Source organism: Hemiscyllium ocellatum, chromosome 12, assembly GCF_020745735.1.
Source record: "Hemiscyllium ocellatum isolate sHemOce1 chromosome 12, sHemOce1.pat.X.cur, whole genome shotgun sequence".
Lineage (NCBI taxonomy): Eukaryota > Metazoa > Chordata > Chondrichthyes > Orectolobiformes > Hemiscylliidae > Hemiscyllium > Hemiscyllium ocellatum.
Genome location: NC_083412.1, coordinates 85,974,024 through 86,220,765, shown reverse-complemented (window position 1 = coordinate 86,220,765; position 246,742 = coordinate 85,974,024). Strand labels below are relative to the sequence as shown.

Sequence of the window (246,742 nt, the reverse complement as noted above, 5' to 3'; positions counted from 1 at the left end):
TCATGGAATTATTGGGGTTTTCTACAAATAATAGGCCTCAGGCAATCAGCAGATTGGAGACAAAGCTGGAGTTTGAATGTCAGTCACACCTCCCTATTTAGCAGCATGGATGGGAGTCTACTGTAAGCAGAGGTGTCTTAATCAATATGACTCCAGAAGATTATTTTCAGGTCTAGAGGTTATTCTCTTTCATGCTTTGATGCCTGTTCTCATAGTCATCTTGTGATTTTTTTAATATATAGCATCTATTAAGGAACAGGACTTCCATTATAGTGTTGGATGCACAGTGATATTCTAGAAACCCTGAACTGTGACCACAACAAAGGTAGCAGAGAACAAATGAGAGTTCTCAACGATGTGATCTAAAACTAAAGAGAAAAGGAAGAAAATGCTATCTCTGAGAATGAAATTAGTTCGCTTCCAGCACTGAGCTATATCAAAAGATGGTGACTTTAGTTATACTAGAGAACAGAAGAACAGGTGTAATACAGCACAACCATTCTTGCATCTCAAGTCACCCTTCATATGATGAGTAATTTTGAACTGTCTCACTTTGGACTTGCTTAACAAGTATGGATAATTTAAAAACAAAATTACAGTAAATTGAAAATGAGTGAAAGACTGATTTGTTAGTAGTGACAGCAATTGACATCAGGGAAGATTATGTATCTTTCAGAATCATGAGCCAAACATAATGTTGAGGCCAATTTGTAGTAAATAAGTATTTTGTATAATAAATTAACGTAATGATGAAAGGTAGTGACCCGTAAAATGGAGCATTTCACTAAGTGTTTCCACAGAATATACTCAGGAAAGGGTAGAGTTCAAAGTGGGAGGGTGGACGACTTAGTGGCCTTTCTGTTTATGCCAGGTTCTAAGAATTAAGATTTCCTTAGAATCTGCCATTGGCGAAAGTTGTCATCGCAACACCCTCCACACCAGCTCTAAATTATGCTTCATGTAATTAAATTGTTTGTTTATCATGGAATTAATACAAATACATCTGGTTAGCATGTATTTGGCATTCAAATATGGACTTTAACAGTATTCTGCTAAAGGGATGATACTGCATCAACATTAAACTATTATGTCCAAATTGTAACTTCGGAGTACACCTCGCTCCCCAACCCCCCCCCCCCCCCCCCCCCATCTGCCCCCCATTACGATTGACATAAATGCTTTCGTATAAGCCTTTCTCACCTTCTCATATTGAAGAAAATAAAACTTTCAGCAACACTGACATGTCTATTATAAACTATCATTATAAGTATCAGTTTATTATTCTATTTAATTATAATATTGCAAGAGAGGCTCATGTAGTTCTATTTGTTCAGTTTGTTGTAACTAAACATTTCCTTTATAATTTATCATTATTGTAAAAGGCAACAGAGTTTGCAGCACTCAAGTTCATCAACTTAATTCTTAAATTTCAGAATTTAAATACTGCACAGTACTGTGAACTGCAAATTGATCACAGCCAAACGATCTTAAAAATTCTGTTTCCATTTGGACTTGTCGTTTACTGCAGTAAAGTTTGTGTGAAGTTTTAATGGAGGACCCTCTGTTATGCTTTTTTTATTTTAACTTAAACATTATAGAATTTCAGTACAGGACAATAATGTTAAGAGTCTGTAGCTACAAATCGGGTAAGATTTAATGTAACCCATCATAATGAGAAACATGTAGGCTGGGTTCATTTAGTTGTTTGAGAGGCTTTGCATCAGTCTCTCTGTGGCAGCCAAACCTCCCCAAAGGGCACAAGGGGCTAGCACAAGATTCCCAGTAATACATGATATAAACTCAATTGATTAATGATTTAATGATCCACTTGTCACCCATTATCCCTGATCCCATTGAAGCTTTATTGTAACTTGGGGAAGGGTCTCCTGAGAGTGAACGGAATTGGTGGAGGGGTTATCCCCAACCAAGGAACCTGGCATTGACTAGGGTGATGGTGGATAAAAATCACGTTCTTGCTCTTGCCTCCAACTGCCTGTCCCTCACAAGACCCCAATCTAGATCCACTCACTTTTTTGGCCTGTGGCACCATGATGATCTTAAGCCTGTAGATGCAGTAGTGCCAACTGCCAACAGTGTCCCTGCAGTACATTCTGGTTACCAACTTTGAGGTGGAATTTCAATTATTGGGTATCTCAAAGTGCAGAAGGTCTGAGAGCATTAAGGGCACTTGGTTCCGTCAGGCCTCATTATCAGAGAACCAATTCTATGAAAGAGTGAGACCCCCATTCAGCTAACAATATCCCATCCATTGTTTGTTTTTCATTTTTAACGATTCTTTTCATAACTGATGGTAGACACAAATCTATAAAGTACTTTTTTCGTAAAATTCAGCTGAAGAAAATATGTGCCAGTCTGCTAACTGAAGCTAAGATTGACTATGATCCTTGAACTAACTGTGGGCAACAAGACTAATGATTAACTGGTGTGTCATATGTTTGCAAACTTTCAGCACTAGCTTCACTTTACTATTGGTTAATCTTTTACCACTTTACGACTAAACTTGATTACAGGAAAAATAAAGTATCGGTACTCTTAACGGTTAGGATGGCATATATTTAAATGTAAACACCATTTCAGCTCTTGCTGCCAAAGAGTTAGTCACATTAATTGAACAATGTAATATTTGCTTTTAGAACAGCAAAGGTTCACAGCAGCACAGAAGTTTCATCCTGGCAAGTTGCAGATAATCCCCTTTAATCATTTATTTGTGCAGAAGAGGGGAAGAAAATAGGATCATCTTGATGTAATTTGCAGAAAGACGTGTTTAATGTAAGCGTTACATCTGCGATTGATCACTGTGTTGTGGTGTCAATGATGGTTTCACTTGCACTTTTTAAATTACTAACATTGCCAAATTTTGACAGTAGAATCCAAGTCTATTTCTGTTTCATTTTTATATATTAAATTTAAGGCTATTGTTACTTCTGCTTTCAATCTTTTTATTTTTACAGATAAAATCAATGAATCATATGAACTTCTGAAGCAGGTTAGATTACTACAGAGTTTTAGAAAAAACACACATGGTTGAAAATGGACACACAAGATTACGAAATTGAGCAGCAGTTTGCTGAACCCATGATCAGTCTTTTCTTTTAAATGCTGATTGTACTGATCAATTTCATGATTGTCTATTTATATTTTTTAAAGTTCAGCCTTTGTGTTTCTTTTCATTTTCAACATTTCTCTTCAAGTGAACTTCTCCCTCTGAGTGATTTCTGACCAAAATGTTAATCTCTCAGATATTAACTTGTCTGCTACTTATTTTCCATATTTATTCATTTTAAATCTCTATAATAGTTTTGAAGCTTCTAATGAATAATGTATAGTAGATTGTAGTTAATGACAGGTGTCCTTGTTTTATGGGATACACTTTCTTTCATTACAGTACTATTTGGGAAGTCTACTGAGTGCTTTGACCTTTTTAAAATAATTAACATTTTTCTACTCCAGTTTTAGATGATCAGCAAGGCACATTCAAATATCATAGTGTTGTTCCAAGTCTTATGAAGATTTGATGCTAGCGTATGCTGAGTCAGCTGATCTTACATAAGACAGTAGTAAAAGGTGCTACAATTTGTCACAACACCCCTGTTTTACTGCTGTATATCACTATTCAGTAACTTTTAGATGAAACGTGCACTTTCCTTGCCATCACTTGAGAGTAACATTGGGTTTGCCTGTGATTTCCCTTCCCTCTCCTCACTATTCCTACTGCATGTCATCCCCATTTCATGCATAAGGATTGACAACTTGGCTGTCTTCAAGACAGGATGAAGATTTGAAAGAGGATTTCTTTTTATATGTAAAATGCCATCCCTTATCCATTCAAACAAATCCTCTTCCATTATGCAGCTTTTAGCATGTCTTTAATCAGCAACCCAAATTTAAAATTTTCTTTTTATTATTTGATTTGTACACATGAATTCATTTTTCAAAGAAATGCCCACTCAGTTTGTTCATCCTGTTATAAAATCATCTTTTCGATCTGGTAAAGGAATCAAAGGAGTTCCTTCTGGTTTTCTGTGCAGTGAAAAGATTTGTTCATGTGCTTTTATGCACCATGCCATGATTAAACTTTGGAAGCTTGACTTTACCATTTGTTTTTGTTTGCCTGAAGATCTCATTAGCAACTGCCCTTCATTAGTATTACCCCCGAATGCATCTATTTTCAGAAAAGCAGAATTTCTACCAATTACTCAATAAGTACACAGTCTTCAAATTTGTACATTCCTGAAGGCTTGGCATAACCTGGTGACTAAGAATTCCTCAACCCCAACCCAAATTATAGTGACATTTTAATATTCAGTTCTGCTGACAGTGGTTGTGAATAAATTTCTAGGATTCCAGTATATACTTTGTTTTTCAAGTTAATCCAATCTTTAAAATTGGCTGATAATTTCCTTTCTTAATCAGCTAATGTGAAAAGACTTGTGGTGAAGAGTTAATTCTTTCCCTGCAATATGTTTGATGTTCACGCAAGAGAAAAGATTAGGATTCGCGACAGTTCAAACTCTAATTGACAAAAGAAATTCTCATCACTGGTATAACATTTTATATTGACATGGATCCATCTTTGTTTTTTATTTGTTGCATACGTTTTACAAGTAATTATTGTTCCCAGTAAAATGCTTGTATTCCTTTTAGTTTCTGGCAAACAGTGGGGGATGAATTATATTAAGATTTAATTGCACTTATTGTTGAGATGATTCATCTCAGAAATATTTGTCTTGTGGTCTATCGGAAACGATTAATTATGCTAGTGGCAGACACTTTCCACTCTCCTATCTTTTGATTTTGATTTATGCTGGAGTATCCAAGTTTAGTAACTTTATAAATTCTTTATGTAGCTCAGTTTAACATTACATCAAGCCACATCAATCCCTAATTGATTTCTTTATGTGCATCTTGATTAATGAACTTATTGCAATAGCCAATTTATAGCATACATTGAAACAAGAAAAAAGTCTATCAATGAAACACAATTGAACATTCATGTAATCAACTTCATTTATTTTAGGATGTATCCATTTAAGTTAGATGGCGATCATAATGCTGCCTAATACTTTTTCATTTGATTTGAATGGTAATCAAATTTGAACTTGACCTTATAATATTGGCAGTCATGGTTCTGCTTGTGCCTCACCTTTTAAATGCACTATGTGATGGTCAAGAAGTTCCTAAATCAGATTTTTTTTTGTACACATGAGAATATGTTGAAGTATTTTGATGTTTCTGAATGTTTCCAAGTTAAGACAAAAGTCTGGCATTGCTCCTACTTTCAATTACTCTGCAGTGATCAGTAACAGAAAATCTTCAGTATAGATGATGAATGATTGACTGACTGACTGACTGACTGGTTTTCTCCAGCAGTGAAAAACTTGCTGACTGCATGCTCATGAGAAAGATTGTCACTTTTTTTTTTGAAGCTACTGAAGAATTTGTGTTGTGTTTCAGTCAGAATTAGTGATTGCTTTCAGGAGAAAAAGTGTGCTTTCGGGAGAGAGGAGGAAAGAAATCCAAACAATTTGTTATACAAATTCTCAGTCAGTACAGCAGCCTTTCTGTGTTGGTGTCTTGGACCCGATAATCCGTAGTTTTCCATTTATCATCAAAGAAATCATTAGTCTTAAGCAGCAATTGATAGTGCAAATAGAATGTAAAGCTACATATTGGTGGAAATAAGTCACATAACATAGTTATCAAACTATATAGAGTTGTAGTCAGGCCACAACTGGAATATTGCTCAGAGTTCTAGTTATCAAGAGGAGGTAGAGGCATTCAGTACAGAAGACAACATGGAGAAGAGCTGTAAGTCTGCTACCTAGTGACGTTGAGAAGAATGGTTACACCCGAAATGTTGACTTCTCCACCTCCTGATGTTGCCTAGTGTGTAGTGTTCTTCCAGCCTCCTGCTCGTCTTCCTCGTGACAGAGTCCAAGTTATCAGGGAAGACTTGGAGCTGAAAGACAGGATGTTTGGGGCTGACAAGGAAGCTATAGAATCTTATGAAGGCATACAGGGTTGTTAACAGTTCATTGAAAGTAGACTTGGGTCAAGGGGAGTAGGTGGGCTATTGAAGTTATTGAATTTAACTTATGGACTGTCAGCAAATTCTTTTTCATGACAAACACTGACCAATTAGACAATGGACTTCCAAATAGTGTAATGTCAGCAAAATCCTGTAATTATTGTAAGGATGGAATTGGATCCTACAGTGGAGAGTGCCAGGACTGCTGGACTGTTGAATTAAGTTTCACCAGATAGATTACCTTGTCATGGAGAATTAACTGAAAATACTTGATAGGTTTGATGTTATTTGTTGTAAACATCTATATCAGGAGCTTGTCATTTTTCAATAATTGGAGCATGACAAAAGAAATAAGAAGGAAAAGGTACATAATAGAATTTAGAATTATTTGCAAAGAAAGTTTCAAGGTATGTAATGAACATAATATGAAAGTGCTGGGTGATGTAGTCTGCTAATAAGATTTCCATATAAGATAAGCTAAGAGAGTAATGTTTTGTGTATGCAGGTCATTAATGTAACAGCTCACAGGTTAGTTGTGTTAATTGGATATCTTTATGAGAATCCACAGGATAATTGGTATCAAACATCTGTGTTGTTCCATTAAGCATTGCATTTCTGAGATATATTTGTCATTGCAGGTTTGTTATGCTTCTCTATTATTTTTAGGAGCACTTGATGTTCAGAGTTTATATTTGAGAAATGAAATGTACTTTTCTTTCAATATTTTCTTCTGTAATCTTGATACCAAGGAAATTATGAATGAAAATTCACCAAGTAGCCTTCATGCCACACAAATAGCAGGTAATGATCATCTCCTTTTTTGGAGATGATCTAACAATCGCCCCTTGACATTCAATAGCATTACATCACTGAACCTGCAGTATCAACCTCCTAGGAGTTTCCATTGACAGGAAACTGAACTGAACTTTCCATATAAATACAATGGCTACAACAGCAGGTCGGATGCTAGGAATCCTATAGCCAGTAACACACTTCTTGACTCCCCATATCCTGTTCACCACGAACCAAGCACAAGTCAGGAATCTAATTGACTACTCCCCAACTGCCTGAATTGGTACATCTTATAGCAAGAATCTTGATGCCATCTCGGGCCAAGCAGCCCACCCAGCCCACAAACATCAACTTGGTCTGCCCCCAATGCTCAGTAGTGGCAATGTGGACCACCTGCAGGATGCAGAGCAGAAATTCATCAATGTTTCTTAGATTGCACCTTCCAAACCCACAATCAGTATAGAAGGACAAGGGCAGCAGACTGACCTCCGAGCCATTTACCATCCTGATTTGGAAGTACGACTTTACCATATTTCCTTACTGCAACACTGCACTGTCAGTTTGGAATGTTTGTGCTGAATCTGGTTTAGGACATGAACCTATAACCTACTGGGTGCTGATCTCTTTCAAGTATGCAAAATTGCTTCTTTTGTTTTTGTTCACATGTCTTAAGGACTCAGAAGTGGATAGAGTGATGCTTGGGTAAAGTTTGTGTTGCAATGTATTTGGCTAGAAAAGGCTGGAAAGCAAATAAGACAACAAAACGTTTAAACCTGTTGGATGAATGATGCACACTTTTGTTTTACAATGTTGAACTATTTAAATTTCATCCATTGATTTGTATAATTCTAGTTGAGATTTTTTTATTATAAATCAAATTGCAGTTTTAATTTGACCTTCTATGTTACAGGATTTTTTTTATTTATCTGAATTGTTTGCAGTTAAATAGCTATATTTATGGCTACTCGTGCTTTTAAGAATGTATTAGGATGAGTTTTCTTAAAATCATTTCAGATCATCGATTGTACTACAGTCATTGGAAAATCTATTGGTGGAACTATCCTTTTTACTTCTGTATTGAATTGTACAATAATGTACTGTGTGTGAAAGTTCCTGTGCACATTGTTGTATTGACACAGTCTTTGTCTTGTATCTTCTGAATATGTGAATCTGTTTTCAAGGCTGACTTATTTTTATTAAGCTAAGTGCCCATAAACACTACATTGGCCTGATCTATTTAGATTTGTTGCACAACACTTTCATTTGTGGTGTTGTCACCTGAAACATTTTGAAGACTTTTGTCTCATAGACTCCACCTTTTCCATAAGTGCCACCTGTCAGCCTGATTCAGTCAATGCAAGCCGTTGAAAGCTTCTTTTATTGTGTTGGTGAAGAGGTTTGAGAAAAGAGGTTAAAATTAAATGGTTCCCTGAATTACATTCTTGTTTTACCTTTGCAATTTGGATTGCACACTAGATGAAATGATTCTTCCTCTTTTCTGCACTGCCAGACAGATACATAGTTGAACATTTATTTGGGCAGCACAGTTGATGCAGAACTCAGTAGAAAGTGGCCAATAACTTTTGCACTAAAATTTGATATTCTTAGGTCATCGAGTTGGCTCATATGTGAAAATATCAAACTATGCTGTTTGGGGTTGGGTTAACAGGTATTGTGAGACAGGTGGATGGTTCTGTACTCTGCGTCCAAACTGTGCTGAAACTGAGCATGGAGTTCTTGTTGCTGAAACCAATTGTAAATAACAACATTTTTACCATTTTTAGCAGCCTTGATATCACTTTCAAAAACTCAAAGTAAAACTTAACAGGTGAATGAGCTTGAATGAATTACTAAAACTTTATTCACTGCATATACTGTAAAGGGGTGGATGGGTCTTGTGGTGCACTGGTACCAACCCTACCTTCTGGGCAGATCGTCCAAGTTCAAGTTCCACTTGCCCTGGAAGTGAAAAGTGATTAAAAATAATCTGCACCAAAAATAAAAGGTGGATGACTGTTGTATCTAAGTGCCTGCAGATAGATTTCATAATTGAAGGGTATACAGGTGTAATGTAATGTTCTTTGCAAAAAATGAATGAATGTATTGCAGTTTTTGTACTCAGTTAAATACATCCCTGTCTGGAAAAAAAAGTATTGCTTGGCTATGCAATAACAAGGAAATAAATTGTTATTGATTTTGGGACATGGGATAGTAATATAGTTCTAAGAGATGTTATTTTTTTTTCCCGACAAGTTAGAATATAATCAGGATTAATTATTGTGACTTTATTTCCTTCGGATTTTACTTTCCTGTCCATGAATTTGCAATTGATTTTTTTTTTAAAAGTTAACTTTTTGTGTTGTTAAATAATCATGGTTTTCAAGTTTTCTTTCACCCTGCTGGGAAAGGGGGAAATCTATTCTTGTCAAAACGATTTTCATTGGAATCGGACTGTGATGAAAGATTCTGTGTTTCCTCATGCACTTCACTGCTTATAATCATACTCCACTGCACTCCATTTCAACAATTTTCCAGTACACTCTTCTGACTAGATGGATGTGTGGATTGAGATGCTCTGGACCATTTTTTTTAAAATTCATGTTCCTTGCCATTGCTGCTCAAAATTGTCGAGACGGGAGGCTGCCTGTCAGTTCCCACCCCTAGACAGTCCAGGTTTGAGTTAGCCAGAATTTTCTCATCCAATTTAAACTGGACACTTTGTCTAAAAAAAATTATTTTCCAACCTAGTACAATGCTTTTTGCTTTTGTTGTTACAATGATTGCATATTTTTATGAGCTGAGAAAATCCCTGATTTTGAGGATTGATCATGTCCCTGCTTCTATTTACATTTCATTTGTTTCTTGCGCATTAATGCACACCCACTCTATGTTGAACTCTCTGTAACTGTAGTGCAACACTTGCCAATATAAATTTTGAAATTTCCTCTGAGATACAAAAATGAACAAACCCAACAAAATTTGTTTCCAGGGCTTGGAATTTGGCATTTTCTCTCGGCAAATCTCTTGTGCTGTAGAGATTTCAAGTATTTACCCAGATCAGAAATAATAACTATAACAATGTTGCCTCATTTTAATTCATAGGGAACTTATCTGTTAGAAGGATAGGCAGCAAGTACAGCTGAATTATTAATTACTACTTGGAACAAGCCAAAACCTGGCTTTCAGCTATATATGAAAGCTTAAGATGGGCAAGTTTGGACAGGTTTCTGCAACTGTATACAACAGAAGGTTCAGGAAAAGGAAAAGAGAAAACAGTACTTATTATCCACATTTTGCTTTGCATTATTGAAGCACCAGACCTGGAGAATGAACTGTTTCAAAGCTTGTGCCAGTGCCACTCTGAAAGCACATGCGTGACAATGTGCAGGAGTGTATGTAGTAGGCCATCTTGGCTTGTTTTTTTTTTCTCTCTACACTGAGGTGTATCTGCAGTTTCACTTTAGTGTGGCACCTGCCTTCCACTATAGAGACATCACAGAATTGGCATTTGCTTCCTCCTTCCTGCCCTCTTGCTTTGGGTGAAGATGTGGGACATTAATTCTCCATTTGTCTTCCCAGTGAGGAATTGGCATATTGAGGTGGAGAATGATGCATTTTGAAGTTGCCCAAACTAGAGTTTGTCTGATTCTTCCCCTGTTTAAAGCACCTTGGGTTATTTTAATCTATTAAAGGTACTTTGTTAATTCCATTTGCTGACGAATTTCACTTTTTTTTTCAAAAATGCAATGAAACGAAGTGATTTACAATTTCAGCATATACTTCATTCACTTGGGGGGCAAAATACTATTTAATTCTAGCCAACCCTTTTCTTTTTCCGTGTGAACACTAAACATTTTTAAGACAAGACTATCGAGTTTTGCTTAGATGTAGATTTTGCATTGCAGAAGGGGGGTTTCCAACAATACTTTTGATGCATGATTCCTCATTAGACTACATTCATAACACTCAGTGATTATTGTTTGAAATGTGAAAAATATACTTGTGTACTATACTTTGCAAAATGTGCAAAAATGCTACTGCAGCCTGGAGGAGATCATTAAGTTAGGAGTGATTATGAGAGCATGGAATTTGTTTCAGACATATGAGGTAACTTGCTGTTTGCCTTTTAACTAAGGCAGACCATAAATCTTCTGAGAGTTATTTTTATTGATGAACATTAACTGCAAAAGTTGAACATTTGATATTTAAAAAGGAATAATTGTGGTAAAGTAGAGCTGGTCAGACCTCATCTGACAGAAGTATGAACTTGCGTTTTAGGGGACCGTCATTAGATCCAACCTTCCATCTGCCTTTTGACTTTCATTCTTAGCTGCTGTGTAATTCCAAAACTTCTGATTTCCTTGAGTTATTTCATTGTACATTTTTATAAAAAATCTGCAAGTTTGATGTAAATATATATGGGAGGGGGTGAAGATGGGCATTGTGCAACATGGTCACTGACTCAGTTGAAGATTGATTTGGATGTTCCATTTGCCATCAGATGGCTGTTGCTCTGTATTTGCTGTTATTTTGTATATGAAGAAACTGAGATAACACTGCAGGCCCAGTGAATGACAGCATCAAAACAATTAATATTGACTCAGAATAGAGAGCAGCGATTTTCAAAGTTAGAGCCTTGTTCAGATTTCTTGAGGTCCATACCAGCTAGTTCCACAAGTCTTTGATTTTCTTTTTAAAAATGCATCTTCCCAGAATTAAGGGTTTTCAAATAAGACCAATTTCATTCTGCATTTAGTTTTCTATGCAAAATTTTGATTGTGGGGTCAGCAATTGGAAACTTTAACTGACCATAGAGCAGTTGAATTGGGTGAGGAAAATTAACCTGCTTTCCTGCTCATTATCACTTGTCACCCTTGGGTGAGGATAGGGACTTATCAAATTTGAATAGCTTACTGTTGAAGCCAAACACAAAGTTGCTGGTGCCTGTGAAACTATTGCCTGGCAACTGTAGGAAAACATGAGGAGGAAGGTGGGTAATGAGAATTACTAATAAAAAGCTCTCAAATGTCCTGGGTTGACAGTACAGAAAATGGCAATCCCTAGCTGCAGAAATGCAATTGTTAATCCTTATACAATCTTTAATTGTTTGCCCATTTCACTTTTTTAAAACAAAATTGAAATCATAACTATACCTTTTTGGTGTTTTTGCATGTATTTACAGTTTTTTGCATTACAAACCGGTGTCCATTTGAAAGATTTAATGTTAGAATATACTACTGATCATGTGGAATGTATTTTAATCTTGAGGTCATTTTGATCTATGTTGCTTTCTCTTTCTCAGAATATGTTGACTGCATAGAAAGGAAACTCATTTGAGTCCTTTCAAATACATTATCAAAAGTGTTGTTACTTTATAGTTTTATTTACTAATGAAGTCAAAAAAGTACCTGAAAAGTCTGACTAAATCTGTGAAGAGTCTAACATTTGTGATTGTCTGGTCTCCAGATTTATTTTGTACATTTTAGTCACAAAATTAAACTGTACAAAGTTTCAAGTTCCTTGTCTTTAACATGAATTGGATTTGTTTGTTCAATCTGGACTAGAAAGAATTATAAATTAATTGATTTTTTTAAAATTGCGAAATGAGTTGTGGTTATTTTGAGGACTCTATTTTCAAAGTGAGGAATACCAATTGTACATTGTCATGCAGTAGTTGCGTTCACACAGACACCAAAGATTAACCAATAGCTTTAGGCTTTTGACTGTTCAGCTCTCAAATTAACCACTTGACTTCAATGTATTTGTGTAATACATTTATAAAGACATGTAATAAATGAGTTGTTTTTGAACTTAACAGATTTTGATGTGTTTTTTCACTTGTATTTTTCTTTTAAATTTTCATAGTTTTTTAAAAACCTGCAAATCAACACAAAGCCACAACTTCAATCCTCCATCCTGAAACAGGCTGGACTTAACCCGTCGCAATTATGTGCTGAGTGATTCCCAATCATTCTATCTCACTATCCATAGGCCTTCCCCTTCTACAATTTTGTTTGATGGGTACGACTACAGTAGATAATATATTACAGCCAATGAAGTCTACTGTCATCTCACTGGAGACTGCTGGGTGAAGTGTTAAATCATCATGGACTGGATTTAGTAGTGAATGTTTATTGCAATCTTTCCATTATTTAAAGGAAAGGTTTTTTTAAAAGCAAAAACTTTATAACCGAGGACAGAACATTGTTCATTCTATCCCAGAGAATCAAAGACCTAGCAAGTTGTGTCGCTAATCATTTATCACCTCTTCCTTGAGAATGTGCAAATGAGCCATCTTGAACCACTACATTCAGACCTGTTAGGGATGGAGCTCAGGATTTTGACAAAGCAACAGGGTGAAGGAATGGCAGCAAAATTTCAAATCAGGATGGCCCCTTCTATCATCCTCCAGTATTACGAACCTGAAATTTTTGCAAATCTTCCTGTGCTGGCTTTCTGCACAACCCCAATTTAGCTACAGGCATCCTTTCACTTTCCTTGACCCAATGATCTGGAATTCCCTCTCTAAATTTCTTGGTCCCTTTACCTTATTGCACTTTTAAGATGCTTCTTCAAATCTGTTAATCATCTGTCCCTTTTTTTTCTGCTTTTTGATTGATGCTATTCATATCAAGAGCCATAGTAAAACATGCTATGTTAAATGCATTTTTCCACAGGACCTTATCAGGTTTGTTCTTGTGTTAATTGCACCATGTAAATACATATGATTGGCATCGCTTAGCTACATTTTCTAATGACACTGAGGTCAGGACACTGCTGTGCAGGATTTGATGTGGAACTGTATTTAATGAAGGAAGGATTATGATGATGATACTGTCACTTTAAAAAGATTATTCTGTCCTTGGCTTTTTTTTTTGAAGAGACTTCGTAAAGGCAGAGGTGCCCAGGTGTCTAGAGAGTTTACCAGTTTAACAACAGAAGGGGAGTGGCCAATTCTCCCAGTTCAGGTTTATTTCTAGTTTTTTTTTGGTTGTAGCAGTCAGAAGATGTTGGAATCCAGAAGTATTAAAAGCTTCAGAGGAGTATTCCTCTGACTTTCTCTCAGACATCGCTCTGGATGTTGCTCCCTCCTGCCTGTAATATCTGTTTGAATTTACCTTTTTGCCAAGGGGTGTGTTGATGAGATGTTACTATATTGCATTTTATACATATTAGAAGCAAGAGAATAGCTAGGGAAAGAGTAGGCCCACTCAAGGATGAGGGTTATGTGTGGAGCAAGAGGAACTGGGTCAGATTCTTAATGAGTTCTTTTACATCGATATTCACCAAAGAGAGGGACGTGAGTTATGTTAAGGTTAGGGAATGGTGTGTGGTTCTCTCAAGCCAGTCAACATAATGGAGGGTGTCTTGAAATATATTAAGATAGACAAGTACCCAGTGCCAGATGGGATCTATCCCAGGATACTGTGGGTGGCAAGGGAGGAAACAGCTGGGCCCTTAACTGTTATCTTTGCATTATTTTTGGCTTCGGGCAAGGTTCCAGAAGTTTGGCTTGTTTCCCTTCTTAAACAAAAGGTCCACATTGGCCATTCTCCAATGAGTCTGATGTCAGTGGTGGGAAGCTGTTGGAGAAGGTATTGAGATATAGCATTTATTCACATTTGGAAGTGAATGGACTTGTTAGTGATAGGCAGCATGGGTTTGTGTGGGGAAGATCATGTCTCACTAACTTGATTGAATTTTTTGAGAACTATAATGATGAAAGAAGGACAGCGAATGTCTCCATGGACTTTAGTAATGCATTTGATAAGGTATCTGATGGCAGGCTGGTACAGAAGATAGAGTCTCATGGGATCCAGGGTGAGCTGGCTACATGGATGCACAACTGGCTTGGTCATAGAAGATACAGTAGTGGTAAAAGGGTGCATTTCTGAATGGAGATCAATAACTAATGGTATTCCACAGAGATCATTGTTAGGACCATTGTTTTTAATATATAAATGACCTGGAGGAAAATGTAGGTGGTCTGAGTAGTAAGGTTGCAGATTACACCAAAATTGTTGGAGTTGCAGTTAGTGATGAGGATTGTCAAAGGATATAGCAACAGAACATAGACTAGCGATTTGGACAGAGAATTGACAGATGGCGTTTAATCTGGACAAATATGACCTAATGCATTTTGGAAAATCAAAGGTGTGAATTATACAAGAAATTGCAGAATCGTTAGGAGCATTGGCCTACAGAGGTATCTGGGTGTACAGGTCCACAGATCCCTGAAAGTAGCAACACATCGATAAGATGGTCAAGAAGGTACACAGCATGCTTGCCTTCATCGGACATGGCATTTAATGTAAAAGTTGGCCAGTTATGTTACAGCTGTACAAAACATTACTTTGGCCACATTTAGAATATTGCAAGTAGCTCTGACTGCTATACCACCAAAAGGATGTGGATGCTTTGTAGAAGATGTAGAGAAGTTTTTACAAAGATGTTGCCTGTTCTGGAGGGTTTTAGTTATGACGTGAGGTTGGATAAACTCATTGTTTTCACTGGAAAGACAGAGGCTGAGAGCAAGTGTACAAAATTGAGAGGCACAGATGATAGTGGATAGTCAGAGGGTGGAAAGGTCAACTACAAGAGAGCACAGGTTCAAGGTGAGAGGGGGAAAGTTTTTAGGGGAGAAGTGCAGGGAAAATTTTTCACACAGGGTGGTGGATACCTGGAATGCACAGTTAGTAGAATTGGTGGAAGCAGGCACATGAGCAATGTTTAAGGCATGTCTCAATAGACACATAAATGGGAGGCAAACAGCAGGATAGAAACTGCACATGGGCAATAAGTAATGGGTCTAAATAAGGATTAGGAATTGGCACAGCCTTGGGCTGCAGGGCCTGTTCCTGTGCTGTATTGTATGTTCAAGGATGGTAATGGTGGTATCTGTGACATTGTGCGTATGACAGGCTGTTGCTTGATTCATTTGTGAGACATGCATGATGATTCATACATGAGGAACCCCCCTCCCCCGCTTTCTTCTATATTGTAGCTTTCTATATCTCCATTTAAGTAATGCTCAGCACTTCTGTTCTTCTTGCCAAAGTGCATAACATCTCATTTCCCCACACTATATTCCTTCTGCTAAGATCTTGTCCACTCATCTAACTTATCCATATCCCTCTTCAGATGCTGTGTCACCCTCACCATTTGCCTTCCCACCTATATTTATGTTACCCACGTGTTTAACAATAGTATGTTCACTCCCATTCTTCAAGTAATCCCTATATAGATTGAAAATAATTTTCACCCCAGCACTGATCTGTGGCACTCTCCTAGTTACAGGTCACCATCATGAAAACATCCCCCTTAACTTAACTTTCTATTTTCTACTGTTCAGCAATCCCCTATCCATGCTAATATAATACCTCGACACTATGGGCTATTATTAAGTTGTATGCAAAATGCCTTTTGGAAATACAAACCGATTACATCCACTGTTTTCTTTTTATCTATCCTGATTGCTAACACCTCCATTGAATTCTAATAAGCTTGTCAGGCATGATTTCCCCTTCATGAAGCCATGCTGACTCTGCTTAATTATATTCTATCTTGCTAAATGGCCAGCTATTAAATCATCCATAATATAATCTAACATTCTCCAAATGTCATATGTCATGCGAACTGGGCTATGATGACTCCTTCCACTTTTGAATGAGGGCCTTAGCTCATCAGTTTTCCAATCTTTGGGACTTCTCCAGAATTTAAGGATTTTTATAAGATTACCTGTATATCCACTATCTCTATTCTTAATATCGTAGAATGCAGCCCATCATGTCCAAGGCACTTGCTGGCCTTTAGATCTATTGGTTTCCTTAGGTAGTTTTTCCTCTAGTGATGATAATTGTACTTATTTCTTCCCCTCCATTTAGCTCCTGGATTATTTAGCATTTCTGGAATGCTATTAATGTCCTCTACTGTGAAGATGGTTGCAATGTACTTTTTTTTTTCCCAACACTTTTGCCATTTCTTGGTTACCAACAGTTTTGCTAGCCTCATTCTCGAAAAGAGGCCTATATTCACTTTGGCCTCTCTTCCTATTCGTACAAAGAGCTCATACTATCCAATTTTACATCACTTGCTATTTTACCTTTAAAGATGATTTTCTCCCTCATTATTTTTGGTCATCTATTGTTGGTTTTAAAAACTTTTCAAAATTTTTGGATCACCACTGATCATTGTCACATTGTTTTTTCTTTCAATTTGATATTACTCTTAAGTTACTTCATGACCCATGATTTGTTTATCTCCTTACTAGAATGTTTCTTTCTCACCGGTGTGTACATATTTCTTTTGAGCCATGAAGTCTTTTCTTAATTGTTTGCCTTTGTTCATCAATGATCTTTTCTGATAAATTCCTTTCCCAGTCCATTCCAGCCAACTCTGTCCTCCATTCCTTTGTCTTTACTGTTATTGAAGTTTTGCACAGTTGTATCTGACCCAAGTTTCTGACTCTCAAATGGAATGCTGCATTCTAACAAGTAATGGTCACACTTTCCTTGGGGATATATGATCTGAGGTCATTTATTAAATCTGTCAAATTTCACATTACCAGATCGAAAATACCATTTTTTTCTGGTTGAATCCACTGTACACTGTTTTAGGAAACTGCCCCAAATTCTTCATTGCTGCTACCTCTGCCAAGTTGCTTTTACTAACCTACATAGACATTAAAGTCGCCAATGATTATGGTAGTGCCTTTTTATTTTACTTGCTATCATTCTCTGTCCTACAGAATAGCCATTGTTAGGGAGTCTATAAACTATTCCCACTGGGGTAATCTTTTCCTTGTTATTTCTACTTCCATCCACATGGATTCTACATCTTCCAATTAGAGACCATTTCTTACTAGTTTCCAGCTTTGATCTCTTTGTAACCATGTCTCCATATGGCCAGAAGATCATACTGGTTATTTCTATTCTTTTTGTTTTGAATACTTGACACATTTAGGCAGAGTATCATTCATTTTGCTGGATGGGTTAACATATCAGCAAGCATAAAAGATTGGCTATCTAAAACAGCAAGTAGAAACTGAGGGTAAGTGGATATTTTTCAGGTTGGAAAGCTTTACCTGTTGGGTTGCCATGTGGAATAATGCTGGGTACTTAAGTATTTATGACTTGTAGCAAAGATTTGGACCAGGAGACCCAATATATGGTGGTTAATTTAGAAATTATAAATAACATGGGCAAATGTCCATTTACAAAAACCAGCATTCCTTCGACAGCAGCGAGGCAATGGTGAGGTTCAAAAGAGATATGGTAATCAGAAATAGTAAGTTGAAGAGACAGGACAAGCTGGAACATGACAGGGAGCAAGGAATGCTTGTTAGATTAAATTGCATTTATTTCAATGCGAAAGGGCTGATCAGTAAGGCCGATTGAGTTCAGGGTGTGGATAGGTACGTGGGACTGGGATATTATTGTCATTATGGAAAACTGGCTAAGGGAGGGACAGGACTGGCAGCTTAATGTGCAAGGGTACGGGTGCTTTAGGTCAGGCAGCATCCAAGGAGTAGGAGAATCGACATTTCTGTGCCCGAAACGTTGATTCTCCTGTTCCTTGGATGCTGCCTGACCTGCTGCGCTTTCCCAGCAACACATTTTCACCTCTGATCTCCAGCATCTGCAGACTTCACTTTCTCCTACAGGTGCTTTAGACAGGACAGAGGTGGTGGAAGGAGGGGAGGGGCAGTTGCAATTTTGTTTTAAGGTGAGTATCACTATTAATCAGAGATGAAATAACAGGGAATACAAGAGTTTACTGAAGAAGGAAATCAGGAGGGTGAAAAGGGGACACAAGATAGCCTTGGGTGGGAAAATTAAGGTGAATCCAAAGAGGCAGTTTAAGTATATTAAAGGAAAAAGAATAACGAGAGAGAATAGGACCTCTCAAAGATCAAAGTGGATATGTATGCGTAGAACTGCAGGAGATGGCGAAGTTTTCAATGAATATTTCTTCTGTGTTTACTATGGAGAAAGACATAAAGACTTTGGGAAGTTAGTGGTGATATTTTGGAGACAGTCCATAATCACAGTGGAGAAGGTGTTGGATGTATTAGAATGTATGGAGGTGGATAAGTCACCTGCTCCTGCAGATACAGAGGAACCTTGATTATCTGAACACCAATTATCTGCAAATTGGATCATCTAAAGGAGATCTCGAGGTCCCAAGAGAAACATTACATCAAAGACGTGTTTCCAACAGTGATTGATTGTCTTTTGTTTACAGTGATTAAACAGGCACCGACTCCAAATAACTGATATCTCTCTCTCTCTCTCTCTCTCTCTCTCCCCCTCCCTCCCTCCACGTTCCCTGGACTTATACAGAGGTTCCCCGCCCCCCCCAACCTTCCCCCAGATAATTTGTCCTATATAGGGCAAAGGTGGAACTTGGCAAAAAGTTGTGTGTGTTATTTGGAGACTTACAGCACAAAGGCAGCTGCAGCTGCAATCTTATTGTTGGTGTTCAGTCCGGCTGCCCCGGGGACGTGGTGGGGGGTGGGGTTCTGCGGGGGCAGGGTCTCGCACACTGTGTGCTGCTGCCTTGTCTCCTGAATGGGAGGCAGACTTTTTAAAAACTCCGAGTCCCAGAGGAAAGGCGTTTAATCGATTTAACCAAATAATCAATTATCCGAACAAAATAGTGCCCGTCCATCACGTTCAGATAATCAAGGTTCCCCTGTATATCCAGGAGCACTGCAAGAGGCTAGAGAGGAAAGTGTGGAGGCCTGGCTGATATTTTTTGCATCATCATTAGCCATAGGTGAGGTCCCAGAAGATGGGAGGGTAATGAATGGTGCGCTATTATTTAAGAAGGGCTGCAAAGAAAAGCCTGGGAACTATAGATCACTAAGCTTAATGCTGGGTGGATGAGTTAGATGAGAAGATTCTGAGGGATAAGGTATACAAGGTCTTTGGAAAGACTGGTTGATTAGGAATAGTGAGCATGTATTTGTGAGTGGGAAATCGTGCCTCAAAAATCTGTTAGATTTCTTTGGAGTGACCAGGAAGGTTGATGAGGGGAGGGTGGTAGATGCAGTCCATATGGATTTCAGCAAGGCCTTTGATAAGGTTCCACGTGGGAGGCCTCTCCAGAAGGTTAGATCACATGGAATCCAGGGCGAGCTGGCAAATTAGATACAAAATTGGCTTGATGGTAGGAAGCAGATGGTAATAGTGGAAGAATACTTGTCAGACTGGAGGCCTATGACTGGTGGAGTGCCTCAGAGTTCGGTGCTGGACCTATTACTGTGTTATCTGAATCAGTGATATGGTTGAGAATGCACAAAGCATGATTCGTAAGTTTGTTGATGACAGTAAAATAGGTGATAACATAGGCAGCGAAGAAGGTTATCAGAAATTGCAGCAGGCTGGAACTCTGTGGGAGGCTAGAGAAGTGATTGCTGGGCCTCTTGCTGAGATATTTGTATAATCGTTAGTCACAGTGAGGTGTTGTGCTCCTCCAGCACCACTAATCTAGAAACAGGTGAGGTGCCGCAAGATGAGAGGTTGGCTAACATGGTGCCACTGTTTAAGAAGGGCGTTAAAGACAAGCCAGGGAACTACAGACCAGTGAGCCTGACGTCAGCGGTGGGCAAGTTGTTGGAGGGAATCCTGAAGGACTGGATGTACATATATTTGGAAAGGCAACAATTAGGGATAGTCAACATGGCTTTGTGCATGGGAAATCATGTCTCACAAACTTGATTGAGTTTTTTTGAAAAAGTAACAAAGAGGGTTGATGAGGGCAGTGTGGTAGATGTGATCTATATGGACTTCAGTAAAGCATTTGACAAGATTATCCATGGGAGACTGATTAGCACGGTTAGATCTCATGGAATACAGGGTGAACTAGCCATTTGGATACAGAACTGGCTCAAAGGTAGAAGACAGAGGGTGGTGGTGGAGGGTTGTTTTTCAGACTGGAGACCTGTGACCAGTGGAGTGCCACAAGGATCAGTGCTGGGTCCTCTACTTTTTGTCATTTACATAAATGAGTTGGATGCGAGCATAAGAGATACAGTTAGTAAGTTTGCAGATGAGACCAAAATTGGAGGTGAAAATGTGTTGCTGGAAAAGCGCGGCAAGTCAGGCACCATTCAAGGAGCAAGAAAATCGACGTTTCGGGCATAAGCCCTTCATCGGGATGCTGCCTGACCTGCTGCGCTTTTCCAGCAACACATTTTCAGCTCTGATACTCCAGCATCTGCAGACCTCACTTTCTCCTCCAAAATTGGAGGTGTAGTGGACAGTGAAGAGGGATACCTCATGGGCTGAGAAGTGACAGATGGAGTTTAATTCAGATAAATGAGAGGTGCTGCATTTTGGGAGAGCAATCTTAGCAGAACTTATACACCTTTAATTGTAAGGTCCTAGGGAGTGTTGCTGAACAAAGAGCCCTTGGAGTGTAGGTTCTTAGCTCCTTGAAAATTGAGTCGCAGGTAGATAGGATAGTGAAGAAGGCGTTTGGTATGCTTTCCTTTATTGATCAGAGTCATGAATACAGGAATAGGCAGGTCATGTTGCAGCTGTACAGGATATTGATTAGGCCACTGTTGGAATATTGCGTGCAATTCTGGTCTCCTTCCTATGGGAAAGATGTTGTGAAACTTGAAAGCGTTCAGAAAAGATCAACAAGGATGTTGCCAGGTTTGGAGGATTTGAGCTATAGGGATAGGCTGAACAGGCTGAGGCTGTTTTCCCTGCAGCATCGGAGGCTGAGGGGTGACCTTATATAGGTTTACAAAATTATGAGACTCATGGAATGGTAAATAGGCAAAGTCTTTTCCTTGGGGTGGGGGTGTCCAGAACTAAAGGGCATAGGTTTAGGGTGAGTGGGGCAAGATATAAAAGAGGGTGGTATGGGAATGGAATGAGCTGCCAGAGGAAATGGTGGAGGCTGGTACAATTGCAACATTTGAAGGCATGCGGATGGGTATATGAAGAGGAAGGGTTTGGAGGGATATGGGCCGGGTGCTGGCAGGTGGGACTAGATTGGGTTGGGATATCTAGTCGGCATGGACAAGTTGGACCGAAGGGTCTGTTTCCATGCTGTACATCTCTCTGATCTTGATCAGCTGGGAAAGTGGGCCGATACAGGCAAATGGAGTTTAACATAGATAAGTGAGAGGTCTTGCATTTTGGAAAGTCAAATCAAGGTAGGAATTTCATGGTGAATGGTAGGGCCTTTAGGAGTGTAGTGGAACAGAGAGAAGTGTATAAGATAATGAGAGACATGGATAGAGTGAATACACTCAGGGTTGCAGAATTGAGGGCTAGAGGGCATCATTTTAAGGTTAGAGGGAAAAGAATAAAAGGAACCTGAGGGGCAAATTTTTTTACACAGACAGTGGTATGTATATGGAATGAGCTGCCAGTGGAAGTGATTAAGGTGGGTACAGTAACAACATTTAAAAGGTATTTGGACAAATACATGGATAGGAAAGGATTAGAAGGATGCAGGCCAAGTGCAGGGAAATGAAGTTAGCGTGGACAGAGATTTTGTTCAGCATGGACTAGTTTGGGCCAAAGGGCCTGTCTTCATGCTGTAGGACTTTGATTGTAATTATGATTTGTCAACATTTCCTGCTGCCTCAGAAAAGCAGCCAATGTAATTAGAGCTTCCCACCCCGGTGATACTCTCTTCCACCCTCTTCCATCATGTAGAAGATACAAAAGTTTGAAAACACGTATCAATGGATTCTAAAATAACTTGTTATTCACCGTTATCAGATTTATGAACAGACCTCTCCTACATTAAAGTTGATATTACAGCCTACAGAGGGGGTGCAGTGAAATATTATATTCTGAATTCTGTTCTATTACCCTGATGTACTTCTGTCAGATATGAGTTGTCCAGTTAGCATGGAAAACAATATTTCTCACTCTATCTCAATACATGTGAATATAATAAATCAAATAGCAGTGTCCAAGGAAAAATAAAACTTGTCCATTTTGTTAGGAAGAATTAAAACCAGTATACGATGTAAATTGAGAAAGTTGCCAGAATTTGACAATACAGAGGGACGTGTGTATCTTGGTACAAAGATAGCATGCAAGTGCAAGAAATGATGAGGAAGGCAAATGGAATGTTGTAGTTTATTCCAAGAATGGAATATAATATCAGGGAAGATTTACTGCAGCTGTACAGGATGTTGGTGAGACCACATCTGGAGAACTGTGTAGTTTTGGTCTCATAGTTGGAAAAAAATATTCAGTTGCATTAGAAGCAGTTCAGAGGAGGTTCTATCAGAGGGGATGGTTTCAATTTATGCCATCTTAATCTTAGGTTGAAAAGGCTTGGCTAATACCCATTAAAGTTTAGGAGAAGGAAAAGCAGATCTTCCTAAAACATATAAAATCTTGTTGACTGGATAAGGTTTATATTGAAGAAGTTTCCTCCTATGAGCCACTGAATTTATTCAAGGCTGAATTTGATGGATTGTTAATAGACAGCAAAAGTACATATTATGGAGAGGGATGCTGAGACCACAACCACATAAATCATGACCTTTCTAAATGATAGGTCAGCTTCCTTTCCTACACTTCCTGAACTGCCTCCTAGAAGGGGCAGATCAGAATGGGTGGCATGGTAATGTTTCTCTCGGGACCAGGCACAGACCAGCATCAAGTATAGGAGGGCTTTAAATACCATCCATTTACCCTTGCCTCAGACCCTCCCTAAACACTTACAACCTTTAGTTTACGCCACATCAGGTACAAAGCATTTGGTATAAGCAGTGGTAGGTTTATTAAGTAGAAGCTCAAATATAACAAAATGGAACATAGCAAGACAATAATCACAATATGTTTTTATGAACACCAGTTGATTGAGGTGTTGTCTCATGGTCTGCTCTTTTTGCTGTTGCGTTCCTTTTAAACATAGTCCACCTCCTTTTCTCTTGGTTGTGTGTTGAAGATCATAATCTTCATCATCTTATACCCTTTTGAGTCCAGCCTTGTGCTATATTAGCTGAATGATTAGTTTACCCTTGATTTGGCTGAAATCTCATCTTAACTAACCTGATTAATTTATTATCATTGTTGACCTGGTGAAGTAGCCATAATTTCATTACTGCTCAATACAGCATTGCAAATATGAATGGAAGAAGACCCTTGAGCTAACTAACATAGTTAACATAATACAGAACTTTTTGTCTTTGCTATTGGCTTATTACAGAGTTCAGCAGACAAAATTGCTGATCCAAGCTTCTAATCAGCCAATGGCTAGGATACTTTCTGATCTAAGGCTTTATAACAGCTGACATTTCTTACTATTTTCCATATTTTTGGAATCTAACTTAGAAATTATTTTAAAATTATGCCCCATTTTTCGGAATTTTTAAATTCTTTTCCCCATTTTAACCGAACTCCTCTCCCTCATCCCGGGTTCACTCACACTTGATCTCGGGTTCTGTGATGACCCTGAGCCTTCAGCAAGTGCATTACCACCAACTGTTTGACAGCTGGGACTTATACCACTGTGGAGCGCAATCATGGGAAAGCTTGATACTGGTCACTCAAATGTTTAAGAAAAGGGGATTGACAGGAGCTCCCCACTCACTCTCTGACCAGCATGTGAGAACCCTTTCAGCCTGAGAATCTCGGCCAATGTTTCTGTTGTTGGGAATGTTGTGACTGAAATATCAGCCGAATCATTGTGAATGCATCTCAAAGCCTGACATCAATTATTAATTTGGTTACTGAATTAAGACTAACAGCATCAATCCCATTACAGGACCATAGAAATGAGCTTAATCCTAAATTTCCTTTTATTTTTATTTTATTTTTTTCTCAGAAGAACATTTACACTTGCTTAAATTCCCATAAATCTCTTTGATGGTCAAATTTGAGTAACTTCTAGCAGCACATTAACAATTTTCTAGCTTATTATACAATTTATTTTGCTTTGCTCCATGGTACATGAAAAAACAATATTACACAATGGTTGTGTTGAGAAAAAATCCACTGTATTGCACAATAGTGGGCAACCTAATTTAAAATAGACAACATATTTAAGGTCATACAACTAATGTCTTTTGGGTATGCATCTGTCAGACTGCTAGCTTCTGCATGAATCAGAATTGAGAATCATTGAGAATTGCAATTTAGGCATTTTCTTTCCTCACTGCCATCCCACCACACTCACCTTTTTTTCTCTTTGTTCCCATCCTCATCGACTTGTTCTCCTCTATTATTCCACAGGCATCAATATTCCATTATATCGCGTAAATGGGAATTTCCACACTTTAACTCAATAGATTTTAGTGGCAAGAAGGATCAGAGCTTAGCCAGCTCTTGTGCACAAGTCTGCATTGTTCAGCAAGAGTCACTGGACAGTGGCCAATGAAGCCTGTCACTTTATTTTTTCTTTGCTCCCCCAATGCCAAAGGACCCTGAGACCAATCGATTGCACCTCCATATACCTCACCTGAAATCAGCTAGTTCTCTCCCAACGGAGAGATAATCAAATTTGACCGTTGACTGGATTCGTACTGCCGTTGGTAAAGTGGAATTGGTAACTTATCCTGTAATTGCTGCCACCCATGCTTGCTGATTGGGCAATGGTTAACTAACAGATAGCAGTGAATAGGATAAGTGGAGTAGATTTAAAACAAAGATGCAGAGAAATCACTTCTCTCAAAGGGTTGTGAATCTGTGGAATTCAGCACCAATGTCGTGGATACTGAGTAAATTTAAGGAGAGATGTGTATTTTTGATCAGTAATGGGTTGAAAGTTTATGGAGAATGGTCAGGAAAGTGAAGTCGAGGCCGAGGTAAGATCAACCATGATCATATCGAATGGTGGAGCAGGCTCAAGGGGTTGAATTGTCTGCTCCTGGTTCTTATATCCTTAGTGACCATCATTTAATCTTAGCGGGGATGTCTTTGGAGTTCAAGCAGTTTTAAGATGTACTTGCCAATGATATCTCAGTGACAAGTCTCATCTTTACAGGCTTTAATGGTGGCCCAGTGGTTAGCACTGCTGCCTCACAGCGCCAGGGTTTGATTCCACTCTCAGATGACTGTATGGAGGTTGCACATTCTTCCCATGTCTGTATGGGCTTCCTCCAGATGTTCCAATTTCTTCCCACAGTCCAATGAAGTGCAGATTAGGTGGATTGGCTATGCTAAATTGCCCATGGTGCACAGAGATGTGTAGGCCAAGTAGATCTGGCACGTGAATTGCAGGGTTACAGGACCAAGGTAGGATGTGGGTCTGGGTCGGATGCTGTTCGATGGGTCAGTGTGAGCTCAATGGGCCGAATGGCTTGCTTCCACACTGTAGGGTTTCTAACATTCGATAATGCTAAGCCAAATAGATTCGCACTGTTCTAGAATGGCCATCCCCAAAATAAACTTGGATAGCAGCTTTAGTGGGATCTGTCAAACTTCTGGTACAATGGGAGCATAATGGTATTGTCACTGACCTGGTAATCTTAAAGTCCAGAAACATATTCTGGGCACCTAGGTTTAAATCCAGCCACAGCAGCTGGTAGAATTCAAATTCAGGGTTTAGATCAGAGCGGTGCTGGAAAAGCACAGCAGGTCAAGCAGCATCCGTGGAGCAGGAAAATCGACGTTTTGAGCAAAAGCCCTTCATTGGGAATAGAGGCAGGGAGCCAGAGTGGAGAAATAAGTGGAGAGATGAATTGAATTTAAATTCAATTAATTAACAAAAATTGAATTAAAGGCTAATCTCAGTAACAGTGACAAATCATGAAACTATCATCGACTTTCATTAAAAACCCATCTGCTTCACTAATGTCCTTGACAGAAAGAAATCTGCTGCTACTCTTGCTTAGCTTGACTTATATGCGACTCTGGACCCATGCTGTGGTTAACTCTTAACTGCCCCTACAATGACCCAGACAGGTAATATGGGATGGGCAACAAATATTGCCCCGGTCAGAATAGCCCACATCTCAAAGAAGAAAAAAACACAACTCCAGCTCAGTATGGTAGCCCTTTCTTGACAAGAACCAGGAGTCCAGATAGGATTCCATGCTGGGAGTCCAGATGGCTTTAGCTGCTTAAGTTCTCGCAAAACATTTTGCATTCTCCAAATATGTCACCCTCTGCTTGAACTAGCTGATGGAGAGGATGTGCTCTCCATAACAGAGAACTTCTGCCTTTGTAAATTTTTCAATAGTTTGGTTTAGAGATTCTTAAGCCTGGTAATGGGTTTTTATGTATGTCAGGCTAACCGAAAAGGAAACAAAAAAGTTCAGACACACATCACGTCGTGTCCTCAACCATATGAGACTCAAGGATCTTTTTCATCACTTATTGCAAATGGGGAAAATGTTCAAACACAAGTTTCTTTCGATTGAGCTTTTTAAAGCAAACAAGTTTTTGACTAATTTATTAACTATATAAAAGAAACAAAACTGAAATTAAGACTCGAAATTATGTACAAAAATTTCCCAAAAATCACTTGGACAGTTTGTGATCTTCCCACTGAATCGAGCTCCACTGTCAATGGCACGACTTCCAGTCATCACGTTATGTGCTTTGGAATTTTCAGCTTTCGCTCTACTTCACTATTTTGCCACCTTCCTTTTTAGGATTATCTATGTCCAAGTTGTTGATGCTTCGCAGTAAACAACAAGGTCAAAGTGGTCTCCCAATGGTTTCCAACAGTTTGAGCTACCCAGAACCAAGTGTCATAAAGTTACTAAAAAGATTTATAGTTTATTCAATTTTATTACATAGAATTATGCTTTACAAAAATTAAAACCAGGCCTCCAAAATTAATTTCAAAATACTGCATCCACGAATATATCAAACATGTTCATATACTCTTATGATACATCTTTCTAACGCAACTCCTTTTCCTCCATTGTGTGTTTTCACCTGAATGTATTAAATATGTCGTTCTGGGGAACAGTCTCAAGATATCAGCAGTTGTCAATTACCTCTCAGTGGTAATTCGTTACATGGGAGCCTAGGCAATGTGTTCCATTGTTTGGCTGTTCCATTTTGAAGAGAATTGTTTGCAAGTCTGACCACATCCTTGCCTGTAGTCCTCCAAAAACAAGAAGCTTTCCAGTGGTGGGGACAATTTTGGTTATTTGATTTATCAAGAGAATAAATCAAAGTGGATTTCTTGAACTTAGCTGTCCTAATAATACTTCTCCTTTTTGGAGCCATTTCTAGTAATGTGCAACGTTTCCTGACTATTTCAGCAAAATAAATATATGTAAGCTTAGAAAACTTTTCTAGGTGCTAAGCATGAATCTATGAAATTTCAGATGAAATCATGCATGTGATCCGTTGATATTTCAATCAGATCGACTCCCCAAAACTAGCTGAACAGGGAAAAGTAACAGCAGCAGAATGGAAACTTTGAGGGAAAAGAGTCAAGAATGCAACAGTTGTCAGCTGCTTTCTTGATAGTTTTTGGACTGATTATAAAGCCAGTGTGTCTTTAATCAATCTCCTCATAGTAGTACTGACTGATGTCCCAAGAGAATCAGTGATCTGGTAGCTGATTTTGTACAGGTACGGCTGCACGTCTCTCAGGCTTGTATCAAAGACATTGTCCACCTCTGATTGCGTCGGCATTTTGGGCAAGTACTCGTGTCGGTTCATGACCTCGATGATATTGATTATCTTCTCGCCTAGTTTTTCGCCCACCTTCTCACGGCAGATCTGCCTCTCCTGTTCGTTGGCCAGGTTCACCACGTTGAGTTTGAAGGCCCATACTTCCCACGGAATGCACTCATCTGAGAATGGCCAGCGCGACTTCTTCTTCTGGTAGAACTCAAGGGAGATTTGACCACTCCCATCGCTTCCAGAATTACGAAGGGCATCCTATTGTTAAAGGAGAAAATGGCATAAGACAAATGAGGGGTGAGATCCATTACTCCAAAATATCAACCAAATATAATTGTTATGTTGGAGTCTGAATGCACAATTCTTGAAATTACAGTAAGTTTGAGGGGGGTTCTAAACCTTGTAGACCATAGGTCCCGGGTTGGAATCTTATTACGTTTCAATTTCATCCAGTATTTGGGGACTCCACATTCTGATCATGTACACTTAGTAAGTGGGACGTCAGCTAATGATCCCACATCCAATTGATGCTAAAGTTCAGATTATTTTTTCCTAAATTCCAGATACAATTGTATTTTTAATCTGGGCTCCAGGAGCATGTCCTCATTCAATTTTGAATACCAAAATTTGGGGAAATATCTAGTTCATGAAGGGAACTGAATGCAGCTTAAGTTGATAGAAATTCTAGAGTTTAACAGGCTAAAGTTTGAGCAAAGCTTTACATAAGAACACAAGAAATACAAGCTGCAGTAGACCGTCTGGCCCATTGAGCCTGCTCAGAGATTCAATGAGATGATGGTTGATCTTTTTATGGACTCAGCTCCACTTACCCGCCTGCTCATCATAACTCTTAATTCCTTAACTGTTCAAAAATCTATCTGTCCTATACTTAAAAAACATTGTGAGGTAGCCTTAGCTTCTCCATTGGGGAAGGGATTCCACAGATTCACAACCCTTTGGTTGCTGCTCAACTCAGTCCTAAATCTGCTCTCCCTTAATTTGAGGCTATGCCCCCTGGTTCTAGTTTCACCTGCCAGTGGAAACAATCTCCCTGCTTCTATCTTACCTACAGTATTCCCTTCATAATTTTAAATGTTTATATAAGATCTTCCCCTGTTCTTCTAAATTGCAATGAGTATAGTCCAAATCTTGGCTGGCTGTGTGGAGTTTGCACATTTTCCCCGTGGTTGGACTGTGGGAGGAAACCCACACAAAGATGTGCAGGGTAGGTGAAATTGCTGTGCCAAATTGCCCAAAGTGTTAGGTGTATTGAGGCTCAGTAGTTAGCACTGTTGCCTCACAGTGCCAGGGATCTGGGTTCGATTTCTGACTTGGATGACTGTTTGTGTGGAGTTTGCACATTCTCTCCATGTCTGTGTGTTTCCTCTATGAACTTAGGTTTCCTCCCACAGTCACGGGTAAATGTAGGGTAGTGGAATGGGTTTGGGTGGGTTACTCTTCGGAGGGTTGGTGTGGACTTGTTGGTCTAAATGGCCTGTTTTCATACTAATCTTAAAATAAAATCACTCTTCGGAGTGTTGGTTTGGCCCAACAAGTCCACACCCACCCTCCGAAGGGTAACCCACCCAATCCATTCTCCTACCCTCTATTTACCCATGCCTTATGCACCTAACCCTGTGGGCAATTTAGCATAGCAATTCACCTGACCTGCACATCTTAGGATTGTGGGAAGAAACCGGAGCACCCAGAGGAAATCCACACAGACACGGGGAGAGTATGCAATCTCCATATAGACAGCTGCCTGACGAGGGAATCGAACCCAGGTCCCTGGTGCTGTGAGGCAGCAGTGCTAACCACTGAGCCACCGTGCTGCCCTCACTGGGTCAAATGGTCTGTTTTCACACTGTAGGTAATCTAATGTACTCAAGCTCTCCTCATAAACCAACCTTTTCATTTGTATTTCTTTGAATTTTGAAGGTTTGGGATTGAGGTATTTAAAATGGTAAAACGATTTAAAAGAACATAGATATAGAGAAACTGTTTCTCTTGTGTCAAATCCCAAACCAGGAGGCCACTATTAAAATTTGAAATAAACTATTCCAATCAGTAACCAATCCTTCACACAGAAGGCAGTGTGACTTCTGAAATTTCTTTCCTCAAACAGCTATGGAGAGGTACATTTTGGTCATATAGGGAACATGAAGAAAAGGCAGGCAGCTCTATTCTAACCAAACTGATTTGGAGGTGCCAGTGTTGGACTGTGGTGTACAAAGTTAAAAATCACACAATACCAGATTATAGTCCAACAGGTTTAAACGGAAGCTCTAGCTTTCAGAGCACTGCTCCTTCATCAACCACCTAATGAAAGAGCAGTGCTCCAAAAGCTAGTGCTTTCAGATAAACCTATTGGACTATAACCTGGTGTTGTCAGACTTTTAATTCTAACCAGGCTGATGGCTAATTAGCTTACCTGTGCTCATCCAGACAAGTGATATTTTAGAATGATAGGAGAAAATTGAGGGTAACAGTGGTCACAATTAACTCCTAGCATACACTATAACTTGATATATGAATGTTCCCTGAGTATGTAACATTGATCATCATCTAGAATAGAGGAAAAGTAAAATTGCCATTGTCCCAGAGGACCATATATGAGTGTGTGTGAGAGAGAGAGAGATGACTGGTGGTGAGTTTAACCTGAGGATCACCGTGCCTGAGGTGTAGAACGCAGGCCCTTCATGATAAGCTCAGCTGGGTCAGGAATCAGACACGATCTCAGTGAATGACAGAGCAGTCTCATTGGGCTGGCTGGCCTGGACACTCCAACACTGCAGCAATGCTGCACTGTAAGAGGTCCTCTCTTTCAGTTGAGGTGTTAAACTGAGGCCCAAAACTGCCTTTTCAATTGGACATAGATGGCTCATTTGAAAGGCAGGGTGACTCCCTTAAAGGTAAGCCCACACGCAATGTTGCTGGCATTTAAATGACAGAAAAATGAACATCAGGACACGGAAATGGTGTTGAGGGTGGTGGAAGCATTGTTGGAGACATTGGTGATGGAACTGGGCTGTGCTTCCAGGAATGGTCATGGAGGAGGGGCAGTAGGCGTACCCCTAGAAAGGAATGGGAGCAAGATTCCAAGGAGGCAAACTCCCAGGTTCTCAGCCAAGAACGCATAAGCAACGTGAAAGAAATTAAATCTCACATGGCTGGCCTAACTCTAAACTGACATCTACCCAGCTCCATACATTTCCAATATACTATAATTCCAACCTCTCACACTGCTCAATGCACTCACTCCATCTCTCACCTACTAGCACTTCTTGGCAATTAGCCCTCACTACAAATACCCAGATACCCCACCTCATTCTCTCACTACCTCCCAATGATTAGATTGAGCCTGAACAAGCAGAAGTAGAGGACTGATTTACTCTCCCAGCCAACTTCTCACAAATCCAGCAACAGTTTACTTGGTTTTAAGTCAACTTTCAGGGCCTCCCCCTGGGTTGCTCCATCAATTCACTGCAATATCGAACGCTCTCTTCCAAACTCAGCTAGAAAATATAGAAGCTTGAACAGGCATCAACAGGTTCAAGAACGGCTTTTTCCCTGTTGTTATTAGATTGCTGAATGGACCTTTCTAACTTCAAATAATGCTGATCTTGTTAACATTGATCTGCTTTGTGCATTGTAGCCCTCTATACCTCCCTCTGTCTAAGCACCCTATGATCTGTATAAAGTTAAAAATCAAACAACACCAGGTTATAGTCCTACAGGTTTAATTGGAAGCACTAGGTGGTTGTGATTATCTGCATGTCCTTGCTTGCTTTGGTCTGCCAGTACTGCTCGCAAAACAAAGCTTTTCACTGTACTACGGTACATGTGGCTACATTAAATCAAATCAGATCAAACCTATAAAACCGGAGAGAACTGCTCTGTTTTGAAATTGTGCCTTATGTGGACCCCTCAAAACTATCTCACAGTGCGGGTGTGGGCTTCCATTCAAAAGGCCGGGGGCACCTCGGGGAACGCCACACTCAAGTCTCAGCCTTGATTTTGGGATCAAGACATGGGGGTGTGGAGGAAGGCCTAATTGAAGAGTGCCAGCGACCAAGGTGAGGCTGAAACTGCAACGGTAGGCCTGGAGACTCTGTAAATCATTATGAAAAGAATGCAGACAATGGAAGCGCTTGAATTTGAACATAAACCGAAACCAACCGACTCGATCCATGATGAGCTTGGAGCTGGCGTCGCATTTTTAAAAAAAAATACACAAAACACCAGAGAGATAACGAAGTCTGCAGAGCAAACTCACCTTAAACTCGCCTACGGATCGACGCAGCGTGCGGTCCAGCTCGTCGGACGAGACCCGCACGTAGGTGCAGTCGACGAAATCGCAGTCCACGTCTTCGGTGCCCACCGTGCCGATGGAGTAGGTGCCCTCCTTCTTGTAGTGGAACTTGCCCGAGCTCCGGTGCAGAAGCACGGTGTGGAGCACGGCCAGCACGGTCTCCTCGATTTGCCTGGCTTCCACGGTGAGCTCCAGGATCTGCGACCTGCAGTTCATGGTGGCACGCAGGACAAGCCGGGTCCGTCTGTGTCTGTGTGTGTGTCTGACTCCCGTGTGTATCCTTGTGAAGAGGATCAGAGACTGATGGAACCCCAGGGAAACAATGTAGCCATTCAACAATGGAAATGGAACGCCGTCAGTTTCTGCTACAATGTAAACATTCCATCGGGTGACATCATCCGCTGCTGGAGGGGGAGGGAGTTTCTTCTCCTGACTACAGCATCCTGCCCGGGACAAAAATGAATGTAAACTCGCAATCACTGGAACATAAGCATGATTTGGACATAAGCAGAAGTTCTGGTCACTGAACTCAAAATGTTAACTTCTGAATTCTCTCCACGGACACTGCTGAGTTTCAAGTTTAGTTTCAGATCTTCAGCACCCACTGTTGTTTTTTTTAAATTTTGTATTCACTGGAGTTTGGGAGGCGACTTGATTGAAAAATATAACAGGGCAAGGATGTTTTTCACAGTAGTTGAGTTTTTTTTATCGTTTGGATAAAGACCCTTCGGCCCATCGCATCAGAAGAAAAAAACAGCAAAACTTGTGATGAAGTATATTGGAAAGCTGATATACTAGAAGAACAACGTCTCGTTTTCTGTTTGGGGACCCTGCAGCCCTCCTGACTCAATAATATGTTCAATAATTTTAGGGCCTGAACTTTCCCATGTCCTAGGCCCCGACCCCACACCCCAGGTCTTGTTATCACAGTCTGCATTATACCCTATCTATTGTTTGCCCTGATGAGAGGCCTTTGCCCAAAATCTCGGTTTTCATGCTCCTTGGATGCTGCCTGACCTACTGTGCTTTTCCAGCACCACACTCTCGACTGTAATCTCCAGCAACTGCAATCCTCACTTTCGGCTAGTCTCCATTAACAGCTATTCACACTCATAGCCAGATTGTTATCCACTCCTTTGTCTGTCCATCTGTTCTTCTTTCTCTTTGGGCCCTATCCCCACCTATCGTTTTACTCCTTACTACCCCCACATCGATCTAATCCACTCCAGTTTTTAGATACTTGGGCTCAATAGCTCTGAACAGTTCTGAAGATTCCCATCTCTACTATCCTTTTAGGCAGTGTCTCCTGCTTCAAGAGAGTCAGGTTGCAGAGGTGATTGTAGTGACCAACTGCAGGGAGAAGAATCCTGAAGGAGTTGGCAGAGGAGTTTGTAGAGGCATTGATGGTGATCTTTCGGAAATCACTGGAGTCAGGAAAGGTTCCAGCAGACTGGAATATGGCTAATGTAATGAAGGGAGGGAGGCAGCGGACAGGAAACTATAAGCTGGTTAGCCTGACCTTGGTCGTGGGTAAGATTTTAGAGACCATTATTAAGAATGATATTGCTGAGTATTTGGAAGTGCATGGTACAATAGGCTGAGTCAACATGGCTTTGTCAAAGGGATGTCATGCCTGACAAATATGTGAGAATTATTTGAGGAGGTAATCAGCAAGTTAAGCAAAGGAGAACCAGTGGATGTGATCGATTTGGATTTCCAGAAGGCTTTTGACAAAGTGCTACTCAGGAGGTTGCTAATAAAATAAGAGCCCATGGTGTTAGGGGCAAAGTATTGGCATGGATAGAGGATTGGTTAACTGGCAGAAAGCAGATAAAGGGGGGATAAAGGGATCTTTTTTTCAGGATGGCAATCTGTGACCAGTGAAGTTTTGCATGGGGTTCATCTTTATGTTATACATTAACGATCTGGGCGAATCAATTGAGGTCATTGTTGCTAAGTTAGCAGATGACATAAAGATAGGTGGAGAGGCAGATATTGTTGAGGAAGCAGGGAGGCTGTAGAAAGACTGGTACAGGCTACAAGAGTGGGTCAAAAAGTGGCTGATGGAATACAATGTGGGAAAATATAAAATATAGGAAGAATGGAGGCATAGACTATTTTCTAAGTGGGGAAAGGCAAATGTGATGTTAGCATTAATTTGAAAAGGACTAGGATACAAGAACAGAAATGTACTGTTCTGGCTAGATAAGGCTCTGGTCCGACTATATTTGGAATATTATGACCAGTTTTGGGCCCTATATCTAAGGAAGGATGTGCTGTAGTTGGAGGAAGTCTAGAGGATGTTTACAAGATTGATCCCAGGGATGAAGGGCTTGTCATATGAGGAGCAATTGAGGACTCTGGGTCTGCACTCGATAGAGTTTAGAAGGATAAGGCGAGGATCTGATTTAAACATACAGAATACAGAGAGACCTAGATAGAGCAGATGTGGAAAAGATGTTTCCACTCAGAGTTTTTAAAAGGTTTTAATCCAGAGATAGAGAAATATATTTGCTTAATCATAACACTACAATATATGGCATGTGATTGATGACACTTAACCTTTAAAAATAATACATGGACAGCATAGGAGCCAGCTACACTGATTGTCTACAGCTCTGTGTCAGGACCTTGTGAGGATGATGTTTAGAAACAAATGATCAGTTGTACAAAATCTAATCAAATCTTTCAAGTATATCTCCCAACTGTTCACACTTTGATGTACAAGTGCCGTTGTTATACAGACAAACACAAAAATGTTTTTGATGGTACTGGCTATGACCTTAGAAAATCTCCGTCTTTCTCTGAGTATTACTTTTGGATCTCTAACTGCCAACAGAAACAACAGACAGATTATTAATCACAGAATAGTTATAGGACAGAAACAGGGCATTCAGTCCACTTGTCTGTACTACTGCTCTGAAAGAGTGATTCATCAAGTACCACTCCCTAACCTGCTCTCTGTGGCCCTACGCAATCTTCCTTTTCACCTAAAATCTAACTCACTCTTGAATTCCTCAACTGAACTTGTTTTAATCACACTTTCAGGCAGTACATTCCAGAGTTTAAAAGTTTGTCTCACGTCTTAATTGCTTTTTCCCCTCCAATGACTTTAAGTGTGTGCCCTTTTGTTCTTCATACTTTGACCAATAGGAGCTTTATTTCCCTATTTCATTCTGTACAAACCCCTCATGATTTTTCTTACTGTTGTGCTGTTCCTGCACCACTGATCCAGAATCTGGTTTCCAGCATCTGCAGTCATTGCTTTTACCCAGTTGATTTTAACCCTACTGCGAATCCTCTTGCAAGGATGCCTGCCTTGAAGAAGTTTTCCTCCTCTCTCTACAAGAATCTCAGGGAGTCCCTCTCCCACTGCAACTCTATGCTGCTTTCTCCCCACCCCCATCCTCCTCTCACTTATTTCTCCACCCTTCAGGCTCTCTGCCTGTATTCCTGATGAAGGGCTTTTGCATGAAATGTCGATTTTACTGCTCCTCGGATGCTGCCTGAACTGCTGTGCTCTTCCAGCACCACTAATCCAGAATATAGCTATATCATGTATATTTGACAATTCGTTGGTATAACATCTTATGACATACACCTCACAGCCACAATTGAATGGACTGATAGACAGACAAAGGTGGATAAGGAAACAAACAGTTTGGAAAGGAGATTGGCAGATTAATGCATAGCCACCTAAGACAGGACCTAGAACAATAGACAAAGTTAAATTGATATAAAGATAAATACATAAAAAGACTAAACTTTGTGTTGTCTTCACTTACCTAATTCTGGTGTCTTGAGCATCCCTGATTAAAATCACTATTATTGGTGGTCATTCCTTCAGCTACTTGGGTCTTAAACTGAAATTTCTCCACATTTTTCTTGCTTCCTTTAAGATGCTCATTAAAATGTTCCTTGTTGCAATGTTTATTACATCAAAGGTGCTATCTGAATGCATGTAGTTGCTAATAGGTAGACAAATAAAATGTATTGATAGAAACATGAATGGATAAATGAGTAAAAAAGTAGAAAATGAAGTGTGTTAAATAGAGTGACAGATAGGAAAGTATCAAGAGGAGAAAGAGGATAGGCTGAGAGAGATGAAGAGAGATAAAGATGGACAGAGTGAGGTAGGTAAGTAAAAAGATGATAGAGGTTTTAGAAAAAATGATTAAATAGAAATATGCATACATAGAGTGAAATAGAGAGGTATACATGGATACAAACAGACAAACAGCCAGAACTAGAGTGAGAAAAATAGATAAAGAGATAGAGAGGGATAGAGTAAGGTCGCAAGAAATAGATACACAGAGATAGATGGAAAGAAATAAACTGAGAGAGATCGAAAAATAGAGAGGATGGGAAGGGAAAGAGAAACAGAGAGATAGACAGGAACAGAGAAAGATATTGATATGGTTAGAAAGAGAGATAAATAGAGGGAGAGATAAACATAGAGGGAAGTAAATAAAGGTAAATAAATAGAGAAAATAGAGATAAGGAGATGGATAAATGGACAGGGAGAGATAAATAGAGAGGGTGAGATAGAGAAATCTAGATAAATTGAGAGCCGGATAAATGAATATAGATAAAGAAAGAGAAATAGATGGAGAGTGATGGGCAAGGACAGAGTGAGATTGTGTGGTCTTTGGACTGTGGGGCTGTGTGCTGAGTCAGTGCTGCTTTAAGAAGCTTCGGGGAGGAGTTGGGTGGACTCCGCCCCTGAGTAAATGCCTGGAGAGTGGACTTGGAGCTGGGAGCTGGGAGCGGGGATGTGGAGGCTGGCTGCTTGTCTGTATTGTGGGCTGAGCTCGCTTTCACTCTCAGCAGTGTCATTGTGGTTCAGGGCCCGGCTTGCTCACTGTGTGGCCGGATGCAGTCAGTAATTGTAGCCGGGGATTGAGCTGTGTGGTGTCGGCCTGTGCCCCTTTCATAAGGAGAATGGAGTTAGTAAGGAAGGGCTGAAAGTGAAAGCCACATCAAGGAATCGAACTCAACACTTTTAAAAATAACTTGTTTTTGTAATTTAGTGATTTGTTAAGCTACTTAACAATTTTCAGAGGTTAGACAGTTTTGCTCAATTTTTAAAGACATGCCTCCAATTTGGCAAAATTTATCCAGTTAATATACTTTTTTAAAATGTGCAGTATCTAATGTACTCTTTATTGCTGCCTGACATGTCTGATTTGACTGTTGGGATGGAGCCCAATTTCTTGGATGTGCTGAAATGGGTTGGGCTCCTTGTCCTGTTCCTGGCCTCAATCTTTACATTGGTGATGTATGGCCTTCAGTGGGTTTCACAGCCTTCCCAGGGCAAGGGTAAAACTGTCCCCAAAGCTGGGGCTACGGCAGGTTCTCCTCTGAGCGATCCCGATGAGGGGGCAGCCACTCTTCTCTCCTGGGTGCTGTCCTTAGAAAGCTGGAACCGTGAGTGGCAGAAAGCCTGGGTCACCGCTCTCAATGAAGCAGTCGCAAAGCACGGGGTGAGTTCATGTCTCTGTACTTACCTGGTTCACTTGTAGAGGATAGGGTTGATGAAGCTGGTTGACCAGTAGCAGATGGAAGAAGATGGAGACTGGGGTGTATGAGTTTTGGTTTAAGTATGGTGAAACTATAATGGTTGTAAGACCGATTATTTTGAACCTAATGTGCTCTTAATCATTTCTGAGGTGTCTGATTTTTGCATTTGAACACTGTTGCTTACTAGACTATTTGATGTGGAGATGCCAGTGTTGGACTGGGCTGTACAAAGTTTAAAAATCACACAACACCAGGTTATAGTCTGACAAAGTTAATTGGAAGCACTAGCTTTTGGAGTGCTGCTCCTTCATCAGATGGTTGTGATGAAGGAGCAGTGCTTTGAAAGCTAGTGCTTCCAATTAAACCTGTTGGACTATAACCTGGTGTTGGTGTGGTTTTTAATTTGAGACTGTGGTTAAGAGCCAAACACAATGTCTGGAGTCTCTCATTCAGCTGACTGGGTAAGAATTACAGATTTTCTTCCCTAATTGATAATAGTGAACTGGACAGCCCTCTTGACAGCAAATCCTTTTTTAAAATTCATTCACGGGATGAGGGAGTGACTGTTGAGGCCAGCATTTATTGACCATATGTAATTGTCCAGAGGGCAGTTAAGAGTCAACCACATTGCTATGGGTCTGGAGTAACATGTAGGCCAGATCAGGTAAGGATGACAGTTCCTTTCCATAATGGACATTAACGAACCAGATGGGTTTTTCTGACCGTCAGTAATGGACTCATGGTTGTCGTTTGACTCTTAATTCAATTGAATTCAATTTCCACTATCTGCCATGGTAGGATTTGAACCTCAGTCCCCAGAGCATTACCTGGGGACTTAACTGGGGGCTTAAGTCTAGAGATTATACCACTAGGCCATTGCAGATAATAGGTTTATATTCTGGATTTTTAACGTATTTAAACTATCCCATTTGCCATGGTCACTTATTAGTCCAGCTGTTTAAATTAGTAATCAGGCAGTGTAACCTCTGAGTGGTTTTTGTTTGCTTCTTGAGGTAGCATACTTTGTGATGTCTTTCTGATGTTTACCATCTGTCTTTAACTCAGATTTTTAGTGTTCCTAGCTGCTTTTTTCTTACATTGAAAAGCAAATAACTTTTTCTGCAGAGCAGTGGATCTTCTGTTCTATACTTTGAGGAGCTTGCAGGAGAAGTTAAAAATCAGGAGGGCCAGTGAGATCTGCAGATACTGGAGAGCAGAGTAGAGTGTGTAGCTGGAAAAGCACAGCAAATCAGGCAGTATCCGAGGAGCAGGAAAATCGACGTTTGTAGCTGGAGCCCTTCTTCAAGGAGCCCGATATGTTGATTTTCCTGCTCAGATGCTGCCTGATTTGCTGTGCTTTTCCGGCAATGCACTCAACAAAGTTTAAAAATCACACACCAGACTATTGTCCAACAGGCTTATTTGGAAGCACTAGCATTTGGAGCGTCGCTCCTTCATCAGGGAGTTGTGGAGGTTAAGATCATGCTCATAGAATTTATAGTCAAAGGAGTCCAATGTCATGGAGATGTGATACAGTAAACAATCTCAGATTAAATCTTTCACCTTTTAGAATGGGATATGCTGGTTTCTGTTTGGCGTAAGCTTACAGAGTGAATTTATTTTTGCAGAGTGACATTTTATTTTGCTCAAAGACTCCATGAATCCACTGATTTTTCACCCGCTGTCCTGTGACTTTTTTAAAAGGGGGGCTTTTCCTTCTGCAAATTGGCTATCTTCTTTACTTATTTTATGAGAGCAATCATACTCCCATATGTATTTAATGTTGTCTCGTCTTCCAGTCAGTTTTGACCTGAAGATGCTATATAAACACAAGTTTTCTTCTTTTTCCCTGAGGAAGCTGATCAGAAGAGTTCAAATAATGTGGTGAAAGGAGAATATTTTGATCAATGATTTCCAGTCAACACTAAGAAGTAATCTTTGAAATGCTCATATATTTGAGGTAGTTTCTTGGTTTATGAAGTAATAATTTGTTTTAACCTTCTAGGTGAGTTGATTGCAGGAAAGGTTGGAACGTGATTCCTTATTTTACAAGAGCAAAGAAAGTAGCCAATTTGCAGAAAGAAAAGCCTCCCTTTTATAAAAAAAACAGATCACTGGGGAGGGGGTGGAGAATTAGTTTCGGTGATATTCAATTCTCTAAATAATGGACAAGGAAATTCCCAGGCTTTGTCTCAAATAGAATTAAATCATGCTGTCCAATTGAACAGCACTGTGACGTTGTATCTGTAAGACTTGGAGGTGCCAGTGTTGGACTGGGGTGGACAGAGGTGTGATATACTATGGGTTCAAAATGTGTTGCTTCATTTCCTTTTCTCCTTGAATTCTTCATTCTATTCTCATGGAAATGCACTACAAGTTTCAGTACTGTCCAATTTCTCCAGAAGTGCAACACATTGCTTGACATATCCCTTCCTCTTCGTGCTTTAATAGTCTTTATCTTCTATAAGGTAAAAACAAGGACTGCAGATGCTGGAAACCAGATTCTAGATTAGAGTGGTGCTGGAAAAGCACAGCAGGTCAGGCAGCATCCGAGGAGCAGGAAAATCGACATTTCGGCCAAAAGCCCTTTATTAGGAATACAGGCAGAGTGCCTGTCTCTCTTTTCCCTCACTTATCTTCTATAAACCTTGTGTCAACCACCCACTTGGTTTTCTTGTTCTAATCAATTCTGTCTTCAACTTTAATCAGCTTTGCCTTCTGTTTCCCCTCTCCTGCCGCTCCCCAATGCCTGCCCGAGCCTTCTACCGAGTTCTGACCTCGTTTGATAAACTGGCAAAGCTCTGACTTCCGTTCTTGGAGAAGGTCATCAGCCTGAAATGTTCACTTTTTTTTTCCTCCCCAAATGCTGCTTGACCCTATTGAGTCTCTGCAGAATTTTCTATTCTTATTTCACTGACATTTTTCCATTCTCTCCCTCGTTTGTTCTCAATCTTGTCCCTGGAGTTTTAGTTTTTCCCTGAGGAAAGGCAAAGTTGAGCATTGAAGAATGTAAATTGCCTCAACACACACTGCTGGGCCATGTGTTTCTTCACCCAGTGAACCTCTGCCAACAACCCTCCACTCTAATCATTAATGACACTGATGTGTCAGAGAGGTGTGGAATGGCACCTTGTGTACTCTGTAATGAAGGAGAGGAATCCTTTCCTATTGGAAAGATGTTGTGAAACTTGAAAGGGTTCAGAAAAGATTTATAAGGATGTTGCCAGGGTAGGAGGATTTGAGCTATAGGGAGATGTTGAACAGGGTGGGCTGTTTTCCCTGGAATGTTGGAGGCTGAGAGGTGACCTTATAGAGGTTTACAAAATTGAGGGGCATGGATAGGATAAATAGGCAAAGTCTTTTCCCTGGGGTCAGGGAGTCCACAACTAGAGGGCATGGGTTTAGGGTGAGAGGAGAAAGATATGAGACCTAAGGGGCAACTTTTCCATGTAGAGGGTGGTACGTGTATGGAATGAGCTGCCAGAGGAAGTGGTGGAGGCTGGTACAATTGCAACTTTTAAGAGGCATTTGGATGGGTATATGAATAGGAAGGGTTTGGAGGGAAATGGGCCGGATGCTGGCAGGTGGGACTAGATTGGGTTGGGATATCTAATCAGTATGGACGGGTTGGACCAAAGGGTCTGTTTCCATGCTGTACATCTCTGACTCTAAAAGAAAGAAAATGCATTGGCTTTCTCCATTGAATCGAGAACACCATTTGTTGGTGGTGCGGCTGTGTCTATGGTCACTGATGCCCTGTGGACTTGGAAGATGGAAGAATCAAGGGTAATTATGCTTTAAAGAGACTGGCACATAAACGAGTAGTGGATAAAGTCTGAAATTTTACGTAGTGGGTTAAACAGTGCCATATGGAACAGTCTGTGTCTCTCAAGTGGTACTCCAAATATTGTTCGTTGCCAGTAATAATGATTGTAGTTGAGGGCTTCAGCTGTAAACGGCCTAAAATTACAGAAAGAAACATGGTGAGAGCAGGTGGAGGCTGTTCAGCCCTTCAAGACTTGTCAATAATTTGAACGATAGTGAACGAATATGTTGCTGGTTAACATTTGGGTGTAACATTTTTGTGTGGTAGCATTTCAAATACTGTGTACCTCCCAGATGGCTCTGGGATTAAAAAGCGTTTTAATGAACCTTTTATAAAGAATGGAAGTCCCTAATTTTTGGGTTGAAGGGTCACGAGGTAGTGTAGCATTACTGTGTAATTAGTTGAGTCATCTAGGCCTGTTGACTAATTCTTGCTGATGGGTTTGCAACTCAATGAACTTATACACCTGTTTGTCTTCCACTGTCTCTCTCCTGTGCACGCACAACATGGGTGCTGGGGAAAATATAAGCATGACTGCAGTTAGGCAGTAGTATAGGAAAGGAAAAAAAAGTATAACCAGGAGATTTAGAGTCTCCTCAGTTTAGGGCACTGACCCTGTGCTGCCTGGTGCTTAAAACAAGAAAATGAACTGCTGACCTGAGGATAGAAACTCTGAGGTGAGGAGATGATCCGCGTCTTGCTTTTGACCTGAATGTTTGCACTGCTTTGTTTCCACTGTTGCCTACGGGAAATGACTGTATCAAACGTCTATGTGGGAATTATCCCTTCAGCAACTGGAGTGGGAGCCAAGGCATGGTGGAAACAGAGTTGCTGCTTGTATGGCTGAAAATCCCTTGTCCATCCCTACTGTGGATCTGCCTGATCAGATGACAGCCCTGGCACCCAGCCAATTCAGACATCAATCCTACCCTTCGTGACAGGATGGTGACCAAAGCAGGCTCACAACCTGAAGTTGAACCCAATTCACAGCTTGGTGGGGAACATATAGCCCCCGTGTTTGCACTCACTGAGATTAACAAGATCGAGAAACCTCTCCCAGCTGGCTAATAAAATAAGTTGTTATGTCATAATCATGTTCATATGTCCATGTTGGAGTCCCACTTCCTTTCTGGAAATGTTCGCACGTGTTGGTTGAAATGACTCCCCACTGACTGGGGTGATGGAATGCTCAGGACTTAATCAGGCTGGGAGAGAAAGTAACATAACCATCTTCCAAGCAGCTGTGATGCAATCCCACCTTCTCCAAACCTTCAATATTAATTGCAATGTGGTTAAAGTCGTTCAAAAGCCCGCTGATGATCTCTTCGTAACTGAGATTTGTCTTAATCTGTAGTGATGTGTACTGGGCAACCTAACTGACCTGTCCTCTGGGCCTGCATTTATTGTGTTGTGATTCCATTGAGATTCAGTATTCTTCCTGTTTTTTCTCTCTCTGGTTGTCTCTGTCACTGTTTGATAAGTTGCATTTCCTGAAGTCTTGCTTTAGTGATAGCTGCCTTTGTATTTGGAAACCTTGACAAGTATTTATAGAGGTGTGTTTATATTTGCAAAGCCTAACGGTTTCCCACCTCTTTTTGCATTTGATTTTGAAGTTGTTTTCGTCTACCTTTTCTTAAAACAAACTGTCCAGTAATTTTTTTTAAGAACAGACTGAACTGTACTGATAGGAGGGTTTGACAGTTGTTGTATCCACCTAGGAACCCTCCAGCCACCAGGGATGAATGCAGATTTCTCCAGCTTCCTCATTTCCCCTTCCCCCACCTTATCTCAGTCCCAACCCTCGGACCCAGCACTGCCTTCTTGACCTGCAATCTTCTTCCCGACCTCTCTGGCCTATCCCCCTCACCTTAACCTCCTTCCACCTATCGCATTCCCAATGCCCTTGCCCCAAGTCCCTCCTCCCTACCTTTTATCTTAACCTGCTTGGCACACCCTCCTCATTCCTGAAGAAGGGCTTATGCCCGAAACGTCGATTCTCCTGCTCTTTGGATGCTGCCTGACCTGCTGTGCTTTTCCAGCAACACATTTTTCAGCTTTGGCAGTTGTATTGGTCTCTGCATAGCTTTGGAACTAAGAAAGCTGTTACAGCGCAGAAATGTTGTGACCTGTACAACAATATCACTGATCACAAGCTTAGAGCCATAGAGATGTGCAGCACCGAAACAGACCCTTCAGTCAACTTGTCCGTGCTGACCAAATGTCCTAAATTAATCTAGTCCCATTTGCCAGTATTTGGCCCATATCCCTCTAAACCTTCCTGTTCATGTACCCATTCAGCTGCATTTTAAATGTTGTAATTATACCAGTCTTCACCATTTTCTCAGGCAGGTCATTCTGTGTACACAACCTGTGAGAAGAAGTTGTTCCTTTTGATCTGTTAAAACTTCCCCCTCTCACCGTAAATCTATGCTATTGGTTATTCACTCTATCCATGCCCCTCATGATTTTATAAACCTCTCTAAGGTCAACCCTCGGCCTCCCACCTCCAGCAAATATAACCCCAGCCTATTCATCCTCTCCCTATAGCTCAAGCCCTCTAACCTCATTCTTGTAAATATTTTCTGAATCCTTTCAAGTTTAACCACTAACTAATTTGAGAATAGATGGGAATGTGGGCTTGAAAACAAACATGACAGCCATAACCTTATGGAATGGTGGAGCAGACTGGAGAGGCTGAATAACACAATTGTTCTGGTGCAGAGGATGGCCATTCTGTCCATCGTTGTCTGAATTGGCTTTGAGCATTTTAATTTGATGCCAATGTCCTGTCTTGCCCCTGGAACCCTGCATTATTTAAGTAATCTACCAGTGTGGTGGCTGGTTAGCTCAGATGGTTTGAGCAATGCTGAGGCTATGGGTCATGTTGCTGGCTTCCACCCCGGGCTCTGATCAGCCATGATCCGATTAAATGGTAGAAGAAGTACAAGGGGCTGAATGACCTACCCCTGTACCTATTTCCCATGGTCAGTGCCATCTCGAATGCCTCAGTTTGAACCTGCCTCCTCCACAGTGGGGTGTAGTGCATTCCACACCTTTTAATTAATTGCTGTATGAAAAGAATACTTTGTTTCTTTTGCAAAACACTTTTAGTCTGTGCCCTTAAGTTGTCTGTTTGTTGAGCAGGAACAGTTTCTTCCTATCTATTCTGTTCAGATCCACGTGAATTTGAAAACTTCTGTCAGATCTCCTCTTCACCTTTTCCCTCTCCAAGGAAAACCATCCCAACTTAAGAACAAAATTGGGACGAGTGTAGGCTTTGTGGCTCCTCAAGTCTGCCTCGCCATTCACTCAGCTCATCCAGCTCCAAGGATCAGTGCCTCTCTTATACCAGCTGGTCGTCATTATTCTCAACTTCCCTCGTTTCAGAAGTCTATCTGACTCCTCTTGTAATACTTTCCACGAGTTAATCTCCACAACTGAACTCTCCCGACCGTTCAGGACATTCCACACTATTTTGGAGAAGCCATTCCTTCACTTGTCAGTCTTAAGTTACTGTTCTCTAATGATATCCCCTAGTATGAGACTAGGGAAACACCTATTTGACATCTACCCAACCAAACCCCCCCCCCCCCAATCATTTATGTTTCAGTAAGATGACCCCTCTTTGTTCTTAACTCTAATGAATAAAGATCTAACCTACTTAACAGTTCTTGATAAGACAAACCCTTCTTCCCAGTATTATGACTTTGAGGTGCCGGTGTTGGACTGGGGTGTACAAAGTTAAAACTCTCAACACCAGGTTATAGTCCAACAGGTTTAATTGGAAGCCCTAGCTTTCGGAGCAACGCTCCTTCATCAGGTAGCTGTGGATGCATAGCTCTGAAAGCTAGTGCTTCCAAATAAAGCTGTTGGACTATAACCTGGTGTTGTGATTTTTAACTTTCCCAGTATTAAGCCTAGTGAATATTTTTTGAACCGTTTTCCATGTCAGTACTTTGTTTTTAAATTTAGAGAACAAAACGTGAAGATTAGGATAGATCCTCTTAAAACTGAGTCCATTCTGGTGATTTTTATTAACATATTTAACAGCTCACCACCACCTTCTTGAGGGCAGCTAGGGATGGGCAATAAATGTTGGCCCAGTCAACGATGCCCACGTCCCAAGAGTAAATTTTTAAAGTAAGTGTGTAACTTTGTTTTCCAATTGTGACCTCATGCCTCTGCCTCGTTCTTCAGAGATGTCTATGCAGGAAGCTTCCTGTAGAAACTCATGAATTTTCTCCAGTACCGTTGCTGCACAGTCATCTTGCTCATCTCAACTCATGAGCTCAATGTCTTATCGTAGAGTCATAGAGACATTAAGCATGGATGTCTTCGGTCCAACTCATCCATGCCGACCAGATATCCCAATGCAGTTTAGTCCCACCTGCTAGCACCCGGCCCAAATCCCTCCAAACCATTCCTACTCTTTTACTCATCCAGATACCTTTTAAATGTTGCAATTGGACAAGCCTCCTCCACTTCCTCTGGCAGCTCATTCCATGCACATAACACCTTCTACATGAAAAAGTTGCCCCTTAGGTCTCTCTCATCTTTCCCCTCTCACCCTAAACTTACACCCTCTAGTTCTGGACTCTCCCACCCAAGGGAAAAGACTTTGTCTATTTATCCTATCCATGCCCTTCGTGATTTTATAAACTTCTATAAGGTCACCCCTCAGCCTCCGCTCCAGGGAAAGCAGCCCCAGCCTGTTCAGTCTCTCCCTTTTGCTCAAATCCTCCAACCCTGGCAACATCCTTAAATCTTTTTTGAACCCTTTCAAGTTTTGTAACATCTTTCCAATAGGAAGGAGACCAGAATTGCACACACTATTCCAAAAGTGACCTCACCAATCTCCTGTTCAGCTGCAAATTAACCTCCCAACTCCTGCACTCAATACTCTGATCTTCTGCTCATTTTCAATCCAAAGTTCCCATATTATAAGATGAATTAGTTGGATTATTCCACCATTGAGGTGGCAGCTTTGATATTGCATTTTGAGTATGCAGACACTGGATCCTTCATTGGGTAGTGGATAATGGACTGCTATTCTATCATTGTCAGTAATTGGGCTTGTACCAGAGAAAGTTTGACTTCTGTGGCGAGTATGCAGAAAGTGCCACAAGTCTGGGTGCTTGGGCTAAAAGTCCGAGCTCAACTGTTTACAAGAAATTGACCACTCAGTCAAGTATATGAGATGAGTATCTTGCTAAAAGTTATTGATCTTTATTTGTGTCGTAATAACAGACGTAAAAAATTGAAAGTGGCCTAGGAGAGTTTGAAAAAGCTCTTAAAGCATGTAGTGTGGTGGGCTTTATAAATAGAGAGTACAAAAATCAGTAGTTGTACTGTACCTTTCAATAATGCATTAGTTCATCCTCAACTGGACATTGCATTTTAAAGAAGGACTTGAAAGTTTTAGATTTGGAAAATACAGAAAAGATTTCAGAGTGATTCAGCGACTAGGGGCCATTCCTAATGAAGGGCTTATGCTCGAAACATCGAATTCCCTATTCCTGAGATGCTGCCTAACCTGCTGTGCTTTAACCAGCAACACATTTTCAGCTAAGATTGGAGAAGCCAAGACTGTCCCTTTTGGAAAAGAGAAGGGTGAAGGATTTGAGGCATTCAAAATTGTGGGGTATCTGGACAAAGTACAGCAGGTGAGGCAAAAGTATTCCCGTGGTTGAAGGGTCAAGGGCCAGAAGACAGTGGCTTAAAATGATTGGCCAAAATAGAAACAGGCCATGAAGAAAACCTTTCTCCATGCAGCAATCTGGAAGATGAAACTCGTCTCAGTAATAGTGATATGAAGATGTAAGGGGTACTGTACCTTTAAGAGAGTTGAAAGCCAACAAGGACAGAGGCACAGAGAGTCCGGAACAAGATAACAATGTAATGCTTGGTCGGAACAATTAGCACTGGCTGGGTTGCTACGAGCCAAAAACAAATTTAAATTCAACCAATCAGTTTAAATTATGCCCCAAGATACCAAACTCCAATCAAGTTTGTATTTAGTATTTTGACAGTATTAAAACCAATGAAACGATCTGAATTTATTTATTTATTTACTTTTGGGGTATAAAACCAGAAAACGTTGAGAGAGAACTGCCAAAAGACTAACAGATAGGCTGCTAGTAAGATCTCTCTATGAGAAGTAACTGTCTAGAGAAGGAAAAAAAAACCGACACCGACCTGGAGAGCACATCTAAGAGGAAGGTACAAAGTGAAGATCTGGCTGGTTTTGGAATTTGAATTTTTTTTTGTAAATCTTAATTGGGCCGGTATTGTAGAGGGGATGGTAAAATATAGATTTAGGTTAATGTGTTGTAAATAGTTGTTACTTAATTATCTCTGTTCGACTTGTAAAAATTAACAACTTTATTTTTTATTTAAATGGTGACTTTTGGGATAGTTCTTTGCCTCTTGAATTTTCACAGATGACAGCACAGGGTGAATCTTCTGTGTTACTGGTTTAAATTAGCGGGGCAGTGTTTACCCTCCTCTAGCTAATCTCTCCACGCTTCAGGACTGCCTTTATTCCTGATGAAGGGCTTTTGCCCGAAACGTCGATTTCGCTGCTCGTTGGATGCTGCCTGAACTGCTGTGCTCTTCCAGCACCACTGATCCAGAATCTGGTTTCCAGCATCTGCAGTCATTGTTTTTACCCAGTGTTTGTAACAATAGTGACATCAAAACTCTTTGTAAATACCCATCTGGTTCACTAAAGACTGGGAACACATGGCAACCATCCCATAGAAGAACAAGTATTTTCCTAAATTTGCAGTTGCCTTTTAGCTGAGAAGCGAAAGGCCCGTGATGTCGTCCTTCCCCATTAATTTTATTCCAATATTTGAATAAAGAAATTATCATTATACCAGCCAGCTAGTCTGTTTCCAGACTGTCTGAGTTGACTGCAAATTCATAAAGATCCTGAAGTAACCCGAAGGCTGAATTTAGTTTATAGTAGGGTAGAGTTCTGCCAGTGTTTTTCGGGTCTTATACAAGAGTCTTTGTGTGAATTCACAAAGAAATTACTCTGTCAAATCCAAGTTGTTAAATCTAGTTTCATCCTCCAGTTGCTTAACTTGACTTGGCTCCCAAAAATGGTACATACCATTGCAAGCCCAATGCAAATAATTACAAACCTATTATGATCACAAGAAAACACATCACAACATTTTAATGCTTGCTCAATGCAGTTTCTTCTAAATGCAAACATTTTTAAAATTTACTGTTTGTTTTTTAAAAAAAGCCTAACGGCAATAACAAGCCTTGGTGCCCCAGTTAAAAGTTATCTACTTTTGTCAAATAATTGGATATTTGCTTTGTTTTACAGAGTTCTCTGCAGCTCAGTGTTGATAAAGTGGGTCCACATTCATCTGCCCTTGTTCTGAGTCAGGTTACCACCGTTATCAAATCAGACCGACACTTGGTGAGTATGATGCAGTGAGTAAATATTTTTCTGTCTATCACAGCATGTGTTGTGTTCAAAATGCAGAGCCATGGAACAGCTAAAATGAATGTATGTCCTAAAATTGTCTATAATTTTGACTATTTACCATTGAGCTTGTAATTTCCCAACATGAAGTCAATCTTGGATACAGGGATGACATTGGCTGACATGTTTTGATAGTTTTAAAGGTGCTAAATGATTCTCTGGCCCTGTGATACTCTATTGATTGAGTCCAATAAGAGTCATAGGATGTGTGTTAAATTGACTATATTTTGGGGGTTGGTTAACTCATTTGGCTGGATCACTGGTTTGTGATGCAGAATCATGCCAACAGTGTTCTACACTGGCTGAGGTTATCATTGAAGGTCCTGCCCTCTCAACTCCTCCCTTCACTTGAGGTGTCATGACCCTCGGGTTAAATCACAGTCCACCATCTCTGATGGAGCAGCTCTGTGGCCCTCTGGGGTTGTGGTGACTTTATTTGTTTTAAGACAAATGAATTATTGAATATGGTCATCTTTGTAAGTCCCTTTTCTCAGCGAAAACATGTTGCTGAAGTAAATGTGATTAAAGTGGCTGGCTTCTGAAGCCCAAACCGTTAAGGAGGGTTATAAGCTGAGCTTTGACAAAATTAGGTTAAATCATCCCTTTATTGGTTTGAATTGTAGGAACGTGAGGGTTTGGAAATTTAATGTATCGTCTGATTAATTGTTGTAGCAATGAACTTATCCATCTGTCAATTTTATAGTTGGAGTGAGTTAGGTTTTCAGGAACCTTGATTGACTTTTACTTCAAGGGTAATTTTACTGAATTGACTGAAAAGTTCTGTTTTATTTTTTTTGTTCTATTCCTCTCCCCTTCAAATATTTCCGAGCATAAATGCTTGGATTATTTTGATCTCCGTTGCTGTAGAGGAACCTCTTTTGAACATTTGTTATGAATCCAAAGTCAGTATATTCCAGGAAGTGGCAGTAAAATTGGCGATGATTATGTATTCCTGTCATGACAGGAAATTAAAAGATGTAAATGGGAAATGATCAAAATCTTCCACTTTGAGCTATGGCAACCTCGGAGTTTGCTTCCAGTTTGTGACTTCTGATGAGTTTTTTGATTGGCTACACATGCTACCACTGCATCTTTGAGGAACATTAGTGTGAACAGGAGTTGTTAAATCAATGCATTGTTTTGCATGAATTGTGTGTTGGTTATTTTTGAAAGCTTTTAAAGATGTTATGGAGCTGTAATGTCTTGACCCAGTCACTGATGTTCCTGTGTAATCAGTCTCCACCCCAAAATTGTGCTTGACTGTTTACAATTACTTTAACTCAAAGATTGTTTTTTTTCTAAATGTTGATGGTGATTAATTCTCTGGCTCTGCCAGTTAGCTCGAGTTCCTACAGAATACATTATAGAATGTTGCACCAGAGAACTGGGCACTCTGTAATTCTGTTTATTTTATCCATAGGAGCTCGTTAATCTATTCCTTCTCTCTTGTTGGCTCCCCATATTCATTTTTAACTTTTTTTTTTCTTAAGCAGCCATCTACCTCCGAGAATTATCAATGCTCTTTTGAAAATTTTTGGCAGTGTTTCACATTTTCAACTTTTTTTTTGTTTTGTGATTGACTGCAATCCTGCTATTCAATGGAAACAGTTTATTATTAATTACCGGGGATTAGTTTTGAGGATAAGTTGATCAGATCTAGCTTGTCGAACCTGAAGTATTGAAGTTTTGACCTGATCAAGGTGTTTGACTTACTCGCTCTGATGCAATTTTGGAGGTGGGGAACGGTGTGGGGGGCGAAAGGATTTGATATTAACTTTTGCAAGGAAGCTTTTTTTTCTCTCAAGGATGATTAGGAATCTGGGGCACTGTTCCACTTCCCAGAATAAACCTGTCAATGCTGGGACAGTTGGACGTAACAAAACTGAGTCTTGCTAGTTGAATGCATTGTGAGCCGAAGTGGATCAATCTAACTCAAGGTCACAGATCAGCCATGATCCAGTTGAATGATGGAACATGCTCAAGTGGCTAAAGGGATTCCTTCTGTTACAATAGTTCCTCAAGCTTTGAGCATAAAAGACTCACTGGGATAAATTAGCTCTACCCCTGCTAGGGAGAATCAGTATCATCTGACTCCTTTCCTGTATTCATTTGTAGATGCTTTTATTTAGCAATGCTTCTACTCAACACTCTTTAGGCTGATGAGATAGCGGGGGAAATTTTAATGAAGTATTTGTAGCATACTCTGTAAAGATGATCTGTTCCATTTCGGATGCAATCATTTCATAATGAAGCAGTTTGGTATGAAAGAACATATACCAGTTTTCTGTGTCACATGGCCTAAAGGTAAAATAACTTTTTTACTTCATTTCTTTTAAAAGCTAATCCCTGTGATATAAACCACACATTATAAAACATTCTGGGATGCAGACAGATAATCCACTGATCTTTCCACATGGTGTTTAGTTTGGATTGTGTTTAGCTATTTCCCATCGTGTTTGCTCTATTTTACATTTATTTATGCAACGTGATTTCTTTTAGCACTTTGAGGTACATATTAATAAAGTTGACATTAGTAAAAATGACTGGAGCTTCTGTGAATTATTAAATAATGTATAATTTATTCGGTTAGATTGGAAGCAAACATGAGTGTTGGCAAATTACAGTCCTGTTACATGAGGAGATGCCTTGCCCTGGTCATTTGTTCTCCTGCAACAACGCAGCCTGTAGGTTTTGTTTAGGGAGTTCTCACTTGCTGCCTATATGTGGCTCCTTTTTTTTTCCCCAAAAGTTTTAAAAATTGGTGGCTCAGTGGTTAGCTCTGCTGCTTCACAGTGCCAGGGACCCAGGTTTGATTCCAGCCTTGGGTGAGTGGAGTTTGCATGGACTCCCAGTGTCTGCGTGGGTTTCCTCTGTAAGCTATGGTTTTGTCCCACAGTCCAAAGATGTGCAGGGTCTTTGGATTGGTCATGCTAAATTGTCCATAGTGTCCAGGTGGCTCAGCCATGATAAATGTGAGTTATGGGGATCGGTTTGGGGGTTGTATCTAGATAAGATGCTTGTCAGATGATCATTGCACATTTTGTGTCAAATGGCCTCTTTCTGCACTAGTGATTCTAAGATCAGGAGTAGGAATTTTAGGCATCGCTCACTTTGTCTGTCTGTCTGTCTGTCTGTCTGTCTCTGTGTCTGTCTCTCCCTCCCTTTAATTTTTTCCCCCACCCCAGCCACTTCCATTGCTCAGCTCCACACCTCATATAACCAACATAACCCCCTTCCTCCAACCTTTTCCCCAGCTCAATTGTCAACTGTAACACCCCTAGTTTTTTCCTACCCAGGAAAAGTTTGGGCCTTTTGTTTTGCACAGGCATGGGTAAAATTAATTTTGCCAATAAATAATTGGAAGACTTATAAGGTTTTGAGAGTATTGCCACTGTGCTGATATTTTTCCACATGTTTTACACAGGCAGGCCAGGTTGCTTTCTTAGATTTAGAACAGAGTTGAAAGCTTTCAGTAACATTGCGGATGAGAGAGCAAGTAATGTGCACTGTTATCTGACTATCTCTGCGTTAGATTTAAACCTTGAATTTGTGCCAGGATTATCTGGTTTGTTAGAGGTGCTGACAACTGATGCTTTTCATTGTTGGTTTGTAATTGCCCTGACTAAATTTGTTTCTGGAATTTAGGATATAAATATAAAATAGGGCAAACATGGTGGGAAATGTTTAAACGCAACTCAAACTAAATACCACACGAAAAGCCCAGAAAATCCTATGTGGTGGTGATCTGTCAAACCTTCTTTGATGTTTAAAACAAAATCTGTTGATAATGACTTGGTTAGTAAAGGCAATATTCACTGTATTGCTGAATGTAAGAGACTGATAAGGGTTTGGATTTAATCCTCATCTAGATACTGAGTTAGTGCTTCAAATAAATTGATAATTTGATTCTGTACTCCTCCCTAAACTAAGAACATCATACAAAGATGTTGTTCCCGGTATCTACATTCCATTTTTCACTAGCTTCACATTGTATGACAAGCGGCCGCTTGGGAGATTTATCAGTGATTGCAAAAGTGAGTTTTCACATGCAATTGAAGGGAGACAGAGAAAGAAGTAAACTGGGTTTCTTATAAAAGTCATACATTTATGTAGCTACAATAAGTTTTTGGCAAACAAAATTGAAAAGTCAAGGGATCCATTAATTTCTTTCTGTCCTGCACATTCAGTACGTGAGGATGTGTATGTTGTTTGCTTATTGATGGGAAATGTAGTGACTTTGATGCAGACTCCGCAATCCAGCTTGTTGTATGCATTTGATTTTAGGTTTTTGGATGCCATGTGACTGGAGAGTATGCTCAGTTTTCTGTCACTGTGACCCAGGACTCGCCTGTTGCCATGGGACTGGAATCTTTTCTTATCCGAGTATCTCCACTTCATTTACAGGTACGAACTGTGATGAATCATGAGCAAGTTTTATTTTGAGGAATCTGTCCAACATGAAATGGGGCCAGCACACACCCTTTGGGAATTTCCAATTTTCATATGCACGCCCTTTTTAACTAGAGAGAACACTTTGTGTTTGTTTGCATTTGAATGGCTGTCTCTGTTTCTGTTCCGCTTCCCTTCATATGCGGTTTTCTCTAAAGAAGCAATGATATGCTGGCGATGATTGATTGACAAAACAAATTTTTATTTGGCTTTCCCCAAGATTTTGCATGTTTGAATCATGCCTCTCTGGGTCCCAACTGGGTCATATCTAATTACTTGGTATGAGAAGCAGATTGAGTAAAGGATTTTACTCGCTGTGTCCAGATTGTGTACACTTTTTGTTTGGAATTCCTAGCAGCTGTATAATACTGTACAAAGCATGCACTTCTGCAACTTGCAAGGGAAGGCTGACATTGAACTGACCTGCCAACATGTTGCCTGACCTGCGGAGTAACCCTATGTGGGTTTGAGGCTTGCTTCGTTGCTCTATTGTTCAACACAGATCACCAAGCCTATAGAGGATCACTGCACCTGAACCTTGTGTAGACGTAACCCACAACAATCCAAGTTCTATTTCGCTTATTTCAGATGTTTTGCACCTCTGAGAATGACGTACGGAAGTCTCTTTATGAGCATATTACCATTTTGTTTGCAATACTCTATTGCTCATTACTCTTCAATTCTAGAGTAATTAAACTGCTTTTACTTCCTCTTTTACAGCTTTCTTCATCATCCTATAACTATTTAATTTTAGTTTTTGGGTTTTTTTCCCCTCTTCTCTTATGTCCTTCTTAGAAGAATAAGGAGCAATCTTATTTTTTAAAAAAAACAAGATTCTGAGGAGACTTTACAGGGTGGATGCTGAGAAGATGTTTGCAGTGTGGAAATCTTGAAATAGGGTGCTGAGTTACAGGATAAAGCTGCACACATTTAAAACTAAGATGTATAGGAATTTCTTCTCCTAGAGGGTAGTGAATGTCTGGAGTTCTCTTCCCTCAGAATTGTGGAGACTGGACAACACTTTTGAAATGTCAGGGAGCTGAGGGCTATGAGGAGCTAGCATAAAAGAAGAATTGGGATCAATCAGCTCTGATCTGTAACTTAGAATATTCACTTGTCTGGCTTTGCTTTTTGAGGTAAGGACAGTGGGAAATATGCTTGGGAAGAAATGCCTGTGATTACTGTACTCCCGTGCATCCCAAAGTAATATTTAATCTCGGTAAGGCCCGTGATCATGCAGATTGTTCGTGCTGTGTTGGAAGCATTGGCTCTTTTGTTCCAGTGTTCCATTGCGATCTTTTGAGAATTTCAGCACTTAGCGGTTTCAGTTGCAGCCTATCGCTGCTGGAACGTGAGCAAATTTTATATGTGCAGAAAAATGTGAGAGAGAGATGGGAAGATACTGAAGTTATTTTGTTACCATGATGTTTTGAATTTCAACCTGGTGTGTGAGATCCAGGAGGTATTAAGTTTTTGTGCTTGCACCAGCTGCATTGCTTCTGTAATGATGCTGTGACCATAATGGAAAGTGGGTGCTGAAACACAAGCCTCACTAGTCCACAAACTGTCACAATTGCCCGACTTTGACCACAAAGATAAAATAATTATCAGATTTCATCAGTAAATAAGAAAACAAAGCTAGCTGTTAGCAAAATTTTAACAGGTGTCAAAATGGATTATTGGTTACTAATTTGCAGATTTGAAATAAACCCCTTTAAATTCAAACGCTTACAAATAATCATTCACACATGGGACGGACAAGATGGACAGTTCTGCAGAAATATTCTGGTTGGAAACCTTAAACGCAAAGGAATAAATTTCTGTCGAGCATGAACCGGAGTTAAAAAGGTGGATTGACTTTTTCTCTTTTGGTTTCTGAACATATTTACATCATCTACTGTGACGATACTCCAATTGGTGTTCAGTTGGATCTAGGTTTTTGCTCGAGTTAGAGGTCTTTTCTGAATCATGAAGCGTTGGTTTTCTTCCACTCGTAAAGGGACTAAGACAGAGAGACAGAATGACCTGTCTAGACTTTCAGGTTCCTTGGAGATCTGAGTAGAACTACCCCTTTGTCTCAATTCTGTAACAAACTGCACTTTGTAGACAAAAGCTTTTTAAATCCAAAGGCATCTAGTGCTAGTTCTTCTCAAACATATTCAGTCCAACTTAGAGTCATAGAGATGTACAGCATGGAAACAGATCCTTCTGTCCAACCTGTCCATGCCAACCAGATGTCCCAACCCAATCTAGTCCCACCTGCCAGCACCCAGCCCGTATCCCTCCAAACCCTTCCTATTCATCTACCTATCCAAATGCCTCTTAAATGTTGCAATTATACCAGCCTCCACCACTTCCTCTGGCAGCTCATACCATACCCGTATCACCCTCTGCGTGAAAAAGTTGCCCCTTAATCTCTTTTATATCTTTCCCCTCTCACCCTAAACTTATACCCTCTAGTTCTGGATTCCCTGACCCCAGGGAAAAGACTTTGCCTATTTGTCCTATCGATGCCACTCATAATTTTGTAAATTTCAATAAGGTCAGCCCTCAGCCTCCGACGCTCCTGGGAAAACAACCCCAGTCTGTTCAGCCTCTCCCTGTAGCTCAAATCCTCCAACCTTGACAACATTCTTGTAAATCTTTTCTGAACCCTTTCAAGTTTCACAACATCTTTTCGATAGGAAGGAGATCAGAATTGCGCGCAATATTCCAACAGTGGCCGAACCAATGTCCTGTACAGCCGCAACATGACCTCCCAACTCCTGTACTCAATACTCTGACCAATAAAAGAAAGCATACCAAACGCTGCCTTCGCTATCCTATCTACCTGCGACTCCACTTTCAAGGAACTATGAACCTGCACTCCAAAGTTTCTTTGTTCAGCAACACTCCCTAGGATCTTACCATTAAGTGTATAAGTCCTGCTAAGATTTGCTTTCCCAAAATGCAGCACCTTGCATTTATCTGAATTAAACTCCATCTGCCACTTCTCAGCCCATTGGCCCATCTGGTCTACATCCTGTTTGTAATCTGAGGTAGTCCTCTTCGCTGTCCACTACACCTCCAATTTTAGTGTCATCTGCAAACTTGCTAACTGTACCTCTTATGGTCTCATCCAAATCATTTATGTAAATGACAAAATGTGGAGGACGCAGCACCAATCCTTGTGGCACTCCACTGGTCACAGGCCTCCAGTTTGAAAAACAACCCTCCACCACCACCCTCTGTCTTCTACCTTTTACGCCAGTTCTGTATCCAAATGGCTAGTTCTCCCTGAATTCCATGAGGTCTCGCCTTGCTAATCAGTCTCCCATGGGGAACCTTGTTGAATGCCTTACTGAAGTCCATATCGATCTTCTGTCGAAGTTACATGAACCTGTGTAACCAGTTAGTAATCAGGCTGTGTTTCCACTTTTCTTTTGAATCATTGAAAAAGGCTAGTCCACTAAACTAGCAGTATCCAAACTTATATTTTCTCAGTTTTTTTAAAAGGAAAAATGTGGTCCTTACAATCGTCTTTGTGTTTAAGTCTTGCAGTAATGAGTTTTATTTGTCTAGCACCTACTTAAGGTACACAAAGACTTGTCTCTGGAGGTGTGAATGAAACAGAATTGAGCTTTCAATCATCCTATTCAGTCAGAGGGATGGGGTTTTAAGGGAATTCCTGAAGATAGACAGCTGAAAGCTGTAATGGTTGGGTGAGTTCCAAATGTGGCAGCCTACTTCTGTCATACGAGAAATATTCAGCAAAGACAGTGTGATTTGGAGCAGGTGGAATGACATAATGTGCTGCAAAGTCAATGAATCCCAAAACAAAATGTCTGGCAACATTCAGAGCTGACAATTAGTAAAGAGTTAATTTACCAAAGTAATTGGAAGCAACCAATGTGGATTTCACAAAGAAGATGACACTTGACAAATGCGATTTGTGCTGTTTGAAGAGGTGACAGATTTCGCAGTGGGTGTGTACTTGGATTTTCAGGAACTCTTGAGCAAAATATTTGAAAGAGATTGCTGTAGATTTGTGGATGAATAGCTGAAGAAAGAGAATGGAAGATTGCAGTTAAGGGACAGTTGAGTCGTTCAAAGTATGTGAATCTGTTCAGTGAGTGTTGGTTGTCAATAATTTGTGTATGACTACAAAGGGTGATATCCAAAACATCAAAATAGGTACAGAAGACTGATGCATCAAGGAAGCTAAAAGGCATTGTTAATGAGATTAGAGAATGGGCAGGTAGAGTTCAGTATTTATGTGAGAGATGTACAATTGGAAAAAAATGGCTATGTGCAAAAACTGAGAGGTTTGGGTGGTTCAGTTTCTACAGTTTTAGAAAACTGCACAAATAAGGGCACAGAAATAACTGGTGGGATTTTTATGGTAATGGGTGTAAGGCATTAAACTAAAGTTGTAATACTAACTATAGTAAATCACATTTGTAGCATTTGTGTGAATTTCAGCCTTAAGAATAAAGTTAAAAATCACACATCAGGTTCTAGTCCAGCAGGTTTATTTGGAAGCACTGGCTTTTGGAGCTTTGTGCACCCCAATCCAACACAGGCACCCCCATATCACAGCCTTAAAGATGACTGTTGAGGCAGTACAGTGGGTGTTGCACACATTCACTAGGATGCTAATTCGCTGCAAAGTACTGCTGATGCTGGAAATCTGAAATAAAACTAAAATGCAAAGTAGTCATCCAGTAAATGGGGTTTTAAGCGGTGGATGCTGGAAATTAGAAACACAAACAGAAATTTCTGGGAAAAACTCAGGTCTGTCAGCGTCTGTGGAGAGAAAGCAGAGTTAATATTAACGGCCCAGTGTCCCTCCTTCAGAGCTGATTTTAAATTTGCAGAAGCTACCCAGCCATCCTCCCCTGCCTGCCAGTCCCAGATCTGGGGATGGTGTCAATGGATAGTATGTGGAATCTTTTGAGAACTTCTGTGATGATCATAGCTGGGTGAGAAGCGAAGCCATCAAAATTTAAATTTAATAAAATTTTGGCCGGTAACTGAAAGGAGAGTCATTGAGGAGCAGCAAAACATGCGCATGATCATGTTTAAGTATTTGAATGAGTAGAGAAGCCATTGATGGAGATGGTTCAGATTAATTGGAGCCAAGCAAGTCCAGTCCTCCAGTCAACAGGAGAAGAGAGGTGTTGAAGGAAGACAATGTCTTTGATTCTTTCAGACGTTGCATAGAGGATGAACAGTACAGGTGGTGAGCTATAGTTGCAGGATAATTTGATCGGGATCATGTAGACAGCACTGAATAATGCAGGAGTTCACAATTAATCTGGTCCCACATCATTTAAACACCTCCATCTGCCAGCGTGTAATCTAACTGAGCTACAAATAGAAATTGGAGGGAGAGAGAAATAGAAACCTATTTCCTTTTGTAATTTCTTTCTTCCCATAGCTGGAGATTCATGTCCAACAAGTTGATGATGTCCAAGTCTCATGGAATCTTGTAGAGTCTCAAAAGTTGAACTTGGAAGTGACTCCAAAAGTAAAAAGGGAGGTGAGTGACCAAGTTTCTTTCTCTCCTCTGTTCATTTCTAATTTTAGTTGCTGCGTTTAGCATGTAGAAAACAGATACCCTGTGCAAGTTTTGCTTTGTCTAAAACTAGCCTGATCCTACCCTGGAGAAAACTGGATGGTGATTTTAAGAATTGGAATCTGACTCCACCTATAACAGAGAACACAGGCAATGAACCAATTTATCACACTGCAGTTAAATTTGGTTTGGTTTCATACTGGATAATACACTCATCAATTATACGGAGTTGTTCAGTCAGTTTTCTGTTTGAACGTAGAACAGTATAGAACAGGAGCAGGACCTTTGGCCTACGATGCTGTGCCAAATGTAATGCAAAATTAAACTAATCCCTTCTGCCTCTCCTTGGTCCATGTCCCTCCATTTCTTGCATATTCATGTGCATATGTAAAAGTTTCCTAAATGCCCCTATTGTATCTGCTTCTATTACCGCCCCTGGAAGCGCATTAAGACTTGTACCACTCTCTTAAAAGACAAAAATATGTACTCCTCGCGCCTCTTTTGAACTCTTCACCCCCCCCCCCCCCCCCCCCCCCCCCCCCCCCGCCCCCTCTTGCCTTAAATGTTTTTTGTCCTAATTTTGACATTCCAACTCTGGAGAAAAAAAAGACTCTGACTGTCAACCCTATCTATGCACCTCATAATTTTATAGACTTCTATTGAGTCTCCCCTCAGCCTTTGCCTCTCCAGAGAAAACAACCCATGTTTTTCTAGGTTCTCCTTACAGCTCATACTCTCTAATCCAGATAGCATCCAAGTAAACCTCTTCTGCACCCTCTCCAAAGCCTCTACATCCTTTCTGGAATGTGGCGACCAGAATTGAGCACAATATTTGAAGTGTGGCCTAACCAAAGTCTTATAAAGCTGCAACATGACCTCCTGACTCCTGTATTCAATTCCCTGACCAATAAAAGCAAGCAAGCCATGTGCCGCCTTTACAACTCTACCAATCTACTTGTGTGACCACTTTCAAGGAGCTATGGACTTGAACCCAAGACTCCACTGTATATCAGGGTCAGGGTCTGGTCACTAACCATATACTTTTTCTTAACACTTGATCTCCCAAAGTGCAGCACCTCACATTTACACAAATTAAACTCCATCCGCCATTCCTCCACTCATGCCTGCAACTGATCTATATCTCGCTGTTTCCTTCTACACTATCCACAACTCCGTTGAACTTTGTATCATCGGCAACCCGCCCATCTACATTTTCCTCCAAGTCATTTATCTAAATCTCAAACACCAGAAGTCCCAGTATGGATCCCTGTGGAACACTACTAGTCACTGACCTCCAGCCTGAAAAATTCCCTTCCACCACTACTCTCTGCCTTCTATGGGCAAGCCAGTTTAGAATCTGTTCGGCCAAGTCACCATGGATCCCATGCATCTTCATCTTCTGGATGAGCCTACCATAAGGGACCTTCTTGAAAGCCTTACTAAAATCTACGTGAACAACATCCACTGCTCTCCATGCAGTGATCACCTTTGTCACCACCTTGAAAAATTCAGTCAAGTTAGTAAGACATTACCTGCCCTGCGTAAAGCCTTGTGACTGTCCCAAATTAGGCCATGCTTTTTCAAATGTGTGTAAATCTTATCCCTCAGAATATTATAAGCATGCTTTTTCTCATATTGGAACATCAGCAGGCCATTTAGCCCATCGAGGCTGCTCTGCCAATAAACCAGATCCTGGCTGGATTGTCCACGTCAATGCTACTTTCCTGCAACATCCCGGGTTGTCATTAATATCCAGAAATCAAGCTCATTCAGTCTTGTACATGCTCAATCATTGAGCTTCCACAGCCCCCTCACTATAATACGTAATACATAATCTGTAGAGACTTACTGCACAGAAAACGGCCCTTCAGTCCACCATGTCTGCTCTAGCCCAAAACAACCACCTAACAATTCTAACCCCATTTCCAGTATTTGGCCCATAGTCTTGTAAGTCTTGACATTGTAAGTATGCATCTAAATACTTAAATGTTATGAGGGTTTCTGCCTCTACTGCTCTTACGGACAGTGAGTCCCATATTCCCACCACTGCTGGATTTTAAAAAAAGCTTTTCATTGCGTCTCCTTGTCTAAACCGTCTGCTCCTTACCTTAAATCTTAAACTCCTAGTCATTGATCCCTCCGGCAAGTAGAAATGTTCTCTCCAATCTACCCTATCTATGCTTCCTCTTAATTTTATACATCTCAATCACGACCCTGTCTCCTTTTCCATCAGGAGAATAACTCCTGTTGGAACCTGTGATCTACATGAGAAACCATTCTTACAAACTCCAGTGCGCTGTTCCATTAAAAGTGCTGTAATGGGTTGTGAGCAGGTACTTGTTGTGGAGTTGTGCAGTATCAGTTTATCTATGTTTAACAATCCAGTCTCAGAGGAACCATGGGCCACCTCCACTCCCTGCTCAGAAGAATTTGCGACTGTTTGAACGTATTGATCTAGTTGGATGAATGAAGAGAACAGAGCTGAGATTCAGTGCAGGCAGTGAGACTGAACTGTTCCAATGTTAGCAATTCTGTTGCTCATGGAAAAAAAGGATTAGGTGGACAGAGAATTGGTATGTTCATCATCTATTGACCATTCTCTTCTGAAGGACTGCATTGATGTCCAGTCATCAGTATTGCAAACTTGAAGTACAGATTATTGGATTATCATAGTAGTAGTCTGTTAGTATGTGTGCTTGCCAATTCAATGCAAGTTGCTTGTCAAAGATGTGGGTGGGAGTTCAATTTCACAATTTATCATTTATCTTTTACAAATTATCCCATTTTGAAGAACAACATTTTGTTCTTATTTGCCTTTAACGGGCTAAATTTTAAAGAATTTTATTTCCACTTCCGCATTTTAGTCAGTTCGATGAAATTGAACGAGGTTCTCATATCCTCTCAGCAATTACTAAGGCCACGATCTTCTGAAACATGCCTATTTAAGAGGAGCGGCAGAATTCACTACAAAACTGTGTGCTTTAAATGTGCAATTTATAACTATGTTTTGAAGTCTGTTTTGTGTTGGAATTAGGTGGATGAAGAGGATACATACCTGGAGACAATCCACACTTTGTTACAGGACATGTTGATTTCTGCCCGTCCAACAGTCTTGATGGATATGAAAGCTGCACCTTTAAAGGAAAACCAAGTGAGTAGGCATTGTCTGAATATTCCAAACGGAGGCCCGCACCTTTCACCCTAACACGCTGATAATACAAATTCCCAAGATTCAAGTTTGTAACTATATATGTTTTCCTTGTATAGAGCACGTATAAAATTGTTCCCTGTTTGTACTGCAAGTCAGCATTCTTGCAATAGAAGATTTTTTTTCTGCAAATCCAAACCACAGTCATTGAAGCCTGATAAACATCTGATACATCTGTCTGCTTCTCTACCCTGTGTTTTTTTCCCTTCAGTCCTCCTTGACCAAGCTTTTGGTTAGTGACCTAATGTTTCCTTGTGTGTTGGTATTGTACTTGGTTTTACAATACTCCTCTGAAGTATTTTAGATATTTCATTACAAAAATGGCGCTATACAAGGGTAAACCTTTTTTTTTAAATGAATTCATGGATGATGGTTATTGTTGGTGGACCAGCACTTATTGCCCATTTCTAATTGCTGTTTAGAAGATGGTGCTCTGTGTAAAATGGCTGCAGTCCATATTCTGTAGGTATACCCACTGTGCTGTTCAGAAGGAAGCTCCAGGAATTTGATGCAGCAACTTTGAAAGAAAGGTGATATAATTTTAAAGTCTTGGAAGGAAATTGGCATGTGCTGGTGTTCTGCATCTTGCTTGTCCTTCTAGCTGGTACATGGGTTTGGAAGATACTATTGAGAGTGTTGGTGAATTGCTAAAGCATGTCTTGCCACAACCCAATGACGTAAAGTGCTGGAAATTGAGCCCCACTTATTCCTGGACTTGCCACAGACGTGAAAATTTTATGAAACTTCCAAAAATCCTAATTTGCCTCTGACTGCAACCCTAGAGAGAAGTAAACCACATCAAGTTCCTTCAGACATTAATAAAAATAGCTATTTATTACATCATTCTTTTACTGCTCTTAACTTCAGAAAAGGATGTCTAACATAGAGTCATAGGCATACATCACGAAAGTAGACTCTTTGGTCTAACTTGTCCATGCTGATCAAGTTTCCCAAGCTAGACTAGTCCCACTTACCTGCACCTGGCCACAGCCCTCTATCAACATTTCCTATTCATGTACCTGTCCAAATGTCTCTTTGGTGTTCCAGTTGTACCTTCATCTACCTCTATCCCTGGCGGTTCATTCCACATATACGCAACATCCTCTTTGTGGAAAAAGTTTTCTCTCTAGTCCCTTTTAAATCTTTCTCCTCTCACCTTAAAAATATGACCCCTAGTTTTGAACTCCCCAACCTTAGGAAAAGACCTTTGCTATTTCACCGTATCTGTGTCCCTTGGTATTTAAATAGTGATCTGGATTACTGATTCTCATTAACTTGCATGTGTGCGTGCACATATCTGGGTGTGACTGTTTCTTGTGTGCATGCGTGTGCCTCTGTGCTTGTCTATAAATTGTAGTTGTGTGTGTGTGTGTCTGCCTATACGTAATTTTCCATGTGTGTGTTGTCGAAGTGTGTGCATGTGTTTAACTTTTTTTTAATCCACTCTTGGGACATGGGTACGCTGGCTGGTCAGCATTCTTTGCCCATCTCTAGTTGCCCTTCAGATGGTGCTGGTGAGCTGCCTTTGTGACCTACTGCAGTCCATGTGCTGTAAGTAGACCCATAATGCCATTTGAGATGGATTTCCTGCACGTGAGGGTCTGTGCGTGTGTCTGGGTAACTTTGTGTGAACCTCCATGCTCGATTGTATGTGTTAGGTGCCTGGATGTATCAGAGATCTACAGTGCAGAAAAAAGGCCCTTCAGCCCATCATGTCAGCACTCACCAAAAACAACCACCTAACTATTCTAATCCCATTTTACAGCACTTGGCCCACATGGCTTGGTGTTGCAAGTGTGCATCTAAATAATTATAAGGTGTTGGTGGTTTCTGCCTCTTCACCCTTGCACACCAGTGAGCTCCTGTCTCTCATCACCCTCTGGTTGAGAAAGCTTTCCTCATTTTCTGTAGGCCTCCTGCCCTTTAATTTAAATTGATGCCCCGGTCATTCATCACCCCTTGATGAAGGGTGAATTATTCTTCCTCTCTAGCTGATCTGTGCCCCCTCATAATTTTATACATTTCAATTATGTCTCCTTTCAATCAACTTTATTCTGCTGAAAACAACCCTAATCTATCCCAACTCTGATAATAACTGAAACTCTCCAGCCCAGGCAACATCCTGATAAATCCTGGCACTGTCCCCAGTACTGGCGCATCCCTCCTTTCATGTGGATTCCAGAATTACATACAATACTCTAGCTGTAGCCTAACTAACTACTTATACAATTCCAGCATAAGCCTTCAACACTCTGCCTCAGTTAATAAAGGCAAGTTTACTATATACCGCCTTAACCACCTCTCCTGATACAGCACACACACCAGTCCATGAAAGTATGTGTGAGAGACTGTGGGGTCTATGTATGATAGCGAGACTGTATGAAGGAGGAACTCCAAAGGGATATTAAAATCTTCAGTGAAAGTGAAAATCTGACCTAAAGCAAGACTTCCTCACATTTCTAATATAATCTCTTGGCTATAACTGGCAAAGTATCACTGTCCTCGTAATTATTAACTCTGTCATCATGTAAAACTTATGATATTTGAGTACAGGATCACCTGTACAATAATATTTAATTTCTCACCATTTTAAACAACAATATTTTTCTATTTTTCCTCCAAATATGAGTCACATTTCACCACATTATATTCCATCTGTCAATATTTTAAAAATAATTCCACTTAGACAGCAAAGTGGCAAACTCTGTACAGTCAGTACAGTCATGTTGCAGTGTTTCCCGAGAGAGAGCTGTCTCCTGGTCTGGCGAGACTGTACAGTCAGTACAGTCATGTTGCAATGTTTCCCAAGAGAGAGCTGTCTCCTGGTCTGTCACTGGATTCTGTGCTGGCGAGACTGTTGTATGTCCTACAATAAGTCATAACCGATTAACAATTTGAGTAAAAGTGACATGAGAGGTTTCTGTTGTCAGAAAGACCAATGGTATGTAACTTAAACTTTGCACCCTTTTAAAATGCTCAAAATGCAATTTCAAAACAAAAAGACAAAAACACACAAATATTGAGTGGGGGAGAAAATATATTTTTTTTTGTCACCAGATGGGTTAGTTTTGCTATCCTTCTGTGACAATGCTGTGGCTTTAAAAGATGTACTTTAACCAGATTTCTTTTGGGAGAGATTGTAGCAAGCAGTCTCTGGTAAGGTAAACAACCTGAGGTTGGATTTTTTTTTTCCCCAGGAGCTGGAAGAATAGATTCAGCCTGAGTTAGTGGGTCAAGTTCCCACAGATCAAGGGTTTTTAGTTGTTGTTTTTGGGGTTGAAGAAGTGGAAGCTACTTTTTTCCCCCCCGATTACAGCTGGAAGCTCTTCCTAGGCTGCTGGATTGCATACGAGACAAAACCGGTTTTCTGAATTTGCCTTCTTTGCCAACAGGTGTGTTTATAGGATGTTACTATAATTGGAACAGTTAATTAGTAATGATTACTGTATCTATTATTTTCTTCAATTTTCCAATAGAATTGTTATTCCAAGTTCTTTCTTTCCTTTTGTATTTTTATTAAAATATTTGAATCAATTATATTTTACTTAGAGTAGCTTGACCAATCGAATTGCATCCCGAACACAGCATGTTAACTTTCTGTTATCTTAAAAGGCAAATACAGAATCTAGGCTACATAACACTTCTAATTCTTCAATTATGCTTCAATGTTACCTGCACGGTGGTGATCGGTCTGTAGTTCACTAATTGCTTGGTTGGGTCTGGGGTTTGTCTTGTTGTCTTTCAACATGTCCAAATGTGATTTTCCTGTTGTTTTGACACAAAATTGATGACGGTAGCCCTACAGAGAAAGGAGAGAAATTAATAGTTAACCTCACAGGGTCCTCTTTGTTCATTGTTTCATTCCCCCTCTCAGAACCTCTATTAAATTGGAATCTGACCAACCACTGGGTTGATGCACTGTTGAGCTCTCCTGAACCCTTAAGAAATGGTGCCCTTTTGTTTGAACTGTCCCTAGGAAGTATCAATATCTCCTGGAACAGGTAGCTTCACTTTGTTTTTCTAAACATGCAAATAGGTCCTTGGAGCTTCTCCCTCTTTTTTTAAAAAAAAAATCATTTTTCTCATTTTCACTCCATAATTCAGAAAATTAGAGATGTCGTCCCTTACAGAACACAATGCCACTGCATATTGGTGCCAGTCAAGCATACTGCTTTGTCCTGGATGGTATTGCAATACTTGAATGGTGAAGCTGTGCCCATTCAAGTATCTGACTTTCACTCCTGTCAATTGGACTGAAGTGTGATTGAGGTTTGAGTGAGTAGGTTGGGAGAAAAGTTTTTTGTTTTCTGATTTCAGAAGGAGTCTGGGGACAAGGGGCTATAAAGTCGTAATTAGTCAGATGATTTAGGAGCGGAATTGAGAAACACTACTTCATGCAAAATGTGGTAGAAGTGTGGATCACTTATGCTTGCAAAAGCAGTAGGTGCTATCTCAATTTATTTTTCATTTTTGATATTGATCTTTTTGCTAGCTGGAGTCGGAAAACAATGTGACATTAGAGCATAGATCACATTGAATTTTGAGAGAGGCTCAAGCTGCTGAATGGCTTCTACTTTTGAGAAAGAGAATAGTTCTTCAGAGCCTACGTATTTTAATAGAACTAAGGAGAAGAGTGAACTGGAAAGGCAGGTGAAAAGAGGAAAGGATGTTCTGTACCTGTGAATGGGCTGACCTGGTCCTCCTCCCCAACACCCTGACCCCCTCCCCTCCCTGGCTGCCATCCATCTATCCATCCACCCATTCTCTGTTCTCCTAGCCCCTCTGCAAAAGTTCATTCCCACTTCTCTACCTCCTCCCCCACTAACCCCTCTCAGCCCATTCTGTTTTAATGTTGCGCCTGTTCTGTGTCCGCATGCAGTGCAGAATTTGCACATGAAACAATGACTTGGAGTCACAAACCATGTGCACATGTTTTCAACTGAGCTCTCACATGCAGTTGCCTTGCATCTGTGGTGTTAGCAGATACTGTTTGTTTTTAACCAACCTGGAGAAGGTGGGGCCTAAACCTTCTGGCCTAGAATTAAGGATGCTGTCACAAGAGCCCTTGTATGTTCCTTGCGTACTGACATTAATGATTTGTTTCACCAGCTTCAGGTAGGAAGGTGGAGCTGAGGGTTATCAGGTCAGCTCTGCTCTCATTGAATGGTGGAGCAGACGCATTGAGCTGAATGCCCCACTTCTGCTCCTATATCTTATGGTAATTTTCCTGTGCAAGCACCGATGTAATGTAAATTTTTCCTTCTCCCTCCTTCCATTTTAGCATATGGCCATTCCTCAAAGTTTACCGAGCACTGAATTGGCCTCGCAGATCTGCTCACCTCCCAAACCACCAAGAGCTCATGAGCGCAAACTTCTTGTGAAGATCATTAAGGTGGACAATCTCACAGATCCTGATATCGCAGGTAACCACATCTAAATCATGTGTTGTATGAGTGCAGTTGGGTCCTACCATGTGGATATCCATGTAAAACCTGTTGCATTTTAAGAGCTGGGGATAAAAGCAACCTTATGCTGATCATAAATAAATAGCTGTTGCACTATGTAAATGTTTCCTTGCGTATTACTGCAACCCTTGTTGATATGTTCGAACTTGATGATCAATCAAATTGTGATCAATTGTGTTTAGCAGCAAATGTGACTTGTATTTACAGACTATTTATTCACATGTAGCATCTTCGGGCATTTTGCTGGAGCATTGTAGAGCCAAATGTGACACTGAGCCACAGACCGAGATACCAGAGCAGATGAAGTAGCTTTCAAGATGTGCCTCAAACAGAAGCAGAGGTTTAGACAGAAAGTCTTGAGCTTGACAATAAATGCTGTTTATTTGAAACTGTAGAATTGCTTAATTTTTGAGAAATAGGATCTTTTTCAGGATATTGATCTTGGGAAGACAAGAATTTTGGTTCCCCAAAGGGTTGTGAATTTTTTGGAATTCTCTACCACCCTAGTTTGCGGAAGCCCAAGTCTATGCGTATGTTTTAAGGCAGAGGTTGATTGTATTTCTAATTACCAGTGATCGACTGACTGCAATCATACTGAATGGCAAAGTGGGCTTGAGATGCTGACTGACTGATCATTCCTATGTTTTCTATCGTAAAATCGTTGAAACTTTTTTTTTAAAAATAATCTGGTGTTTAGATAAAATTCAGTTCTCTGGTGGGAGTAATTCTAAGCAGCATTGTGTTAAATCATCTGTTTTACACTAACCGCATCTAAAATTGATTTAATGTTTGGGATGTATTTTGTATTGTCAGAGAATGTTCATCCGTATTGCGTTGTAGAGTTGGATAATCCAGTGCAGAAAGTCTGCAGCTCCGTAATGAACAGCATTTCCAACCCCTTGTGGGACGAGCAGTTTGTGTTGTGAGTATGGCCCTGTTGTTCATTTTAAACTGGCAATTCTAGCTGGATGTCTTGCTGCTGAATAATTCTGTGAAGATCAAAAATTACTTTGTGGGAGGAGCCTTTCCTGGCATCCCATCCGGGCAGCTGGTTTGTGATGCAGGGTGACCCCAACAGCATGGGTTCAAATCCGGCACCAGCTGAGCCTACCATGAAGGACTCTCCTTCTCAAGCCCTCCTCTCGCCTGAAGCATCCTCTGGTAAAACCAGTACCAGTCGTGTCCCTCTTAGAGGGCTGCCATATGGCCTGGTCGGACTGTGGCGATTTTACTGATACTTTAGAAAAATACAATAAGCTTCATGTAATTTTTTTTTCCTTTTTATCTATGGTCTAAGAATGTTTGTTTTGCAAAAAAAAGTAGGCAGAAACATTGTGGTTCTTTGAACACGATCATGACTTGTCATCTGCTTTGACTCCACTTCCCGTGCGCACTCCATATCTCTCAATTCTGAGAGATTAAAAATCCATGTATTGTACTCTATGATGGACTATCCACAACTCCAAGATCCAGAATTCCAAAGATCCATTTCCCTTTGAATGAAGGATTTCTGCTCCTCTCAGTACTGAAGGATCACTCACTATTCCTGTAATCCTGCATTCTGGAACACTCAACCTCTTGATCCCTTCCATGTCTGTCCCCTTTAGAGTTTTGTCTGTTTCATTGAGATCACTGTTTTTTCAAACTCCAGAAAATGTTAGCCCAGTTTACTCAACCTGTCAGCATAGGACAAACCTCTCATCCAAAAACTAATGTAGTGAAGCTTTGTCCTCTAGACAAGTCCAACCTTCCCCAGACGTGGAAAGAAAGATTTCCGTATTTATCTCGTGTTTTCTCACCAATGTATGTCTGAAAACACTTTACAGCTGAAGTTCTTTTGAAAGGCAATCACTGTTGTAGTTTGGGAGGTGGAAACGCTGCAGTATTTCGGGTATGGTCACACAAAAACTCAGTGAATAGGAGCAGTAGTTGACCAAACAGCAGTTCGAGCCTGACCCACCATGCTTCAGATCCAGTATCGTGCCTGCTCCTCAATATCACTTGATTCCTAGAAAATCCAAATATCTGTCTTATCACATCCTTAAATGTGTTCACTGATGGAGTATCCACAGCCCTCTGAAGTATAGGATTTGAAAGATTCAAAACCTTTTTCAATGTAATGATTTTTCTCCCCTCAGACCTAAGCAATCCTGTTCACGCTATGAGGCTGTGACCCCATATTTTGGATTCCCTGACCAACTGAGACAACCTCCCATTGTTCATCCCCTCAAACCCCTTCAGAGTTTTACCTAAGATTGCCTGATAGTCTTCTAAACTCTGAATACAGGCCCAGTTTACTCTGTCTCTTATGGTAGGACAGTCCCTATGTCTCATGATCTAATTTAGCGATCTTGTATCCAAAGCAATTACATACTTTAACTGTGAAGACCAAAACAGCATACAGTAGTCCAGATGTGATCTTACCAAAACCCTGTACAATTATAGCAAGACTTTATTCCTGTGCTCCGGTTCTCTGGCATTAAAGGTCAACAGGCAATGTGAGTTCCTAATTTCCTAATGTACCCAAGTGTTCTTCTGAATGAAGACATCCAAGTTTCTCCACACCTCAACGTTTGAGGTCTTATGTAACAATAAATAGAGATTACTAAAATGACTGATTTCGCATTTCCTCATATTCTCCACTTCTTACCTTGTTCCCCACTCACTGAATCAATTTATATTTCATTGCAATCTCTGGTCTTGGAGTCTCCCTGGGCATTTGACCTGCTTAGAATGCCCGTAGTCTTGTATATGGGTGCAATCAAGTATGGCTTATATTTTATTTATTTCTGTTTTGTTTTCTGATTACATTGGCATACATTCATTCTGTACAGTATTCAAATTTCCATGTGTGGTCCTTTTGAATGAGCCAAGTTACCTCAAAAGCTAGTGGATGAACTGAGATTGACTTAAGAGGTAGCAGTCCTGTGGTGAAGTACAGGTCTCGTTGATAACCCTTTTTGTTCGGGTAACTTATGTACCTCTTACCTCACACCACTGCCACCTGTAAGAAGCTGGCTTGAACTGGACAAAGTAAAAATTAGGCCCATGAATCCACCCCTGTAAGGGTTTGAGAATTTAGTGCCTGGAAATATTTTTGTGACTTTGATCTGGTGTTGGACCCAGAGAATGTTTAAGCACAGAAGGATGCCACAGTCAGCCAGAGCCTATGCTGATCCTTTGATAGAGCTTTTGACTTGGTTCCATTCCCAGGTTCTTCCCACATCACTTCCAACCTTTTCTTCCAAGACACACTCTTGTTTTTTGGTGACAATTTTCTTCTGAATGCTTTTGCTTAATTTGCTGAGAAGTGACTGACAACAGAACCAAAATGTGTTGCTCATGTCTGTGGGTTGAGTTGCGCCACATTGCATGAAACAGCATGTCATAGTCTTCAAGTTAGAACACACTTTGCAAAGATTTTACAGCCATTTCCTTGTACTCTAGTAATCCACAGAGTTGATCTAAAGCTGCAGTCAGTTTTGGTTTTGAACATTTTCAAGTTTCTTTTTTTTTAAAAAAAATGTTTGTCAATCTTCCTTCTGCTGTTCGCAGGGAGAGTTTCTGGTGTTTGATCAGGCATGTACATTCTGGTTTTGTTACATGTCGGGGGAAAGTGAAGTGGCAGAGGAGGAAGACTCTGCCATTTAAGTTTTAATGTTAGACCATCCATCTCTCAAGTTATAAAGGTGGTTGTGTTGTGTGTATTTAAATGATCTATAATGCTGACTGATATCTAAACAGAGTGGCGGTGAAGAATCTTGATGCAGAAACACAATCTCATCCGATTTTCCCCCCCCACCACCAAAAAAGTTGGCTTTGCATTATGTGGCAACTACTAAATAAAAACCTCAAACCTGTCTATTTTGTTTTATTGGACACCCACTAGATTAGATGCCCTACAGTGTGGAAACAGGCCCTTTGGTTTCCCTCCGAAGAGTGACCCACCCAGACCCGTTTTCCCTCTGACTAATGCACTTAACACAAGGGCAGTTTAGCATGGCCAATTCACCTGCCCTGCACATCTTTGGACTGTGGGAGGAAACTGGAGCACCCGGAGGAAACCCACGCAGACAAACAGCTTGAAGAAGGCAAATTAGTTAATCCACATTTTATAATGTGGGTGTATGCCTCCGAATTAACCATTGGATTAAATTCATAGAATCCTTAGGGTGGAAGCAGGCTATTTGACCCACTGAGTCCACACCTCCCTCCGAAGAGCATCCAACCAGATGGACCTCCCCAACCTATCCCTATAACCTTGATTTCCATGGCCATCCACTTAGCCTGTGTGTCTTTGGAGTGTGGAAGGAAACAGGAGCATCCAGAGGAAACCCACGCAGACACTGGGACACTGTGCAAATTCTACCCACAGGTGACTCTGTGTGGAGTTGAACCCCGGGTCCCTGGTACTGTGAGGAAGGAGTGCTAACCACTGAGCCACCGTGCCACCACATATTTAAACCATAGCTGTCTGGTTATGGGGTTTAAGGAGGTGAAGAGGCAAAGCAGTTTAGGGAAATAAACTCTCAAGTTCAGCTAAAGGACAACCAAAGTGGTACTTCACAAAATGTTGGAGATGGGGGAAGGTGCAGAGGGTTACAGGGCAGGAGGAGATTGTGTTAGAAAATGAGTGCACTTCATTGACCATGGTAAAAAGTGTTTTAAAAGGGTTTCAGAAGCCTGGGTCTGGTAGCTGATTAGATCCTTTGTTTTTCTACCCGACAGTGAATTGAGTGCCAAGTCCAAGAAACTTCACCTGCTGATATTGGAGGATGGAAAACCCTCAGAGAGTGCGTAGCTGACATCATCGTTAGAGTTGTGCCGAGCAATTATTTCTGTAATTGAACATTCATCATCATGTGAGATTGTGCTGTGATGCATGAAATCATTTTACTTGATCTAGGTTATGTCTTTAAGATCAGTTTCTTGCATTTTACTGGAGAGAATGAACCTCCAGACTTTGTTTCAAGCAAAAACAATCAGTGTTTTCATAGGTACACGAGCAGAAGATTCAACCCCTTGAGCCTGCTCTGTCTTATCTGCACTTCAAAGCCATTCGGTGCCTTTGCTACATATCCCTTGATCTTAACAAACAAAAACTGAGTCCTGTAGAACTATATTACATTGATCCAGCAACTACAGCCAGCAGAGTGAGGAGGCGTTCCAGATTTCCTCTACCTGTATCTTTCTCTCTATCTTTTCAATTAATTATATCACTTTAAAGATCTTGGTTAGATTACCTGTCACCCTCTGACTGTAAAATGGAGTCAAAACCAAATTGATACAACGCGGTTTTCATAACTTGACATTTTAAGACTTGTTATTTGGTATACCGTAAATTATCCGAAGGAAATGTACACAGTATTTCAGGTAGGGTCTGACCAACACTCTGTTGGTTTGAAGCATCTTTCCTTTAATCCACTTTTTCTTGAGACGTGGGGCCAACCTTCCTCAAGTCGTATGGATTTTTTTGTACCTGCTCTTTAACAATCTGCACACAAACATTTCAAAGCCATTTCTCTGATCCAAAGTGACCAAACGTAAAATAGCCCAGTTTCGATTCCATCCACCATAGCTTTGTGCACCTGAGGGGTCATTTAGCTCAATTTAGGTTCAATTCTTATCCTGGCCAAGAGCACAAGGAAGGTCCCACCTTCTCTCCTGAGCTGTGGCGAACCTCTGGTCACCTGTCTGTGATGAACCCAGCATATGGAAACTTTAACTTTTTCCTTTTTTTGCACTGATGCAATCTGTACTACTGATTTGTCAAAGCTTCTTGTTTCATCCTCTGGGTTCTGAGGAAGGGTCACCAGACCCAAAACGTCAACTTTGATTTCTCTTCACAGATGCTGCCAGACCTGCTGAGCCTTTCCAACAACTTCTGTTTTTGTTTCCTGTTTTACTTTTGTCATTGCAATTCCAAACCATACCAATTCAAGTGAAAAGCTAACATTTGTGAGGAACCTAGTCATTTGTTCACTCATGGTCCATGGTAGAGGAATTGCCAGGGAGAATGCACCCATTAATGATGAGCCTGGTAGTTAAGTACCAGACTTTGTTTAAATTTAAACTGGCTGATCATTAATCAGGGCCATTACCCTGAGAAATGAACCAGTAGGTGGCTGTAATTTATTTAGTTGAATTTGAACAGGTGCAGTGCATGTACATTTTTTTTGTCTGTCTGCAAAGAGCAGAGTCCTGTTTCTTTGTGCTTAGTACATGCAAGTGTGTCACACCTGAATGATCATTCTAAATTAAAAACTGAAAGAAATGCAGATGCTGTAATTCAGAAATCAGGTGGTTTCAATTCAACAATTCTAAATTGGTTGTCAGTGTAGGTCTTCACGCATACGAACTTAGCCAACCAAAGGTTTTTTCCCAGTCAGGGGAATCGCATCTGATGTTGGACACTGTGTTGAGTTTGACATGGCTGAGCTAGTTGGGTACGCTCATACCTTGTTGTGAACAGCTAAAGGGATATACTCTTTGATGCAGTCCAATAAGATTGGGACACATGGCTTATATAGCTGGCATCATGCCAGTGCTGACAGTCGTATACCTCATTACTTATTTTTGTCATTGCATGAGTTTTTGGGTTCAACAGCAGCAGCATGTTTGTGGTGAGCAACACTCATGTTGCTACTGCACTGGATTAGTGTGAAACAGTGACTTAAGCTGTTACTTAAACTTTTGAGATAATCTGAGATAGACTGGACTCTTAGGTCAGCACCTTAGGACCTTGAGTGTGCACAATATTCAGAAGGAAATAACCTGATTGGGACTGTCATTATCTCACAGGACAATTTTGTGTCCTACTTCAACATTAAGTTTGTGAGGTGCACAAATGGCTTGGGTGAGGTTGCCAAAAAGGCCAATTTTCTAGCATGTGGAACTGCAGGAATCCTAATATGTACACGTAGCAGTGAAGGTACGTTTGCGGTAGACAATAGCTAAGAATCCTTGTCCAGTTTCTATCTGACACAGAAGTGAGAAATAGACATGTGGCAGCAGTATTGATTTACCAATGTAATGCCAAGTATGGAAGCTGAGCATCCCAAAGTCTGGCTGATTTGTATCCAACAAATTTCCCTCCTGAAGTGTTGACTTGAAACGTTAGCTTGCTCTCCCTCTGGATGTTGCCTGACCTGCTCTAATCTCCAGTTTTCAATACAGATTCCAGCGTCTACAGTAATTTACTCCACCATTTCCCTTTAGCTATTTGCAGCAAGCAAGGTACTGGCTATACCCAAACAACTCATCCTTTGAAAGCTCTCATTTAGATATGATTGTCCATTTGCACAACGTTTTCTGGGTGTGTTAAATGTGTGAAGAATTACACTGCCAACTGATTTGGTATTGTCAGTTGGGCTTGCAGTGTGGTGCACTGTGTGTATGTGCATTTAGGACACAGGCCCTGTTCCTTGTAGACAGACAGACAACATGTACACACTGCACTTGGATCGACTCCACAAGGTAAGTGACAGCCATTCACCAGTTCCTTTCTCAGGTCAGTGTCGTGAGAAATCAGAAACACCAGCCTGGTTTCAAGTCTGATTGTTTGGATATTATATGTCTCAAGGGAAGTGGAGCGAAAATGGGAATCACGATGATGAGATGGAGGATCAGCCATGAACCTATTGAATGGTGGAGCAGGCTAAAAGGCCAAATGACCTACTCCAGATCCTAGTTTTTTGTTATTCCAAACAAAGCTGGCAGTTAGATATCAAACAAGATTAATGGATTCATTCTCCATGGCAATATCTCTACCAATTAGAGACCACTTGCTAACCAAACAGAACTGACCTTTTGTGCAATATAAACATTTGGTTTTTCCCTTCAGCTGGTATTCTTACAGATTCTCCTGTTGAGAGCGAAATGAGAAACTTTAATAATTTGGAGATATTTTGTCATTTATTTAATCAGGCAATGTCCCTTTTATATATTCCTAATCTTGCATTTGCAGCTTACTGCACTTTCTAACATGGTATCACCTTAATCTTGCATGTCTGAAATAGCAATGTTCACCCAGATATTTGTATGAAATAAAAATTGAAACTGCTAAAAATTTACTGGCAGATCGCTTGTTCTAATGCAACCTGAATAGTCGACTTTGTTCTCTGTATTCTGAAGCATTTTATTTGTATTTTCTTCTTTACTTCTCACAGTAGATGCAGTCCTTGGCGAGGTGACAGTACCCATAGACCTGTTTAAGAAACAGCCCAGTGGGAGGCAGAGCTTTCACCTCGGGAGCATGCAGAATGGGAACAGATCAGGATCCATCACAGCTGAGGTGGTAACTCGCACTGACTTTCCTTTCAGTTTTGATCAGTGTATCATTTTGGTGCTTTTTTTTCACGAGAGAGAATTTTCTGATTTTTTTTTCTTCGTTAAATTGACCACCTTTTATTTTCCGTTCTCTTGGGATTGTGACTGAATCAAATAATAGGGTCTGGAGTTTAATAAAAATGCATTGGGTGGTGTAAGACCTCGATCTGAAGCAAAGTTACCTTCTTTCAAAGCAATTACACCCATAATCGCACTAATTGAATTATAGAACATAGAACATTATAGCGCAGTCCAGGCCCTTCGGCCCTCTGTTGCACCGACCTGTCATACTAATCTGAAGCCCATCCCACCTACACTATTCCATGTATGTCCATATGCCTGTCCAATGACGACTTAAATGCACTTAAACTTGGCGAATCTACTACTGTTGCAGGCAAAGCATTCCATATCCTTACTACTGTCTGAGTAAAGAAACTACCTCTGACATCTGTCTTATGCCTATCTTCCCTTGTGTTTGCCATTCCCATACTTAGAAAAAGGCTCTCCCTGTCCACCCTATCTAACTCTGATTATCTTGTATGTCTCTATTAACTCACCTCTCAACCTTCTTCTCTCTAGTGCGAATAGCCTCAAGGCCCTCAGCCTTTCCTCGTAAGATATTCCTTCCATACCAGGCAACATTCTAGTAAATCTCCTCTGCACCCTTTCCAAAGCTTCCACATCCTCCTCCATAATGCGGTGACCAGAACTGTACACAATACTCCAAGTGTGGCGATTCCAGAGCTTTGTACAGCTGCAGCATATCCTCCTGGTTCCGGAACTTGATCCCTCTAATAAAGGCCAAAGCATTCTGTCGTCTTAACAACCCTGTCAATCTGGGTGGCAACTTTCAGGGATCTGTGTACATGGACACAGAGATCTCTCTGCTCATCTGCACTCCCAAAAATCCTACCTTTAGCCCAGTACTTTGCATTCCGATTACTCCAGCCAAAGTGTATCACCTCACACTTGTCCACATTAAACTCCATTTGCCACCTTTCAGCCCAGCTCTGCATCCTATCTATCTCTCTCTGCAACCTAATACATCCTTCGTCACTAACCACAACTCCACCGACCTGAGTGTCGTCGGCAAACTTACTAACCCACCCTTAAGCCCTCATCCAGGTCATTTATAAAAATGACGAACAGCAGTGGACCCAACACCAACCCTTGCGGTACACCGCTAGTAACTGGACACCAAGATGAACATATTCCATCAACTACAACCCTCTGTTTTCTTTCAGCAAACCAATTACTGATCCAAACTGCTATGTCTCCCACAATCCCATTCCTCCACATTTTGTATAATAGCCTACTGTGGGGAACCTTATCAAACGCCTTGCTGAATTATGTATGAAATCGAGTTGCCATCTCCTGCACAGTAAAATATCTGTGCTTGAGATGGGCATGTTAATGTTAGAGATGGGATATTTCTAACAGCTAGATTTGATATGATTTTTTTTGGCTAGTGGTAAGTTCTATCTATTCTGCCTTGACCTCAAACAAAGTGACTTCTATCTACATGTCTTCCATTCCCATTTCAATGTTGGCAGCCTCTGTCGGGTTCACCGCTATTTCCATTTCATTTGGCTGTGTGAGATTTTAAGTCTGCTGTAACACTGTCCTCTCCTGCATGCTGATTTCCAATTCCAATTCACAAGGCAAAAGAGGAAGAAATTGGCCAAACACCAGAAGCCTGTGTTCAGGCCAGCATGGGCAAGGGACACACAACTGGGGGAGGGGAAATCATCCCTAATTTCTGTGTTTTAATGCTTATCTTGATACTTCTTAGCAAGTTAAAATGAGCTGTAGTGTTTGAAGACTGAGTGAGTGGATCAACCATCCCCTGTCTTCTAGTACAATACGGTCCTCCAGTTTGGATATGTCGAAGACAGACAGTTGTTGGGTATTCACTGCTGATTTTTCTTTCTCGAATGAAGTACTTCATCTCCATGATGGTCTCCTCGTTTTCTGTTACAATCACAGTGTATTGCAACTTTTTTTCTTTTTTCCCTGTCTTCAACATTTGGGAATCCTTTACTCCCTTTAAACTTTGCCTTCTCCAATTTATTTTGACTCGAATATTTGAAAATGCTTGGTGTTTCGTCAGTATGCTTGTGATTTCTACTCTTCTGTGTTTGAAATATGGGGCCTTTGCTCTGTAACCTCGATTCTCAGTATTCGCTAGCCTCCCTGGGGGGGAGGAAACCGCCATCCTTACCTGGTCTGGCCTATATGTGACTCCAGACTCTCAGCAATGTGGTCGACTCTTAACTGCCCTCTCCGATTGCCACCCTCCTTATGCCAAACAGGCAGATGCAAGTTTGTGTTCATTCACTTGTTCAGCATGTGGAACTCTAGTTGCTGTGGGATTTCAATACCTTGCCGTGATGACATGTTAGCATCTCCTAATTTATTAATCAGCCCTACCGTTATAATTCAAATATCTCTCTTGTGGCATTCCTCTGGTTTTGCCTGCTTGCTCGTGGTCCTAAACAGCTAGTCTCCTTTTTTGTTTTTAGAAAGTGGCTTTGAATAGATTAATGGTAATGTAACGGTGGATAGTTTTTTTTTATTTTAACCACTTTCTTTTCCTCCCGTAGTCAGATTGTCCCTTGGGTTCCACAGTTCATGGTTACTTCTACCAGGACAGACAACTATGCATCTGGAGGTTAGGAGAGTGGGATATAGGTAGGAATTAAGTAGCATTGCATCTAGGTTCTGTCCACGTGAACACACTCAGTAGTGGTCAATGGCTTTTTCCCTTCAATCTATTTTGACCTGTTGTCATTGTAGCACCTCCATTGCCTTTCTGACTGAGATTCAAGTTAAAGCTCAGGTCAGGATAAATCTGAGACTTCCTGATCAGTAAGGGTTAAATACCTCTGAATATTATTGACCTTCTGGGTAAACCCAGTTCAAGTTTGGCATTTCCAAGCGACTGTTGGTGAGACACCTTGCCTGCCCTGAGTGTGTTTGAAAGCTGAAAGAAAAACCTTTTGGAAAGGCAACATTTTGCAAGGATGAATCTCCCTCCCTTCTGTTTGTGTCCAAGTTTGGAGATACAAAGGTGATGAAATGTGATGATGGGCTTGGGTCTTTAACAATCCTGATTTTTGTGGATTGCAGTTCTGTTACATGGAACCACATGAAGTTAAATGCCGGCAATCTCCTTCAATGGTTTCAGCAAAGAAAGTGGAAAAGGATCGCACAATCATGCCTTGCGGTACAGTTGTTACTACAGTAACTGCTGTTAAGACCAAGCCTCGAGCAGATGGGAAGCCTTGTGGAACTCCAACAGGTAATAAAAGCTGACTGAAGTAGCTACGTTTGCCTCCCAGCTCTAGTTGTTTAATATAGAGTCATACACCATGGAAAGAGACCCTTCAGTCCAACTCATCTGTGCCATCCAGACATCCCAATCTGACCTAGTCCTATTTGCCAGCATCTGGTCCAAAACACTTCCAAACCCATCCTGTTCATATACCCATCCAGATGTCTTTTAAATGTAATTGTACCAGCCTCCATCACTACTTCCAGCTGCGCATTCCATACACACATCACCTTCTTTGTGAAAAAGTTGCCCTCAGGTGTCCCCCCCCACCCCCACGTATCCTGAAGTTTCTGCCCTCGACTCTGACATTAGGAAAAGATCTTGGCTATTCACCATATTCATGCCCCTTGTGATTTTATAAACTTGTATGAGTCCATATATCATCTTGTAATTCTTTCAGAAAGATACTGGAGCTGAAAAGGTTAAATTAAGATGACAATTATAACTAGTGGAGTAACTAGTGCTGGGGCCACAATTATTTATAATATATTTAATGACTTGGTTGAGGAAAGGGAATGTACTGTCGCCATGTTTGTGGATGACATGTAGTTTGCAGAGGGATATGGATTGGTTAAAACGAGATCATGGCAAATAGAATATAATGTGGGAAAATGGGAGGTTACGCACTTGGCTGGTCAAAGAGAGGAGCTGAAATTTATCTGAATGGAGAAATGTTACAGAACAGGAGGATTTGGGAGTCTTCATGCATGAATCACAAAATGCTAGCGTCTGAGTTCATCGGGGAAAGCAAATATAATGTTGGTATTTATTTGAAAGGGAATGGAAAAAAAAAAGTCGGGAGATTTTGCTGAAACTATACAAGGCACGATCAGACCATGGCTGGCATTCTGTGAACAGCTTTGGGCCCTTTTTTCTAAGGAAAGATATATTGGCATTGGAGGCAGTCCAGAAAGGTTCACTAGGCTGATACTAGTACATCCCTTAAGACCAGCAGATGTAATTGCTGATTCTTAAAAATCAAAGGGAAGCTTTTATTTTTGTTGGTGGTGGACTTTGACACACACACACACACACACACACACACACACACACACACACACACTTTATATACACACTATCTGACTTTTCTTTAAACATGTCTAGCACCTCTTAGCAAATGTACAAACTAAGTCACCCTACCCTGCATAAAACTGCTAAAAACAGTGAGATATAGGTTTGTTGTTCCCAACTTTTCCTTTGCTACATGTTCTGGGCCCAGTTCCAACTGTATCTTTGCAGAGAGGAGATCATTATTCTGACTCCTGCTGGCAGTGTATTGTAAATCCTCAATTCTCTACATCTGGAACAGTCTTAAGTCTTAATTGTTTAAAATTTGAGTATGCACCTAGAATGTGGAGGTTGTAATTGAGGAGAGACCTTCTGAAAAGGAATGTTCACATTCATCTGTTTGCAAAATTCTGAAGATAAATAAATTACTGAGAAGGTAAGTGCTGATTTGATACTAATAAGGATATTAAAGGATGGAAGTTGTTGATGAGCAAGTGAAGTTGATGCCATGATCTTATTGAACAGCAGAACAGGTTCGAGAGATTGAATGACCCCCTATTTCGTATTTATGTTTATGATGTTACCTCACCTGAGGTTTCCTAGAAAAACAATAACAATTCCAAGATTTTTTAGCATTGGCAATTATTCAGTCCTTTGAAAGCTATAGTATTGTGTGTTCTCACACTCTCGCTCGTGCTCTGTCAGTTGTGTTTGAAACAAGGCCTTTTTCAATGGGAGTCCAGGAGTCAGAGCCAATAACAATCATCCTAATATTTATTTCTTATTTAAATTGCAGACTCCCCTATAAAGGCCTCTACAGAAATGAAAGAAGCTGACGAAGAGTCCTTGACTCTCGGAAACTCTGAACAGGGAGCACCAGTTAGCAAAGTCTTATCATCATCTGATACAGGTATTATTTCCTCTGTTTTACAGTGATACATGCACCTATACCAGGTATCTCTGACTACTTTCATAAAATCTGAATACTGGGACAGATTTATCTTTTGACTTGGGTACATGGTGATGACATCCATTACTGTGGCGTTGAAGTGTAAAACTGTTAATATGAAAAGTGTAAAATCCCTCAACTTGTTTAACAATGTGCTTCAAACTTGACAATTCGGAATCCAGTGGCATTGTTGTCTATAATGACCAATTTTTTGATGAATGAGAGGCAGATTTGTTCTGCTGTTCAACTTTGTCTTATTGATTTGGGTTCAGAAATTCTGTTGCATATGTTCTGGGGTCACTACATCCTGCACCAGCAAAATTCATATAAGGATATGAAGGCCCAGCTTGGTATAGGACTCTGAGAAGAACTGTTCTGGAGCACAACTTTGCAGAAATTATGCTGGACTTGTATACAGCTAGTGCTTCCTTGCCTTGATAGACCACACTTGCAGTGCAATGACCAGTACTGGTTTCCACACTCAATGGACACTAAAAGCACTGTGAAACAAATGTAAAAGAATGATATGAGTAGTGAGAGGTTATACCTGTCAGAAAAGAATGAGCAGAATAGGGCTGTAAGGACAGCACTGAACAACAACTTAACAGATGCCTTGAAGACTTATGAAAGGGTTTGATGCGGCAAGTTTCCATTTGTAAAGAAATCCAGAACCAAGACACTTTCTACAAGATAATCACTTTATAAATCCAGTAAGGAATTTGGGAGAAATCTCTTATCCTGCAATTGGTTGGAAAGTGGAACTCTCTGCAATGAGGAGCAGTTGAGGCAAATGTGCTTAAGAAGCAGTTGGATAAACACAGTGGAGAGCATTGTGGTGAAAGGACCAGATGAATTGAAAGGTAAGGGGATCTTTATGAAAAAAAATCCTGCACACGACGTGCTGTTTGTTTGTTAAATATACCAAATTCCAAATAGATTTCAAATGTTAATATTCCTCATTTTACCTGTGGGGAGGGAATAAAACCAGAGAGAAGGTTTCTCCCTCCTTGCTAAGCTTAGTTTGCATTTCTAGTATCTACAACAGAGTGGCATTGATTAAAACATTGGGATTAAATTACAGCCACAGCTGGATATGGGCATGAACTACATGTTCCCCTTTTGGCATTCAAAATGTACTCTGCTCTTTAAAAAGGAGTTTATTTTTGAAGCCAGTCATATCCAGCACAGTTTCCACTCCCCTGTTGTGTCTCTTTATCTCATTCTCATTGCTCATATCTATTTTCTTTGCACTTGTGAGCTCATTACTGCAACATGTACTTACCAACTGCTGTGCTTTTATTGTCACAGGAAGTGCAAAGCCTGTGCTTTTGGCAATGCTTGACCTATTAAGCCTTGACTGTCCAGTATCCTCCAATTTACTTGGAGTAGCCATAGTAACCAAACAAACTAGTTTCTATACGCACACACCGATGTCTATCCTCCGCTTCCACCCTGGTTCAGTAATTATGGTTTAAAATCCATCTCTCAAATGAGTGCAGAGTCAGAGAAGATTGTAAATTCATAACTATCGGTTTGGGTTTGGATCTGGCTTGAGGGAGCTCGTTTGTCCCTCTGTCAGAAAGTCGTGGGCTCCATTCCTTTTGAGGTTTGAACAGAAGAATCAGGCTATAGTGTAGAGGGAATGTTGCACAGCCTGATGTGTCATCTTTCAGATGAAACTTGAGCCCCTGTCTGCTCCCTGTTGGCTTGGCCATCAAAGCTCCTGTGAAGCTTTCTTCTTCATCTGTGAAGAAGAACAAGAGTATTGGCAGTGCACAATACTTATGTCTGGTCATATGTTTACCTGCTGTTTGGGGGAACTTGTTGCATTTTCTACTTAGTATTCCGTTTCAAATGTATTTCAGAAGTAGCTGTGAAACATTAGGAGATTGACTTTTTTTTTAGGAGAAAGTGAGGACTGCAGGTACTGGAGATCAGAGCTGTGTTGCTGGAAAAGCGCAGCAGGTCAGGCAGCGTCAAAGGAGCAGGAGAATCAACGTTTCGGGCATAAGCCCTTCTTCAGGAATGACTTTTTTTTAAGTTCATTTAATGGGATATGGTCATTCCTGGCTAGGTCAGCCGTTTAGTACCCATTCTTTTTTGCTCTGAAAAAGATGCTGGTAAGTTGCTTTCATGAGTCAGTATAGTCTTTGACAGTATGGGAGTTCCAGGAGTTTGACCCAGTGACCGTGAAGGGAGATGAAGGTATTTCCAAGTCAGGATGTGAGTGGAGGGGAATGTGCAAATTGTTCCCATGTATCGTTGTCATTGTCCTTCTAGGTATTGGAGCTCATGGGTTTGGAAGGTTCTGACAAAGAATCCTTGGAGTGTTAATGTCATGTATTGTGCACCTGGATAGAAGGTAGTGGATGTGGTGCCAGTTACGCAGGCTGCTTGGTTCTGGATGGTGCTAAGCATGTTGAATGTTATTGAAACTGGGTTCAACCAGGCAAGTGGGGAGTATTCCATCACACTCCTGATTTGTGCCTTGTCAGTAATGAGCAAGCTTTGGAGGTTAGAAGGTAAATTACTCACTGCAGAATTCCCAGCCCCTGATCTGACATGGTAGCTTCATTTTATTTATATGGCTAGTTCAGTCCAGTGCCTGGTCAATGGTAAGCTGCAGGATGTCAGTAGTGGGGGATTCAGCAAGTGTAATGCAACTGAATGTCAAAGGGTAATAGTTAGATTCTATATCGTTGGAAACTACCATTGACAGGAACTTGTGTGATGTGTAGTTAACATTTATCACCCCAAGCCTATTTTGTTCAGGTGTTATTGCATGTGGGCACAGACTACTTTTGGGATTGAAATATTCACAAATGATGCTGAGCATTGTTCGTGTAATCATCAGCCATTTCACTGTTATGATGGCATAGCTGAAGCTGATTGGGTTGATGATGTGACCCTGAGGAACAGTTACAACATTCAAAAGGCATTTGGACAGATACACAAATAGGAAAGGTTTAGAGGGATGCGGGCCAAACACAGGCAAGTGGGACAAGTTTAGATTGGGAAGCGGAGTTGGATTGAATAGTCAGTCTGTTTCCATGTTGTATGACTCTGACCCTCAACATCTGCATGAGGTTCAGATGATTTGATTTAACATCTTCCTTTGTGCTAGGTATAACTGACCAGCGTGGAGTTTTAATCTGCTCCAATCAATTTTTCTAGGACTCCTTGACATCAAATACTTGGTCAAATGTTGCTTGGTGTCAAGGGCAGTCGGTCTCACCTTGCTTCTGGAATTCAGCTCTTGTGTCCATGTTTGGTGAGAGGTCAGAAACCTGAGTGAGCAGGTTATTCCTTTTGCATTGCTGCTTGATAACACACAGCCGTGCTCCCCACTTCTGTCATGGTGCTCTAAATGCAAGTCGGTCGTTCTTTTTTCAGTTGACAGCAATTACATTCATTCTACTGTTTCTCCATGTGTTTCTTCATGGGCTGCAACAGACCACTGTATTCATGAACTTGGCAGAATGCTTCAGTAATTTGGAAAATTCAGTTCGCAAGACAGATTTGAAGAGAGAACTTTCGAGGGAGGCCTTGGTCTTTCTCCCTTGGTAAGGAGATGTTTAACAACTCTTTTTTTTTGCTAAGGGAAGGAGTTTTTTTCTACTTTTTCCCCATGATTCACAAGTCTTGCTGATCTGACCCCGATCTGATATGCCAACACTTGAGAATTCTACAATGAAGAGCCTGACTGTGTGTTAAAATTGAATGTAATTAAAAATAAAGTAAACTTGCCAAAGGGCCATAGGACTGCTTTCTCATTCGAGATGTGATTGGTGGTGGTTTAACCTGAGGGTCACCATGCCTCAGGCAAGGGGAGAGGTTGAGAAGGAGGGTCTTTTCATAGCAAACTCAGATGGTGTGGGAATTGAACCCATGCTGTTGTCATCACACTGCATCGCAAACCAGCCATTAAGTCAACGATTCACTGAGTTGTTTGTCACCATCAGCCTGTTCTTGAATAAAGACAAGTTGGTCTTTATTCTAATATTTAAAAAAAATTCTAGTAGGAAATTGAGAGATACTGCACAATGATAGTTTGGTTTTGAGCATAGTGTCATAGGAAGGAACAAACCAGTTGAGAGTATTCTCTTTGGGTTAACTTGGATTCAGCTGTTATTGTGTGCAAGGTAGTTTCCTTCTTGTCGGATGGTCTCATTGCCTTAATCAGTGTTAAGGGATGTTCTCGGCATTGATTTCAGTCTTAAATTCTTGTAGAGCTGCTGCAGTTGAGTGGCACAGACCCGGTGGCTGAAGCTGCAATCCGACAGCTAACAGAATCGGCGAAGCACGTGCTGAAGTCTCCCGTCAGGAGAAGTACAATGGTAATTTCAGGTGTCACAAAGGTAAGTTCGTTATCATGTCCAAGATCATCTTTCTCTGTGTCTTAGTCATCCTCCTCCCTTTCTCAAACCAGAACATATACACTTAGCAAATTTTTGATTGTTAGGGATGTTATGATTGGAAAGAGGGTGAATCTATTATGTGGAATATAGTGCAGGATAGGTAACTGCTCTCCTGATTTGAGCGAGGAAGGGTTTCTCTTATCTTCTGGTTTTTATTTCCCCTTCTAGTCCAGAAGTGCAAAATATTAAAAGATTCCAACTTCTTAGCTTTATAATAAATACTGGTAAAAGCACTGGGGCACAACCAAAATGGTGTATCAGTACAGTTTGTTTATTTTTGGGATGGGGACAGTAACTGTATTTCTTGTCCGTCCCTTGTTGCCATAAGCTGGTAGTAGGGGCCTTTCTGGCATAGGAAGTAGTGTCATATCAGTACTTTTGAACCAGGAAGCCGGGGTTCAAGACCCACCTGCTCCAGAGGTGTAACTAACCACTGCCAGTTGTCATAAAAACCCAGCTGGTTCACTAATGTGAAAACTGTCATCCTTACCTGGTCTGAGACAAAAAAAAACTGCCAGATAAAAGGTAGACAAGCAGGAGCCTGGGGGAGCACAGCAAGCCGGGCAGCATCAGGAGGTGGAGACGTCAACACTTTGGGTGTAACCCTTCTTCAGGCCTCCCGATGGACTGAGAGCCAAAGTAACCTCTAAGTCTCACCACAGTTCTGAAGAAGGGTTACACCTGAAACCTCGTCTTCTCCTCCTCCTCCTGATCCTGCCTGGCTTGCTGTGTTCTCTAAACTCCTGCTGTCGTCCTTACCTGGTCTGGCCTACAGGTGACTCCAGATCCAAGGCAATGTGGCTGACTCCTAACAACAGGCAATAAATGCCTACATCTTGTGAATGAATTAAAAAAAAAGAGCTGATAGTGATCATCTTGAGTTGCTGGGGTCCTCATGATGATGGTGCTCGCACAATGGTATGTTTCCAGGATATTGGTGCAACAGTTGGTTTACTGTTCAGATCAAAATGGGGTGAGACTTGGAGATGACTTCAGCTCTCTCAGCCTGTTGGGAAACTTTTATATGCAAATTGGATTCTTGGTGCTCAATTAGTCAGCTTTCCTACATGTGTTGAAATAATTTGTGCTTCAAGTTCTGTCTCAACCTCCTTAAAATGTCCATCTGACTTTTCTCCAATTTCATGAGGGATGTTTTCTCTTGATCCACCCTTGGTTCATTAAGTGCCACAGGGCATGGGTTGGACGACATTGAGTATTCAGTTCAAATTTGGGACTTTTAACTTTTAAAATGCTTGACTGGGCTGCAAGCAGTTAACAATCTGACAACATTATTTCCCATCTTGCCCTCCCAGTCTCCCTTAGTCATCGATGATGAAATGACCCTGTCGGCTGATTACGCAGCTGCCATGGATGCGTCCTTGAGGCAAGAACCTCAGCCTCTCGCTTCCTCTGACTGCATCTCTGGGCTTCCCTCGGAACGGACATTAACTCGCAGTTTACCCTTGGCTGAGCATTGTGCTGCAGAGGGAACTTCAGCAATGGCACCCACAAATCAAGTGGAGCAGGAAGTCGGTCAGTGGAACGATGGCTCTCAGGAAGACCTGGATTTTGAACAGCGGTCCAATCTTTCCATGGCTGGCTCAGAAACCGGAACTATGAAAAAATCTAGAGGTAAATGTTCTGCTTGAGTTCCAAAATCAGGGATTCTTTTGAAAAAGCTTTTTACTAGAGAAGTGACAAGCCATCACCTCAATGCATCGGAATCTCTTCATTCGTTGTTATGTTGCAGTAGTATATCATTGATAATCATAGACTTCTTCACACCCCTCTCTGTTCTCCCGCCAAAAAAGTTTTTTAAAAAATCTCTCACTGCCAGAGATACTTAGCAAGTCGTGCAAATCCATGAATGGAGAAACCACGTGATGTTTCAGACCATGATCTTTCATCAGAACTTTGTCCAGTAGAAGACATAACATTGTCAAGGTGGGCATTTCTAGGAGACACAGCAGTGAATTAAACACTAATGTTGTACTATAATCCAAACGCAACATACAATGTATTTCACTTCCTTCACTGGCCTCTGCCCCAAGTCTAGAGTGACACTAGGAGTTAGGTTAGATTAGATTACTTAGTGTGGAGACAGGCCTTTCAGCCCAACAAAAGCACACTGACCTGCCAAAGCACAACCCACCCAGACCCATTCCCCTACACCTACCACTATGGGCAATTTAGCATGGCCAATTCACCTAACCTGCACATTTTTTTGGATTGTGGGAGGAAACTGGAGGAAACCCACGCCAACACTGGGAGAATGTGCAAACTCCACACAGTGTGTCTCTGGCGCTGTGAAGCAGCAGTGCTAACCACTCTGCCACCGTGCCGCCCACAAGTTAGGTTAAGGGAGGCAAAGAATCAGTGTCACAGAATCCATAGTGTGGAAGCAGGCCTGTTGGCCCATCTAGTTTGTACCGACCCTTCTAATAGCAGGCCACACTGGACCCACCTCTCTCATGTCTGTGTAACCCTGCATTTCCCATGGCTAATCCATCTACTCTGCACATTCCCGGACACTTTGGACAGTTTACCACGGCCAGTTCACCTAACCTGCACATCTTTGGATTGTGGCAGGAAACCCATACAGACAGTCACTCAAGGGTGGGACTGAACCCAGGTTCCTGGTGCTGTGAGGTAGCACTGAGCCACTATGCCACCCTTTGATTTTTGTTTTTTTTGGATGCGAATCTGTATTGCACAGAGTTTTGGAATTCAGTTTGTGGACAGCCTTGAGTACAAACGAAGGCAAATGGGGATTGACTTGTCAACAAGTAAATGATTTCTTACAAGACCTTGGTAATCTCGCTGCAATGTACTTGGCCTTTTCCGGGATATGATTCTGTCGGGCTCTCCGATATCTTCATTAAATGACCATCCTGGTGGGTCGATGCGGTGTGTGGGTAAAGAGAGAAAAAAGGTGTTTGCAGTGTGCCTGACTTGTGCATGCACCTCCTTCCAGATGGAGTCAGCAGGTAATGAGGAGGTGCTCAGTTCTTTTCCTCTCCTATCTCCGCTGAAGAGCAGGGAAACTGACTGGAATCTTCTTTTTTTTTTCTTTTCAAAATGCTTTGAATTTATTAGGAATTAATCCTAACTGGAATCTTCATTGAAGTTGAAAGCCCTTAGTGCAGCCCAGAGAGATCAAAATTGGCACAGTGTTTTCCTGCTCAATCTGCAGGGACTGACATTGTGTGTACATAATTCCACTGACCCAACCCTCGTGAGGGTAGAAGGGATATTATAGATGGATGTTGTTGTCTTGAGTAATTTTTGGGCAGGACCCAATTGCCTTATAAATTTTGATTTGGTTTTCCAGGTGGTTTCATGCGGAGTGGAGCAAAATTTTTTTTCCGCCGCCGACGACATCAGAAGGATCCTGGGATGAGCCAATCTCACAATGATCTGGTTTATCTGGAGCAGCCAATGCCCCTGGAGAAAGAGAGGAAGTCGACCAGGAAGCAGATTAAGAGGCTTTTCCCGAAGTCCAAGAGCAAAGCTAAATTTAACAGCTCCACAGTGGACTAACACTTAGGAATGCTTGAGGTTAACTCTCTCCTTCCCCCTCCCCTCTAATCCTTCTCTTCTGTCCACTGTGTTGCACTGTGATTAGGGAATGTGCAAACTCTGAAAGCCTCATGGTATTACTTGACTTGCAATTACTGAGGCGTGCTGCGTCAAAATTATTTCAATTTAGTAGGATACTAACTTTAAATGTTACTTAACGCTCACTGAGGCAAATAGCAACACTTTTTTACTTTTGTGGTGTTGAAGACAGGTGGTGGGAAGTGGGGGGGGATGGAATTGGTGGGCTTCCATTCATTTGTAATTTCCTGTCATGAGCTTTCGATACCGAACAAGGTTTTGAAAATGTTGAAGTACTTTGAACACTACATTTTTATGTACCCAGGCCCATTCTCCAATAAAACACCACAGCTTAGGAACCTCCGCTGAGGTGTTCATATTGATTTGAGCTATCATGCTAGATTGCAGGAAACTTTGCAATGTTTGTGACCTGCATACAGCTATTTCAAATGGCTTTTGTCATTTAAGTTTAGAATTATTGTAACTTTTTAAAAATATACAATTGGGTTTAAACTCCATCTAACTCATCTGCAAAATTCCATTACTTTTTACTCTTGCTGCTTCATCCACATCCCTTTGACCCTTTTGCTCCACTCCATTCAGCCTATTGACAGGCTCAAAGGATGGAACAGTTCCTGGCACAACCACCAGTCCTTTTGGAGCCAATTGGAAGGATTTGGTCTCTGATTTCTGTTCCTTCCAAAGGACAGCCCTGGATGTTAAGAGTATTATTCAGAGTGTGACTTGTGGTTAGAATGCTGACTTTTATTTTCTTCACCTTTTTTTCGAATTGTGGCAAGCATTTTACCTTGAGATTTGTAAATGATTGCGATGGTAGGATTTGGTTGTAGGAGCTGCCAAATAGCTAGATCGCAGTAGGATTAGTAAGAAGGAGCATTGCGCTGTTCAGGAACCAGTGCCCTGTTTTGTTCCTTGCAAAGAATTCCCTGCAGAGGGCAAGGCAATGAGAGAACTTTTCTAGAACTGGGAAGAAACATCTGAGATCAGCAAATGGAATGACTTCCTGTCGTCCAAAATACAAGTGATGGAATTCTGATGTAAAAAATACTAATAGGAATCACTTAATATAGGAGATCTTGTTTCTTTATGCTGTTTAAGCCAGACTATCAAAGGCGTTGGGTTGGTTGTGCGCCAAAAAGATGCCACATCTTGTAACCTGAATTTCCACTACAGAGGACTCCGAATTGAGCTCAAAAGCATTAACTTCCCCTCTAGGGTTCTCTGAGAATCCCTGAGTTATCACAGTTTATGACTCAATGTCAGAAGCTGACTTTGCTTTTTAGATAGTTTACAGATTGTAATATGAACTTGAGGAGCACATGTCTGAGACCGCCCCGGCCCATGACACTAATTGTTCACTACATCAAAGGTATTTGAAACCGGATGTGGATTGCAGTTCAGTAGGTTTGTATGCATGTCATTGTAACTTTCTTCTCCTGTTGGGTGGTATTTGGAGGATCATAACGTCACCCTTTAACACTCACTCAAAATACAAAAATCTTGAGCTTCCTGCAGGCTGTTTGAATGTGCTGCTGCACAGTGCCACTTTAAATGCCACATGTTTAGTGGAACCAGAGGAATCTTCTGATAATGCACTTGATTGTTTTTAAACTGACTGGAGAAGTTGTTGCTGGAGTCCATCATTTTTTTTGTCATGTTCTTGAGTACCTGTCCTGTTCAGTCCCATGATGTCTTGCTGTTGCATTGCCTCAAGTTTTGAGGGACCATTTCCTTCCGGCTGTTAGTGGGGGAAACCCAAAGAACAGTGGGTTCCCAATATCTAGTTCTGAGTGTGCTGTTTGTTTTTGGAAGTAATTGGGTCGGTTAAGAAAGGCAAACATCTGATCATGTTTGCTAGGATGTTAGTTGAGACTTCACACCGAAGAGTTAAATTGACTGTATTTTGTACTTGTGTGTGTGGAAGGATACGGCAATAGGATATATTTCACATTTTGTATCTTCTGACCTCTGGCGGCATTTTTTGTTAAAAGGAAACAAACCTCCCTTGTTTGGTTACAACAATCGTGACCAATTGCCATCTCCCTTCCATTATTCTTTTGCTACTTCCAGTTTTGCCCAGTGGTATTTAGGAGTCACTGAATAAATGTGTAGTGGCCTGCCTTTCCTTTGCTTCAGGGTTGACTGCAACTTAATGCAAAATACTGTGGATACTGGTGATCTAAATAAAAACACTGAAGAAACTCAGCAAGTCTAGCAGCACCCGAGAGAGAGAAAGATGATTATTGCTTTGAGTCCAAGATGACACTACTTCAACCCGAAAGTGTCACGTGGGATTCCAGGCTCTCTGTCTCCGTCTGTCTAATTGTCTCCCTCCCTCCCGCACTCTCTCTGTCAGTCTTGCCTGTGTGTGTGTCTCTCCCTCCATAGATGCTGCCAGCCTGGCTGAATTGCTCCCTTGTTTTTATGTACTGCAACTTAGGACTTTAGGTTATAGCCATCTATTTTTGATCTGCCAGTCCTGACATACAATTATTGTCCTTCCTCTTTTTAGCTAACCTGACAGAATATTTACGGCTTTTAAAAACTCAAATGTAGTGACAAAATCCAGAAACTACACAAGTTCTGTAGACCAGTGTGAAAGAACTTGTAGTTTTTTCTGTTTGGGCTCTGGGGCTGTTATGACAGAGCCCATTGCCCTAGGATGCTCCAGTTCTGTCCTTGTCAAGTCATGAATGGGGAAGAAGACCAGTGAGCATCTTTATTGCTGTTTCTCACGCAGTTCAGCTGGCCAAGATGTGCCTTGACATCTGACTGTACCAGTGGATTTTGTCAGTTCTTTTAAACAGTCTCCCCTGCTCCTCCCCCAAACTGTTCCTTGCATCTCAACACCCCTCCCTTCAATTTCAATGAGTTATTTTGGGGGTGGGGGAAACAACTTGTGTGTTGGGTTTACGTGATGCTGTTCCTTCAGTATGGGCTTCCAGTTATCCTTTATAGCTGAGTGATTTATTTTTAATAGATATTAAGTGACATTGCAAGTAATGTTGTAAGTATAGAAGTGTAAAATGATTTCCCAACGAGAGTGACCTACTAATCATTGTGTGTGTGTGTTTTCTGTGAATTTAGGACTTTAGTATTGACACCTCCTGAAAAGGGGTGGTCTGAAAGTGCTATACAAATGTCCATAGTTACTATTGTTTCTCTACATTCTGTCTTACCCTCGTCATTTACAACTTGTAAATCCTTGCATGTGAATTATTGTATGTCCAGCCCAGTATTTGATGGGGGTTAAGCCCATGACCAAAGAGTGGAAAAGGGCTGTGTAAAGCCCACTACCACCACATAAATGCTGTGAAGAATCTCGCATTTAAAATGGATTGTTTCCATGTAAACGTGTAAATGTTTTTATTTTAGCACGGGCACAGTGATTGTAGGTTTCTCGTTGACTGTAACTGGAACCTTCTTTTGGTGCTCCCTCCCTACCTGGAATTAGTAAAGGGAAAAGTAAGTGTATGATGTTTATGGAACTGAGCCAGGAACCAGAACTGAAAATGGATTGCACAATAAGTTATTGTCAACGATAAAAGCAGATGCTGCATGTTAATCTTGCATAAAGAGGAAAAACACTGAAGTTACCCAGTTGCCTTCATATGTAAAACTTGTGTCTTAATTCATGTAACTAATGCAATAAATATTGAGAATCATGATTAGTTTTGCTCTTTTTTTTGTTCTTGTTGAATGCAGGGCAGATGGAATCCCTACAGTGTGGAAACAGGCCATTTGGCCCAACAAGTCCACACTGACCCTCTGATTAACCCACCCAGACCCGTTCCCCTACCATACTACTCTACATTTACTCTCAACTAATGCACTTAACTTGCACATCCCTGAACACTGTGGGCAGTTTAGCACGGCCAATTCACCTAACCTGGAAAAAGGGAGGACTGCAGGTGCTGGAGATCAGAGTCGAAGAGTGTGGTGCTGGACAAGCACAGCCGGTCAGGCAGCATAACTGACTCTGCTGTTATGCTGCCTGACCGGCTGTGTGCTTTTCCACCACCACACTCTTCGACAATTCACCTAACCTGCGCATCTTTTGGATTGTGGGAGGAAACTGGAGCACCCAGAGGAAACCCATGCAGACAGGGGGAATGTGCTAACTCCCCACAGACAGTTGCCCGAGGCTGGAATCGAACCTGGGTCCCTGGCACTGTGAAGCAGCAGTGCTAACCACTGTGAGCCACAATGTTTCACTATCATTGTCAGCAGGTAGGTAGAAGACAACCTTTGGGTAAAAAATGAGGTCTGCAGATGCTGGAGATCACAGTTGAAAATATGTTGCTGGTTAAAGCACAGCAGGTTAGGCAGCATCCAAGGAATAGGAAATTCGACGTTTCGGGCATAAGCCCTTCATCAGACAACCTTTGGTTCATCTCAGTACTGTTCATTTAAAAATAGCATTGGTATATCCATAGGAACAGTATGATAGCCACATCTACTTGTTAGTAGACAGACAGGAGGCTGGAAGAACACAGCAAGCCAGGCCGCATCAGGTGATGGAGAAGTTGCTGATTCAGGTGTAATCCTTCAATCCTGGAGAGGGGTCTATGGAATAAATGATAGGTAATTGTCTAGGATCTATCCCCAAAGGAGTGGATAAAGATCTGGCTAGGAGGGTGAATAGCTGTTAATGGAGACTGTTAGTGGCTGACGATGGGTTGTGTGTAATAGTAGGCTGTCATCAAAGGCCTGGTGTGTCAAGGTAGGGCATGGGACATAGGAGAGTTCAATCCATAAGGTTGTTTAATGCCATGTTGAGTCCTGAAGGCTGTAGGGTCCCCTAGCGGAAAACAGAAAATGTTCTTCCAGCTTATGTTGAGCTTTGCTGGAGGATGGCAATAAGCCTGAGATAGAGCTGTTGGCTGCGGAACAGGGTGGGGTGTTAAAGTGGCTGTAAATAGAAGCTCTGGGATAGTTTTGTGGGCAGAACATAGATACTTTGCAAAGTGTTCATCCAGTCCTCACTTAGTTTTCCCCAACATTGAGGAGACGACATTGTGAGCAGTGAATTCAGCTTGAGTGCGGGTAAAGCACTGCTTCACCTGGAAGGTAGATTTAGGCCCTTTGATACTGAGGAAGGAGGAGATAAATGCACAGGTATTGCACCTTTTTGATTAGAGAGGGAAGGTGCGGGGGGGGGGGGGTGGATGTTGCGAGTGAAGAAAGAGTGGACCACTATGTTCCAGAGGGAACAGTCCATCTTCCGCAGGGACAAGGGAGGGGAATATATGTTGGGAAATGGTAGCTAATGATTTTCTGGATGTGCATGCTGGTCGGATAGAGGTAAGGACGTGGAGAACCTTATCACTGTTGCGGGAGACAAGGGAGACGATGAGGGCTGAAGTGCAGGAAATGGGTCGGACCCAGTTGTGGGCCCTGTCAGCGGTGCTCCCTTGTCGAAGTTGGCATCATCGGGATATGCGATGGAAATGGAGGAACTGGGAGAATGGAATGTAATCTTTGCGAGAAGCATGGTGTGAGGGTGTATAGTCCAGATAACTCTGGGAGTCGGTCGTTTTATATTGGATATTAATAGCCAGTCTATCCCCAGAATTAGAAACAGGTATTGGGGAAAAGGAAGGGAGGGAGGAGGTACTTCCATCTAGATATTAGTTTGGCACAACTTATGTGAATTGCATTTACATTCTTAAATAAGGTAATCCGTACTCTGTATAGTGTTCCAGGTGCAGTCACACCATTGCCTTATGCAACTGAAACATAACCTTCCTATTTTGTTCAATTCCTCTCAAGTGGTAACATTCTATTAGTTTTCTTGTATCTGCATTTGTGCCTGGGGGCGGCCAGATCCCGACATATCTTTCATTAAGGGCTGTTTTCTCTGCAAAATCGGAAGCTGAGGGGTGACCGTATCGAGGTTTACAAAATTATGAAGGGCGTGGATAGGGTAAATTAGCAAAGTCTTTTCCCTGGGGTCGGGGAGTCCAGAACTAGAGGGCATAGGTTTAGGGTGAGAGGGGAAAGATATGAGACCTAAGGGGCAACTTTTTCCACACAGGGTAGTATGAGTATGGAATGAGCTGCCAGAGGAAGTGGTGGAGGCTGGTACAATTACAACATTTAAGAGGTATTTGGATGGGTGTATGAAATAGGAAGGGTTCAGAGGGATATGGGCCGGGTGCTGGCAGGTGGGACCAGATTGGGTTGGGATATCTGGTCAGCACAGACTGGTTGGACCACAGGGTCTGTTTCCATGTTGTACATCTATGACTCCCTTTAGATATTTTAAGTTTAGGTTTACTCTTCCAGCCAAAGTGGACTGCAGATACTGGAGATCAGAGTCAACGTGTGCCGCTGGAAAAGCACAGCCAGTCAGGCAGCATCTGAGGAGCATGAAAATCTACGTTTCAGGCATAAGCCCTTCATCAGGAATGAGGCTTGTGGGCCAAGGCGAATGAGAGATAAGTGGGAGGTGGGTATGGTTGGGGGGGTGTTAGCTGAAAATGCCCTAGTTCACCTCAAAGTGAAACATGAAGATCCGAAGGCACTAATCAGTGAAGTCAATGATCCTTATCACACTGCTGTTTATGGGAGCTGGTTGTGGCAGTTTGGTGCTGTGTTGTCTATACTACAACAATGTTCACACGTAATTGGCTGTTATTTAAAAAAAAATGTGAGATGTCCTGATGTTGTGAAAGATACTTCAGAAAATTGTTTTCTTTTAAAATGATTTCATTCTGTCCAGAGAGAATTCCGGAAGAATGACCCTTTTTGATAATTCAGTTCTCATAAATGACAAAATAAATAATTGTTTGGACTCAGCAATAATTTGACAAAGTTAAAATTCATACAACACCAGGTTATAATCCAATAGGTTTAATTGGAAGCATCTAGCTTTCGGAGCGATGCTCCTTCATCAGGTGGTTGTACACCTGATGAAGGAGCGGCGCTCCGAAAGCTAGATGCTTCCAATTAAACCTATTGGATTATAGCCTGGTGTTGTGTGAATTTAACTTTGTACCCACCAGTCCACCACCGGTATCTCCAAATCAATAATTTTATATCTTTCCTTCACATAGAAACCAAACCAAGACAGTTCTCCAGATGAGACCTCACCAAGGCAAGTTAAACACTTAGAATTGACACCCTTCGCTGTCTGTTCTTCTTTTATTTTTGCTTGCCTGAATGTCTGTGTGTGCCAAACTAACCGATTTAAATTGTCTATTCACTGTTTCCAATTTTTAAAAAAATTTAGTTCAAAGGGTGTGCTCCTGCCTAGTTGCCCCAAGAAAATGTTTGGATATGAACTGTCAACTGAGTGATTTGTGACATTTTTGACATAACCAGCTTGATGTGGAACTGAAGACCTATCGGGTAGTCCACTGTTTTTCAAAGAAGCACATTAGAGAAATGTACAGATGTAAAAGGGCAAGTTGGCCTATTCTGCCTGAACTAGTTCCTTGCAAGAATTATTCAATTGGGCCTTTTCTTCTGTCTGAGGGTCTTCAACCTTTGCATTTGGAAGCTTGGATGACTTTGGCAATATTGCTTTTCTGGTCCATCCCTAGTTGACTAAGGTGGTCCTTTATTCAATACAGTTGTTGTTCTGAAATGGAACGTGACTTGTGATTTTGGCACATTGCCCCAGCAATGCACTCTAACTTCTGCAATTTCCCTGCAGGTCTGTTCCTCTGCATCCTTCCCGTTAAGTTGGTAGTCTATACATTGTTTGCTGTAATGTAATAGCACCATTTTTATTCTTTATTCTAGCCATATCAACTGTTCTTGAACCCGTGGGAGCATGATTATTTTTCTTTAGCACATAATGCTATCTGTAATACTACCACAGCTGCTGCATCTTTTTTCCCTCTTCTACCTTTTGTGTGCACATTGTAATCAGGGATCTCTAACATCCAGTTGTGCCTTTCCCAGGGCTAAGGGACATTTTTGAACCAGATGGGTTTTTTTATGACAGTCAAAATTGGTCATTAATCAACAATGGTCACCCTTAGACAAAAGTGAGGACTGCAGATGCTGGAGATCAGAGTCAAGAGTTTGGTGCTGGAAAAGCACAGCAGGTCAGGTGACATCTGAGGAACAGGAGAGTTGACCCATCGGGCAAAAGCCCTTCATCAGGAATAAGGTAGAGAAGGAGAACTTTCTCAAGATAGCTATCCTTGAAAGAGGCTGCACAGTGAGGTTAAAATCAACTAGGTTAAAATGAGGACTGTAGATGTGGAGATTTGAGTCAAGCCTCATTCCTGATGAAGGTCTTTTGCCCAAAACGTTGACTCTTGCTCCTTGGATGCTGCCTGATTTGTGCTTTTCCAGCACCACACTCTTGACAATGACAATGATAATGATTAGGCCAGCTATGTTTTTATTCCAAACTTTTTATTAAAATCCATATTTTGCCATGGTGGGAATTTGGACCCGTATCCCCAGAACAGGGATTCTGGGTTCCCAGTGAACTTGCTACCATGCCATTGCTTTCTACTGCCAGTAACTGGGAAACTAGGTTTAATCTTCCAAATATGTTTTGGAATTGATTCTCTGGAATCCAAGAAAGCTGAGCTTTGACAGAAGCTGTTGGTGAAAAAGAGAGCTGCTTGTTTCTGGTAAACTAGAATTGGAGCAGGGATATAAAGCGCTCACAGCGGTCTCATCTATATTCTCTTACGCTGCTGATGTCCAGCTAGTCACCCACTGAGGTGTATCTACAAAACAATACCAAGGTACTCAAGTAGTTACAGTACTGGCATCCACCTCCCAATGTGAATATTGCTCACGTATATCGCAAAAGCCAAGACAAATCTAACCTGGCCAATGCTATGGTATTGCTCTACTCCCCAACAGGGAAGTGATGAAAGAAGCTGTGGACAGTGCTAGCAAGCAACACAAACTCAACAGTAACCTGCTCCTTGACACTCCGTTTTGGTACTGTCAGGTCAATGTAACTTCTGACCTCATTACAGCCTAGGTCAAAATAACTGAACTAAACTGGGGAAGTGAAAGTGACTTGCCCTTAACATTAAGGCAGCATTTGATCAGGTGTGGCATCAAACAGCCTGAGGAAACCTGGAATCAACCGGGATCAGGGAGAAAATGCTCCGTTGGTTGGACTCATACCTAGCAAAAAGAAAGATGGTTGTATCATATTGTCATTCAGACAGCACAGAAGAAGCCCATTGGGTCTGCATTGACCTATTTACACTAATTCCATATAGATCAATTGTCTCAGTTCTAGGACACCTTTGCTGGAGTTTCTGATGGTTACTTTTTTTAAAAGTTCCTTGCGATTGTGTCATATGATTAGATTACTTACAGTGTGGAAACAGGCCCTTCAGCCCAACAAGTCCACACCGACCCGCCGAAGCGCAACCCACCCATACCCCTACATTTACCCCTTACCTAATACTACGGGCAATTTAGCATGGCCAATTCACCTGACCCGCACATCTTTGGACTGTGGGAGGAAACCGGAGCACCCGGAGGAAACCCACGCAGACAAGGGGAGAACGTGCAAACTCCACACAGTCTGTCGCCTGAGTCGGGAATTGAACCCGGATCTCAGGCGCTGTGAGGCAGCAGTGCTAACTACCGTGCCGCCCACCATGCTGAACTATCTTCAGCTGTTTAATCAATGACCTTCCCTCCATCATCAAGTCAGAACAGGGGATGTTCACTGTTGATTGCGCTGAAACAACTCGAGGTGGTAGTTCATCAATACCTCCCAAAGAGAAACTAGGGATGGACAACAAAACCTGTCCTAGCCAGTCATGCTCATGTCCCATGAATTAATTTTAAAAATTCTTCAGTAGGTTGGGGGACTCCAGAATTCACAGTTGCAAAATGTTAGTGATCTGGAAAGCTGACGTGCATGAAACTAAGTCTCTGCAGTAGTCAGTGATCACATTTAATAACTGATAGAGAAAAGCAGAGGAAAGTAAATAATCATTGAAAATAAGTGCTCCTTGCCTTGCAGCAATAGGAGACTGCAGCAAAGAGACGTGTTTTGCCTGGTCAAGTTGCACTTGACAGCAGTCAGGTTAGTGGATCATATGTCAGTCACCATAACCTTCCGTTATTGTATGTCTTTAGTAAATGAGAAAGATGAAAACAATGGAAAATAAAGCTTAGAGAAAATGGAAAGTGCTGAATGTTATAAGATAAAAACCTTACCAGGCAAATTATCTTTAAAAACAGCCAGAGATATGATTGAGGGAAATTTTAGAAGTTATTAGCAGATGTGACAATTAATATTCCAAATCACTCTGCAAATCCCAAATTAGAATCCTCATTAGTATGAATTGTGGGATCTTTCATTGAACCTGAACTGTATTTTAGTCACATTTTGCACACTGTATCCAGCTTTGGTCAAGGTGCCAGGGCAACAGCCAAGTGTATTAATGAGTTGGAGAAGTCAGATGGTTAAACCAATGACAGAACACCAAAGAAAGTGGGGGTCTTGGATTTCAAAAGATAGCAAGTCTTGGAGAACTTGACAACATGAGAATTGTAAACCTATGGCTCAGGTTGAAAGAAGAGTGTAGATGAGGGCTTAGTGGTATTATCACTGAACTGTTAATCTAGAAACGCAGGTTTGAATTCTGCCACAGCAGATTGTGGAATTTGAATTCAATTTTAAAAATCTGGAATTCTAAAAAATCGTGAAATCATTGTCAGAAAAACCCATCTGGTTCACTATTGCCCTTTAGGGAAGGAAATCTGCCATCTTCACTGAGTCTGGTCTACATGTGGCTAGACCCACACATAAACCAAATCATCCGCCGACATTTCCGCCACCTCCAAAAAGACCCCACCACCAGGAATATATTTCCCTTCCCACCTGTTTCCGCCTTCTGCAAAGACCGTTCCCTCCGTGACTACCTGGTCAGGTCCATGCCCCCCTACGACCCACCCTCCCATCCTTGCACTTTCCCCTGCCACCACAGGAACTGTAAACCCTGTGCCTACACCTCCTCCCTCACCTCTATCCAAGGCCCTTAAGGAGCCTTCCACATCCATCAACGTTTTACCTGCACATCCACTAATATCATTTATTGTATCTGTTGCTCCCGATGCGGTCTCCTCTACATTGGGGAGACTGGGCGCTTCCTAGGAGACCGCTTTAGGGAACATCTCCGAGACACCCACACCAATCAACCACACCGCCCCGTGGCCCAACATTTCAACTCCCCTTCCCACTCTGCCGAGGACATGGAGGTCCTGGGCTCCCTCACCACCAGACGCCTGGAGGAAGAATGCCTCATCTTCCACCTCGGAACACTTCAACCCCAGGACATCAATGTGAACTTCAACAGCTTCCTCATTTCCCCATCCCCCACTTCACCCTAGGTTCAAACTTCCAGCTCAGCACTGTCCCCATGACTTGTCCGGACTTCTCCAACCTGCCTAGCTCCTTTTCCACCTATCCACTCCACCCTCTCCTCCTTCCCCACTCACCCATTGTACTCTATGCTACTCTCTCCCCACCTCCCACCCTCCTCTAGCTTATCTCTCCACGCTTCAGGCTCACTGCCTTTATTCCTGATGAAGGGCTTTTGCCCGAAACGTCAATTTTGCTGCTCGTTGGATGCTGCCTGAACTGCTGTGCTCTTCCAGCACCACTGATCCAGAACCACAGCAATGTGGTTGACTCTCAATTGTCCTCTGAAATGGCCTAGTAAGCTTTCTGTGGTACCAATTGCTACAAAGTCTCAAAGAAATTAAACGGGACGGATCACCTGGCATCATCCTCGGCACTGGTAAAGACAACGGCAGAAACAACCCTGTCAATACTGCAGGGTCTTCCTTTCTAACATCTGGGGACTAATGCCAAAATTGAGAGCGCTATCTCATAGAGTAGTCAAGCAACAGCCTGACATAGTCATACTCACAAAATTATACCTTATAGACAATGTCCCAGATGCCACCATCACCATCTCCAGACATGTCTTGTCCCACTGGCAGAAGTGGTGGCACAATAGTATACAGTTGAGAGTTGCCTGGGAGTTCTCAACATTGACTCCAGACCCCATGACATCTTGTGGCTTCAGGTTAAACATGGGCAAGGAAACCTCCTGCTGATTACCATGTACTGTTCTCCCTCAGCTGATGAATCAGTACTCCTCCATGTTGAAGAACACTTAGAGGAAGCATGAACAATGGCAAGGACACAAAATGTATTCTGGGTGGGGGAGTTCAATGTCCGCCACCAAGAGTGGTTCGGCAGCAGCGCTACAAATCGAGCTGGTTGGGTCCTAAAGGACGTAAGTGCTAGACTGGATCTGCAGCAGGTAATGAGAAAACCAACAGGAGGGAAAAACATACTTGACCTCACCCTTACTAATCTGCCGACTGCAGATGCATCTGTCCAAGACAGTATCATAACAGTGGCCACCACACAGTCCTTGTGGAGACAAAATCTCGCCTTCAAATTGAGAATAACCTCCATCATGTTGTGTGGCACTATCACTGTGCTAAATGGTACTTTGAACACATCCAGCAACTCAAGACTGGACATCCACGAGGCACTGTGAGCTATCAACAACAGCAGCAGAATTGTACTCCAGCACAATCTGTAACCTCATGGCCCAGCATATCCCCCACTCAACCAGTACCCTGGTTCAATGGAGAGTGCAGGAGTGCATACTCGGAGCACCTGAAGATGAGATGTCAACCTGGTGAAGCTACCAAGCAGGACTACTTGCACGACAAACAGCATAAGTAGCAAATGATAGTCAAAGCTAATCCCACAAACAAAAGGTCAGACTTAAGACCTTCAATCCTGCCACATCCAGTTGTGAATGGTGGTGGACAATTAAACAACTCACCAGAGGAGGAGACTCTACAAGTATTCCCATCCTCAATGATGGAAAAGCCCAGCACATCAGTGCAAAAGATAAAGCCGAGACTTTCACAGCAATCTTCAACCACATAAGCATAGTGGTTCCAAGAGCAGGTCAGAGGCTAGCAATACTGCGGTGAATAAATCACCACCTGACTCCTCAAAGCATGTCTACCATCTACAAGGCACAAGTCAGGAGTGTGATGGACTACTTCCCATCTGCCTGGATGCGTGCAGCTCCAATATTACTCAAGCAGCTTGACACCATCCAGGACAAAGCAGCTTGCTTGATTGGCACCACATCCATCAGCATCCACTCCTTCCACTACCGATGCTTAGTAACAGCATGTGTACTATCTACAAGATGCATTGCAGAAATTCACCAAAGATCCTCAGATAGCACCTTCCAAACCCATAACCACTTCCATCTAGAAGGACAAGGGAACTTTTGAGCCTAGATTTTTAAATAGGTACCACGAGAAGCAATTGCTGGTGATTTATCAGTGTGTTTATCGGTACAAAGAAATAAACTTGAGTTAGAGTATGTTAAGTAAAAAATGAGGTCTGCAGATGCTGGAGATCACAGCTGCAAATGTGTTGCTGGTCAAAGCACAGCAGGTTAGGCAGCATCTCAGGAATAGAGAATTCGACGTTTCGAGCATAAGCCCTTCATCAGGATGAAGGGCTTATGCTCGAAACGTCGAATTCTCTATTTCTGAGATGCTGCCTAACCTGCTGTGCTTTGACCAGCAACACATTTGCAGCTTAGAGTATGTTAAGACCATTTATTTGTTGATAAAAGTCAAAGTTTGTACATGGGAACTTTGAGAGGTTGATATCCCTGTCTGATTTGAACCCAAACAAGATCTCACAAAAGAATAAGGTAAAAACCAACAACACAAAGAAATGATATCAATATTTGATGAGTCAGAAGGCTAAACTAATGACCAAACACCAAAGTAATGGTGAGGGAGCTGGGTCTGGGTGGGATGCTTTTCGAAGAGTCGGTGTGAATTTGATGGGCCAAATGGCCACCTCCTGCACTGAAGGGATTTGATGATTCTATATGAAAAAACTGACTTCACTTCAATAATATTTAATTAATTTGTATTGTAAAGTGTTTACGGACATTGAGTGGGAAAGGTGCAACATAAATTGAAGTAATTTCTTCCTTCATTTAGCTCAGGACCATGCTGCTACAATTGATTCTTAACCAACCCACCTTTGCTGCACATTCAGTAATCCTTCTTGGATCATGGAAATCCATCAATCTCCAAACTAAATTAACCATTGACCTCAGAAATTTCAGAGGAGTGTTCCAAACCTCTACCAGCCTTTGGGTGTTAAATTCCTTTCTACTTTAGATTTGCAAGATTTGGCTCTTTTTTTAAATCCCCCAACCCTAGGTTCCCCCTATACATCTGCCCTTTGATATTGTAAGTCAAAGTAGGATTTCCTTAAAGAAAGGTCTGAACACATCTTCCAATCAATCAAAAGCCAGTTATAGAGACATAGTCATACAGCACAGAAAGATGCCTTTCATCCAACTTGTCCATGCTTTCCCAAACCAAACTAGTCCGATTTTCCTGCATTTGGTCCATATCCCTCTAAACTTTTCCTATCCATGTACCTATCCAAACCTCTTAAATGTTGTTACTGTGTCTGCCTATACACGTCATCTGGCAACTTGTTCTAACTATGCACCACCATCTATGGAAAGATTGCCTCTCAAGTCCTTTTTAAATATTTCCTGCCCCACTTTGAACCTATCTCCTCTAGTTTTGGACTCCCCTAGCCTGGAGAAAAGATCTTTGTTATTCTCCCTACCAATGTCCCTGACGATTTTATAAACCTCTATAAAGTCACCCCTCAGATTCCTACACTCCAGGGGAAAAAAAAGTTGCAGCCTATTGAGTCTCTCCCTATTACTCAATCCCTTCAGTCTTGGTAACATCCTTGCAAATCTCTTTAGAACCATTCCAGTTTAATAACATCCTTCCTATAGCAGGGCAGCCAGAATTATACTCAGTACTCCAAATGTAGCCATACCAATGTCTTGTACAGCCATAACATGACATCCCAATTCGTGTACTCAATTCTCTGACCAATGAAGGCAAGTGTACCAAATGCCACCTTCACCATCCTGTCTAACTGCGATGCCACTTTCAAGGAACTATGTACCTGCACCCCTCTGCCTCTCTGGTTAACAACACTTCCAGGGCCCGATCACTAACTGTGTAAGCCCTGCCCTAGTTTGTCTTATCAAAATGCAACATCTTGCATTTATCTGAATTAAGCTCCACCCACCATTCCTAGGCCCACTGGCCCAGCTGATCAAGATCCCATTGTACCCTCCGATAACCTTCTTCACTGTTCACTAAATTTCAATTTTGTATCATCCACAAACATACTAACCATGCCTCTCATCCAACTTGTTTATATAAGAGACAAATGTAGACCCAGCACTGATCCTTGCAGCACATCGCTGGTCACAGGCCTCCAGTCTGATTAACAACCCTCTCCCACCATCCTCTGTCTCCTACTGTCAAGTCAATTTCATATCCAGTTGGCTGGCTCTCCCTGGATCCAATGTATCTACGGGATCTAACCTTACTAACCAGTCCTTGCTAATGTCTACTGCTCTGCCATCAATGTTTGTCTCTTCAAAATACTCAACCAAATTTGAGAGACAGGATTTCCCATGCACAAAGCTATGCTGACTATGCCTAATGAATCCTTGCCTCTCCAAATGTATAAGTCAGTTTCTTAGTGAGTCCCCTCCAACTGAAGGAAGGCTCACCAGTCTATAGTTTCTCGGCTTTTCCTTTCCTCCTTTCTTAAATAATGTTACATTAGACACCCCCAAGTCTTCCAGTTGATGTTGTCCAAGGAAGAGTTCAAAATTTGTCAGGAAATGACACTAACCTGATACATTGACTCTGTTTCTCTTGCCACTGATTTGTCTGAACTACTGAGTATTTCCAGGATTTTCTGGTTTTTTGTAAATTTCAGCTGAAAAATGTCATAAGTATTTTGCTTTCGTTTCAGCTTTTTCCAGCACCCCCCAGTATTGGCTGAATGAAGTCTGGCAGGACTACATTTCATAATATCCTCACCCCGTGAATTTCACAAACCTTGGATCTAAATCTCAGAATTCCCATCCGTTTCAATAAAAGAAGGGCTCAAGGGTGGCAAACCTTGCATGGGAGAATTTAGCCCCAGACCTGGACACGTATTAACGATTGATAAAGGGCAGGCAGAGGCTGTTCCACTCAGATTGTCCTAGCCAGCTCTCCAACTGAGAAACACTGACACAAATTATTGAAGGTGGCAGGGGTGGTTGAGAGAAAGCTGCGAAGTCAAGAGGCCCTAGTTTTCTGGTCCCATTCTCACTAGGGGTGTGCAATAACATGAACAGGTTGAATAAAATAAATACAGATCCTGGGTTTTAGAGGTAACAGCTGAAAATGTGTTGCTGGAAAAGCGCAGCAGGTCAGGCAGCATCCAAGGAACAGGAGATTCGACGTTTCGGGCATAAGCCCTTCTTCAGGAATCCTTTTGTACTCTTGTGTTACCTCCTTTTAGGAAGGAGAAAACAAGGAAGTTATCGTGAACCAGAACACAGGTTCAGCCTCAACTGGAGCAGTGTCCAATTCCAGGCCACATTTTAGGAAAGATGTGAAGTCTTTGCTGAGGGGTGCAGAAGCCATTTGTGAGTTACAGGGATGAGAGACTACAGTTCTGAGGAGATACAAGGAAGCGTTTTCTTTGCATCCAAAAGCATGAGGAGACTGGATAAAGTAGACAGGATAAGGCTGTTCAAATCGATGAAAGACTCAAGATTTAAAAGAAATGACAGGAGTACAGTTTTCCACATGCAGAGGCTGGGATCTGGAATGCGCTGCCTGTGTGGGTGCAGATCCATCTGGGGCTTTGAACAGGACAATGGTGTGAAGAGAGAGAAACAGGAATGGAGTTTGGGCTGCTCTTGCGGACAACTTGGCAGAGCGGGGCTCAGAGGCCTGTTTGTAAAAGCCATTCCAGAGTTGGATCAACAGCAAGCTGGAGGAGGAGGGGGCTGAGGGGAGTTGTAGTCCGCTTCACCGCCGGATGACACTCTCCCTGAGCACGGAAAGACTACAAACCCCAGCAGGCGGCACGGTAAAGGCTTTGCTTTGCTTTGGGGAGGGGAAGAGAGAGAAGGAAAATAGAGAGAAAAAAAAGGCAAGTCAGGCTTCCGCTCCTGCGCAATTGGGGGCGGCCAGGAACCCGGAGTGAGGATTCACCAGACTCGAACCTGCAAAAATAATCAGAGAGAGACAGAAAAAAGCGGGGGGCAAAACCCGGCGCGGCGCGGCCCGGCTCCGGGCTCCGGAGGGAGGTATGTTTTTTTGCGGTAGGAGTGAAGGTGAAAGGGGGAGTGGGTGGAGGGTGAGAGAGGGGGTTACCGGGGGGAGGAGGGTTGCGGACCGAGGGGTAATCTCCGATGGGGAGAGGTTGCAATCCGCCGCTGGTTACATTCTGTCAGGTAGCAGCGGGATCGATACAATGTTTCCATTCCGGCCGCCATTCCGCCTGTTCTTTGTTACAATGTTGCACATGGATCGCTCTTAAAACCCGGCTCCACATCGGCAGCGGCCGCATGGATCGGCAGGGGATCCGCTGGTGAGCGAGCGAGCCCCAGGACACCACCACAGACAGGAGAACATACACACACACACACACCAGAAACCCAGTCCACACCAACTTCCACCAGAACACCACCTCTCCCGGCAGAAATCAGTAACCATTATAAATGGGGCAGTCTTTATGATTTTCAAATCCGCATCATTTTTTTATCAAAACGCTTGCACCTAATTGGGACTACCCACCTCCTTCAAATTTTTGATTCAAAGACTGTATTGTTTCGGCTTGCAATTCTTGTCTTGCTTTTAGTGTGTAAATGTTTGCGAGTTTTCTGAACTAATCACGATATTTTCCCGGACTTGGGTTAAGGTTTGGGAAATGTTTGTTGCTGTGGACTTGAGCTGGATTGGCTGTGGTCAAAATTAGATTGAAGGTCTGGACTGTGTGCAGTAGCAATGTTGGATGTGACCTTGTCGGCTCTATCAAAGTGAGACATCATTGAAATTTATGCTCGTGTGATTTTTTTTTTCTTTTCCCCCATAATGAGAGTTGTTAATAGGATTAAACCTGCCAAATGAGTCTCAGGCAGATTCAATCAAGCCTTTTATCTAGGCCTCAGCCTTTTTTTGCTACACATTTCTCAGTAGGTCATCTGTGGGATCTTGTATTCTCTAAAATTCAACTTAATTTTATTTTAACTACTGTGAGTATGACTGTGCAAGGTCACTGATGTTACTGGTAGATTCAGGGCTGTTCATATTCACCAGTATCACAGTTTTATGTGTGTGTGCCTTGTCTGGTGCACAACTGTATTGAAATCAAGAATCTTCTGTGACTTGTTTGATAATGTAGGAGTGCAAGCTTTTGAGTGCATCTCCATATCAAGCTATTTGATGTACTTCATTTTGAATTGTAAGCCATTGTGTCTTGTAAATGATTTGACTTTTGCAGCAACACCAATTGCATGTGGAATGATGGGTCAGTGATGAGGTTTGACAGCTTAAGTTAATGTGATGTTTTGGGCCCACCTTTTATTTATTCTCTGCGATTTGGCATCACCAGCAAAGCCAGCATTTGTCCATCTGTAATTGCTATTTCAGAGGGCAGTTAAGAGTAAACCATATTACTGTGACTCAAGACTGGGTAAGGATGATAGTGAACCAGCTGGGTGTTTTACATGGTTTCGTGATTGCCATAAGCAAGATTAGCTTCAGTTCCAGAGCATTGAATTTACATCCTTCCAGCTGCTGTAGTGTGATTTCCAACCATGTCCCCAGAGCGTTAGCCTGAATTCTCTGGTTTGCAAATCCACTATGCTGCCATCTGTGTCAGGCTATCCACCAGTTACAGTGGTGGATAGATACATAAGGGGAGAGCACACAGCAGGAACCTTTGAATGACTGTCTAGTTCTTTGAAATAGTTTGAAAGGTTGTTGAAAGAAAGAAAAAAACATGACAAAGATTAGTGGTAAGGCAGAAGATTGGAAAAGTTGTAAAAACCAGCAAAAGGTCACCAAAAAATGAAGGAGCGATAATAAATTTTATGGGTAAACTGGCAAGTTATATCAAAATAGACAGAAGAACTTTATGTCTATAAAGAGGAAGAAAGGCCAAAGTGAATGTAAGCCTCTTAAATGATGAGACTGGGAAATAATATATGGGAGAGAAAATGGCAGAGGAATTGAATAAATACTTTACATGAGTCTTTATGATTCCAAACACTAATACCATTTCAAAAATTATAAATAGAGAATTGGGGTGAGGTAATATGTACATATGACTAGAGGATATGAGGTGGGAAATACCGAGGAAATGAAGGACAGTGCATCCCCTGGACCTGATGGTTTGCATCCTAGGATTTTAAAGGAACTACAGAGATATTGGGTGCATTGGTTATAATCTTCCAAGAATGCTCAGATTCTGGAAACGCCCCGGAAAGTGCAAGATGTAACACCTTTTATTCAAGAAGGGAAAGGAAGAAAAAGAAAGGCTACCATAGACCAGTTAGCTTAAAATCTGTCATTGGGAATGTGTTAGAGTCTACTATAAAGGGTGCAATTGCACACGACTTAGAAATACATAAGAAATCTGGCAGAGGCTGCCTGGCTACGTGAAGGGCAAATGATGCCTGAACAATGTATTAGACTTCTTCAAGGAGATAAAGAACAAGATAGAAAAAGGGGAACCAGTAGATGTAATGTATTTGGATTTCCAAAATGTGCTTGATAAGCTACCTCATATAAAGCTATTTAATAAATTAAGAACCGATGGTGTAGGGGCATATATTGACCTGGATAGCGGATTGAAAACTAAGAGAAGGTTGACAATGAGATGAGAATGAAGACATTTGCAGTGTATGTTAATAACATGGATGTGGAAAGTTACATAAACCATAGCCAAGTTTGTAGATAATGTTGGAAGTAGGTGGAAAATACAGTAAGGAAATATGAATATGCCCATTAGCAGGAAGCATAGAGGAACTGAATTTTATTTAAATGGAGAAAGACTGCAGAAAACTATAGCACAGAGGGATTTGGGAGGCCTAATGCATGAATCACAAAAAGTGAGCATATACGTACACATAGGGAAGGCAACAGACTGTTGGCCTTTATTTCTAAGGGAATGGAGTATAAAAGTAGGGCGGTTTAGCTAAAACTGTACAAGATGTTAGTCAGTCGATTTCTGTGAACAGTTTTGGGCCCTTCTCTGAGGAAAGATATACTGGCATTGGAGGCAGTCCAAAGAACATTCACTGGGTTGATCCTGGGTATGGAACGAATTTCTAATGAGGAGCGGTTGAGTAGATTGGGCCTGTACCCATTGGAATTTGGAAGAATGAGAGATGACCTTATTGAAACGTCCAGGATTCTGAGGGGTCTTTCCCATGCAAATGCTGAGAGGTTGTTTCTTTTGGTGGAGAGTCTAAGACCCCAGGTGGTGTAACCTTAGAATAACATTTGAGAGTGTGATGTTCAGCTGGTCAGGGAGCATCCAAGGAGCAGGAGAATTGATGTTTCGGGCATAAGCCCTTCATCAAGAATGAAGCTTGTGGACCAAGGGGGCTGAGGGATAAATAGGAGGGATTGGGGCTGGGGGAAAGGTAGGTGAGAATGCAATAGGCAGATGAAGGTGAGGGGGAACGTGATAGGCAGGAGAGGAGGGTGGAGTGGATAGTTGGGAAGGAAGATAGACAAGTAGGACAGATCAAGAGGGCGGCGTTGAGTTGGAAGCTTGGATCTTGGATACGGTGTTGGGGAGAGGAAATGAGGAAACTGGTGAAATCCACATTGATCCCATGTGGTTGGATGGTCCCAAGGGAGAAGATGAGGTGTTCTTTCTCCAGGGGGTGGATGGTAAGGGTTTGACAATGGAGGAGGCCCAAGACCTGTATATCCTTGGGGGTGGGGAGTCAGTGTTCAGCCACGCGACAGTGGGGTTGATTCGTGCGTGTGTCCTAGATATTTTCTCTGAAGGATTCTACAAGTAGGCGGCCTTTCTCCCCAGTGTAGAAGAGCAATGAATACAGTGAGTGATGTGTGTGGAAGTGCAGATAAATCTCTGACTGATGTGGAAAGTTCCTTTTGGGGCCTTGGACGGAGGTTGGGCGGGGTGTGTGCAGGTTTTGCAATTCTTGTGGTGGTGGGGAAGGTGCTGGGAGGGGAGGGTAGTTTGGTGGACCTGAGATGTTTCCCTGGCCCCCAATGCCTCATCCTCACCATGGACATCCAGTCCCTATACATACCTATCCGCCATGACAAAGGCCTTCAAGCCCTCCATTTCTTCCTCTTCTGACATCCCCACCAGTATCCTTCCAATGACACTCTTATTCATTTGGTTGAACTGATCCTAATCCTCAATAATTTCTCCTACGAATCCTCCCACTTCCTCCAGACCAAAGGGGTAGCCATGGGCACCCACATGGGCCCCAGCTATGCCTGTCTCTTCATCGGGTACGTGGAACAGTTTATATCCTCCACAACTACACTGGTACCATTCCCCACCTTTTCCTCTGCTACATTGATGACTGTATTGGTGCCATCTTGTGCTCCCACAAGGAAGTTGAACAGTTCATCAACTCCTCCAACTCGTTCCACCCTGATCTTAAGTTCACCTGGACTATCTCTGACACCTCCCTCTCCTTCCTGGACTTCTCCATCTCCATCAACACGGACATCTTCTACAAACCCACCGACTCCCACCCTGCCCTCTGTAAAATCATTATCTTTTATTCACAATTCCTCTGCCTCCACCGTATCTGCTCCCAGTTCCACCACAGAACATACCAGATGGCCTCCTCCTTCAAAGACTGCATTTTCCCCTCCTACGTGGTCAATGATGTCCTCCAGCACATCTCATCCACTTCTTGTACCTCCACCCTTGAACCCCACCTGTCCAATTGCAACAAGGACAGAATCTTACCCGGTTCCCACCTTCCACCCCACTAACCTTTGGATACATCGCATCATCCTCCGCCAGACATGCCCCTACAAACTGACCTTACCACCAGTGATATACTTCCCTCCACACCCCTATCTGTGTTCCTTAAAGACTGTTCCCTCTGTGACTCTCTTGTCAGGTCCGTGCCCCCTCCCAGCGCCTTCCACTGCCACCACAAGAATCGCAAAACCTATGCCTATCCCTCACCTCTGTCCAATGCCCCAAAAGAACCTTCCACATCTGTCAGAGATATACCTGCAATTCCACACGTGTAATTTGCTATATCTGTTGCACCCGATGTAGTCTCCTCTTCATTGGGGAGACTGGATGCCTACTAGTCAAACACTTCAGAAAACATTTTTGGGACGTGCACGAAGCAACCTCATTTCCCCTTGGCGAACACTTTAACTTCCCCCTCCCACTCACCCCTGGACATGCTGGACCTGGGCCTCCTCCATCACCGCACCCTTACCACCCGCTGCCTGGAGGAAGAACACCTCATCTCCTGCCTTGGGACCCTCTAACCACTGATTTCACCAGTTTCCTCATTTCCTCTCCCCCATCTTATCCCAGTCCCAAGACTCCAACTTGGCACCATCCTCTTGACCTGTGCATCTTCCTTCCCACCCATCCACTCCACCCTCCTCTCTGACCTATAACCTTCACCCCCACCTCCATCTACTTATTGCACTCTCAGCTACCTTCCCCCCCCAGCCCTACCAACCCCACCCCCCCCCCCCTCCCATTTATCTCTCAGACCCCTTGGCCCACAGGCCTCATTCTTGATGAAGGGCTTATGCCTAAAATGTTGATTTTCCTGCTCCTCTGATGCTACCTGACCTGCTGTGCTTTTCCAGCACCACACTCTCGACTCTGAACTTCAGCATCTGAAGTCCTCACTTTCCCCTCAGAATAAGGGTTGTCAAGTCAGATGAAGGTTTTTTTTTCTTGCAGTAGTGAATCTGCTGAATCCTTTATTGCAGAGGCCGAATTGTTGAATATATTCAAGGCTGAGGTAGACAGACTCCTTAATCAGTAAGGAAAAGGCAGGAAAGTGGAATTGAAGGATATCCGATCAGCCATGACCACCTTGAACAGAAATTGTTAGAGAAACTCAGCAGATGTGGCAGCATCTATGGAGAGTAAGCAGAGTTAATGTTTCAAGTCCAGTGACCTGTCTTCATCAGGTGGTTGTCAACTACCTGATCAGGGAGCAGCATTCTGAAAGCTAGTGTTTCCAAATAAACCTGTTGGACTATAACCTGGTGTTGTGTGATTTTTAACTTTGTCCACCCTAGTCCTGCACCGGCATCTCCAAATCATGGCTTAAATAGTGCCGTTCATCAACCCATGATATCCTTCAGGTCTTTACAACTGACTAAACTATTGAAGTTGAATCACTGTTGTAACACAAGACATAATAACTTTGCTTGTTGCAGGTCCCCCGCATACAGGAATGAAATAAATAAGATCATCTGATTTTAAACAAAGTACAGTTGTATTCATTCAAAACGTTAACTCAGTTTCACTTTCCACTCCTGAGTTTCCATTTTTATTTCAGACTCTTGGCATCTTCAGTTATTTGATTCATTTTGCTGTTTTTAAGTGTTGATGGAGGGATTGTTATTGAGTAGGAAGAAATATGTAAATATGAACATCAGTAGGCCATTTAGGGTCTTTAACCTGCTCTCCTATTCAATGAGATCTTGACTGATCTGTATCCTGTTTGCTTTTACCAGGAATCCCTGGGTACCTTTGGCATGATCAAATTTTAACTTTACTAATGATCTTGCCTCAATTACATTAGGGAAGGGAGCTTAAAATATCTATACCCTTTTGCATACAGAAATATTTCATTGGCCAAAGATCTGGCTCTAAAGTTTAGGCTATGCTTCATATTTGTAGACTGCCCAACCAGAAATAAGAATTTCTCTCTCACTGTTCCTCTTAATATCTGGTAAATTTCAATCTCTTCCCAATGTTACAGAGCCAAGTTCCAGAGCATATAACACAAGTCTAAAGTCTATTTCTTAATATCTAATATTTAAACCCTAGTTTAAGGTATGGAGTCCATAAATCATTCTAGAAAATCGGTGGTGCACATCTGGAGGGCCACAATGCTGTGGGTTGGTTTATCGAGGGTTTTGTCTAACTGAAGCAAGAGTTTTATCCTCTCTCATTTCAGTCTTCAATACAAAAAAGGTTAACGTTGCATTAGCCTTTTAGATTATTTTCTGGAACTGTTTGTGACATTTTAATTATTGATTTCCTTGATCATTAAATGTCACGGAACTGTTAAGGACTGTTAACATTTAAAAAGAAATCCAAACACCAATTTAACGCTGATTTTCAAACAGGAACAAATTGTTATATATAAAAAAATTAAATGCAACCAATTAAATAGTATTGTTTATAACTGTTTTATTCACTGAGCTTTACTTCTTAACCTCCCACATCCACAAAGAATTATATTTTATGTTAAAGTTATTTACTTCTGTTCGCACCTACTGAAAGGTATGCCACAGTCCTCTCGGCTTTACTATAAATCTCATTCCAGATACCTGCTGCTTGTTTAATGTCTCAGCCCCTCGTTTTTGTCACTTTGCCGATGCTTCCCACCAAATGCTATTGATTGCTTACTTTTCCACAAGACCCTGTGAGGATTACTGATGATGCCATTCTAAACTATTCCCATGGTCTGTATCCCTCTGTTCCTGCCTGTTCATGTGTCTATGTGCCTTGTAAACATTGCTAACGTATCTGCTTCTACCACCTCCCTGGCAGCATGTTCCAGGAACCTATCCCCCTCTGTATAAAAAGGGCATTTCCTTTAAACTTTTCCCATCTCACCTTAAACCTGTGCTCCCTATTATTTGACATTTCTATCTTGAGAAAAAGACACTTCTATCAGATCACTCCTCACCCTCCAATGCTGTTGTGAAAACAATCCAAGTTTGTCCAACCTCTCCTTATAGTTAATGTAGGCAACAAGCTGGTAAATCTCTTTTGCAACCACTCCGAAGCCTCCAACTCCCCCCACCCCCCCATAGCATATTGATCAGAACTGCACACAATACTCTGATAGTGGCCTAACTAAAGTTTTATACAGCTGCAACATTGCTTGCAAAATTTACACTCTATGCCTCGACCAATGAAAGCGAGCAAGCACCTTTGCCACCGCATCCACTTGTGTTGCCACTTTCAGGGAGCTATGGACTTGCACCCCAAGATCTCTCTGGATATAGAGTCATAGAAATGTACAGCACAGAAACAACTCATCCATGCTGACCAGATATCCCAACCCAATCCAGTCCCATCTGCTAGCACCTGGCGCATATCCCTCCAACCCTTCCTATTCATATACTCAATCCAGAAGCCTTTTAAATGTTGCAATTGTACCAGCCTCCACCACTTCCTCTGGCAGCTCATTCCATACACGTTCCACCCTTCGTGTGAAAAGGTTGTCCCTTAGGTCTCTTATATCTTTCCCCTCTCACCCTAAACCTATTGCCTCTAGTTCTGGACTTTCTCACCCCAAGGAAGAGATTTTGTCTATTTATCCTATCCATGCCCCTCATGATTTTATAAACCTCTGTAAGGTCACTCAGCCTCCGCGCTCCAGGGTAAACAGCCCCAGCCTGTTCAACCTCTCTCTGTAGCTCAAATCCTCCAACCCTGGCAACATCCTTGTAAATTTTTTCTGAACCCTTTCAAGTTTCACAACATCCTTCTGATAGGAAGGAGACCAGAATTGCGCACAATATTCCACAAGTGGCCTAACCAATGTCCTGTACAACTGCAACATGACCTCCCAACTACTGTACTCAGTACTCTGACCAATAAAGATCAATGCTGTTATGTGTACTTCCATTTACTAATACTTTTCTCTTGCATTTGATTTCCCCAAATGCATCAACTCACACTTGTCCAGATTACCACTTTCCAGCTAATCTATATCTGATCTGTGTTCTTTGATAACCTTCCTCGTTATATACAGCTGCACCTATTTTCATGTCATCTGCAAACTTACTAATCCGACCATATATATTTTCATCCAAATCATATATAAAATGCAAGCAAAATGATTCCATCACTAATCCTTGCGTAACACTGCTGGTCACAGACCTGTGTCAGAAAATCACCCCTCCAAAACTATCCTCTGTCTTCTATGACCAAGCCAATTTTGTATCCAACTTGTCAACTCATCATGGATGGCATGTGACCTACTTTTGTAGACCAGCCTACCATGGGGGATCTTGTTAAACTCTTTAGTAGAGTCCACATAGTCAACATCCGTTGCCCTATCCTCACCAACCATTTTTGTTACTTCCTCAAAAAAACTTAGGTTTGTGACCTAAGACCTCCTCACATAAAGCCATCCTGACCATCCCCAATTAAGTCCATTCCTCTCCAAATAGGAGTAAATCCTGTCCTTATGAATCTTCTTCAATAATTTCCCTACCACTGATAAATGGCTCACTGACGTATATTTGCTTCGAGTATCCCTGCTGCCCTTTTTAAACAAAGAAGCAACATTAGCTATTCTCCATTTTTTTGTGACAAGATACAAAGATGTCTGTCACGGCCCCAGCAATCTCCTCCATTGCCTCCTTCAGTACCATGGGATAGAGGTCATCGAGCCTTAGGGTCTCGTGTACCTTAATGTTTTCAAGACACCTGACACCATCTCCTTCTTAATATCAACATACCAACAGGCCCTCCCAAATCTTATCATCATCCATCCCCTTCTCCTTGGTGAATACCAATGTGAAGTGTGGTTAAGGACCTCATCCATTTCAGCTTCATGCATAAATTCCCTCTTTTATCCCTGAGTGAACCTATCCTTTCACTAGCTACCCTCTTGCTGTTAATGTGCATATAAAAAGCCTTAGGATTTTCCTTAATCCTAAATGTCAGGCACATTTCATGGCCCATTGTAGCCCTCCTAATTTCTTGTTTAAGTTCTTTTCTGCTTTCTTTATTGATTTCTGCTTCCTTGTTTGATTTCAGTTTCCTAACCCGTCCGTGTGCTTCCTTTTACTTTTTGACCATCCTTTCTCTTGTCGTCTAAGGTTCACAAATCTTGCCATTGGTATTTTTAATTCTCAAGTGCACATGCTGATGCTGAACTGTGATCAGCTGGCCTTTAAAAGACTCCTGCACATTCTCAAATAACTCCCCAATCTAAATACTCCAGTTCCTACCTAATATTGTTGTTTTAGCCTTCCCCCAGTTGAGCACTTTCACCTGAGGACCAGTCTTATCCTTATCTGTGACAATCTTAAAACATATGGAATTATGGTCCCTGTTCCCAAAATGCTCCCCCACAGAAATTCCAATCAACTGGCTGGGCTCTTTCCCCAGTGTAAGATCTAGTACGGCCCCTTCCCCAGTTGGATTATACACATCTTGTTTCTTGGATGCACCAAACAAACTCTGCCCCATCTAATTAAAGCTCTGGCACTAAGGGAGCCCCAGTCAATACTGGGGAAGTTAAAATCACCCACTGTACTAACCCTGTTTTTACATCTTTCTGTGATCTGCTTACATATCTGTTCCTCTTTTTTTTCCCACTGGCTATTGGGAGTTTGAATAGTATAACCCCATCGTAGGAATAAGAAAGGTGCAATCTCTAAATTGTACTCATATTGCCTTGATGGATGAGCCCTTCAAGCTGTCCTCTCTTAGTAAAACTGTGGTATTTTCTTTAATCAGTAATATAACTCTCCCACCCCTTTTACACTCCCCTCTATCATGCCTGAAACATCTAAACCCCGGAATATTGGAGTTGCCAGTCCTGCCCTTTTCTCACCCAAGTTTCTGTAATGATTACAACGTTGTAATGCCATGTACTAATCCAGGCTCTAACATCATCTGCCTTACCTCTTGTACTCCTTGCATTAAAATAAATAGACTTCAGACTACCAGACTTGCTGTGCTCATTAACCAGGCCCTGCCTGTTAGAATCACAGAAATATACAGCTTTGAAACAGATCCTTCAGCCCAACTCGTCCCTGTCTATCAGATTTCCCAAATAAATCTAGTCCCGTTTTCCAGCATGTAGCCCATATCTCTCCAAACTCTTCCTATTCATGTACCCATCCAGAGGCCTTTTAAATGTTGTTATTGTACCAGCCTCCATCACCTACTCTGGCAGCTTATTCCATACAAACACGATACTCTGCGTGGAAAGGTTGCCCCTGAGGTCTCTTTTATATCTTTCCCCTCTCACCTTAAACCCATGCCTCTAGTTCTGAACTCACCCAACCCACGGAAAAGACTTCATCTGTTTATCCTATCTATGCCCCTCATGATTTTGTAAACCTCTATAAGGTCAGCCCTCAGCCTCCGTCTCTCCAGGGAAAACAGCCCCAGCCTGTTTAGCCTCTCCCTATAGCTCAAACCCTCCAACCCTGGCAACATCCTTGTAAATCTTTTCTGAACCCTTTCAAGTTTCACAACATCCTTCTTATTGCAGGGAGAGCAGAATTACACAGTGTTCCAGTAGTGGCCTAACCAATGTCCATACAGCAATAACATGACCACCCAACTCCTCTACTCAAAGCACTGACCAATATAGGCAAGCATATCAAATCCTGCCTTCACTGTCCTACCTACCTGCAACTCCACTTTGAAGGAAAAACAAACCTGCACTCTAAGATCTCTTTGTTCAGTAACACTCCTTAGGACCTTACCATTAAGTGTGTAAGTCCTGCCTTGAAAGGCGTCTTTGATGTTGGCAGCCTTTCCGTGTCAACAAGGTGAAGGTGGAGTCCATGGATGGCAGGTTGGCTTGCGAGATGGCCTGGCCAGTGTTCACTGTGGTTTCTGGCAGTCCTGGGCAGAGCAGTTGCCGTACCAAGCCGTGATGTGCTCGGTTGGATGCTTTCTGTGGTGTATCCATAAACATTGTTATGAGTCTACATGGTCATGTCAAATTTACTTATCCACATCATTGTGCTGCCTTGATCGATGTGGCTATGTGGGAGAACCAGGACAGATTGTTTGTCGTCATCACTCCTCGGCACTTGATGCTGTCAACTCCTTCCACCTCCGCCACATTGATACAGATGGAGCCTTCTTCCTGAAGTCGATGATGAGTTCTTCAGTTTTGCTGACACCGAGGGAGAGATTGTTACCTTTGCACCGCAACACCAAGCATTCTATCTCCTTCCTGTATTGTAACTGATCATTATTTGATATCCGGTGAGGTCGTCAGCGAACTTCTGGAAGGCAATCAGGATGAAATTTGGCCACGGTTGTGAGTGCAAAGGGAGTACAGTAGGGGGCTGAGTATGCACCGCTGTTGAGGATTCTTGTCAAAGAGATGCTGTTTTCTATCTTCACTGATTTCAGTCTATGGGGTCAGGAAACTGAGGATCCACTTGCAGGGGGCAGAGCCAAGACCTGGGTCTGGGAGTTTGGTGATTGGTTTGGTTGGGATTATAGTGTTGAAGGCGAAGCTGCAGTTGATAAGTAAAAGCCTGATGTGGGTATCCTTATTTTCCAGATGTTCTAGGGATGAGTGTAGGGCTAGATCTGTTTTACCAGTAGGCAAATTGCAAGGATCAAGGCAGCCTGGGAGGCTGGAGTTGATGTGAACCATGACCAGCCTTTTGAAGCACTTCATAATTATGGAAGTCAGAGCCACTGGGTGGCAGTTGTTAAGGCACATTGCGTATATTTTCTTTGGTACTGGGATGATTGTGAACTTCTTGAAGCAGGTGGAGACTTCAGATTGTGGCAGGGAGAGGTAAAAAGATATCAGCGAATACTCCGACCAGTTGGTCTGCACTGGATCTGAGTGGATGACTGGGGACTCCACCTGTGTCTGTTGCTGTTGGCTGGTTCACTCTCATGAAGGCTGTTTGCAGTGGTGACTGAGGGAACAGATGCATCAGGGCTATTGGGGCAGGTGACACCACACCACTAGTATTCTGCTCAAACCAAGTGTATAATGCATTGAACACACCAGGGAGAGGTGTGTTTTTGTCCGCTATTCTATTCTGCTTCATTTTGTATCTCATTATGTTGTGTAGGCCTTGCCGCAGGTGGATGTGTGGTTAGTTGGGGCCTCTCGCTTGGTCCGGTACTGCCTCTTGGCATTTCTAATGGCCTTGCGGAATCTAAAGGTGTGGGATTTACGACTTGAATGCCGCACGCTTGGTCTTCAGTAGGCAGTGGACTTCCCGGTTCATCCAAGGTTTCCAGGTGGGGAACGTACAGATTGACTTCTTTGGCATGCAGCCCTGTATATACTTGTTAACCAAGTCCGTGACAGTGGTGGCGCACTCGTCTAGGTTGTCCCCTGAATTCTTGAATATGGTGCAGTCCACCGATTCCAAGCAGTTCCAGAGAAGTTCTTCTGCCTCAGACCAGCACTGTACCACCTTCTGTGGTGGATTCTCACATGTTGGGGCTGTTTTCCATCCCCCTGCCACACTAGTTTAAAACCTCCCGAATGGCACTATTAAGTATTTCGAGGAAGGACAGGGGAGTTCTTCTCTTTATCCTGAAATAATATTTATATTTCAGCGGACATCCGATAAAGAAATCTCCTGATCATTATCATGAGGCTGTTTGTGACTTTGCAAAAATTGGCTGCTGCATTTCCTACATTGCAAAGGTTGCTACACTTCAGAAACACTTTGTTGGCTGTGAAGTGTTTTGAGATGTCCAATGATTACAAAAGAGGAACGCAAGTCATCCTTTTCATTCTGACATATTGTACATATTCTTTACATTGATTTTGATATTCTTTTCATATTCCCTTTTTTTTGTCATGCTGTGCTGTTCTTTGTGTCTTTCCCATTTGCTCGGATCTCTGCTGTTTGCACTCTTCTATGCTTTGGGTTTTAGTTTTATGCAGCCTTCTGCATTTACTGTTGACCATGGTTTTGTTTTACAAGCTAAGCTCTTACCGCTCAGGGGTATAAACTAATTCTGTTCCACATTAAATTCATTCCTAAACTCCCACTGACCTTCTATCACTTCACCCCTTTAAAAGTTTTGCCAACTTACTGTGGGTTGACACTTGTTTAATTGTATGGTAGTCAACCTGACTTAAATCTAGAATTTTATTAGTGAAGAATATAAAAAGTAAGAGTAGGGTTAGAGTGGGTCATTTAGCCCCCTCAGTCTGCTCAATATGGCTGATATTTGACCACAACTCTCTCTCACTCAATTCCCATATCGCTTAATGCTCCTGGAACTGAAAATCCAACTATTTCAAGCTTGAGTTCATCCATAGCCCTCTGATTACAGAATTCCAAAAAATCACAACCATCTATGGTGAGTCACTCACTTCCCCATTGCCTTTCCAGCATTGACAAGGCACAAGTCAGGAGTGTGATGGAGTACTGTCCGGTTGCTTCAATGAGTGTAGCTCCAGGACAAAGCAGCTTGCTTGATTAGCACACTATGCATTAATTCTGACATTCATTCCACAAAAGATATGCTGCAGCAACTCACCACGTCTCTCATTCAACAACGGCTTCCAAACTTATCCACCCAGAAGGGCAAGGGGAGCAGACGTATTGAAGCACCACCTCCAGTCCACATACCATCCTGACTTGGAAAAACATCACAGCTCCTTGGCTGAATCAAAATCTTGAGACTTCTTAAATAGCGCTGTAGGCTTAATGGCAAGTGTCTTTTCCCTAGGTTGGGGGATTTGAGGGTAGGGGGCATATTTTTAAGGTGAGAGGAGAGAGATTTTAAAAAGACATAACAGGCAAACGTTTTACACAGAAGGTGGTTTGTGTGTGGAATGAAATTCCTGAGGAAGTAGTGGATGCAGGCACAGTTACATTTAAAAGACATTTGGATAAGTACATGACTAGGAAAGGTTTGGAGGGATATGGGCCAGGAGCAGGCAGGTAGGACTAGTTTAGTTTGGGATTATGTTTGGTGTGGACTGAAGGGTCTGTTTTCGTGCTGTATAACTGTGTGTGAACCATAGTAACTTCAGGTGCTACCATCTTTTCAGGATACGTTCTTGTTAGGCAGGATTGTTAAAAGATATCAAACAAGTTAGAGAATCATAGAATGGCTATAACACAGAAGGAAGCCATTTGATCTGTCATGGTTGTGCTGGGTCTTTGAAAGAACAATTCAGTTGTGCCACTCTCCTGCCTTCTCCCTTAGCCCTGCACATTCATTCTGAGCAGATAATAAAGCAACTGAATCTTGAGTGCCCCAACGGAACCTGCATCCTCCACACATTCAGACAGTGCGCTCCAGATCCTAACCACTGGTATTTGGAAAGATATAGGCTGCTCTGTTATAATGTGCATTTCATCAATGCAAATTCGCTGTAACACGATTGATGATTTAGGGACACTTTCTAAAGTGAGAACGTTTAAAATGTGTGTTGGCTGAAACACAATTACAGTAGCAACACTTCAAATGTTGTGTCTCAAGCATGATTTTCCTCTAACACAGGGTTGCACAAGAACTCAACCATTGCTGTTACAGAGGAACTGACTGTATTACCTCATGTTACTTCATCTGCCACTTAGCTTAAAACTGTGTCCTCTAGTACTCGACCCTTTCACAAGCGGGAACGTGGTCTCCCTATCCACTCTGTCCAGACCCCAGTACATTTTGAACAACCCTATTGAATCTTCTCTCGACTTTCTCTTCTCCAACGAAAACACTCTGAACTCCTCTAATTTATCTCAGTACTTCACTGAAGTTCTTCATCACTGAAACCATTCTTGTGAACCTTTTCTGTATTTTATAACATTTCCACATTCTTCCTAAACTGTAGTGCCCATAAATGATGCCAGTTTCCACTTGAGGCTAAGCTAGTGTTTTGTGCAATTTTAATGTGACTTCCTTGCATTTCCTGATGAAGGGCGTATGCCTGAAACATCGATTCTCCTGATCCTCAGATGCTGCCTGACCTGCTGTGCTTTTCCAGTGCTACACTTTTTAACTCTGATCTCCAGCATCTGCAGTTCTCACTTTCTCCTTTGTACTATTGTCCCTATTAAAAGCCTGGGAGAACCTAAGACTTTATTACTTGCTGTCTCTACCTGTTTGTTTTTCTTCATTCATGGGATGTGGGCATCACTGACTAGGTGACCAGCCAGAGTCTGCTAGCTAGCCTGCCCTTAATTGCCCAGAGGTCTGTGGGTCTGGAGTCATATGTAGGCCTAACCAGGTGAGGACAGCAGATTTCCTTCCTTAAAGACATCAGTGAACCAAGATAAGTTTTTACAACAATCATCATGGTTTTTATAAAAGCCGAACAAGCTTTTTATTCTAGATTTTCATTACCATGGTGGCATTCAAATCCAGTGACATTACACTATATCATCATCGCCAGAGGAAAGGTAGAGGTACAGTGCTGTAAAATACTGGAAATGTGTAGTGTTGGCAGCAGATACTACAGTGCAGAGCTGGTCTTTGATAATTTGAAAGACAATTTAAGTTTACAATTTCAGATGAGCCACCAGGAGATGGTGGTGTAGTGAAGATGTCACTGGATGAGTAATGCAGAGGTGAATCCTCCAGAGATCTGGTTCAAACTCCACGGCAGCCAAGGAATCTTAAATTCATTTGAAGGTTCTTGTAGCACATGGGTAACATCCTTGCTCTTGGGCCGAAACATGTCTCAACACATCCAAACAGACAGATTCAAAATTCAGTATCATTCCAGGCTAACACTAAATCGGTATCCAGACCTCACTTTGTTGAACTGATGGTTCGTGCTCCGTTTGGTTTGCTACATACAGCCTCTATCTCTACCCCATCTCGTATAAGTTCTTGACTTGGCAGTGAGGTCATCTCTCAACTCCCAACCCATTGCAAAGTCTCAATCCAATGAACTGTCGACTGTTTACCTGCTTCGTTGGAATCCACAAATTAAGAACTGACCCTCGGAGAGGGATTTTCTCAGTATGTAGCACGGACCTTGCTGTGGTTTGAATTGGCTGGTTTTTCCACCCTTTCACTGAAGAAGACTAAATCTCGTGGTCAGTCCATGACTGCCAATTGCCTAAGTGACTCATTCAATCTGTATCTGTTGTAACCAAGCTCATATCCATTCTGCAGCTCCTGTGAGGCTCAGGACCAAGCTGTGAGATAGTTCAGTACCTGGAATGCTGCTGGCTTCCTCTTGAGTTCTTGTCTCAGCAGTGATTTAGTCACTGAGCCATTGTTGGCAAGGGGAATGGGTGAAGGAGTGTACCCAGAGACTGTGGGGACGAAATAGGCAATTTTGCATCCTTTAGCTACCATGGGCTGTCTTTCAAGAAAAACGTTTTTTAAAAAAAACCTTAAATGCTAAACATGTGAACTACAAATGAATGATTTCTCAATAAGCCTGATGGAAGATCTCCATGTAAAGCTGGAATAAAATCAAAATACTGCAAATGTTGGAAATCTAAAACAAAAATAGAGAATACTCGAGAAACTCAGCAGGTCTGGCAGAGTCTATGGAGAGAAATCGAATAGAAATCTTCTGAAGAAGAGACATACCAGACTCGAAACGTAAGCTCTCACTCTCTGCAAATTATGCCAGACTTAGTGAGTTTCTCCAGGATTCTGCATTTGTTTTGATGTAAAGCTGAAAGTTTTTTGCTGCTTATAGCTGCTGACCTGTTTAGTTGCAACATTTATTTTGTTTGCTTTTGTTTTCGACTTTTGACTTTTATTTATTGAGAATGAAATCATTTGGTCAATGTTTGGACTGCATCATGTCCAGCGATGTCGTTGCCAAGTTGAGAGCACACTCACCTTTGAACCAGCAGGTGGTGGTATCGAGTGCTGCTTGGCCTGAGAAATGTGATTCACAAACTCTGTGCTGCTGCTGTGATAACACAATAGTGAGGGAACAAACTGTAAACTGAGACTCTAGTTGCCCCTCTGATGGACATAGAACGTTCTGTGGCAGAATTGTGAAGAGAGGGGAAGTTCCCCGGTGCTGTCAATATTTATCTCCCACTCAACATCACTGAAGCAGGTAGCATATCAATTAACAATATCTAAATACGAACAAAAACAATTAAAATAGCACAGAAAGATTCTAATCCTGGAGTCATAGAGCTGTACAGCATAGAACCAAACCCTTCAATCCAACGTGTCCATGCTGACCAGATATCCTAATCTAGTCCCATTTGCCAGCATTTGGCCCAACACTTCCTATTCATGTACCCATCCAGATGCCTTTTAAATGTTGTGATTGTACCAGCCTCCACCATTTTCTCTGGCAGCTCATTCTATACATCCCCTATGTGAAAACTTTGGTCTTGGGTCCCTTTTAATTCTTTCCCCTCTCGTCTTAAATCTATACCCTCAATTTTCTCCCCTACCCTGGAGAAAAGTCTTTGGATATTCACCATATCCATGACCCTTATGATTTTATAATATGGTCATCCCTTCACTCTTTGACATTCCAAAGAAAATAGTCTCAGCCTGTTCAGCGTCTCCCTATAGTTCAAGTGCTCCCAACCCTGGCAACATCCTTGTAAATCTTTTCTGAACCCTTTCAAGTTTCACAACATCTTTCCTATAGGAGGGAGACCAGAATTGAAAGCAGTATTCCAAAAGTGCCCTAACCAATGTCCTACACAGCTGCAGCAAGACCTACCAACTCCTACACTCAAAATGATTATTAATGATTATGATGAGGAGGTGCCGGTGTTGGACTGGGGTGGACAAAGGTAAAAATCACACAACGCCAGGTTAGAGTGCCAACACTCTATTTGGAAGTACTAGCTTTCAGACTGCTGCTCCTTTGTGAAGTACTTGAAGGAAAGTCTACGTTTGTATAGTATTTGCGGGGTCTGGATCAGTGGTGCTGGAAGAGCACAGCAGTTCAGGCAGCATCCAAGGAGCAGCGAAATTGTCGTTTCGGGCAAAAGCCCTTCGTTTTACCTAGCATTTGCAGGAGTTAGTTGGAAGGGAGGTTTGGATGACCATGCAATGTTTGCAGTGAGGTTGAGTATAGTGGCAGAGGTGGTTGTCAATCTATACCAGTATTTTATACACAGAGCCTACAGGGCGTAATGGTGGCTCAGTGGTTGGCACTGCTGCCTCACAGCACCAGAGTCCCAGATTCAATTCCAGCCTCAGGTGCCTGTCTGTGTGGAGTTTGCACATTCTCCCTGTGTCTGCGTGGGTTTCCTCCGGGTACTCCGGTTTCCTCCCACAGCCCAAAGACGTGCAGGTCAGGTGAATTGGCCATGCTAAATTACCCATAATGTTTGGTACATTAGTCAGAGGTAAATGGGTCTGGGTGGGTTACTCTTCGGAGGGTTGGTGTGGACTGGTTGGGCTGAAGGGCCTGTTTCCGTACTGTAGGGAATCTAATCAACAGGTTCTGGTAAATGTGCAGATCTCATGCTAAATAAATACACTGCATCAGTTTTAACTACAGTCTTAATGGTATTTGGAGAATACTAAATAATCAATAGGCTAAAGGAGGCAACAATCACTCGAGGAAAAGCACTTGGGAGACTAACCGATCCAAAGACTAAGAGGTCCTGTGAAGCTAATGGGTTGTATCCTAGGATCTTAAAGGAGGTGGATGCACTGGTAGTAATCTTTTAAGAATCCTTTATGTTCTGGAAGAATCCCAGAGGATTGTAAACTGCCAATGTAACATTCTTATTCAAAAACGGGACGAGACAAAAAAGGTCATTAAATCCAGTTAGCTTAAAGTCTGTCATTGGGAAGATGTTAGAGTTGACAATAAAGGAAGAATTGGAAAGCATTTAAAAATATATAACCTCAAGCAGAGTCGACCTGCTTTTATAAAGGAGATGTCACACCTAACGGATTTATTACAGTTCTTTGAGGAGGTAGCAAGCATGATAGATAAAGGAAAACTAGCAGATGTAATATATTTAGATTTCTAATAGGTGTTTGATAAGGTAGCACCCATAAGTTGAAGTAATAAGATACGAGCTCAAGGTGTTGGATGTAAAGTAATGTATTAGCATGGATAGAGAATCGACTAATAAAAGGCAGGTTTTGGGGATTTTCAGGTTGGTGACCTGGATAATGAGTGGAGTGCCACAAGGATCAGTGTTGGGGCCACACATTACTTCTGATATAAATAACTTGAATGAGGGGAACTGAATGTATTACAGCCAATTTTGCAGATAACACCAAAATGGGTCGGAAGGCAACTGGTGTTGATTGCACAAAGATTCTCCAGAGGGATATAGATGGGTTATGTGGGTGGGCAAAACGTCAGCAGATGGAATATGATGTGGGAAAATATCAGGTTATGCCATTTGGCAGGTAGAATAGAAGAGATGAATATTATTTTAATAGGGAAAGACTGCTGAAAGTTGTAGCACAGAGGGATTTAGGGGTCTTGATGCAAGAATCACAAAAAGCTAGCATACTATTTCAGCCAGTATCGGGGAAGCCAAATTCAAAGGGAATGGAGTAGAAAAATAGTGAGACCTTGCTAAAACTATACAAAGTGTTAGTTGGACAACAGCTGTAATGCTGTGGACGGTTTTGATCACCTTACCTCAGGAAAAATATACCAGGATTGTCGGCACTCCAATGATAGTTCACTGTGTTAATCCCAGGAATGGAGGGATTGTCTTATGAGGAGACGTTGAGCAAGTTGGGTTCATATTCACTGGGGTTTAGAAGGCTCTCCTGAAACATTTAAGCGGCCTGTCAGGAAAGGTGCAGAGAGTTTATCTCGCCCGTAGTGAGGAAAGTCTAGATCCAGAGGGTATTATCTGCATATGGGACTTAGTCCATTTAAGTTAGAGATGAGGAGGAATTTCTTTTCAGAGGGTAGTGAATCTGGCATTCTTTACCTAGAAGTGCTGTCGAGGCTGGTTCAATAATTAATTATATTCAATGCTAAGACAGATCGATGTTTAATAAGTTATGGAATCAAGGCCCGTGTGGAAAAAGCAGGAAGGTGGAGTTGAGGATTATCAGATCAGGTATGATCTTATTTAATGGCGGAGCAGACTTGATGGCCGAATGGCCTACTTCTGCTCCTACCAGTTGTAGTCTTAAACACACAAGTTTGAAAATGAAGCACTGCATCAATTAACTCCTGTGTTCTTTGATTTGTTTTTGTTCTCACAGATCCAGATGGCAGGTGATGGCACAGACGGGAAATTGTTTGTCTGTAAGTATTCAAACACTTGTGTATGAGTATGCAAAAATTATTGTTGTCCTAATTAATTTTGGAATCTGTAAAGTTTTGTTCCTGGAATATCCGGCAAACACGTTTGGAATAATCTATGCTCAAATGCTGTGATTTTGTGGATGAGATAATGAATTGCTCTGGTTACACCCACACTCACTGAGCACAATGGGTGCCGGAGCTGTTTATTCTCTGATGTAGGACCCCTGTGTTTCTGGATAGAGTCATAGAATTATATTACACAAAACAGACCCTTCGGTCTAACCAGTCCACGCTGATCATGTTCCCAAACTAAACTAGTCCCACCTCCCTACACATGGCCCATATCCCTACATACCTGTCCTATTCATGAATGTATCCAAATGCCTTTTAAATGTTATAACTGTACCTGCATTCACCACTTCCTCTGTCAGATCATTCCGCATATGAATTACTTTGTTTGAAAAAAAAAGTTGTTTCTCATGCTAATCAAATGGGAAAATTATTAGTTAACAAATGGTACTAGGAGAAGCTTGTTAGTGAACTGGTATACACCATGTAGATTCATGAATTAAAGTTCTCTCTGTTCCTTGGCTATGGAAGAGTTTTGCAGGAACCTAGTTTTTACTGATATCGTTTAGTTTCTATAGTAAAAGCAAAGGGCTGCAGATACTGCAGACCTGAATAGAAACGGAAAGCATTGGAAAACTTAGACCCGGCAACATCTGTGGAGAGACAAGTATAATGTCCCAAGGAGAAAGTGAGGTCTGCAGATGCCGGAGATCAGAGTCGAGAGTGTGTTGCTGGAAAAGCACAGCAGGTCAGGCAGCATCCGAGGAGCAGGAGAATTTCAGGCCGGAGCCCCATCATCAGGAATGAGGCAAACGCATGTCATTTATTGTATCCGTAGCTCCCGGTGGGGTCTTCTCTACACTCGGGATACTGGACGCCTTCTCGTAGAGCGCTTTAGAGAACATCTCCAGGACACCTGCACCAATCAACTCCACCGCCCCGTGGCTGAACATTTAAACTCCCCCTCCCACTCTGTTGAGGACATGGAGGTCCTGGGCAGCCTCCATCGTCACTCCCTCACCACCAGATGCCTGGAGGAAGGACGCCTTATCTTTCGACTCGAGACCTTTCAACCCCAGGGCATCAATGTGGACTTCACCAGTTTCCTCAGTTCCCCTCCATGCAACTTACCCCCAGTCCCAATCTTCCAGCTCAGCACTGTCCTCATGACCTGTCCCACCTGTCAATCTTCCTTCCCAACTATCCACTCCACCCTCCTCTTTGAGATATCACCTTTACCCCCTCCTCCATCCCCATGATGTCCCAAGTCAAGCTACTACTCTTTAGAGTTCTAAAGAACTTGCTGTGAGCAAATTGGCTACTGTGCTTCCTACTGCTGTGATGTCACCTCAGGAGCACTTAACCTGCTGGTGAGACATCCTAAGGTCAGGGGTGGTACTATATAAATGCAGGTTTATGCTGCTTCCAAAGCGCCATCTACATTTATTGCTATTTTCAAAAGTTATTTCGTGAGAAATAAGTCTGGGTATCTCAGAGTTCTGAAGAAGAGGAGTTCAACTGAAAAGGTTAACCCTGTTCCTCTCCATGCAGTTGCTGCCAGACTTGCCGAGTTTTCCTGTTCTCATTTTAGATTTCCAGTATCCACAGTATTTTGCTCTATGATATGACAAATTTCAACTAAAATATGTTGTGTGCAGTGGGAAGGTGATAGCTGCTGGTAGGATACCACTTGTCGTGAGCTGCAGGTAATGTGCTCCTGGTTATTCCACTTGCAGGTTATATAGCTTGTGTGTCACTCCTTCAGAGTTTGATCCAACAGTGCTGTGCAGCTTGTGGATCAGGTATCCTGTGTGATCCACTATTGTTGGAGAAATTAAAAAGTTCAGTATTTTGAAAAACAATTATTCAGAAGGAATCATCTCTCCTTTTTTATTTGTAGGGTGTGATGATTGTGGGGAGTACCATGACTCGGAGTGTCCGGAACTTGGTCCGTTGGTGACAGTCAGCGACTCTTTTGTTTTGAGCCGGGCTCGGTAAGGAGGAAAGGGATTTGTAAAGTGGAAAAGAAACTGCAAAAGAAAAATCTATGTTTAAAACCAAAGACATTTTTATACCCCTTTTTTTACCAGTATATATAGTAACTTGTGAGTTTAGTCTTTTTGAGATTGTCATGGTTTTCAATAATTTTTTTTTAAAATCAAAAGTCAAATGTCCCAATCGTTTCAATCCCATCTCTGCTTTGTCCTAGAGTTTCATTCTATCTTGTTTCAGGACTTGGCAGTATGTTTGGTAGCATCTTGGGAATGTAGCAAATCTTGAGGCAACCAGCTGGGAGATGGTAATGCTGTGGTACTAATACTGGACTGGTAAGCCATAGGAGAAAGTGAGGTCTGCAGATGCTGGAGATCAGAGCTGAAAATGTGTTGCTAGAAAAGCGCAGCAGGTCAGGCAGCATCCAGGGAACAGGAGATTTGATGTTTCAGGCATAAGCCCTTCTTCAAGCCATAGGTCCAGGCTAATGTTCTGTGGCTGTGGTTCAAATCCCACTAATGAAACTTAAATTCAATTAATCAAATCTTAAATATAAAGTCAGTCTCAGTATATGCTCAATAACGGTGGTGACCATGACAACTATCATTGATTCGAGAGTGTGGTCCTGGAAAAACACAGCAGGTCAGGCAGCATCTAAGAAGCAGGAGAATCAAAGTTTCGTGCAAAAGCCCTTCATCAGGAATGAGCTCTAAAGAGCTTGCTGCAAGCAATTTGGCTACGGTGCTTTCTACTGCTGTGATGTCACTTCAGAAGCACTTAACCTGCTGGTGAGACATCCTGAGGTCAGGAGTGGTACTATATAAATGCAGGTGATGAAGCGCTTTTGCCGGAAATGTCGATTCTCCTGCTTCTCGGATGCTGCCTGACCTGCTGTGTTTTCCCAGCACCACACACTTGACTCTAATCTCCAGCATCTGCAGTCCTCACTTTCGCCAAATTATCATGGATCATCATAAAAACTCACCTGGTTCCTAAATGCCCCTCCTGTTTTGGGAAGGAAATCTGCCTTCCTTACCTAGGAGAAAGTGAGGTCTGCAGATGCTGGAGATCAGAACTGAAAAATGTGTTGGTGGAAAAGCGCAGCAGGTCAGGCAGCATCCGAGGAGCAGGAGAATCGACGTTTCGGGCATAAGCCATTCTTCAGGAATGTCCGAAACGTCGACTCTCCTGCTCCTTGGATGCTGCCTCACCTGCTGCGCTTTTCCAGCAACACATTTTTCAGCTGCCTTCCTTACCTAGTCTGGTTTACATGTGACTTTGGACCCAAACCTCTAGGGTGCCATCCAGAATGGCCTGACAGACCACTCAATTCGAGAGCAATTAGATATAGGGAACAAATGCTGACCTCGCCAGTGATGTCCACATGCTCTCAGAGATTAATTTAAAAAAAATCCCATTGAGAACAGAACATGTGGATTCTCTCTTGGTTGCCTTTTGAATACCTGGTGTGGATTTAAACACTTGATCCTTTGCGCCAATACGTTAAATGGAAAAAGTATAGTCAATAAAGCTTCTGTTGAGCAAGGCTACTCCAGTACTTTGATGAACGTAAACGTGTGCACAGACTACTAACATGATAAATTTAAGGTGATATTTTGACTCTGTGTTTAATTTTAATCCTTGCCTCACAAGAACGCAGCACGGGAGATGTTAAGATTGTATGAGAGCGCTGACATCCGTCTCCTGCTTGACAATATCTTCAGCCACCGTGAAGTTTGTTGAGTTTCCCTCTGCAGATCAGCAAGGGTCTAATTTAGTCCACTTGGTAGAACCTCTGCCCACGTGTGATGAATGTACCCACGTGGTGTCCTCCAGTTAAAATCAATCCCACTAACCCCTTCAAAATCTGTCATACTAGAGAAGCACAGATTGATTTATAATATAGTGAAAACATTTCTTGTTTATTGCAGAAAGAATAACATAAAGAATTAGGGAGGTTTAGCTGCAATGATGAGAGCACATCTTAAGTACTGTGTGGAGTATTAATCTTTATTTCAGAAGGGATAGAATTGAATTGGAAGCCGTTCAGAGAAGGTTCACACGACTGATTCCTTGGATGAAGGGGTTATCTTGTGAGGAAAGGTTGAACAGGATGGGTCGTTAAATATTAGAGTTTAGAAGAATGAGAGGTGGCCTTATTGAAACATATAAGAGGACTTGACAGGACGAATGCTGAAAGGAGGTTTCCCCTTGTGGATGAGACTAGAAATAGGGGACACAGTTTAAAAATAAATGGAGTGGGTCTTCCATTTAATATGGAGATTCTCTCTGTGGGTTGTGTTTTTTTGAAACTGTCTTCCATAGTGCTGATAACAGAGTGATTTTTGACTGGAAAATGTAAAAAGTATAAGGGATAGACAGGAAAGTGGAGTTGAGGCACAATTGGTTCAGCCATTTTCTTAACAACTGGGCAGAGCAGCCTCAAGAGGCCAAATGGCCTAGTCATGCTCATAATTGATCTGTCAATTGTATATTCAAAACCAAGTTATCACCAAGATATATTATTCTGGTTGATGGTGTGAAATCTGATTTTCTGAGACGATGGATGTTTTTACATTGTCTAGGTCCTCCCTACCATCTAGTTTGGAGATTAGACAACTGGAAGATGGAAGTGAAGGGGTCTTTGCATTGTCTCCCCTAGTAAAACGTACACAGTTTGGACCGTTTGAAGCCAAAAGGGTTTCCCAGCTGGAAAAAGAAGCTGTGTTTTCTCTGAAGGTGGGTCAAACTTGTGGCATTTATTCTGTACTACTAATCTTTTACTCATGGAGTAGTTTGCACTGTCTGCTCCTGGGTTTATTTCCTGACCTGCAATGAGCTTACTGTAGTGGATCAGCCTTTCTCCTAGAGTCTCCAATAAAGGAATAGCTTGCATTTACATGGCACCATTCCTGATCTTAGCTCAAGATGCCCCAAAGTGCTTTACAGTTGATATGAATTATCTTATGAAACAAAGCCACTGTTGTGATGTAAGTGCAGAGCACATTTCTGTACAGCGAGCTCCCATGATCAATAATGAGATAATGCCAAGATGAACTGTTATTTTCTGTCTTTTTGATTGAAGGTGAAGATTGACCTGGAACCAGGAAAAAGGCTTTGCGGTTTACTCTATAAATGAAAATAGAGATGCTGGATTAAATCATCAATATACTAAAAACATGTTGACACAGTCTGCAGATAATTTTGCTTACTTCAGCAACTTCTTTCGTCGTTATTAACAAAATGAACAAGTTCCCTGTCTCTTTCTGTTCTAACCTTATTGATGGGGCATAGTGAAGATCAAGGGATCTGTAATGCAATCTACTGTGTAAGTGCTATTTCAGGAGCTGGACCTGTTATAATCTCTCTATCTTCTAAATTTTACGTGCAAGGTTTTCCAGAAGGATGGACCAGATATTTATTTTGACACCACAAATGAAGAGGACTGCAATTGGATGATATTTGTGAGACCGGCAACAGATTTTCACCATCAAAATCTCACGGCCTATCAACACAGCCATGACATTTACTTCAACACATTACAGGTAGGGTTGGCCAACAATCCAGGTGTCTAGACTCTCTGAACCTCTTGAAGAAAACTGAAAGGTCATGATGAGGTCAGATGTGATTTCTGTGCCAAATAAGGGGGATATTGGGTTTGTACCTTGTTATCAGCTGTGATTACCTTGGGCCAGGCTTCCCAAACTGGGAGTCATGTCCCCATTGCGGTCATGAGATAAGATTCTGAGGTCATAAACTTTGAGGCAGCAATAGAGTCCAGACTCATTACTGACACCTTCAAAATTCTTGGTTTTTTATTTTGTTGATAGGTTCAGCCTGATGGATAGCTTTCTAAGGTTGATTACTGCTGCTGCAAAAAGTAAATACATAGGAGTTCGTTTCTTTTGTGCAACTCCGTCTTTTCATCCACTCCCGTCATGCTTAATGTCTGTTTCTCTCTCCACTCCATCTCCATCATGAAATAAAGCTCCCCTACACACAACTGTCACCCCCACATTTCTGCAATGTTTACACAGTCTGAAACGTTAAAACAGGTGGGCAACATGAAAGCGTTTCACTGACCACTGCCTTAGGGGCGCAGAGAAAACTTCCGTTTACTATCCCCAATTGGCCAAGGGTTTTAAAATACTTTCAATTGCTTCTCCTACAAGATTATATGACCTGCTTAGTTGGAGCACCATTGAGGAAGGTGGTTGTAATTCCTCATTACTGCATGGCCTTTCAGGATAAGCTTGATGAACTTGGCAGTCTTGTCCACCTCATCTCTTCCTATGAGGGACTTTAGTGAGACTTGTGAAGTCAGGACCTTTTCCTTTAACGCTGCAAATATTGTGGAGTGAGGTGTCAGAAGTCCTTAAGATTATGAAGCTCAAAAACGATTGATCATGTAAACAATTACAGATTTTCTAAAACAGTAACATAAGGATGTTAATTTAAAACTCAATTAAGAGTTAAAAAATTAGAAAGATTATTGTCATACATAAATTAATTATGAATCATTGGAAGAGAAATAATAACTTGAAATGAAATGGGAAGGTTAAAAATTTGAAGGATAAAGCAGAAAACTGCGATGATCTGTAATTTGAAAGGAAATCCAGATCAGATCTGAGCGACTGAATGACCTGTTTCTGTTTCTTTAGATTATTTGAAATCGCTTTGTTTGATTCACAAATATACATCTCCCTACTTCTCTGGGTGACACTGCTTCCTTTATGGAATAAAGTTCCAAGGACAATGGTGATGGTCATTATTCATGAATGGTCATAGATAGAGTCAGGACCTCACATTCAACACTTCCAATAACCTCCATTTATGTAATGCCTTTACCTCAGTAAAACTTCCCAGAGCACCTCACTGGAGCATAATCAGATACAATGCAACATTGAGGTTAGGACAAGTAATCCAAAATTTGTATTGAGATGGGGAATATGGTATGAGGGAGTGTGTTAAAGGAAAAGGTGGAATAAGGAGTCAGATAGAGAAGAGCTGCCTGGTGGTAAGGGGGTTGGAGGTGTGATCTGGAGCAAAACTCTGTTGTGGAGCAGAAAAGATAATGTGGAGGTCTGCAGATGCTGGAGATCAGAGATGAGAGTGTGTTGCTGGAAAAGCGCAGCAGGTCAGGTAGCATCCGGGGAGCAGGAAAATCGACTTTTCGGGCCGGAGCCCTTCATCAGGGATGATAATATGTCTGGCTCCCGTCTGGTAGCAGGAAAAATTGCTTGCCAAGCCCATACTGATAGCTGTGCCTTCTTGAATTTTAAATTTCTTTTGCTTCAGACAAATGTGTCATTAGTGGTTTTTTTTTAAACCTTCCTTTGCATCATTATTGACTGGATAGTCATGGTTTATGCAGCTGGAGGTGGTTCTCATGGTTTCTTTCATGAAGTGATTCTAAACTCAGGATTTTTCGAGGTGGACAGTGATGAGAGAGCAAACTAAGAGCTAGAGGAAATTGCAACAGATTCTTTTGACCAGCGGAATTTGTACTTGCTAGTTTCAGAATCCTGATGAAAGAGACTTCAATGTGCACTTTCTATAACTGGTGCAAAAAATAAGAGACCCAAGACTGTAACAACTTCAGTGTAATTAATTCAAAGAGGAAATCCAATTATTCTGGAGGCAATTGGGATTAGGTATGGATCTGCCTATATCTTTTCAGGTCAATTTTCTCCTCTTTCACAGGATATTCAGCCTGGTACTGAGCTGCGGGTCTGGTATGCTGTGTTCTACGCAAAGAAAATGGATAAATTAATGCTCAAACAAGCAGCAAATCCAGTGAAAGGTAAAGAAGAGGAAGATGGTGGCTGGGACTTGGGCTTGGACATTGGAGTAATCTTGGGTATTATTCTGTTTCTGACTTTCCTGCTTCTCCTTCCTTATAACGCAACTGATGAAATGTCAATAGCATAAAGAAGTGGAGGGCTGTTAGTGTGCAGATTTGCAAGTCATTAAAATGCATCAGACTCAGTCAATTAAAGGAGTTAAATAAAGGAACCAGTTCTTGCATTTGGAGGCAGGGATGTCAAATATACAAGCAAGGAAATATTGATGAATGTACACAGGACCTAATGTAGGCTGTTGTTATTGTTTATTTCTTGGGTGCTATATTATGGAACAGTTAACCATATGGAAAAAGCTATGAAATCGATGCAATGTAGATTCGCGAGAAGGTTAGTTGTGATGAGGAGTCTTACAAATTGAAGATGATCAAGAAGCTGTTGTGCCTGATTGTGGTCTGCAGTGGTCATATGACGCGATACAAATGCCTGATGTGCGAATTCTAAAGAGGACCTATTCATGGCCCATTGCCACGAATTTGCTTCCCAGTTAATGATCAAGCAGCAAAAGTGATGCAGGGACTGCCTAAAAGAGACTGAAATTGAGTAAAGTGGATGTTCAGAAGTGGGAAGAATTTGTTCAAGATAAGTTTGGGCAGCTCAGTGATTAGCACTGCTGCCTCACAGCACCAGGAACTTTGGTGCCATTCCACCCCTGGGCAACTGTCTGTGTGGACCTTACACATTCTCCCTGTGCCTGCCTGGGTTTCCTCCGGGTGCTCCAGTTTCCTCCCACAGTCCAAAGATGTGCAGGTTAAATGAATTGGCCATGCTAATTTTCTCATAGTATTCAGGGAAGTACAGACTAGGTGGGTTAGCCATGGGTTACAGGAGTGGTGGGTGGTAATGGTGGAACTCGGTGGGATGCTCTTTGGAAAGTAAGTGTGGGTTCAGTGGGCCGATTGGCCTGATTCCACACAGTAGAGATCCTATGATTATATGAAAATAGTATGGGATAAGAAATAACCATAAAGTTCTTAGGCCTGCCATGTTGCTGGTGCTGAAGGTAGGTACCAATTGAGAAAGTTTTTCTTGAGAAATCAACATTCCCTTTCCACCTAGTGTGCCTGGGTTCCAGTGTGTTCAAATTGGAAACTGTCCAAGCAAGAAAAAAGGTTGCCAATGTCACCAAGCAACATGTTGCAACAATTTGGTATTTAAGCTAACAGCTTCCATGCTGAAGAACAAATTAACCAAGGATGATGTGTTCCAGTTACGAGCTGAGGTTTGGAGAGGTTAGGTGGTTTTATTTCTCCCCACTGGAGCTGAGAAGGCAGGAAGATGATCTGATGTATGTGTTCCAGGTATGAATGGTTTATAATCAGGTGAGTAAATGGTGATAAATTGCTTCTGGTACTGAATGAATGCAATTTAATGACCATCAAGTTGATGGTCATTAAATAGTCTTCATGAAGAGGATGTATTGCTTTCCGTACTTTAGATTGTGGTGGAGATAAAAATTCTATTGTAGGGGCATTTATATGTTTGCCAGGAAAAGAGAAACATAAAATGAAATGCAGATTAAGCAGGATTACACTGAGTTCCTTTATTTTTTGTTGAGACATGGACATCACTGACTTTTATTGCTCAGCCCTAATTGTCTTTAGGACGATGGTAGTGACTTGACTTCCTGAACCACTGCAGTTTATATGGTGTTGTCAGACCCACAATGCTGCATGGGATGGCAGTTCCAGGATTTTGACCCTTGCAGAGAAGAAAAGATCATGGCAGCCTTAAAAAACAAGTTGGGTATCGGATTAGGGCGGCACAGTGGTTAGCACTGCTGCCTCACAGCAGCAGAGACCCAGGTTCAATTCCCACCTTAGGCAACTGTCTGTGTGAAGTTTGCACATTCTCCCCGTGTCTGCGTGGGTTTCCTCCGGGTGCTCCGGTTTCCTCCCACAGTCACAAAGATGTGCGGGTCAGGTGAATTGGCCATGCAAAATTGCCCGTAGTGTTAGGTGAAGGGGTAAATGTAGGGGAATGGGTCTGGGTGGGTCGCTGTTTGGAGAGTCGGTGTGGACTTGTTGGGCTGAAGGGCCTGTTTCCACACTGTAAGTCATCTAATCTAAAAAAATTTACTGAAATAGAGTGCCAACAAAAAAAAATGCCTGTGGGATTAGATCTACTGCCCCCATGGAGGATAAACACCTACATGGACTAGTTGAAATGAATCGAAGAGTGTGGTGCTGGAGAAGCACAGCAGGTCAGGCAGCGTCCGAGGAGCAGGAGAGTCGACGTTTCAGGCATAAGCAATTCGTTTTGCCCGAAACGTCGATTCTGCCTGCTCCTCGGATGCTGCCTGACCGGCTGTGCTTTTCCAACACCACACTCTTTGACTCTGATCTGCAGTCCTCACTTTCTCTTCATTGGAATGAATTATTTCTTTCCATTTTAGATTTATTCTGAAAGTACAGTATGCACTGACTATTTATCCTGTTTCTGTTATTTAAAATTCTACTAGATCTCTCCTGTGGGATCCTGCTGGGCTATGTGTTGCTTAGATATCAGATTCCCCTCTGTTTGAAGAGGGTCATCTTGCTTGATGCCACTGAAGACAAGGAGGTGGACAGTTAGGCTTCCTAAAGCGCACAGGGCATTCAGCAGACTCTACAAATGAGCAAACACAGCCTCAGGACACAGATTAAAGTCAAAATTTACAAAGTCTTAGACCTCATTGTCCATCTGCATGGTGATGAGTCATGTCCTGTGTAGCCTTTTGTGCCTAATAGAGCACTTCCACAGCTCTGCTGGCAGGGCTGTATCTCAAAGTCCTGGTAACTGCCAACACTGAGGTCATCCCCCTGCAAAGTTAGCCGCATTGGGTTCTCTCAGTCACCTATCCAAGACGGCGTTGTGTGGAGATCTATCCACTGGTCATTGGAAAGTGAGGGTCTCCATGTAAACACTTCAGTGACATCCTGAAAAAAATCCCTTTTTCTGTGTGCCACATCAGTTATCACCAGTGAGAAACATAGATTGCAATGCTATATCAGGATTGCCACAGATGAGACTATGGTTTTGTGACTAAGTGAAGAGCTGGTATGAAAGAAAAGGAGAAGCAGAATCAACCCAGTTAATCCCAGCAGCGCATACTTCACTTGCCCATGCTTTTGGAGGACTTGCCGCTCTCACTTAGACACTAGCCACCAGTATGCTTGTAACCAACGTGTATAACCTGCCTAAAATTTGCATCTGTGAAGACAGGCTGGGAGAAATAATATCCCTCTGGTACTTGGTTATCATTCCTAATGTACACCGGACAGGAAGTGATGAGGAATGTAGGATGGGAGGGGCAAACAATCCAATGTTTTGTGAGATATCTGCGTACCTACCTGTAATAGTTGCTGTTTGGCAATCGGGAACAGAACCCTAACCGATCATTGTACTTAACACGATGTGGACCTGGAGTAATTATGCCAATTTCAGTTCAAATTGTTCATCTGTGGAAACTAGGGGTCAATCTGCGACCTCTGTAGGTTTTATGACCCTACAGCCAATAAGTTGGAAGGAATGTACACTATGTTGGAGATAGTGAGGACTGCAGATGTTGGAAAGTCAGTCGATAAAGTGTGGAGCTGGAAAAAGCACAGCAGGTCAAGCAGCCTCAGAGGAGGAGGAGAGTGGACTTTTCAATCAGGACCTTTCATCAGTACTTTGCATTGTTTAGGATTTAGATGATGCTAGTGTGCCAGGAAAATTGACATTTGTAGTTGATACTGAATATAGATAAATTTGATGGATGAGAACTAATTATGCTCTAATTGCATTTATGATGTAACTGGAACAAAGATTTTTTCTCATGTGGATAAAGTATCACTTGGTGTCTCTTTTTTTTTCTCCCCCTAGATGAGAGGCAGTATGAAATTGACGAGTCCAAACTTATGCCAAAGATCCAGTCTGTAACATCTTTATGTGACAAAGCCAGTGGTGACGCTACAGTCTCTGTCTCCCTGAATCCAGGTAAGCTGCATTGTAACTTTTCACTACAATGTAATTCTGCTGAAAGAGTCACAGACAATGAAACTGCTGAGATCAGCTGCTTTGGTAATGGAGATGGAATTGCTTGGGTTTGGAACACAATTAGCAGCTGTATAGATAAGAGGCCACACGCTGAACCAGTTCTGTCCTGATAGCCTGAAGAGACCAACGCTGAATTCTCTAAAGTATTTTGAGTTTTAAAATGGCTTGGTTTCTTCTCTCGCCTTTGGACTTTTTTAGTTGGATAATGGAATGAGATGAGACCTGATGGGATTGAGAGGGGAGAGGAACGTCTATTAACTATGTCCAGGCCATTATTAATGTGCAACAGGCTTGCTAGGACAACCATTCTTACCAGACTATGACTTAAATAAAAGACGTTTAACATTGCAATTTTGAAGTCTGGTCCGGTTTAATGAAAGACAGGATAGTGAGCCAGTAATTTTGTTGGAATAATGTGACTCAGAAGAGAAATCCCAAGAGTACCAGTGTCGGATTTCTCCCATACCAGACACCTCTGACTGACCCCAGTTAATAAAGTCATTTTTTACTAATCAGAAGGTTTAGCTTTGGACTGTCTGGGAAGAGACTGCTCAAACTCATGTCCTTCAGGACTCTTCTTGCTTGTCAAACTAATGTTCTGAATCAAGAGGCACTATCTCATCCAAGCCCTGTGCTCATCTTGTAACGTGGTCCAATGCACATTAACTCTGAGTAATGCAAATCGGCTACTAAGTCCTGCCTCCCACTCCGTCCTTCAGGTATAGAGAGTCAGTATCCATGATCAACACCTCAGTGCTTAGGCTGTTGAGGGACTGTCGCATTTGAATTCAGAGATGGCTTATCCTTTTATTTTTCTTTCTTGTGTGCTGTGTACCTAAGATCATCATAATATTGCCATCTTATAAAAGACTGAGAGAATTCCAGCGACTGGTGGGAGATTTCTACCTTTTATGAGCCACAACACTGGAAGAAGAGCAACAGCAACCACTTGTGTTCATTTAGTGCCTTCAGTGTAACAAAATGTAACCAAGACTTTTCACAGGATTATCAAACTAGATCTTATCTAGTTTTGATAATCCTGTGAAAAGTCTTGGTTACATTTTATCTAGTTTGTTAGGGAAAATGACCAAAAGTCGAGTGGGGGCAAAACTTCAGGAGAAATTTACAGTGAAGAAGCAAGGAGCTTTAGGGAAGGAATTACAGAATGTAGAGGTAAGGCAGGGCAGCCATTGCTGTAGCAATCAAAAACAGGCTATGCAAGAGTCCAAATTAGATGTCCACTGAGTTCTGAGGGCTGTTGGACTGGAGGAGATTATTGCATTAGGGAGAAACTCAGTCATAGCACAGCTACTCACACCTTTTGGTTAATCAAGCAAATCAGATGTGAAAAAGTCTTGGGATTAGCCCAATGCTGCATTCAGTGAGCAAGTGCCATCTTGCACAAAGAACTGTTCATCGAACACCCCAATCCTCGTTGACTTGTTTCGCTCTGGGTCCACCAACATCTCACTTTGAAAAGTCTCATTCTTGTAATCTTTCTTCTCCCTAGCTATAAAAACTCCCCTGGCTCTATAACCCAAAATTTCCTCCAATTTTGACCTTTTGCACAACCCTTTTTTAAGGTGGCATAGTAGCTCAGTGGTTAGCACTGCTGCCTCATAGCGCCAGAGACCCGGGTTCAATTCCTGCCTCAGGGGACTGTCTGTGTGGAGTTTGCACATTCTCCCTGTGTCTGCGTGGGTTTCCTGCAGGTGCTCTGGTTTCCTCCCACAGTCCAAAGATGTGCAGGTTAGGTGAATTGGCCATGCCAAATTGCCCATAGTGTTAGGTGCATTAGTCAGGGGTGAATGTAGGGGAATGGGTCTGGGTGAGTTGCTGTTCGGAGGGTCGGTGTGGACTTGTTGGGCCGGAGGGCCTGTTTCCACACTGTAGGGAATCTAATCTAATCTAATCTAACTGCTCTGTCATTGTGATACATGCCTTCAGTTGCCCAATGCCCAGTCTTTGGAATTCCCTCAGTGAGCTTTCCCACTGTTATTTCCTTTTTGAGATGCTAGTTTTATACTGACTACTTTAAACAGTTCCAAGAAAGAGTTATCTTGGACTCAAAATATTAACTTCTGTAGTAATTTGGTAGTACAACGCTTAGGTGTTGTCAGGTAGGTTAGATTAGATTCCCTACAGTGTGGAAACAGGCCCTTTGGCCTAACAAGTCCACACCGACCCTCCGAAGAGTAACCCACCCAGTCCTATTTCCCTCTGACTAATGCACCTAACACTATGGGCAATTTAGCATGGCCAATCCACCTGGCCTGCACATCTTTGGACTGTGGGAGGAAACCGGAGCACCTGGAGGATCTCAACTTCTGTTCTTGTCTCCACTGATGCTGCCTGACCTGTTGATGTTCTCCAGCATTTTTGATTTTCATTTCAGGTCTCCAATATGATCAAATTATCTCTTTATCTCGCTTGGTCTTCAGAATAATGAGGGGAATCTCTAGAAACCTGTCAAGTTCTAACAGGGCTAGATGGCGTAGATGCAGGAAGGGGATTCCCAGTGGCAGGGGAGTCTGGGAGTCATGGTCTAAGGATGAGGTAGACCATTTAGGATTAAGATGAGAAGAAATTTTTTTCTTCCAGCAAGTGGTGAGCCTGTTGATTCACTACCACAGAAAGCAGATGAGGTCAGATCTTTGTATGATTTTTCAGATGGAGTTGAATGTAGCACATGGGGCTAAAGTGATCAAAGATTTGAGGGAAAAATAGGAACATGCCACTGAGTTGGATTATCAGTCACATTCATAATGAATGGGCAAGCAGGCAGGAAGACCTGAATGGCCTACCCCTATTTCTCTTGTATTTTAACATAACGTAATCATTGTGTGTGAGCTTGTAGCCATCATCTCTTAAGTGAATTATTGTGGTAGGTTGCCAGGTGGCTCTTCCATTCATGCTTTGATTGTTGGAATAGTCCCACCTCTTCATGTTAGTTTTGTGCTTTTCCTTGCTGGAGCAGGAGAGCGGGAATAATCCTGATTTTATTGCTGGCATCAGTGCAGACGAAGGATGGCATGAGCAACAATTTATCAAGGACCACCACGTGAGAGGCTCCTACAATTGAAGCAGCCTCGAGAATAAGGAATTTTTAAGATGCTACTTGCAATGAATGCATTTTGACTGTAGTGGCCATCATCATAATCATCTGTTAATGTCCTTACCCCTGAGCCAGGAGGCCTGAGTTCAAATTCCGACTACTTCAGATAAGCAAAGTAGCATATCTGAACATATTGTTTTTAAAAAATCACCAGGAAAATCCTTTGCTATAGAATAAAGAAGGCTATTTAGCACACTAACTTATCCATTTAAGAATCTCCATTCTCCCCCATTTCTTCAATGAGTGTAGGATTTTGCCTTTGGTATTCTATCTGATAATACTCATACAAACCATTTTGCAAAGTTTAATTATGTTTCATGTAATACATTACACTGATATTGATGCATTCCATGTATGGTGATTGTGGCAAATCTTGTCCTGATTCCTAGATATTTATAACTTTAGTATTTTCCATCCTGTCTTATTTTTCTCTTTTTCCAATAACAGATAAAGAGAGTGGTGTATTCCATGCAGTGGACCCAAACCAATGGTTTTGTAAAGTCTGTTCTGCTGTATTCCAAGAACCTCAGCTTCTCACAGGTGAGAGCAGTCACATTTTGTCTCTATACTGAGTAGTTGGCTCCAGGAATTGGTGATGTAGCCTGATTGAAACATAGCAAAATAGTCAGCTAGAAAGGGTGAATGCTGGTAGAAAGTTTCCTGTGTCTGGGGACATCAAGAATATGGGATTAGAGTCCCAGAAAACTGTTGGCCACTTGGGACTGGAATGAGGAGAAATCTCTTCACTCAGGTTTGTCAATCTTTGGAATTCTATATGTTAGGGATTTGTAAATGCTTTATAGTTGAATATCTTTAAAACCGAGTTTGATAGTCCACCAGGGAAATTGAGAGACATGGCAATGATAGATGTTAGGCATGATCTTAACTGAGTGGCAAAGTGAACTCAAAGGGTAAAGGAGACAAGCAGGAGGCTAGAAGAACAGAGCAAGCCAAGCAGCATCACGAGGTGGAGAAGTCAACGTTTCAGGTGTACCCTTCTTCAGGACAAAACTCTGCTCCACTCACCTCCATTTGGAGAACTGGCTTGCAGCTGAAGGTGTCCCTTTCCCAAACATGTGGAGGACCTCTACTATTAGATTAGATTTCCTACAGTGTGGAACAGGCCCTTCGGCCCAACCAGTCCACACCAACCTTCCGGTGAGTAACTAGGTGAGTAACCCACCTCGACCCATTTCCCTCTGACTAATGCACCTAACACTATGGGCAAATTTAGCACGGTCAATTCACCTGACCACATCTCATGCAACGCAGAATCCACCAGCTCAACAAACAGTTTCTCAATTTCATACCAGATGTAAAAAATTGGAAGTTTACAAAACTCTGCTCCACTCACCTCTAGTCAGAGAACTTGCTTGCAAGTCTCTTCAAAGGGTAAAGTGGCTGATTTTATCTCCTATTTCTTGGATTGCGGTGACGTTGTGAGCAGTATTTTCAATAAAGAGCTTGCCTACAATTTGCAGAATTGAAGTGAATAATATTTAATAAAAATAAACATGAGGTCTTGCAAGTTGGACAAAACCAAATGGAGGATACAGTTGATAAATGTTGTTGAAATAGTTCAGGAAGTATCCAGTAATAATGTGGCAATAATGGCAGAGAACTGCAATAGTACTGCACAATATCAACCTATTGCCAAATTATATTTTCAAATTTGTCACTTTATATCAGGAGATTCAAAACCAGAAATTGCTGGAAAGGCTCAGCAGGTCTGGCAGGATCTGTGGAGCTAAGTCAGAGTTAACATTTCGTGTTGAGTGACCCTTCCTCAGAATTGTTCTCGACCATGAATGTTAACTTTGATTTCTCTCCACAGAAGCCGCAAGACCTGCTGAGCTTTTCCAGCAATTTCTGTTTTTGTTTCTGGTTTACAGCATCCGCAGTTGTTTCAGTTTTTTAAATCATGAGATTGTTGTACTGTATCTGTGTTATGCCTCAGTGAAATTACACCTTCAGTACTGCACTCAATTCTACCCAAGCACTGGGAGTGATATAGCAACAGATTATGGGGCTAACATCCTGGTGTAAGGAAACAGAGTTTTGAGGAAACATTGAACAAAAAAACTTGTTCAATGAAAGGAGGTGAATGTGACAGCGCCTTATTGAAGTATACTTACAATTCAATACAAAAAAAACTTGAACATTAAGTTGAATGCTGACCAAAAGAGACAAGTGCAAACTATTAAAAATCAAACTGGAAGCAGTGCCTTCTAAATATGTAAATAATAAAAAGGAAGATAATGAAAGAGTGGAGGTGATTAGGGACTAGAATGGAAACCTTGTTTTGTCAGCAGAGTGCATGGCTAGGGTGGTGAATGAGTACTTTTATATCTGTCTTTACTAGAGAAGGGGATACTGTCAGCATAGAAGTAAAGGAGAAGGCAGTAGTGATATTGGATAGGATACAATGAAATAAAAAGGGGGTACTCAAGAGATGGTTCCCAAACTAGAAAAATCACTTCATTAGGATGGGATATACTCCTGGTTAGTCAGGGAAATGAGGGAGAAAATTGCAACCTCATGGGCCACAATCTTGTAATTCCATATCAATATCGAGTTTGTGCTAAATATCTACAGAATTATAAATCTTTCTCCTTTGTTTTGAGCAAGATTGTTTACGATCAGCCGAATGAAAGCAGTTATAGACAAAACTCCAGGAGAAAATTAATTGCACTTTGAAAGTGTGGGCTAATAAATGAAAATCAGCAAGGATTTGTTAAAGGTGGTTAATTTTGACTAACTTGATTGAGCTCATTGATGATGTGATAGTGTGCATTGGTGAACATGGGGGTTGATGCTGTGCATACTTTTAATGATGTCACGATGAATTATCACAGAGTGGCCTTGTTAGCAGTAGCAAAACCTAAAACCCATGGAATAAAAGGCTAGTGCCAGTGTGGGTATGACATTGACCAAGGGATAGAGAATAAGCAGTAGTGGTGCACAATTATTTTTCATACTAGTGAACAACTTATAGTGATCCTTCCTGTATTAGGATCAGTTGTTCTTATGAAATGGACAGTAAAATTTAACAGATATGTGAAGTAATGCATTTTGGTGGGAAGGATGAAGAAAGCAATATAAGATGAAGGGCACATTGTAAAGGATGTGCAGGAACCAAGATACCTGGATGTGCGTGCACACATATATTGAAATTGTCTCACAAATTGAGGAGACTAATCCTTATATAGCCAAGAGTCTTATATGCTATATGTGTAGAGAGGTAGAACATGAAAGAAATAAATTCCAAACCTATGTAAAACACTGGTTAGGCTGCAATCCTGTGGGCGGCACGGTGGCACAGTGGTTAGCACTGCTGCCTCACAGCGCCAGAGACCCGGGTTCATTTCCCGCCTCAGGCGACTGACTGTGTGGAGTTTGCACGTTCTCCCCGTGTCTGCATGGGTTTCCTCCGGGTGCTCCGGTTTCCTCCCACAGTCACAAAGATGTGCGGGCCAGGTGAATTGGCCATGCTAAATTGCCTGTAGTGTTAAGTAAGGGGTAAATGTAGGGGTATGGGTGGGTGGCGCTTCGGCGGGTCGGTGTGGACTTGTTGGGCCGAAGGGCCTGTTTCCACACTGTAAGTAATCTAATCTATCAAAAAAAAAGCAGCTGTCCCATTCACCTCCTTTCATGGGTGAACTTCACAAGCTTTTTGCATTCCTTGGAGCAATAATAGGGATATTTGACTGAAATATTTGTTCTGAATCTTGAATGGTTTTAAAATTTAAATAAGGAGGCAGGAGAGTTGGTAACCAGAGGGAAATGAAGAGGGCACTCAGTACAGTGCACAGTCTCCACCACAACATTCCAGTTTTACAACCCTACCATGCTTTGCGCTATCCGGTTAATGCTTTGCAGCTACGTGGCTGAAAAGAGATTCTTCTTTTGTGACTTATAGCTTCCATCTCGCTAAGCTGGTTTCACACCAATTCACAGAAAACAATCTGCTCTGAACATTTTTCACCAAGCTGCTGCAGTCTGGAGTCCAATATAGTGGAAGCAGGTCTAACAGTGGCATTCATAAAAAGGAATCCTAAGTTTGAAAGGAAAATTACTAAAGGGCTATGAGAAATGAGCAGAGAGGTGTAATTAATTGGACAACCATATCAAAGAGCTACTAACAGCACTTTGGACCAAATAGTAGCCTCCTCAGCTGTAACATTTATGATTGTACAAACAACTTAACAGTCAGGCTGAATACTTGTCTCATCTGAGCCCCAAAAGGTGTACCATCAGATGTTAAGCTGTGGAAATTTCACCATAGGACCATGAGAGTTAAGAGCAGATGAAAGCTATTTGGCCCATCAATGAGATCATGGCTGATCTGATGATTTTAAATACCATTTTCCTGCTTTCTTGCCATAACCCTTGACTGCTTTAATGTTTAAAAATCTATTTGTTTCAATCTTGAGTATATTTAGTGTAGCTGTTTTCCCTCTGTGGTAAAGAATGCCACAGATTCATTTCTCTCTGAGAGAAGGAATTTCTCCTTGTCTCTGTCTTAAATGGGTGACCTCTTATTTGAGATTATTATTTCTGTTCGAAGACTCTCCCACAGTATCCTTATATGCAATATTTTCTCAAAAGTCTTTGGAAATCTGAATACATTACACCTACAAGTTCCTTTTTATCTGCCCTGCTTGTTACCTACTCAAAGAATCTGAATGATTTCTCGGGGCATGATTTCCTCATTGTGTAGCTGTATTGACTCTGTTTGATTAAATTACGTATTTCTAATGCTCTGCTATTACATCTTTTATAATAGACTCTTAACATTTTCCACACTGCACCTTTGTCGAATCTATAGCTGAATTAAATTTGGCACCAACTGGTATTAATTCTGAAATTAGAATTTGGAGTTGGGACAGACACTTAAAACAGGAAGTACTGGGAAAGCATCAGGCAGATCTTGACCCTATACATCATGTAAAGCAGTTGATGGTGAGTTGAGAAACTATTTAATGAAACTTCCATTTCTCTGGGTGTCAATGGAATGAGAAAAGCTTGACAGACACAAAATGAGCCTCCCCCCAATAGAAAGTAAGCACCTACTTTGTTAGCTTTTGAATAAGTCATTCTGCCAACAGGCCTCCTGTACTTTTCCAACATTTTCTTGTTCCAATTTCAGACTAATAGCGTTCATAAATTTCTTTTCATCTAACCTCCATGATAAGCGATCAGGTATTCGCCAGCAGAATGCCTTTGGGTATAGGTGCTTTCGTTTTTTTTTTCCTCAATTATACACTTGTTAAAAATTTCGATTGCTGCAGACCATCTGATGAGCCATTTGGAGCAGGCGCAAGGAATGCCATCCCTTGTGAAAGATTTGACTCCAGCTAAAGTCGCAGGTTCTCTTGACTCTGATGGCCCAGACGTCATTGAAGTTGCTACAAATCCAGAACAGAAGCCCAGGGCCAGGAGGCCTCGAAAGCCAAAGCTTTGTAGGGAAGAGCCTGAACCAGTGCCCACAGACCCGAATCGTACTGCAGGTGTGGAATGTTAGAATATAAGTTATATCTATATTTACACAGTTTAAACCTTTATACTGTCAATAATCTTTACATTTGTTTACATTTTATGTATAAACCCTGAGACTAATATAATTGGCATATTGGTAAGTTTAACATTTGTTAGAACCTGTGGATTAGGAGAATTAGAAAGGAATCAGTGCATCCCCTCCAGCTCGATTGTAACACTGCCCTAATGGTATTAATTAGGGAGATAGCTATTGTTCAGGATGCTGAGAGGACTACACACTTTACTTTGACTAAGGCTGTGGTATGTTCTTTAAATCCTCCTGAGAAGGCACACAGGACCTCGGTTTAACTTCTGGTCTGAAAGACGGGACCTTCTGAAATGCGGCTGTTCTCCCACTCCCAGTATTGCATTAGCTGTGCAATCCTAGATAGATGAACTCAAGTTTCTGAAATGGAGTTTGAGCTGAGAATCTTTTGATTCAAAACATGAGAGTGCTTTCGGCAAGCACCTGATATCCAGGGAGACGTTAAAGCAGAGACGAGAGGCTTGATAATTTGGAAAAGTAGGCCAAATAGAGCTTCTATAGACTTGAACTCTACTTATTATATATTTTAAATCGATATCAAACAACAGGAGCATTGAACCAATTTTGGGTCCTACTACACCTTTGGAAGGACATTAAGGCTTTGGAGAAGACATGGAAGAGATTTAATGGAATGGGTCCAGAGATGAGTGAATACAATCACTTGGATAGATTGGAGAAGTTGCATTGTTCTTTTTGGAGCAGAGAATGCTCAGAGGAGACTTGCCAGAAGTATTCTCAAAGGATGAACTGTTTAGAGAGAGAGACAGTAAATAAAGATAAACGTTTTCAATGGCAGCTAGATTGGCAAGCAGAGGGCACAGATTTAAGGTGGTCACAAAAGCGCCAGACATGGCATCAGAAATAGCTGACTTGTGGAGTTAGTATTTGGAACGTACTTTCAGATAGGGTGGTTGTTTCGGATTCAATAATCATTTTCAAAAGAGAATCAAATAAGTAACTTGAAGAAGAAAATGAATTAGGATATGGGGAAGGCACAAATAAAAGGGCTAACTGAAGTGTTCTTTGGAAGATCAAATCCAAACATAATGGGCCCAATTCTGTACTATACTGTTCTACAATTCTGAAGGCTTGTAAGAGTGAAATCTTGATTCGAACTGTAACATTATAGCTTTAAAACCTATTACACTACCATTTCTATAATCCTTTTGCTTGTATTTTCTTGCAGTGCCTGAGAGTGTTGTGAAAGCTCCCTCAACAGTTGTACCTTTGGAAGCACCTATATGTGAAGGAAAATTGGGTGAAGTGTTAAATCATGGAAAAATGTTGCGGAATGGCCGTCATCTGCGTCCCAACTTGAGGCAAGTCCCAAGAAGGTGAAGATTTTATTTATTTGTGTACTTTCTCATTGCTTTACTATTCATCTGGTTGCTGCCTGCCAACATCTCCTGACTTTCTGGGAATTTGGGAACAATGACAGATCTTGGGATATCGGAATTCTTCTAATTTAGAGATTACATCAGGATGGTGAAGTCATGGACAAGGGAATTAAGCCTTGAAATCGAACTAGCCAATCAGATGAGAAGCTGGGTAACAAGTCTTCAAACAAAGAGCAGTAAAAGTATGTAAATCTCGTTCAAAATGTAGTAGATTCTAGCTCAGCTAGTAATTCAGTTAGTTCCTCAGTTCTTTAGGATAGTCTTCTAAGCTTAACCATCTTCAGCTGCTCCATCAGAGATCTTCCCTTCATCAGGTCAGAAATAGGATGTTCACTTATAATTGCACTATGTTAACCACTATTTACAACTACTCAGATACTGAAGCAGTCCATGTCCAAATACAGCAAGACCTGGATAATATCTGTGTTTGAGCTGAAAAGTGGCAAATACCATTAGCTCCTCAACTGCAAGGTCATGGAAACGTTCAAGAAAAGAGAATGTCCACTGACACCCAATGACATTACCATCACTGAATTCCACATCAAAATGCTGGTGGTTGCCATTAACCAGAAACTGAACTGGACAAGCCATGTAAATACATTGGCTACAAGTGCAGGTCAGAGGCTAGGAATCTTGCAGCGAGAAACTCACCTCCTGACTCCTCAAAGACCGTCCATCATTTCCAAGGCACAATTCAGGAGTGCGATGCAATATTCCCCGCTTGCTTGGATGAGTGCAACTCCATCAACACATGAAGCTTGACACCATCCAGGACAAAGCAGCACACTTAGTTGGCACCACATCCACAAATTTTCATTCCTTCCACCATTGATGCTCAATAGAAGCAGTGTCTACACGAAACCTGAAAGAAATTCACCAATATACCATGTTCCTTCACTATTGCTGGAAATCCATCCCTAATAAGATTGTGTGTCTACCTAAACCAAATGGACTTCAAGAAGGCAGCTCACCACCATCTTCTCAAGGTCACAAGGGATGGATGATAAGCGATGCCCATATCCCATGAGTGAACAAAAATACATGCAAATATAAGCTGAATGCATTTTGAGCTAAGGCACGTGGATGGAGATCAGTTAAGATCCCTCAAATAGAGGAGTTGGCTGAATGGTTGACTTTTTTTTATAAAGTCATAGAGATGTACAGCATGGAAACAGCCCCTTCGGTTCATATTATTTCTAGATATTCCTGCTGCTCCATGTAAGAGCTACTGGATACTAAGATGATTTGGGGCAAAACCATCTAGACTAAGTGTTTGCAGCTCAACGAAATTTTGATCTGAATTGAGGAGATGAAACCTGAGGCAGTGAAACTGTAACACATCAGGGAGGGAGTAGGTTGCCTGGACACTTTGAAAAGTGACTACGTGGAGCTAGGTTGGAAGCTGAAGTGTAGGACAAGTAGAGTAGTGATCTCAGGTTTGCTACCGGTACCACAAGACAGTGAGGTGAGGAACAGTCAGCGAGTGCAGCTTAACACGTGGCTGCGAGGCTGGTGCAGGAGGGAGGGCTTCAGATACTTAGACCATTGGGATGCCTTCTGGGGAAGGTGGAACCTGTACGGGAAGGATGGGTTGCACCTGAACTAGAGTGGCACAAACAAATGGGAGATTTGTTCATGTGATTTGGGAGGGTTTAAACTAGTTTGGCAAGGGGATGGGAACCAGAGCTACATATCTGAGAGGGGGTGGTTGTTGTAGATGGGGCAGTGACAGGATGCAGTGAATCGATTGGGAAGGTTTTTCAAGTGATGAAACAAAGGGATTAGTTAAAGTATGGCTACTTTAATGCAAGGAGTGTCAGAAATAAGAGTGATGAACTTAGAGCATAGATCTGTACTTGGGACTATGACGTTGTGGCCATAATGGAGACGTGGATTTCACTGGGGCAGGAATGGTTGCAAGATGTTCCAGGTTTTAGAATGTTTAAAAAGAACAGGGAGGGTGGAAAAAGAAGAGAGGATGTAGCATTGCTCATCAGAGAGTGCATCATAGCTACAGTAATGAAGATTGTTGAGGAAGGTTTGTCTACTGAGTCATTATGGATGGAAGTTAGGAACAGCAAGGAAGCAGCCACCTCATTGGGAGTTTTCTACAGACACCCTAATAGCCGTAGGGAGATTGAAGAACTCATAGGCCGGCAGATTTTGGAAAAATGCAGACGTAGTGAGTTGCAGTTGTTATGGGTAACTTCAACTTTCCCAATATTGACTGGAACCTCGTTAGTGCAGATGGTTTGGATGGAGCTGTTTTTGTCAGGTGTGTTCAGGAGGGTTTCCTTACTCAGTATGTAGGCACACCGACAAGGGGTGAGGCCATTTTGGATTTGGTGTTTGGCAATGAGCCAGGACAGGTGTCAGATCTCACGGTGGGAGAACCCTTCGGTGACAGTGACCACAACTGCCTCACATTAACCATAGCTTTGGAGAAGGAAAGGAGCAGTTCCTAAGGGAAGATGTTTAATTGGGGAAAAGAAAATATGACGCTATCAGACAAGATTTGGGAAGTATAGATTGGGAGCAATTATTCCACAGAAAAGGCACAACAGACATGTGGAGACTGTATAAGGAGCAGTTGTTGCAAGTGATGCACAAATTTGTTCCTCTGAGACAGACAAGAAGGAGTAAGACTAAGGAGCCTTGAATGACGAGAACAGAGGAGCTTCTTGTCAAAAAGAAGAAGGCAGCTCATGTAAAGGTGCAGGAAGCAAGAATCTGGCACAGCTTTAGAGGATTACAGGCTTGCTATAAAGGAGCTCAGAAATGGACTGAGAAGAGCCAGGAGGGGGCACAGATGAGGCTTGGCAGGAAAGATTAGGGAGAACCCAAATGCATTTTACTCCTATGTGAGGAATAAGAGAATGATCAGGGAGAAATTAGGGCTGGTCAGGCATAGTGCAGGGAACTTGTGCGTGGAATCTGAGCAGATAGGGGAAGCCCTAAATGAATTTTTTTGCTTTGCTTTTCACCATGGAAAGGGACCTCGTTGTGAATGAGAACTTTGAGGTGCTAGAAAACAGGCTTGGACAGATCAAGATTGATGAAGTTGATGTGCTGGAAATTTTGGCAAACATTATGATTGATAAGTCCCCAGGACCAGACCACATTTATCGTAGGTTGCTCCAGGAAGCGAGAAAGGAGGTTGCTAAACTGCTGGCGAGGATATTTGCTTCCTCATTCTCCACGGGAGTCGTACCGGAGGATTGGAGGGGGATGAATGTTGCTCCTCTTTTCAAGAAGGTGAATAGGGAAATCCCTGGCAATTACTGACCAGTCTGTCTTACGTCTGTGGTCAGCAAAGTTTTAGAAAAGATTCTGAGGGATAGGATTGATGAGTATTTGGAAAAGCATAGTGAATAAAGGCAGTCAACGTGGCTTTGTGAGGGGTAGGTCATGCCTCATGAATCTTATTGAGTTCTTTGATGATGTGACAACTCAGGTCGACGAATGTCGAGGAGTGGGTGTGGTGTATATGGACTTCAGCAAGGCACTTGATAAAGTTCCCCATGGTAGGCTCATTCATAAAGTCAGGAAGTATGGGATACAGGGAGATTTGGCTATCTGGTTTCAGTATTGGCTGGCCAACATAAGGCAGAGAGTGGTTGTAGCTGGAAAGTATTCTGCCTGGAAGACAGTGTTGAGTGGTGTCCCACAGGGCTCTTTTCTTGGGCCCCTGCTATTTGTAGTTTTAATAAATGACTTGGATGAGGAGGTTGAGGGGTGGGTTAGTAAATTTGCAGATGACGCAAAGGTTGGAGGTGCCATTGATAGTATTGAGGGCTACTGCAGGCTGCAGCGTGACATAGACAGGATGCAGAGCTGGGCTGAGAAATGGCAGATTGAGTTCAACCTGGATAAATGTGAAGTGATGCATTTTGGAAGGTCAAACTTGAATGCTGAGTATAGGATTAAAAATAGGATTCTTGGCAGTGTGGAGGAACAGAGGGAATTTGGTGTTCAAGTGCACAGATCCCTCAAAATTGCCACCCAAGTGGATAGGATTAAGAAAGCATATGGTGTTTGGCTTTCATCAAGGGGGATCACGTTTAAGAGTGGTGAGGTTTTGCTATAGTTCTACAAGTCCCTGGTGAGACCACACTTGGAATATTGTGTCCAGTTCTGGCCATCCTATTATAGGAAAGATACAGAGACTTTGGAGAGGGTACAAAGAAGGTTTACCAGGATGCTGCCTGGGCTGGAGGGCTTATCTTACGAAGAGAGGTTGACTAAGCTCGGACCTTTCTCTCTGGCGAGGAGGAGGAAGAGAGGAGACCTGGTCGAGATAATGAGAGGAATAGATAGAGTCAATAGCCAGAGTGTGGACTTGTTGGGCCGAAGGGCCTGTTTCCACACTGTAAGTAATCTAATCTAACTTTTCCCTAGGGCAGGATTGACTGGTACGAGGGGTCATAGTTTTAAGATATTAGGAGAAAGGTTTGGAGGAGATGCCAGAGGTAGGTCTTCACGCAAGAGTTGTGAATGCATGGAATGGTGGAAGCAGAGTCATTAGGGACATCTAAGTGACTGCTGGACATGGGCATAGATAGCAATGAATTGAGGCATGTGTAGGTTAGGTTATTTTTATTTTAGATTAGGAATAATCCTTGGCACAACATCATGGGCCGAACATTTTGTTCTCTGCTGTACTTTTCTGTGTTCTATGTTCTATGAAACTCAACGCAACCTTCAACACTACGTAATCTAAATTTGGTTTGTGAGAGGAATAGAAGGCTGTGACTGCAGGTGAGGTAAGTATGGGACCCAAAGATAGTGTTTGAGGAGCTTATCAGAGGTTCTTGCAGGCTATGTGAATGAGAGTAGGGTATCCAGGGAAGATGAGTGAACTCATTGTGGTACATTAGTCCTGGAAGTCATTCCTGTTGGGGATGGGGGAACAGGAATGTGGTAATGGTCAAGGACAGTATATTTTGGGGAATAGATATTGTTCTGTGCTGGCATGGATGTGAGTTTTTTTATCGAATCCCTACAGTGTAAAAACAGGCTATTCAGCCCAAAAGGTCCACACGGACTCTCCGAAGAGCATCTCACGCAGACTCACCTCCCTATCCAATTCATGTATTACCCACGGCTATTCCACCTAGCCTGTACACCCCTGGACACAATGGGCAATTTAGCATGGCCAATCCATCTAACCTGCACCTCTTTGGATTGTGGGAGGAAAAGCACGTAGACACAGGGAGAATGCAAATTCCACACACAGTCGCCTGAGGCTGGGATTAAAACCGGGTCCCTGTGAGGCAGCAGTGCTAACTACTGAGCCACCGTGCAGCCCTCTGAAATCTCATACAATGCCTGCCCAGTGCCAGGATTAAGGACATCTCCTTACAGCTAGAGAGGAACTTTGAGTGGGATGTGAGGGATTCAGCTGTTGTTGTCTATATTGGTCCCAATCACATTGATAGGATAGAAAGAGGGTTCTGCTGAAAGATTTTGAACAATTAGGAGTTAAACTAGAGAGCAAAACCTCCAAAGTAATAATCCTGTGATTGTGTGAACTTCCAGAAAATTCATATAGGGTAAATAAGGTCAAGGTTAAATGTCGAGTTGAGAGATTAGTTTAGGAGGAATGGCTTTCAGTTAATGTGCACCAGTATTGGGCTAGAGGAGTGCTTTTTTTAAAAACTGTGTTGGGAAGTGACCAGGCAAGTTGAAGACCTTGTGGTTTGGAGAGGGCCTTAAACCATAGAGGTGGGGAGAAGGGTTCTGGGAAGGTGATTCATGAGCTTAGAAAGCCAAAGGATGGCAACATTGATGATACCCAGAGTAGTGGGGAGTAGATGCGGTGATCAAAAAAACCCAAAGAATTGCGGACGCTGGAAATCAGAAACGAAACTGAAATGTGCTGGGAAAACCCAGCAGGTCTTATTCTGAAGAAGAATCACTGGACCTGAAACAGTAATTCTTCTTTCTCCCCTCAGATGCTGCCAAAGATGCTGCTGAATTTTCCCAGTACTTTCTGTAGGTGTGGTGATGTTGAATATATTCAAGCCTTGGGTAGACAGAATTTTAATTAGTAAAGGAATCACGGTTTCAGGGGAAAAGGCAGAAAAGTGGAGTTGAGGATTATCAGATCAGCCGTGATCTCGTTGAATCACAGAGTAAATGCCTTAGACCAAATGGCCTCCTTTCACCCCTAATCTTATGATAACACAATCAAGGGTTAATTCTACTTGTTTCCATGCTGTAATTTCAGTGTAGTCCTGTGGGTGGAGACATTTATTGTATTTCTTAATCCATTTTCACCTTGTGATTTTTGTGAAGGAATGCCTTTATAAGCAGTGCAATGCAGTTGAAGATGATGTACAGTCTTGTACCATCCCACAGGCCCGATACACGCAGAAAGATCTTGAGAGGTCTCGGTGACCAGCGAGTCTATCAGTGCCATCTCTGCAACAAATTTTTCAACAACAGCAGCAACCTAAAGAGACACATTCGTTCCCATGGTAACTTCAAGTACTCTTACATAGAACAACCAAATACTCAAGGCATTAAAATATATGTTCTTTTTCTGTAAATGTAAACACCTGTGTTATCACTAACTTGGGAATCCTTTATACAAATACGCAACTTTCCCCCTATTTTAGTTTAGAAAAGACTGTTGTAATCTTGTCCAGGGCGTGATGTCCCATGGTGGGGTATGGTATCAGGGCACTTGCCAGTTCCCTGGTAACGTGGTGATTTTGCACATGCTGGTGATCCACTTCACCTCATCTAAGGCTCAGCTGTACCTTTCAGCAGCAACAGCTGGCTAATAAATGGCAGGGACAATATGCACACTTATTGTTAACAGCATGGCTGTGTAGCTTAGGTTAAAAATCACACAACACCAGATTACTGTACATCAGATGTATTTGGAAGTAAGCACTAGCTTTTGGAGTGCTGCTCCTACATCAGGTGATTGTGGAGAATAAGACACCCTCTCACACAGCTGCTCACAGACACTCATTTTACACCCCCCCGGCAACATACACACATATGCTTGTGTGGGTGAATTTACTTGCAAAATTTCATTTTACTTTGCTCAAAAACTGCATGAATCCATGTAAGATTCTGTAAATCTGTTTTTTAAATTAGAATCAGTCTGACCTTTGTAGCACAGACAGCCCCACACAGGGAAGCTCATACCTTATCTGGGCCAACATGACACAAATTGTTAAAGTTCATTTGACAAAGTAACTTTTAAAAAAGTTTTGCGATTTGCATATGAAAGCACTGAAACCAACATGGTCATTCTAACAGACGAGAGATTTAACAAACAATCTAGGTCTTTTTCAATATATAATTTCGGTTATGTCACACTTTAAACTTTTGCTATAAATTCTGTCTTACAATCTTATTCTCCACAATCACACGATGGAGGAGCAACGTTACGAAAGCTAGTGCTTTCTACTGAACCTGTTGGACTATAACCTGGTGTTGTGTGATTTTTAACATTGTACACCTCAGTCCAACACCGGCACCTCCAAATCAAAGCATAGGTTAGACACAGAACAGAGTCTGCTCCACATGGCTTCCTGCCAGTAACTGTGGTGGACTCTCCCTCTTTATGGGCATTTAAACGGGCATTGGATAGGCATATGGAGGAAAGTGGGCTAGTGTAGGTTAGGTGGGCTTGGATCGGCGCAACATCGAGGGCCGAAGGGCCTGTACTGCGCTGTATTTTTCTATGTTCTATGTTCTAAAGATTCCCAGATGAGCTATAACATGGCCTAGATACAGTGATAACAATCTGTGCTGTTGTCTTATGTGCAGCAGGTCAGGGAAGATAAAGCTCCCTCCATAGAAGTCTTACTCAGGTACAACGAGGAATAAAAATGGAACAAAGTTCCTTTCAGATTAATATTTGTTGAACATGACCTCAAAGTTAGAAGTCACATGACACCAGGTTATAGTCCAACAGGTTTATTTGAAATCAAAACCTTTTGGAGCGACGCTGTTCATCAGGTGAAGGACTTGGTCAGATGAAGAAGTTTGCGATTTTGAATAAATCTGTTGGACTATAACCTGGTGTTGTGTGACTTCTGACTTGTCCACCCCAGTCCAACACCAGCACCTCCACATCATGATCTCAAAATGGTAGAGGCAAAGTAAAATTTCTACAAGGCTTGTCTTCATTTAATGGAATTCTACCTAACATCACTAAGGTATACTGACGGATAGATATTGAATTATTATGTTTCTTTCTGCATAGTGAGCATTAAGTTCCTTTATACCATCTGCAAAAATTGAATGGTTGAACTTTTTCTGTCAAATTGCCGATGGGTCGAGGCGTTTAGAGGTTCCCCTGTACTATTGCTGACCTCTGTTGGCCCATGCTGGATTGACCCTTTAACCACAGGGTCAGAACATGTTCATTTGATTCTTCTCTGCCCACAGGTGATAAACTTTACAAGTGCGATGAATGTGAGAAAGAGTTTAGCCGGAAGGAGAGTCTGAAACAACACGTCTCTTATAAGCACAGCAGGAATGAGGTGAGAAACTCAAACAAAATGCTCTATTTTTAAGTTTTCCACAGTAAAATTAGCAAGGTTCGCTACAGCAAGTTGGGCAAGAAAGTAATATCGCTAACCCCCTCCCCCCACTCTTTACAACAAAAGGAGAAGATAGCAAACAGAATCCCCCACAGACCATCTTGTAATGTGTTTTACAATCATTTACCAGAAACCTTTGTTACAGTTTTACAATTGGAAATCAAGGGTTACCCCAATCTTTGAGCAGATGAGGTAAATCAGGAAGTAGTTTAGATGGATCTTAAAAATCCTTGGATTGTATAATGCATGGAGGGTGGAGGGAGACAGGCAGGCTTGTATTTATATTGTGTCTTTCACTTATATTGTGTCTTTCACCATTTCCAATGACCAAAAGTGCTTTATAGCATGATGTATTTTAGAAGTGCAGTCAGTATTGTAATGCAGGAAACAAGGGAGACAAGTTGTACACAGCAAGGTCCCACACACTAATATGATTGTGAGCTAACCATCTATTTTAGAGATGTTGATTGAGGGGTAAAAATTGACTAGGCCAATGGGATTGTTTTCATTCATCAGAGAGCAACCAGAGCCTCCATTTAATATCATTCAAAAGATGATAACCTCCAATAATGCAGTACTCTGTTCAGTACTGCACCGGAGCAGTGTCCTTTACTTTTGAACTCATTTCTTTAGATTAGTATTTAACACTACCTCCAAGTTCAAATGTTTACCAAATGAGCTGAAAGTGACAGGGTAAAACTCCAAGGTTATGAGATCCTAGAATGGGTAAGAGTGATTGTAGATGCTGTCCAATAAAGTATTCTATTTATAGTTGAGAGATGAACTCTGAGAAGCCTTCTACTTGCATGTACTCAGAACGGCACAATAGAGTTTTGAGCACTTGGTTATGAGTCTGTCAGAGGCAACAACCCATCCTATCCAATCCATCTTTGACACCAACTGTTATCACTCTGCCCATGAAAATCCAATTACCATCAACCAGGAAATAAAGTTTCTTTTCATATAGACTGAAGTTCAAAAGAAAATCTTCCCAACCAATAATTGAATTTAAAAGCAAATTTGACAGCTCTTCCAAAGGATGAACTGAATGGCCTCCTTCTGTGCTGTATGATTCTGAGATTCAATGCTGACACCCCTCATGTGGGAGACAAGAATATAAGTAAACATTTGTTGAGTTGGGTGCATTGAGGGTGCAGGAAGCTCACGTGAAACATAACTTCCTATTACAATAAATGGCCTGTTTCTATGCTGTAAAGTTCTGTGTGATGCATGTGGCAGTATCCAGGTTACGTGTTTAGAAGTGTTTGGACATGATACTAAAGGGGCACTCTATTTTAAGATCAAATCTATTGGTATATGTTTTATCCAGATACATGTTTGAATATTATAAGCACAAAGTATCTATTATATCCCTACTTCCAAAGTTCATTTTGAATATCAGTTTTTTTAAACCTGTGTATTGCATTGTATTCTAGTTTGTAGCATATATCATATTGTTATTAAATACATAAAATGATTAAACCAATTACACTGTAGACAGCTTTATTGTGCTAGTTATGGTATGTGCCAGTTAGTAAACTGAACAGCCAGTCATTGTGTAACAGGTTATCATACTATCTGCTGTTACTCCCCAGGTGGATGACAGCTACCTGTTCCAGTGTAATACCTGTCTAAAAGCTTTCCGTATCAGGACTGCACTGGAGTTTCACAACTGCCGAACAGGTAAAAGAGGTAAATTTGCTGTTGGTGGAAGTGGATAGCTCTGTATGAAAATGTTGTTAATGTAGACCAATTGCATGTAAGCTTTGACAAATGTTACCCCTCCCTCTCCCAGTGGTGCTGAGGCCGCCTTTAGCCCAGTTGTTGCCCAGCCTGAGACCAGCTTGCTTAGCATAGATCAGATAAGGCAGCTGTTGAAAATTTTCTGGTCAAGTTTATTTAGTCAGAGGGGTCCAGAGCTTGGAAGAGTCCTGCAGATATAATGTGCTTTAGACCCCCAGAGTGCCTCATCTTTACAATGACTCAGTTTCTGTAGGTTTTTGCTTTTTCTCTTTAAGCAACATCCTATAGATTTTTCTGTCATATCTAGAATTGATGCTGCATCTTCCCACAGCATGCTTCAGCTAACAAGATCTACAAAAGAAAATGCATCTTGGGCTCAGTTTAGCGCAATTGCCTTGGCATATTCAGATTAACTGGATCAAAGTTAACATAAGGTATAAGTTAATGAAAGGGTTAAAATTGTTAAAAGGTGACTTGAAGTGAATTCAACGTGGCTTTCAAAAAGGACTTGGATAAATATTTGAAGAAGAGAAAGTTGCAGGGCTTAAAGGGAGAGAATAGGGTAAGTGGGCTTGATTGGTTATCTGTTTCAGAGACCTTGCACAAACACAATGGGCCGAACGGTCTCCCTTTGGATTGGACTATTTTATCATTGTGAACATCCCTGCTTGTGCTGCAAGCTGTCTTGCAGGTAATTGGTCTTCTCCTGCATCTTTGTGTGCTTTTCTTTATTTAGACGACAAAACATTCCAGTGTGACATGTGCTTCAGGTTCTTCTCAACCAACAGTAACCTCTCGAAACACAAGAAAAAGCACGGAGACAAGAAGTTTTCCTGTGACACCTGTGGAAAGATGTTCTACCGGAAGGATGTTATGTTGGACCACCAGAGGCGTCACACAGAAGGTACCTGATGGCCTTTATTAATCTTGAGCAAATGTATGGGGTTTGTCCATACGTTGTAGGCCTCTTTGGAACAATTATACACATAGTTGGTTACTTATTTGATGGGTAAAAAGTGAGGTCTGCAGATGCTGGAGATCAGAGCTGAAAATGTGTTGCTGGTTAAAGCGCAGCAGGTCAGGCAGCATCCAAGGAATAGGAAATTCGACATTTCGGGCCAGAGCCTGATGAAGAGCTCTGGCCCGAAACGTCGAATTTCCTGTTCCTTGGATGCTGCCTGACCTGCTGCGCTTTAACCAGCAACACATTTTCAGCTACTTATTTGATGGGTTCAGTCAGAAGATTGATTTTTGGCATCCTCTTTATTTAATATTGGATTGTATAAGTTTCAGAACACAGGGATAGGAATATATCATACTGCACCTTGGGACTGCTGTACTATACCCTTGGATCATGGCTAATCTGCATTTCATCTCAAATAAATCTTCCACTGTTCTATATCCCGTGGCAGCAAGAAACTGGGTTAATCTCACTCTTCAAAGCTCCAATTTTCCTATCAGTCTTTTCAGGAACAAAAGTTCTAGATTTCTGCTGCACTGCTCTGGATAAAATTCTGCCTGAGTTCATTCCTGAACAGCCCAGCTCTAATGTTATTGATCTGTCCTCCCCCTCCCCAAGTCAAAGTAATTTCTCTATATTGACCCTATCAAATCTTCATCACTTTAACATTTTAGTTCATTGACATGATCTTGAAGTGATTTTTTTTAAAGTCATTTTGTAACTTGTGTATCCAAGGCTTTGAGCAGATGATGAGCTGGGGAGTCAGGAGCATTGTAACCGGCTTTTTCAATGAGTGATTAACTCCCATGTTACAGGGTGTCGGATTCAAATTGTCGTTTTGCTTAAATTATTTCTTTTTGGAAAGTTGCCATTTTCAGGCTAATCTGTTGCATAGTTTGTATATGGTCATAATTTTTGAAAATGCCATTTGGAGTGTGATTTTCTTTACAATTTAATATTAAAATTATATTAATGCTCTTCCACTACTGGCTGCTCAGAATAATTTACCCATTACTGAAACTTTTGTACTCTTCTGATCATTGCATAGGATAGTTACTTTTCTGATGATCGAGTTCTGATCACTTTGGTTTTCATTGCTGCCTTGGACCTGTATAATGGCAATGCAACTTTATTTTTAAATGAATTCCTTTCTGCTTTTTTTAAAAACAGGTGGCAAACGTGCAAAAAAAGATGAAAGTGAGACCAATGGAATGGTGAAGTATAAGAAGGAGCCTTCGGGGTGCCCTGTCTGTGGAAAGGTACAAGCAATAGTGGACACTTTACAATGGGTATAGGAATATGAAGGACTAACGTGTGTTTAAAAAAAAACATCTTTTTTGCTTCATGTGTCTTGGTGACATGTAATTCTTGCCATTTAACTACCCATTCAGTATCATTGAGCCATCTGCCAAATTTTTAACGCCTCCATTTTGATACCTCACTCTTCCACTCCCCTGTTTGCTCCATTCTGAGGAACTGCTCCATTCCGATAGCAGGTCCTTGTCTCTATTTGTGGAACTGTCAACCAAAAGGGCAGGTAAAAGGCGAGGGGGCGGGGAGGGAGGAATATTTTGAATTAGAAATATTTCCATCCAAAGTCTTGCTATTCCCTGTGACTGTGGCAATGGAGTCACACCTGCATTACCTCAATGCCAAAACTCAGTCCTTTTCAACTGTTTGCAACCACAGTGTCATATTTCACCCAAGGTGAGCTTTCAACCATAATCTATACTGTCACTCAGATTGCCCATTTTCACTTATGTGACATCACCTGACCACTCCTACTTAATTCAGCTGTCTCTGAAACCCTTTATCTGTGCTCTGGCCTTGACTATTCTAACACACTCCTGACTGACCTCCCACATGAGCTCACCTCCCTTTAACTCAAGGTCTTCAAAGCCTCTACTGCCTGTGTCCTAACTTGCACTAACCTTCACCCCAGCGGTCGCAGACTCACATTAGTACATTAGTTCAGCAATGCCTTGATTTTAAAGTGTCCATGGTCTATTTTAAATTCCTTCCTATTGCTGTCATTTCCTCTAGCCCTCCAGGATCTTCGTTCATATAACTCCGCCTCTTGGTCATTCCCGGTCATAATCTCTCCATCATTGGTGACCATGCCTTCATCTGCCAAGGCCACAAGCTCAGGAGTTCCCTCCCTACATTTTTCACTTCTCTATTTGGCTTTCCTCCTTTAAGACACTCCTTAAAGTCTATCCCTTTGATCGAGTTGTTAATCATCTGTTGAAATATGTCCTGTAGCTTGGTGTCTTACTTTGTTTTGTAATGGGGTGTTATTCAATCAAAGGCATTATGTAAATAAAAGTTGTAGTTATAAGAGTGGTTGCAATCAGTTTGATAAAATGACAAGGCTGAAACTTTCTGTTTAGTATGTGGACAGAAAATGATTGCAAAGTTGAGGGGAAGTATTTATGTAATATAATGCTTGTTCACATGTCTCCTGTTTTAATTTTGTCGGTAGGTATTTTCCTGTCGAAGCAACATGAATAAGCACTTGCTGACACATGGGGACAAGAAATACACCTGTGAGATATGTGGACGCAAATTCTACCGTGTAGATGTCCTGAGGGATCACACTCATGTCCATTTTAAGGTATACATTTTTTTAAGGTTGGGGATAAAATGGTGCTATAATACGTTAATCCAATAATTGCAGTGAACATCGGAAACAGAGACCATGAACAGTTGAGTAATGGTTGAGCTTGTGTCAAAGTCGACTCCCAACTTTTGGCAGAAAAAAATGTTAATTTTCCATATACCTCACATGTAAGTCAATCTGCATTTTAGCTAAAAGAAGTCAATTGCCACCCTCTTGCAGCTGAAGTCAAACCTACCCTGGTGCAACCTGCTTGTCGATAGCATCACAGAATGGCAGATCATTGAAGGCAGCTGTTCGAGTCCTGACGCCTACACTTGTCAATATGCAAAGTCAAGGCTCACTCCTCAATGGTGCACATTGCGTTCTTTTAGTGTTATTTTTAGGGGTGGCTTTGGTGGAAACAGTCCTCGAACAGTCCAGTCTTTCACAGTGAGCTGCTGGGAGAGGGTAATTTATAACCCTTCAATGTTATTTGTGTTAAAGAAGTAGGGACATACTCTGAGAATCCGGGCCAGACTACTCAAGAGAGATGTTAGGAAGCACTTCTACTTCCAAAGGGTGGTAGATGTTTGGAAGTCTCTTCCACAAATGGCAGTGGATGCTGGATCGTCTGTTAATTTTAAATTTGAGACAGATGAATTTTTGTCAAGCAAAGGCATTAAGGATTATGTGCCAAAGGTGGGTGTAGGGAGTTAGGCCACAGATCAGCCACGATCCCAGTGAATGGTGAAACAGACACAAGGGGCTGAATGGCCTGTTCCTCTTCATGTCTTCCTAAAGGTTGACCTCTATGTTTTTGGTGAAACTTGATTTTTCACACAGTAGCCTCTTCAGGTCACTGATACCATTCATTGTTTGGGTTTTTATTTGGGGGTCTTAATTAAATTGAAACTCATGCAGTGATAACATTCCCTGATACTGTTGTACTTCTCCTCCTGGAAATGCTGATATATAAAATAGTGTTAATGTAAGACTGGCAAGTTCAGCCTAAGCGTCAGCTTAGTCAGTAAATATTGGCAACTTTGCAGAGGCATCAGTGTTAAATGTGATCCTGTTTTCATCAACATTGATCCAAAAGCATGGGGACTGAGTGAGATGAATTTGAATTGTTTTCAATACACAGCACCCCAAATGTGGTCTCACAAGTGCCCTGTATAACTGAAACATAACTTCCCTACTTTTATAGTCCATTGTTTTGTACTAAATAAAAACAATTAGAGATTTCCTAATTACTAGCTGTTCCTGCAAAATTTGGTAATTCATGCACACAGACACCCAGGTCCCCCTGCATTTCAGATCTCTGCAATCTATCACTGTTGAGATGGTGTACTTTTTCATTCTTCCTGGCAAAATGAACTTTTTCACGTTTTCTCATAGTATATTCCATTTGTCACGTCTTTGTGCACTCACTTACCAATCAACATATTTTTTGTATTCTCCATATGTTCTGTTCACAACCTACTCTTCTACCTGTCTTTGTGTCATTGGCTATCTCAAACCTTCCATCCCTTCATCCAAGTTAATTAGATAAATTGTAAATAATGAAACCTCCAGCACCAATCCCTGTAGTGCATCCATCTTTATAATCTTTACAGACACATTTATGCCTACTGCTACCTGTTAGCTAACCAGTCTCCTATACATGCCACTATAGCCTGTGATGTGCCACTTTTCAGAAGGCATTTGATAATCTAAGTATAGTACATCCACCTTTTTATCCGGTATGTGTTGCCTTCTCTAAGAATTCCAATAAATTGGTCAAACGTGATTTCCATTTCACAAAGATATGTTGACTGACTGATTACTTTGAATACATTTAAGTTCATTGTTTAATTTTTATTTTAATGTTTTTTGTCTGATAGATGTTAAGCTAACAGGCTGTAATTTTCTGTATCCCTCCCATTTTGAATAAAGGAGTTCCTTTAGCCAACTTCTGGTCAGATGGCACCTTCTCTGAATTGAGAAAGTTTGGAAAATTAAAACCAATTAACAATAGACTATCACTTTAGCCTCATATTTCAAAACCATAAATTTCCCATGTTTATTTACAGATCCCTCCCTATGTCCTTGCTCCTTCCTCTCTCTGTGAATTTCTCAATCCCCACAACCCACCACGATCTCTGTGTTCCTCTCATTTTGGCTTCTTACACAGCCCTGATATTCATCACTGCACCACTACCAACTATCTTCAGCTGTCTCGATCCTGAGCACTGGATTTGCTTTCCTAAACCCCTTAACGTATCATCAGCGCTCTTTTCAATAAGACGATCAATGAAATCTCCCTTGTTACTCAAGCAGTCCCAATATTTTTTATGTGACAGTGTCCAATTTTATGTAGTAATATCTCCTGTAAGAACCATAAGATATTTTCCTGTGTCAGCGATATTGTATAAACTTATCTCTTGTGTAAATGCTAGTTATTGTGTCATTGCTATGGTTGGTTGTGGTTACAGGTGTTTTAACTTGTCTCTCAGAAAGGCATTTCTTGCTGGTGGCTGGATTTCCCTGCAGATTACTGTTAATTGGCTTTCTCTCCTCTTTGAATACCTTTTTACTGTTATGCATGAACACTGATATATAAATAAAGAAGGAGAAAGTGAGGACTGCAGGCGTCATGTTGCCATGGTCTGGTGATGGAGGAGGCCAAGGACCTGCATGTCCTTGGTGGATTGGGAGGGGGAGTTAAAGTGTTCAGCCACACGGTGGTTCCTGACCTCTCCGCCCCCACCCCCTCTCCGGCCTATCACCCTCACCCTAACCTCCTTCCACCTATCGCATTCCCAACGCCCCTCCCCCAAGTCCCTCCTCACTACCTTTTATCTTACCCTGCTTGGCACATTTTCCTAATTCCTGAAGAAGGGCTTATGCCCGAAACGTCGATTCTCCTGCTCCTTGGATGCCGACTGACCTGCTGCGCTTTTCCAGCAACACATTTTTCAGCATATATAAATATAGATTCAGGTAATTTTGTGGCAGAAGCAAAATCCTTCTATAAAGTTATTGTCAAGTACTGAGTAGAGTACATGATTGCCTAGGGGGGTTGGTTGGAAGATTGGCTTGCGATGCCAACAGCGTGGGTTCAATCCCTACACCGGTTGAAGTTACCATGAAGGATTCTCCTTCTCAGCCTCTTCCCTCGCCTGAGGTACGGTGGCCCCCTGCTTAAATAACCAACAGTCGTCTTTCTGTAATGAAAGAGGAGCACTATGGTCTAATAAGACAATGGCAACTTGAATGTGACATGATTGTCTATCTGGCACCTTGTAGTTGTGATGCAAAGGCCATTCTGTTAAGCCCAGTGCGATGCTGTCCATCAGCATTTGAAACTGCAAAAGTGTAAGGTGCCTTCTTGAGCAAACTTGCATTGATGCAAGACTCAGAGGTGTGGAAATCATTCGGTCTGATCTTTACTGTGTGGCATCCTCCTAATTCTTGTGTGCAGGACATTCCACTGATGAATGAGCAACAACGAGAGCAATTCATCAGCAAACTCGGGATCACAGCAGAAGAAACGGAAGAACAGTCTGATGGAGTGAATGAACCCATTCCACATAAATACAGCTGTAAGAAATGCCAGGCAAGTCTCTGTCTGTTCTTAAGAATCTTCAACAAAGGACATTTAAGAGCCCCACCCCATTCAAATGTACTTTATTCAGTCACCTGTTCTGATATCTCTTAATGTCTTACTATGAAATTTTGTTTAAAAATCCGTTCTGTGAATTGTCTCGACATGTTTGCCATGTTGTGTGCACTAAGATGTTGTTATTTTAAGTGATTGCTAACGTTGTCACTGTCAACCAAATTGCTGTTTGGATTTCTTTATAAATTAGCTTCTCCCAACCCCTTTGAGATGTTGTGTGTGTGGACGCTGTTTATAATTAAGGGGTCACCTATTTCAGACACCAATGAGGAAAAATATTTTGTCACAGAAGGTCTTAAGTCTTTGGAGCTTTCTTCCTCAAAAGACACTGGAAGCAGAATATTTAAATATGTTTTAAGACAAAGCTGCATAGGTTCTTGATAAGCTGAGGGTGAAAAGTTATAGGATAGGTGGTAATGTGGAGCAATCAGATCAGCTATGAGTCAGAACAGGCTCGGGTGGCTGAGTGGCCTCTTTCTTCCTTTTCCCCTTGTTTATAAATAATTAAATATGGATTTGTTCTTTTTTTTGAGGTAAAACTGCACCTGACTACACATACGCAGCTCTCATCAGCCAGTGTGTATGTGTGTATGTCCCAGGGAACACCAAGTTCTGATATACTGATCACTCAATTAAATCTCAATCAGGTGACTATGTATGAAGCCTGAAGTATTGATCAGACTAGGATTACACTTAACACTGACCATTCTGTAACAAAAACAGAAATTGCTGGAGAAACTCAACAGGTATGGCAGTATCTGTGAAAAGAAAGCAGAGTTAACAAATCGAGTGATTTTTCTTTAGATGCTGACTCAAAATGTTAATACTGCTTTCTTCCCATAGATGCTGCTAAACCTGTGGGAAGCATCCAGTCTTATTTTACTGATCACTCTATTGCTATTTCCAGGCTACATTCGCAAAAGGGAGTCAGTATTTGAAGCATTTGATGGAGATTCATAAGGAGAAGGGCTACGGCTGTACGATCTGCAATCGTCGCTTTGCACTGAAGGCCACCTATCATGCCCACATGGTCATTCACAGGGAAGAATTGCCAGATTCTGACCCCAATGTGCAAAAGTGAGTGGATTATATCCCAATGATGCTTTATGGCTGACTCTGTATATGCCAACTGCTAAACTAGTGTCGTCCATCACTATACCTGAGGGCCTGAAGACAAAGTGCTATGTTATCCATTTGGATAGGATCAGACACAAAATACATACATGCGCATGTATTTGTCAAGAATTAGAGGGACCAAGTATGCACAGGTATACTGGTGGAGTTGAAGCAGCTAGACCCTTACGCTATGCCAGCACTTTAATGATTCTTCTTGTGTGTCCGATTGTGACAACTCTGTTGGATAAAGCTTAGCTTGCACAGTTATTTGAACTTGGATGCTAAGAATTACATCTATCATCCCATTCAAGTGATTACCAGACCTATCCCTCTGCCCCTATTTGGCCAAGTCAGCCACTGACTTACTAGCCATACTGACTTGGTTAATGATTGATGCACTTGGCCTGCATTGAACAAGATGACAGTTGTCAATAGGCCCAATGCTGGCAGTGTGGAAATGTGTGAAACTTTGAAGGATAGGGCTGGATTTGGCCTGTGATCCCTGCTATAACTAAGGACTCTATTATTGGGCAGATTCTAAGCTCACATGAGGTAAATGCTAGAACAAGGGTCTGAAAACAAGCAGGAGGTATGGGAAGAAAATGCCATAGGAGTGATAGAACCCATCATATTGAGATGTTGTCTTGCAGTGCAGAATTGAGAATTACTGAAAGAGACATTTTTTTCAAAGCCTTTCATCTTTCGCTTATCAGGACATTAACATGAATACCAATGTAATGGGGAACAACGTTTTATATTGTATGAGAAATCAGTGCTGAATGGTTGGCAAGTGGACATTGGTAGAGCTTTGCCATGGACAGTGTGCCAGCCAGCTGACTGGCAGTTATAGGGTGGTACAGTGGCTCAGTGGTTAGCACTGCTGCCTCACAGCACTAGGGACCCAGGTTTGATTCCATCCTCAGGCGACTATTTGTGTGGAGTTTGCACATTCTCCCTGTGTCTGCGTGGGTTTCCTCCGGGTGCTCCTTTTCCCTCCCACAGTCCAAAGATGTGCAGGTTAGGTGAATTGGCCATGCTAAATTTCCCATAGTATTCAGAGATGTGTGTAGGTTAGGTGAATTAATTGGGGTAGATATGAGGTAGGGGAATGGTCTGGGTAGGTTACTCTTTGGAGGGTCAGTGTGGACTTGTAGGGCCGAAGGGCCTGTTCCATACTGTAGGTTTCTAAACTGTCAAGGTTTGTTTAAATTTAAACAGACAGTTTGGCTGTAATTGGTCAAAGCATTACGCTGAGGAATGAACCAGAGAATGGCTGTTTTGTTCAGTTGAAACAACCACAATGAGTTTATGCTCCACTTAAAGTGCTTCCCCACCTGTTTCTCTCTAACTCCATCAATGTAACCTTCTTTTCTTTTCTCCCTTCTGTGTTTGTTGAGCTTCCCTTTAAATGCATCTATGCTTATTCACTTCAACTATGATGTGAGTTCCATGTTCAAACAAATCCCTGGATAAAGAGGTTCCAACTACATTTCCAGTCGAATATATTAATAATAATTTTTATATTTTTGGCTCAAATTCTGGCTTTCCCCACAACTTAAAAACATTTCCATGGCTACACTATAAAAGTGTTCACTATCTTATAGACCAATATCGGATCATCTCTCAGCTTCTTCAGTTGAAAAAGGGGTCTGACCTCTTCAGTTTTTCCTGATTATGTTCATCGATCTGTTTTCTGCTTTCTGCAGTGCCTCTAGCTTATTTGTATCAGTGAGACTTTTTTCATAGCAATTGCAAAGCCTTTGAATTAATTTCTAAAAGGTCTGTATTGTGCTGGATTTATTCCTGTCTGATCTGTTCCCTCTTTGTGGTTGTATTTCTGTTCCAGGTACATCCATCCCTGTGATATCTGTGGAAGGATCTTTAACAGTACTGGGAACTTGGAACGTCACAAAATAATCCACACAGGTAAACCATTTCATTGTCCAAATCACACTTCCAATTCCTCCAAATCCTTGCTTTCTCACACCTTAAGAAAAACAAAAATACAAGCAAGATTCAACTTTTGATACCTGCTTTCTCAAGATTATATGTTTTAATTTGGGTGGGAAAAGCATTTGCGTTCATTCTGATTTACTCAGAACATGGATTTTAAGTTCCCTACATCAGTGGAACAATTTACAATGATGTGAAATCACTTGCAATGACAATGATGTTCCATAACCATTTGAAGCCACTGAGCCTGCAGATTCCCACACGGTGGGATAAATCAAAGGTTTTTAATTCTGGTCATCTGAGGAAGCATCAAATTTAGGCTGGGTGTGGCTGCCAATTGTGACCAGTTAAAAGGTAGCAGTCACAAATGGAATCATGCAACATGGAAATAGACCCTTCAATCCAACTCATCCACGCAAACCAGGTATCCTCAACTGATCTAGTCCCATTTGGCCTATATCCCTCTAAACCTTTCCTGTTCATATACCTGTCCAATTGTCTTTTAGATGTTGCAATTGCAGCCACAGTTCGTTCCATATATGCACCACCCTCTCTGTGAAAAAAATGCCCCTTGGTTCCCTTTTATATCTTTCCCCTCTCATCTTAAACCTATCCCCTCTACCCATTCGTCCCTGTAAGCAGAAGAACATGCACTTGCAAAGATTTAATCAACTACTTCATCCTCCTAAAGACTGCAAGCTTGCTTTATACTAGATGATCTGAGATTGTTTCAGAGGTGCATTGTTACTCTTGGAGTACAAACATAAACTGCAAAAGCACTCTTGACATACAGAGCAAAGAATGATTGATCAAAATGCTAGAATACAAAGAGTGGCAAATTTGGAGTACACTAAGGTACAGTCCATAACTAACTATTGAAGGAAAGCCCCATTTCCTTTAATAAAGCCGACCTAAAAATATCTCTTTATTTGGACAAAGATTGGCGATGATAAATTGTTTGTGTTGCCAGACATCGGAAATGACCTTTGCTTCTGTTGTTAATCTATCCTGCATCATATGTCTATTGTTGTTTAGGAGTGAAGAGTCATACCTGTGAACAGTGTGGGAAGTCATTTGCCCGGAGGGACATGTTGAAGGAACACATGAGGGTGCATGACAATGTTCGGGACTATCTGTGCGCAGAATGTGGGAAAGGTGAGACACCGGAGGAACTGTTGCTTATCATATTCAAGTGGCACTGTGGAGGAGTTGAGCTGGGTCTGAGTCAGCCTGCTGCCCATGTCAGATTGGGAAAGGCGTATAGGAACTATTTGCTTAGTGTTGTCACTTCTGATATAACCTGGGATCACTCTTCCTAAAGAAGAGTCTGCACCTTGTGAAATTTATTAGGGATAGTGAGAGATAATTATTGGCAAGGGCGTCTGCTTGCCTAGTCTTCTTTGAAATAGTGCAGTATGATCTTTTACATCTATTTAGGAAAGGCTGACTACTCCCCTCATCTACCCATCCCCCCCCCCCCCCCCCCCGCCACCACGTTCCTTCTTTCCGGTATCACACTTTACCCCATACTGTTGCTCATTGTTCCCTTCCTTTTTCACTGCCCTCTTCTCTGTCTCTATCCCACTGTCTCTCTCACACCACAACTTCCCTTCTCTTTCTCTCAAGCACTGCCCCTTCTTTTGCATTCCACTCTCTCTTTGTGTGTGCGCAGCCCATGTTCTCTCTCTCTCGTAACCCATCCCGGGCGGCACGGTGGCACAGTGGTTAGCACTGCTGCCTCACAGCGCCTGAGACCCGGGTTCAATTCCCGACTCAGACGACTGACTGTGTGGAGTTTGCATGTTCTCCCCGTGTCTGCGTGGGTTTCCTCCGAGTGCTCTGGTTTCCTCCCACAGTCTAAAGATGTGCGGGTCAGGTGAATTGGCCATGCTAAATTGCCCATAGTGTTAGGTAGGGGTAAAATGTAGGGGTATGGGTGGGTTGCGCTTCGGCGGGTCGGTGTGGACTTGTTGGGCCGAAGGGCCTGTTTCCACACTGTAAGTCTAATCTAATCTAATCCCAACCCTTTGCACTGCACCTTTGCTGTCTGTTTCAGGTATCTCCTTCCTCACTCTAACGGCAGAGCATTCTCTCACTATTGTGGGCATTCTTTCTCTCTGTGATGACTGTCTTCCCCTCTCTCTGCAGCACTGCTGCTCTTTTCCATTTCCGACCACACTGTGACCTTGATGTGTCTTGAAGATTTATTAAGAATTCTAACCAACCAATAACCTCTAGAATGCATAAGGAAAAGTAATTTGGACATCAGATGCTTTCCTTTTACAGACAATGCATAAATCCTTCAGTATCGGACATTCTCCTCACACTCGCCCAAGACTGCCTTGCTGTCTTAAAGTGAATGAAACCAATAATTTGAGGGAAATCTTTTATCCCCTTTCTCAACAGATATACAATCCAGTTCCTTTTTTCTGTTTGTGCATTTACTAACCATGTGAGTTCTGATTTTCCTCTTTGCTGAAGTCTTGTTAATTTTGTAATGATGTCCATTTCTTTGCCGTTCTGTGCCCAGGAATGAAAACAAAGCATGCGCTACGACATCACATGAAACTGCACAAAGGCATTAAAGAGTATGAGTGCAAGGAGTGTCATCGGAAGTTTGCACAGAAAGTCAACATGCTTAAACACTACAAGAGACACACTGGTAACTACTGATACAGCAGCCAGGCTAATGCCAAAGACAGTATGACTTCCATCTGTTTCTATATTGAGGGTTGAGAATCTCTTGCTTCAGAGAGGCTTGGGTTAAAGTTTATCATAGATCCACTGCTTGTTCTCCTCAGTACTCTGCATCATTTGATTAGAAGACTGTGTTCCAAATAAAAACAGCAGTAGACAATTCTGCTTCTCAAGCCAGTCAGGTATTCCAGAATAATTAATTTATCTCTTAACTGCACCTACCTTCCTTGGCTTTTGATCTTTTTCTATCTCATCCGGACAAAAATCTCTGGTTAAAAATTATTAATAGAGTTTATCATCCTGACGTAAAGTGATTACTTTTGAAGTGGAAACAATAATTGTGCACAATCAACTCTTCATTCACCCTATCGTAGGGAGAACTACTCCCAGGAGAGAGTTGAGTATTTTGTGCTGGTGATCTTTGCTACTGCTCACCTGTGTCTGAAAAATGGCAATACAAGGGTTTAGGTGGAGTAGAGGATCACCACACTGCCCTCCCACCTCTGTCTGGCTCTCAAGAACAAAGTGTATTTATATAGCACCCTCACCATAATAAAGTGTCCCAATGTGCTCCATGGGATCATTGTCAAATAAAACTCGAAACCAAGCTTCATGTGTCAGTGGGACAAGTGACCAAAAGAAGTGAGTTTTCAGCAGAACCAGGTAGGTAGGCACAGAGGTTTGGAGACTGAATTTGGGTCTCAACATCTAAGGGAATGACTGCCAAAGGCAGAATGATTAAAAGTCGTGGGAGCATAGGATTAGAGGAGCAGACTCAGCTTGGTCAGTTGGATGGCTGAAGGAGCTTCCAGATATACAGAGCGGCAAGATGATGGAAGGGTTGGGTTTTAAAATTCAATGAGAGAACTGGCCTAAGAAAGCAGGACATGCCACAAAGGGTTGTCAGTTCCTATGTACCACATAGTGGGGTTTAATGTGCGCTGACAGATGCTGCGTACTGTATTTTTTTAACCTGTGCAATGATTTTCTTTTACTCTGCAGGTGTGAAGGACTTCATGTGTGAGCTGTGTGGGAAAACCTTCAGTGAGAGGAACAGTATGGAGAACCATAAACTACTTCATACTGGTGTGTTTGCCAAACTAATCCAATATTATTCAAACTGGGATCACGTGTATCACCAGCTTTGGGTTGGTCACTTGAGAAGTCAACTTTTTTTTTAAGTATTTCCCGATTAACATCTTCAGAGATGTTATTGCACACCTGGAATGGGTGAGACTTGAACCTGGGCCTCCTGGCTCAGAGATAGAGACACTGTCACTGCAACACAAAACCCTAAGTCAACTTGTTTGACAAGGGAATCTTTAAGAGAAAACAGGTAGATTTTTTATTTACAATGGCGATGGAAAGCTTTGCATGGAAGTAGCGAAAGAGTGGGGGGTTGGGACTAATTGAGATTAGCTCTTTCAAACAGCCAGCACAAACATGAGTGGCTGATTTCACTTCCTCCTTTGCTGCAATGTAGAATAACTGCTCATGAAGGATGAGTGATAGGCTGGCAGGTTAATTTGTGGGTGCAATTGTGTCCATATAGAATGAGGAATTGGGCTGCAAGCAGGGGTCCTAATTGTTTATCTGTGTAATGTATCATGAATTTGCAGGAATGAGTCTGAAAAATTGTTAGTGAAGAATTCATATTAATATTGCTTTCTAATCTTATTTTAGATGTTCTCATTGAGCAGATTTTCATTATGTTACAAGGATAGCCACTGTTGGAATATTGCGTGCAATTCTGGTCGTCTTCCTATCGGAAAGATGTTGTGAAACTTGAAAGGGTTCAGAAAAAATTTACAAGCATGTTGCCAGGTTGGAGGATTTGACTAATAGGAAGAGGCTGAACAGGCTGGGGTTGTTTTCCCTGGAGCGTCACAGGCTGAGGGGTGATCTTATAGAGGTTTACAAAATTATGAGGGGCATGGATATGATAAATAGACAAAGTCTTTTCCCTGGGGTCGGGGAGTCCAGAACTAGAGGGCATAGGTTTAAGGTGAGAGGGAAAATATATAAAAAAGACTGAAGGGGCAACGTTTTCATGCAGAGGAAGTGGTGGAGGCTAGTACAATTGCAACATTTAAAAGGCATTTGGATGGGTATATGAATAGGAAGGGTTTGGAGGGATATGGGCCGGTGCTGGCAGGTGAGACTAGATTGGGTTGGGATATTTGGTCAGCATGGACGGGTTGGACCGAAGGGTCTGTTTCCTATAACATTCTATAACAGACAAAACTAAAGACTCCATATTAGAACGTGTGTGGCATTCATTACAAAAAAAAATTCATAACACATTGCCATCAAATTACGTTTATTCATTTCAATGACAGAGATGTGACTGAATAATAAATATTGAGGGCATTGTGACATTCATGAAAAATAGGAAGCTGGGTCAAGGTGGAGGAATAGCTTTAATAATGTATGCCATGATGTGGAGGTACTAGTATTGGACTGGGGTGGTCAAATGTTAAAAATGACACAACAGGATGTTATAGTCCAGCAGGTTTATTTGGAGATATGAGCTTTCGGAGCGCTAATTATTCATTGGGTAGCTAGTGTTATGAAGGAGCAGCACTCCAAAAGCTTGTACTTTCAAATAAACCTGTTGGACTGTAACCTGATGTTGTGTGATTTTTAACTTTAATAATGTAGAACAACTTTGGTACAAAGGCTAGAGATGATCTTGGTTCATGAGATCAGGATGTAAGAGGGTGAAGATGAGGGATAGTAGGAGAAAAATAAGCTTCTAGCTAGAGTGATCTACAGAACCTCTAATAGTAACCACAACAAAACTATGATGCCAAAGTATATGAGAACTATTGGCTGATTGTGATAAAGCTGCTGAAAAATGTAGTGCTGGAAAAACACAACAGGCCAGGCAGCATACGAGGAGCAGGAGAATCGATGTTTCGGGCATAAGTAATCATGATTTTAATCTACATTATAAAGTGTAAAAATCAGAATGGCAAAGGTAGCCTGGATGAGAAGTTAATAGCAAACTCTTGAGAGAGTTTCTTTGAGCAACACATTTTAGAATCAACCAGAAAGGTTATACTAGCTTTGGTAATGTAAAATGTTGCAGGATTGATTAACTTATTCAGTATAAAAGTACCCTACTAAGCAGTGACCACAATATATTTGAATACTTACATCCATTTTGAAATGGAGAAGAGTGGGTCTCAGACTTTAGGCTTAAATAAGCATAACAATGTGGCATGAAAGCTGAGATGGCTGGAATGCACTAGAATACAAAGCTATGGGGTAGAACATTGGCAGAGTTGTGGTAAACATTTAGGGAGATATTTCAGAATATTTCAAAATAAGTATACTCTTACTATAAAGAAAAAACTCTGGGGCAAGAACCCAGTATTTCTTAACTGAAGAATTTAACGAACGCATCAACCTTGAGGGAATATTATGTAAGGCGTAAAAATAAGTGGCAGGTCTGATGATTGGACACAATATAAAGAATGGCTGAGAATTACTAAAAGATTAGTCAAGGTAAGAAATTAAAAGTATAAGAGGAAACTAGCTAGAAAAGGAGAAGCCGATAGTAAAGGTTACTATTTAGTCTTTTCCTTTTAACATACTCTAAAATCCTTTTAAATAAATAATAAGGGGAATATTAGTCCTCTAGAAAGTGAGAATGGGTAGTTAATGGCAAATGATGAAATGACAGATGAAATAAAAACCTATTTTACTTCTACCTTCACTGTAGATGGTACAAAGACATTCCACTAACTGCTGTAAGTCAGGAGGAAAACTAGATTGAGGAACTTGGTAAAATTACATTCACTAGAGAGTGGTCCTGAGCAAACTGATGGAGCTGTGGGTTGACAGTCCTGATAGACTTCATCTTAGCGTCTTAAAATAGGTGACTGATGCAGTAATAGATGCATTAGAGTTCATTTTCCAACACTGACTAGATTCTGTAAAGATTCCATCAGAATGGAAAGTAAAAAAACAAAAGGGAGAGAGGCATAAAACAGGAGACCATAAGCTTGATGCCTGTCATGAGGTAAGTGTTAGAATCGATCTTTAAGGAGTTTATAGCTGGACACTTAGAAATCTCCAGGTAATCAGGAAGTGTTGTGAAAGGAAAATCATGTTCACTCAATTTATTGAAATTCTTTGAAAGAGTAATGTGTGCTGTGAATGTAGGAGAGCCTATAGATTGGGTGTCCAGAAGGTATTTGACAAGACACATAAAAGTTATTGCACAAAATAGGCGCCTATGGTGTAGAGATAACATATTAGCATGGATAGAAGACTGGCTGCCTAACAGAAAATGGGAATTATGCAAAAGGGAAATTTTATCTGATTGGCAGGATGTGACAAGTGCATTCCATAGAACTCCATGCTGGGACCTCAGATTTTCACAGTAGACTTGGATGAGGAGACCAAACACATTGTAGCTAAATTTTCAGATGACACCAGAGGTAGGAAAATATGTTATGAAAAGGACATAAGTAGGTTGTGGATGGATATCGATAGGTTGAATGAGTGAGTAAAAATCTAGTAAATGCGGTGTAATGTGGGAAAATTTGAAATTGTTCATGTTGAAAGAAGCAGCTGAATGTTATTTAAATGAGAATGACTGACTGCAGATTTGAGAGGTGCAGAGGAATTTGCATGTTCTCAAGCAAAAGTCACAAAAAACATTAATGTGCAGGTGCAGCAAGTAATACCGTTACCTTATGAGAAAAATTAAATATGCAAGTGTTTTTCTACACTTATAAAAGGCATTGGTAAGACTGCATCTCGAAAATAATGTACAGTTTTGATCTCCTGATTTAAACAATGATGTAAATGTATTAGACAGTTTTGAAGAAATTTAATAGATTGATATAAAAGTACTTCCTGATATACTGTCGATGCTGAAAGTCTAAAATAAAGCGAGAACATATGGGGAAACTCTCGATTTGGCAGCATCTCTGGAGCAAGATACAACAGCTTCAGATTAACTTCAGTTCTGACAGAAGTGTCATAACAGACATTAATTCAGTTTCTCTCTCCACAGATACTGCCAAACCTGCTGAGCTTCTCCAGCACACACTTATTTATAAGGCTGATATCTGGAATGAAAAGCGCAGCAGGTCAGGCAGCATCCAAGGAGCAGGAAAATCGACATTTCGGGCATAAGCCCTTCTTCAGGGCTTCATTCCTGAAGAAGGGCTTATGCCCAAAACGTCGATTTTCCTGCTCTTTGGATGTTGCCTGACCTGCTGCGCTTTTCCAGCAACACATTTTCAGCTCTGATCTCCAGCATCTGCAGACCTCACTCTCTCCTCCTGATATCTGGAATGAGTGGGTTGTCTTATGACAAGAAAAGGCTTGTTCCCACTGGGGTTTCTAAGAGCTGAGCTGATTTAATTGAAGCACTTAAGATCCTGGAGGGTTTCGACAAGCTGGACATGATTGAGTTCGGACCTAGGGTATATAGTTTAAAAATTAAACATTGTCCTTTTGTCACCAAGAAGAGGAGAATTTTTTGTTTTCCCTGAGGGTTATATGACTTTCGAACTTTGTCTCAGATTGCAGTGCAAGTGCGTTCTCTGAAATATCTTTAATGTGGATGTAGATAGCTTCTTGTTAGGCAACAGAATCAAAAGTTACTGGGGTAGATCGGAATGTGGAATTCAAAAGACCAGCTGATCAGATGTGATCTTATTAAATGATGGAGCAGGCTTTACAGGCAGAATGGTCTTGTCCTATTCCTAATTTGTACGTTCACGTCAATTAACACTTTTATTAACATCAATTTCAATCAGCAGCGACCCTTCTTCTAAATCCTTTCTTTTGTCTCTCCTTCCTCCTCCATCCACTTTTCCCACGCTCAGTTGGAAAGCAGTGGACCTGCAGTATCTGTGAGAAGAAGTTTGTCACTGAATACATGCTCTTCAAACACATACAGCTGACTCACAAAAAGGTGGAGGCCCAGAACTGTCACCTGTGCGGCACAAAGGTTTCTACACGAGCTTCAATGAACAGGCACATGAGGCGCAAACACCCTGAGGTGAGAGGGGTTTCAGATAGACTGACTTTCAGAAGCTCCAGTGAGTAGAACAGCCCATAACGGTGGGGTGGGGGCTAGTGAAGTGTACAATGCTGAGAGAGAGATATCAGCCCTTTATTTTCTGTCTTACCAACCCCAGAAGAACGTTTTGTTAGACATTAGCTCAGTGCAGTACTTTGACCGTGACAGCACAATGTAATGAGTGACCTGGAGTATAGATGTTACAGGGCTGAACAAATAGAGTACATGACAGAGAATAGTAGTAGAGATGTAGATATTATTGTAAGTAGAATACAAAAGCAAGGAAGTTATGATGAATATTTATAAAATAATGGTTTTTCTTCAACTGAAGTGCTGCGTTCAGTTTTAGGCACGAGTCCCTAGCAAGGATTTGAAGGCTTGAGAAGGTGATAGATAATATTTAGGAAAATATTTCCAGAGATGTGGAAACATTAGTTAGGTCACACCTGGAGTGCTGTGTGCAGTTCTGTCACCACGCTATTGGAAGGATGTGATTCACTGGAGAGGGTGCAGAGGAGATTCACAAAGATGTTGTATGGGTTGGAACAGTTTAGGTCCAAAAGAGAGGCTGGATAAGCTTGGATTATTTTCTTTAGAGTTAAAAGGGGACCTAATCTGAGGTGCATAAGATTATGAAGGGCATGGCTACGGTGAATAAAAAGCAAAAACCAAAAGAACTGCAAAAGCTATAAATCAGAAACAAACACAGAAGTTGCTGGAAAAGCTCAGCAGGTCTGACAACATCTGGAAGGGAAATCAGAGTTAACATTTCAGGTCCAGTGATCCTTCCTTAGAAAGCATCTGTTCCCCGTATTTAAAGGGTCAATACTAACAAGGGCATAATTTTTAAGCTGAAAGGTTTAGAGAGGATTTATAGAGGATTTTTTCACACAGAGGGTAATGGGAATCTGAAATGCACTGTCTGGGTGGGTAGTAGAGGCAGAAAACATCACAACGTTTTTAAAAAAAAACACTTGAGATGTCATAATGTTGAAGGCAATGGGCCAAGTTCTAGAAAGTGGGAATTTGGATACATTGAGAGTAGTTGGCGATGCACACTGTCCGTACTGTATGTTTCTAAGGGATTTGAGTTACATGAATAAATTGGAGAAGCTGTAGTTGTTCTCTTTGGAAATAAGAAGGTTGGGAGGAGATTTCACTTTGATTTTATAAAATCATGAGAAGTCTTGACTGTAGATTTGAAACGAGGATGGGTAGGAACTGGAGGACTGCAGTTTAAAGTGATTGGTAAAGTTAAGAGGAGGTATAAGTGGGAGCTTTTTTACACATTCTCTGGAAGGTTTAGAAGCTAAAGGGAACCTAATGGCCATGGAACCAATGTAATAGGATTAAACATGAGGTTCAGTCCTGGAATATGCTACCTGAGAGTGTGGTGGACAAAGAGTCAATCATGATGTTTAAAGGGAATTCAATAAGAACCTGAAAAGAACAAGCTGCCAGCTACAGGGGAAGGATCCTTGAGGGGGACTGGCTGAGTTACTTCCTTCGAGAGCCAGCATGGATATGACGGCTTCCTTTTGTGATGTAATTATTTTATGATTTTTCTGGAGTTCTGAGGCAAATACTGATAGTCCGAGGGACCTCATGTCCTAACTTCTGACACACCATGCTAGCTACAAACATCCATTGATTTGCTGCCAATATCCTATTGTACTTGCGCAGCAATAGAAAGAAAGGGCTGGATTTGACTCGGTGCTTTGGGATCTCTGGGTCTCTTCAATCAAGAATTGCTGAGGGTCCAGAGCCTGCAGTTGTTAGAAGCTGTACTTCAGTCCTCTGAAGGTGGCCTCCAAACCAGCTCAGTCAGTAACTGCAGCTGATGAAGGGCTCTCACTGTTGTGGGACCTCCATCACTAGGCCAGCAGCTTAGGAACTTTGGCAGCCTCACTGAAGGTGATGGGGCACTGCTCAGACTTGGGGATGGTTGTAATTGGGACTGTTCTGCCAGCAGCAAAATGCTGGTGTGCCATTTAAATTGGCCCTAATTAGGGCTCTCACCATCTCAGTTGGGAGCCCACCTCTACTAGAACCACCACAAGACTAAAAAAACCCAACCTTAGATGTTGGTAAGTCAATAAATGCAGAAATATGGTGGTGTCACGAAACCAGTTTGATCATATATTTGCCTTATTACATTACAGTCCAATAATTTGGCTGCCAAATGCCTTGAAAAAAATCATCACACCTACATGTTTCTACATTAAAATCAAAACGAAGGCAGCCATTCAGACCATCATTATGTCCGGATTATCCAATTATTTCCACATTCCCCGCTCTTTCTCAGTAACCCTGTGCATTTTCCTTGCAAGCATTTATCTGATTGTTTTGAACATTACCATTGAATCTAGCTCTGTTACCTTTCCAGAAATGCAATGCAGATCATCACAATCCATTGTGCAAAGATTAAAAAAAAGTTTCCTTATGTCATGTCTGATTCTCTTGACAGTCACCTATATGTGTGTTATTGCCTCTAACTGCCGCTCCAACCGATCCATGAAATATGATAGGATTCACAACCAAAGATACTTCCTGCAGACAAAACCATCAGTAACATGGAACCTCTCCCTCAACTCCCACATCTGACAGGAGGAGCACATCACTCTACTAAAGGCCATCTTTGCTTCTTTACAATCTCCAGACCCAGTAAATAGCACTGTCTTTTTGCTCTAAAAAAATGCTCCACGCTAACTTAGTACTTATGGTTTATTTTCTTAAAATTTAATCAAGCAACAGATCTGAATAAAACATATGATCACAAAAGAACACACTCATCTTACTACTGTAGATTTACGGCAAGATTACACTTGAAAACTATGCACTTATCTGCTCCTGTACTGTGAGCTCTCCCACACAGGTTCCTCCAAGGTCAGCTGTGAATTTCACTGTTTGTTCATTTTTCCTAGATGCACACCGATGTCCAGAGATATACAAACTAAAACAGCAAAGGCAGTAACTGTGCAGTTTCACTGTTGTGTCAGTTAGCAGTGTAGGTTTCTTTTTCTCTCTCCCTGACAATGTGGTAGCTGCCTTTTGTCTGTCTTCCTCCTTTTAAAAGTGCCATTATTTTGATCTTTTTTCTCCAAAGTTCCAAAATAATACAACAGCATGTAAAACAGTAATTGCTGCTCCTGGAATTCAAGGAAATCATCTTCAATACCTAAAATACATCAAGAAAGGAGCAGCTCTTACAGCCAAGAGTTTTTTTTCCTATCTTGGAGTACCCAGAATCCTTTGCCATTTCATCTTAACCCTCCCTGGTCTAAGCTTCTCTTGGCCCTCCAGAGTTTAATTCTTTTAAAATACAAAACTCCCTGAGTTGAGTGTGGAGTGGAACATTTTTCCAATTCCAGTTGTGCAGTCTAAGCAGTAAATGCTCTGGTGCTGGTAGCCATACAGCTCCCAGGTCAGGTTGAGTGCAGTTAGTATCGCCCTCAGCATCAATGATGTTCTTCAGCCCCAGCCTCCAAATAATTTGCCTGATACTGATCCAGTTCATTTTTTTTCCCTATACCTCCCATTTTTATGGGTTTGAGTGGGATTGTTGCTTGGTACTCTTTTCAAAAGATGTCTGCTCTTAGGAAGTGAACCAGCAGGTGAAGATTTCCATCAGTCCATTGTCAAGACTGAATTTGAACCCAAGATCACAAGTGGAAATATGATTACTTCACCACCATTGTTGCCAAGCAGCCTCTACTGTTACAAATGAATTTCCCAGTTGAACTTTCAATCGGCAATTGAATAAATATTTGAAAAGCTCAAGGGTACATTGAGAAAGAGCGAGGCATGGAATTAATTGGATAGCATTTTCCAAGAGCCAGTACAGGCACACTGGATCAAAAGGCCTGGAATGGTCTGCAAATGCTGAAGCCATTGATTCTTGCTGTTGCGGTTGTGTCTGTGTGTGAGGACGTATATGAAGGTCTTGTGGCACATGGGATTATATCTCTGGCTATGACGCAGCAGCTCCATTTTCAAATTCCACACCTGCTCTTGATGGATAGGAAAGTGCATTCCTAAGTGGTCAAACAGATCAAATATCAACTTGCAATAAACCGGTGGATAGAGTGGGAGAGAGAGATGGAATTTTGGAGTTTATATTACCCATTGTCCTTGGTTCCAAATTATAACATTCTGTATGTTGGCAAAATAACTTGCTTTCTCGAGGTGAACAGTAACATATCACCATTTTGTGTGTGTCTCTGTGTTTGAGACTGACACTCAGTACTTGACAATGGGTATTGCTAATTTATTTTACACCTTTCTTGTTGCAGCAAGACATCAGCTTACATGAGAGTGAGCTAACAGAAATGGGTGAAGTGAAAAGATCGAAACGAGGGCAAAAGAAGAAATGGAAGACAGAAGAGGAGGAGGAGGAGGAAGATGAAGAAGATGAGGATGATGAGGAAGATGATGATGAATCAGCAACAGCTGCTGAGGAGGCAACAATGTACACTTACACAGATAAAGAAACTGGTTTCACAGGAACTGTTGATGATGAGACCGATTCTGCAGTACAGAACATGAGTCAGGTCAGTGAGGGATCATGGTGAAAACCAGATTGGAACTTGTATGTGATAATCAATATAAGCCATGATGAAGTGACTCCATCTTTAAACTGGATCACTGACAGAGAACTCCCCCTTTTAAACAGGGTTGCTGTTTCAGTAATTGCCTTTTAAACAGCACATCTTTTGTAGGGATTGGCCCTGTGTCAGTCATCACTCAGTTGGTGTAATAGTATCACTTTTTGATTCACAAGATTCATGGTCCAAATCCCAACTGCATAACTTAGCCTGATGACAGTGCAAGGAAATTCTGTACTGTCGGAGATATTAAAAGCTGAGACTCTGTCAATCCCGTCGGACTCATGTGAAAGATCCCAACACTAAATTGAAGAAAAACAAGTGGTTATCCCCAGTATCCGAGCCAATATTTATCCCACAATCAACATTAGAAAACAGATTATCTGTTTGTTATCACATTTTGTTGGTGGAAGCTGGTTGCACACAATTTAGCTGCTGTGTTTCTTATAACAGTGACTACAAAAGTATCTCATTAGCTACAAAGCGCTTTGAGATTTGTAGTGGTGGTGAAATATGCTACATAAATACAAGTCTTTCTTTAATGCTCCACTGACAGTAAAATAAAAAAAAGACTTGTATTTACAGACATCCCTTTCATGACTCAGGATGTATTAAGATACTTTACAGCTGGTTTTTGTAGACAGTACTGTAACATAGAAAATGCGACAGCCAATTTTTTCACAGAAAAGACCTACAGTCAGCAATGAAATTATGACTGGGTAATCATTTCTAGTGATTTTGTAAAGCTGTTAAGCAAGTGCACATAAGTACCATCACTTTCTGATTCCCTGCCAAGAAATACTGTATATTCCATTCCTTCATTGTCACTGCAACTCCTTTCCTAACAGCACTGTAGGGGGCACTACAGTGGCTCTAAGAAGGCAGCTTCCCACCACCTTCTGTGAATGAATTTTTTTTTAAAAAGTGAGCACAAGCCAGGACAGCAAGCAGAGCTCCCATTCAGCTGTGATATTTTGTTTACATCTTTTGCATTTCTGACTGTGCAGCAGCAAACATAGTTGAGGCATCTAATCAGTTTCGGATTTTCTGTAGTTGCAAAGGCCTCTGTATAGGAGTACATATTCTTTCTTTCCAGTGTTTAATTTGTATTCATGACTATTTTTTTTAAAGGAAATTATTTCTTTTGATCTAGGTGGTCGTGACGCTAGGAGATTCAAATGCTACCACGGCAACCAGCTCCGCTGGGCTGACTAACATTGCGGTCTCGCCCAATATCAGTACAGTGGCCGGCACCCATTTCACCAACCTCCAGCCCATCACGGTGACCAACCTTACTCTACAGGATCGTCAAATGCAGCTTGACTCTATCCTGACGGTCAGTTTTGACTCCATTAGCGGCTCCACTGTGGTGCATAGCCGGCCAATGGAGATCCAGATCGAAGCACAGCCAGCAGCTACCCAACAGGCTCACTCCCTTGCCCAGTCCATGAACCTGACCACCTTCGTCAACTCCATTGCCCCAGTGGACAGCTCGCTGGGTGAACAGCAGCACACCATGACCTGGAGGGCTCTGCCACAAGCCGGGGACAGTTCTCACCACATCCTCCAGGCACAGCCAGCCCCAGCACCAGCACAGCAACAGCAGCAGCAGCAACAGCAGCAGCAAGTTCAGATTCAGACACCGCAATCCCAACAGACCCAGCAACAGATATACAATTTTTAAAGACAGCCCCTCTACCCCCACCCTCATATCAGAAACACGGAACACAAAGTCAATTGTGGCCAACGTTCAGCACTTTTACATAGGGGTTGGTACAGTCCCCCTCTCCCAATCTGCACCAGAGTTTACTGATTCTGCAACATCAAACACCCATCTTCAATCACTTTTCTCCATTCCACACAGGTTTCCAGTTTGGGAGGCGACAACATGAACACACAGAAAGATGATGTCATGAGTGTGATATTCGTGATTTAAAATGAACATTTTTTTTAAAAATTAAATCCTTAAAACAAAGCAAACTTGAAGTGAAAAATAAATGTACCTACAATCCTGTGACAATCTTGAGATGTGAGTTAGGATAAGTTGAATTTGTGAATTGGTCAACACAGCTGTTGGCTCCAGCTGTGGGTCATTGAGGTTCATTTAGATGTACATTCTGCTTTATTCACTTACTTACACTGAAAGCCATGCTATATGTTAGATTTTTCTGAAAGAATGGGAATGATTTTTAAGCTGGCACTCATCCATTTGAAATGATTGTTAACACAAGCTGAAAGATATTTTTGATCTGAAAATCCAGACATGTGCTGTTTCTAGAATCGCTCTTTCCTGCCCCACCTTTATACTCTCTCTCTATTGTATATACTCACTATCAGGCACATACATATACAAATGTAATTATTGTATATATTACTTATCTTCAGTTCCTTCCACTCCTTGTTAGAGAAGGAGAAAAATGGTTCAGTTGTGCAGCATACTAGGCAAAAATGAGGACTGCAAATGCTGGAAACCAGAGTTTAGATAAGAGTGGTGCTGGAAAAGCACAGCAGGTCAGGCAGCATCTGAGGGGCAGGAAAATCGACGTTTCGGGCAAAAGCCCTTCATCAGGATACTGCCTAGTACATCCTTTAAAAGCGATTGAACGCTTACACTAATAAAATTTCAAAAAATGTCATAATGCTGAAGAAAAAAATTCAGCAATAAGATATCTTTGCTAAAACATAATTGGCTGGTATGTAAGAATATCCTACTTCCCTTGTTTCGATGGAAAAAATGGCAATGTATGTCAATGCTAGAATTTTTTTGACAATCTTTGTGCCCTTCTCACATTCCGTACATGCCAGCAACCATCTTGCATCTGATCCAATGACCATGTGTTAGTGCAGATAGTAAACACTAGCAGGCTATCGGATCTAATTTCTTTTTATTCTTCATCTGCATTGTGTACCTTTCAGCATTACGTAGAAATTGGGAATGCAAATGACTTATTTCTCTCAATAACACATGTTTACAAAGATCAAATGTTATAACCACAGGTTTTACCCTGACTGCTGGAAACATTCAGGTCAGGCAGCATCTGTGGAGTTAGAAACAGGGAATGTTTCAGGTTAATGACCTTTAATCAGAGCTAGAAAATGTTATCTGTTTCCATTTCTGGGGATAGACTAGCTATTAATATCCACTGTAAACCCGCCAACTGCCACAGCTACTTGGATTATGCATCCTTGCTTCCTACTTCCTGTAAAGATTTCATTTCATTCCATTCTCTCAGTTCATCCGTCTCTGTCACATATATTCCGATGAGGCCAACTTCGACAAGGAAGCCTCCGAAATGTCTGGGAGAAAGTGAAGACTGCAGACGCTGGAGATCAGAATCAAAAAGTGTGGCGCTGGAAAAGTACAGCCAGTCAGGAGCATAAAAGGAGCAGGAGAATCAATGTTTTGAGCATAAGCTCTACATCAGGAATGTTGACCCTCTGAAATGTCCACCTTCTTCCTCAACTGAGGATTCCCCAGCATCGTTATTGACAGGGTATGACCCATCTCCCACACTCCGGCCCTCACCCCCTCTCTTATCTCCTGCAACAGTTATAGGGTTCCCCTTGTCCTTACCTACCATCTCACCAGCTTCCATTTCCAGAAGACCAGCTGCCATTTCTGACAGCTCCAGCGAGATGCCACCACCAGACACCTATCCCCTGTCCACCTTCTGCAGGGACCGTTCCCTCTGTCAAACCCTGGTCCTCTTCCTTCATTCCCAACTTCCACTAGCTCCATGGAACCTTCCCCTGCAATCGCCGAAGGAGCAACACCAGCCCATTTACCTCCTCCCTCCTCAGCACCAAGAGCCCAAATGTACTTCCAGGTGAAGCACCGCTGGCCTGCACTTCTCACAATCCGTTCTACTGCTTTCACTGCTCACAATGTGACCTCCTCTACACTGGGGAAACAAAGCGTAGACTGGGTGATTGCTTTGCAGAACATCTACATTTTGTCTGCAAAAATGACACTCAGTTCCATTGGCCTGCTGCTTTAACAGCCCAATCTGTTCCCTGGCCAACATCTCTATCTTAGGCTTGCTGAAGTGTTCCAGTGAAACTCAGCATAAGTCTCAAGAACAACACCTTATTTTCTGCTTGGGGACCCTGCAGCCCTCCGGACTCAATATGGAGTTCAATAATTTTAGGGCCTGAACTCTCCCATGGTCCAGCCTCTTACCCCACACAACATGTCTTATCACGTAGTCTGCCATTAAACACTATCCTTTGTTAGCCACTAACAGCCTCCATTAATAGCTATTCAGCCTCCTAGCCAAGTCATTAATCCCTCCTTTGTGTGTCCAACCATTCTTCTCTCTCTTTGGGCTCTATCCCCACCTAGCATTTACTCCTTCCCCTGTTTTCGGCATATAAACCGATATTTTCGAAGCTATCTAAAGTTCTAAGGAAGGTCACCCATCCCGGAACTTTAACGCTGATTTTACAGATGCTGCCACAGCTGCTGAGTTTTTCCAGCAACATCTATTTTTATTTCTGTATCGGTAGTTCTTGTGGTTTTTAGAAAATGTTAGAAGTAAATTGTCAGCAAATAAAACTGGGTTGAGGATTGGGCATTAAAAGAACAAAAGGGGAGGATTTTTTTATTTACTTATTGGATTTGGGTGCATTGGCAGGGCAGGCATTTATTGCCCATCTGTAACTGCCCTTGAGAAGGTGGTGGCAAATTGCCTTCATGGACCATTGTAGTCCATGATGTGGGTCGTCCCACAATGCCATTAAGGAAGGGATTCCCAGGACTTTCTTTACCCAGCAATAGTGAAGGAACAGTGATATATCTCCAAGTTTAGGAATGGTGAATGACTTTAAGTTGGTGGTGTTCCCATGTATCTGCTGGCCTTGTCCTTCTAGATGGAATTGCTCATGGGTTTGGATGGTGCTGACTCAGTATCTTTAGCAAACTTCTGCAGTGCATACTGTAGATACTACACACTGCTGTTACTGAGTATCAGTAGTGGAGAGAGATTTTTTTTACCTGTCCCATTATTATTTCCTTTGGTCTTACACTATGAATTCTTTTGTCACTTATCTCTCCTCGTCACTTATCTCTCCTCTTCACTTTCTGTCTTTTTCCCACTATTGTCCCTTTTTACAGTCTTGAAATCTTAAATTTTTCTACCTAGTGCTGGGTTAATGTTTTAGGTAGACATGACCTGTTTATCCTCCCCTTATATGTTTTATTCTAACTTGCTGAGTATTTTCACAACTTTTATAGTGATTGAATTGATCTTTTTGGTAATATTAGTTGTATATTTGAATCTTGTAAAAACAAAAATATCTTCAGCCCTTTAAAGAAGATTGACTTTATCCTGGAGTCGTAAAGAAGTGGTCAGTGAGATAGTTGGCTTAATTTTCCAAAATTCCCTAATTTCAAGGAAGATTTCATTCGATTAGAAAATGGTGAATGTAACATTTAATTTTATTCAAAATGGGAATGAGACATAAAGCAGGAAACACGGACCAGTTAACTTGACATTTTTCCCAGAGAATAATTTAGAAGCTATTGTTACAGACATTACAGAAAGCCACTTCAAAAAAAAATCAAGATAAGCAGGTAGAATCAACATAGTTTTCTGAAAGGGAAATCACATTTAACCAACTCTTTGGAGTTTCTGAAAGTAGTATGTGCTTGGATAAAGGGGCAAACAATAGATGCATTGCACTTGGATTTCCAGAAGGTATTTGATAAAGCAATGCATCAAAATGTTTGCAGAAAATAAAGATTCATGGAGTAGGGGGTAACATATTGGCATGGAAAGAAGAGCGGCTAGCTAACAGGAAAGAGAATAAGGATAAATGAACACAGAACTGCAGATTATGGAAATTGGAAATTTAAAACAATGTGTTGGAGAGACAAAGCAGGTCTGACACTAAAGAGAAAACAGAGTTAACATTTTAAGTCCAATAACCCTTGAGATAAATGATTTCTATCAACAAAGGTATTGTTGCTAAGTTTGCTGATACCATAAAAATAGACAGGAATGGAAGTTGTTTAGAGGACATAAGGATGCTATAACGGTATAGGTTTAGTGAGTGGGAAAAGGTCTGGCAAATTGAATATAATCTAAGAAAATTAGGGATATTCTATTTTGACAGAAAGGATAAAAAATGTTTTATAAATGGATAAAGATTACAGAGCTCTGAGATGTAGGAATCTAGATGCCTACGCATGAATCGTAAAAGATAAATATGCTCATAGCAAGTAATTAGGACAGCTAATAGAATGTTATCATTTATTGTAGATAGTGGGCACATCGGAAATGGCATTAAACAGGCAGAGGTCCACGTGGTAAAGCAGCAACCTTAATTATGGACTATAATCATATATTTGATTTATTGTAGCTACATGTAGCCAAGCATAGTGAAAAGCTTTGTGTAGCGAGCAGTATAGATGACAGTGTGTTTAGACAGAGCAAGGCTTACAGGTTACATTGCACAGGAGGGATGCAAAGGAAGATCAACATTAGCAAGATCAATGCTGTGTGAAGTTAGCGAGTCCATTGCTCAGCCTAATAATGGCAGGGAAGAAGCTGTTCTTGTACCTGTTGGTGCATGTGTTCAAATTTCTATAATCCCTGCCTTAGGAAAGAGGTTGTAGGAGAGCATTACCAGGTTGGGAGGGTCTTTGATGTTTGCAGCCTTTCTGCGGTGACAAGAAGTGTAAGTAGAGTTCATGGATGTGAGGTTGGATTCCATGAAGGTCTGAGCTATGCTCTCAACCTTCTGTAGTTTAATGTGGTCCTGGGCAGAGTAGTTGCTGTACAGGCTGTGATGCAGAATGCTTTCTATTGTTGATCTGTAAAGGTTGGTGAGGGTCCTTATGGACATGCAAAATTTCGAAGTCACCTTAGGAAGCAGAGGCGCTGTTGTGCCTTCTTGACTATCGCACCTACATAGGAAGTCCAAGGCTGGTTGTCAGTTATTGTCATTCCAAGGAACTTGACGCTCTCAACCTCCGCTCTGTTGATGTAGATGGGGGCGTGTCCTCCTTTCTTTCTGAAGTCAATAATCAGTTCTTTTATTTTGCTGACATTGTGAGAGAGATTGTTCTCATTGCACCACGACACCAAGCCTTGTGGGAGCTCCAGTATTGAGGGCGATCGTGGAGGAGGTGCAGTTGTCCATCTTCACTGATTGTGGTCTGTGGATCAGGAAGCTGAGGATCCAGTTGCAGAGAGCAGAGCTGAAACTTATGTCTCGGGAGTTTTGAGATTAGTTTGGAGAGGATTATGGTGTTGAAGGTGGAGCTGTAGTCCACAAGTAAGAGTCTGACGTCAGTGACCTTGTTGTACAGATGTAGCAGGGATGATTGCACGGCTAAGGAAATGGAGTCCTGTTACATCGGTAGGCAAATTGCAGCGGTTGGAGGCAGGCTGGGAGAGTAGAGTAGATGTGGGCCATGATCAGCCTCTCGAAGGACTTCATGATTAGGAGGGTCAGAGCCACTGGGCGGTAGTCACTAAGGCACATTCTATGTGCTTTCTTTTATACTGGGATGATGGTAGTCTTCTTGAAGCAGGTCGGCACTTTGGATTGTAACAAGGAGAGGTTGAAGATGTCAGTTAGTACTTCCACCAGCTGGTCTGCACTGGACCTAAGTGCATGGCTGGGAACTCTGTCCGAGCCCGTTGCTTTCCTTGGGTTGACTCCCAATCAGGTGCACAATCTGACATCTGCAGTGGTGACAAGGTAACAGGTGCATCTAGGGTTGTTGGGGCAGGTGACACTCTTGCTGCTAGCATTCTGCTCAAACTGAGCATAGAAAGCGTTGAGCGCATCAGGGAGGGATGTGTTTTTGCTCTGCTTCATTTTGTATGCGGTTACATTGTGCAGGCCTTGCCACAAGCAGCGGGGTGTCAGTATGGTTGGTTTGGGCCTCTACCTTTGTCTGGTACTGCCTCTTGGCATCTTTGGCTTTTTGGAAGGTATGTCTGGATTTTCTGTATAGGTCTAAGGCGTCTGACTTGAATGCTGTACACCTTTAGTAGGTAGTGGATTTCCAGGTTCATCCAAGGTTTCCGGTTGCACAACACATGGAATGACTTCCTTGGTACACAGTCCTCCACGCACATGCTAACGAAGTCCATGACGGTTGGACAATAAAGATTGGGCAAATCACATGAGTTACAATACCGTAGATGAGGATATCCTAGAATGTATACAGGATGGTTTCTGAACAATATGTTGAGAAGCCAAGTAGAAAACAGCCACCTTAGACTGGCCATATTGCAATGAGAAAATAATAATTAGTAATTTAGTTGTGAGAGACCCTTTGGGGATAAGGGACCATAATATGTTAGAATTCTCCATTATAATAGAGTGATTCTGAGATTAGTATTCTGAATCTTAAGGAAACTACAACGGTACGTGGCATGAGTTGGCTATGATGGATTCAGAAATGTTACTGAAAGGAATTACTGTGGATAGGCAATGATAAACATTCAAAGAGTGAATGGGTAAATTACAAAATTTTATTCCTGTCTGCCACGAGTGTAAAGAGAACAGTGCCAAACCATTGCTTATCAGGGAAGTTACAGAGAGTTTTGATGCAAAAGAAAGCTTAAAATGGGAAAGAAAAATAACAGATCTGTACATCTCTATGACTGATTTAAGAAGCAAAAAATAGAGTATGAAAGTAAGCTTGCAGAGAACATAACTAACTGGAAAAACTCTCAGTGTGGTGAAAACTCATGTCTGTCCCTTACAGTCAGAAAAAGGGGAATTTATAATGGAGAACAAAGAAATGGCTGATAATCTAAATTCATACTTTGCTTTTGTTTTCAAAAAGGACACTAATAACATACTAGATACTGGATGTAAATTTGCTCGCTGAGCTGAAAGGTTCATTTTCAGACATTTAGTCACCCTACTAGGTAACATCATCAGTGAGGCACTGGTGGTATGGCCTGCTTTTTATATGTGTTTAAGTTTCCTTGGGTTGGTGATGTCATTTCCTGTGGTGATGTATTATCCCAATCATTGATGTCCTTCTTCATCCGTATATAAGGACACATTGAACAAACAGGCAGAAAACTAGCCACCAGGATACATGAACAAATACTAACCACAAAAACACATGACCCACTCTCACCAGTATCTTTACATTCAGCTGAGCAAGGACACCACTTTGACATGGACAACACATCCATCTTAGGACAAGTCAAACAGAGACACACGCAAAAATCCATAGAAGCATGGCACGCCAACTGGAACTCAATCAACAAGCACATTGATTTGGATCCTATTTACCATCCTGTGAAAAAAAGAACAGGAAATGATATCACAGGAAATGACATCACAAACCCAAGGAAACCTAAACACACAAATAAAAAGTGGGCCATACCACCAATGCTTCACCAGAGGCTTACTGAAGATGTTACCTAGTATGGTGATGAAATGTCTGAAAGTGAACCTTCCAACTCAGTGAGTAAACTTAAATCCAGAACCTCAACTTGAGCTACAAATCTCCTCAAAACTCACTAACAGACTAGATACGTTAGGGAACACAGGATTTCGTGACAGGAGGAACTGAAGCAAAGTGTATTAATAGAAAAATGGTGTTGGAGAAATTGATGGGATTGAGAGCTGACAAATCCCATTCAGACAAGTTGGCTAAGTAGACAAATGCATTGGCAGATGCAGTATAGTGTGGATGATTGTGAGGTTATCAACTTTTGTAGCAAAAATACGAAAGCAGATTATTATTTCAATGGCTGTAAATTGAGCGGGGGAAATGTTCAACAACATTTGGGTGTCCTCATGCACGAGTCACTGAAAGTAAGCATGCAGGTGCAGCCAGTAGTAAAGAAGGCTCATTCTATGTTGGCCTTCCCATAGCCAGAAAATTCAAGCATAGGAACAAGAATGTCTTGCTGCAATTGTACAGGACATTGGTGAGGTCATATCTGGAATACTGCATACAGTTTTGTTCTCATTATCTGAGGATGAATATTCTTGCAAGAGAGGCAATATAAGGTTTCCCAAATTGATGTCTGAAATGTCAGGACTGACGTATGAGGAGAGATTGAGTTAGTTAGGAATATATTTGGATTTCAGAAGAATGAAGGGAATCTAATAGAAACCTATAATAGTTCTAATAGCACTAGACAAGTTAGATACAGGAAGGATATTCCTAATGTTGGAGAGTCCACAACCAGTCTAAGGATCAGGGGCTAAACTTTTCGGATTGAGATGCGGAGAAACATCTTCACCAGAGAGTGGTGAGCTTGTGGGATTCACTACCACAGAAAATAGTTGAGGCCAAAACATTGTGTTTTCAAGGAGGTAGATGTAGCTCTTGTGAGGTGGGGAGGTGGAATTGATCAGCCATGACCATATTAAATAGCAGATCAGTCTCGAGGGGTCAAATGGCCAACTCATGCATTTACCTTCCATGTTTCTGTGAGATTACATGAGAAGTATTGTGCACAGTCGATCACTTTATTTAAGGAAGGATATAAATTCATGGGAAGCGGTTTGGATTTTTATTGAACTGAAACTCCACTATCTGCTGTAGTGGGATTTGAACTACGTCCCTAGATGAAGACCTGGGTCTCTAGATTAATAATCTAGCAAAAGTACCACTTGGCCATCGTCTCCCAAGAATGGCAGTTACATTCCTTAAAGGACGTTAGTGAACCAGATGGGTTTTTTCCTGACAATTGGCAATAGACTCATGATCATTAGATTCTGGATTAGTGGTGCTGGAAGAGCACAGCAGTTCAGGCAGCATCCAAAGTGTAGCGAAATCGACGTTTCGGGTAAAAGCTATCATCATTAGACTCATTATTTCAGATTTTAATTGAATTCAAATTCCACCATCTGCCGCAATATGTTTTGAATCCAGATCCCCAGTACATTGGGTCTCTGAATTAAGAGTCCAGTATTAATACCAACAGACCTTCGACTTCCTATGGTGTCACTATTCAAAAATAAGGAGTCATCCATCTAAAATTGGAGTACTTTTCTAAATAAAGATCAGAATTGCAGAAAATACAAAGGCTTGGGATTGAGGGCGATTTAGCGGTTTGGATCAGAAATTGGCTATCTGAAAGAAGACAAAGGGTGGAGTTCATCCTGGAGTTCAGTTGCTAGTGGTGTACCACAAGGATCTATTTTGAGGCCACTGTTGTTTGTCATTTTTATAAATTACCTGAATGAGGGTGTAGAAGGGTGGGTTAGTAGATTTGTGGATGACACAAAGGTCAGTGGAGTTGTGGATAGCGCTGAAGGATGTTGCAGTTTACAGAGGCACATAGATAAGCTGCAGAGCTGGGCTGAGCCATGGAAACTGGAGTTTAATGTGGAAAAATGTGAGGCTATTCACCTGGGAAGGAATAACAGGAATACAGTGTACTGGGCTAATGGTAAGATTCTTGGTAGTGTGGATGAGCAGAGGGATCAGATGTCTATGTACATGCCACCCAAGGTGATAGGGTTGTTAAGAAGAAATACAGAGTGTTAGTTTTTGTTGGTAGAGGGATTGAGTTTCGGAGCCGTGAGGTCATGTTGCAGCTGTACAAACTCTGGTGCAGCCACACTTGGAGTATTGCATACAGTTCTAGTCACCACACTATAGGAAGGATGTGGAAGATTTGGAAAGGGTACAGAGAACATTTACTAGGAGTTGCCTGGTTTGTAGGGAAGATCTTATGAGGAAAGGCTGAGGGACTTGGCACTTTTTGTTAGAGGGAAGATGGTTGAGAGGTGGCTTATTCGAGACTTACAAGATGATCAGAGGACTGGATAGGGTGGACAGCGAGAGACTTTTGTCTTGGACGGTGATGGCTAGCATGGGGGTGATAGACATAGATTTCAGATGTAGCTTTTTTACTCAGAGGGTAGTATGGGCGTGGAAGCATGTAACAGTAGTAGACTCGCCGACTTTAATGACATTTGAATGGTCATTGGATAGGCATATGGACAAAAAGGGAATTGTGCAGGATGAATGGGCTTCTGATTGTTTGCACAACATCGAGGGCCAAAGGACCTGTACTGCGCTGTAATGTTCTATACTCAAGAACTGCGGAGAAATTGCCAGAGAAACCCAGAGGTTAGGCAGCATCATTGGAGAGAAAGAGTTAACGTTTTGGGTCCACTTCTTCAAAACCGTATTTTTCTTGTGGACTATTGTGATCTTCCTCAAAAGGTGGTAAATACAGAATCCTTGATAATCTTCAGGTACAAAAATTCTTGATAAGGATACCTGGGGTAGGCAGGAAATTGCAACACTCACATCAGCCATGACGTTTTAGAGTTGAGAGGCCAATGTATGGGGGCCGAGTGGCCTACTCCACTGGGGATTGTTCCACGACTGCCCCCGACAAAGATGGCGGCCTTGCCGTTCGATGCGGCCCGACGGCGTGCGTGGCAGTGCACAGCGCCGCCATTGGCTGGCTCTTCGCCTCAGTTTCAGCACCTCATTGGCTGAGCTATCAGGGATACGTAAGGTACGGAGGGCAGGTGGAGCCGGACCAATGGATGTGGGGTGGGGGCGGGACGTCATTGAAGGCGGTAAATGCGAGGGTGAGCGGCGCGAGACGGAGACGCCGGGGAAGTGGGAGCGCGGCTCGTGGGGTTGGGCTGGGCTGTGTTGGGTGTGCGTGCGTGCGCACGGTTCACGGGAGGAGTGCGGCCAGGGCGCGCGCGCGCTGGGTAACAGCAGGTCCACGCCCGGGCGCGGAGTCGTTGGGGTGTGCGGGGCACGGTCCGTCCCCGGTTGTCATAGTAACGGGCTGTGAGGTGAGCGCGTGGGGAGTGCGGCCTGATCCTGACCCTGAGCTGGCGGTGAGTGTCCGCACAGAGCCGGGCCACACCGCACAGGGCACATTGCACAGGGCTGGCGTTCATCGGTCACATTCGAGCCGAACGTTAGGAAGCAAGTTTATTTTAGGATCTGGGTCAGGATTGATAACAGGACCAGGATTGGAAATAGGATTAGAGACCACCATTGGGAATGGGATCAGGGCCAGCCATTGGGATTGGGATCAGGGCCAGCCATTGGGATTGGGATCAGGGCCAACCATTGAGATTGGGATCAGAGGTCACTATTGGGATTGGGATCAGAGGCCACCATTGGGTTGGGATCAGAGGCCACCATTGGGATTCGGATCAGGGGCCACCATTGGGATTGGGACCAGAGGTCACCATTGGGTTGTGATCAGAGGGCACCATTGGGATTAGGATCAGGGACCACCATTGGGATTGGGATCAGAGACCACCATTGGGATTGGGATCAGAGGCCACCATTGAGATTGGCATCAGAGGCCACTATTGGGATTGGGATCAGAGGCCACCACTGGGATTGGGATCAGGGGCCACCATTGGGATTCGGATCAGGGGCCACCATTGGGTTGTGATCAGAGGGCACCATTGGGATTGGGATCAGGGACCACCATTGGGATTGGGATCAGAGACCACCATTGGGATTGGGATCAGAGGCCACCATTGAGATTGGCATCAGAGGCCACTATTGGGATTGGGATCAGAGGCCACCACTGGGATTGGGATCAGGGGCCACCATTGGGATTGGGATCAGAGGCCACCACTGGGATTGGGATCAGGGGCCACCACTGGAAATAACATCAGAGACCACCATTGGGATTAGGATCAGAGGCCACCATTGGGATTGGGGTCAGAGGCCACCATTGGGATTGGGATCAGAGGCCACCATAGGGAATAAGGTCAGAGGCCACCATTGGGAATAAAATCAGAGGCCACCATTGGGATGGGGATCAGAGGCCACCAGTGGGATTAGGATCAGAGGCCATCATTGGAATTGGCATCAGAGGCCATCATTGGGAATAAGATCAGAGGCCACCTCTGGGATTAGGATCAGGGGCCACCATTGGGAATAAGATCAGAGGCCACCATTGGGATTAGGATCAGAGGCCACCATTGGGATTAGGATCAGTGGCCACCATTGAGATTAGGATCAGGGGCCATCATTGGAACTGGGATCAGGGAACACCATTGGGATTGGGATCAGAGGCCACCATAGGGAATAAGGTCAGAGGCCACCATTGGGAATAAAATCAGAGGCCACCATTGGGATGGGGATCAGAGGCCACCAGTGGGATTAGGATCAGAGGCCATCATTGGAATTGGCATCAGAGGCCATCATTGGGAATAAGATCAGAGGCCACCTCTGGGATTAGGATCAGGAGCCACCATTGGGAATAAGATCAGAGGCCACCATTGGGATTAGGATCAGAGGCCACCATTGGGATTAGGATCAGTGGCCACCATTGAGATTAGGATCAGGGGCCATCATTGGAACTGGGATCAGAGGCCACCATTGGGATTAGGATCAGGGGCCACCATTGGGAATAAGATCAGAGGCCACCATTGGGAATAAGATCAGGGACTACCATTGGTATTGGGATCAGAGGCCACCACTGGGATTGGGACCAGGGGCCACCATTGGGATTCGGATCAGGGGCCACCATTGGAAGTGGGATCAAAGGCCACCATTGGGATTAGGATTAGGGGCCACCATTGAGATTATGATCAGGGGCCACCACTGGGATTGGGATCAGAGGCCACCACTGGGATTAGGATCAGAGGCCACCATTGGGATTAGGATGAGGTGCCACCATTGAGATGGGGATCAGAGGCCACCATTGGGATTGGGATAAGAGGCCACCATTCGGATTAGGATCAACGGCCACCATTGGGATTGGGATCAGAGGCCACTATTGGGATTAGGATCAGGGGCCACTATTGGGGTTGGGATCAGAGGCCACCACTGGGATTAGGATCAGGGGCCACCATTGGCATTGGGATCAGAGGCCACCATTGGGATTAGGATAGGAAACCACCATTGGGATTGGGTTCAGAGGCCACCATTGAGATTAAAATCAGGGCCACCATTGGGATTGGGATCAGGGGCCACCATTGGGAATGGGATCAGGGGCCACCATTGGGATTAGGATCAGGGGCCTCCATTGGAATTGAGATCAGAGGCCACCATTGGGATTAGGATCAGAGGCCACCATTGAGATTAGGATTAGGGGCCACCATTGGGATTGGGATCAGAGGCCACCACTGGGATTGGGATCAGGGGCCACCATTGGGATTAGGATCAGGGGCCACCATTGGAATTGGGATCAAAGGCCACCATTGGGATTAGGATTAGGGGCCACCATTGGAATTGGGATCAAAGGCCACCATTGGGATTAGGATTAGGGGCCACCATTGGAATTGGGATCAGAGGCCACCATTGGGAATAAGTTCAGAGGTCACCATTGAGATTATGATCAGGGGCCACCATTGGGATTAGGATTAGGGGCCGCTATTGGGATTAGGCTCAGGGGCCACCATTGGGAATAAGTTCAGAGGTCACCATTGCTAAAAAGATCAGAGACCACCATTTAGAATAGGACTGGGTTAGGAATAGGATCAAAGGTCACCATTGGGAAAGGGATCAGAGACCACCATTGGTAACAGGATCAGAGGTCACCATTGGGAATAGGACTGGGATTAGGAATAGAATCAGAGATCACAAATGGGAATAGGGCTGGGATTGAAAATAGGATCAGGGGTCACCAATTGGAATAGGACTGGGATTGGGAATAGAATCAGAGGTCACCAGTGGCAATAGGATCGGGAGTCACCATTGGGAATAGGACTGGGATTAGGAATAAATTCAAGGTGTCCCCATTGGTAATCGGACTGGGATTGGCAATAGGATCAGGGATTCATTGTTGGGAATAAGATCAATGGTCATCAATGAGAATAAGATCAGAGAGTCACCATTGAAAATGGACACAGGATTGGGAATAGGATCAGGAGTCACCATTGAAAATAGGATCAGAGTTGGGAATAGGACTCGGATTGGGAATAGGATCAGTGGTCAAGATTGGTAATAGAACAGGGGTCACCATTGGAAATAGGAACAGGATTAGGACTAGAATCAGGGGTTACCATTGTAGAAGGCAGGGTGGGAGGAGGTGTAATCCAAGTTTGTGTGGGAGTCAGTGAGTTTGTAGTAGATGTCTGTGGTTAGTCGGTCGCTAAAGATAGAGATGGAGAGGTCCAGAAAGGGGAGGGAATTGCAACAAGGACAGAACCCCCTTGGTCCTCACCAACCTCTAGATACATTGCATCATCCTTCACCACTTCCGTCAACTACAAACAGACCCCACCACTGGGGATATATTTCCCTCCCCACCCCTCTCTGTTTCAGAGAGACCATTGCCTCCGCGACTCCCTTGTCAGATCCACCTCCACCATCACATGCTCCACTCTCAGCTCCTTCCCCTGCCAATGCAAGAAGTGCAAAACCTGTGCCCACACCTCCCCTATCACCTCTGTCCAAGGCCCCTAAGGATCTTTCCACATCTGACAGAAATTTACTTGTACTACCACACACGTTATCTACTATATCCGTTGCACCTGATGTGGTCTCCTTACATTGGAGAGACAGGATGCCAATTTGTAGATTATTTCAGAGAACATCTCTGGGACACCTACAGCAACCAACCCCACCACCCTGTGGCCGGACACTTTAACTCTCCCTCCCACTCCACCAAGGACATTTAGGTCCTGCGCCTCCTCCATCGCCAAATCCTAACCAACCAACGCCTGGAGGAAGTACGCCTCATCTTCCACCTTGGGACCCTGCAACCACACAGGCTCGATGTGGATTTCACCAGTTTCCTCATTTCCCTTCCCCCACCTTATCCTAGTCCCAAGACTTCAACTCAGCACTACCCTCTCGATCTATCCATGTTCCTTCCCACCTATCCACTCCACCTTCATCTCCGACCTATTGTTTCCCCCTCCCCCACCTTCATCTGCCTGATAAATTCCCAGCTACCTTTCCTCCCAGCTCGACTCCCCTCCCATTTATCCCTCAGCTGCCACAAGCCTCATTCCTGATGAAGAGCTCATGCCTGAAACGTCGATTCTCCTGCTCCTCAGATGCTGCCTTAACTGCTATGCTTTTCTAACACCACACTCGACTCTGATCTCCAGCACCTGCAGTCCTCACTTTTCCCTCTAGGAGTTGGGAAGTCATGTTGAGGTTGTACAAGATATTAATGAGGCCTCTTCTGGAACATCTTGTCTGGTCACCCAGTTATGGGAAGAATATTATCAATCTGGAGACGTTTCGGAAGAGATTTACCAGGCTGTTGCTGGGTATAGAAGGTTTGAGTTACAAAGAAAGACTGGATAGTCTGGGACGGTTTTCACTAGAGGTTGTGAGGTGATCTGATAGAAGTTTATAAAGTAATGAGAGTTTATGTTAGTTGTCTTTTCCTTAGGACGGGGGATTGCAAGACTGGGGGCACGTTTTAAGGTGAGAGAAGAATGATTTTAGAAAAGATATGAGAGGCAAATATTTTACACAGTGGTTCACATGTGGAATGAACTTCCCGAGAAAATGGTGGATGTGGTTACAATTATTTAAAAGACATTTGGATAGATACATGAATAGGAAAGATTTGGAGGAGTATGGGCCAGGAGAAGGCAGGTGGGACTAGTTTATTTTGGGATTGTGTTCAGCATGGACTGGTTGGACTGCGGAGTCAGTCTCTTGTGCTGCATGACTCTATAAAAGGCTCGACAGGCTGAATGGCTTCCTCCTATGTTACTAAACAGTTAACTTCCAGTTCAGTGGTTTTCTGATTAAAATTTTATCAACATGAAAAATTAACTCTCTTCAGATGCTGCCAGTCCTACTACTAAGTATTTCTAGCATTTGCTAATAGTGTATTATTTCACTGGACATAGTTCATTTTAAATCTGTTTCTCTTCATAAATATGCTTTTCCAGCTTTGGTAATATACTAGTAATGATGTATAATACTTTCTCTGTAAATATATAGTGTTTTAACATCTTTGCTGTGATGTGATGTTCATAACGCATCGTGGTCTAATTATTGTTATGTTTAAATTTTATCATTATTTCTTTACTGTTTTCTCTCCTTTTTATAAAATGCAGATGTTATTTAATCTTTGGCTTTATCTACTTGCACTATTGATATCACTTTGATCGCAACCCAGCTGTACAGCCAACTGAGCAAATTGATCCCCATACTGTCCTATCTGAAGGTCCTGCTTTCTCAATCTCATCACTCTCCTGGGGTGTCGTCACCCTAAGTTAAATTCGCTACCAGTAATCTTCACTTATGAGAACAGCCCTATGTTCCTGTGGTACAATGGTGACTTTATTACATTGCATTTTCAGGAAATCATTTGTTTGAAACTTTAGGTTTCTGCTCATCAACAAGTTACATTTTCTTTTCAACCTACACTCCTTTTCCTTGTCCTGCCACAGTTTTGCATGTTCAGTTGCTTCTGTCACCTACCAGCAGCCCCATTGGGGCAATTTGCTTCCTGCTGAGGTGACTAGGAGAAGGAAAATTCAATAAGTTAGAGAAGAGGTTGGCAGTCTGACCTTGGATCAGAGTCACAATCTTCAGTGTGCATATTTTGGGCTTTGGGGACTGCCTTTCCTACCTGTGACCCAGTCATAACATAAGAACTAGGAGCAGGAGTGGGCCATCTGATCCTTCAAGCCTGCTGCACCAATCACTAAAATCATAGCTGATCTTTTTTGTGGCCTCAGCTCCATTTATCCACTCTCTCACCACAACACTTAATTCCTTCACTTTTCAAAACATAATCTATCTTAGTTTTAAAAACATTTACTGAGGAAACCTCAACCATTTCACTGGGCAGGGATTTGCATAGATTCATAACCCTCTGGATGAAGAAGTTCCTTCTTAATTCAGTCCTACATCTGTTTCCCCCTAAGTTTTAGGATATACTTTTTTGTGCAAGGATTGTGAAGGTTTGTAGCTCAGGTTGAGGTTTAGAGTGTAGGTTTGCTCGCTGAGTTGTAGGTTTGATATCCAGACGTTTCATTACTTGGCTAGGTAACATCATCAGTGGCAACCTCCAAGTGAAGCGAAGCTGTTGTCTCCTGCTTTCTATTTATATCTTTCTCCTGGATAGGGTTCCTGGGGATTGTGGTGATGTCATTTCCTGTTCGTTTTCTAAGGGGTTGATAGATGGCATCTAGATCGATGTGCTTGTTTATGGCGAAGTGGTGGATGCCAGGTATCTAGGAATTCTCTGGCATTCTTTGCTTTGCCTGTCCCAGGATAGATGTGTTGTCCCAGTCGAAATGTTTTTTTTCATCCGTGTGTAGGGCTATGAGGGAGAGGGGGTCGTGTCTTTTTGTGGCTAGCTGGTGTTCATGTATCCTGGTGGCTGACTTTCTTCCTGTTTGTCCTACGTAGTGTTTGTGGCAGTCCTTGCATGGAATTTTATAGATGACATTGGTTTTGTCCATGGGTTGTACTGGTTCTTTTAAGTTTGTTAGTTTTTATTTGAGAGTGTTGGTGGGTTTGCGTGCTACTAGGATTCCAAGGGGTCTCAGTAGTCTGGCTGTCATTTCTGAAACTTCTTTGATATATGGTAAGGTGGTTAGGGTTTCTGGCTGTGTTTTGTCTGCTTGTCGTGGTTTGTTCTTGAGGAATCTGTGCACTGTGTTTTTTGGGTATCCGTTCTTCTTGAATACGTCGTATAGGTGATTCTCCTCTGTTTTTCGAAGTTCGCCTGTGCTGCAGTGTGTGGTGGCTTGTTGGAATAGTGTTCTGATACAGCTTCGTTTGTGTGTGTTGGGATGGTTGCTGGTGTAGTTGAGTATTTGGTCAGTGTTTGGCGGTTTTCTGTATGCGCAGGTTTGTAATTCTCCCTTGTCCTTTCTTTCTACTGTGACGTCCAGAAATGCGAGTTTGTTGTCAGCTTCTTCCTCTTTGGTGAATGTTATGCCTGTGAGGGTGTAGTTGATGATGTTAAATGTCTCTTCTATCTTGTTTCGTTTTGTGATGACAAAGGTGTCATCTACGTTGCGAACCCAGATTTTTGGTTTGATGATTGGTAGGGCTGTTTGTTCTAGCCTTTGCATTACCGCTTCTGCTATGAATCCTGATAGCGGAGATCCCATGGGTGTGCCGTTGGTTTGTTTGTAGACTATGTTGTTGAAAGTGAAGTGAGTGGTGAGGCACAGGTCCACTAGCTTCATGATGTTTTCGTTGGTAATGTGATTGATGGTGGTTGGTGTGTGGGATGGTCTCTTCTAAAAGTGTGGCGAGTGTTTCCTTTGCCAGGTCGATGTTGATGGAGGTGTACAGTGCTGTTACGTTGAATGAGATCATTGCTTCGTCTTCCTCTATTTTGGTGTTTTTGATGATATTTAGGAATTCCTGGGTGGAGTGGATGGAGTGCTGTGACTCTTCTACTAGGTACTTCAGTCTTGCGTGTAGTTCTTTGGCCAGTCTGTAAGATGGTGTTCCGGGTAGTGAGACTATAGGTCTGAGGGGGTCTCCCGGTTTATGGATTCCATGCAAGGACTGCCACAAACACTACGTAGGACAAACGGGAAGAAAGTTAGCCACCAGCTAGCCACAAAAAGACACGACCCCCTCTCCCTCATAGCCCTACACACGGATGAAAGAAAAATCACCATTTTGACTGGGACAACACATCTATCCTGGGACAGGCTAAGCAAAGACATGCCAGAGAATTCCTAGAGGCCTGGCACTCCAACCACAACGCCATAAACAAGCACATAGATCTAGATGCCATCTATCAACCCCTCAGAAAACGAACAGGAAATGACATCACCACAAACCCCAGGAACCCCATCCAGGAGAAAGATATAAATAGAAAGCAGGAGACAACAGCTTCGCTTCACTTGGAGGTCGCCACTGATGATGTTACCTAGCCAAGTAATGAAACGTCTGGATATCAAACCTACAACTCAGCGAGCAAACCTACACCCTATACCTTTTTGTCCTACTCTCACCTGCCAGTATAAACATCCTTTCTACTTCTGTCTTATCTACTCCCTTCATAATTTTATATTTCTATAAGATCTCTCTTCATTCTTCTAAATTCCTCATAAGCCAACCCCCTCAACTCTGGAGTCAACCTTGTAGAACTCCTTTGCACCCCTCCTAGTGCCAATACGTCGTTTCTCAAGTAAGGAGACTAAAACTGCGTGCAGTATGCCAGGTATGGCCTCACTAGCACCATATACAGCTGCCACATAATCTCCCTGCTTTTAAACTCGATCCCTTTAGCAATGAAAGATAAGCTTCCACTTGCCTTCTTAATTACATGTTGCACCTGCAGACCAACCTTCTATGATTCATGCACAAGGACACCCAGGTCCCTCTGCATAGCAGAGTGCTGCAATTTTTTACCATTCAAGTAATAGTCCTTTTTACTGTTATTCCAACTGAAATGCATGACTTCACATTTATAAACATTGTACTCCATCTGTCAGACTTTTGTCCACTCACTTAAATGATTCATGTGCCTTTACAGTCTTCTGTACATTTTGTTCAACCACTCATCTTAGTGTCATCCGCAAACTAACATATTGCACGTGGTCTCCAGCTCCAAATCATCTATATAAATTATAAATAACTGTTAACCAACACTGATTCCTGAGGCACACCACTAGTCACTGATTGCCAACCAGAATAGTACTCATTTATTCCCACTTTTTGCTCCTGTTGTTTAACCAATCCTCTATCCATTGCTAATACATTGCCTGCAACACCTTGTATCTTTATCTTATGCAGCAGCCTTTTGTGCGGCACCTTGTCGAATACCTTTTGGAAATCTAGGTGCGCCGTATCTACTGGGTCCTTGTTCTCCACTGTGTTTGTAATGTCTTCATAGAATTCCAGTAGATGAGTTAAGCCTGACCTGCCCTTCATGAACCCATGCTGCGTCTGCCCAATGGTTAAATTTCTATCTCGATGCCTTGCTATTTCTTCCTTGATAATAGATTCAGGCATTTTCCCCTCTACAGAAGTTAAGCTAACTGGTATATAATTCCCCATCATTTGTCTAACTACCTTTTTAAACAGTGGCATCACATTTGCTGTTTTCCAATCTGCCCCAAAATCCAATGGTAATTTTCCAAAATTCATAAGTGTATTTGCTATTTCTCCTGCCAACTCTTTTAGAACACTGAGATGCATTCTATCAGGGCCAGGAGGCTTGTCTACCCTTAGCTCCGTTAGCTTGCAGCACTACCTCTTTCATGATACTGTTTCCAAGCCCTCGCCTGTCTTCGTCTCTTTGTCAATTACAGGCATGTTATTCAGGTCCTCCACTGTGAAGACAGGCACAAAATAGCTATTCAAGCCTCAGCCATTGCTATATGGGATATAGTAAACCATAGAAAGTAAACCAGTGTACTTTCGCCACTCTTTTTATGTTTTATAATTTATAGAAAACTTTGCCATGTCTTTATATTCTAAGCTAATTTTTTTTTTAATCTATCTTTGTTTTCTTTGTAGCTCTTCTTGTGGCTTTCTTTTGACCTTTAAAGCTTTCCCAGTCTTCTAGTTTCCTGCTGATCTTGGCCATTTTGTATAACTTCTCTTTCACTTTGATAGCCTCCCTTATTTCCTTTGACACTTGTGACAGATTACCCATTTTCCTACAGTCCTTCCTTTTCGTTGGTATATACTTTTGCTGAGTACTTTGAAAAATTGCTTTGACAGTAGCCTCCACTGATCATCAACTGTCCCACCATAAAGTCTTTGTTTCAAGTCTACTTTCGCCAGCTCCTCCCTCATCCTATTGTCTTGTCCCTTGTTTAAGCACAGGACCTAGTATTTTATCTTCACACTTTCCATCTGTATTCTAAATTCAACCATACTTGATCGCTCCTTCCAAGAGGATTCCCAACTATGACATCATTAATTATTCCTGTCTCCTTATACAGGACCAGATCTAGGATAGCTTGCTCCCTTGTCAGTTCCTTTACATACTATTTAAGAAAACTCATGGTTACCTTCATTGAACTCCTCAAGGCCACCCTGACTGTCCTGGTTTGACCAATCAACATATAGATTGAAATCCCCCATGATAATTACTGTACCATTTTTCCAGGCATTAATTATTTCTTTGTTGTGGTTCCGTTCGCCGAGCTGGGAATTTGTGTTGCAGACGTTTCGTCCCCAGTCTAGGTGACATCCTCAGTGCTTGGGAGCCTCCTGTGAAGCGCTTTTGTGATCTTTCCTCTGGCATTTGTAGTGGTTTGAATCTGCTGCTTCCGGTTGTCAGTTCCAGCTGTCGGTTGCAGTGGCCAGTATATTGGGTCCAGGTCGATGTGCTTATTGATTGAATCTGTGGATGAGTGCCATGCCTCTAGGAATTCCCTGGCTGTTCTCTGTTTGGCTTGTCCTATAATATTAATGTTGTCCCAGTCGAATTCATGTTGCTTGTCATCTGCGTGTGTGGCTACTCAGGATAGCTGGTCGTGTCGTTTTGTGGCTAGTTGGTGTTCATGGATGCGGATCGTTAGCTGTCTTCCTGTTTGTCCTATGTAGTGTTTTGTGCAGTCCTTGCATGGGATTTTGTACACTACATTGGTTTTGCTCATGCTGGGTATCGGGTCCTTCGTTCTGGTGAGTTGTTGTCTAGAGTGGCTGTTGGTTTGTGTGCTGTTATGAGTCCTAGTGATCGCAGTAGTCTGGCTGCCAGTTCGGAAATGCTCCTGATGTATGGTAGTGTGGCTAGTCCTTTGGGTTGTGGCATGTCCTCATTCCGTTGTCTTTCCCTTAGGCATCTGTTGATGAAATTGCGTGGGTATCCGTTTTTGGCGAATACATTGTATAGGTGTTCTTCCTGTTTTTGCAGTTCTGGTGTACTGCAGTGTGTTGTGGCCCTTTTGAATAGTGTCTTGACGCAACTTCTTTTGTCTGTGTTGGGGTGGTTGCTTTCAGAGCAAAACCAATGTAGTGTGCAAAATCCCATGCAAGGACCGCACAAAACACAAACAGGAAGACAGCTAATGATCCGCATCCATGAACACCACCTACCCACGAAACGACACGACCAGCTATCCTTAGTAGCCACACACGCAGATGACAAGCAACATGAATTCGACTGGGACAACACTACTCTTATAGGACAAGCCAAACAGAGAACAGCCAGGGAATTCCGAGAGGCATGACACTCATCCACAGATTCAATCAATAAGCACATCGATCTGGACCCAATATACCGGCCACTGCAGCGGACAGCAACTGACAACCGGAAGCGGCAGATTCAAACCACTATAAATGCCGGAGGAAAGATCACAGAAGCTCTTCACAGGAGGCTCCCAAGCACTGAGGATGTCACCTAGACAGGGGACGAAACGTCTGCAACACAAATTCCCAGCTCGGCGAACAGAACCACAACAATGAGCACCCGAGCTACAAATCTTCTCACAAACTTTGAATTATTTCTTTGTTTATTTCCCGTCCCAATGTGATAGTATTATTTGGTGGCCTATAGACTACACCAACCAGTGACATTTTCTTCTTCGCTATCTGCTGTGATGACCCCTAACTGCCTCTGTTCTAGCTCTGACAAAATACAAAATATGTACTTAATTGGAACTGTTTAAATTGACTGCTTCCATTCAATGGACACCTAGTCCACATCCCATCCTGGACCTAAAAAACATTTTCCCAGTGCTGGGAATCTGTCTCGATCCATTCCTTTTTCTCAAACCCTATCACAATGAGTTGTGGAAAATTCAACTAGTTGACTTTGTCTGTCTCATTCTCCACAGAGGCTACTCTGATCTGATAAGTGCCATTGGTTTCTATTTTTATTTCAGATTTCCTGAATCCAGTGTGCTTTTGTCCTATACATTGTTTGGCATGCTACTAATTTTGTGTCTGTCAAATTGCAATATTCTAAAGCCCATGTGAAATGTTGGCACATATTGAAAGCAATAGCTGAATTAGGATTTCCCCTTTAGGTAGTATTGCTGATTTGAACAGAACTTATTCAGTGCCAATCCTGAGAAGCTGATCTATAGAGTGATGTTAGGCACAGAATGAATAAACAATTTAGTTGTAGGGGTCTCTTGGCACTGCTCAGGAGAAACCCCTGTTTCATGTCCTGGCCAAAAATCTTTCCACAACCAATATAATTAACAAAGCAGATCGATGTATTCTTCATCCTTTCTGATTTTATGTTAAAATATATTTATTTTATGAGGCACATTGAATCAACATGATAAATATTGAAATTCCTTCTTGCAGTGATGCTTTCTGGAATTTCAACAAGGATGTTGCCAGGGTTGGAGGATTTGAGCTATAGGGAGAGGCTGAATAGGCTGGGGCTGTTTTCCCTGGAGCGTCGGAGGCTAAGGGTTGACCTTATAGAGGTTTATAAAATCATGAGAGGCATGGATAGGTTAACTAGACAAAGTCTTTTCCCTGGGGTGAGGGAATCCAGATCTAGAGGGCATAGGCTTAGGGTGAGAGGGGAAAGATATAAAAGAGACCTAAGGGGCAACTTTTTCACTTAAAGGTAGTATGAGTATGGAATGAGCTGCCAGAGGAAATGGTGGAGGCTTGTACAATTGCAATATTTAAAAGGAATCTGGAAGGGTATATGAATAGGAAGGGTTTGGAGGGATATGGGCCAGGTTCTGGTAGGTGGGACTAGATTGGGTTGGGATATCTAGTCGGCATGGACGAATTGGACTGAAGGGTCTGTGTCCATGCTGTACATCTCTATGACTCTAATTGGTCCTAAAAATAGAATGTTGTGTAAGTTTTTATTCTCAACAATGGTGTGCCATTAATGTTGTGAATCCTCTCCATATTTCTTTTTGCCAATTTTTGAAGTTGATTTGGCCGAGACTGAATCTTTCCTAATGTTTTTAAAAAGCTCATTCTAATTTGCACAAAACCATGCACTACATTCCCAAATGACCTGGTATCCTTGAACAATGTGGTTTACTGTTGGTTGATTCAATCTGCCACTGTAGGGCACTATTCAGTCTAAAGGATCAAGTACAATTTTGGATCTTCTGTCACAGCAGTGAGGATGGTAAAAACCAATTCTGAGCTTGTTTTGTTTTCTTTTATTTGGGAAAAGAAATGATATCGGAAAATCTTTGTTTTGTCATTATCTTTAGTATTTGGTGAGAAGAACGTCCTGAGTGGAATGATCTGGTTGGAACATGGCCCCTGGAAAAAGCATCAAGTACTTGGAACTGGTACTGTCTTGTGAATGGGATGGTTGTGCCTTTGTTGGGAAGACGATGGAGGAGTTCTGCGACCACATAGCTGTGCACTTGAAAGAGTATGTCAATGAGTATGACAGCTTCGGAGATTTAGGTAAATATTTGTTGAGATCACTCTTGAGTCTAGTCCCAATTGTCTTGTTTGTTTTAATCTTTGTCCCTCACATCCTTTTTCTGATTCCTGTTTCTATGTGGTTCCAGGGGCACTAGTGTCCTCTGATATCTCACTTAGTATAGAGGGAGAACTAGCTATTTGGATACAGAACTGGCTCGAAGGTAGAAGACAGAGGGTGATGATGGAGGGTTGCTGTTCAAACCGGAGGCCTGTAAACAGCAGTGTGCCTCAAGGTTTGGTACTGGGTTCACTACCTTTCGTCATTTATATAAATTATTTGGATGTGAACATTGGAAGAATGGTTGGTAAGTTTGCAGATGACACAAAAATTGGAGGTGTAGTGGACAGCGAAGAAGATTACCTCAGAAAACAATGACCATAGAGTCATAGAGACGTACAGCATGGAATCAGACCCTTCAGTCCAACCCGTCCATGCTGACCAGATATCCCAAACCAATCTAGTTCCACCTGCCATCACCTGGCCTGTATCCCTCCAAACCCTTCCTATTCATCTATCCATCCAAATGCCTCTTAAATGTTGCAATTGTACCAGCCTCCACCACTCCCTCTGGTAGCTCATTCCATACACATACCACCCTCTGTGTGAAAAAGTTGCTCCTTGGGTCTTTTTTATATCTTTCCCCTCTCACCGTAAATCTATGCCCTCTAGTTCTGGACACCCCCACCCCAGGGAAAAGACTTTGCCTATTTACCCTATCCATGCCCCTCATAATTTTGTAAACCTGTATAAGATCACCCCTCAGCCTCCGACGCTCCAGGGAAAACAGCCCCAGCCTGTTTAGCCTCTTCCTATATAGCTTAAACCCTCCAACCTGGCAACATCCTTGTAAATCTTTTCTGAACCCTTTCAAGTTTCGCAACATCTTTCCACTTGGGTTCCAAGTTCCTTGTTAAGAGTTCCAATCCAATTATGCTTGCCGTAGAATGTTTTTGAAGCGGGGATGTGCATGGGTTAAGATTTTTGATTCAAAATGGCAAAATGCCAATAACTAACCTTTTGTTCGCAAGATGTGTGAGTCAGAGTTTAGTGAATTGCAGAGAAGAGACATTGGAGGAAAGACCTTCGTAATGATAGGTGTCTGGTTGACTCCCTAAGTCTTTATTTTGGTGAAACAGTACCAGATATAGGTGAAGCTATGTAAAGACATGCATGGAGTCTTAAATATCCAAACTGATGATTCTTATTTGAAGAGAAGCAGCCATTTTGTATTTCAAAAATTACTGTATATACTTGAGTAATAGTCAAATTTCTTTGCCTGAGTTTTAATGTTAAATGTTTGTGGTCAACTATTACATGGATGTGACTTTTGAGGGGCTGAAATTCATGCCCATCAAAATTCTTACCATATCATTAGCAGAATCCCAATTTATCTCTGAACAAATGAAGAAGACAAAATGAATTATGGTAATTCTGAAAACAGGAGTGGAACACAACAGCCAGTGGACTGGAAGAGAGGGAGCAGAGCGGAACAACCAGCAGACGGGAAAGCTGGAGCGGGCCGTGATGGCTGGCACACTGACTCATAAACGCTGATCTGTTATCTGTGCAGAACTAGAGTCAACTTTAATACAAGATATATGGAAAATTCCAGGTTATTTGGCTAGAACTGGGGGGTCGACTTTTACGTGAGGTTGATTATTACTCGAGTATATACAGTAATTTGTCTGAAGCATTGTGAGAGTTCCAGTGGTGCATTCAATCTTCTCCAAGTGAACTTATGGGAGGGTCCCTAAGCAGCAGTGCAATTCCTATAGTTAGAAGAGCACCAAGGATAAGGACACCAAACCCAAACACTCATTTTGGGTGGCACGGTGGCACAGTGGTTAGCACTGCTGCCTCACAGCACCAGAGACCCGGGTTCAATTCCTGCCTCGGGTGACTCTCTGTGTGGAGTTTGCGCTTTCTCCCTGTGTCTGCGTGGGTTTCCTCCAGGTGCTCTGGTTTCCTCCCACAATCCAAAAATGTACAGGTTATGTGAATTGGCCATGCTAAATTGCCCATATTGTTAGATGAAAGGGTAAATGTAGGGTAATGGGTTACGCTTCGGCGGGTTGGGGTGGACGTGTTGGGCCGAAGGGCCTGTTTCCACACTGTAAGTAATCTAATCTAACAATAAAAGACGATTATGTCAAATAATGAATCCTTTGCTCTTACATTCTCCTTTCAGATGAGTACCAATGCCTCTGGCGGGGCTGTGGCTTCCTGGCTGTAGAAGGCCCCAATGAACTGGTGGTGCACGTAAACTTCCACAGCTATCATGCTAAGCTGAAGTATTTTGGCCTGGAGCTGCAGCGCCTACGTCCAGATCTTCCTGTGTGTTCTCTGGACAACCAGAACCAGAACCTGATTCCAGAGATTGCAGAGACCTTCACCTGTCAGTGGGAGCATTGCGATGTGAGTATCGATTTAGATTCTTAATATCTTATCAGGGTAGATATGGAAGGTTGTTTCCCCTTTTGGGAAAATCTAGAACCAGAGACATGATCTCAGAGTAAAATGTTGCCCATTAAGGACAGAAATAAGGAGGAATTGATGGAATTCTTCTGTATGGAGGACTGTGGAAGCTGTGTGTTTTAAGTATATTCAGGGCTAAGATAGGTAAGTTTTTAATTGGGACTTACTGTTCATGGGAAAAAGGCAAGAATGTAGAAGTAAGGGGTTATCTCCTCAACCATGAACTCATTGAATGGTGGTACAGACTCAAAGGGCCAAATGACTCACTTCTACTACTACTACTTATTATGCTCTTCAGTGTATGTGCTATAATTGGGTGGTTATTTTTAAGAAAAATCAGTGATTGTGTTCATAAGAAATATCCCAGAAGTACAAAGTCTCAAAAGTGGCTAGATAATTTATTCCGCTTTTATGCTACTATAGCTTGCTTTTAACCTCTGTGTGATTTTCATGAAGTTGCTGCATTTACACTTTTAAAACAAATTAAAATTACCATGGAACTTTAGGGTATAAAAACACAAGGATGTTTTAATGATGAAATTTGAGTGGTGTCTGTATGTTTATATTCTGAGTGTCTTTAAGTTGGCATGGACAGGATGGTCCAAATGGCTCCCTTCTATCTATGTCATTTCTATGATTCTTTACCTTTTAATTTTTGATGCTCACTTTATCAAATAATCCTTTCTCGCTCATTACTTCTCTCTCTGTACCTAATTTGCTGCTCAATTCACCCTATTCTCCACTATCCTGTTTCCTCCTCTGTCTTTGCATCTCATTTATTAAGGAAGCAAACTTTTAGTCCTGTCATTTACCAAGGTCCTATTGACCTTGACATAAAATTATCAACCTGCATTTCCTACCATTTGACAATGGAAGCATTTTTGGGCTAAGGATTGAGAGAATCTAATCCCCATTCATGGAGCACGCACCAAGATGCCTTGTCCCTACAAAGTCTGATAACAGAATCTGAGAAATATGTTTTGTTCTTCCTTTTCTAATCAAGAGGCATTGGCCATTTCTTAGTGGGATTCTACAGCTAATTGCCACCCACAGGTTCTTGCTTAGACAGTGCTGGCAGGCTAATATAGTCCAAACAGGGCAGCATTTCAGAACCTGATCATTTCATCGCTTCACACTGTTTATTTTCCAGAGTATATCATTTAAAAATCATTATACTTGAACCCTGACTTTGTTTTATTCATTCATGGAACGTGGACACCAGCATCCCAGGAAAGTTCAATTGTAATACCTTGACTACCATCTAGTATGAGTGTTGGTCCTTTACGTGTCTTGGTGCGTCAAAATCTGAGAGGAGTTTTGGTTATCAGTTAAAGCGACAAGGAGGCTGTCTGATTGACATAACAATCCAACTGGCGCACTGCTGCCATCCTAATGGTAAGGAAACCTGCCATTATACGACATAGAACTAGGAGATATGCTATTTGGCCTCTTGAGCCTGTTTAACTATTTGATAAATCATTGCTGAAAGAGTTGTGGTCTCAACTCTACTTTCCTGTCTTCTTCCCATGCTTATCATTACCTGATCTGGCCAAGACATAACATCAATCCCACACAAATATTTTAAACTCTTAAGTGTCCGCTGGAAATGGCCCAGCAACAACTTAGTTGCAACAAATTTGGAACAACCGGGTCTGGGCAATAAATGCTGACTACCCAAGAATGAAAGGTGTTTAGTTTAGTAAACCAAATTTATCGATATTAACCAATGATTCACTTGAACATCAGCTAGAGACAGAAGCATACTTTACTATTGGCAGTCACTGATCCACAAAACTATCTTGCAAGCATTACTACCTTTAGGACAGAAGATGAGAGTAATCTTGGGGGAAGGGTGTTGAAGAAGATTTTAGACTTTCCGACTTTTATTAGTTTTCAGACTTATTGCCACATGTACTCACTCAAGTACAGGAGTACAGTGAAAACTATATAATTTTGCCATACATGGCGCCATCTTATGTACCAAAGTGCCTAGGAACAAAAAAAGTTTAGGTACAAAACATTATTTCATAGGATTGTAGAAAAATAAAGAAATAGGTTGTAGTTTACGTTGAAGTCTTTCATAGTTTAAACGAGGAAAATAAAGAAATACGCTAAAAGTTCAACATTCAAAATATAATTGGATTTCAGTTTTGTCTATATTAGTCACAGAACTTTAGAAATACCTCATTGTGAAAGAAAGAATTTATAAGTATAAAGTGCCGTTCATAATCATAGGACGCATAGTGTGCTTTACAGTATGTATTTTTAATATATAACTGTATAATGTTGAAAGCAGTAATTTGTACACAGTAATGTGGCAACAAAACAGATTCAGGGTTACTGGTTGAGTGATAAATATTGTCAATTTCCTTGCTCTTTTATGTCAACCTAGCACCTTAGACAATGCAGCACTTTTTCAATGCCTCACTGAAATACAAAATGTGATTTGTCCTCAAGTCTCTAGCTTGGAACTTGATCTAACAGTCTTTTGAGTCTGAGGAGAGAGTGCTGCTTACTAAACCATGCTCACTGAACCATGCTGAACTCGATTTTTTTTATCTTGAGATTTGAAGTGTTCCAATGTGACAGTGCATTGTTTAAGTCTGAGTATTTACTCTGTCAATTGTCTTAACCTTATTTGGAATTTCTACAATGTGAAATATTTGTGAAGTCAAGGTGTTGATATTTGATGACCGTATGTGTATTCAAACCTTCAAATGCAACACCTGATGGCGTAATCCTTGTTATTTTTTTAAACCCCGATTTGAAATACTTTAGTTGTGTATTATAGAGCCATAGAAATGTACAGCATTAATTTACTTTTTGTTTCTAGAGTACATTTGACAACCCAGAATGGTTTTACCGGCATGTGGATATGCATGGACAGTGCACAGATAAAGAAACTCTTCCTAACAAAAATGAAACCATTTCTTGCTGCTGGAAAGGTAACTGGGTGACGCAGATAGTTGGAGCAAGTTAGAAAGTTTGCATTTTAATTCTGGGCTCAAATGTTTTCTTAACCTCAATTTTGTTCATTTACAATTGAAATCATGTTTGTTTAAATCTTTTTTAGACATTAAAGGTAGAAATTCCAGATTTCTTACTGAGAACAGAAAATACTGATGATAATCAAGGGGGCTGGCTGTGGAGAGAGAAAAGATTTAATGCAATGCATTCCATTTTTATTTCTTGTTCCTAGCATCTGCAGTACTTTACTATTACTTTTATTTTTAGTATTGTTGGACCAAAACTCACTTGCGGCCTAACAGACCTTATTTCCCAGTTCTGTATTGATGAGGTATGCATCACAGCAACTGTGGAATGATGGCTCTCCCCTCCTCCTCCTTGCAGCACCCCAGTGTGGAATGCCCCTGAGCCTCACTGACCACATTCCCAAGGCATTGTTTCGTGGCAGGCAAATTCTGTCTGCTGTAATTTCCTCCCTCTGACTCCATGAAGTTGGTTAAAAATCACACAACACCAAGATTGTAGTCCATCAGGTTTGTTTGGAAGTAATAACTTTCAGAGCTCTGTTCCTTCGTCAGGTAGCTCGTGAGACAGGATTATAAGACACAGAATTTATAGCACAAAATCATAGTGTCATGCAACTGATACAATATATTGAACTTGGTTGTAGCACTTGAGATTAAAGGGCTGACTCGAAGGTGGAAGACAGAGCATGGTGGTGGAGGGTTGGTTTTCAGACTGGAGGCCTGGACCAGTAGTGTGCCACAAGGATCAGTGCTGGGTCCACCACTTTTCATCATTTATATAAATGATTTGGATGTGAGCATAACAGGTATAGTTATTAAGTTTGCAGATGACATCAAAATTGGAGGTTTAGTGGACAGCAAAGAGGGTTACCTCAGGTTACAATGGGATCTTGATCAGATGGGCCAATGGACTGAGGAGTGACAGATGGAGTTTAATTTAGATAAATGCGAGGTGCTGCATTTTGGGAAAGCAAATCTTAGCAGGACTTACACACTTAATGGTAAGGTCCTAGGGAGTGTTGCTGAACAAAGAGACCTTGGAGTGCAGGTTCATAGCTCCTTGAAAGTGGAGTCGCAGCTAGGTAGAATAGTGAAGAAGGCATTTGGTATGCTTTCCTTTATTGGTCAGAGCATTGAGTAGAGGAGTTGGGAGGTTATGTTGCAATTCCAATCTCCTTGCTATCGGAAAGATGTTGTGAAACTTGAAAGGGCTCAGAAAAGGTTTACAAGGATTAGATTAGATTAGGCCAAGGTTGGAGCATAGTGAGAGGTTGAATAGGCTGGGACTGTTTTCCCTGGTGCATCGGAGGCTGAGGGGTGACCTTATGGAGGTTTATAAAATTATGAGGAGCATGGATAGGATAAATAGACAAAGTCTTTTCCCTGTGGTGGGGGAGTCCAGAACTAGAGGGTATGGGTTTAGGGTGAGAGGGGAAAGATATAAAAGAGACCTAAGGGGCAACCTTTTCACTCAGAAGGTGGTACGTGAATGGAATGAGCTGCCAGAGGAAGTGGTGGAGGCTAGTACAATTGCAACATTAAAAAAAGCATCTGACTGGGTATGTGAATTGGAAGGGTTTGAAGGGATATGGGCCAGGTGCTGGCAGGTGGGAGTAAATTGGGTTGGGATATCTGGTTGGCATGGACGGGTTGGACTGAAGGGTCTGTTTTCGTGCTATAGATCTCTGTGAGTCTATGACTGCAACTGTTGTTTTAAATTGCTCACTTAAACAATATGATGATCAGAGGATTAGATGGGGTAGACAATGAGCGTTTTTTTTCCTAGGATGATTAGTTCAGCGTGTACGAGGGGACATAACTACAAACTGAGGGGTGATAAATTTAAGAGAGATGTCAAAGGCAGGTTCTTTACGCAGAGTGGTAAGGTGTGGAATGCACTACCTGCTAATGTAGTCAACTCAGCCACATTAGGGAGATTTAAACAATCCTTAGATAAGCACATGGATGACTTTGGGATAGTGTAGGGGGACGCGCTGAGAATAGTTCACAGGTCAGCGCAACATCGAGGGCCGAAGGGCCTGTTCTGCGCTGTATTGTTCTACGTTCTGGTGAAAGTTCATGTGAGACTCATTCCTAACAAAAGCTGAGAACTCTTCTTAACATCCCTCCAATATTTATCATACTGCTGATGCCTTCTAAAACAAATCTGACCATTATCTTGGTGCTGTTTCTGGGATCTTGTTATGCGCCAATTGCTTGCCACATTTTTAACAATAGTGTCTGTACTTCAGAAGTACATTGTGAGTTATAAAGTGCTTTGGAGTGTAATGTTTGAGACAAATGCTTCTTTCTTTCAGTCCGAAAAGATGTTTTTAAATTTAAAGAAAAATACTAACCACAACTCAAATATAGCATTCCCTGCTATGAAGTTGAAGTGTCAGCTTATAATTAGACGGTCATGCAGTTCGATCTTTTGAGGCAAGGGCACAACTAATTGACTAAACTGATAAAGGAAGAAGATTTTGTCAAAGATTCTGTCCAATGCTTCAGTTTTCATAGAATACACCAGCAGCGTATCAGAACTTCAAAAAGGTCAGGAGCAGAGGTGACTGTAGTAGCCGTCACTCAGGAAGAAGTGCTGGGGAAGCTGAAACGCCTTAAAGAACTACACCCCCAGCGTTTTGGAAGGAGATAGCTGAGGAGATTCTAGAGGCATTGGTGGTGATCTTTCAGGAATCACTGGAATCAGGCAAGATACCAGAGGACTGGAAAATGGCTAATGTAACATCCCTGTTTAAGAAGGGAGGGAGCCAGAAGACAGGAAATATTAGGCTAATTAGCCTGACCTTGATCATTGGTAAGATTTTACAGTCCATTATTAAGGATGAGATTGCCAAGTGCTTGAAAGTACATTGTAAAATAGGGCAGAGTCAGCACAGCTTCATCAAGGGGGTTCATACCTGACAAGTCTATTAGAATTCTTTTGAGGAGATATCGAGCCAGTTAGACAAAAGAGAGCCAGCGGATGTGATCTATTTATATTCCAAAAGGCATTTAACATTGTTTCACACAGGAGGCTGCTAAATAAGATCAGAACCCATGCCGTTAAGTGCATGGATAAAGGATTAACTTACTGGCAAAAGGTAGACAATAGAGATAAAGTGGTCTTTTGCACATTGGCAGCCAGTGCCTAGTGGAGATCTCAGGGGTCAATGTTGGCGCCACAACTATTCACATTATATATTAAGGGTCTGGATAAAGGAACTCAGGGCATTGTTGCTAAGTTTTCAGATGACACAAAGATAGGTGGAGGGGCAGCAGGAAATTGGTAGAAGGTCTTCAACATGCCAGATGAGTGGGCAAAGAAGTGGTAGATGGAATACATTGTGGCAAAGTGTGAGGTTATGCACTTGGGTCGGAAGAATAGAAGTGTAGTCTTTTTCGTAAACAGGAAAGGCTTCAGGAATCTGAAGTATAAAGGGACTTAGGAGCCCTAGTTCAGGATTCTCTTAAGGTTAGCATGCAGGTTCAGTTGGTGGTTAGGTAGTCAAATGCAGTGTTAGCATTCATTTCAAGAGTGTTAGAATACAAGAGCAGAGATACACCAGTGAAGCTGTATAACGCTCTGATCAGACTGCATTTGGAATGTTGAAAGCAGTTTTGGATCTTGTGTCTAAGGAAGGATATGTTGGCTTTGGAGAGGGACCAGAGGACGTTTACAAGAATGATCCTGGGTATGAAGGGCTTGACAAAGGAGCAGCAGCTGAGGACTCTGGGTCTGTACTCGAGGGCACTTAAAAGAATGAGAGGGTATTTGATTGAAACTTATAACATACTGAGAGGTCTAGATGTTGAGAAGATGTTACCACGAGAAAGAGAGACTAGGACTCGAGGGCACAACCTCAGAACCTCAGAAGACCCTTTAGATCTGAGATGAGGCAGAATGTTTTCAGACAGAAGGTAATTAGTCTGTGAAACTTATTGCCACAGAAGGCTGTGGAGGCCAAGTCATTGATTAGATATAAGACAGATAAATAGCTTCTTGATTGGTTATGAGATCAAGGGTTATAGGGCAGGCATGTGAATAGGGTTGAGAAACACATCATGCATGATCGAAAGATGGAGCAGAATCAATGGGCTGAATGGCCTACTTCTTCACCCATAACCTATGGTCTTATGGATAGCGGTTTCCAACTTGATTTGTGGGAAATATTTTTGCTTTCCCTCTCCCAATGTATCCCTTCAGTGTATTGTTTTAATTCTAATGAAATGGTCATTGAATGATTGGCACAGGCACAAAGGGCTGAATGCAAATCCCCACCACCAGCACAAATCTATCCTGTAAGATAGTAGGAAAATATGTACATTTCCAGACATTTCTAAACTTGTTTTTCACATTTTATTCATGCTCCAGGTTGTGGTGCTACATTTAAAATCAAGTTTAAACTTCGTGAGCACCTGAGGAGTCACACACAGGAGAAGGTTGTCTCCTGCCCCAACTGTGGAGGAATGTTTTCCAACAACACCAAGTTCTATGATCATGTTCGCCGGCAGACCTCAAACGAACGTATGTGGTTCTTACAACTGAATAGTTAATTTCTAAAACAAATTAACTTTAGGGTTTTGCTTTAGGAAGTTGTACCAAACTTTCTAGTCACTATTTAGTTCATGTGTGTGTAACCATGGATGTATTGAGGATGGGAACTAGCAGAGGATGTTTCTGTGGTTGAATATTTCTCTGCTGTCAGTAATTTCACAGGTGAAGAATACCCACATGGCTTGGAAGCCACAAAATCTTCTATTTGTTTCTGCCTGAGGACTGAGGAGTGGCAGATGGAGTTTAATTCAGATAACTACGAGGTACTGCATTTTGGGAAAGCAAAGCTGAGGGAGTGTTGCTGAACAAAGAGACCTTGGAGTACAGGTTCATAGCTCCTTGAAAGTGGAGTCACAGGTGGATAGGATAGTGAAGAAAGCTTTCCTTTATTGGTCAGAGTATTGAGTACAGGACATTGGTTAGGCCACAGTTGGAATATTGCGTGCACTTCTGGTCTCCTTCCTATCGGAAGGATGTTGTGAAACTTGAAGGGGTTCAGAACAGATTTACAAGGACGTTGCCAAGGTTGGAGGATTTGAGCTACAGGGAGAGGCTGGACAGGCTAGGGCTGTATTCCCTGGAGCGTCGGAGGCTGAGGGGTGATGTTATAGAGGTTTATAAAATTATGAGGGGTATGGATAGGGTAAATAGACAAAGTCTTATCCCTGGGGTGGGGGTGTCCAGAACCAGAGGGCATAGGTTTAGGGTGAGAGGGGAAAGATAGATATAAAAGAGATCTCAGGGGCAACTTTTTCACGCAGAGGGTGGTACGTGTATGGAATGAGCTGCCAGAGGAAGTGGTGGAGGCTGGTACAATTGCAACATTTAAAAGGAATCTGGATGGGTATATGAATAGGAAGGGTTTGGAGGGATATGGGCTGGGTGCTGGCAGGTGGGACTAGATTGGGTTGGGATATCTGGTCAGCATAAACGAGTTGGACCGAAGGGTCTGTTTCCATGCTGTACATCTCTATGACTCTATTTCGCCAAATGGAGTAAGCTGGGCCTCTATATCACCTCTTTCCTGAAGACATAACTTAACTGAAATTTGAAGAAGCAATAATGCAGTTTCTGATTTTTTTAATGCATCCTAGTAGTGAAGCAGATAATCCTCACATTTATGATGTTATGTCTGTTTCCTGTGCTTCTAGGTTTGTTGAGAGCCTGAGTTTTTTTGTTTCTCATGTATTATGGAAAGAAAGATTGACTTTGATTTCTATAGGGAGACAGTGAGGTTTGCAGATGCTGGAGATCAGAGTTGACAGTGTGTTGCTGGTAAAACAGCAGGTCAGGCAGCATCCGGGGAGCAGGAAAATTGATGTTTTGGGCTGAAGCTCTTCATCAGGATGCAGGACCCCAGCTCAAAATGTTAATTTCCCTGCTCCTCGGGTGCTGCCTGACCTGCTGGGCTTTCCCAGCAACACACTGTCAACTTTGATTTCTATAACTTCTTTCTTGTTGATTAGATCCCTTTGGCCCAACAAGACCACACCGACCCTCCAAAGAGTAACCCACCCAGCGCCATTTCTCTCTGACTAATGAGCGATTTAGCATGGCCAATTCACCTGTCCTACACATCTTTGGACTGTGAGAAGAAACTGGAGCACACCAATGCAGACACAGGGAGAATGTACAAACTCCAAACAGACTGGAGTCTGGAATCAAACCTGGGACCTGGTGCTGTGAGGCAGCAGTGCTAACCACTGAGCCACCATGCTGCCCACAAAGTTGTTACTTTGTATTAAATAAATCAGAGAGTTTTTGTAAGTGAACTCTTGTGAACCATGTCTCTTGTGAACCGATGGAAGCATTCAGAAAAAAATCAAGGTCAAGAAGAAACCTCCAAATCAGGAAGAAGTGAATCAACAGATCTGGTTTACAAACAGCCTGGGAAGCTGTTTTCCCATTTTTGCACTCTGTCCATATGCACTTTTCCTTCTATTTGAGTGTAAAAGTGTATTTATGTGGGGTTTAGAGTTTAATTTGTAGAGTAACTAGTTATAATTGTTTGTTCACAGAGCATACCAAGTGCTTTACCGCTGATGAGGTACTTTTGAAGGATGGGGTTTATGGTTAAGACAGTTGGTCTGCAATGAGACTAATGTCAACAGAGTTCAATTGCTGCACCAGCTGAGGTTGCCATGCAGGGCTTTCACCTTTCCCTTGTCTGATGCATGAGAATTCTTCAGTTAAACTGTCAAAAGTTGTTTTGTCTCTGATGAGAGAGCAGCCCTGTGGTCCTGTAGGACCTTTTCATTTTCACTTTTGCCACCATTGTAATGAGTGAAGGTAAAATATAGCACAGCATTGATTCAAAGGAGAAGGGGAATTCTCACTTCTGTATGAACTAAAATTTAACCCTTTATAAGCTAAAACAAAAACCTGCTTGTTATTTCATTGGTGGGTGTAAGACCGCTTTGTGCCCATTTTGTATTTTCTGCATTATCATCAATGTATAACAGAAATAAAGACTTGCATTCATGTAGTACCTTTCCCATAATGAAGATGTTCTGAAACACTTTATAACCAATTAAGTAATTTTGCACTCAGTGCTGTAACATTGGTTGAAGAATAAATATTGGCCAAAACTAATTGGGATAACTCCCTAACCAAAAGAAAACTCTAGAGGCTGGAAATCTAAATTAAAACAGAAATTTCTGAAGAAACTCAGCATATCTGGCAGCATCAGTGGAGGGAAAGCAGAGTCAACGTTTCAGGTTCAATACCCCTTTTCAGAACTGATTGTAGCTAGGAAAAGATGGTATATATGCTAAAGAAGGGAGGGATTGGGGGAAAGAGTGTAAACAATAGGTGGAGGTGAAATCCAGAGAGACAGAGACAAAGGAATGGATAATTGTGAGCCAAGGACAAAGAGGACTAATGGAGATCATTAGTGGATGAAAATGGTTTGGCTGTAATAAAAGCAGCCCATGTGATGAGAAGGCCTAGGATATGGGGGTGGGTAAAGGACATGGAAGCCTGCTGAGGATTTTAGGAAGAAGGTAGAAGTGGGCTGTTCGGGGTTGGGGGATTGTGAGCTTGGAGGCTGTGTGGGGTAAATTACCAGATGGATCAAATTCTGTCACAGAGAGGAGCAGAACTTCTTCAAGGTGGGCATACTTGGAAGAGATGTTGCAGTTAGTTAAACACTAAATGAAAAACAAAGAACTGCAGATGCTGAAAATCTGAAACAAAAATAGAAATTACTGGGGAAATTCACCAGGATCACAGGACTCACAGTGTCGACTGTGCTTTCTCCCCACAGATGCTGCCAGACCTGTTGAGTTTCTCCTGCAATTTCTGGTTTTTTTTGGGTGGGGTAACTCCCTCTCTCCTTCAAGCAAGTGTGTTGTGATCTTTCATGTCCACCTGAGAAGCCTTTATTTCATGTCTCATTAATAGAAAGTACTTGCAAAACTATAGCATTTCCTTAGTACTACGCCAGTCCAGATGTTTGTGCTCAAGACTATGCAGTGGGAGTTGGAGTGACAAAGTTGGTGTTCTATAACCATTGTAATTGATTCAGGTTTACACATTTAAATATACTCTGATGATGATAAGCATTAATGCTGATATGGAAAATGACCATGTCTTTTTAAAATCATGACTCAGGTCTTTAAGCAAGGATCTAAAACAATCCTTGTCATTCAAACAATCCAATCATGCTATCATTTAATACTTACAGAAACCTTTAACCCTGTACCTTCCCTGTTACCCTAGTCACAAAGACTATTTCTTTGCAACCTTATGTCTTTGGCATTGCATAGAAATGGGGCATTCTGCCTAACTAGTCCAAGCTAATGTCTGTGGTTTGCTTGAAACTCATACCCGCTCCATTTCCTCTTACTCCATCAGCTTGTGGGCAGGTGCCTTAATTTTTCCTTGTTGGCATATTGCTGAAATTTCAAATCCTGAAAACTTCATATAGTTCCTACTGCTTATGGTCAAAATGCATTAGGATCAGTTCTTTGCATTCCTGCACTACAAACATGTTTCATTGGGAATACACTTCTATTGAATACCTGGAATACACATTTACAGCAGTAGAAGGCAGTCTGTTCAATAGGAAACTGCAATATGTATAAAACGTAATCAAAGTATATCTAAACTTACAAAGTACAGTCCCCTGCTCACAACCTGTTCTGGTTTTGCACAAAATGAATTTTCCAAGTTATTCTGACTTTTGATTTATAAATGTTGATTACGCTGAACAGTACTTCATTGTCTGCCTCTTTTCGCTGGGGGCTTAATTTGATACACAAATTTATTAATTTAATGTCTGTTACTGCCATTATTGCTTTTTATGTCATATGGGGACAATCTCCAACAGGAAAGCAGATATTATTGTCTCTTGACATTCAAGGGCTTCACCATTGCTGAATCCCATACTATCCCAGGAAGGGTTACCAATGACCAGAAACTGAACTGTGAACTGGACCAGCCATACAAATACGGTCATTGTAAGTGCAGATCAGAGGCCAATGATTCTAAAGTATGTAACTCTCCCTGTCCACCTTCTGAAAGGCACAAGTCTCATAGGTGATTACAACACAGAAGTAGATCATTTGACCCATAATATCTGCAGCAGTCAACAAATATCTGACTAACACTGTTTTGCAACTCGTGGCTCGTAGCCCTGGAGGCTGTGGCAAAGCATGTGAATGCCTAAATACTATTTAAGTGTTACAAATTTTCCTGACTCAGCCATCCTTTCAAACAGTGAGTTCCTGACTCCCACCACCCTCTGGGTAAAAATCATTCTTCAAAGTTTGGGAAAAGATTTGTAGCTCGGGTGCTCGTTGTTGTGGTTCTGTTCGCCGAGCTGGGAGTTTTTGTTGCAAACGTTTCGTCCCCTGTCTAGGTGACATCCTCAGTGCTTGGGAGCCTCCTGTGAAGCGCTTCTGTGATCTTTCCTCCGGTATTTATAGTGGCTTGTCTCTGCCGCTTCTGGTTGTCAGTTGCTGTCCGCTGCAGTGGCCGGTATATTGGGTCCAGGACGATGTGTTGGTTGAGAGAATCAGTGGATGAGTGCCATGCCTCTAGGAATTCCCTGACTGTTCTCTGTTTGGCTTGCCCCATAATAGTAGTGTTGGCCCAGTCGAATTCATGTTGTTTGTCATCTGTGTGTGTGGCTACTAAGGATAGCTGGTCGTGTCGTTTCGTGGCTAGTTGGTGTTCGTGGATGCGGATTGTTAGCTGTCTTCCTGTTTGTCCTATGTAGTGTTTTGTGCAGTCCTTGCATGGGATTTTGTACACTACGTTGGTTTTGCTCCAAGGAAAGCAAACCTAGCCATTTTCTCTTTCCTCATTGTTCAGACCTTCCAACCTAGACAAACATCCCGGTAAATCTCTTCTGCACCCTCTGTAGTGCAATTACATCCTTCCTATTCTGTGCACACAATCCTCCAATTGCAGCTTAGCCAGCTACTGAGAGACCATGTAAGTCAGGAGTTTTTAGAATGTTGTTCATTTACTTAGATGAATGCAGTTCCAACAACACTTTTAAAAAAACTCAATAGCATACAGGATAAAGCTACCCAATTGATCTGCACCCAATCTCAGTGCTTATTCCTGTTACTAATGCACAGTGATAGCAGTATGTACCATATTAAGATACTTTGTAGTAATTTGTCAAGGCTTCTTTGACGGTATCGGCATCTTTTTGAACCTGTAACTCTACCAGTTGGAAAAACGCAGGCTGCACAGCTAACAGAACTCCACCACCTGCAAGCTGCCTTCCAAGGCACACCTCTGTCTGGCTTAGAGCTGTATCATGTTTTCTTTCCTGATGTTACTGGATCAAATCTTGGAATTGTCCTCATAAAGCATCCACTCAACATAGACTATAGTGTTTAAAGAAGGCAACTCACCACCACCACCATCTTTCAGGCAATTAGGGATGGACAGTAATGCTAGCCTAGTCAGTCTTGACCTTATCCCAAGAATAAATTTAATGAGAAACAAGTTTTCAATGCCTTGATCTTCTTTTAAAGTCAAAGTTCAATGTAAATCTCATTGCAGAGATCACCACACTGAAAGTTGATGTTCAATTGCTGCGATATCAGTGATGTTGTCTGTTGTTTTTCTTTGTTTTGTGAGATTGGGCAGTGAGTGTTGAAAATTATCTAGTCATGGCATCACAGATCATGTCATCATCTGATGTCTGTTATCCTTATGGACTCACTAATTAAGAGGGGACTTCTGGCTGATGATCTTCAGCTACCTCAAAGAACCACACTAGGATCAGCATGTTCAGGCCATTCTTTTGCTTCACTGGACTCTACAGAACTGGAATACTGGTGAAGATTGTCTTTTTAACACAACAGCTCACACTTACTCTTTCCATGAGCTGCTGCTCTAGTCTCTGATGTCTGTCACAGGAATGTAAGCTTGCTGTTAAATTGCTCTTACCTTCTCACTGTTGGAATAAGGCTGTGATTGAGTGGAGCATGGTTCAACAATATGAACAATCTGTGAATCTATGTTTGAATTTATTTTCTAGCTCCCAACTAATCAATATCATTCTTGCGTTAAACAACAAATCTTTTGCTGCATTTGTTTCATTTTTTTTCTTCCATTTCTCTATGTCTTGCCTCAACACCAGTGCCCTGTCCAATATTTTTTTCATGTTATTGCAAGGGGAGTGTCTGAAGATTGCTGGCATATGTACGAATGTGAAATTAAACAATAGTGCAGTTTGCTGATATGGTATATTACGTATTTGCATTTGGATAGAGAAACAGTTACTTACAAAAGTACTGAATTTAGACTGATCTCTGAACTCTACACTTGTTTACAGAACATACTTAATTATATTTCATATGTTTAATTTTAGAGAAGACCTTTCCCTGTCAGCACTGTGACAAGCAGTTTGCCAATGAGAGGCTACTAAGGGACCACGTACGAAATCACGGTAGGGTGCATCAGTGCATTTGTTAATGGTTGCAAAAGCCAATGATATGGTTGTTTGAGTTCTATTCTTTAGTGGTGTGAGGGCCTCAGGTCATGTGTTAACTGCAGAATGCTGTCCTCCTCTGCCTGACTTCAAAATAAACATCTACCCAATTTCTTTAATGAATTCACAAAACAATCTGTTTGTAGGAACAGAGCTTATTCTTAAAGCAAATGGTAATTACTGATTAACATATACTATGATCCAGAACTAAAACTATATCCTCTTCGTCCCACCTATACACACATACTGCTCCTCCAAAATCATTTCCAGAAAAACAGTAGGTGGCTTGCAGTGCAAATTAAACAGGTGAATCCCAGCACGCTTACTGCTAAACACAGTTCTAGGAAATCACATGATTCATTCAATCCAGAAACGCATCCAAATAATTTTATCTCTTCTAACTCCCTTTATACATTTCTTAATACAGATATGTAATCCCAACACTTGCTAACCATGACAAAAATAATATTGATGTGAGGTTGGGACAAAAAGGAAGTAATGTCTAGAATACTGGAACAAATTATTCCAGTACAACAACAGCACTGACATCTATTAGGCAAATGCCAAGGTATGTCTTCAGCCCAGAAAGCAGGACAAATTCAAATTAGTTTACTCTTTTGTTTCCTTTGCTGTGTTGCACAAAGCACTATTTTATTTAAACTCAGCTCTCTTTGTCTTCATGTGTTTTAGAATTCAATCTTTCTGTCCCATTTCCAATGTGCTGTAAAATCCGATTCCTCTTTCACATACGATTCGTACAGCCATGTGTGCACCTCCTTGATCTCCTTATACCAATGTCAATTTATTTGTGACTCGAGTAATAATCCATAGAGAATAATCCCTGGAATCGTGTTCCCTTATAGCTCTTTACTCCTGATGCGCTCTGAGTAGTGCCTCATGCCTGTTCTTTCCTGTGTTGTTGGTTCCAACAAGGACCAGGATGATTGAAACCACCTTCTGCAGTGTAGAATCCTGAGCTGCCAAAGTAAAAGAAAAAGTCTTCATAACTTTAGAATGCTTTGCAACAAGGTTGCAATGTAGAAAATGCACCAGTGCAAGTCCCAGAAAAAAAATCATTATGAGCAAATCATCTATTGTTACTGACATTAGGTAAGGGATAAATATGGGCCAGGAACTTGTGGAGAACACCCTCAAACACTTTTCTGCATCATGCCAAGGCATTTTGCCCTTTCAAAGGGCAAGTGTGACCTAGTCCAAAGTACAGCACCTAGACTGTGCAACACTTCCTCAGTACTGTACTGGAGTGTTGTCCAGACCACTACCTTGTAAGTTTTGTTTCTTGACGTCAGAGAATACTAGGCTCCCTCTGCTTTTGCTTAACATATTCCATTGCTTGCTCAATGCTGTCAGTACTGGGACACTGGCACCTGTGTTAACTATGGGGTGCACTGTAATTGTTTAAAGTTTTATGCTAACTGTTATTTGGAGCTGTAATTGAATTTGCAGTTGATATATTTGTAAAAGAACTTTACTCGGTGCACAAATGCAGCTTTCTAAGGTCAATTTGTTTCTACACCACAGCAATGTGGGTTTCTTCCTGCCACCTTTAACTTCGAGTATTCCACTCACCTTTACCGAATTGCACGTGCTTCATCTAATACTCAGAAATGGATTAGAATCTAGATTCGTCCGTATCATAGATTGGGTGGAGAGACAGTAAATTTAAAAATTATACACAAGGTGGCAGAATAAAATTTTCTTCCATAAAAGTTTGTATCCAGGAGCAAAATTTTTTAACATTATTTTGTGCTTTTGTTTGTCAGTGAACCAGTTTAAGTGCCCACTCTGCGACATGACCTGCACTACTTTCTCCTCATTAAGGACACACATCAAATTCCGCCACTGTGATGAGAGGCCATATGGATGTGATTTCTGTGAGAACAGGTAAGTGTTGTGGTTTTTACTCAAATTGCTACTGCACTTTTACATTGCTCATGCAGTACCTTGGCAAAGCTGAGTGATACGCGCTTTGGTGAGATGTGGATTTGAATTGCGCAAGATGTTTTGCAAGGCCCATAGAACATAGAACAGCATGGGAACAAGCTATTTGGCTCACCATGTCTGTGTCAACCATGATACCATTCTTAAATATACCTGCATGCCTGTACATGGTCTGTATCTGTCTATTCCCTGCTTGTTCATGTGTCTATCTAAGTGCCTGTTAAACTTTGCTATCATATCTGTTTCTTTCACCTACCACTCTCTGTAAAATAAAACATCTCCTTTAAACTCTCCCTATCTCACCTTAAACCTATGCATCTTTGTATTTGACATTTCCACCCATAAAAACTCCAACTCTCCAACTGATTCATGTCTCAGAATTTTATACAATTCGATCAGGTTGCCCCTCAGCCTCCACTGCTCCAGTGAAAACAATGCAAGTTTGTCTGACCTCTCCTTATAGCTAATACAGTCCAATCCAGGCAACATCCTGATAAATAAAGATTTGCAGATGTGGAATTCATAAACAAAAACAGAAATTGATGGAGGAACTCAGCAGATCCGGTAGCATCTGTACAGAGAACGCTATTTCAGTTCTGAAAAAGGGTCAGTGAACTAGAAATACTAACTCTGCCTTCTCTCCATAAGTGCTGCCAGACGAGCTGAGTTTCCCCAATAATTTCTGCTTTTGTAACATCCTGGTAAATCTCTTTTGCACTCTGTAACATTCTTCCTATAGTATGGTGATCAGAACTGTACATAGTACTCTAGATATAGCTTAACTAAAGTCTTATACATCTGCAACATGATTTGCCAACTTTTATACTCGATGCCTGACTAATGAAGGCAATCATGACGTAAGCCTTCTTTACCACCATACCAACTTGTGTTGCCACTTTCAAGAAGGTATGGACTTGTAACCCAAACTCCTACCATTTACTGTACATTTTCCTCTTGCATTTGACCTCCCAAAATATGTCACTCTCACTTGTCCAGATTAAACTCCATCAGCCAACTTTCCCCAACTTTCCAACTGATATATCCTGATGTATCCTTTAATAACTCTACCAATTTTTGTGTCATCTGCAAGCTGACTGATCAGAGCAGTTGCATTTTCATCCAAATCAACAACAGAGGTCCCAGCACTGATCCTTTTGGAACACTACTGGTCACAAACCTGTAGTCAGAGAAATACCCCTCCACAACTCAACGTTGGGATCATTTCAGTGCAGTTTGTGTGCTTTACTGAAGTGATGTATTGAGATTCTCACTAGGCAGTGGTGAATTCCAAGTTGACCCTCAAAATTATTTGTTCAGCCTCTTATTAACAGCCAAACACGAGTTTCTAATGTACCAAATTCAATATGCAAATTAGCTGTTAGGAAAATTCGATATGTAAACAGAGCATAGCAGCTTCAACTCATCACTTACTCCATAAGTCATTCCTGTTTTATATCTGGTATCAGCATCTCAGGCAAGCTCCATGGGCCCCTGCTACCCTGTCCACATATCCATGAACATTGGCATCCAATATGCATCAGTTTCTATGAGCCCTCAGAGCATATAAACAGGCTTCCCATAAGAAGCTTTTGCATTTCAGTACTGTGCCTCAGATTGTATCAGTCAATATCATAATACAAAATCACCTGGTGCTCATGGACTGGACTAGGCTACATCCCTTCGCTCTTTGCTCACTGACGTAGCACTCACTCATTCTGCACCTATCTGGATGTTTCCAGCATTCTTCGCTTGCTAACTTTTTTGCATATTGCTTCCTTAGCCAGAGATATCAGACTCATAATACTCTTGTCTTGCCGCCCCATTTAATGTAGAAACAAAGCCAGGAAGCTTATTATGGTTGTCAACAGGCTTCAGTCTCGTCAAGGGGATTAGCATTTGCTCACGAGTTTCTGGCTCACTAAGTCAAGGGCAGCCTCCAATACCAGTCCAAGACTTTTCCAGGAGCTCAGAGTTACAATCCTCTGCTCACAGAGGAGTAGATTGATGGGCAGTATGTCACCTATCTTGACACTTTCTCCCTTGTGTGCTGTACTGATCCTGGAATGAGAGAGAGGGGCAAGTATTAAAAAGCTGAAAGTGGATGGCATATCTATTAGAGTTGGTGCAGATGGGAAGGTTTCCTAAGCAATTGAGTAGACTGCACAGATGGTATGCAAGGTTAATGATGTTTTAGGTTGGTGTCAGTGAGGTCGGGTGGAGAAGATGTTGCATACATTAGTGAGAGTGGTAAACCCTTGGTGAGTGATGTGTGCAGTAGCAGAGAGGGAATGAATATAAGGTACTGGAGAGAAGATGCTGGTAGAGAAGGACATTGATTTCTCCCTACTGTGCTGGGCTCCTCCAAATGGCTGAGACTCCTCTAACCTGGTTAGCAACCTCGGACCATGCTGGCCATTCAAACTTCTGGGCTGTAGGCTGGACTAAAGATTCAGCTCCCCATTCCTTTGATCCAGTCCCTCGTAAGTGTTTAGTACAAAAATTTCACTCCTTGGCATCCCCATCTTAACTAACATTGTAAAATCGCTCTCCTCAGCTACTTGGTCCTTCTTTCTCAAAGATTGCTCATCATCACCTGCTTTGCAAACTCAGCCTTGACCCTTCTGTCCTTCCAAACTACTGGCCATCCCTAATCTCCCATTCATTTATCCAAATCTTTAAACATGGTATTGTGTCCCTGAGTGGTGCCCAAGACCCCCTGCGTAAATCCTTTTAAACATGCTTCTTTATCTGCCACCAGGCTGAATTTGTGCCTGTTTTTTCTACTGTTCATCCCTTTGATATTGCGACAGTGATAGTATATTCATACTTCCTTGTGTCAGATCAGGCAGGCTGACACAGATAGAAGCAAAACCTTAGCACTTCTATGCCTGATTTCTATGACTCAAAAGCCCCTGGACTATGTATTTCATTAATATCACTTTGACTGACTGAAAATTGTCCAGGCCTAGTTGCTCATTGCTGTGGTAGTGAACACAGGCAGGGAGTAGTCCTGTACCTTTATCTGATTTGAGCTGTCCACAGTCAGGTCTACATTGTAATCCTGGTACAATTGAGAGAGAGTCTATTAAATTTGATGAGTTTACATGCATTGATGAAGTACGTGCAGTTTAGCAAGCTGTGGCTTGTTTGAGACGATAGCAGGATGTATCAGCAAGGCATAGAAAATTAGATTGTTGCACTGCATTAGGATGTTTAACGGAATATGAAGTTGCCCGAAGCCACAGAAATTTGTGTGTTTCTCCGCTCCATTTAATTTTGTTTCATGTTTTCATTGATCCCCTTAATGTGAATTCATATAGCAAGCAATTCCCTCGACCAAGTGGATTACGCAAGGATGGAACGTGGTTTAGTTATGACTTATTCATTAAGATCAGAGAACCGTGGGAACAGATCAGGATCATGATTTGATGAGGTAATCGTTGTGTTTGTTTTGAGGCAGGGCAACAGCTTCCAAAAGAAATCTTCTTTCATCTTAACTGACATGTTAACATAAACATTTTAGAAACATAGGAGACAGAAGCAAGAGTAGGCCTGAAATAAAAGAAGAAATTGCTGGAAAAACTCAGCAGGTCTGGCAGCATATGTGGAGAGATTAGATTAGATTACTTACAGTGTGGAAACAGGCCCTTCAGCCCAACAAGTCCACACCGACCCGCCGAAGCGCAATCCACCCATACCCCTACATTTACCCCTTTACCTAACACTATGGGCAATTTATCCTGGCCAATTCACCTAACCTGCACATCTTTGGACTGTGGGAGGAAACCGGAGCACCCGGAGGAAACCCACGCAGACACGGGGAGAATGTGCAAACTCCACACAGTCAGTCGCCTGAGTCGGGAATTGAACCCGGGTCTCCGGCACTGTGAGGCAACAGTGCTAACCACTGTGCCACCATGCCGCCCGCTCATATCAGAGTTTACATTTCAGATCAAGTGACCCTTCCTCAGAACAGGGTCTGTTTCAGCAACTTGTATTTTTGTTTCTGATTTACAGCTTCTGCAGTTATTTCAGGTTCTTTTCCTCACAAGAATAGGCCATTTGGCTCATTCAGCCCACTCTGCCATTCAACATGATCATGGCTGATCCTCTGTGTCAATACCATTTTTCTGCTTCCTGCTTAACCACTTGATACCTTTAACTTCTATAGATCTATTTCTTTCCTAAATATGTTCAGTGACTTAACCTTCACAAACTTCCGTAGTAAAGAAATCCACAGGTTCTCTAACCTCTAAGTGAAGAAATTTCTCTTCATCTCATCTTTGCATTTTGTGATATTATCACACTCCTAGATTTTGTGGAGGTGACCAGGCTTATGTTTTCTTTCGTGTATGTTTGAACTAATTAACTGACACCGTACAAAACTGAAAGTATCAGAGCTATCTAAATGCCACGTGCTGTGGAGCTGCCTAACTGAACTGTGGGTTGTACTCGCATAGCATGGAATGGACAACAATGGTTCAAGAATGTGGCTTACTGTCACCATTTGATGTATAGTTAGGGTTTGGCTATAAGTGCTGGCATTGCCAGTGAGGATCATATCCCATGAACAAACAGAAAATAAAAGTCGCTGATTTTCAGGTTTCTAGTTTGAAATGTCAGATCATATGATTTCATGGGTGAGGTTAGAGATGGTCAGGTTAAAAGGGTAAAGTCACCATAGTCCTACCAGACTATAGGACTACTTTCTCATTAGAGAGAGAGAGATGATTAGTGATGGTTAACCTGAAGGTCACCATGCCTCAGACAAGAAGAGAGTTTGAGAAGAAAAGTCCTTCTTGGTAACCTGGTAATTGAATGTGCACACTTGACATCACTTTTTGATGCAAACCAGCCATCCTGAGCAGCTTGCTGACCCTAATGGTCATTTCTTAAAGTTCTCTTGTTTAAGAGTTCCTTCTTTTCTTTTTGCCCTTCACTTACAGTTTTAAGAATTTGTATGATTTGCGGAAGCACATCGAAACACATAATGATGAACCTACGTACCGCTGCAGCTCAGATGGGTGTAACTTCAGTGCCCGCAGTGTACAAACCCTGAAACAGCACTACAGGAGAATACATGAGGTAGGTGACCAAGTGACAGCTGATCTGTGCAGTGCTATGGGATTTCATATGCTTTTATCTCAGAGACCATAATTTGAACTCACTTCAGGTCAGTGGCATGGAGCTGTTTCCTTCATCTTAGCTTTTCCTTTACAGTTGAGGTGGGGGGAGGGATGAGGAAACTGGTGAAGTCTGCGTTGATGCCATGTGGTTGGATGGTACCAAGATGAGGTGTTCTTCCTCCAGGCGTTGGATGGCTTGAATTTGGCGGTGGAGGAGGCAGTCAATTCTCCTGCTCTTCGGATGCTGCCTGACCTGCTGTGCTTTTCCAGCGCCGCACTTTTCGACTCTGACCTCCAGCATCTGCAGGCCTCACTTTCTCCCAAGCTTAACTATGTGGCAAACAGTGAGGATGAAATCAGTCAACTGCAACAGCACATTAAAAAGTTAACAATATTACCAACAAGTGGCAGGTGGAACTTAATATAAGAGAGAATTGTGAAGTGATGCAATTTAACAGAAGAGATAGAGGGATGAAAGATAGACTTACTGGAACAGTTTTAAAGAGTGTGGGGATAGAAAAAGCTGGGGTTTATTGGCATAAATCTTTGCCTGTGGACAGGTTAAATTGAGAAAGACAAGATTCGATAGCAGTGTTAAACATTTTGACAGGTTTTGGATAAAATAGATAAAGCAATGTTATTCACATTAGATTTATATTTTATTGTTATATGTACTCAAGCACAGGAGTACAGTGAAAAGTATATAATGTTAGCACACAGTACCACCTTACAAAGGTAGCTATGTACAAAAAGCTTTGATAAACAGTTGTTGAAGAAACAAAATTTAAAAAGGTTAAGCATTACCTTAATAGAATATGTAGAAAAATAAAGAAATATAGTTAACATTAAGTCCTTCTTGTATAAACTAGAAAAATAAAGGAGTAAAGGTTAAAAGTTCAACAGTCTTTGATGAGTCCTCTGCTTAGCTCAATCTCCAGGAGACCTCAACTACCTGTTCTTGATGCTGTCAGAGATACCAGGGGTTCTCCCTCACCACTCGCTGTTCTTGCATTGGGCTGCGATGCCATCGCTTGCTGAAGCTAGCATCTCCCTGATCTTCTGTTGCCTCCAGAACATGCCTGGGCAGGACCCACTCGCAAGCCAAGATACCTTTGCACCGGGTTGAGAGATCACCACAGGCCACCAAGAGACCAAAGGACATGGGGACGTGAATTTAATGTTTTGGTCAGACTATTTCAAGGCAACATGAAGAAGGTGCATTTTATGCAGTGAATGATAACGACCTGAAACTGGCTGCCGATGAGGGTAGTAGATAGATGTGGAGTCGATTTTAAAAGGATGGACACTTGATGGAAATAAACCTGGAGAGCTAGGGGACTAAGTAGATTGTGCGCAGAAGTTGGCATGGATTTAGTAGGTAAACTGCCAATCTCATGTGCATTATGACTATTGTCATTTTTGTTTTATCTTTGAATTTTAATTGGTTCCTGTTCTGGAGATTTGTATGCACTTGACATCATGTCAAACCTATGGACAGAATTATAGCATCTTTTGATATTGCTACTTACGAGCAACTGGACAGATTGTGTTGGTGAGTTTAGAAACATCATCTGTAACTACTGGATAATAAATGGATTTTTCAGATTAGTTCTTCCCTATTGCCTGGTTACCATATTATGGAAGAATAACTCTTCGGAGGAAATTTTGTAAAGAAAACAATTAACCTTTTCAAAACATTTTCAAGTTAACAGAGCAATGGGTCACTGATATTTCTGTCTTATTCAGGGAGAAACAAAACCTCGATATAAGTGCCACATTTGTGCCAAGTGTTTTTCTTGGGCCTACACATTAACGATGCACCTACGCAAGATGCACCAGCTGAAGTGGCCTTCTGGGCATGCACGATTCAGGTAGGATAATATCATTTGCCCAGAGCCAAAGGGTGTTGCCTTAAACCAACTGTAGCTGATGCTATTTATTCCAGTGAACTGTATTTCACCTTTGGATGCAGAACTAAAATGTTTGTTTCCTCTTACACCCACAGTCATTCAAAAAGAGTCACTGCTAGAATGCAGTCTTTGTATATATACATGTGTACGTTCACAGCGGATGGATATCATCTGCAAGAGGAAAGTTAGATTTAATCTTTGGTTGGATATTCTGATGAAGGTTCTTATCTCTGGTTTTGAACTTTAACCCCTTTAAGCCTGGTCCCTCCGTAACTTGTCCTTCCACTTTCAACATCCCAGATAAATTTAAATTACTTACAGGCCTAGCATTGAGTCTAGTAAAATGCTGATGCCACGCATAATATGAACCTGTATGTAGTGGGATTGGAGCCTTCCAATTCAGAGTCAGGACAGCTGTCAGCAGCAAGCCACATCATTCTTTTTGCAGTGCTTCTTTGAAAAATAGATGGGGCCATCAACTACTGACCACCTAAAACTTGTTTGCTAATGTCTTATCTGGCAGGAAGTCACAGTGTTAATGCTTTTTATTTGTGTAATTTGATAGGCCAGCACATGTTGGAGCAGTTTAAAAGAAGTATGAGATCCCTACCTTAAATAAAGATAAAGTAGGCCCTTCAGTCAGCTTTAGTTAATCCTTTGGTCAAGTCATATCCAGTTGACATGGAACATTTATGCTCTGAATGTAGAGGGGATCCAGTTACAGAAGTGAGAAACTGAAATCCAATTGTATAAACAATGATACAGGATGGCAAATGGGGAATTATCTAAAAACAATATGTGAAGCAGTGTTAAGGGAATTCAAGTGATGGGTGGCCTATAGACAGTCACAGTAATTCTTCATTGAGCATTGCCAGATATAAGCAGGATTTCTGTTGCCTTCTTGTATAACCACATCACTTCAGCTTGCAGAAAAAAACTGTCTTCAGGATTATAAACTTGTCACAGTAGAGGCCTCTTAATCCTATCAACTGCTGACCACCTAAAACTTGTTTGCTAATGTCTTATCTGGCAGGAAGTCACAGTGTTAATGCTTTTTATTTGTGTAATTTAATAGGCCAGCACATGTTGGGGCAGAACAGTGGGAGACTCGCTTTACACCTGTCTGTACAGCTGCAGTAAATGATTGAAATGAAACAAGCTTAACTTCTCAATTTGACTAGTCTCCTACATAAAGAAATGAAAAAAAAGTCTCTCACATTGTTGCTTGGGTGGTGCTATGGTTTAGACCATGAACTTTCACTTCTGTTACCTGATTCAGATCTGAATGGATAAAATTTTTTTGTTCAAGTTTCCTTGTGAATGAGATGGTCAACTTCTGTCCAGTTTCAGGTGGACATAGCAGGGCAAGAACTTCATTTTTTTCCCACACTTTGGATTTCCCCTTTGAACTTTGTGTTCCAATAAAGTGAAGAATGTTAGTGCTGTTCCATTTTGTTCCATTGTGCACAAGAGACAATTTCAAAGATTGCAGGTGACTCAAACTTGGAAGAATTGTAAGTTGTGAGGAGAGCAATATAGAGCTCCAGAAGTACAAAGATAAATTGGGAGAATGGGCAGATGGGTGACTGATGAGTTTCAATGTATGGAAATGAGACGTGATGCATTTTAGTATAAAGAATGTTGAAGACAATTCAAAATAGGGGTACAATTCTAAAGGTGGAGGGGATACAGGAGCATAGAGATCGGAGGGTATATGTGCATAGATATTGAAAGTAGTTGGACATACCGAGACAGCATTAAATAAAATATAGAGTATCCTCGGCTTTATTAATAGGATCATAGTGTACAAGAGCAAGGAGATGATGTTGAATTTGTATAAAGCATATGGTGGACTTCAATTGGAGAACTGTTTGCAGTTCTGGGTGCCTCCTTATTGGAAGGATTGAAACGCATTGGACAGACTGCAGGAGCAATTTACAAGAATGGTTCTAGGGAGAAAGAACTTTAGTTATGAGGATTGATTGAAGAATTTGGGGCTGTTGTCCTTGGGAAGTGGAAGGCTAAGTGGAGAACTAATTGAGGTTTTCAAAATTGTGAGCAGGCGGGAAAGGGCAGTTAAAAAGAAGCCGTTCCCGCTCATAAAAGGAACAAGAGGGCATAGATTTAAAGTGATCTGCAAAAAGAAAACCAAGGGTGAAATGTGCAAAACTTCTTCACACAATGAGTAGCTTGGGTATGGAATTCATGGCCTGGAGGTGTGATGGAAGCAAGTTCACTTGAGGCATGCAAGAGGGAATTGGGTGTTCATTTGGAAAGAAATAGTGTGTCAGGGTAAGAGGAAAAAGCAGGATATTGACGTGAGGTAGTGATGCTCATTTAAAGAGCCAGTGCAGGCACGATGGGCCAAATGGCCCCCTTCTGGATCAGTGGTGCTGGAAGAGCACAGCAGTTTAGGCAGCATCCAACGAGCAGCGAAATCTACATTTCAGGCAAAAGCCCTTCATCAGGAATAAAGGCAGTGAGCCGGATGCATGGAGAGATGAGCTAGGGGAGGGTGGGGGTGGGCAGAGGGTAGCATAGAGTACAATGGGTGAGTGGGGGAGGGGATGAAGGTGATAGGTCAGGGAGGAGAGGGTGGAGTGGATAGGTGGAAAAGGAGCTGGGCAAGTTGGACAAGTCATGGAGACAGTGCTGAGCTAGAAGTTTGGAACTCGGGCAAGGTGGGGGAAGGGGAAATGAGAAAACTGTTGAAGTCCACATTGATGCCCTGGGGTTGAAGTGTTCCGAGGCAGAAGATGAAGCGTTCTTCCTCCAGGCGTCTGGTGGTGAGGGAGCGGCGGTGAAGGAGGCCCAGGACCTCCATGTCCTCGGCAGAGTGGGAGGGGGAGTTGAAATGTTGGGCCACGGGGCGGTGTGGTTGATTGGTGCGGGTGTCCCAGAGATGTTCCCTAAAGCGCTCTGCTAGGAGGCGCCCAGTCTCCCCAATGTAGAGGAGACCGCATCGGGAGCAACGGATACAATAAATGATGTTAGTGGATGTGCAGGTAGAACCTTGGATGTGGAAGGCTCCTTTAGGGCTTTGGATAGAGGTGAGGGAGGAGGTGTGGGCACAGGTTTTACAGTTCCTGCGGTGGCAGGGGAAATTGCCAGGATGGGAGGGTGGGTTGTAGAGGGGCGTGGACCTGACCAGGTAGTCACGGAGGAAACGGTCTTTGCGGAAGGCGGAAAGGGGTGGGGAGGGAAATATATTCCTGGTGGTGGGGTCTTTTTGGAGGTGGCGGAAATGTCGGCAGATGATTTGGTTTATGCGAAGGTTTGTAGGGTGGAAGGTGAGCACCAGGGGCGTTCTGTCCTTGTTACGGTTGGAGGGGTGGGGTCTGAGGGCGGAGGTGCGGGATGTGGACGAGACGCGTTGGATGGCATCTTTAACCACGTGGGAAGGGAGATTGTGGTCTCTAAAGAAGGAGGCCATCTGGTGTGTTCTATGGTGGAACTGGTTCTCCTGGGAGCAGATATGGTGGAGGCGGAGGAATTGGGAATACGGGATGGCATTTTTGCAAGAGATAGAGTGGGAAGAGGTGTAATCCAGGTAGCTGTGGGAGTCGGTGGGCTTGTAAAAAATGTCAGGGTCAAGTCGGTAGTCATTAATGGAGGTGGAGAGGTCCAGGAAGGGGAGGGAGGTGTCAGAGATGGTCCAGTAAATTTAAGGTCAGGGTGAAATGTGTTGGTGAAGTTGGTGAATTGCTCAACCTCCTTGCGGGAGCACAAGGTGGCGCCCCCGAAATGTCGATTTTGTTGCTCGTTGGATGTTGTCTGAACTTCTGTGCTCTTCCAGCACCACTGATCCAGAATCTGGTTTCTAGCATCTGCAGTCGTTGTTTTTACCAAATGGCCCCCTCCTGCAATGCAACAGTTCTGTAATTTGGTCTCCCAATAGCATTCTGAGTGAGATTTGCCGGTTGAATGCTGTTTTATGCAATGCTGGATTAAAGCTGCCTCATTCATTGAAACATCATTGGCCACAAGACTTTTGGGCCACTTGAGTTGAACCCAGTCCAGAGGTGAAAGGTCGGTACTTCCACCATTGTACCACTCAATCACACCCTTCCCTTTCCCCATCCCAGTCTCCCTTTCAAATTAAATATTTTAGTTCTGATGATGAAACTGGATCCAACACGATTTATTTTGCTTTAACTGTCTAGATACAAGGAGCATGCGGATGGATATTTGCAACTACATGTGGTGCGCTATGAAACAGTTGAGCTGACTCAACAGATCATTAAGGACTTGGAGAAGAGGCGTGGACCCCGAAGGAAGGTGACAGAAGCGTGTTTATATGCACCAGAATCCCGCCGCAAAGCCCTCTCTACAAAGCCCACCACTGGCAAAGCCAGCAAGGAGGAAGAGGACTACCTCGCAATCGCCACTCGGCTGAGGCGTGCTGGGCACCGAGAAGCAACCAACTTGCCAACCAAGCCTTCAGAGAAGGCCCCACAGTTGGAGCAGTGCAACTCTCTAGAGCCTCCCAAAAGGGCTGAGCAGTGTTCAGAGGTTTCTGGAAATGGTTCTCCGACCTACTCTGGCCTTCATAATGTATCCCAGTCAGCACCCGGGCATCCTACTGCTCCTGAAAGGAATGAAGCTGTCTCCTCTCTTGACCCTGTTGAAACATTGGAGAAGGTAGCGCGAGGTCTTGGCATTCAGATAATTGGATAGTCAGGGTTGCTGGTAGCAAATTGGTGAAACCAAGGTCCACAACTTCTTTGAACAGTAGTTCCATAAATAAAGCTTAGTCATGTGGGAGGGTGGGGGTGGATTTGGAGTTACAACTTAACAGGGTCCTACTGTCTGTATATTATCTGTATTGAGAGCTTGCTGCATGTTCAGATGTTTTAGATAACCATCAACTGGATGCTAGATCAATTTCTTATTCTTGCTTAAAAGCAAAGGATTGTGGATATAGGAAATCTAAAATAAAAACAGAAAGTGCTGGTGAAACTCGGTAGGTCTGGCAGCATCTGTGGAGATAGAGACAAACAAACAAAAAAAAATTATTCAGAACATTCACCATGCCTGAACATGTTGGAAAAGGGTAAGGAGGCCCCTGACTGTACCTGTCTCTCACTAATTGTCAACCATTGTCTTCCAGTGTTCTTGGCAGGAGGGAACAGCTTGATCTGCAATTGTATTGAGATTGAGGGAATGACAAGATAGGTTCAGATGATATATGGGCCCTTCTTACCAGCAAAGGAGCCAGCAAAAGCCAACGCCTATATAGAACATGTTCGATTTAGAAAAACTACCCAAGACTCTTCACAGAAGAACAATGAATGCCAAGCCAAAAAAGGAAATATGAGGATTCTGAATTATCATTCTGATATACACCTGATTATTTTAAATGAAGTTCAGTGTCTTGGCCAGTCTTCCTGTCAACCTGCTGTAGCTGTTGCTCCCTCTCTTTAACGGTTACTTTATCCCATTTAACAACCTTTATGATCCCTCTTGAGATGTTATTCTTTCAGCTACAGAGCCAGCACAGATGTGTGCATGGATTTGTGTCTGCTGCACAGAGTAGCTCAATGATATATTTTATTCTGACTTTTTTCAAATTTTAATTGAGAAGTCACAGATGGCGTACATGTCACTCTTGACATTAGGTCAGATGTTAGTCTAAGACCTGTTGTCCCAAGCACTGTATGACAATTAAGTAGACTGCTAAATGAGTTCAGGGTTCAGCTTCTGATCCCTTAGAGGAACTTGGCTGGCTGACTGCCTACTCATCACTGAGCCATCTCTGAAATAGTGCCCTCACTTCTCTTGCAACCCTCTTTGTTTCTCTCCAATATGTAATGAACTTATCCTGTGATATTTCCTCAATTTAATCATCTAAAAATAAGCTTTCCTTTTGTATCCACTCACCTTTTCCTTTTTTTACTAAAAAGCAAATATGACTTTTTTTGTTAGGACTTTTTTAACTTTTGAATGATTTCATGTGGGGTCATCTGAGGTTGACTTATCTTTAAAACAGTTATAAAGTAGTTTTTTTGTAATGTTTAGAAATATACCTTATTTATATCACAGTACTGCCTTCATCAATAGCACAGAACCACCCCAGCATGAGAGATAAATAGACAGTGGCTGATACCAGTGTAATTTTTAATCTTGCTTCAACTCCATATACCCTTGCTTATCACCGTGTCGATGGTGATGATTTCTGCCCATTAGTGTGAAGTTGTGACTGAGGCTTTGGAAACATTGTCCATGTGTAAGTCCAAACGTTTAATTGAGAATGGGGAGATCTGGCTGTTTCATTACTGTCCTTCTGTAAAGGAAATAGGCATTTAACCCTTCTGTGATCTGTATGTGTGATTCCAGTTCCACATCAATACATATGTAGACCTACATTTTGCGGATGATTGCAGTGTAATTGTCCACACTGCAGCAGATTTGCTAGCCACCTTTGATCGCTTTATCATACAAAAATCTTAGCCTGTCCTTGAATGTTGTGAAAACATCAACTCACAGTTGGACAACCAAATATTCCACATGCCACACATGTTGAAGGAGAGACTCTGGGATATGTTGAACACTTTCCATAACTTTGTGGCACCTGCCTTGAATGGATGCCATTAATCTGATCAAAAACTCAGCTGTACTGGATCAGCCTTCTTAAAAAAAACTCCAGCAGCAATTGTTTTGGGCAATAAAAGCCTCTGCATGTCAACAAGTATCCTCATGTACAAAGCGGCTGTCACCACACTCCTGCATTCCAACACAATGCCTCTCACCCTGTCATCCATTTTTAATTAGGGGAACTGTTGAATTAATGCTAGTGTCCTTGAAGCTGGCTCTACAAGCATTCAGGCAAATCACCACATCAATTCGATTCACTGCCAGGAAATTAATTCTTATGTCCAGTGCTAAAGAGAGAACAAATAAATTGTTACAAAGACATTCTGAAGCTATCCTTGAAGCGCAGCTTTAGAAATGGGGAGAGCTGGCTATCATCCATTTAAAACAGCCACAGTTTGTCCCTTATGTAACCTTGTGCCCAAATGCCTTCATTATGAGGTGGAGCAGAAGGAGAGAAAGAAAGAAATGGAAGCAAATGTGCACCCTGTATCCCACTGCCTCTTGGGATGTCCTGCACCATGTACTGAAAGATCTGCAGATTGAGAATCACTCTATACAAACACATGAAAACTCACTGCAGAAACTCTCAATCCTGAGTAGATGACATCCTCAAAATCAAGGGACAGCTAATGAATGTCTTTGACACTTAACTGCCTGTTGGTACTGCCTAACAAGTTATTTACAAAGTGAGGTGGGCAATAAATGCCAGGAACTCTGCATATTTCAAAGTAAAGTCATTTTAAAGAAAATATTTGGGCCAAAGTAGCCTCATCTTTTGCAGGACTGCTATAACTGGAGCCTCAGGAAACTATTCAATCTCGTTAAATGGGAATTACCCTGGTCAATTCACTTGGGCCTCGTGAAGGTTCCACTGTGCTTGTTGAACTGCAGTTTTAACCTGCTTTTTTAGCTCCTCCATGTTTCTAGGACATGTGTGGCCGATAAGGTGTGAGACTTATGTCATCTATACTGGATTTAACTTGTGGCTGAGCCCCAGTTTTCCAATCAGTGTGGCAGTGCAGAACCCTTCAGTCACTTTGCACCTTCCAGAAACCGAACAATAACAAAATGCCACAACTGCTGTTTGTCTCCCACGCATAATGCCACCAGCAACATTTTATCCTGATAATGCAACAGTTTATACAGAAGCCCTTGGAAACTGCTCCTTTTTTCATTCCGCTCACTCCTCCTTAAAAATGAAGGCTGGACTTGTTTCCAAGGGAAGTTGCCAAGTTCCCAAAGCCTGACAGGGAGCTTTGATTGTTGATTGGAAGTAGAAATTTGGGTTCTGTGCAATTTTGTTGAAGTCATGCTAAATAACATTGCCACATTGTAACTGGAAATAAAATGGCAGTGTGGTAGGAAGCGTTTGATTTTCATTTCAGGAATTTTAATATAGCTTTTTGGAGAAGAATAATGGGCTATCCAGTTTTTAACCTGAACAAAGTGACAGACCCGTTTCCGACATCGCTACTTACTTTTGTGTTCAGATTACAGCCTTGATTATGCACTGGTGCCTTCTGTATTAACTTTTATTGACTTAATTCTGTAAAATTCATAAGTAATGAGCCTGTAAAATCTTTCATCAAATGGAAGATTTTTAAACTGTGAAAATGACTTATGAATGCTTTTATTTTAACACGACATCCTGTCAAAGGAATAAATTGTAAACTGTGTTATGATGATAACTGCAGCAATACCTTTGTGAACTTGGTGGAATATCTCAATACTATGTCCTCTTGAATAGCGGAAGACACCCAGTATTGTAAAACTAGAGTCTGATGTTGTAAACATGAGCAGTTTATAATGGCAGCATGAAATAGGTGGCATTGAAAAGATTGCCACTGGTAACCAGTGACCAGTTTATGGTGCTTCCAGCCCTATGGTGGAGCTTTACTGGTTAATGGAACCTTCCAGTATGCATGTGAGGCTTGCAGTATATTTTTGTAATTATGAATGGGGGCATTTGTCTATATACTGGCCTCATTGTGATTTTGTTGATGTCTGTTGCAATTAGTGGGCTCAGTCAGTTTGGTGACTGCACTGTTATAAATATGATTCACCTAGAACTGACTGAGGTGGGTGTATTTTATGGTCCTTCCCAATAGTGTGCCTCATTCAATGGTACACTCCCACGCAGTCCTGCAAGTGCAGACTTGTAAAGTTATCACTTGTGTGCATAACAAATGTTTAATACTGTGCTATTTGTTATAACGTTTGACTCGGGGTTGCAATCTAAACTGTTTATAACAAGGTCTCTGTAGCTAGAGACGCTATTGCTGTGTACAAAAGTTTTGATAAATCAGTGTTTAATTTACTTGACAGACAAGCCTAATTCTTAGTCACAACTAAAACCTTGTAGGTTCTGTGGAGGAATTTACCAGCTGTGCACACACTAAGCTCACTTTTCCTTAAAGAAATTTAGGGATGGGCAATAAGTCACAACCTTGCTAACAACACCCTTGACTTAAGAAATAAATTTTGAGAAGTACACAGTCTACTCACTGCCTCTTTAAACAAACAGTCCTGATCCTTTAAGGGCACTCAGGGTTCGCTATATAAGAAACAAAAGTATTGTTGAATATTGAATAGGCAATATTGTGCCTCATCCAATCATGTTTTGTGGAGCCACACCCAGTAAAGCAGAAGAATTTTTGTTAAATTGGAACTACATGTTCATTATGATTTCTCTGTTAAGAGCAATTTATATGCGTTTTGAATTGGATAGGACATTCTAGCAGTGGGTGTTTATATTGTGATCTCTCAGTGTCAAGTGATAAGTTCTCTCATTTTGTAATCGGCCAATCCCATTCTTCTCTCCCTCTAAACTTGCACTGAGTTTGATGAGGCTTTGATTTCTTTGGTTAAAACCCAGCAGTTCCAGAGAAAGGCATTCGTTTACTGCATTCGTTAAATGGACCTTCTGCCAAACTTGAGAGTTCAAATATATTTTTGTAGTTTTGAGTGAATCACATTCGGGATCAGATCTGTGTCCTTATGAGCAATTACTTTGTTTTTGCTGCCAGATCATGAATACTTGCTAGCTGCAGTTCAGCTTTAATGGCTAGAGTGTACAACTCTAACTAACCATTCATGACTTACAGTTCAGACTGCAAATATTTGGGAGTCGACTCAACTCTTGTATGGTTCCACCCTTGCCACAGCCCCAGTCTGCTAAGGTTATTAATCATACCATTAGACTATGTTTCTAAAGTGCCCAGTGGACCACTTAATGAAAAAAAAAGACTTGAAATTCTGCAGTGCCTTACCGTACTTCCTGTACATGTGCCTATGAACTACTTCACAAACTGTGAATTGCTTATGGAGTTGCCAATTATATTGTCAGATTAGACAAGCCATGTTACTGAAGCATTTTCCACATCCACTTTCACGCATCCCAGAGTCTTATTCGAAATAAACATCCTGCCTTTGAGTAGTGAGCTGCTTGTCTTCAGTACTTTGTGTAATCAGACTCTGAAGTTAATACTGGTTCACGTGCAAATTGCACAACATTGCGAAGTTAAAATGAATTCTGATGACTGTGCAATGTTTTTGGAATACCTTGAGTTTAATTTGTCATTTTATCCATATCTTGCTTATAAATGTTTACAAAGCTTTCCATATTAGCAAACTCTACACTCTGCACAAATGCTAAACGATTATTTCTGGTGTTCACTTAACTTTCCTATTAGCTAATAAAATCATAGATAAGTTTAGATTAGTGCAAGAACGAAGACTGCCAATAATCGCATAATGTGTCCATAAGAGCAGTATACAGTCTGCAAATAAAAATGTTACAAATTTTTAATTCAAAATCAGAAATGTTATGTATCTTTCTTTCTTGTGAGGGTTTTTGAAATGATTTTCTTTACAGACAAGCACATTTATTTGCAAATCATAATTTGTGCATATTGCACACATGTATATAGTTGACAATGTAAATGTTTATGTGATGGTTAAGAGGAAATTTTGCATTCTCCCAGTTTCTGTCCACTGAATGTTGTCTCTGCTGCCTCGAATATTTCTAAGTAATCTCAATCTCCAAATTATTAGAGAGAAAACTAG

At 41.8% G+C, this 246,742-nt stretch overlaps 4 protein-coding genes across 8 annotated transcripts; 3 read left to right on the top strand and 1 right to left on the bottom strand.

Annotated features, from left to right (window-relative positions):
• Nucleotides 1-27,262: 27,262 nt before the first annotated feature.
• Nucleotides 27,263-36,592, bottom strand: atg101 (autophagy related 101). Its single transcript, XM_060833223.1, has 3 exons — nt 36,511-36,592; nt 32,690-33,168; nt 27,263-28,671 (listed from the first exon to the last, which is right to left on the bottom strand). The coding sequence occupies exons 1-3, from the start codon at nt 36,530-36,532 to the stop codon at nt 28,267-28,269; spliced, it is 906 nt and encodes a 301-aa protein (XP_060689206.1). The 5' UTR covers nt 36,533-36,592; the 3' UTR covers nt 27,263-28,266.
• An 880-nt stretch (nt 36,593-37,472) lies between these two features.
• Nucleotides 37,473-93,574, top strand: LOC132821191 (C2 domain-containing protein 2). Its single transcript, XM_060833835.1, has 14 exons — nt 37,473-38,208; nt 49,411-49,506; nt 53,857-53,976; nt 59,441-59,542; nt 62,613-62,729; nt 68,068-68,209; nt 69,065-69,173; nt 72,980-73,044; nt 76,420-76,544; nt 79,709-79,880; nt 81,718-81,831; nt 86,101-86,228; nt 87,602-87,920; nt 89,620-93,574. The coding sequence occupies exons 1-14, from the start codon at nt 37,879-37,881 to the stop codon at nt 89,826-89,828; spliced, it is 2,148 nt and encodes a 715-aa protein (XP_060689818.1). The 5' UTR covers nt 37,473-37,878; the 3' UTR covers nt 89,829-93,574.
• Nucleotides 93,575-106,461: 12,887 nt separating this feature from the next.
• prdm15 (PR domain containing 15) lies at nt 106,462-185,882 on the top strand. Of its 4 annotated transcripts, none has more exons than XM_060833834.1 (25): nt 106,462-106,896; nt 127,873-127,915; nt 129,885-129,978; nt 132,562-132,715; nt 133,369-133,521; nt 135,680-135,779; nt 139,684-139,797; nt 143,420-143,512; nt 148,264-148,482; nt 149,743-149,890; nt 156,314-156,432; nt 158,366-158,460; nt 160,116-160,212; nt 161,000-161,167; nt 162,395-162,483; nt 163,707-163,838; nt 167,287-167,421; nt 168,392-168,561; nt 170,447-170,526; nt 171,589-171,708; nt 173,084-173,215; nt 174,253-174,336; nt 179,100-179,275; nt 183,589-183,846; nt 185,054-185,882. In XM_060833834.1, exons 1-25 carry the CDS (start codon nt 106,846-106,848, stop codon nt 185,582-185,584), a joined length of 3,555 nt encoding a protein of 1,184 aa, XP_060689817.1. In that variant the 5' UTR covers nt 106,462-106,845; the 3' UTR covers nt 185,585-185,882. The 4 variants fall into 4 exon arrangements, with proteins under 4 accessions (XP_060689817.1, XP_060689815.1, XP_060689814.1 ...); XM_060833832.1 differs by having other exon boundaries at nt 156,251-156,432; nt 160,116-160,203; XM_060833831.1 differs by having other exon boundaries at nt 156,251-156,432.
• Nucleotides 185,883-196,545: 10,663 nt separating this feature from the next.
• LOC132821188 (histone H4 transcription factor-like) lies at nt 196,546-246,188 on the top strand. Of its 2 annotated transcripts, XM_060833830.1 has the most exons (11): nt 196,546-196,659; nt 209,881-210,082; nt 212,293-212,519; nt 215,413-215,524; nt 219,948-220,100; nt 226,966-227,043; nt 228,870-228,990; nt 233,994-234,132; nt 235,920-236,044; nt 240,247-240,724; nt 241,194-246,188. In XM_060833830.1, exons 2-11 carry the CDS (start codon nt 209,926-209,928, stop codon nt 241,218-241,220), a joined length of 1,617 nt encoding a protein of 538 aa, XP_060689813.1. In that variant the 5' UTR covers nt 196,546-196,659; nt 209,881-209,925; the 3' UTR covers nt 241,221-246,188. The 2 variants fall into 2 exon arrangements, with proteins under 2 accessions (XP_060689813.1, XP_060689812.1); XM_060833829.1 differs by lacking the exon at nt 241,194-246,188 and having other exon boundaries at nt 240,247-240,808.
• Nucleotides 246,189-246,742: the final 554 nt, after the last annotated feature.

Excerpts from the sequence above, each read along its gene's own strand:
- atg101 (XM_060833223.1), bottom strand. The coding sequence starts at position 36,532 with ATGCTCAAGACACCAGAATTAG. Across the intron at positions 33,169-36,510 it reads GCTCAAGACACCAGAATTAG|GATGCTGTAGTCAGGAGAAG; the intron begins GTAAGTGAAGAC and ends TGTCCCGGGCAG. Across the intron at positions 28,672-32,689 it reads GATCCGTAGGCGAGTTTAAG|GATGCCCTTCGTAATTCTGG; the intron begins GTGAGTTTGCTC and ends CTTTAACAATAG.
- LOC132821191 (XM_060833835.1), top strand. The coding sequence starts at position 37,879 with ATGTACTCTTTATTGCTGCCTGACATGTCTGATTTGACTGTTGGGATG. Across the intron at positions 79,881-81,717 it reads GCCTTGTGGAACTCCAACAG|ACTCCCCTATAAAGGCCTCT; the intron begins GTAATAAAAGCT and ends TTTAAATTGCAG. Across the intron at positions 87,921-89,619 it reads AACTATGAAAAAATCTAGAG|GTGGTTTCATGCGGAGTGGA; the intron begins GTAAATGTTCTG and ends TTGGTTTTCCAG.
- prdm15 (XM_060833831.1), top strand. The coding sequence starts at position 106,846 with ATGACACTCTCCCTGAGCACGGAAAGACTACAAACCCCAGCAGGCGGC. Across the intron at positions 127,916-129,884 it reads AGACGGGAAATTGTTTGTCT|GGTGTGATGATTGTGGGGAG; the intron begins GTAAGTATTCAA and ends TTTTATTTGTAG. Across the intron at positions 129,979-132,561 it reads TTTGTTTTGAGCCGGGCTCG|GTCCTCCCTACCATCTAGTT; the intron begins GTAAGGAGGAAA and ends TACATTGTCTAG.
- LOC132821188 (XM_060833829.1), top strand. The coding sequence starts at position 209,926 with ATGGCCCCTGGAAAAAGCATCAAGTACTTGGAACTGGTACTGTCTTGT. Across the intron at positions 215,525-219,947 it reads CATTTCTTGCTGCTGGAAAG|GTTGTGGTGCTACATTTAAA; the intron begins GTAACTGGGTGA and ends TTCATGCTCCAG. Across the intron at positions 234,133-235,919 it reads ACTACAGGAGAATACATGAG|GGAGAAACAAAACCTCGATA; the intron begins GTAGGTGACCAA and ends TGTCTTATTCAG.